This window comes from Heloderma suspectum, chromosome 10, assembly GCF_057233095.1.
Source record: "Heloderma suspectum isolate Gila_16-S chromosome 10, 16-S_ref, whole genome shotgun sequence".
NCBI lineage: Eukaryota > Metazoa > Chordata > Lepidosauria > Squamata > Helodermatidae > Heloderma > Heloderma suspectum.
Window position 1 is genome coordinate 9,034,188 of NC_139467.1, and position 282,918 is coordinate 9,317,105.

Genomic DNA, 282,918 nt, shown 5'->3' on the forward strand with positions numbered 1-282,918 from the left:
ATAGAAGGTGCCTTCACACAGAGAATGGTTCTCTGGCAGCTCTTCAAACAGAGGACTGGTCTCTGTAAAAGAGGACACATGGCCACTCTAACACTAAGGTTTTATGTTCCTCAGTGGGCCGCTGTGGCTTTTCACTGAGCTCACTGTAACTAGTGGGGCCAGTCCGTAGTGGTATAGCACGGAGAATTTTGGCAGGTTCCGTTTCTTTTTTCACCGTTGCTTGATAAACTTCTACAGAGAGTCCTGAGTACTCCCCCCACTTGCTATCATTCCCAGGGTTCCTTGGAGAGGGGGAATGACTGTTAAGACCCTTTAATTCCCGGGGTTCCCTGGAGAGGGGGAATTCCCAGTGGAGGCTGGTGGCTCTGATGTCACTGGGGTGGTGAATCCAGGCAGAATTCAGTCAGAATCCAGTCAGAACTCTAAAGGAGCTCATTTAGAGTTCTGTCTGAAACCCGAAGCCAATCACTGCCCTACTGACATCGGAGCCACCAGCCTCCTCTGTGAATAACTATTAAGCCAGATCAAGTTTGTGATGTCATCATTCTTCAGGACAAGCAGACATCAATTCAATGGTCTTATAGGCCCCTTCCAACCCCCACTATTCTATGATTCTGTGACCCATCTCCCCCACCTGCCTCCCGCCATGGCTGCATCTTCAGGTTAGGGAAAAGATGCATCCTGCCAGAAAAGTAAGTGGCAACCGGTGTTCTTGGAGCAGCTGGAGTGTTCTCCCTAGTGTTTTTCTCTAGGGTTGTTTGCTAAAACAAACAAAGAGCGTCAGCTTTATACCCCACCCACTTTTCAGGAAATGAAACTTAAAGCACCAAAGGATCTACTTTAGCAAGCCATTACTTTCGTTCCTAGAGGGCACAAGAACTGAAGGACCTGGCGCTCTGTACCTGCAAGCTCAAAGATGGCTTTACAGCAGCCTATTTTGAATCCGGTGAGTGCAGAGAGAAAAAGGGGAACTCAGGAAGCTGCCTTATACAGACTCTAGCCCAGGGTTGTCGACACTAATGGACCTCCAGGGTTTGGGGCAGGTTTCTTTCCTGGCCCTATGTGGTGATGCCAGGGAGTTTTGAATCTGGGACCTTCTGTATGTAAAGCAGAGACACTCCTGGTGGAGCTACAGCCCCTCCCGTGAAAGCTTTTATGGTGGTAGTTGAGAAGGCTGAACATTTATTTTCAAGAAGATGATGTTTGTGCAGCACTTAGCTGGAGCTTTGGGGTGCTTCCGGATGAGGCTTTTAGGCCACTACTGCCCTACCTAATTCATGGAATTCTTTGCGGCGACCCAGGTGTCATCATCTTCAGCTAGTAACCCTCCCATGTTTTCTTACCACTTCTTCTGCCTTTTCTCTTACATGATGCCTCTCAACATGGAAGGCAAGCCACCCATAAGGGAGTGTTGCCAGGAGATCTACTGTCCTTTCTCTGTCTCGTCAGGCGGTCCAGGTGGCATTTCAACCCCCTACTCCCTGGGATGGGCTGCACTCCTGCACATATAGCGTCCATGCTTCTTCATTCCTCTCCTCCAGATCTGACTTGGGTCTCTCTGTCCAGGGTCTCCTCCTGCCAACTCCAGGGCCTTGAGGCTCAAAGTGCATATTTTAAAAACAGGATGCTGATATTTCAAATTGAAGCCATTATCATTATAATGCCTGTGATATTAAAATATTTATAATGATTGGGATAATTATGCTTGAATTCAGGGTATAGGATCAAGGAGACAATGATCTTTACTTTTTCACCCCACAGTTTGTTCCGTTTACTGGCCCCATTTTTGAGGGCCTGAGTGAAGGGAAGATGATTCTAATCCAAGGTCAGGTCCAGGCTTCTGTGAAAAGGTTTGTCCTGTCTTCTCTTTGCATCACATTCTAGCTGCCCTTCCAATAATCGTCCCACTTCATCAATCCTTTCCCAACATACCTGATCCTTCTTCTGTGACTGTAGTCTTTCTTCATCCTCCCTGTTCACTGACTTTCCACTGCTCTCTCAAATTAGACATTACTATTATTGCCAATGAACCAGAAACCCCCCACACACAAAATGTACATCCTGGATAGTATTTTGACTTGGACCAGTTGCTGGAAAGTCAATGGTTACAGCCACTCCACCTCCTCAGCTTTTTTTTTTTAAGCTGCTCACCTCAAGTGAATAAGCGGCTTCTGCAATGGATTCTGCCTAGACTTGCGCCAAATTGCTGTGATTCTGTCACCTCAGGTGAGAGGGATTTGTACCAAGCCCCACGCAGATACTGGAATTCTTCATTCCAAGACTTGGCAGCTCTATAAATGATGCTCCAGCCAAGTATAACAAAGCTTCAAGGCCAGCAAAAGCTTTAGGCAGTGGAGGCTGGTGGCTCCGACGTTGGTGGGGTGGTGAATGTACTCCAGATTTCAGGCTGAACCAGTCAGAACTCTATTGCTGACTGCACCTTGGATAGCTCCTTTGGAGTTCTGACTGAAACCCGAAATGGATTCACCGCCCCATTGACATTGGAGCTACCAGCCTCCGCTGCTCTCACCTTCTCTATTGCAAAATGCCCTTGGTACGGGACTCTGAGCTGGAGAAAGGGCGAATATGGGAAGGGAAGGTGAGGGGTACAGGAACACTGGCAAGTATAAAAACAGCTTGAGAAGTCAGGAGAAAGTGGGCTGATGGGTGAAGGGTTAAGTGCTCCCTTCCCGTTCCTGGAGGTGCTCTTCTATGGAGGATTGGGGCTTAATTTCACACAGTACAGTGTGCTGTGTACTTTGCCTCCAAGATACTCCTATCAGGAGAAACGTTATCATGTACTAATGTTCAGTCATAATGTCATGAGGGGGAAAAGACTACAAATGGGGTTGGCTTCAGGCATGCATGGGCCCCAGGCAAGGACTTGTAGAGCCCCCTCCCCTGCAAGGGCCCGCACTTCCCCCTGAGAAAGTACGGCACCTTTGTCATTCTCAGTTTATTCCCTCCATTTGCCTTCTGCATGCTAGGAGAGCAGCAGGATTAGGGATCTCACAGCTAGCTGAAGGCTCATCTTGAAGAACCCTTCAAATAGCCATGGACTCCAGGCAGCTACCAGGCCCAGCTAGATGCCGGTGCAGGCCGAAACAACAAAACAGTAAAGGTTGTGTGTAAAGTTGCTTATGGTATTTGACCGTACCTTCATTTCTGTGGAGAAATCATAGCCCTTACTGTCACAGAGGATGCATTAGGTGTGGCTGGGGAGGTTGCCATGAGTGACTACAGCATGTTTGAAAGGAATCTGTGGTAATTTACGTTACCCCACACTCGTTGTGTACATAAAAATGGTATCTCATAACTAGGTGTCGGCTTTCAAGCTAGTGGTAATTTCAAAAAGCTTTTCCTCCGCTACCGATCTGAGTGTACTGCTGTGAGGCTTATTTTACCGCTTGCCTTAAATACAATATTTATTCTTGGTTTTATTGTTTTATGGTTTTAACTGTTAATGATTATAGCCTGAATCCAGAGGAGGAAGCAACTAGTTCCATGTACCAAAGAGGACTTTGCATCTTGAAGGATGCCTTTCCCCTTAATGCCAGATGTCAAGCCACTTTTGAAACTGGAGGACTTTTAAAATTGGTTTATGATATGACATGGCGAGGGGAGGGGGTGTCTGCTATTAAAAAAAAAATCACATGAGGCATCCCCAAGCCCTGAGGCATGCCAAAAATAGTTTTCAATCCCAGCCCAAATGCTTATTTTTTAAATCATTTTTTTAAAACTTGAGGGGCAATGAGAGCATGCAGTAGGCCAAAGAGAGGCAGATGAATTGCAGAAATCAAAGTAAAATAAATGATAGTGTGGCTAGATGCAAAAGTGGACGGAGTCCTTAGGTTTCTAGAAGCAAGTGTCAGTTTCCTCACCCCTGCATGACAAGCCACACTTCTTCTACACAACTATTAAAATGACAAGAGTCCTGGACTTTGTTTTGCATTTGGCTATGCATAATATTACTCACCTATGATGCTGGGGCTGGGGGAAAGCAATATCCAAATGCAATCATTTAGCAGATATGTGTAGCACAGAAATGGTATTGGTGACACAGTTAAGAAGTGAGGGGGAAATTGCAACCATCTAATGTAGGTAGCTCATAACTTTGCTTGAAACAGTTTATGTATACTATGAGTATACATAAACATTATGTATACAGTATGAGTATACATAATATCCTAAAATATCTATGCGGTTCACAATACATATATAATATTATATAAAACCAATATATAAACAGTGTAAGAACAATATAATAATTTAAAACATGACAACAAGGCAATAATGAACCAATAATGAAATGGACTAGTGTCATTTCCCCAGTGTTACTTAGTAGCATTATTTAATGAAGTTTAACTGCCCTGTCCCAAAGTCTGAAGGTGAGTTACATCATGCAACAGCACCAATAGGGATCAGAAAAAACAGCTGTAAGGCTGGAAACCAAAATAAAAAAGGACCAGCTGCACCAATTGAATTCCCAATGCATTTTGGCATGGGTCGTTATCCAGGGAAGAACTCTTAGGGAGCAATCCTATGGCTGCTAGACAGCGGCTAGACGGCCGTAGGATTGTTCAGTTCCCGGAAAACCACCTCCCCCCACCTCATAGGCGGCGCGGATCATCCCCGGGCTCTGCGCTTGGATAAGCAGCACGGAGTGGGGCAAAAGGGGGCGTTCCCAGGGGCGGGGAGCGCGGAAGTGCTGGTACGTTGCTTCCTATGCACCGTCCGGCCTCCCCCCAGCCCCACTCCGAAGTTCTATGGCTAGACAGCCGAAATGCAGGGCGGCCAGAGCCCAGAGAACATCCCCTCCATGCTCTGCCCGCCCTGCATTGGATAGGCGGTCGCCTCTGAGTTTGGAGGCGGCCGCCTATCCCAATAGGATTGCTCCCCTACAGACTTTTCTGGAGGATTCCCTCTCCCTTACTCCTCCCAAAGGAGAAGTAAGGGAGAGGGAATCCTCCAGAAAAATTTCTAAGAGTTTTTCTCCTGCTAAAGATCTGTACTGAAACGTGTTAGGAATTCAGTTGGTGCAGCTATTCCTTTGTTGATTTTGAGTTACATCATGCCCTTTTCAGAATTCATCCTGCGCACAACCCTGTGTAGGTTTGGCTGATGATGACTTATTCAAGTGATCAGCAAATATACACTCAACTGTATTGTTGCCTTTGCCTGACAAGTCCCAGTTCATATAATGGCAGGTGCTGCTGAAAGGGAATTGCCACAACTGCTGTTTCTCATGTCTCCCTCAGGGCATCTCACTTTCCATCTGTGCCCCCTCAGGACAATCGCTATGTGCCTTTACCACTCCCCCTGCTCTCTCTGAACAACCCCTGTCTTTCACTCTTCCTGCATCTCATCTCTCCAGTCCTTTCCCCTCATATGGGGGCCTCCATTATGGTCAATCCTCTATTCTCCCCCTGCCCCCCCAATCTCTTTCTGCTGACTGGCTTCAGCCCTAATATCACCTCACATTTCAGATTTGCAGTTAATCTAGTGTGCTCTAATGGTGACATCGCCTTCCACTTCAACCCACGGTTCGATGAAGGCCAGGTAGTCGTATGCAACACAAACCAAAAAGGCCGCTGGGGATCTGAGGAACGGACCTTTAACATGCCCTTCCAGCCAGGTCGCTATTTCGAGATGATCATCAGTGTTAAGAGCCACGGCTTTCAGGTCAGGTGTCGGTGGTCCAGCCAGTTATCATATAGCCTCCACTGGGGTGGCACAAAATGGCGGTAACTTTGCTATTGTGGCACAAAATGGTGTCACCTTTGCTGCTGTGGCACAAAATGGCTTTATGTGTAGGGCAGTCAGAAGGGGAAAGATGGTATTCTCCCCCCCCCCCTTAGTGATGTGGCTTCATGTTTGGGAGGGGAGAGGCTTGTCTGTGTTTTTGGTGGGGGGCATGATAGCGAAGAGGAAATATGCAGAGGCTGTGTGGGCCAGCTTGAGGGGCTGAGATCTGTATAGTGTAGGAATTTCCACGGTGAACATGTAAAGATGCTACGGAGACAGACAGTAAGGGGGATACTTCTGTGCATGAAATACCCTCATGCTCAGGATATGAAATATCCTTTTGCACAAGTGTGGGCCCAGACTCCCATTTCCAGGGGTCAGACCTCTGTGGTCTAGAAGGGTGTGTATGTCTGAGTTTGCCTCTCCCCTCATTCTCTTTCCCCAGCATTTAGCCAAAACTCCCCCCACCCCCACACACATTATCTCAGGTCTGGGCAAACCAAAGGATATTTGAGGGCAAACAAGACATGATGAGGAGCGATCCACATGTCTGCCCTGTTCTCGCAAAACTCTATCCCTCTCCCTACCTTATCCCATTTCACTTTGTTACTTTACACGTTTTTTTACTCCCCCGCCTGGCTCTGACACTGGCACTGAGCTAGTCTAGGAGAAGGCTTGTTTAAAGCAGAGGTGGGCAGACTTCAGATTGGCAGCATCTTTTATTTTCTACTACAACCCTCTAGTTGACCAGTTGAACCCAGCAGGGCTGGCCCAAGACATTTCGCTGCCTGAGGAGAAGAACACGAGGGTGCTCCCATCCCCATGCCACATACAGAAGCTGACGAGATTGGCCCCAAGGCAGCATCCTCCACCAACCGCAGGGCAGCAGGCTAGCTCAGGCGTGCAGGGCCACCCTCAAATACCTCCCCACACAGCTCTGTCTTCAAACACCTCCCCATTGTGCCCCACTCCTCAGCACCTGCTGCCTGGGGAGACAGCTTCACTCTACCTAATGGTAGGGCCGGCATTAGAAACCAGGTGCAAAATAGTGGGGTGGGCGGAGCCAGATGCAAAATGGTGGTTTGGGGGTGGAGCCAACTACTTACTGCCTTTCATGAGACATAAATTGGGATGAGCTGCATGCATATACAAATACATCTTGGTTACTACCGATCAGGAATTCGAACACAAAACTCTAAACATGAGCCAGCAGATCTGCACAAACAGAGACCTGGTCAAAGTCAACCAATTCATACGGATATTTTACAAGGGAGGAACACTGAGGCTGAGAGATAAGCAACTGGCACAGGCCAGAGAATTGTTTTTAATTTGCAATTTTACATGTTATTGTTAAACTTGGGAGTGAGAAACCCATCTTGATTTCCTAAAGCCTTCTGCCCACTTAAGGCAGCAAAGTATGGCGAGATAAAAAAACATGAGGGACGGAGTAGGTGTCATTCCCTTCTTCCCCCCATGCTCCTTCTCATGTAAAGAATTGACCACTGGACCCCTGCGTTGTATGTGAATACGGCAGAGCTGTGGATAAAATATAGCAGGTTTAGTTTGGCCCTAAGGTCTAAACTTCTATTTTTTTTATTTTCTGAAAGTACAGAAGACATACTTCATCAGTCCCCTCTATTTCATGAAAGCTTACACTATGAGAAGGGCACAATCCTATGGGGAATGCTGAGCAATAGGACTTTTTCCTGTCTAAACATCCATAGGATTGTGCCCTAAATCTGTTAAGGAGCCATAACTTTTTGTTTCATAGCTGCCACCTAGTGGCAGGGTCTTGCAGAACCACCAAATCAAATTCTACCTCGTGTTTTTCCTAGAACTTCCCTCACCTCCTGGTTCCATTATTTCTCTAGGTATCTGTCAGTGGCAATCACTTCCTGGAATATAGGCACTGCCTTTCCTTCCACCTGGTCCAGACTTTGCAGATCACTGGGGATATCTCCTTAAACTGCATCAGCTTTGCTGGCACTTGTGTAAGCTGGGCATTTTCATCTCTCTCATTCCCAATTTAAATTTAGCAACGTGGATTCTGCAGCTTATAATGTGGGAAGCAGCCATCTGTAAATCAGACGAAAGTACTTGAAAAATACGGCAATCTAATATTAAAATGGGGCTGCCATCTTTTAACTTGGCAACTTTTGGACAGGCTATTCACCATGTTAACGGACATAGAATGGCTCTTCAAGGGACTTAATATAAACTGGCCATGTTATTTAAAAGAATAACAATTAAATAACAGAGTTGGAAAAGACAGCTCACTAATAGTTTCAGTCATCAAGTGACCAGGAAAACTAGAAACAAGATGTATTACATTTCTACAAACAACTTACCATTATTAATTCTTTACATAAAACAACTTTCCAATATTGGCTTTTTCTTTGATTAAAAACACACACCCAACAATGTATATTTGCTCTGTCTTTGTTGATTACAGAAGCTTATTCCCCCATCCCCCAATACATATTTTTGAAACTGAAAGCCTTGCTTTGCTTGTTGACCTTTCACCCCTGTCCTTGTTGGTTTATTAATTTATTATAAATATTTTTGTCTGTGGCCCTTAAGTAACATTTCCCAGGTTGGTTTACGTGAAGAGAACACAAAAACAATTAAAATCCAAATATTATTGATTGATTGATTTTTAAACCACCTTGAATCCTAACAGATACAAGAACTAAAAGACAGCATGATCTTAAAAGCCAGATAAAAACTATCAGCAGACATCTGGGAAAATAGAAAGCTCTTTGTCTGGCACTGGAAGTACAACCAGGTAGGTGCCAGGCAGACCTCTCTGGAGAGAGTGCTTCATAATTGTGGCACCATCCCCAATAGAATTGAAATTTCAGTCCTTGGAATCTCCTGTTAAAACATCTCAGGTAGCTGGCAGGGCTGGGAAAGGCCTTTGCCAGAGTTGGAGAGTGGCTGCCAGTCAGAGTTGGCAGGTGCTGGACCAATGACCACACTCCGTAGAAGGCAGCTTCGTATGTTTGTATCTGTTCTTCATTGTGCGTAAGAAAGGCAAAATTCTTTCTTGGGAAGCAAGCGTTGCAGCCAGGAGGCTTTGGCTGCCAATTGATACTTATTCATTTTTACGTGTATGCTGTCATCTTTCCTACTAGCTCAAAGTAGTTTCTGTGGAACTCCCTGCTCCTGGAGGTCAGGCAGGCACCCACACTGTGTTGTTTCCGTCACCTCCTGAAAACAGCACTGTTCCCGGAGGCGTCCCTTAATGGGTCAGTAACGGTTTTTATTGGCAATGGGTTTTTTTTAAAGAAATATAATTTTATTGGTTTTTTAAAGAAGTATAATTTTAATGTGGTGTTATAATCTTTTTATTCTTTTACTGTTTTATCTTTTGTGTTTACCACTCCGAAATCTGTTCTAGATATGGAGCAGTAAATGAAATCAATAAAGTGGCTAATAAAGGCTCTTGGGTCAACAGCACAGCCAATTTTTTTTTCAAATGGGCAAAACAGGCAGCTCCAGAGGGGCAAGGTGTGAATTTTTAAAATATTAGTTCTCATTTCTAGATATGTTTCTCTTGTGTTTCAGGCACCACCCCCTTACACTTCTCCTGCTAGCATCCCTCCTGCTTACGATGCCATCACAGCCACCAATGTGAGTAGAACCCCATCTTTGCATCTTTGTTTGCATCTCTTTTATCTGCAAAGCCGCTAAGTGTTGGGAGTGGTGATGATTAGTGTTGGTTATCTGTGTAGTAGTTTTAATGTATCAATTGCTTTACTGCATTCACTTTCAGAATACCCTGTAAGGTAGGTCACTAGCTTTCTCATTTTTCAGATAGGCACCTGAGATATAAGTGACTTGTTCAAGGTCATCCACTGAGAGCCTGTTCCTATGACTACTGAGTACATGGTACCTTTGGAAACCAAGATCACCGCAGACGGTGACTGTAGCCATGAAATCAAAAGACGCTTGCTCCTTGGGAGGAAAGCTATGGCACACCTAGACAGCATAGTAAGAAGCAGAGACATCACCTTGCCGACAAAGGTCCGTCTAATCAAAGCTATGGTTTTCCCAGTAGTTTCTCCTTTCCCAATGTTGAACTAATCGGTTGTTCCATGTCTGGTTCTTACTGTTGCTTCTTGACCGTCGTACAAGTTTCTCAGGAGCCAGGTAAGGTGCTCTGGTACCCCCATCTCTTTCAGAATTTGCCACAGTTTGTTGTGATCCACACAATCAAAGGCTTTAGCGTAGTCAATGAAGCAGAAATAGACGTTTTTCTGGAATTCTCTTGCTTTCTCCATGATGCAGCGAATGTTGGCGATTTGATCTCTAGTTCCACTGCCTCTTTGAAACCCAGCTTGTACTTCCGGTAGTTCTTGGTTCGCATACTGCTGAAGCCTAGCTTGTAGGATTTTGAGCATCACCTTGCTGGCATGTGAAATGAGCGCAATTGTACGATACTTTGAACACGCTTTGGCGTTGCCCTTCTTTGGAACTGGAATGTAAACTGACCTTTTCCAGTCTTGTGGCCACTGTTGAGTGTTCCAAATTTGTTGGCATATTGAGTGCAGCACTTTAACAGCATCATCTTTTAGGATTTTAAATAGCTCAGCTGGAATACTGTCATCTCTGCTAGCTTTGTTGTTAGTAATGCTTCCTAAGGCCCACTTGACTTCACTCTCTAGGATGTCGGGCTCAAGTTCGGTGACCGCACTATCATGGCTATCAGGGACATTCAGATCTTTCCTGTAGAGTTCTTCTGTGTATTCTTTCCACCTCTTCTTAATCTTATCTGCTTCTGTTAGGTCCCTGCCTTCTTTGTCCTTTATCATGCCCGTCTTTGCACAAAATGTTCCCTTGATATCTCCGATTTTCTTGAAGAGATCTCTAGTCTTTCCCATTCTGTTGTTTTCCTCAATTTCTTTGCATTGTTCATTTAAGAAGGCCTTCTTGTCTCCTTGCTATTCTCTGGAACTCTGCATTCAGTTGGATATATCTTCCCCTTTCTCCCTTGCTTTTCGCTTCCCTTCTTTCCTCAGCTACTTGTAAAGCCTCATCAGACAGCCACTTTGCTTTCTTGCATTTCTTTTTCTTTGGGATGGATTTCGTTGCTGCCTCCTGAACAATGTTACGGACCTCTGTCCATAGTTCCTCAGGCACTCTATCAGGTCTAATCCCTGAAATCTATTCCTCACCTCCACTGTATATTCATAAGGGATATGATTGAGGTCATACCTGAATGGTTTAGTGGTTTTCCCTACGTTCTTCAATTTAAGCCGAAATTTTGCAAGAAGCAGCTCATGATCTGAGCCACAGTCAGCTCCAGGTCTTGTTTTTACTGACTGTATAGAGCTTCTCCATCTTTGGCTGCAAAGGACATAATCAATCTGATTTCGATATTGACCATCTGGTGATGTCCATGTGTAGAGTCGTCTCTTGTGCTGTTGGAAAAGAGTGTTTGCTATGATCAGCGTGTTCTCTTGGCAAAACTCTATTAGCCTTTGTCCTGCTTCCTTTTGTACACCAATGCCTTGCTTGCCTGATGTCCCGGTGATTTCTTGACTTCCTACTTTAGCATTCCAATCCCCTATGATGAAGAGGACATCTTTTTTTGGTGTTAGTTCTAAAAGGTGTTGTAGGTCTTCATAGAACCGATCAACCTCAGCTTCTTCGGCTTCAATGGTTGGGGCATAGACTTGAATTGCTGTGATGTTGAATGGTTTGCCTTGGATTCGTACTGAGATCATTCTATCGTTTTTGAGATTGTACCCCAGTACTGCTTTTCCCACCCTTTTGTTGACTATGAGTGCTACTCCATTTCTTCTAAGGGATTCTTGCCCACAATAGTAGATATGATGGTCACCTGAATTAAATTCGCCCATGCTTGTCCATTTTAGTTCACTGATTCCCAAGATGTCGATGTTCAATCTTGCCATCTCATGTTTGACCACCTCCAGCTTACCTTGATTCATTGATTTTACATTCCAGGTTCCTAAACAATATTGTTCTTTACAGCATCGGACTTTCTTTTCACCACCAGACACATCCACAGCTGAGTGTCCTTTTGGCTTTGGCCCAGCCGCTTCACTCTTTCTGGCGCTACTTGGAAATTCCCTCTGCTCTTCCCCAGTAGTATATTGGACACCTTCCGACCTGAGGGGCTCATCTTCCAGCGTCATCTCTTTTAGCCTTGTGATACGTTCTATGGGGTTTTCTTGGCAGGAATACTGGAGTGGGTTGCCATTTCCTTCTCCAGTGGACCACATTTTGTCAGAACTCTGTGCCATGACCTGTCCATCTTGGGTGGCCCTGCACGGCATAGCTTATGGCTTCACTGAGTTACGCAAGCCCCTTCGCCACAACAAGGCAGTGATCCATGAAGGGGGTGGTTTTTGGGGGGTAACAAAAAAAGATAGAAGAAATGCTGGGAGAACAGAGGCAGGTTTGAAGTGGAGGATGGAGCTGTCTGGATTCCCCCTAAAATTCCATGAATGAGGCAGGTGATGGCACAATACAAGCTTTATCTGGAAGCACCCATGGAGAGAGAAGGGAGAGTTGGTCTTCCTTTCCTTTTTTTAGAGAAGAGCACGTATTTGTTCTGAGTGATTTGTTGATTTGTTATCAGAGAATGCCTGACAGACCCTGTTCCCTCTCCTTCCCCGAGTGAGAAAAGATAACCTCCTCAGGTCTTCAGTGGGGCATAATCCTTCCTTCAGTATCTCAAAGGCACTTAGACTGAGGCTTTGGTAATATGCAAACTTATTTAAATCAACTGGTCAGTTAAATGCCAAATGATTAGTCAGTTAAAAATCCTCTAGCTAGTTGACAGACCTAGAGAGAAGTGATCAGTTCATTTACTCCATGTTTCTCATTCAGCTCTGAAATAATTAAATAATACAAACTATAGTTCTTTGTAAATTACATTATTGCTTTTGTTTCCATTCTTCCTTTGCAGAGGAAGAAGAGCAAGAATGCCCAGGTGTGTGAGTTCAAATTTGGGGCAATACTGTAGCCTACCTAATTTAGATAAGGCAGACTTGCAGGTATTTGGTCTGGACAGCATTTTGGTGCTCAGTTCTAGGATCTAACGTATTATAACAAGGGCCCTCTTTGTTTTTTTGTCTCTTCTCAGGGTTATGGTGGAATGACCTTGACCAATCCCGTGAGTATCTTGCTGTCCTATTTTTATTCCTCTTAGTTCTCCATTGCTGGAAAATTTAGAAACATCTTGATACCTATTGGCCATACTTAGAGGCAGGATGCTGTGTAAAAGCTGCTCCGTCTGTGTTTCATGGATAGTCAGGTGCCTTTTGTTCTGTCATCCGCCCACAGACAGATGCAAATATTTATTTTTTCATCATGCAGAAAAATACTAAAATAATTACGCAAGTATTTACGTATTTACAAAATTTACCTTAGTACGTAACATTTAGTGTATTGTCTCGCATTCCATTCCACTCCACGTTTCCTCAGCAGAAACTTATTTTCCTACGAATTTATATGCATAGATTTTGGGAAAGTAAAAAAATCACCTGAAAGTCCACGGACTCCACACGACCTGAGGGCGTTGCTCTGCAGCAGATTCCGCAGGTGGGATTCTTAGAAATCTGAGCTCATTTTAGTCCGTCTTGAATTTCTCCAGCATCCCTACTATATACCGTTTATCTATATATATGCATTTATGCACACACACACACACACACCCCCCGCCCCCCATTCCAGCTTTGTTCTGTGTGTCATAGAAACCTGTGTTAACATCAGTGCTTCCATTCTCCCACACTGCTAGAAGGTTGGTGCAATGCAGTGCAGGCTGGCCGCTCTGATGTCAATGGGGCAGTGAATCTGCTCCGGGTTTCAGTCAGAACTCTGAAGGAGCTCTCCAAGGTGCTTCATGCTGCCCCACTGACATTAGAGCCGCCAGCCTCCACTGGCACAGTGAAAAAGATTGGATCTCTCCCTCTCAGTCACCATGAATTTCTACACTGGGTGGGCTCCCTGAACACATCAATCACTGCTGCAGGACCCCTTCCCTTGGCTTCCTAACACACAGAAGCTGTCCAGTCAGAAGGCCTCCAGTTCTCTGGGTGTTTTTTGCATCCTGGATGACTTCAGCATTGGTGTGTGTCTTTATTAGTCTTCTTTTGTCTAGCTCAGGGGTAGGAAACCTTCATGGGCCCCTGGGCACATTTGGCAATGTCAGAAACTGTCCTGGGCACCACCACAAAACGGGCATGCCGCAGAGGAAAGCACTGGCCTGCCGGCACCTGCATTCTTCATTTCCTAAGAATATCTCAAAGCTTCACATCTAGCCCAGGGGAATTCATGGGGAAAGAAGATGGGAGCAGCTAGAGGCCCTCCCTTTGCTTTGAAATGATCCCAGCTGCCAGTAAGAAACTTTATTTTAAAAAAGTAAAAATAAACAGGAGTGGGCACCAAGAAAGGTGTCTGCAGGTGCCCTTGGGCACCATGTCGCCTACCCCTGGCCCAGCTGCGTCTCCTGATGGACTGGATCCCTTTTGTGTTGTATTTCCAGGCTGCCCCATTCCAGGTTGCCACCCCAGGAAACTTCACTCCATTTCGCAAGATCACAATTGTGGGGAATGTGCCTTTCAATGCCAACAGGTGAGCTTCCAGAGAAAACAAGATTCTGCACCGCCTTTCTAAATTCTGTTTCTACATCCAGTTATCGTACGAAGACCAAGCCAATCAGAGAAGGCCTGCCACACCTATGCCTGTAGGTCAGGGTGGCCAGTGTGTGGCCCTGCAGATGTTGGCCTACAACTACCATGATCCCTCATCATTGGCTATGCTGGCCAGGGACAGTGGAAGTTGTAAGCTGTAGTCTTCATAGATGGTGGCCTGAACTCACCGGAGAAAAGGCAGGATACAAATGCGATAATACAAATTATCTGATCCAGAGGAGGCTCAGGTCTAAAAAGAAAAAGTGATGAGATTCAGATGAGGTCTAGACACGCAGATGCAAGTAGGAAAGTATTGTGGAGGTTGCAGGATAAGGAGAGAGACAGGAAGCCAGGCTCATGAAGAATCCTATTCAGGGAGGCCTGGTCAGACACCCATATGTTTTTTTATATTTCTGTAGGAAATATAGGAAACAGGCTTGTAAACAGCAGCCACTCACCTGGGCCACCTGTGGCAAATGAGACTCCTCAAGGCAACTAGGCAGGGGAACTTGATTGAGGGCACAATCCTATGCATGTTTGTTTTGCTGCTCTGTGTGTTATTTGTTTGATGTCATTACGTGAATGGTTTTATTTTATATAATGTATTTTAATGGTTTTTAAATTTTGTGAACCACCCAGAGAGCTTCGGCTATGGGGTGGTATAGAAATATAATTAATTAATTAATGTTTAGAGAGAAAAATGTCCTGCAACTCCCAGCATTCCCCCAGCCAGCATGGATTGTGCCCTTATTCGTTTATTCATTGGAGAGCCAGGGCCTGCAGGAGAAGCCACCACCACCACCACTGGGGAAGAGGCGTGCTTGCTGCCGCTGGGCCTGCTGCCGCCGCCGCTGCCACCACCACCAGGCCTTCCCCGTGGACTTCTGCCTGGCAGACCGCCAGTCCCTGCAGGACCAGGCCCCCAGGTACCGAGCCAGCTGTGCTGCTCCACCTGCCCCTTCCTGGAGGGGCTACATAAGCTGGCTGGCTGAGGTGGCCTGGGAGAGCCAGGGCCTGCAGGAGAAGCCACCACCACCACCGGGAAAGAGGCGTGCTTGCAGCTGCTGGGCCTGCTGTCGCCGCCGCTACCACTGCCACCACCAGGCCTTCCCTGTGGACTCCTGCCTGGCATTTTTAAGGGGATTTTAATTGTTTTGTTTGTTTTATTTTGTTGGGGGGGATTTTGTTGTGTTTTTAGGGGTGGGTAGCCTGCCTGATAGGCGGGAGCGAGGGGGCATGTGTCCACCGGATGGAGGCAGTGGGGGGAGTGTTGGGGGCCAGAACATACCGAGGCTGGGCGGCAGGCGCTGGCGGAGCGCTAGGGGCAGGCCATGCCAGCTAAGGGGAACAAGGGAGAGATGTGTAGTATCTGTCCCCTGCTCCGGGCCTGTCCAGAGCCAAAGGATGGCTGGGGGAGGCGTGACCCCATCTTCTGGCCTTCGTTTGCTGCTCTGCAATGCCAGGTCTGTTACCCAGAAAACCTCCCTCATCCATGACATGATCCTGGATGAGGGTGCAGACCTGGCATGTATTACGGAGACCTGGCTGCCCGAGGCTGCTGCTCCAACCCTTGCAGCCATGTGTCCAGCCGGATTTTCATGTGCACAGCAGCTGAGGGCTGGGGATCGGGGAGGGGGAGTGGCTGTTGTCTACTGAGAGTCCTTGGTCTTCACCAGACCCCCTGTCTGGGAGACCAAGGTTGCTGAGTGCATGTACTGGAGGTTGGGCCCAAAGGGCAGTCTGGGGATTCTGCTCATGTACCATCCACCCCGCTGCACGACTGACTCCCTGGCCGAGGTGCTTGAGGTGGTCTCTGATGTGCGTGTGCAGTCCCCTAACTTATTGGTGTTGGGGGCCTTCAACGTACATTCGGAGGCCATCCTCACAGGAGCACCTCGGGACTTCATGGAGACCATGGCCTCCTGGGAGCTGCACCATATTCTAACTAGGCCCACCCATGTAGCCGGTCATGCACTAGACCTTGTGTTTGTTTCTGGAGAAGCGGGGAGTGATCTGGAAGTCGGGGGTATATCCACCACCCCCTTGTCATGGTCAGATCACTATCTGGTGATGTTAGACTTCTCGGTTCCACAACCCCTCCGCAGGGGTGGAGGACCCATTAAAATGGTCCGCCCCAGGTATCTTATGGATCTGAATGGATTCCTGAACGTGCTTGGGATTCTCTGGGGCATGCCAACGGCCACTCGGTCAAGACCCTGGTGGGTGGCTGGAATGCCGCAATCACTGGGGCATTAGATCGGGTGGCTCCGAAAAGCCCTCTCCCCCTGAACAGGGCTCGGACTGCACCATGGTTCAATCCGCGGTTACGAGCTCTGAAACAGGAGGTGAGACGGCTAGAGCGCCGGTGGCGGAAGTCTCGCTCCAAAGACGATCAGACACGGGCTAGAGCTGTATCTTCAGCCTATCACGTGGCGGTGAAGGCAGCAAAAAAGGGATATTATGCTGCTGCCATCGCGTCTGCAGAGTGCTGTCCCAGGAGGCTGTTCCAAGTGGTCCGGAGCCTGGTCGGTCCTGTGGCTCCGGAACCACTGGAGCATTCTAAGGCCTCCTGTGAGGCTTTGGCAAGGCACTTTGCAGATAAAATTGATCAGATTAGGTGTGTTACTCTGCACACTGTGGATACAGTTAGTGAGCAAGGGGCGGCCTGTGGCAAACCGGTTTTGTGGGATCGGTTCCAGCTTCTTCCTCCTGATGAAGTGGACAAGGTGCTTTCATCTGTAAGGCCGACCACCTGCTTACTTGATCCTTGCCCATCTTGGCTCATTATGAGCTGCAGAGAGAGACTGGGTGAGGGGATCAGGGTGGTGGTGAACGCCTCCCTTGAGGAGGGAGTGATGCCATCAGCCCTCAAGGAGGCAGTGATAAGACCGCTCTTAAAGAAGCCCTCCTTGGATCCTCAAGTTCTGAACAACTTTCGCCCAGTCTCAAATCTGCCATTTTTGGGCAAGGTGATTGAGCGGGTGGTGGCGGTGCAGTTGAAGGCACACTTGGAAGAAACCGATGATCTAGACCCATTTCAGTCGGGCTTCAGGCCTGGGCATGGGACAGAAACGGCCTTGGTCGCCTTGGTGGATGATATGAGGAGGGCTCTGGATAGGGGTGAATGCTCCTTCCTTGTTCTCCTCGACCTCTCAGCGGCTTTTGATACCGTTGACCACGGTATCCTCCTGGACTGCCTGGAGGGGTTGGGCATTGGAGACACTGTATTGCGGTGGTTCCGGTCCTTCCTCTCCGGCAGGTACCAGAGGGTAGCACTGAGAGAGGAGGTTTCGGACCCGTGGCCACTTACTTGTGGTGTGCCACAGGGTTCCATCCTCTCCCCGATGCTATTTAACATCTATGTGAAGCCGCTGGGGGCTATCATCAGGAGGTTTGGGGTGCAGTGTCATCAATATGCGGATGACACGCAGCTCTACCTCTCATTCGAATCTTCACCAAGGTTGGCCGTAGAATCCCTGTCCAAATGTCTGGAGACGGTGAGTGGCTGGATGGGGAGGAATAAGCTGAAGCTGAACCCTGACAAGACCGAGGTACTTTTGGTGGGAGACAAGAGGAGGCTGGGGGATGTTGACCTGGTGTTGAATGGGGTACGGCTACCCTTGAGTGACCAGGTCCGCAGCCTGGGGGTCATTTTGGACTCCCAGCTGTCCATGGAGGCTCAGGTGTCAGCTGTGAGCCGGACAGCGCTGTATCAACTCCATCTGATATGGCGGCTGCGCCCCTTCCTTCCCCACCATCTGCTCTCAGCGGTAGTACATGCCCTGGTCTCCTCTCGTTTAGACTACTGTAATGCGCTCTACGTGGGGTTACCCTTGAAGACGGTTCGGAAGCTGCAGCTGGTACAGAACGTGGCGGCTCGCCTGATTAAAGGCAGCCGCCGGTGAGATCACATCACTCCAGTGCTGAAGGAGTTGCACTGGTTACCAGTTGTTTTCCGGGCCAAATTCAAGGTGTTGGTTTTGACCTTTAAAACCCTATATGGTTCCGGCCCAGCCTATCTCAAGGAGCGCCTCCAGCAACACCAGACAGGCCGCTTAACAAGATCAGCCTCGGATGGCCTTCTCTCTGTCCCATCAGCCAGGACAGCTAGACTGGTGGGGACGAGGGAGAGGGCCTTTTCTGTGGTGGCCCCCACTCTGTGGAACTCCCTCCCTAGGGAACTCCGTCATGCCCCCTCTTTAATGAGCTTCCGTCGTGCATTAAAAACGTGGTTGTTCAGGCAGGCATTTGGGGTGGGTAGGGTATTTAAAAAAAATTTTATGGTAGAATTTTATTGTTTTAAATTGTTTTATGGTGTGTTGTACATCGCCCAGAGTGGCTGGGTGACCAGCCAGATGGGCGATTAATAAATTTAATAAATAAATATATATTTTTTTCCTTTTAGGCCCCAAGCAACTAACTGAGCAGCCCTATCCATATTTACTTAAAGTAAGTCCCATTGTGTTTCATGGGGCTTACTCCCAAGTAAGCACACAAAGGACTTTTATTTTATTATTATTTATTTAAACATGTCTATGCTGGGGATCGTCAGGCTAGTAACACAGTTTTGTGGACACTTAAATTCTGTGGAAACAGCAAGGCTGTGAAGAAGATTATTTGACACACAGCACTACCATTTTATTTATTTAAAGTATTTTTATCTCACTCCTCGGCCAAAAAGACTCCTGGAACAGCTTAAATGCAATCAGTACACCAAGGCCATCCCTTACAGTCTAAAAAGACTTATGGTATAAAGCTTACAATCTAAAAACACACGCCAGCACACAAGGAAAAAGGGATGGGAAGAGGAAAAAAGTTCTGCTTCCCCTGCCCTGCTTCTCCTGTTATCTTCTCTGTACAACCTGTTTGAATGGCTGCTGCTGCTGACGGCGGAGTTCTTCCAGCGCACCTATTCAAGAGCCACAGACTAATGAACCACGGCAAGGAGATGCCAGGGGGACTTGGGTCTCTGCGGTCTGTGCTGGGTTAGAAGTCCTGCTGGGCTGCTTTGAATACCACTGGCATAAGCAAAGTCACCTCCTTCTGTCCAGATTCCATGTGAACCTGAGAAACACCATGACTGGCAACGTCACCTTGCACATCAACCCCCGACTGAAGGAGGGCGCGCTTGTCCGGAACACGTATACCAACGGCACTTGGGGCTCTGAGGAGAGGCACGTGTCTGCCATGCCTTTCTTCCCTGGCCAGGCCTTCCATGTAAGAGAGATTTTGGTAAAATGAACATTCACATCATGGTATATCAGACTGGGCCACATACCAACATTACCAGCTTAGAAAGCGGTAGCCTCTGGATGAGATTCCATATACACAGAAGCCTCTGGCTGCCTGGAACAGCTATCCAACGCAAGAGCTGCTCCCAGCATCTCTCCCAGGAGAGCCCCTTTCCAGCCCTCTCTTTGCCTCATGCTTTTGCGGCAGAGATGAACAAAATTGCTCCCAGCAGCTTTTCTCTTGTTCTGACACTGACTGCTTTCCTCTGCTCTTCAACTGCAGGCAAGAACAGCTGGAAGAGGGACTAAGTAGTCCTGTGGCCTGATCCAGGGGGGCAATTTTTATGTCCTCACAACAGTGTTACTGGCTTAAGAACATCAGAAGAGCCACGCTGGATCAGACCAAGGGTCCATCTAGTCCAGCATTTTGTTCACACAGGGGCTGACCAGCTGTCGACCAGGAACCCACAAGCACAACAGCACCCTCCCATCCATATTCTCCAGCCACTGGTGTACATAGGCATGCTGCCCCTTATCCTGGGGGTAGCATAGAGCCATCAGGACTAGCAGCAATTGATAGCCTTCTCCTCCACCCCCTTTTAAAGCCATCCAATTTGGTGGCCATCACTACGTCTTGTGGTAGTGGATTCTATAGCCAAACTATGTGCTGTATGACGAACTCCTTCCTTTTATCTGCCATGAATCTCCCACCAATCAGCTTCATGGGATGCCCCATTGGGTTCTAGAGACAGGGAGAAAAATGCCTCCCTATCCACATTCTCCACACCATGCATAATTTTGTGCACCTCTATCATGTCTCCCCTTGGCCTCCTTTTTTCCAAGCTAAACAAAACGCGGCCTTTGTACCCTTCCCTCATAGGGGAGATGCTCCAGCCCCTTGATCATTTTAGTTGCCCTTTTCTGCACTTACATTTAAGACCATCCATTTAAGCACCTTCTCAGAGGCTCTTATGTAGTTGAGAAGAGATAGTGCCCACCCTCCCCCAGCCTGATGAGGATTAAGGGACTGGATTTTTCTTGGAACATCTCTAAACCAGAGACCAAAGCTAATTAATAGTCATTCACTCTTCCCCGAAAACTATGTGGCTAGGCATCTAACAGTTTTTGGCACCCCCACCAAACTGGTTCCTGGAATTCTTTTTTGGGAGATCATGAGAGTTAAACTGGTATAAAACTGATATAATTTGTGTAGTCTAGTCTATTTGTCTCTTGCAGCGTGTGAATCTGTATGGATTAAGAGCTTCAGATAAAATAAAACCTCTCCTGTTTTCTGCCACTAGATGGACATTGCCAGCCAGAACAGTATCTACCAGGTGACGGTGAACGGGCTGGTGATGTTTGATTATGTCCATCGAATCCCTCCAGCACAAGTGGACCAACTGGAAATAGGTGGAGATGTGACCCTTTCTTGTGTACAATACTGACAAGTCTCCACCGTTCTTATATACCATTTTTATTCAAGCCTCTTGTGGAGAGAGAATAGCAAAGGCGTGTCTATAGTTGCTTTCACCCCTCTGGACCACTGCTACTTCAAAGCATCTGTCATGCACAACTGACTTGCAAACCTAAAACTGATTCATTTGTTGAAGTTTCCCCACAATGAAGCCTGGGAATTACACTTCTGAAAGGGGGCTAACGAACATTTTCAGAAAAATTGCAGCAGCCTTCTAGGATGGGTGTGGTGTGGAAACCATGACTGCTAAATCTGTTTAAGCCTGATTCAAATTTGTAGTATAAAGTAACCTGAGAGTGGATAATCATTTCTGTCTCAAACACAAAATAACATTTGTTTAGTTCCTTCTCACATCCTCTCTCTTGATCACAATTTGTACAACTATGTAAATTATGTCCCATTTGCCACCTTGGTGAGAAATAAAGTACATTCCAATCAAAATTAAGATGGAACGACAGTTGAAACTACAGTCTTCAATAGTACTCTGTATTGCACAATTTCAGCCTGAACATACTTTATAATCAGCCATAAAAGAAAGGTGCATAAAGAAACAAAAAATAAAGGGATGCAATTAATACTCACAAAGTACTACACAACTCTCCCACTAAACCCCACAAATGTCCAGTCCTCGACTTTCAGGTGATTGCATGTTAGGAAAGGCATCACTCACTTCAAACAAGTTCTCTTCCACCAACATCAAATATAACAGGCTTTTAAATAACCATTTGCTTGGTCACTTCTAGTGAATAAGAGAAGTCTGCTGGTGATCAGGCAGGGAAATTTTTATAAACTGGGAGGGTGTTGGTTCTTTTTTGCCATTCCGACCATCCATACGCCACAAATGAAAAGCGAAGGTAGGTGTGGGTTGGTGGACTAGAATCTTCTGCATACTTCCTTACAAGGCTAATGTAACACTGGCATTGCAGGCACATCACACAAATGCTGCAGGCGCCTACCTCGAAGTAAACTTCCAAGATGCCGGTGTGAGTATAATGTGGTAAACATTAGCTTTGAGAATACAATTTACCTTGAAGTGGGATAAAAAAATATATCAAGAGCAATTTTATTTTGTTTGATTCTGCCTTGCTGGAAGAGTTAAGCCTGATCACTGCAGGTGCTGTGACCTAAACATCAGGTAACAAAAGCTCCTAAGGCAGTTTCTTACTGCATCTCATAGTCAGCGTCCCAGCGGTCCCAACACTGCTTGAGCTGCTGTGTGAAAGAAGCAGCCGATTAGCCTGTTGCTGTTCCAGCTAGGTGTGCGCTGGAGGTAGCTCTATCTGGATATCGGGCAGCAGGTTGCAGCTGGTGATGATGTCTATCTTGTCTGCAACAGCTCGCAAATCTCCCAGGACAAGCCGGATGTTGTGCGAGGCATTGATGATGCCGTTTTGGGAGTTGCCGAGCTGCTCGGTGATCGCTCCAATCTCTTTGATGGCTGTCTGATACACTTGCCTGACAGTGCTGCTGACATCACAGTATAAGCGGGCGTTGCTCTCGATCAGCTTCTGCTGCAGGAGGGTGCTGTAGCGACCGTGGTGTCGGATACGAAGGGCGGGCTTCTCTTCGACAGCTGTAGGAGAACCCAGATCTTCCTTCCTGAAAACTACCAGCGGAGGCAAGTCTGGGCTCATCAACTTGGGCTCTGTTTTTGGCCCATGGGGACCGGCATCTTCCTCTTCGTCTGTTTCAGAAGCCTCTCCAGCGACTCTCACCCCACGAAGGCTAGGGAACAAACCCTGGGGGGCAGAGGACAGATAAACCTCTTCCTCTGAATCGGTCTCTGAAGCTTCACCCTGGACTACTGTTTTATACCCTGGGGCAGTCATTATCCCATCACCTCAAGGGTGGGGGAACACAGTTTATAGCTGCGAACCTGGAAGAGAAGGAGAGAGGTCAGACTAGCCTAAATAAGAAATCCTGACATTCTGGAGCAGAAGTGAAACACGCACAGACGGTGCTGTTGGAAGCACAAGAGCTGCTTCACCTGTGAGGCTACGTTTCCATCCAGATCAGCATCTTGTTCTTCCAGTACTGGGCACAGATACCTCAGGAGGGCTGATGTATCGAGAAGGATTCGGGAACTGCTCCATGAATCCTTCATGTTCAGAGACGGTGCGTCTGACTACGGCCGAGGAGAACACGCGAGAGGGGCTGGCTCTCTCCACAACGCCCTCCTCGAGCTCCTCGGAGCACTTCTGCCTGCGCCGGTGTTTCCCAACTGAGATCCCTCCAGCCGTTTGCCGTCCGGCTCCCATCATCCCTGACCACTGTTCACGCTGGCTGCGGCTGATGGGAGCGGTAGTCCAAGGCATCCGGCGACCCTCTCGCCGCCCCTCTTCAGGGCAGCCCCAACACTCACCCCTCGTCGCAAGTCCCTCTCCCACAGCCTGGCCGTGGGTACGTCTACTCAGGAGCAAGCGCCACTGGTTTCAATGGAGCTCTACCACCAAGAAGGTACGCCCAGATCCGCTGCTGCTGCTGCTATTTTTCATCATCATTAATTACAATAACAATAAATTACATAATAAATAATAATAAATTACAAGTCATCATAATGCATTACAACAGTAGTTTATTGCCACCGGCCCCCCCTCTCCCCGGCGGCTCTCGGGCACGTACCTAAAAATCAGCTCCCCGCCTAGCCAGGAAGAAGCGCCTCCGCCTTCGTGGGTCACATGACACCGCCAGATCACGTGGCCACAGAACGTCCCGCCGCGCCCCGCCCCCTCCTTACGTTTAGCCGCGGGCTTCCCGCGGCGCATGCGCAGTGCCGGCGGACGCGTCGGAGCGTCGCCGTCTCGTCAGCGACCCTCCTGGGGGAGACGTCGCGGCGGGCGGCGGGCGCCGGGGAGGCCCCAGGCGGCTCGGGCGCGTCCCGCCGCCTCCTGGCGCAGCGTCAGGGGGAGGCGGGCCTGCGCCCCGAGAGGCGCTGTGGGTCGGGGCCGCGCGCGCGCGCGCGAGGGTCGGCGCGATGACCGGCGCTGAGCCGAGTCGGCTTCCGCGGGGATCGGCGGAAAGAGCGGCAGAGCTTCCCGACGGCAGCCTCGGAAGCCCCCGCCGCTGCCGCCGCGGCGAATGGCCGGGAGCGCTGGGAGCCGGGCCAGCCCGTCCGGAGATCCGCTGCCCGCCCGCCCCCACTCGCGTCCTCCGCGGCCTGCCCCTCCCTCGGGCAGCCGCGCGTCCTTCCCGAACGAGTTGCAGAAGCGCCCCTCGAGGGTCCCCAGGGAGAGGGACGGCCACCGTCGCCGCATCTGGCAGCTCCGTCACGGGGCAGATCCGGGGCGTCTCTGTCGCAGCCTGAAATCCTGCTGGGGTTTGAAACGGGGCTTCCTGCGCCCTCCCGGTTTAAACGCAGGGCCGCAGCGACCCCCTTCACGCGCGCCCCCCCCCCCGCATTCTCCCCGGATCGGAGCCTTCCACGATCTCTCGTTGCTCTCGCTCTTCTCTCTTCTCGCTGCTTTAGCTCTTTTCACAGGGGAAACAACGGGGTAATTTGAGAGCTCGTTATCCGCCACCTATTTAAAAGCGGAACAAAGGGCATTTCGTGCAGGAGACGCCTCGAATGGTCGCGGCGTGCCCGCGAACTTCCGTGAAGGAGCAAGCTCAATCGCAGGATAAAAGCCCGGTGTGAAAGAGCCCCAGTAAGGAAGCCAGTTTATCCCTTCTAAAATGGTTGAGCGTGCCATGTTACAAGGGTAGTCCTAGGAAGGAAGGAAGGACCCCTGATCTGAAACAAGCAGAAATTCAGCAGACGCAGCTTTTGCCTATCGCTGCATCTGCATAGCACAAAAAGCTTAGGCTGGTAATGTTATTTATTCATCACACAGCTAGTTAAACATATGATCTCTGCCTGACAATAGTAGACAAGCACAGATACATTGTGGCTTGTTGCTCTTACTCACTGGTGGTGGAAATACACTCTGCATATGCTCAGAAATTCTATTTTTAGTGCATATTCTTTGGTGTTACCTCATGTGTTCGAGGTTTCGTGAATGACCAGATAACTCAAATTAAGCACTAATTCAACATGGTTCCAGAGCCATGTTTATTTTCATTACTTTTAATCCCATCCCTATGTACTGTTAAATCGGCGTATGAGATTAGGACTGGGGAAACCCAGGTTCTCAGTCCCCCTTCAGTCACAAAGCCCATTGGGTGACCATGGGCCAGTCAGCATCTCTCAGCCTGACCTACCTATAGGGTTCTTGTGAGGATAAAAAATTGGGATGGGAAAATAATGTCAGCTGCCGTGATAAAATGTAATAAATATCTGAACGCAGACAGGAAAATGCCCAAGAAACCCGACCATAGCTGAGGGGGGAATTAACAGTAAGAGCAGCTATTGCTTTACACAGGAAGCCACCTGCTCCCATCCCCAAGGTTTTCTACTGACTCCAATTCCCAGCCTGCACCGAGCTTAATGTGCATGCTTCACTTAACGCTTTTGAGACCTTGGCATTGTTCGTTGCTGCAGTGGCTGAGATCTGGAGCTCCGATCTAGGTCAGAAAATCCTGGCATGTGAAGCAGCAACTGGCTCTTCCCTGGGCAAATCCTTATCCCTCCCCATGCCCAGCTCTGTGCTACCATCTTCACAGAGGTGCTTATACTCTCCTGGCCAGCAGGTCCAACCAACTGGGAGGGCAAGTGAGTGAGCCATGCTGGCTGGCACAGTTGAGGATGTCTTACTTTGTGCGACATTAAGATTAGAAACGTGCTTCATTGCCCCTATTTCTAAAACACACCAAACCTTGTGTTTTCAAAAGCTTGTAATGACCTTGTGGGTTCCGTGTTTTTCTGCTAAGGCTGCAGATGCGCAGCCCAGCAGTCTGCATGTCCCTTGGCACAGGAGGGAGTGCAGAAGAGTGACATACTCTGCTGCCAGCACTGTGGGAATTCCAGAACTGAGGCTAAGAGACAAAGCAAGGCAAACAGCTGCCAAGACAACAGGCTAAATAATCAACATTTTTCCAGTGTCAAGGTAGTTGGTATATTAAAAAGTATGCAAAAATACGCAGTAGATCCATTAAAACGATCGATGCTGATTCCAGTAAATTCAGTTGTTGCAACCCTATTTTCATATCATTTGCTTTAGGATCCGGTTTTAAGATGGTCCATTGGCTCTCTATAGTTCTGGAGAAATCCTCTTTAACCCCACTGAGGCTTCCACTAGATCTTCAAATGCTCATTCTATTTGTGCTTCTCAGTCATCTTCCAAAAATACCACTGTGCAGTGAGTCCAGCAGATGTTAAATGAAGCCACTTTGGAAACAGCAAGTTGAGAAGGAAGACCTGAATTTAAAAAAAGGAAAAAGAAAAAACAACACCTTTTTTAAGTTGAGTGGTGGCAAGTGTGACTTCCCCCCACCTGCTTATAAAGTTAGACATGAACTTTGGATGCCTGTCTGTAGCACAGAGTGGAACTACTTTCAGTCGGTCCCTTTCTCTCTGGACAACCTTGGCAATCATTGTGTAAGGGAGGAACTGATCGGAGGGAGTTCAATGATCTGATTAAAGAATTCTTGATACACTCACTTTTTAATAGACAAAAAATAGTACATTGTTCATGCTTGATAAACTGTGTGAGGAATAACTCATTAGCCTGCAATGAAAACCTCGCTGAAGGTACAAACGGTGGAACTGTTTTCTCCACCCTGCTCAGTGCCTCCATTATACCCATAATGTTATATCATATGACCATGTGTGGGGGCCAATCCACGCCCTGTATCAGCCACCACGCAATAGGAAAAAAGGGTGTAGTGGAAGAAATGAGCTATATCATTAGATTCAATACCACAAATGTTCTTTGGAGATTAGTCTGAATACCAAAGTTTTGTGGTAAGCAAGAAAAAATGTTCTTCCTCGTAATTGTCTCTTCAGCCTGAATAGCTTTGGTATACCCTTATACTGTGAGAAGGGCACATGTAAATTCAACTTCTTTCTTGGTTACCAGGAAGGCCAATTGTATTAATTTGTACATTGCTTCTTTTCTGACAGGTCAGAAGCCATCTTCATTCATGTAAGTAATATGCTAGCATCACTCTGTATAGCTTTGTCTGTAATAAGCATGCATGGATGTTTTAATCAGGCCTGGGTGACTGTAGAGAACCATTTATTTATAAAAGATAATGATTCACAAAGATGTTCACAATAATAAAACCAAATTTATAAGTGGATAGTAATGCCCTTACAATGGCAGATCCTGAAAATGCCTTCCCTAACATTGGACTTACAGACACCCCCCCCCCCCCCGGCTTCCAAGAGGCCCCTGGCTTTCCTCATTTTATTCATGTTAAAAAAAAAAAATCCATGTGGCCAGGCACACTGCAAAGCAAAGTGCTGGCCTCCAGACCACCCCTTCCCCCCGGAATGCTGCTGAGCTCTATGTGGCCGCTGAGGCCTTCTTAGAAACTGGAGATGGCAGATGGCTGGAGCCTTCCTGGTGCTGCCATTTGGAGCCTGCCTGGCTGCACACACACACACAAAACGGGGGCAAAAAAGAAGTAGAAGTGGGGGCCTTGTTGCCGCTGCCTGCTCAGTTGGGGAGAGGAGGAGGAGAAGGGAGAGGCGTGTGTGTGTATGATGGATGACTGGGATGCATGCTTGTGTGTATACGTAAGCTGATGTATGGGATGGGTGTGTGTATGAGAGAGAGAGAGGGAGAGAGAAAGTAAGTTGGGGGGTTCTTAGAGAAAGCATGTATGTATGTCTGGGTGGTGACTGAGGATTCAAGGTGCCTGCGGGGCTGAAAAGTTGGCTGACAGTGGGGGACTTGATAAGTAATTAAATAGGAATTGGTTTGGTGTAATGAATTTGGAGGTGTTCCTATTTGGAGAAATAAATTCATTTTAGAGGACTTCATTTGTAGGAAGCTAATTGCCTTGCCTTCTGGGAGTTCTGCTGGAACAGAAAACAGGGTTCAAAGGAATAGGTTTGTGTTTGGGAGCTCTAGCCTCACCTCTGCTTTAAATATGTTGTGACTGGCTGTGCCCACCACAGCAGGCATTTTGTGAATGGTGTCTGCAACACGTTCACAACACTCGAAACGTTCCAGAAGGGAAGTGCCGGCCTCTGGCTGCCCGCCGTCTTGATTTCCCCAGAATGCCTTTGGGCCCGTAAGAAATGAAGGCAGGTGGCTGGAGCCTTGCCGGTGCTTCGCTTTGAACCGCGCTCAGCTGCCCACAAAGTAGGCTTGGTTTTGGTTTCATTTTCAAAGCACCTGGCATGGGGATGTGATTCCAGGTTTTTGGGTGCTCATTTTAAACAAGATGTTGCTCTTCCCCTTTTCTTTTTTTAACGCTTTGGGATAGGTTTCTCACTGGAAGTGTAAGCTCAAGCTCTGACAGGTCACAGGTGATGGGAAAGACTTGCCTGAGACCTGGAGAGCCGCTGCCAGCCAGAGCAGGCTGGGCTGGACAGACAAAGACTCTCGCCTGGGCCGAGACAGCTCCCTAATGCTACAAAATGTGCGGAAACAGAGCGTGTTGCGTAGTTTGGGGAGAAAACATGTGTAAAGCTTTTTACACTTTTTTCGGTGCTTTACAATCCTTAAAATGTGAGAAATAAAACAAAAACGGGGCCCCTTGCGCATCTGTGGACCTCAGCTGCCAGCCTCTGGACTCACCTGGATGGTGTGGCTGAGGCAGCCAGAGGTTCTCTTCGCGAGCCCCACCGTGTTCAAGGCCTTGTGCGCAAATGCCTCTGCTGAGATCATGTAGCGTTGGTTGTACCTGTCGGTCATACCGGTGGACACAAACATGGGCACAACACTCTGCAGAGGGAAAGAATGTCGCCGCCAGGTGGGGGCTGTGAACAGCCATGCTTGACTCTGTGCCTGGGGGGCCTGTCCTCCAGCTCAGGGCTCCTCCGGTCAGGAGCCAGAGCCGGAAGCTCAGGCGGAAGGCACTGCTCTGATAATCAGGAGAGGGCAGAAGGCCGGGCTCCCAGAACGCAGTCAGCCTGGACAACCCTGAGCTTTCACAGTTGCTGGAATCCAACGTTGGGCCCCCCGTTCGTGCCTGAGCCTGATGAGAGCGAGCTCCAAGGCCTGAGCACAGACTGGCCCCGGAGACCCACTTTTCCAGGCCTGCCTGTGACAGGGAGAAAGACCCACCCATCGGCCATCCCACTTTGGCAGGAGAATTGTGCCCAGGCCCATGAAGCCAAGTTGCCTTTTTGTTCCTTGGGGTGAGCTCAGTGCACGATACCTGCACAATGATGCCTGTGGAGCCATATTCTACGTCCAAAGCGTGCGAGAAGAAATCAACAGCTGCCTGAAACCGAGGCAAGAAAAACGCATCAGAGGATTTGCACCCCTGAGGCCAGTCCACACGGCATCCTCTCCCCAGTGGTTTCCACGGCTGCAGCTGTAACTGCAGGAGGTCACTGGATTTTTATTGCCTTGATGCAGGAGTTGGGAACGTGTGTGGCCCTCCAGATGTTGTTGGACTGCAACTCCCACAAGCCAGCATAGCCAGTGGTGAGGGATGATGGGAGCTGCAATCCAACAACCTCTGGGGGGGTCAGGCGTTCGCCCTCCCTTGCCATGCGTTTGACCCTCTGTGCTAATGATCTCTGTACTCCTGCCTGACTCTGCTTTCTGGACTTGGGTTTTGCTTTACTACTGTCCTGTGCTTTGACCTTGGCTGCGCCTCAGGCCTCTCTTCTGGAAACCACCTGCTTGCCTAGTAATACTGTGCTTTGTCCCTTGCCTGTATCTTGCCCACTCTTGCCTTGGACTGATCCCATACGGGACTGAAACTTTTATGCTTGACCATTTCCATGCTTACTTGCTTTGCCTATTAGATTCAACCCTGTATTTTCCTAGCATAGGCTCTGACCCAGCTAGAGCAGGACAGAGGGCAGGACAATCGCGTTTACTCTATGAGAAACCATTCAGACCATGTTAAAACATCCACCCTTTTTGGAGATTCAGCTTAGGTTCTCCACTGTCCCATCCTTAGGCATGTAACTAGTCTAGGATGAACTCACTTTTGTTTTTTGTGTAGCTGATATATTTCTGTAAGTCAGCCTTCCCCAGCCTGGCTTCCTCCAGATGTGTTGGACTACAAGGCCCGTGGGATTATGGGAGTTGTGGTCAAACTCATCTAAGGGCTCCTTCACACTGAGCTAAAACAGAAGCAGAAAGCCCCATTTGAAATGCAGTTTTTTAGGCTGGTGTAGAGATGCCCTAAAGGTGCCAGTTTGAGCAAGGCCATCGACCATGGTATCCTTCTGGATAGGTTGTCTGGGTTGGGAGTTGGAGGTACTGCACTACAGTGGTTCCATTCCTACTTGGATGGCCGATTCCAGAAGGTGGTGCTGGGGGATTATTGCTCTGTGCCATGGCAATTGTGGCATGGGGTTCCACAGGGCTCTGTTTTATCCCCTATGCTGTTTAACATCTACATGAAACCGCTGGGGGAGGTTATCCAGAGGTGTGGGCTGAGGTGCCATCAATATGCGGATGACACTCAGCTCTATCTCTCTTTCTCATCAAACCCAGGTGAGGCAGTGGCTGTTCTGAATCAGTGCTTGGGCACGGTAATGGACTGGATGAGGGCCAATAAACTGAAACTCAATCCAGACAAGACGGAGGTACTGTTAGTGGGTGGTTTGTCTGCCCGGATAGGTGATATTCAACCTGTTCTGGAGGGGGTTGCACTCCCCCTAAAGCAGAGCTTTCCAAACTGTGTGTCGCGACACAGTGTGTTGCCGGCAGTGTGTAGGTGTGTCGCGCGAAAATTGTGCGGAAGGGCACCGTGGAGTTCCCTTACATTTGCTTAGCTTGGTCCCTCCCCCGGAACTTCCTAAAGCAGCTAATGTTAAAGCAGCTTAGCTGCTAAGGCTTAGGTGCTTTAACATTAGCTGTTTTAGGATCACGTGGCGTCTTGATGCAGGATGCACGTGATTGGTGGTGTTGGAGCGGTACGGCGAGGAGTGTGGTAATGCTGGCTGCACAAGGAGTGTGGAGAATTCGAAGTTAGCAGAGCAATTAGTCGAGCAATTTGCAATCAGCTCGGGCAAGAGGCTTCCCCACGTCCTCGGTGTGGCTGCAGGGCAGCAGGGGAGAACAACGGCCCGCTGGACACCTCCAGAGCAGGGAGGGCTGCGCCGGGCAGGTGAGGAGCTTCGAGCCTGCGCTCCCCAGAAAGGTAGAGGCGGGGGGCAAAGAGAGGGGAAGGGAGGCACTGCCCTGGGAGCAGAGCTCGGCCGATATCGGAGCGGAGAAGTGGCAGCAGCCACCAGCCCTGCATGGTTTCGGGCGTGCCCTTCGCGGACTTCTGCACCGAGCTGCCGCGCAGCCAGGCCAAAGTAACACACAGGTGGAAACGCCACCTGGGACTGCACCGAGCGGGCCGTCCGCCATCTTGGCCAGTCGGAACGGAGCTCAGTTGATTTCTGCCATTTATTTTTATTTTTACTCTGCTGTAATTGTGGATTAACCACCCACTGGTTAACCACTGGCAGCGTAGCACCAGAGAGTGCTGGAACTGGACTCGACATAGGCATTGCAAATATTTACAGCAGTATAGCCTTGTAGTGAGACATATATATTTACACCATTTTTGTTGGACTTTTGCTTCTCTACTTCATGTGTTTTTGCAGCTGAGCTCCTACCTGGACCTATGTGTCCTAATATGTATTGTAAATACTTTAGTTAATTTTATTTATTTTTCACATTTTCTCCTGGTCCCGATTCCTATCTTTATCTCACTTTATTGCTGTGGGAGTGGAGCGCAGGTGCTGTTATTTTCATAAGAAACAACAGAGAAAGATAAGCGCTAAAAACAGTCCTGTTATTTTCATATTTAGTTAATGCTAAAACCTAGAAATAAATTTGCATAGATTTATTCATTAAATTGCAGTTGAATTACCCGTAAAATGGATACCTTTCTAATTAAGAAAAGGAAAGCTGGTGAAGATGATGTTTGCAATGAACAAAATGTAGCGGCTATAGAGGAAGCTACGCAAGAATCAACTGTTGAACGGTCTGTATTAGTACGTAAGAAGTGTAAAGGAACAATTTCCAAGCCTCGTTTATACAGTAAAGATTATATGAAACTGGGGTTCACATTTTCTGGTAATGAAAACAATCCTTGTCCCCAGTGTTTCGTTTGTGGGGATATACTTGCAAATGGAAGTATGGTACCAAATAAATTAAAGCGTCATTTTACCTCAAAACACTGTCATTTGTCAGAAAAGCCAGTAGGATACTTTATTGAGCTTTCAAAATCTATAAAGAAGCAGTCTGCATCATTCACAAAGAGAATGAAGACATCAGAGAAAGCTCAAAAGGCAAGTTACTTGGTTGCTCAAATAATTGCCAAAAACAAGGACCCACACGCAATTGTCGAAACCACCATAAAGGAATCTTGCTGTGCTATTGTTTGAACAGTGTTTGGGCCCGAATTTGAGATAGAAGTAAAGAAAACCCCTTTGGCAGATAACACAATCGGAAGACGTATTCAAGACATGTCTGATGACATTAAGCAGCAAATGAAGGATATTTTTCAAGACGATAATATGATCTTTACATTGCAATTAGATGAAGCAACAGATGTCAGTGGGTTAGCACAGTTATTGGTTATTATACGCTTCATTCATACTGACAGAATTATTGAGCAATTCTTGTGTTGTCTAGAACTTCCAATGAGAACTAGAGGTGAAGATATATTTAAAACTTTTGATTGCTTCATGAAGGAAAATAATTTGCAATGGTTAAATTGTGTAGGAATATGCACAGATGGCGCACCCTCAATAGTTGGTTCAACAAAAGGTTTTATAGCTTTAGCAAAGAAAGAGAATGAAAATATTATAATTACTCCTTGCTTTTTACATCGCGAAGCACTAGTCGCGCAAACCATTGGAAATGAATTAAGAAACGTTTTGGACAAAGTGGTTCAAATGGTCAATTACATTAAAAGTAGACCTCTTCAATCAAGATTATTTGCTCATATTTGTGAAGACATGGGGGCAAGGTTTAAAAAGCTTCTACTGCACACAAGTTCGTTGGCTTTCAAGAAGTTGAGTGCTTTGTCGTGTATATGAATTGAGGGAAATGATGCTTAAACTTTTTGAGGAAAATCAGCAAAATGAATTCTGCAATCTAATTCAAAGCAAACTTTTGGTGCACAAAACTGGCATATCTTGCTGACATATTTGAACATTTGAATAAAATAAACAGCAGTATGCAAGGAAAAGGAGAAAATATCTTAACAGCGGTAGATAAAATTTGTGCTATGAGAGACAAAATAGCAATTTGGAAAAGGAAAGTAAAAGAAGGAAATTTTGAAATGTTTTCCAAAACTGCTGAGTGCCAGCTAAAATGTGATATCAGCGCGCTAATTGTTGACCATTTAACATTGCTTGGAGAGAAAGTTCATCATTACTTCCCAAATGTTGAAATCCAAGACTATGATTGGATCAGAAATCCATTTCTTTCAACTGCAATGAGGAATTTTTCACTTATTGAAGAAGAAGAATTAGCTGACATAAAAAATGATCGAAATCTGTTAATGATGCATGAACAGGGTGACTTAGACAGCTTTTGGATTCACATTTCAAAAATGCATCCAAACATAGCTAAAAAAGCGTTAAGAATTCTTCTGCAGTTTTGTGCTACATACATTTGTGAAGTATCCTTTTCAGTGATGGTGAACTTAAAGACACTGAAACGTGGAAGCTTAAAAATGCTCGATGACGAAATGCAAGTGTCTTTATCTAATATTCCACCAAATATTGAAAAGCTGTGTTCATCCCATCAACCTCATACATCCCATTAAAATGGTAAGTAGTTATTGGTGTTATTCAACTTTTTAAAATTCTTGCACATATTTACATACTGTTATTCATAAATGACAACAATGTATGTTATTATCTACAAATCATATATTTTTAAAAATATAAATGAAAGGTTTTCATGAGATACGTTGTATCCCCATACCTTTCGTTATTACAATTTATGTATGTGTCCGTATCTCTTATAACGGGTTAGTTTAACCTCTGGTTTGCTAGTAAAACTGAGTTACCGTGTCACGAAACGATGCTTGTCTAAAAAGTGTGTCACCAACACGAAAAGTTTGGAAAGCTCTGCCCTAAAGGATCACATTTGTAGTTTGGGGGTGCTCTTGGATCCAGAACTGTCACTTGAGGCACAGGTGAACTCAGTGGCACGGAGCACTTTTTATCAGCTTAGGCTGGTATACCAACTACGCCCTTATCTGGACAGAGATAGCCTAGCTACAGTTATCCATGCTCTGATAACTTCTCGTCTGGATTACTGCAATGCGTTATATGTGGGGCTGCCTTTGAAAATGGTCCGGAAACTTCAGCTGATCCAAAATAGGGCAGCAAGATTGTTAACAGGGACTGGCCTGCGAGCTCATATTACGCCAGTACCTTTTCAGCTGCACTGGCTGCCAGTCCATTTCTGGGCCCAATTCAAAGTGCTGGTATTAACATTTAAAGCCCTTAACGGCTTGGGGCCAGGTTATCTGAAGGATCGCCTCCTCACATATGTGCCTGCCCGGACTTTAACATCATCGTCAGCGGCCCTTCTCCGTGAGCCCCTGCCAAAGGAAGTGAGGTGGGTGGCTACTAGGAGGAGGGCTTTTTCTGCTGTGGCACCCCGGCTCTGGAATGAGCTCCCTAGTGAGGTTCGCCTGGCATCTACATTGTATTCTTTTCGGCGCCAGGTGAAGACCTTTTTATTTTCCCAGGCATTTTAGCATTTTAGCTTTCTAAACTTTTAGCTTTGCTGTTTTAAAAATTTGTATTTTAAACTCCTGCACTGGTATGGCTGTGAGAGCTGGACTATAAGGAAGGCTGAGCGCCAAAGAATTGATGCTTTCGAACTGTGGTGCTGGAGAAGACTCTTACGAGTCCCCTGGACTGCAAGGAGGTCAAATCAGTCCATCCTAAAGGAAATCAACCCTGACTGCTCATTGGAAGGACAGATACTGAAGCTGAAGCTCAAATATTTTGGCCACCTAATGTGAAGAGAAAACTCCCTGGAAAAGACCCTGATGCTGGGAAAGACTGAAGGCAAAAGGAGAAGGGGACGGCAGAGGATGAGATGGCTAGATAGCATCACTGATGCAATGAATATGGACTTGAGCACGCTCCGGGAGAGAGCGCAGGACAGGAAGGCCTGGCGTGCTATGGTCCATGGGGTCACGAAGAGTCGGATACGACTGAACAACAACAGCTGCTGCTAGGTTTTATTGTGGTTGTATTGTTATATTGTGGTTTTAATGTTCTGTATATTTTAAATTGTTTTATTGTGTGTTGTTTGGTTTTAATTTTTGTGAACCGCCCAGAGAGCTTCGGCTATTGAGTGGTATAGAAATGAATGAATGAATGAATGAATGAATGAATGAATGAATGAATAAATAAGGCTTCTGTAGGAAAAGCTACATTGCTACCATTCATATATGTAGTGCATTTGGCTGATGTCTGAGCCTCAGACTACAGGTTAAACACACAGAAGAGATCTGCAGTGTAACTTTCGAGTTAGTTACATACCTAAGAATGGAGCTGTGGAGGTCCTATGATGAATTGCTAAAACGGGAGGGAACCCACAGGCCGCATGCAATGCACACTAGTCCAGGGGAGCCCCCCCTCCCCACTTTTCCCTGCTGGGCAAGAGGGAAAAGACTGCAGTTGTGGCCTGGCCAACAAACTTGACTGGGGTCACTGGGGAGAAGAAGGAGGCTTTAGCCTACCCCGCCCTCACCGACCATGAAGCAGCCAGGAACGCTGGTTCCCTGCCACTAATGGCAGTGGGGAAGCAGCAGTCCCAGTCGGGATCACTGGGGTGTCTGCGTATATATATTTTTCATTTATTCATTTCATTTCTAAACCACCCAGGTGTCAAAGTTCCCTACATATGTGCATCCCTCAGCCCACCACCTGGCACCCCATGCAGGTCTCAGTGCCAGAAAGGATGCCCGCCCCTGCTCTCAAAGGTTGGCCAACTACTCCATTTCAAGGGGGCCCAAAAAATCCAATTTCAGCCTCTTTTTTCTTTTGTTTGTAAACGTGTGTCTGTCTGCACAGTGGGCAAAGTGAGCTCTGATGATTTCGGGTAGTTTAGGACGTCCCCTTGCCTAGGAAAACTTGAGGATGAGGTCAGCAAATGTCAGTCGCAGACAGCTGGCAGTGTCAGGGGTCTTTTTATCCAAGGGCATGTCTGGATGTGCCTTTTGCTCCAGGGCCGGTGCGAGTGGAGATCCTTTTGAGTAGACGACGCAGTCGCCACTTCGCAGTACTCCGTGGTTTTCACCCGGAAGATGCGGATTTCTGAGGAGGATGCTGCGGGTTCAGGGCGGGTGGGCGCGCTGTATATCCCTCCCTTGGATTGGCACCACAGTTTGCAGTGGGCGTGAGGTGGGTGGTGTTACTGGTGTCACTGTGTGACGCCTTCTCACTCCTCCCCTCTCCTTCCTATTTCCTCGCGGCTGCGCAGTTACCGACGAAACAATGGACCAAGTCAGCGCGATATGGACGCCCCCAAGAAAGGCTTCTGTTTCCCTCTCTTTAGACTGGGGTAAGTTTTGAACTATAGTTCCTGCAGCAAAGAACTTGGGAACCCACCAGACAAAATCTATCTTAAAGTTAAGTGCATAAGGTGCTTGTTATGTTGTTCCTTTAGTCAGGTGTTTTGTTTTGTTTTTGAGAGAGAGAGAGATACGTTTTTTCCCTTTTCATGCCTGTAAACATTAATTGCCCTTAGGACACAACCCTATGCATGTTTATACAGAAAAAAGGCACACAACTCCCAGCATTCTCCACCAGCAAATGCTGTAGGACTTTTTCTGTCTAATTATGCATAGGATTACCCCCTAAATTTACTTTTTATCACTGTAGTCTGGACTTGGGGTAAATTCCACACTCAACCCTATTCATGCCAAAACTGGTCTTACATTTTTATACATGTGCGTGAACACCCCCTGCCAGCATTTGATGTTTCATTTAAGCCTTGGTCTTTTATGTTAGCCTTGGTTTATGGTAGGCGGTGGTAGTCTAACACAGACCAGATGAAATCTCAAAAGTAAGATTTTATTATTAATAAAATAATTATTAATAAAAGGGGTGGGACAGTCCTTGAACATCCCTTTGTACTCAGGATCACCACTAGGTCTAATATTACACATCATATGAAAAGCAGAGCTGTGTGCATGCCTGTTCAAACTTTAAATGCTCCTATTTAACTGACAAAGCTGGGAGGCTTGTAGGGATGTACGAAAGTCCCCTTACCTAGCTCCACCGGGTTCCGCCGGCAGGGGGAGGCGCTCCGTCCCTCCCCCCAGAATCCTGGCTGGCCGGCTCCGCTCCGCGGGGATTCCGCAGACCCGCCAGCCAGCTCCGCCAGCAGTTGGACATCCGGCTGCTGGCTAGCAGGGATGCAAATGGTGGCGGCCGTAGCCACCGCTGTTTGCATCTCTGTAGTCAGCTGTGATAGGCTACATAAAGACTTACATAGCCTATCACGTCTGGCTTAAAAAAAAACAAACGCGCGTACGCAAATGGCGGCCGCTACGCTACGTAAGACTACGCTTAGTCTTACGTAGACTAAGATGGCGAAAATAAGGGGGAACGCAAATAGCGTCCGCTACGCTATTTGTGTTCCCCTTATTTTCTCCGTCTTAGTTTACGTAAATATTTACGTAGACTAAGACGGCCGAAAATAAGGAACGCAAAAGGCGGCTGCCATAGCCGCCGCCATTTGTGTATGCGTTTTTTTTTTTAAAACAGATGTGATAGGCTACGTAAGTCTTTACGTAGCCTATCACGTCTTGTAAAAAAACAACAAAGCGACAAGACTGCAAATGTCGGCGGTGGCAGCCGGTCGGAAGACCAGCCGCCGGAGCCGCTGCCGCCCGGAAGATCCGCCCCAGGTAAGTCTCGTCCCAGGGGGGATCCGCAGGGGGGCGGCAGGCCGTTCCGCCACAGATTTCGGGGGGCCGAATGCACTGGCATTCGGCCTCACCGAGATCCATGGCGGAATCCTCTGCCATCCCTAGAGTCTTGAAGTCATGTGGACAGGGAAGAAGGAATCCTCATTTGGCTCTTTCCTTTTGTTGTGATTTCTCCAATTATGTTTCTTGTAGTGGCTAATCTTCCCCAGCTGTTGGGAGGGGATGGCGCAAGGAAGATTAGGTACAATGAGAGAGATAGACCGAAGACCATGTCTTGGCCCTCCTGTTTTAAGTTTACAAACCTGCACATTTCCCTCACCTTGGTTGCGCTGTATATCGCTAGCAGTGGAAAGGGACGCCGGCCTGCCGCTGATGACAAATTGATGACAATCCCCTTCTTCCTACAAAGAGAGCCACCAGGGTGACTTAGGGCAACATCTGCTTTTCACTTAGGAATGCAGTCTGAACCAGGTGTGCTGCGCTCAGCTCTGTATTGTATTAAAGTATAAGAAATGTATATGTTTATACTGTGGGTGGAGAGATCAAGGTTCTGCTAGCCAAGCCTGCTGTAGCTGGATCCTAGCAGTCTGAGACGAACTCATGGATACTTTTCTGGGGGTGTGGGAGAGTCTTTCCTTACTTTCAGCCTAGCCAGCAAAAGAGCACGAGGCTCGGCAGACCTGGGAGAGAAGCCTCTGTTTTTAGCAGGCCTCGCCCCTTGTTATCCAGCATCCATCAATAATTTCCCACTGGTCCCAACCCTCGTTTGTGGCAACCTCCTTATCTCCTGTGGGCTGTGAGTTATTATTTCTTTGTTGTTCCACTGAAAGAGACTGTTCAATAAAGAATTGTTTGTTGGATTTAAAGGGAGGCTTGAGTTAAACTGGCTGAAAAGTGTCTATATGCAGGGCACATAAGCATGGAGACAGCACACGAGCATTTTCCAAAATGTAACAGGGGGGTTACCATGCTAGACTATCATAGGAAATAGAACAGTGGGTAACTCCAACGGAGGCTTTTGATGTGCCATCTCCATGCCTCACAATTCAACAGAGATTTTATATGGAGATTTTACACAATTTTACAGAGATTCCAGGTGGCATTGTCATCCAGTTGCAATCCTTTATGTTTTCCCTCTACTTCTTGCATCTGTTTTCTTACCACATCAAACCAATTGAAGAAAGAGCCGAGTAACAGCACGACCAGTTCGCAAGAATGGATAGGAAAATGTGCACAGTGGGAGAAGTTGCCCCTGGCGAAGACGGATGAAGTGTTGGGGATTCCACGCCTTCCTCTAGCGTACAGGGAGTATTGGGCTCAATGCTCTCTCCATGTCTTCCCTTAAGACAGCCCCCCATCAACACTTCCCCCTGAGAGAAAGGGGTGGGGGGAGATGTAGAAAAGGCAGTGGGAAGATGCGAAGGACCAATCAAAAACTCCTCCTGGTATAAAAGGGGCAGGGTGATTGTGGGTATCAGTAGTATGCCAGGCAGAGTTGAAGAATCCCATTGAAATGCATTGAGTGGCGTTTTATCGGCTGAGGGCTTAGTCCCGTGCAACGTCTCACATGACCTCTAGGGGCACTGTAGGCAGGTTCCATGCATTATCAGCAGGGGGAGCCCACAGGCTTAAGCCTGTGACACAAAATGGCGGATGCGACACAAAATGGCGGATACTGCACAAAATAGCTGCCACGCTCCGACCTTCAGAATCTGAATCGGTGCACAGGCCTACTGCAGAGCCCATCTACCCTCCAGGCCTATGTTGACTTCTTTGCCAAGGCCTTACCTTGGTTACTGTCTGCCTTTAGCTTTCTTAGTCCTCCACTGCCTCATGACAAGAGCCTACCCTCTGGTTCTAACCCTTTTCTGAATTCACGGCAAATCCTCATGCCACTTCCCACCACCCTTTGTGAAATACAGATGGCATGCAATAATATATATAAAGCAGTAAACTGCAGTAGTAGTAGTTGAGTTCTTAAACCAGTTCAATCGTCAATGCTCTCCTGAGGAAGGAACTCACAGGAACCATGGTTCCCGTGAGGGTGCTGGAGACCCCCGCTCCCCCGCGGAGAATTATAATTTGGGTTGTCTACTCCCGCAATCAGAAATGCCAGCACATGGGTGGAACGTGGGGGCGGAGTGTACGGCTCATCCAAAATCCAAACCGCGGCTGCAGCAGGGGCAGGGGGAGGCCGCCTTGCCCCTTGTTTCCTGGCAAGTGATGCGCAAGGCCCTCCCGGACGCGGGACGCCCCCTTGTCTCCTACCTGGCAACCATCTGAGGAAGGATGATCTGCGTCATCTATGAAGAGACGAGCCGGTGAAAGCAAGTAAGCGAGAGCAAAATGGACCAAGGCCCCTTCCCTTTCAGTGCCTGCGAGGCCATCACCAGCTCCCTTCGATCCCAGGCAGCCATTTTGCAGATGCAGGAAATAAATACACCCAAGCACGCCCACACGCTATCGAATATGCTCCCTAACCACTTCAAGTATGGCCTGGAAGTACTAAGTACCAACTCATATCCTGCCCAGCCCTAGATCCTGCATAAACTTTTTTCCTTTACCTTCATCCCCCCATGGCCTTATCTCTCTTATGCCCCAAACACATCTCTTTCGGTGTTTGGCCATCTCTACCACCTCTGCCATCTGAATGACTCCTGCTGCACACTGGAACAACTCTGCCTTTTCTCTCGTGCCTCCCCTTTATCCCAGAATGCCTCCATGTGACACCTTATGTTTTTCAATTTGCGCCTCAAATCTAACCTTTTCCAGGAAGCTTTTGGAACAACCTCCTCATCCCAATGTCCTATTGGAACAAAGCCGACGTACATGTACTCTGTTTTTCCCTGCCTCCATTTCCCTCCCCTTCCGTTGTTGTTTCCCCATGTCTCTGTTTAGACTCATAGAATCATAGAATAGTAGGGTTGGAAGGGGCCTACAAGGCCATCAAGTCCAACCCCCTGCTCAGCGCAGGAATCCAAATCGGAGCATCCCTGACAGGTGGCTGTCCAGCCTCGTCTTGAATGCCTCCAGCGTGGGACAGTCCACCACCTCCCTAGGTCATTGGTCCCATTGTCGTATTGCTTTAATAGTCAGGAAGTTTTTCCTGATGTTCAGCCGGAGTCGGGCTTCCTGTCACTTGAGTGCGTTATTCCGTGTCCTGCACTCTGGGATGGTCGAGAAGAGATCCTGGCCTTCTTCTCTGTGACAACCTTTCAAGTCCTTGAAGAGCCCTATCGTATCTCCCCTCAGTCTTCTCAAGGCTAAACATGCCCAGTTCTTTCAGTCTCCCTTCATAGGGCTTTGTTTCCAGTCCCCTGATCATCTTTGTTGCCCTCCTCTGAACCCTCTCCAGTTTGTCTGCATCCTTCTTAAAGTGTGGTGCCAAGAACTGGACACAGTACTCCAGATGAGCCCTAACCAGTGCTGAGTAGAGGGGAACTAGTACTTCCCGGGATTTGGAAGCTATGCTTCTATTAATGCAGCCCAAAATAGCATTTGCCTTTTTTGCAGCCACATCCCATTGTTGGCTCATATTCAGCTTGTGATCGACAACAATTCCAAGATCCTTCTCGCTTGTAGTACTGTTGAGCCACGTATCCCCCATCTTGTAACTGTGCATTTGGTTTCTTTTTCCTAGGTGCAGAACTTGGCATTTATCCCTATTAAATTATAAGCCTCTTGGGGCAGGGACTAACACACTCTATTCATTTTAAAGTGTCTGTATGTCAATGGCACTATGTAAATAAATAAGCAAACTATGTACTTCTTTCCTCAGAGTATCAGCAAAATCGTCAAGTGTGCGTATGTCTTTCAGATACACCTTTGTCTGAAACTCTGGGCAGTTCATATAACGATACACCCTGGGATCTTTTTCCTTGGTGAGGGCTAAACCTTGGCCAACACCTGAAACTCCCTTCCTTGCCACTGCCCCCCCCCCCTTGAGTACTACCAGCATAGATTGGCAGTGAAAGGTTTTACCGTGGAAAGTGACTATCACTACAAAAGGGTTGGGGAGCAGGGCAAGCTAGATCAGAGGAAAATGGAAAAAGTGTGAGGATGCGAAATGTCTGGGGGGGAAATGGGAGTTTCAGGTGCTAGTTCAGGTTCCCCCTCCCCCAAGGAAAACTAGCAAAGAGGTTACAGGTATTTTTGGTGTCCATATTATCAGACAACGGTGTATGTGTGTGTACGCATATGCACACTTGGCCATTTTGTTGAATCTTGAGGAAAGAAGAAAAGTACTCTCTTTTTTTTTTTTTAAAGAATCTATTGCCATCCATCAACAGACACTTTACAAAGAATAGGTTGGACAGGTCCCTATCCCAAGTCAGACTTTTTTCCTCAGGACAAAACTCCTTCCTCGGGGGTCTCTCCAAGGTACCCTGATTGCAAAAGAGGCCTCCTGGCCAGCAGTTTGTGTGCTGCCGATGCATTTCGGGAGACTTCTCTTCGACCAGGGAAATTAAATTCTCCAAAGCTTCCAAATGACCCTTGGGCCTCTTTGCTTCTGACTCACTATTGGGTCTCCCCCTGATGGAGGCAAACCTCTCAAAACGCATCAGTACATCACTACATTGGGAATGAAATCTTGCGGCTGCCTGTTTTGTCGCTGTCGGCTTTTACACTGTCTTTTTTCCTTTCCTTTCCTTTCCTTTTGCTGTGTTTTCCAAGCAACTGGAACCCAGCTGGGATTCAGATCAGTTCAGGGGCCACAGCCCTTTCTCGCTTTCCCTCAGGACCCCGTGGAAGGCTTCTTCTTGCTTCTTGCTGCTCAGTCACACACTCCCTGTTGTCCCATTGGTGGGGAAACCTGACCAGCAGGACTAGTTCACTGTTCCTCCCCCAGAGGTGTCATCCAGAGTAATGCCACAGGTTGACACTCCTTGATCAGCCCGTAAGGCTTAAGCCTATGCGTGTTTAGACAAAGGCCTACAACAACCAGCATCCCCAGCCACCCTAGGATTTGGAGGCCTTTTTTCTGTCTAAACCTACAAAGGCTGTGCCCTTAGTTACTGAGGAAAATGTACCGTCTACATCTATTCAGATGCATTTTATGCTCGATTGAAATAGCAACCCTGAAAGGGGTGGATTACAGACCCAGCAGGGATAACTAAATCCATTTCACCCACCTTCACTGTCGAAAGCAAGTTGCAGTTCACCAAGTCGTTGATATGCTAAAAGAGAGAGGAAAGAAAAGAGGGTGTTACAAGATTATTGGGTTGTTTGGAATGGGCCCGCCTGTCACAATGGCTTTGTGAAACTTGGCAGCCAGTGACAGGCACATTGGGCTTCATGTATCTTAAGAGCTGGAACTCACTTCACAGCTTTTGGAATGTCACAGGGAACGTCAGCACATGAGAGGGGCAGAGAAACAGCTGTTGCAGTTTGAATTTGGAAACACGGGGAGGGAGTGATCCAGGACTGATTTTTGTAAGTGGTTTGAAAGAAGGAATCATGGCATTTATTTTTATTATTCATATGTCATTTTTCAGCCAGGATTAGCTTCCAAGGCAGCTTACAATTCAAACGGAGAGAGAGTGGGAAGCCAGGAGTAATAGAACCAAGTCATCTGGCCCCAGCCTGAAGAGCAGCATTGGAATTTCCCCTTCTACCTAACACAGTGGTCAGGAAAGGTCCTCAGCTTGAAAGAGTGGGGAGAGGGTAGTTTTGTTTTTCCCAGATGGAACCCTATTGGGCCAATGCATTACATAAAGGGCTTTTCTATGTGAATGTTTTAACCTGCACCTTTACTGAGGCTTCTGCGTCTGGATTTTTTGCGGGATTAAGATCAGCTCTTTTATGCATGGTTTTCTCCACGGATTTTCTTTCTGTCGCTTTCTATATGTTCTGTTATGCAACCACTAGGTGGTGTGGTGGTATAGCAGAATTGCATAATTACATGAGATTTCTATGGTGTTATAGAGGCCATTCAGAAAAAATCCCACACTTTGCTTGTTAGGAAAAAAAAAGTGATAATGGTTGCAAAGCATGGGAGAGGCCCTGGGGGATGACGACATCATGTAAAGGACCCGCAAACTACCATGAGTGAGCAATCATGAGCGCACAATAAAAGCCTCATGTAGGAAGGCTCAAAAGTAGTGTCCTAATGCTAGGTGGTGTGCCCCTGGAGGGACACACCTCCTTGGCACACCCCTCAAGCGTGAACACTTGCCACAGTGATGTAACTATCCTGTTCTATTAGAAATATAACTGAGATCTCTGTGTGTGTGTGTGTCGGATTTATCCATCAGCTGTGACTAATGAAACTGCTGTTTCAAATTTTATACAGCAGGACAATTAAGACAATTATCGCAGGTAATAAAATTGAGTTGGTTCCAGACTTAACTCTAACCCTATTGAAATCAATGGGATTGAAGTTAGTCATGACTAACTTCATTCCCACTGATTTCAGTGCATCTACTCGAAATATGAATAAAGGACCAATCCTATGGCCGCTAGACAGCGGCTAGATGGCCACAGGACATCTGGTTTTCTGGGAACCGACCTCCCTCGGAGGCAGCGCGGAACAGCCCTGTCCTCCGCGCTCACAAGAGGAGTGCGGAGGGGCCGAAAAGGGGCATGCCAGGGGGTGTTCTGGGGCGGGGAGGGTGGAAATGCCGGTATGACTCATCTGGCAGCCTCCTCCCCCGCTCTGTCCTCCCGTGGCTAGATAGCCGCAACCGGCTGTCTAGCCAAACATGTAGGGCAGAAGCGCGGAGTGAACAGTGCTTCTCCTGCCCTGCCCTGGATAGGCAGTCGCCTCCAAGTTTGGAGGCGGCTGCCTGTCTGAATAGGATTGCGCCCTAAGGGTGCGTCCAGATGGAAGGCTTCTAGCCCCACCAGGCAAGAGGTATTGTTAAGCTGTTCCATCTTTTTCTCCTTACTGGATCTTTTCTGGTAAGAAAAGGGGCTGAAGAAGCAGTGGGAAAAATGATAGGATTACCTACAGAAGACAACATTTCACCCCCCTGTAAAATTCTGTGAGGCAGAGCCATCACGCAATCAAATGCTTATCTGGAAATACCCTAAGCCTGCTCCGAACCCATTGGCCTGGTTCGAATATAATGACCCCGGGTTACCGTGAACGAGCCAGCATGCTAGTTCATCTGGTCTGATCGCTCACCCTTGGACTCTCCTACCAGGAGGAGCAGCTACACAACCCATGGACAGTCCATGAGTTGTTTATCGTGATATCCAAACCAGGAACTTTGCCTTATATCTCCCATGACAAAGCAGAATTAGAACACAGGGCTTGACCAGGTGATTCGATACACCTAACTGTTTCGATTTTTACAACTTTTGAACTGATTGAAGCATAAGTTCATTCCATCCTTTTTCTGCATCAGTTTGTAATCTTTTTGGTAAGATATCCAGACAAAAATTCATACGTGTTTCTGCTAATATATGCATTTCTGTAACCATTCCTGATAACGTATACAGTTCTATACACATCTTTCCCAGTCAATACATTTGCAGGAAGGGGTACACAAATGCATACATTTATATGTATTTCTCCTAAAGTATGCAATTCTGAATGCATTCTTTTAAATTGGATCACTGCAGCACAAAATTCGAAGAAGTGTAAAAACAGGATTCCGGTTTGAGTATTAGTTCAGGAAGTGTGAATTGGGTTGGTCATATTAAAGTTCAAACTAGTGCTGTGCCGAAAAATTCTTCCACATTTTTTCAGCCATTCTCATTCAATTTGATAGAAAAGAAATTGCTTCCAAAAAGACATTCAGTGGTGAAGCAAAGAGCCCATGGGTTGTTTAACGTGATCTCCAAACCAGGAACTCTGGCTTGTCTCTTGCACAAGTCGGAACTGAGTCGGAACACAGGGCTTGACTGGGGGCTTTTATAGGGACAGACAAGCCTAGCTGTTTCAGCTTCTACAACTTTGAACTGTCTGAAGCACAAGTTCATTCCATCAGTGGAATGGCTGCACATAGTAGAACTGCAACCAGGGTCTTCCTGTACTTTCAGGACAAATGATGGAGGGAGGAGCAGGCTTTGGCTAAGTGAGTGCGTATTACATCTGAGAAGACACATCCAGCCAGTGCTTTATGGCTGGGACTCAAATCACCTTGTCAGTGCTGTGGATGCTCAGAAAACGGCATAGCTTCTCTTGCACCATACCAACATTGTTCACTGTGGAGAGACCAAAAAGTACATCAGTGTATTGGCAAAGAATGCGAGCGGGTATGAGCATGAATTGGCAACTTCTCCTCCATTGCCCAGTAACAGATACGGAAGGCGCACACTTTTTCGTTGGCCCTGGGCTGGAACATTGGTTCAGACCATCACACTGACCCACAAGAGGGGTCCAGAGTTCTTTCAAAGGAGTGGCCAGTGAGCAACGTATTTTGAACTGGAATGAGAGTGATAGCTAAAGGAGAGGTCTACTTGAGCCTATTAAGGATATATTATATAATATAATATTATATTATATTATTAATGACATTGCATTACATTACATTATATATGAAGAATAGGTGTATTCGAGGCTATTGTCCACGACAGGCAGAAGTGCACTCCTCCCCAGAAGTGCACTCCTCGCCTGACAATCTCTGAAAGTGGCGTTGGGCAGGAATGACGTGTTGCCACTTGCGAATTGGCCTCATCTTTCTGCTCTTCACACCTTTACAAAAGGTGCCAGGACTTGCTTCACAGACCGGATTGCACCGTTCTTCCTGACTGAAGGACAGCTGCACCCTTAGGCAAGCGGAGGTGGTTGTACAGACAGGCATGTTACCCGGGGGAGCAAGCAGCCCTTCTGCTACTGCCGCTGCGCCGCTTGCTCTCCCAAGCCTCCGTCAGCAGCCACAGTTGTATTATGCACGTATGCGCTCTTGAAATATGGCAGCCACATAAGAACAAATAAGCTGACACCAAATGCGTTTCCCTAGGGCAGCCGCACCACGGTATTTTACAAGCCTGGGATTTTAAAGCCTCTGTGCAGTCATGTTTTTTTTTAAATAAAAAATGAGCAAGCCAGAGAAAATGAGAGCTGGAGTACCCGTTTCAAGCCCATGTGAGGCCAGCACAGAGGTAGGAAAACAGGACAAAAGTAACATTTTAATCCATTTGTCAAGGCGTAGTTGAATAATCCAGTTTAGGACTCATGCGCTGCAGTCCCCTCCATGTTTACTCAGAAGCATGTCTCTCTACTTTCAGGGGACTCAGTCCTAAAGACGTATGAACAGGAAGAAAGCTGAGTTTCTGGGCAGAGACTCCAGAGCTCAACAGGTAGAGAGACTGTGGTCTGTGTGACTGCATGCCCCCTTGTCATGGCCTCTTATACAAGCATGCCTCTCAAAGATTTCTTGCCCATCTCCTGCCCTTTCTTCTCCCCTTCTTCTAGCACACTTAACTCGTACCCTGTCCCAAACTGCCAGTCCTTTCATCCTTCCCTCCTGTTGCTTTTACATGCGCTTCTTCCTATCACAGCTTCCCTGTCCTATCCCCTTCCGCTTTCTTCCAAATTTCTCCAGTATTATTGTCCCTTCTAACCGACTCCTGCTGCCACACCGGCCTATGCCACCTTGGCCATGGCACAGCGTGGTCAGGCACAGAGGCACAGGGCAGTCTGCAGCACCGAGACCTGAGGGCAGACGCAGTGTTCAGACTTACCCAGAATGCCGATCTCCAAGCCCTGCAGAGCGGCCCGAATGGGCCCGTAGGTTTCTGAGCCCAGGGTGAAGTCTGCCTGGATCAGCTTGGTGCTCCGGCCATGCTGCTGCTCTGGGAAGCAATGGCAGAGAGCGGGTCCACTTATGAACAGGGTCCACTTATGAAACAGGCAGCAGGTCTGTTAGAAACGGGACACTTCCGCAACCTCGGGCAACCTCACAGCTCCGACTGCTGACACAGAGTTTCTGCATTTCCATCAAGAAGCTTGGAGTCGTTTGGAAACGCCTGTTATTGCAAACCATAAGGAAGCAGGAAGGCAGGCGCTGCTTGGGCTCTCCCAAAGAGTAAGTAATACACAGCCATCCCCCCCATTAAATACTCAAAACATTTCTTCTTCAGGCCTGCTGTATTGCCCTCCCCTCCCGTACCATGCCTGGAGGCGGCCGAGCTTCCATCCTATCCTAGTTGTGGCCCCTGCAGCGCAGGGCGAAGGTGGAGGAGGCCGGCTGTGCCTCAGGAAGAGCACTGGATGGACAAATTATCATATGTATATGTATATACCTGTGATACAGATGCTTCTGTTATCTTCCCATATATGTATGATTGTATTCGTATTGTTTTCATATGCATAGCTATATCTCCAGCATCAGAGGCAGTGTGCCTATGTACACCAGTTGCTGGGGAACATGGGTGGGAGGGCGCTTTCTTACACATCTCACACCGGAAAGCAGGGAATGCAGGCAGGATCAGGGCCATTTCTGCTAACACCAGTGCAGTTGGATCTGCAGGGCTTGGAGACTGGTTGAAAGGTCTCTGACTCCAACCACTACCAGGAAATAATAGAAATCAAAGAGCTGGAAGGGAATTTGAATGTTACCTAGACTAATCCCTTGCTCAATGCAGCATCTCTGACAGATGGCTGTCCAGCTATTGCTTAAAAATCTCTGGTGAAGGAGAACCCCAAACTTCTGGAGACAGTCTGTTCCACTTTCAAACACCGTTTACTGTTAGGATGTTTGCCAAAGTCTGCTATGATTGCCGCTAGGAATGTGCGTCAGTTTTGGATGACACCGGAAGCTCAAGCAGAATTGGGCCACTTAAGTCTGGTTCTGTTGCTTCCTGAGTCAAAGCAGGCTTCCCTCCAGAGGCAACAGGACCAAACCCACTCCAGAACGAGGCTTGGTTAATGACTTGTGTTATGGAGTTGCAGGAGACGTGGTGACTTTTTGGTTCTTCTTTGGTCTCCTTGGTTGGGGAAATTGTGGCTTAAACTTTCATTTCTCTAAAATGACTGAGCAGGGGGAAGGGGAGGGAGGGAGTGTGGCTGAGTGACATTTTACCTGGGGCTCCAATCACTATGCTTTGGGGGAGGGCAAGGATGGAACCTTGAATGGCCATTCTTCCAACACCACCAGGCTTCACTATGAAAAAAGCCTTTAACTGGTTTTCAAGCATCCTACTGTCCTAGCCCCTGCACCCATTGGTCTGAAACTTTGCAGGTTTTGTGCCAGGGGACACCTCTACGATGAGTACCACTTACATACACATTGAGTGATTGATTTAATTTTTCCCTCATCTTTCTACCAAGAAAAATGGCACTCAAAATTTCCTTAAAAACATTATATATAACAAGATATATACTGTATCCAACCAAATTTGTAACTCTCTTTTAATAATAGAGAGATTCCTTATCTGGCATCTCCATGTGCCAGAAACTGCTGTAAAGACAAATAACAGCTTCACCAGCATGGCCTTGAGTAGCATCTAGCAATCGTGCCGGATTGGTTTCAACACCTCTCTGTTAAAAAGCGCACAGAAGACAGCCAGAAGAAATGGAAACAGGGTGCACAGTGCAGCTGACTGAACACTATCCCAGGCGGGATCTCTGTTCCAATTTCTCTGGTTTGAATAAATCATATTTCATTTGAGTTGATCAATTTGCAGAATTGTCACCTTTGAGGATACAGATGAACTTTGTTTTCTGGCCTGTAGTCAACTGAGGTCCCTGACCCTGCAACTGCTACTTTCTGCTCAGGCTCTTACAGCCCCAGCAAGAGCCTTGTTTCTGAGAGCTGAGCTCGGCGGCCCCCTGGCACCACCCAGCTACAGTTTCCTGCTTACCGATTTCAGCGGCCACCTGCCTCAGTTTTTCCAGGGAGCGGCTGATGAGAACCACGTTGAGGCCTCTCTTGGCGAGCTGGTTGAGAGGGGGGTTAAGGAAGACAAGCAAGGTCAGGTGCAAAGGCTTAGCAGCAGCCAAAGAGAGGGTGTGCAAGGCATACATAGAACTGTACCTTAAAATTTACTAAAGGAGCAATCCTGTTGGGATAGGTGGCCACCTCCAAACTTGCAGGTGACCACCTACCCAATGCAGGGCAGGCGGAGCGCAGAGGGGATCTTCTCCCCCGCACTCTGGCCACCCTGCATTCATGGCTAGATGGCCAATTTCAGCTGTCTAGCCGTGGGTCTCTGGAGCGGGGTTGGATGGCTGGACGATGCATAGGACGCATTGTATTGGTGCTTCGATGTCCCCCGTCCCGGTAATGCCCCATTTGCTCTGCTCCATGCTGCTCATCCAAGCGCAGAGCCCAAGGACAATCAGACCAGAGATAATGACAGACCAGAGATAATAAGGTGTTCCCCTTATGCTCCCATCAAGGGTTCATGGCCTTTGAGTAAGCCTTTGAGACTCCATTTCTCCCAAGGATGGATGCCTCTCAATTGGGAGGGGCAGCAGCGTGCTCACTGTCGCACACTCAGCTGGGGCCAGTAGGAGCTCCTGCAAGTGCAGGCTGAGTGCGCTTGGATCCTGCTTCTTGCCCTCCATGCAAAGGATGCGCAAAGTTGACTGCGGAAGCCCTGACTGAATGTGCCTCACAAAGGACAAGTTGGCTCCCCAGCAGAGGCACTGACTGGAATGGTTCCAACCAGTTCCCCATCCCTGGTGTACATAAACCTGATATCACAGAAAGGCCGTACAACTCCAATGACATGTTTCTAGAGAAACTGAATCCTGGAAACGTGCTGCAACGCCTGAAACTTCTCACAGCTGGGAAGCGGGGTGCACATGCAGCACAATATGACAGATTTTCAGGATCAGTCTTGGGGGAGTGGAAGCTTCGTACCATTCCCATGATTGTAACCCTCATTGAAAACCATCTTAGGGCAGAATCCTATGGCCCCCAACCTCGGAAGCTTCCGATCATCCAGTGCAGGACGGGAGGAGCAGCAGAGGCGACCCTCGCCTCCCTGTCCTCCCGCTGCAGGTTTTGCTGGATGGGCTTTTCAGCCCATCTAGCAAGGGCCCTTCAGAGGGGGAAGGGAAGAGGCTCAGGATAACTCACATCCTGGCCTTTCCTGTCTCCTCCCCTGCCCACCCACCAGAACGCCCCTTTCCTCCTCCTCTGAGGCCCCTTTTCTGACCTCGGAGGGCAGCTGGCACTTTTCTTTCCGCACTGGCTGGGCGGGGGGCAGTCAGATCTCTGACTGTCCTTCTGAGGTCAGAGCACTGTCTCCCACCTCAGAAAGGGGACTTGGAGCAATGCTATGGCCCCTGGGATGCCTGCCCAGGGTCCAGAGCATTGCTCTCTTAAGGAATGGATACTGGAAGTATGGGAAAGAAAACTGAAAAATAAATATAAATAAAACAATAAACCTCTGAATCACTCGTGCACTGCTTCTTCCTCTGCTTCTTTGAACAGATGAACTGTCTTCGTCAACAAGACCCTTGTCAGATCCTTACCCAGTTTGCTTACCTCATGGGCATAGGCCTTTCCAATACCAGATGTGGCTCCGGTCACCACTACAAAGAACAGAACAGAAGGCACCGGCGATGAACGAGAGGGATTCCACACCGATAGCTTCATGCCTAAATTCTGTGAGATGCCTAAAGGAGTCCTGGAGATGTGCTCCTCCTAGGTCACTACGTGACAATTGCTTCTGCATAAAGCATGAAGACGTGTGCCCTGTGTAACGTGGGAACTAAGGTGCAGGAGTGTATTTTGCCCCAAGAAGATGGATTTGGCAGCAGCAGCTGAGTGCATTTGCACCAGCACTTGTGCCCACTCCTGCAAAGTTTTAGGAAACGGGCTGCAAAAAACAGTCGGGGAGGGGGGGTTGTTATGAAGCCAGGTTCTTGAACCTGGACGTAAACAGATCTAACTTCTGATGAAATCCAGAGAAAGCACGCAGGGATAAAACAGTGAATGATGCAAATGTAGCATTTAATTAAAAAAAAATTAAAAAGATAACAAGGACATTGGAATGAGGAAGGAAGGGCAGGAGAAGGGACTGGGTGCATTCTGTGCTGAATAATTGCAGGTAATTGTGGTTCTCTTCACCTGCTGGTCTAATTAGACTGAATCTGGAAGCATGTCTAAGCCACAGACTTCAGCTTGTTTAACAGTCCCACCCTTTAGCCATGGAATCTAGGAGTGGCACAGGGAAACCCAGCAAATCACATCCATATCATTGCTGCTATTCCTCAAGCAAAAATGAAGAAGAAAGGTATTAACACCTGACATAGTAAGTATGTTTCCTGGAAATATTTGATATTTAAGAAGAAAATGGGAACATTTGTATGTTTAAGTTTCAAAACTACTGAGCGGGGTGGTGGTGGCATTCAATCATCATCAATTTAAACATTTACACACAGAGTGAAGTGAAACCTTACCACAAAAAGACACTGAATATTCACACACTGAATTCAAATTTCAATCTCCTTTCAAATTTTCAAACCATATTGGTTTGGTTTGAAACCAAACCTTTCAAATTTGAAACCTTTGAAACCTTTGAAAATTTGAAACCTTTCAAATTTTCAAACCATAAACACTGGACATTTTTAGTGAGATTTTTTGCCATGAATAGCCCATATACACAAGATTACAGGTATCAACGGGTCATTTGCACCTGTAATCTCGCATATATGGGCGATTCATGGTGCCATTTTGCATAAGACTATGCAATTGCCATTACCTTCCTCAAAATGGCGCTCACAGAGCTTGCGGACGGCTCCCAGGTGAGTGCAGGTGGGGGTGGGGGGAGGTTAAGCACACTTCCCAGGGGCATGCAAGTAGGGGCAGGGGCTTGGCAGGCGCCCAGAGAACCTAGATGGGGGCGCGCCCCCATCCATCTCTAATTGCAAATTCCCCCTCCCAAGACTGCAGGCACACCTACAACTGCGGGAGGGGAATATACCCTCCTGTCCCGCCCCGCTGCCATGGAAAACACTGCGGCAGCCTCCTCATCCGAGGTCACAGGTCTGGATTCGGATGAGGCTGCAAATGAAGAGGAAGGGGGCAGGGAGGTGCCAAGTATCTGCAGGATCCAAAAGCCTTTTACCTCCAGTCCCTGTGACTCCATAGTCATGCTCAAAATGGGCAATCAGCTGAAAGAAGGACAGAGAGATGGAGCCACTCTCCAGCACTTCTGCTCTGCTGGGCTTCTGCTGGCAGAGCATGGGCTGTTTGGAGTGCTCTGATATCCAGAGCGCTCCTTAGAGTTGGATAGGATCGCTCTGCCCAGCTATTCAATGTTTCCATCGTTGTCCTGCTTTGTCCCACAAATCACAGCACGAGAGTGGGAAGCAGGTAACCATGCTGTACTCACCTGCCCAGGGTCCATATTGGGTCAGGTCTACCCCTTTCCACACCTCAGACAGCAGATAAGTCCTCACTGTGTGTCCCAAACCCCAGGCAGCATTCAGAAGAAGCCAGAGCACAGTTAGGCCTCCAGCAACACACAGCGCCTGGTCCAGGGTGGAAAGGCTGTGGGAAGCCATCTCGTCCCTTCTTCTGCTTTCCCTGGAATGAAACCACAGTCCTTGCAGAAGTAGGTGTTTATCGCTGTTGTTAAGCTCGTTAATCACAGTCACTTGACAGCTGGAAAAAGCGTTGGGAGCCCCACCCCAGACACTTCTACGTTGTGTGTGCATGCTCAGTAGAAAGTCTGCTTGTTGCAAATGACTCGTATTTTGAACCAGGGCAGCCCATACAACTCCTGGAGCACCTGGCAGACACCCCGGAGACACCCAAAGGTTTTGGCTTCCCTCTGCTGTGCCTACGCACTGTGGGAACGGCATCTGTCAGAAGGGAGGGCAGGCCCCTTGGCAACTGCTCAGTCTCACGCATCGAAAATCGACATGAAAGAAGGGGGCTTGACACTGTGCTGAAATGAGCAGGTGAAACTTTTCATGCAAACGACTTCCAAGGTTGTTTGTTGTTATTAATACTTGGTATGTACCAGGGGAGTTTCGAGTGCTGAAAGCACTTTGCATACATGATCTCAGCAATTTTTACCACAGCCCTGCAAAGTAGGTCGTGTAACGAAAATATAAATCAGTGACACGTCTGTGTAACCAGGGGCCTGTTTCCACGAGCGTTTTACTCTGAACTGGCTGCGTGTGGAGGTCGTTAGGGATACGTGACATTGTAGCCATCCAGCAGCCACCCTGGAGCTTATCAGGGAAAAACGGATTCCCTGAGACTGCTTATAGTCGGATTCTTTTCCGTAATTCGGCTTGTCTGTGCTTCTGTTGTGGTGTACACCAACCCTCTGCATTTACTCCAGTGTGTTAGCCCTGCCCAGAGGTGTGCCTTTCACTGTGACCCTGGTCAAGGGGTGTTTCCCCAATGGTTTCCCTGCCTGCACTTCCCTGATGTTTCCGCCATTTCCCCGCTGGCAACCAGAGTTCTAAGAAGTAAAGGATTAAACCAAAACAGCGCTTTAGCGCTACGTCGCGAACCAGAAGCAAGCACTCCCCATTCACCAGCCACCAACTGTATCGATGGTGGACATTTAAAGTCATTACTCTATCCGGGGCTAAGGCTTACACTACTAAAAGAGCTGTGGGGTGAGGTGTACCTATATACGCAAGTTCCCAGCCAGATCGCAGTTCTAGAGATCATTACTGCAGAATCCTCAGTTGCGCATTTAGAAGGCATCACTATCACTCAACAGCGAAAAAAGCCCCAGTTCTCCAGCAGCACCTCTGCCCTCCGCTCTCGCTATCTTATTAGAACACTATTGCACATCTCTTCCATCAATACGCATACCCCCTACGTCAGTATCTCGCTATCACTCTATCACTCAATTGCTATCATTCTATCACTCAACTTCCCACCCGGAAGTATGTTTTTGTCAGTGACTTATAATTGTGTGGTGCAGTCCTTCGTGAAGACCTGCGCAGAGCCATGCTGATTCCATGAAAAACCCGGTATTCCTTCGTTTGCTCCACCCTTCCATTATTGTGGAAACACGGCCTCGGATTGGAGGCAAGTGCTGAAGGCTCCTCAGTGTTAACCAACTGTGTACAAACCATGGTGGGTTTCTGCAATCAGCCTGGGATGGTGGGTTGTGGGCCAACATCTGAGTTGGGTGCCAGTGCTGGGTATGTATGGGAGCTCTGTGGGGTGAGCAAGAGACTGCATAATGCCACTGCCCTGGGCGTTTGTGTGTGTGAATGACAGGTTCTCAGACAAAAAGGGAATCGCTTCATGGGGCAGCACCTGCTCAGAGAGTGGGTGTTAGGGGTTGGGTGGGAGCCCAAATATGGCAAACTGGGCATCCCAGGGCCAGGTGGCAAGCACATTCTCCAACGTAGCATTGACGGTCATCCTCTGTTACAGATAATGGCGAGATTTGGAACGTTGGGGATCCCTCGGACAATTGCCACCACTGACGGTTGCCACGTGCCGATTGTTCAGCAACCCGGCAGGGCGATGACTTCATAAACAGGAAAACGTTCTCCTTCGTCCTCCTGCAAGGAGCGACAGACCACACTGGACGCTTTATTGACATTGCGGTGGGGTAGAGTGGAAGAAATCACGATGCTTTTGATTTCAGGAACTCCACCATTTTTTAAACAATGCATGCTGGCGCCTTTGTTCCAGGGAACCTGACCACCACCATTACTGGTGGTGGTGCGGCCCCTAATAGTGGCTGATAGTGCCTACCCACTCAGGAGATGGCCAATGAAACCCTATGGAGGACATGTGGACCCTCGCAAGGCTCATTTTAACTACTGCCATTCCCGGGCATGGACATCCCCAATGACTTCCAGCTGGTCCATCTGGATAGAAGGGATTTGATGAGTATAGTCAAATAGCACCAGCCTGTTCAGGCATCCAACATTTTTTCTTCAGATTGTTGCTGATCTCCATCTAGTGATAGAAATCTAATGACCTTTCTGCCATTTAGGTCTCCAAGGCGGCTTACAAACATGTTTAAATAACCTGGTGTAAATGTCTTAGCTGAGGCAGGTCAGCTTCTGGATATATAAATCTTCTGCCCTTGGACAAGACATAGACTCCCTCACCTTGATATAAGAAAGAACCAAAATAATTGAAATATAAATGTAAAAAATAAGTAAAATAATAAATATGTTTTGGTAGGCCCTAATAAAGGTATTGCCTAACTGTGAATTTTGGATTGGTTTTCATGGACCAGCACAGCTGTGTGTTAGTGCTATTTCACGATTGAGTGACAGAGTCCTAGCAACATACTGATGTGGAGGGCATGCATATTGATGGAAAACTTGGGCAAGTGTGATAACGAGATAGCAACTTAGTGTGTGCCTGCTAATGCAATAGCCTGCTGTTTTGAGGGAAAGGAAAAAAAATGGGTGGAATTCGGCATGCGTTCGGGAAGTCTGCTCAGAAGTAACTCCCGTTGTGGTCAATGAGGCTTGTTCCTGAGATTGCCATTAAGGGGAGTAGAGCCTGGAGGGGGGAGCCTCTCTGATTGGCTCAGCAGCCCCTGCCAGTCTGATGACGTTCGCTTCCAATCCCCCCACCCCACCCAGAAGTATGTTTCTGTCAGCGAAGGGGGAGAGGGAAGGGGGACTCAGCAAGAGGAGGAGGCAGGAACATGGATGAGGCAATCAGACCCAACCCAGGCAAGAAAATAATTATTGCTCAGTGGAAACAGCACAGAGACCTAGGCTACAGCGATGATAAGCCGGGACTTTAAGCACTGCTGCAAGCCAGGTGAAGCTGGTAGCGTGGAAACACACCCCAGGTTATTCAAACATGTTTGTAAGCTGCCTCGAAGACCAAAATGGTAGAAAGGCCTTGCACACCCTCTCTTTGGCTGCTACTAAGCCTTTGCACCTGACCTTGCTTGTCTTCCTTAACCCCCCTCCCAACCAGCTCGCCAAGAGAGGCCTCAACGTGGTTCTCATCAGCTGCTCCCTGGAAAAACTGAGGCAGGTGGCCGCTGAAGTCGGTAAGCAGGAAACTGTAGCTGGGTGGTGCCAGGGGGCCGCCGAGCTCAGCTCTCAGAAACAAGGCTCTTGCTGGGGCTGTAAGAGCCTGAGCAGAAAGTAGCAGTTGCAGGATCAGGGACCTCAGTTGACTACAGGCCAGAAAACAAAGTTCATCTGCATCCCCAAAAGGTGGGAATTCTGCAAATGGAATTTGATTTATTCAAACCAGAGAAATTGGAACAGAGATCCCGCCTGGGATAGTGTTCAGTCAGCTGCACTGTGCACCCTGTTTCCATTTCTTCTGGCTGTCTTCTGTGCGCTTTTCTCAGCATGAGCAACAGGATTGCTTAAAGTGGCAGGGGGAGGGTGGGAGAGGGGGAATGTTGGGAAAGGCTTTTGTGGGCCCCGATAATGTGCTGCAGGCACAGAGCTTTCAGACCAGAAGCTGTAGCAGCAACGATACAGACACATTTTAAACATGCTTTAAACAGCGCTGCCTGCATTGATGCCTCGTAACAGAGAGGTGTTGAAACCAATCCAGCATGACAGCTAGGTGCTACTCAAGACCATACTGGTGAAGCTGTTATCTGTTCGTGGGAGGGGTTTCTGGTAGGAAGAAATCCTCTTTCATGTAGATGCCAGACAAACCATCTCTCTATTTTTTAATAACAAGGTTACAAAGGTGATAGGACTCTGTGTACTTCAACAAATCATTTTGGAGTTTCCCCATGATATCCTTGTTGATAAGATGGTGAAATGTAAGTTGGACAGCGGCTGAGCAGCTACATAGCTGGCTGAGCAACCAGTGAGTACTCCTGAATGGCCCTTTGTCAGCCTGGATGGAGGCCTCAAATGGTAATGTGCTGCAGGCACCGAGCTTTCAGAGCAGAAGCAGTGGCAACAACGATACAGACACATTTTAAACACGCTTCCCTGGACAACGCTGCCTATGCTGATGCCTCGTAACAGAGAGGTGTTGAACCCAATCCGGCATGATTGCTAGATGCTACTCAAGGCCATGCTGGTGAAGCTGTTATTTGTCTTTACAGCAGTTTCTGGCACATGGAGATACCAAATAAGGGTTCTCTATTATTAAAAGAGAGTTACAAATTTGGTTGGATACAGTATATATCTTGAATGTTTTTTGAGTGCCATTTTTCTTGATAGAAAGGTGAGGGAAAAATTAAATCAATCACTCAATGTGTATGTAAGTGGTACTCATCGTAGAGGTGTCCCCGGCACAAAACCTGCAAAGTTTCAGACCGATGGGTGCAGGGGCTAGGACAGTAGGATGCTTGAAAACCAGTTAAAGGCTTTTTTCATAGTGAAGCCTGGTGGTGTTGGAAGAATGGCCATTCAAGGTTCCATCCTTGCCCTCTCCCAAAGCATAGTGATTGGAGCCCCGGGTAAAATGTCACTCAGCCGCACTCCCTCCCTCCCCTTCCCCCTGCTCAGTCATTTTAGAGAAATGAAAGTTTAAGCCACAATTTCCCCAACCAAGGAGACCAAAGAAGAACCAAAAAGTCACCACGTGTCCTGCAACTCCCTAACACGAGTCATTAACCAAGCCTCGTTCTGGAGTGGGTTTCATCCTGTTGCCTCTGGAGGGAAGCCTGCTTTGACTCAGGAAGCAACAGAACCAGACTTAAGTGGCCCAATTCTGCTTGGGCTTCAGGTGTCATCCAAAACTGATGCACATTCCTAGCAGCAATCAAAGCAGACTTTGGCAAACATCCTAACAGTAAACGGTGTTTGACAGGGGAACAGACTGTCTCCAGAGGTTTGGGGTTCTCCTTCACCAGAGTTTTTTAAGCAATGGCTGGACAGCCATCTGTCAGAGATGCTGCACTGAGCAAGGGATTAGTCTAGGTAACATTCAAATTCCCTTCCAGCTCTTTGATTTCTATTATTTCCTGGTAGTGGTTGGAGTCAGAGACCTTTCAACCAGTCTCCAAGCCCTGCAGATCCAACTGCACTGGTGTTAGCAGAAATGGCCCTGATCCTGCCTGCATTCCCTGCTTTCCGGTGTGAGATGTGTAAGAAAGCGCCCTCCCACCCATGTTCCCCAGCAACTGGTGTACATAGGCACACTGCCTCTGATGCTGGAGGTAGCATATGGCCATCAGGACTAGCAACCATTGATAGGCTTCTCCTCCGGGAACTTATCCAATGCCCTTTTAAAGCTATCCAAACTGGTGGCCGTCACTGCGACTTGTGGTAGCGAATCCCATAGGGGATGACCCCTTTGGATTCTAGTATTATGGGAGAGGGAGAAACATGTCTCCCTATCCACGTTCGATAAGATATAAGCAAACAAGCACACAACTGTCAACAGGCCAGGTAAGAGTAACATAATGTTGCAACAATATGAACACACAATGAACGTAGCGGGTGTTAGTGATGTATTTAAAATAGCTTGTTGTTGGAACAATATAGTTATGCATATGAAAACAATATGAATACAATGGTACATATATGGGGGGGGGGAATGGCTGTGTATTACTCTTTGGGGGAGCCCAAGCAGCGCCTGCCTTCCTGCTTCCTTATGGTTTGCAATAACAGGCGTTTCCAAACGACTCTAAGCTTCTTGACGGAAATGCAGAAACTCTGTGCCAGCAGTCGGAGCTGTGAGGTCGGCCGAGGTGGCGGAAGTGTCCCGTTTCTAACAGACCTGCTGCCTGTTTCATAAGTGGACCCTGTTCATAAACGGACCCTCTATCTGCCTTTGCTTCCCAGAGCAGCAGCATGGCCGGAGCACCGAGGTGATCCAGGCAGACTTTACCCTGGGCTCGGAAATCTACGGGCCCATTCGGGCTGCTCTGCAGGGCTTGGAGATCGGCATTCTGGGTAAGTCTGAACATTGCCTCTGCCCTTGGCAGGGACTTTGGCATGAACTGGAGCCTGTGGTCGAGTGTCCCAGTTTCTGAACTCTCATACCCCGAATCTGTGCAAATAAAGCCCGTGCTGCAAATTAAGGCTCTCACACACAAAGACTTGTGATGGGGCTCATTTTTAACAATGTTTAAAAGGTAGGGCATACATTTGAAATCGTAAATAAAATAATTATCAAAAGGAAGATGATGTGCAGCTTATGCAAATGTTTCAAAATATGCAAAGGTATCTGTTTGCATGAAGAAATGCATTACATAACTGTTTGCTGATGTTTGGTAATGTTTATACGCTTTGCATGACCTCTGTGAGGGTATAATGCAGTGTTGCTGAAACTGTGGGCCAGGACCCACCAGTGGGTCTCAGCCAAGTTGTGTTGGGTCTCGGTGCTGCAGACTGCCCTGTGCCTCTGTGCCTGACCAGTCCACGCTGTGCCATGGCCGAGGTGGCATAGGCCGGTGTGGCAGCAGGAGTCGGTTAGAGAGGACAATAATATTGGAGAAATTCGGAAGAAAGCGGAAGGGGATAGGACAGGGAAGCTGTGATAGGAAGAAGTGCATGTAAAAGCAACAGGAGGGAAGGATGAAAGGACTGGCAGTTTGGGACAGGGTACGAGTTAAGTGTGCTAGAAGAAGGGGAGAAGAAAGGGCAGGAGATGGGCAAGAAATCTTTGAGAGGCATGCTTGTATAAGAGGCCATGACAAGGGGGCATGCAGTCACACAGACCACAGTCTCTCTACCTGTTGAGCTCTGGAGTCTCTGCCCAGAAACTCAGCTTTCTTCCTGTTCATACGTCTTTAGGACTGAGTCCCCTGAAAGTAGAGAGACATGCTTCTGAGTAAACATGGAGGGGACTGCAGCGCATGAGTCCTAAACTGGATTATTCAACTACGCCTTGACAAATGGATTAAAATGTTACTTTTGTCCTGTTTTCCTACCTCTGTGCTGGCCTCACATGGGCTTGAAATGGGTACTCCAGCTCTCATTTTTTCTGGCTTGCTCATTTTTTATTTAAAAAAAAACATGACTGAACAAACAGAGGCTTTAAAACCCCGGGCTTGTAAAATACCGTGGTGCGGCTGCCCTAGGGAAACGCATTTGGTGTCAGCTTATTTGTTCTTATGTGGCTGCCATATTTCAAGAGCGCATACGTGCATAATACAACTGTGGCTGCTGACGGAGGCTTGGGAGAGCAAGCGGCGCAGCGGCAGTAGCAGAAGGGCTGCTTGCTCCCCCGGGTAACATGCCTGTCTGTACAACCACCTCCGCTTGCCTAAGGGTGCAGCTGTCCTTCAGTCAGGAAGAACGGTGCAATCCGGTCTGTGAAGCAAGTCCTGGCACCTTTTGTAAAGGTGTGAAGAGCAGAAAGATGAGGCCAATTCGCAAGTGGCAACACGTCATTCCTGCCCAACGCCACTTTCAGAGATTGTCAGGCGAGGAGTGCACTTCTGGGGAGGAGTGCACTTCTGCCTGTCATGGACAATAGCCTCAAATACACCTATTCTACATATATAATGTAATGTAATGCAATGTCATTAATAATATAATATAATATATCCTTAATAGGCTCAAGTAGACCTCTCCTTTAGCTATCACTCTCATTCCAGTTCAAAATACGTTGCTCACTGGCCACTCCTGGGAAAGAACTCTGGTCCCCCCTTGTGGGTCAGTGTGATGGTCTGAACCAATGTTCCAGCCCAGGGCCAACGAAAAAGTGTGCGCCTTCCGTATCTGTTACTGGGCAATGGAGGAGAAATTTATTAGCAGAAATAGTTTATTAGCAGAAACACATATGAATTTTTGTCTGGATATCTTACCAAAAATCATATTTCTAATAGAACAGGATAGTTACATCACTGTGGCAAGTGTTCACGCTTGAGGGGTGTGCCAAGGAGGTGTGTCCCTCCAGGGGCACACCACCTAGCATTAGGACACTACTTTTGAGCCTTCCTACATGAGGCTTTTATTGTGCGCTCATGATTGCTCACTCATGGTAGTTTGCGGGTCCTTTACATGATGTCGTCATCCCCCAGGGCCTCTCCCATGCTTTGCAACCATTATCACTTTTTTTTTCCTAACAAGCAAAGTGTGGGATTTTTTCTGAATGGCCTCTATAACACCATAGAAATCTCATGTAATTATGCAATTCTGCTATACCACCACACCACCTAGTGGTTGCATAACAGAACATATAGAAAGTGACAGAAAGAAAATCCGTGGAGAAAACCATGCATAAAAGAGCTGATCTTAATCCCGCAAAAAATCCAGACGCAGAAGCCTCAGTAAAGGTGCAGGTTAAAACATTCACATAGAAAAGCCCTTTATGTAATGCATTGGCCCAATAGGGTTCCATCTGGGAAAAACAAAACTACCCTCTCCCCACTCTTTCAAGCTGAGGACCTTTCCTGACCACTGTGTTAGGTAGAAGGGGAAACTCCAATGCCCCTCTTCAGGCTGGGGCTAGATGACTTGGTTCTATTACTCCTGGCTTCCCACTCTCTGTCCTTTTGAATTGTAAGCTGCCTTGGAAGCTAATCTTGGCTGAAAAGTGACATATGAATAATAAAAATAAATGCCATGATTCCTTCTTTCAAACCACTTACAAAAATCAGTCCTGGATCACTCCCTCCCCGTGTTTCCAAATTCAAACTGCAACAGCTGTTTCTCTGCCCCTCTCATGTGCTGACGTTCCCTGTGACATTCCAAAAGCTGTGAAGTGAGTTCCAGCTCTTAAGATACATGAAGCCCAATGTGCCTGTCACTGGCTGCCAAGTTTCACAAAGCCATTGTGACAGGCGGGCCCATTCCAAACAACCCAATAATCTTGTAACACCCTCTTTTCTTTCCTCTCTCTTTTAGCATATCAACGACTTGGTGAACTGCAACTTGCTTTCGACAGTGAAGGTGGGTGAAATGGATTTAGTTATCCCTGCTGGGTCTGTAATCCACCCCTTTCAGGGTTGCTATTTCAATCGAGCATGAAATGCATCTGAATAGATGTAGACGGTACATTTTCCTCAGTAACTAAGGGCACAGCCTTTGTAGGTTTAGACAGAAAAAAGGCCTGCAAATCCTAGGGTGGCTGGGGATGCTGGTTGTTGTAGGCCTTTGTCTAAACACGCATAGGCTTAAGCCTTACGGGCTGATCAAGGAGTGTCAACCTGTGGCATTACTCTGGATGACACCTCTGGGGGAGGAACAGTGAACTAGTCCTGCTGGTCAGGTTTCCCCACCAATGGGACAACAGGGAGTGTGTGACTGAGCAGCAAGAAGCAAGAAGAAGCCTTCCACGGGGTCCTGAGGGAAAGCGAGAAAGGGCTGTGGCCCCTGAACTGATCTGAATCCCAGCTGGGTTCCAGTTGCTTGGAAAACACAGCAAAAGGAAAGGAAAGGAAAGGAAAGGAAAGGAAAAAAGACAGTGTAAAAGTCGACAGCGACAAAACAGGCAGCCGCAAGATTTCATTCCCAATGTACTGATGTACTGATGCGTTTTGAGAGGTTTGCCTCCATCAGGGGGAGACCCAATAGTGAGTCAGAAGCAAAGAGTCCCAAGGGTCATTTGGAAGCTTTGGAGAATTTAATTGCCCTGGTCGAAGAGAAATCTCCCAAAATGCATCGGCAGCACACAAGCTGCTGGCCAGGCGGCCTCTTTGGCAATCAGGGTACCTTGGAGAGACCCCCGAGGAAGGAGGTCTATTTACCAGGTTTACTTACAAGGAGTACTTTATTGAGTAACTTACAGCACACAGGCATACCCAGTGACTGGATCAGACAGCTTCTCTGAACCCAGAGCCATGGGGTACAATGAGTTTTATACCATACATGTTAGCAATGAGGCAGCATAACAGCAGCAAGTGCCCCCTAGCGTTCATTCCCAGCATAGACTAAAAGCACTTGGTTCTCAGCACAGCCACCTGCAGCTTTAAGACAAACAACCTTCACTTCCCATGCACATCTTGATTCACTCCTTAGTATGGAATGTGCTAGGCCCCACTATTGGCCCTTTGACTTATCTTCACGTGCTCAGAGGCTTCCTAGCAAGGAAACTGCAACCATAATGAACTTAAGCAAACAAGGACTAAGGAAACTGAGGCTTGCGTGGGGGGGGACTTTTGGGGCTATCTATCACTAAGTAGGCTAGCTAGGGATTTACAACATGACACACACACCCTTCTTCTCCCTCAACCTGGCACACAGAAACACAGTGCCAAACTCCGGCGTCGTGATTTGCAGGACTTTAAAGTAAAGCATCACAGTTTGTTTGTATTTGTAAATCCCAAGTTCGAAACAGGACACAATGAGGTAAACAGCAACTGGATTCTTGCTTTGTCAGGGGCGACAAATGAATCAGGTCAGCTTTTTTCCTCTGGGGTCTTAAACAGGAAAACAGTCTTAATTTGCAGTTGTAACATCTCTTAACAGCATCGGCCAGCCAGCTATGCAGGTCGCACTGTCTTTTGAAGACAGCTACTACGATATCTTTTTCTTCTCAATCAGGTTGGGTCTCTCAGCTTACACAATTTGTTGCAGCTTGCAGGAGCCTGGTAGTAACGTTTTGGCTTGACCAGGAACATGTGTTGTCTGGTTTCTCGAGCTGTTAACGTACACGCTCAGGCAGTCCAACACTGGACACTCAAATCAATGAGATTCCTTCATTGCAGGGAATCCCACAGCAAAAGCGTAATGGTTACACACTTCAGAAATCATATAGCTGATGATCAGTAGCTACAGGCTCTATGAAATTCTAGAACAGTTAGAAGTTAAACACTGTTACCTTGACAGAGATCTTCAATGTGGTCTCTCTGCTTCATTCTGCCTTGGGACCATCCTCTGGCTCACTTTCTACTCTAAGAGGGGACTAGTCTGTGCCCCGGGGGCACTGATTCTTCACCTTCATCTTGTTCCTCCGCTTTATCTCCTAGGTCTTCATCTTCAGTTTCCATTTCTTTGGGATTTCATCCCAGTCAGGTGAGGTGATGATGTTGCACACCTTGGCAGTCTTTGGGCAATTCTTCTGACCTCAGCGCATCAGTTTAATGGCTAACGCTTCAGCTTCTTGCTCCCACGCCTCGTTAGAGGCCAGGCTGTCTTGCCTTGTTGTTCAGTCGTGTCGTGTCCGACTCTTCGTGACCCCATGGACCAGAGCACGCCAGGCCTTCCTGTCCTCCGCTATCTCCCGGAGTGTGCTCAAGTTCATATTCATTGCATTGGTGATGCTATCTAGCCATCTCATCCTCTGCCGTCCCCTTCTCCTTTTGCCTTCAATCTTTCCCAGCATCGGGGTCTTTTCCAGTGAGTTTTCTCTTTGCATTAGGTGGCCAAAATATTTGAGCTTCAGCTCCAGTATATGTCCTTCCAATGAGCAGTCAGGGTTGATTTCCTTTAGTATGGACTGATTTGACCTCCTTGCAGTCCAGGGGACTCGTAAGAGTCTTCTCCAGCACTGCAGTTCGAAAGCACCCATTCTTCGGCGCTCAGCCTTCCTTATAGTCTAGATCTCACCAGCTTATAGTACCAGCTCTCAGCAGTAGTACATTAGTACTGGGAAAACCATAGCTTTGATTATACGGACCTTTGTCGGCAAGGTGATGTCCCTGCTTCTTACTATGCTGTCTAGGTTTGCCATAGCTTTCCTCCCAAGGAGCAAGCGTCTTTTATTTTCATGGCTACAGTCACCGTCTGCGGTGATCTTGGAGCCCAAGAAAATAAAATCTGTCACTGCTGCCATTTCTTCCCCTTCTATATGTCAGGAAGTGATGGGGCCAGATACCATGATCGTAGTTTTTTTAATGTTGAGGTTCAAACCAGCTTTTGCACTCTCCACTTTCACCCTCAACAAGAGGCTCTTGAGATCCTCTTTGCTTTCTGCCATTAGGGTGGTATCGTCTGTGTATCTGAGGTTGTTGATAATTCTCCCGGCAATCTTAATTCTGACCTGTGATTCATCCAACCCGGCGTTTCTCATGATGTACTCTGCATATAAGTTAAATAAGCAGGGTGACAATATGCAGCCTTGGCATACTCCTTTCCCAGTTTTGAACCAATCGGTTGTTTCATGTCTGGTTCTTACTGTTGCTTCTTGTCCCTCATACAGGTTTCTCAGGAGACAGGTAAGGTGGTCTGGTACTCCCATCACTTTAAGAATTTGCCACAGTTTGTTGTGATCCACACAATCAAAGGCTTTAGCGTAGTCAATGAAGCAGAAATAGATGTTTTTCTGGAATTTTCTTGCTTTCTCCATGATGCAGCGAATGTTGGCGATTTGATCTCTAGTTCCTCTGCCTCTTTGGAACCCAGCTTGTACTTCCGGTAGTTCTCGGTTCGCATACTGCTGAAGCCTAGCTTGTAGGATTTTGAGCATCACCTTGCTGGCATGTGAAATGAGTGCAATGGTATGGTAGTTTGAACACTCTTTGGCGTTGCCTTTCTTTGGAATTGGAATGTAAACTGACCTTTTCCAGTTCTGTGGCCACTGTTGAGTGTTCCAAATTTGTTGGCATATTGAGTGCAGCACTTTAACAGCATCATCTTTTAGGATTTTAAATAGCTCAGCTGGAATACTGTCATCTCCGCTAGCTTTGTTGTTAGTAATGCTTCCTAAGGCCCACTTGACTTCACTCTCTAGGACGTCTGGCTCAAGTTCAGTGACCGCACTATCATGGCTATCAGGGACATTCAGATCTTTCCCATATAGTTCTTTTGTGTATTCTTTCAACCTCTTCTTAATCTCATCTGCTTCTGTTAGGTCCCTGCCTTCTTTGTCCTTTATCTTGCCCGTCTTTGCACAAAATGTTCCCTTGATATCTCCGATTTTCTTGAAAAGATCTCTAGTCTTTCCCGTTCTATTGTTTTCCTCGATTTCTTTGCATTGTTCATTTAAGAAGGCCTTCTTGTCTCTCCTTGCTATTCTCTGGAACTCTGCATTCAGTTGGATATATCTTCCCCTTTCTCCCTTGCTTTTCACTTCCCTTCTTTCCTCAGCTACTTGTAAAGCCTCATCAGACAGCCACTTTGCTTTCTTGCATTTCTTTTTCTTTGGGATGGATTGAGTTGCCGCCTCCTGAACAATGTTACGGACCTCCATCCATAGTTCCTCAGGCACTCTGTCCATCAGGTCTAATCCCTTAAATCTATTCCTCACCTCCACTGTATATTCATAAGGGATATGATTGAGGTCATACCTGAATGGTTTAGTGGTTTTCCCTACGTTCTTCAATTTAAGCTGAAATTTTGCCACAAGAATCTCATGATCTGAGCCACAGTCAGCTCCAGGTCTTGTTTTTACTGACTGTATAGAGCTTCTCCATCTTTGGCTGCAAAGGACATAATCATTCTGATTTCGATATTGACCATCTGGTGATGTCCATGCATAGAGTCACCTCTTGTGCTGTTGGAAGAGAGTGTTTGCTATGATCAGAGTGTTCTCTTGGCAAAACTCTATTAGCTTTTGTCCTGCTTCCTTTTGTACACCAAGGCCATGCTTGCCTGTTATCCCGGTGATTTCTTGACTTCCTACTTTAGCATTCCAATCCCCTGTGATGAAGAGGACATCTTTTTTTGGTGTTAGTTCTAGAAGGTGTTGTAGGTCTTCATAGAACCGATCAACCTCAGCTTCTTCGGCATCAGTGGTTGGGGCATAGACTTGAATTACTGTGATGTTGAATGGTTTGCCTCGGATTCATACTGAGACCATTCTATCATTTTTAAGATTGTACCCCAGTACTGCTTTTCCCACCCTTTTGTTGACTATGAGTGCTACTCCATTTCTTCTAAGGGATTCTTGCCCACAGTAGTAGATATGATGGTCACCTGAATTAAATTCGCCCATGCTTGTCCATTTTAGTTTGCTGATTCCCAAGATGTCGATGTTCAATCTTGCCATCTCATGTTTGACCACCTGCAGCTTACCTTGATTCATTGATCTGACATTCCAGGTTCCTAAACAATATTGTTCTTTACAGCATCGGACTTCCTTTTCACCGCCAGACACATCCACAGCTGAGTGTCCTTTTGGCTTTGGCCACTTCACTCTTTCTTGTGCTACTTGGAAATTCCCTCTGCTCTTCCCCAGTAGTATATTGGACACCTTCTGACCTGAGGGGCTCATATAGAATCTGTGAGAATTCAAGGGGAGGGTGTATTAGACTAGGTTTCAGACAAATGTCAAGCAGCCAGGTGGGAATTTGCCCAGAATCATATGCAGTAACAACACAGCAATCACCAGCACAAGTTCGCTGATTTGCTAGAAAGTTGGCAATTTTCATGAGTTAGGGTTTGTTCTTATAGCTGTATTCACATACAGTGAGAGCCATGCTTTTTGCTACTAACAGAAGCTAAAACCATGCACCGTAATTGCTCTTCACACTGTATACCTTCTAACTGATAAGGAATGCTTCTTTCTGTCCTGTGAGAAAACTTATTTTGCTGCCAAAATGGAAAGGCCTTGGTGAAGGGGGGCCAGCAGTGTGTGTACTTTCTGACAGTTTTCTACCTTAATGAGACTTGCTGTGTAAAATATTAGGTGAATTAGCCTGTTATCTGTTCTTGTCTGAGAGAAAGAAGGTGCGCCTCCTGCTCAGATAACCAGCCCCGAAGTACGGCACCCCGTCACTCCCCTGGAAACCAGAGTGACTGAACCGAGGGTTAAGAGTCGTGTAAGCTTTCTTTTAACATACAAATAGATTTCACTCAGATGAAGAAATGTTGTTCTTGTAAATATGTACTACTAGGTGTGTGTACGAAGCTCTGCAAATGCAACAGCATTTCCAGTGTCCGTACCATCCCCAGCCAGCAGGGCTGGTAGAAAAAGAAAAGAAAAGAATGGTGGCTTGAAGAACAAATTCGCCAAAATCTGGGCTAGAACTAGACTGAAATGGCCAGATGCTCTACCTTTGGCCCTGGTAAACATACATGCCACTTCACACTGACAAACTGTGCTCAGTGCCCATGAGATCCTCATAAAGGAGCTCATGAGACTCCCTTCTTCAGCACCTATTAAAGAACATCTTACTAACTTGTGCTTAAGTGATGAGAATGTGTTGAACTATTGCCAAGCATTAATGAAGTGTGGGAAGGCTTTCCATTCACAGGCTAAAAAGTGCTTCCAGACATTCCTACGATACCATGTCACAACCTGTAGCCTAGAGATTGCGTTTACGTCGAAGTCCATCAGAAGAAGTCTTCCTGAAAAGAAGTCTCACTGAAAAAGGCCTCATCAGGTGCTGTTGACCATCCATGCTGCCGTGAAGCAGCAAGGACAGCCTACCTGGATCCCCACATCCCACTGCAAGAAAGTCTTGCCCTCTGGAGAAGACGGGCCGCAGAACCAGACAATGCTGGATGTGCCTTGACACGGAGTTCATCAGCCCTTTGAGTCATTTTGGAGCCGGAAAGAGAAGAACATCTCTGGTTGCCACCGTGGTAATGGCTTGTTGCCCTTTCTCCTGCTGTCGTGTGAGATCTTCTTAGACTGTTGGCACTTTGGCCTCCTCTGGATTACAAAATAGCCCCCTCTAAAGGACCAGTAGTGAGCAAGCACTTGCTGGCCAGGTGCGCATAAGCCTAGCAGCGAGCCCAGCGCCTGTTGGTGAAGAAGGAATTGTCTCAGCATCCCCCAGAGGCACGTTCTCATGATGTGGCCCACCTGCACCCTGCCGCTGCTTAGCATCTTCTGTGGCCTGAAAGCAGCGGACCCTCTCCTGTAAGTGGTGAACCAGATTCAAATAGCCGTAAATGTATCCAGCTGCTAGATCTCCAGCCATGTGCCGGTCCATGCCCATAGAAGCATCTCAATGATCCAAATCCCACTAAATCAGACTAAAATGATTAAACCCGATTACCCACCTCCACCACAAACAGCCACTTTGCAACGTATGCTATGCAATAAGCATAATGGTTGTTTGTATTGTTTTGTTCCACGTGATCATTGCTTTGATTAAATGTTGTATCAAATTCCTTACTAAAACTATACATAAAGCTGAACTGCACCAGATGGTCAAGAGAATGCAAAGAGAAATGTGAAAAGAAGAGAAAGGGAGAAATAAAGAGATTGAACAACTGATAACAATACCAGCATAGACAGTGAGGCTGATAGGCTCAAAGGGGGCAGTTGTGAGGTGCCTGATGGGATCGAGAGTGTGTGCCTGTGTCTGACCATGAAAAGGTAATTGTAACTTGCTCATAAGCAGGAATTCCTATCCACCAAAGTAACTCATCCCTAAAGATAAGAAGGCTGCTGTGCTGATAAGACTGTGCTGAGTACTAATTGGTTTCTGAGCCTGCGGATGTGTTTTCTTTGTTCTCCAAATTTTAGTCTGTATAAATGCATCCTGTTTTCATTTTTTAGAGAGAGACAGTTTCTTCTGTCTCTCCCATCACCGTGATGTGCTTTAATAGCTTTCTGACTGTTCAACCTAACCTGCCTTGGATATTTCTTTAACAATCCGCTACATCTAGTTTCCCTTTTGTGGGAGAATTGGGATCTGAGCACTACACAAGGAGCATTTCCTTCCCTGCTTTTTCACTGCATAACCTCTAGATGGCACTGTGGTATAGCAGAATAGCGCAAATACACAAGAGGAAATTGGGCTTTTTTGTCATTTTCATGATTAAATGCTGAATTTTTCCTGCTCTAAAATAACACGCCGAAAGTGCTGGTTAGACACAGGGTCACAATGTTGTCTAAAGAACCTGTCAACAGCCATGAGTAGGGAATGATGAGGGCATGATAAGTGCCTTGTGGAGAAAACGCCCCAGTCTTCCTTATTTAATTGGACAGATTTATATCCTGCCTTTCTGGCCTGTAGGTCTTCAAGAGGGCTTACAGACATGTTTGAATAATCTGGTGTAATAGTCTCAGCTGAGGCAGGTCAGCTTCCAGACATGTAGATCTTCCAGCCTAGAACAAGACACAGACTCCCTCACCTTGAGTAGCCTGAGGTCTACTAAGGTTTCAGCTGTCATGGCCTCAATTGTGTGTATGTGTGTGTGGGGGGCAATTGCACTTTCTGTCACCATTAGAAGTAGTATCCCATTTTCCCTGCTCTAAAAAAACTCACAAAAAGTGCTGTTTACAAACAGAATCGAAATGGAAGGGTCACATTGAGAACCCATAAACCACCGTGAGTAGGGAATGAGAAGCGCGCAACAAATGCCTCATCTAGAAAAGCTCAAACTCTTCAAAATCCACACACAATATTGCTAGTCAGCAATATTTACGCCACAACCATTACGTTTCATTTTCCTTTATTGTAAGTAGCGTATGTGCAGCAATGTACAATTCCTTGAGTAGTGAAAATTGGTTTTCATTTCATGCTTTCTTCCTCAATGCTGCCTTCTTCTCTTTATTCCTCTTTATTTTCCTGAGACCTGTTCAAAGAAACAAAGGAAACATTTCAAAAGAAGGACGGGGGCGACCACATTATGGTGTTCCCCAGACCCCTCCCAGCAAGGCAATCCAGGACAATCCCCTCGACGGTGGTATATACACCAAGGAGAGGTCTCTCTCCGCCAATAGCTCATGCTAAAATTTGATGGACAAATGGCTACCTTCAGTCCACATTGTATGTTAGGAAAAGCCATATATATATATATATATATATATATATATAGGCAACTTTTAACTGTGGGTATAAGAAGCAAAACATGGAACTCAAGCTAGGCTCAGCAAAGTCGACGCAGTTCAACTGGACATCCCCAGTGACGTCCAAATACCGGATGTAGCCGGGCTGAATGCGGTGCTTGTATCCTAGCAGGTGCTCCCCATTGACAGACACCTAGAGAGAGGATGGAGGAAGGTGGTGAGCGCTCAAAGGACAGGAGGAAGAGTTTGGTGTTGGGAGGGTGCCGTTTGAAGGAGAGAAATGGTGTGCTGGTTCCAGGCATTCCAGCCTCCTCATCTGTCAATGGGGAGCAATGGGTCCAGGAGGCAGAGGGAAAGTGTGAGCGTGTGATGGGTCAGCAGCAATCAAGCATGATTTGTCATGATTTGTGCCACCGGGCTGTGGGAAGGACGCCTCACCAGTGGAGGCTGGTGGCCGCGATCTGAGTGGGGCTGTGAATCCAAGCTGCGTTTCCGTCAGATCAGCGAGAAGAAAAGAGCTATCCAAGGTGCTGGCTGTACTTGGGGGGAAGGGTTCAGCACCTCGGATGGCTTCTTTAGAGTACTGGTCCACTCTGACTGAAACCCAGAAAGGATATACAACCCCCCCAGCCCCCACTGCAGAACAGCTGTGCTTCTGTTCTTAACCTGATGCTGCCTCTTGAGTCAAATCTTAAATTGTTGTACATTGTGCTCCTTTCAGCACTAGGTGAAGAACGTTTTATTTTCCCAGCATTTTAGCACTCTAGTCTTTTAGCTCTGCTGCTTCAAATCTATATTTTAATTCTCTGCATTGCTGTGAGTTTTTATTCTGGTTGCACTGTAGTCTTAAGCTTTCATACTTGATATTGTTTTATGTTGTACTTGATATTGCTTTATATTGTGTCGGAGGTGATTTTCCCTTCCCAGTCCTGCTCTTGTCCGCTTTTCCTCTAGATGGGCCTCTGAGCCCCTCTGGAGGACGCACATGGGCAAGGGTGGGTCTGGGCCATAGGATCCCGCACAACCTGGCCTCTCTGCTCCCCTCCCGGCCCATCGGAATGCTGCTTTCCAGACCTCTCCCAGGTCCTCTGAGGCCGCTGGTCGCTGCACTGGCTGGGAGGGGGAGGGGAGAGGGGTCAGACTTTGGCACCCCCCTCCCAGCATCACAGCACTGTCTGCGGCTTCAGGAGGGGAACTGCGAAAACCCTGATGGTCCCTGGAACGCTCTCCAAGGAGCACAGGCTTGCCCTCGGAATCACCTCCCCCAAGCTGGCACCCTCCAGGTGGGTTGGATGACAGCTGCCAGCGTTAAGGACCCTTGCTCACACTGGCTGGGCTGATGGGACATCGGAGTTGGTCCAAATCCTGTAGAGGGCACCAGGCTGGGAAACCTGCATTCAGTCCTAAAGCCAACGGGCAGCAAGCACACTTTCACACTCCAAGATCATGGATTTAAGCTGTGCTCCACCACTATATTTATTTATTTATCTATCTATCAAGAAACACAAATATTGCAAAATACCAATGCATCTCCAGGGGAAACCAAAGCCACGCAAATCCTGCGTCCATGAAACCTCTCACTGCTTAGAGAAGTGCAACAATTTGACATCAGAACTGCTGTGTTTTTAGAAAATAACAATACATGGATAAATATTGGGAAAGGAAATGGGGTGGGGGGGGTGAGGCAAACTCAGAAGGCCTCCCCGTCCTTGGCCGGAGAGCCTCACCCATTGAAAAGCCTCCGCCCTGGACATGAGCATATTGAATGCAGAGATGCCCCCTCCCCTGTTCATTAGCAAAGTGCCGCTCGCAGTCATGGTGGTCCCCCTACCCTGGCCTTCCCCACCCCCACTGGGGCCCAGTCTTTGTTTATTGCCTCGAGCACCAAATGCTGTGTTGCCATGCTTTCTCTCTCTCTGTAAAGCAACTCTGCTGTAAGCCACACCAGACTCCCCGACTGGCCTGACTCAGGATAAGGCAGCTTCCAATGTTCCCTGCCTGACCTGGAGGCACATGAGCCATTCTTGTCAGCAAAGCCACATCGTGAGCTGGGGTGGGTGGGGCTGGGGGACCCCCATGACTGCCTCTTCTGACCGCCTAATCAAAGTTGTCCTGTCCACTGTGGCTGAAGTGAAGCCATCTTGTGCCACAAGATGAGAAGCATGCTGAATCCGCCCACTGGCCAGCCTAGTCATGAGTGTATAAGGAGGACATGAGTGCAAGAGAACCCTCCCATCCATATTCCCCAGGCACTGGTGTCCATAGGCTCACTGCCTCTGATACTGGAGGCAGCAGAGAGCCATCAGGACTAGTCGTGACTGAGAGCCTTGGCCTCCATGCACATGTCTAACCCCCTTTGGAAACCAAACTCCACAGGACATGAGGGAGTGATGCAACAGGGAGAGTGGGCTGTGGGGTCCAGGCCGCCTCTCACCTGGAGGAAGGCTTCCCTCACGATGATGACGAGCTGGAAGCCTCTCCCTTGCTGGAAGGGCAGGTCCGAGGTCACTTCTTTGGCCCCCCAGGTATTCCTCTTGGTGTTGCATTCAATCACGCTCTCGTCAAAGCAGGGAGTGAACCTGAAGGCGACGTCGCCATTGGTGCACCGCAGACCGATCTCGAATCTGGAACACAGAGCGACATTGGGGCAGAGGCTCAGCTGGAGGAGGGGGTGGGGAGGGGAGACGGGGGCGATTCGCCGCCCTGGCAGCCCCACCGGAAGAAGAGTGGCTGGAGAGGCAAGATGGAGGCAGAGGGGGAGGAAGGGGCGGTTGGCAGAGCGCGGGAGCCAGGAAGGAACACAGAGGCAGAGAAGGTCGGCAATGGGGCCCGGCAGGGATTCACCTTCTCAAGAGTAGCGGCCTGAGTGTCAGAAAGGGAGAAACAGTAAGTTGGTCTGTCCCCTGTCTGCAGCCCCTGCTCTTATCTGAATTAGGACCATTATGCAAGAGTGAAGAGGCCGTAGGGGCGCTTGAATGAGCCCTCAGACCAGTCCACATCACAAGGTTGTCCTGCGGAAGGAATACGAAAAAGGATGAATTGTGGCTCATCTGAATTGCTCGCGGCAGAGCGGTGAAAGCACGTGGAGTCATGATGGGGAACCTACTTCAAGCCGCGGAATGAGCTACTGGGATTCGATGTGTCTAAGGGTCACCAGAACCATTCCGTGCATGCAGGCATCTGCTGAGTGATCACAGAGCACCTGAAGAGTTGCCTGAGGGAGTCTCTGGGCATCTTTCTCCCCACCCCCAGGGTCAAGGGTGAGTGATGGGATGCAGAGCCAAGAAGAAAAGAGGACTTTTAATGGCTGCATAGAAGAAGGAATTTTGGCCGTGGCGGCTTGTCCCAGAGGGATGAGAAAAGCCGAGTCCACTGAAATTCCTTCTCCTACCCAACTGCTAAAAGAACAGGGGCCTGTCCTCCTCTGCATGTCGTTGTCCTGTTTCATTTTATTTTATTTATGTAAGTCATGTGCCTCTGTTTGGCCTCTTCCCGTTTCTTTGACATTGCTCATAAGATTTTATTGTTTTTGTTAAGGTCAAAGTACAGGCCATGATCCAAAGACCTACTTCAGGCATGCCTGAGGACCTGGCTTTCCCAACGAGATTTTTGACTCCTTTCTCCCCTTTGAAGAGCAGACGTGCACACACCCAGGCGCCAGGCCATATCACCAACCATTTCTGAAAGTCCTTCCAGTTCTCAGGAAGTCACATATCAATATTTGCGTTAAACCATCCCCCTCATTCTATACCTCTCAATAAATATCATCATACATCACATTATAGGGAATTTTTTACAGTTCACTGGAAATCCTTTCATTTCTCAGGAATTCACATATCAATATTTGCATTAAACCCTGCTCCTCATTCTATAGCCCGCTATAAAAATGATCTTACATCAGATTATACAGAATTTTTACAGTTCACTGGAACGCCTTTCATTTCTCTGGAATTCACAGTTCCTTGCCCTGCCTGAGGCGGCGAATCTCCCGAGAAGCCGCCTGCGTGCGCAGGGGGTCATCGAAAAAACTGGCCATCGCTGTCATGAAACCTTGATAGTCCCCGAGCAGGAAGTCATTAGTGAGAAGAAGTCCCGAAGCCCATTTAGCTGCCACGCCTGAAAGTAGGTTAATGATGAAACCCACACGAACCTATTCCGTCAGGAAATCCTCAGGTTGAAGGTGCATGTACAGCTCCAATTGGGCCCGGAAAGTCCTTTCTCCCCAGAAAACTTATCTGGCAAAGCCACCGGGCACTTGCGGCAGGGGGGGGGGTCGGAGGTGGCGGGGGTTGAACCGCAGCTTGCAGATTCTGTACGGCAGTTGTCAGTTGAGCCACTTGATCATGGAGGATCTGGTTCTCTTGCACCAGAGCTTGCACTGCTGGGTCCCTGGCACCCTCCATTTGGCAGGAGGAGAAAAAAAAAGAGAGGGAGAGAGAGAGAGAGAAAAAAGAGGAACGGGGATCAACCTGTCAGGAGCGCCTTGGCGGCCTCTCTCAGTAGATTCCAATAGCCAACTCAAGACACAGACGAAAGGGTTTCTTTTCAAAGCTTTAATCCTTTTACAACTTAATGACTCTTTCAGATGCTAATCACCAGCGACTAAAGCAAGGAACAGCAGAGTGGCCTAAGCTTCAAGTAGGCAGTTGATCCCCGTTTGAAAGAGAGTCACTTGAAGACCCTGAACTTATGGGCTAGGGAGAGATCCTCCCTCTTTCCCTTGGGTCCATGGGAGGCGGCCGTTGCTTGTGCGCCAAACGGGCGCTACGCATCCTTTCCGCGCCCTCCATCGCTCGTTGCTCTTTGCGTCTGCGTCGAGCATCTAAGAAGACCCCCTCCCGCACTCCCTCACTACCAGGGTCGCTATCTATCTCAGGAATGCCAGCAGGAGGAATCTCTGCCAGGTGCTGAGCCTGTGAGGGATGAGCTGGCTCCTCTCCCACAGATCGTTGTTCTTCCTCAGAATCAGAACTGCTCTGGGGCTCTCTGGGCTCAGTTTAGGGATGGACGAAAGTCCCTTACCTTATCCTGCAGCTTGCTTTGCGGTGGGGGGGAGGCACTCTGTCCCTCCCCCTGAAATTCTGGGCAGGGTGGGAGGCGCCCCATCCCTCCCTGCCGAAATTCTGGCCGGGGGGGAGGCGCCCCATCCCTCCGGCTGCGAATCTCGTCTCCTGCCAGGATGCAAATGGTGGCGGCTGTAGCCGCCGCCGTTTGCGTCCCTGCAGTCAGCCGTGATAGGCTACATAAATCCTAGGCTACTATAAATCGTAGGCTACTATTTGCGTTGCCCTTATTTTCGCCGTAGTCTACGTAAATGTTTACGTAGACTACACGTGCCCATATAAGGACGCAAATGGCGGTGCCCATGAGCGCCGCCATTTGCGTACGTGCTCCCCCCCCCCCAAAAGTCAGCCGTGATAGGCTACGTAAGGATTTACGTAGCCTATCATGGTGTTTTTTGAAAATCTAGCCGTGATATGCTACGTAAATCTTTATGTAGCCTATCACGTTTGTTGTTTGTTTGTTTTTTTTACTGGGAAATGGCAACGGCGGCAGCTGGTTGGAAGACCGGCCGCCGCCGCTGCTGCCGCACCGCCGCTGCACCGCCGCCGGGAGCCGCCAGCACCAGGGACATTCGCCAAAGGTAAGTCCCATTCTGGGGGGGGGGTGGCGGGGGGGGGACCGTTTCTCCACCAATTTCGGGGGGCCGAATGCGTTGGCATTCGGCCTCCCAGAGATTCGTGGAGAAATTCTCCGACATCCCTAGCTCAGTTTCCACCCTGACAGAAGCCATTAAAGGCTTGTATTAGCAACAGTGTCTCTTGAGTCCTTAAGAATTGTCACTACGCGGTCTTTGGACCACCACCACCCCACAAGTCAGTATCAGCTTCCCCAAATGTACAAAATCTCCCTTTGCTACATCAGCTGGTTTAATATAGTTCATCTTGTCTCTAGTGTTGGTGCCCATCTCATGCCTGAGTCTCTTATACCAGGCTGCTACCAGGAAATTGGTGGCAGCAGAAAAGGGTCAGCTTGGGGAACCCTGAGTTATCGTGTCAGAGAGTTCTTTAAACCTTGAAATATAAGCATTGGCTAAAAAGTAAGAAACCCCATCAGTGGGATTGCCTGGTGATTTGAAAGAGGAGTTTCCTCATAGGTGAGAAATGGCTGGCTGAGCAATGCGGGGAGTTGTAGGACTTTTTTCTGTCTAAACATGCATAGGATTGGGCCCTAAGGGAGCAATCCTCTGTCCCCTACACAGTGTCTGGGGGGCATAGGATTTTTTGGATTTCTGGCTCCACACCGAAAGACAGGGCTCGGAGCTCTGGGCCTGGAAATGTGCTCCCTGCAACCTCCCCCGAAGAAACCTCCGAGTTAGGGGGCTTACGAGGACACAGGGCACAAACCACAGGACTGAGCTCTAATTGGAATAATCTAGCCCTTGGAAACTGGGATAAATTCCGTAGCAATCAATATTATCAGGGCCTGAAAAATGAGGAATGCACAGTATAGTACAGGGTCTATACTCACAACACCATAGCATGTGGGAGGTGTACCCTCTTTTTCATTGTGTTGGTAACCCGATGTGGCATTTAGCTATATGTGCATAAAACAAAACAGATACATGTGGGTTTGACACATGTTATGGTGTACAGATGTCTGAAATGGAAAGAAGTCTCTCACCCGCCAAACATGGCGGCACGTTGGCCATTCTTCTCTGCCAAGCCCAATGTCTCATGCAGGTGGGGAGGGGCGGAAGACATGCTCTTATCTATTCTGTCCTGCCAGTCCTGCACCGAAAGCCCTTTCATGCCACACCAGCGAAGGCTCTACAGGCATGAGGAAGTTGCATCCTTTAAATCATGCTACAGATGTTCCCTCTGCACTTTACAACACCACGATAAAGCAGCCTCACGGAAAAATGTCACACGAGAGCACCTCGCCTTGGAATGGCCAGCTGGCCCTTTTATCACCGGGCATCTGGAGCTCATTGCTGAAGGAAATTGCTCCCAAACTGTTGGCAAACAGTCTTCCCAGGGGACAGAAAACATCCGAGAAGACCTTGCCTTGGAACTCACAGCTTGTGCTTTCATCAATGGATGACTGGAGGCCCTTGCTGAAGGAAATTGCTTCAGCAACATTGGTTCACAGTCACTCATCGACCGCAATGGGAGTTGCTTCGGAGCACACACTGTTGGGTTTGTTGTGGGAAAGAGACCGAAACCAGCCCCCATTTTAACGCACAGGATCTGTAAAATGAAGGAGTTTCTTCCTAAGGCAATGGACTGGAGCCTCAAGATCACGCTTATCGTATTTAAGGAATTGGGCTTTGACATGTGCGATGCCAGCTGAGGGGCTTCTCTGTTACTTCTGTGGTCATTGAGAGGGCAAGCTTCATTCAACGCAATGGGAGGGGACAAAACCCGACTGGGGTCAGGGGCTGTGTTCTAGTGCTTATTTTGAATGATGTTTTAAAAGCTGGTCCCTCAGCATCCCACTCCACAACGGCGATGAAACTTCCAGAAAACAGGGAGGGAAAGGGTCGGGTCACTGAGGTCAGAGCAGCACACCCACAAAGGCTGGGCTACACGCCCCATGGGCAGGACTATGATACCGAACCCAGCGTGGTTGTGGAAACAGGTCAGTAATGGAGCCGAAGTAAGCTGGAAAAGGTGGGCTATAAGCAGCCTTTTAGTGTTCAAGAGCTCATAGGCCCTCATGTTGTTATTTACAAGTTGCGGAAGGCCCAGCAAAGCAATGCAATTAGGTTGAATTTCTGTACAGAATGGATGTCATCAGGTGTAAGGGACACACCATTCATCCATCACCTTCCCAGAACAGTGGGAGAAGCTGCTCTTCTCTGTGATGCACAGTGGGGGATTTTTCTGTCAGATAAAGGCAGACCCTTTCAGCTGACGAGGTGAATGCACAAAGAGGCGCACCCATGCACACATGGTCTCCTTGGGCCGAAAGCACACCGTGTTCTGGTGCCCACCTCAATGGAGGGAGAAGAAAAGGAGAAGATCAGGAGAGGTTAATTGGGTAAGGTGGGCTGGGCTGGGGGTTTATCTGCAAGGGAGAAAAAGGGTTTATCAGCAAGAAAGAAGAAAGGTTTTCCCAGAAAATGCCCATGGGACTTCAAAACAACCGTTCCTGTCCCATGCATCTCCTAGGCATGGCTACGTGGCAGAGAATTGCACAAAAGACATATGGGGTGTAAGATGATATTTACTCTGGGGTAAATATCCCCACAGTAAATAAAGTCAAGGGAATTTAGTTGAATGCAAATACGGATATGTGGATTCCTGAGAAATGAAAGGACTTCCAGCGAACTGTAAAAATTCCGTACAATGTGAGGTAAGACGATTTTTATTGCGGAATATATAATGAGGGGCATAGTTCAACGCAAATATTGATATGTGGATTCCTGAGAAATGAAAGGACTTCCAGGGAACTGGGAAAAATTGCTACAAATACAGCTTTAGCAAGCCTTCCGTGTCATCCCAGAGGACCCAAGGAGTGAAGGATCATTCTTGCAGTTCCAGCCAGCTCCAACATGGCTTTTGATCTGCCTATTTTGAGCCCGGTGAGTGTGGAAAGAGAGAGTCTGAGGGAGACGTTTCCTGGGTGGTGCTGGGGTTGGTTGAATGGGCATCTTCCCAATCCATGATGCTTGTGCAAAACCGAGCGTCGAGCTGGAGCCTGGGAAGCGACAACATGCCTCTGACACTGTGAGTTGGGCCTCCCCTCAAGGAGGTGCTATGCAGTGGCCAGGAGATCCACCGCCCCATGTGTGGGCAGCATGGATCTTACAGGGATCCTGACCCAGCTTGCTGGTAAAATTGAGACCTGCTAGGAGGATCCGAGAATGAAAGGATGATGTCGCAGCTGAGATGGCAGCCCAAACTGCTCTCTCCCAGTTAATGCCACCGAAGTGGGGTAGCCTCTCTCTGGGCTATCCCACTCCCTCCTCTCCTCCAGGTCGGAAGGCCAAACCAGACCTGACCTGAAATGCCACAAAGCTTCCTGAGGAAAACGGCTCCTCGGGAGGGGCTCTTGGCACTGGGAGAAATCCCCCAGCGCTATCTCGTTTGGCCCCGAGCGAGGTTTTTCCCAGGCTATCCCCAAGCCACAGGGCCTTGAGGCCAACAGTGCCTGTTTCAAGACTAAGCTGCTGACTTTCGGCCTGGAACCACTTCCATTCAACTGCCCATGAGATTCAGAGATTTATCAGGCCTAGGGTAATTATTTGTTGAATGTTGGAGCATTCACCTTTGCTCTTGTATTCTTTCTTTCCTGAACCACAGGACCTTCCCTTTGCCCAGGAAATTCCTGGTGGTCTGCATGTGGGGAAGATGATTTTAATCCACGGCCAGGTCCCGGTTTCTCCGAGAAGGTTTGTCCTGCCTCCACTTTGCGTTTCATTCCCTCTCTCCTTCCATAACACTACTGCCTCATCAACCTTTTCTCCTCACACCAGATCCTTTCCCCAACAAAGTATTTCCTACTCTCCTCTGTTCACTGACTTTTCCCTGCTCTCCCAAATCTTCCTCAGAGAGCAACTCACAACTTCCAGATAATGGCAAATCAGACATTGATACTACTGCTAAGGAAGCAAAGAAATGGGCAACTAGTTCCACGTTCCCAAGGCCCTCTTGAAATGGGAGGGACTTTCAGAATGGTTGGTGATATGGCCTGGGTATGTGCATGTCTGCTCATCAAAGGGGAGAAAGGAGTCAAAAATCTCGTTGGGAAAGCCAGGTCCTCAGGCATGCCTGAAGTAGGTCTTTGGATTGTGGCCTGTACTTTGACCTTAACAAAAACAATAAAATCTTATGAGCAAAGTCAAAAAACGGGAAGAGGCCAAACAGAGGTACATGCCTTACAATACATAAATAGAATAAAATGAAACAGGACAATGACATGCAGAGGAGGACAGGCCCCTGTTCTTTTAGCAGTTGGGTAGGAGAAGGAATTTCAGTGGACTCGGCTTTTCTCATCCCTCTGGGACAAGCCGCCCTGGCCAAAGTTCCTTCTTCTATGCAGCCATTAAAAGTCCTCTTTTCTTCTTGGCTCTGCATCCCATCACTCACCCTTGACCCTGGGGGTGGGGAGAGAGATGCCCAGAGACTCCCTCAGGCAACTCTTCAGGTGCTCTGTGATCACTCAGCAGATGCCTGCATGCACGGAATGGTTCTGATGACCCTTAGACACATCGAATCCCAGTAGCTCATTCCGCAGCTTGAAGTAGGTTCCCCATCATGACTCCACGTGCTTTCACCGCTCTGCTGCGAGCTCTTCAGATGAGCCACAACTCATCCTTTTTCGTATTCCTTCCGCAGGACAACCTTGTGATGTGGACTGGTCTGAGGGCTCATTCAGGTGCCCCTATGGCCTTTTCACTCTTGCATAATGGACCCAATTCAGATAAGAGCAGGGGCTGCAGACAGGGGACAGACCAACTTACTGTTTCTCCCTTTCTGACACTCAGGCCGCTACTCTTGAGAAGGTGAATCCCTGCTGGGCCCCATCACTGACCTTCTCTGCCTCTGTGTTCCTTCCTGGCTTCCATGCTCTGCCAACCGCCCCTTCCTCCCCCTCTGCCTCCATCTTGCCTCTCCAGCCACTCTCCTTCCGGTGGGGCTGCCAGGGCAGCGAATCGCCCCCGTCTCCCCTCCCCACCCCCTCCTCCAGCTGAGCCTCTGCCCCAATGTCGCTCTGTGTTCCAGATTCGAGATCGGTCTGCGGTGCACCAATGGCGACGTCGCCTTCAGGTTCACTCCCTGCTTTGACGAGAGCGTGATTGAATGCAACACCAAGAGGAATACCTGGGGGGCCAAAGAAGTGACCTCGGACCTGCCCTTCCAGCAAGGGAGAGGCTTCCAGCTCGTCATCATCGTGAGGGAAGCCTTCCTCCAGGTGAGAGGCGGCCTGGACCCCACAGCCCTCTTTCCCTATTACACAGCCCACTCTCTCCCTATTTCTCAGCCCACTCTTTCCCTATTTTGCAGCCCACTCTCTCCCTATTTCACAGTCCACTCTCCCTACTACACAGCCCACTCTCTCCCTATTGCATAGCCCACTCTCTCCCTACTACACAGCCCACTCTCTCCCTATTTCACAGCCCACTCTCTCCCTACTACACAGCCCACTCTCTCCCTATTGCACAGCCCACTCTCTCCCTATTGCACAGCCCACTCTCTCCCTATTGCATCGCAATACAAGGCTATCAGTTACGACTAGTCCTGATGGCTATATGCTAGGAAGAACGTAGAGTCAGTAACGGCCCTGTGGGCCATCTCAGTGGTGTGATGGTGTTGAGATTTATTTTGGGCTGGGAAAACAGTCTGCAGAATTTTTTCACAGCAGCAGATTGTCTTCTTTGTCAATTTACTGGTAATTCCCAGAGACAGGAGACCATCTTTTGCTGTGAAAAACTTTGGCAGATTTTCTTCCTAGCCCCTGAAGAAGGCCTAAAAATAAGAAAAAGGGTCAAAATGCCTTGGGTTTCCTATAATACGTTTATTTTTTCATCCCGAGAACCCGTGTCTCTTCTTTGTGATCTGCTTTGGATAGGGATGCCGGAGAAATCCGCAACAGAACCAAACGAGTTTGGATTTTCATGAATCCGACCTGCAGATTCTGCAACAGGTTGGCTTTTCCCCTGTCAGGCAGGTTCCGAGGACTCATAGACTAATTTTCTAACTTTCCCAAATTTTGCACATATTCGTCGTAGAAAAATAACAAAATTTAAAACCGGCCCCAAACATGCATTTTCCCCATAGGCTAAAGTGTGAAAATATACATTTTGGGGGATTTGCACATTTTCACACATGCAACGTTGCACAAATGCGAATTTGTGCAAGTTTGGAAAAAATCCAATTCCATCGCTGGGCGGACGACGGAACAAAAGGCACCTGGAAATCTGCGAAACACAGACGGAATGGAGTTTACACAGTCCATACCTCCCTAACTTTGGAGGCTCACCTCCTTCTATTTTCAAGCTCCAGACAGCCAGGAAATTGGAAGCTGAGGCTGAAGCCTCAACTGACACGCCCTGTGAATAGCAATGATGTTGTGCAATGTCACAGATTGTGCTTGCTTACAGCTTACCCTCCACGTGCCCACACTTTCCCTCAGTCTCTCACACCCAAATCCAGATGATGATGCTAACGGTGGTGATTTACATTTCTATACCGCCCAATGGCCCAAGCTGTCTTGGCGGTTTGCAAAGATTAAATCCTTAAAAACACAGCAAACAGAGATTAAAAACCTTTTACATAAAAAGACATGGACAGACAATATACACCAAAGAAGCATATATCTAAAGCAGCTTCAGACAAACAATCTCCAGAACAAACACCCATAACCATAAGGCATGGGATGCCTGAGACCAGGAACCATTTGCTTCCCACGGCCCCCTCCCAACACCGGACCCTTCCTCCTGTCCTCTGAGCGCTCACCGCCTTCCTCTACCCTGTCTCCAGGTGTCTGTCAATGGGGAGCACCTGCTAGGATACAAGCACCGCATTGAGCCCGGCTACATCCGGTACTTGGACGTCACGGGGGATGTCCAGTTGAACTGCGTCGACTTTGCTGAGCCTAGCGTGAGTCCCATGTTTTGCCTCTGATACCCACACTTGAAACGTGCCAATGGTTGTGTTTTTGCTTTTCCTAGCATGCAGTGTGGATTGATTGTCAATCTCACTTGAAAAGAGCTATTGGTGGAGAGAGAGGACACTATAGTACTAGAGTTGCTCTACTTTCACTTGGCCGGTGTGCATTCAGTGTGTGTTTGCGTGTGTGGGATTCCTCCTGGTCCTGGATTTTTCTGGGACGCCCCGTTTGGGGCACACTGGATCCAATCTGGAGTGGCAATCTGTGCACAGAAGACTCTTTCCAGGCGCAGATCATCCTTGTTGTACTGGGGCAAGGACTGGGAACATTTTGGCGTTTGTCCACTCATGACAGCTGCCTTTCAGCTCTGTCCAGCAAGCCCCTTTTCTGCTTCCAGTTCCATTCAAGTCGTACAGAAGTGTAGTAAGAAAAGAGAACGGAGAAACTATAACCGGTTTTACCGATTTGATGTATATGGTTTCAAAGATGTGTCTCAATGGGTCATAAATGACCCACGCCAGCCTTCAGTGAGGTTCCTGAAGCATTAAAAGAAGCTGCAGTGAGTGCTCTGTTAAAGAAACCATGTGAGTCGACGGATGTCAGTAATCATGCTGGCCAGTGTCAAACCTGATGTATCTGGGCAAAGTGTGCTGGTGACCCAACTCCAAGGGTTCTTGGATGAGACAATGTCTTTGCATGTATTCCCATCTGGGTTCCAACTTGGTTCTGAGACTAGAACTGCTTTGGCTGCCCTAGTGGATACTTTTCAGCAGGAGATAGATGGTTGCGTGTGTGTATCGGGTGTGATCCCATTGAATCTCCTGGGCTGCTCCCTGGTTAGATAACACTGACCAGGGTATCATCCTCGATTGCCTTGCTGGGAGGGGTCTGGGAAACACCATAATGTGGTCACCCCCGTCCTTCTTTTGAAATGTTCCCTTTTTTCTTTGAACAGGTCACAGGAAAATAAAGAGGAATGAAGCAAAGAAGGCAGCATTGAGAAAGATAACATGAAATGAAACACAATTTTCACTTGTCAAGGAATTGTAAATTGCTGCACATTCCCTACTTAGAATAAAAGAAAAGGAAATGAAACAGAATGGTTGTGGAGGAAATATTGGTGAAGAGCAGTTACGCCTGGATTTCAAAGGGGCTGTGCTTTTCTACACGAGGCCTTTGTTGTGCGCTTCTCATTCCCTATGCAGGGCGGTGTCCGGGTTCTTTAGACAACGTGACTTGTGCATGTCGATTCTGTCCTTCAACAGCACATCCCGTGAGTTTTTTAGAGCAGGGAAAACGGGGGATTATTTCTGATGGTGAAGAAAGCACAACGTGTCCCCCACCATGAAGGCCCACAGCCAGAACCGTGGTAGACCTGAGGCTGCTCAAGGCGAGGGAGTCTGCGTCTTGTTCTCAGGTAGAAGATCTACGCGCCTGGAAGCTGACCTGCCTCAGCTGAGACAATTACACCAGGTTATTCAAACATGTCTGTAAGCCGCCTTGAAGACCTACACGGCAGAAAGGCAGAATGGAAATCTGTTAAATAAGGAGGACTAGAGCCTTTCCTACCCTAGGCATTGATCATGTGCTCACCATTCCCTACTCCAAGTAGTTTGTAGTTTCTTTAGACGATATCGTGACCCGCCCATGTTGCTTCTGTGTCCAACCAGCGCTCTTGGTGAGTTTTTTTAGAGCAGGGAAAACGCTGCACATAATTGTGAGAGTGACCCCCCTCCCGCCCTGCTGCCACCATTTCCTCTTGTGTTTTCGAAGTATTCCGCTTCACCACAGCGCCACTCAGAGGTTATGTAGCAAAAAAGCGGGGAGGGCAACGCTCCTTGTGTAGAGCTCGAATCTCAGTTCTCTGACAAAACTGAAAGTAGATGCAGTGGATTAACAGCCTCGTGTAGAAAAGCCCCTTGTGAACATCAGACCAGGGATCCCTTTTTCTCTCCTAGGAATACCCTTGTAACATGGATTGGTCATCTGTTTTAGATGGGATAAACTGGCCTCCTCAGTCATCACTTCCCAAACCTGTTCATACCATCCACGAATCCCTGGTGCATTTCAACTTCTCTGTGCTTTTTGCAATTTGCTGCTATGGTCTGCTATCCTTCCCCAACCCCAAATGTCTCGATTCTCTGGCATGACCACCAATCATGCAAGTACATACCAATATGATTGCAAACACAAAAAAGCAAGGAGCGATGAAAAACAGGATGCACCTTCATGGAGGGGGGAAGAGCCAGGCGAAAAGTGACAGGCTTAATTTGGGCCATAATCTGGTAAGGACCCGTGCGACGGGCCGCGAGCTTCTTCGCGGGAGAGAGAGAGGGGAGGAATCAGGTGGACAACCAAACCCAGTGTCAGGGGGCCCTAGCTGGCCTCTTTCAGTCTACTCCAGTAGCCAACTGCAGACACAGACAAAGGATTCTTTTCAAGGCTTTATTCCTTTTACAACTTAATAACTCTATCACCAGCGACTAAGCTATGAACAGCAGAGTAAAATATGCCCCGGGTTGGAAACAGTTGGTCCCCATTTGAATGAGAATCACTTGCAGACCTTGAACTTATGGGCTAGGGAGAGTCCCTCCCCTTTTCCCTTGGGTCCTCTGGACGCGACTGTTGCTTGCGCGCCAAACGGGCGCTACGCCTCCTTTCCGAGATGAAAAACAAGATGCACCTTCATGGAGGGGGGAAGAACCAGGCGAAAAGTGACAGGCTTAATTTAGGCCGTAATCTGGAAAGGATCCATGCGACGGGCCACGCGCTTCTTCACGGGAGAGTGAGAGGGGAGAAATCAGGTGGACAACCAAACCCAGTCCCCCAGCTGCAGGGGCGGGGCGGGGCGGGCTGGAGACGCTGGTCTTCAGTTTCTTTGTATGCTGCTTTCAGTTTCGCTTGTTCGATGGAGTCCTGTAAAAGGTGTTGCACCGAGCGCAGCTCCTCTAAAAACTCATGGGCCGCAGGTACCGAGGCCGGACCAAGTGAGGAGGGGAAAGCCTTGGGATGGTACCCAAAACTGGCAAAAACTGAGCCGATAGAACCCCCACAGCAGTTCTGATTCTGAGGAGGAACAGCAATCCGTGGGAGAGGGAGCACGCTCATCTCTCACAGGCACAGCAGCTGGCAGAGATTCCTCCTGCCAGCATTCCTGGGATAGATAGTGACCCTGGCAGTGAGAGAGTGCTGGAGGGGGGCTTGCTGGACGCTCGGCGCAGACGCAGGGCGCGACAACAGATGGAGGGCGCCGAAAGGGGGTGTAGCGCTCATTTGGTGCACAAACAACAGTCGCCATCAGGAGTGCCCTGGCAGCCTCTTTCAGTCTACTCTAATAGCTAACTCAAGACACAGACAAAAGGATTTTTTTAAGGGTTTAATCCTTTTACTACTTAATGACTCTTTCAGATGCTAATCACCAGCGACTAAGCAAGGAACAGCAGAGTACCTATGCTCCAGGTTAGGCAGTTGGTCCCCATCTGAAGGAGAATTATGGGAAGACCCCAAACTTATGGGCTAGGAAGAGATCCTCCCTCTTTCCCTTGGGTCCTCGGGCCGCAACCGTTGCTTGCGTGCCAAACAAGCGCTACGCCTTGTTGGTAGTTTACACAACAGCATAAGTATTGCTCTAGAGTTGCATTGATGCGTTCAGTCTGACTATCCATCCAGAGGTGGTGAGCAGAGGAAAGCCGTCGCGTCACATTGAGTAGCCCCAGTAGCTCCTTCCAGAAATGGGCTGTGAACTGGGCCCCCTATCTGAAATGAGCCCCTCCGGCCATTCATGGAGACGGAAAACATGTGCCAAAAAGAGCTCTGCCGTCTCCCTGGCCATGGGCAGCCCGGAGCATGGGATGAAGTGAGCCATCTTAGAAAATAAATCCACTACCACCAGAATGGTAGTCTTACCTTGTGAGCGAGGCAAGTCGGTGATGAAGTCGAGGGAGAGCAGCTTCCAAGGGCCTGAGGGGGTAGGCAGGGGGTGAAGTAAGTAGGGATGTACGAAAGTCACTTACCTTTTCGCAGGTAAAGCCCTTTGTTGTTGTTTAGTCGTTCAGTCGTGTCCGATTCTTCGTGACCCCATGGACCATAGCACGCCAGGCCTTCCTGTCCTGCGCTCTCTCCCGGAGCGTGCTCAAGTTCATATTCATTGCATCCGTGATGCTATCTAGCCATCTCATCCTCTGCCATCCCCTTCTGCTTTTGCCTTCAGTCTTTCCCAGCATCAGGGTCTTTTCCAGGGAGTTTTCTCTTCGCATTAGGTGGCCAAAATATTGGAGCTTCAGCTTCATTATCTGTCCTTCCAATGAGCACTCAGGGTTGATTTCCTTTAGGATGGACTGATTTGACCTCCTTGCAGTCCAGGGGACTCGTAAGAGTCTTCTCCAGCACCACAGTTCGAAAGCATCAATTCTTCGGCGCTCAGCCTTCCTTATAGTCCAGCTCTCACAGCCATACATTACTACTGGGAAAACCATAGCTTTGATTAGACGGACCTTTGTCGGCAAGGTGATGTCTCTGCTTCTTACTATGCTGTCTAGGTTGGCCATAGCTTTCCTCCCAAGGAGCAAGCGTCTTTTAATTTCATGGCTACAGTCACCGTCTGCGGTGATCTTGGAGCCCAAGAAAGTAAAATCTGTCACTGCTGCCATTTCTTCCCCTTCTATATGCCAGGAAGTGATGGGGCCAGATGACATGATCTTAGTTTTTTTAATGTTGAGTTTCAAACCAGCTTTTGCACTCTCCTCTTTCACCCTCAACAAGAGGCTCTTTAGATCCTCTTCGCTTTCTGCCATTAGGGTGGTATCGTCTGCATATCGGAGGTTGTTGATAATTCTCCCGGCAATCTTAATTCCGACCTCTGATTCATCCAACCTGGCATTTCTCATGATGTACTCTGCATATAAGTTAAATAAGCAGGGTGACAATATGCAGCCTTGTCGTACTCCTTTCCCAATTTTGAACCAATCGGTTGTTCCATGTCTGGTTCTTACTGTTGCTTCTTGACCCTCGTACAGGTTTCTCAAGAGACAGGTAAGGTGGTCTGGTAGTCCCATCACTTTCAGAATTTGCCACAGTTTGTTGTGATCCACACAATCAAAGGCTTTAGCGTAGTCAATGAAGCAGAAATAGACGTTTTTCTGGAATTCTCTTGCTTTCTCCATGATGCAGCGAATGTTGGCGATTTGATCTCTAGTTCCTCTGCCTCTTCGAAACCCAGCTTGTACTTCCGGTAGTTCTCGGTTCGCATACTGCTGAAGCCTAGCTTGTAGGATTTTGAGCATCACCTGGCTGGCATGTGAAATGAGCGCAATTGTGCGGTAGTTTGAACACTCTTTGGCGTTGCCCTTCTTTGGAATTGGAATGTAAACTGACCTTTTCCAGTCTTGTGGCCACTGTTGAGTGTTCCAGATTTGTTGGCATATTGAATGCAGCACTTTAACAGCATAATGTTTTAGGATTTTAAATAGCTCAGCTGGAATACTGTCATCTCCACTAGCTTTGTTGTTACTAATGCTTCCTAAGGCCCACTTGACTTCACTCTCTAGGATCTCCGGCTCAAGTTCAGTGACCGCACTATCATGGCTATCAGGGACATTCAGATCTTTCCTGTAGAGTTCTTCTGTGTATTCTTGCCACTTCTTCTTAATCTCATCTGCTTCTGTTAGGTCCCTGCCTTCTTTGTCCTTTATCATGCCCGTCTTTGCACAAAACGTTCCCTTGAGATCTCCAATTTTCTTGAAGAGATCTCTAGTCTTTCCCATTCTGTTGTTTTCCTCGATTTCTTTGCATTGTTCATTTAAGAAGGCCTTCTTGTCTCTCCTTGCTATTCTCTGGAACTCTGCATTCAGTTGGGTATATCTTCCCCTTTCTCCCTTGCTTTTCGCTTCCCTTCTTTCGTGAGCTACTTGTAAAGCCTCATCAGACAGCCACTTTGCTTTCTTGCATTTCTTTTTCTTTGGGATGGATTTCGTTGCTGCCTCCTGAACAATGTTACGGACCTCCGTCCATAGTTCCTCAGGCACTCTGTCTATCAGGTCTAATCCTGATATGATTGAGGTCATACCTGAATGGTTTAGTGGTTTTCCCTACATTCTTCAATTTAAGCTGAAATTTTGCTACAAGAAGCTCATGATCTGAGCCACAGTCGTCTCCAGGTCTTGTTTTTACTGACTGTATAGAGCTTCTCCATCTTTGGCTGCAAAGTACATAATCAATCTGATTTCGATATTGAACATCTGGTGATGTCCATATGTAGAGTCGCCTCTTGTGCTGTTGGAAAAGAGTGTTTGCTATGATCAGAGTGTTCTCTTGGCAAAACTCTATTAGCCTTTGTCCTGCTTCCTTTTGTACACCAAGGCCATGCTTGCCTGTTGTCCCAGTTATTTCTTGACTTCCTACTTTGGCATTCCAATCCCTGATGATGAAAAGGACATCTTTTTTTGGTGTTAGTTCTAGAAGGTGTTGTAGGTCTTCATAGAACCGATCAACCTCAGCTTCTTCGGCCTCAGTGGTTGGGGCATAGACTTGAATTACTGTGATGTTGAATGGTTTGCCTTGGATTCATACTGAGATCATTCTATCGTTTTTGAGATTGTACCCCAGTACTGCTTTTCCCACCCTTTTGTTGACTATGAGTGCTACTCCATTTCTTCTAAGGGATTCTTGCCCACAGTAGTAGATATGATGGTCACCTGAATTAAATTCGCCCATGCTTGTCCATTTTAGTTTGCTGATTCCCAAGATGTCGATGTTCAATCTTGACATCTCATGTTTGACCACTTGCAGCTTACCTTGATTCATTGATCTTACATTCCAGGTTCCTAAACAATATTGTTCTTTACAGCATCGGATTTTCTTTTCACCACCAGACACATCCACAGCTGAGTGTCCTTTCGGCTTTTTCCCTGCCACTTCACTCTTTCTGGTGTTACTTGGAAATTCCTTCTGCTCTTCCCCAGTAGTATATTGGACACCTTCCGACCTGAGGGGCTCCTCTTCCGGCGTCATCTCTTTTAGCCTTGTGATACGTTCCATGGGGTTTTCTTGGCAAGAATACTGGAGTGGGTTGCCATTTCCTTCTCTAGTGGACCACATTTTGTCAGAACTCTCCACCATGACCTGTCCGTCTTGGGTGGCCCTGCATGGCATAGGTTATGGCTTCCCTGAGTTACGCAAGCCCCTTCGCCACAACAAGGCAGTGATCCATGAAGGGGCGTGAATAATTACCAGATGTGAATTATTGCCTCACATAGAACCTGAGCCTTCTGCCAAGTAATTATCTAGATGGAGAAGTTGAAACATCCACCGTCAAAGTATTCCCAGTCCCTTCTACTGGATCTGCATGGGAATACTGGCAAAGCAGAAAAGGCTCCAAATAAAAACTTTGAAGGCCTTCACGTATTGCCGGTTCTCAAGGTTCTACTGCAGGTCAACATCTGCAGCATTTTGGCAGAGGCTCCTGGTCAGATGCCTGCCACGTTGGTATGTTGGAAAACTAGGTGCAGTTGGCTTGCAGTGGAAAGGCAGAATGCCAGCTTTGTTGTAATGTACGATAAAGTAATCTTGAATGGGGATGTGACTGAGCCCTCATAAATGGTGCAGAAAGAATGGAAAGAAGAATGAGGCATTCTCAAATGACTTGTAAATGTTGGAAAGTCTGGTGTGACTTACAGCAGAGTTGCTTTAGAGAAAGCGTGGTAATACAGCATTGAATATTAGAGGGAATAAACAGAGCCTAGAGCCAGTTTAGAAGACGTTCAGATCAATTTACTTTATTAGTGCTTTTATACACATCATCAGAGAAGGCTATCTAACACTGTTTAACAACAAGCACCTCCTACAGCTGGGTGCGTGAGAGTAAGTAAATGAAGGGATGAGATATGGTTACTTGCTTCCTTTCAGGAAAGAAACACATGGTGCTTGTTGAAGAGGCAGAAGAAGAAGAAGAAGAAGAAGAAGAAGAAGAAAGAGGAAGGGGGGAGCAGGAAAAAGGAAATTATCAAGCTATAGGACAACAAGGGAGATGAACAAGACAAGCGGCTGTTGATGCAACACGTTCTCTATCACCCCCTAGTCTCTGGAAGCATGCGGAGTTGTTCCTGTTATCCAACACTAACATTTCGGAGAAATTCTCATGGGTTGGACTTGGTTTCATGGGCTTACCTTACTTAGGAGGTGGCCGAGAAGTGTGCATGAATGCCCTGTCTTTCATTGTACAATCATCTCTCTGGCAGCCTGTAGCCTCCTCAGCTTCCTACACTTCGATTAATGCCCAGTTTACGGTACCATGAGGTAATTCCTCCCATAGGGCTTTTTCAGATCAGGATGTGCAGGCAGCCTGGGAGGCTAGCTGTGAATAGGTAAACTCAAAAACAGCACAAAAATAAATTATAAAACATCCTGAATGAGGCAGAACAACGGAAGCCCCTTTCATGGGGGAAGAGACTTTCAGGAAATTGGAGGGCAGATGTTGGCAGCGTGCTAACTCCACCTCATCCCTGGAGCCAGAGACAACACTCCACCCCCCTCACACCTGCATTGTGGTGGATGCAAACTGGGGGCCAGTGCTGCCAACGCAGTTGATGCTGCTGCAGCACAACCCCCCCCCCCGCCCTTACCCAAAAAGAAAGCTGTGCTACAAGCCCTGCCAATGGGGAGCCCTACCTGGAAGAAACTGTGGATAATTTCTCCTCCCCCCTGAGAAATTCGATGAAATTGTCTCCCAAATGTCTCTGCCCCCAAGGAAAGTGGAGAAATTCAAGAGGCCATTTGCACTCAGCTCTGCCTCAAGGCCCCCCCCCCCCCCGCCGCTTTCTCGGGCAGCAGAGGGTGATGCCAACATGAACGGGTTATTCCTCTCCTCCATGAGAAAGCAGGGCTAAAAGACTGAAACATTTCCTGCTGCCAGAAGAGAAACCTCCTCAGTCTTTTGCTCTGCCTGGTGGAGAGCAGCAGGGTCCCTGGCTTTTAAAAAAAGGGAACCGAATCTCCTTTCTCTCTCTCTCTCTGCCACCATTCCATCATTGCTTAATCAGCGAGGGAAGGATTAGCTTGCTGAAATTGTCCCTCTGTCCATCGGGGCTCCCCTGGGCAGCAGTGAGGAGGCGCTGGGCAGCTGCTCCCTTGCAGCTCCTGAGCATCGGTGGGAACCTGCCGCGACCGAGCAGTCAGCACTTCTGGCCTCCGCCACAGCTCCTCAGGAGGGGGCGGCGGGCCGACTGGGACGCCATCCCTCGCCACCACTGCCTGGTCAGACTGAGGAAGCCCCAGCGGCTCACCGGTGGAGTCAGGCACGTCGCTGAGCGAGCAGGAGGGGAGCCCGTGTGCAGGCAGCCCCTCTGCCTCGCTGAGGCAGACTCCGGCGGCCCTTTTGGAGTGGGCCTGCCAGAGCACCGCGCTGTTTCTCCTCCTGTATTGTCCTCCTCGGGGGGCTCACAAGTAGCCAAGCCCGGTCCTGGAGACCAGAGGCCCAGCAATGCCTTTCAGGGGAACTGCTGGGATTGCTGGATCAATGGTGGGTGTCCCATATGGAAGGCTCACAGCGGTGGCGGCCTAAAAGGCGCCATGGCAGGAGGAGGAGGCCCCCCTCCTCCACATCCAGTGGGTTTATCATGTTCATCCCCCTCTTCCTCATCGGTTTCAGAACCCTGCCCAAAGCACAGGGGCAGAACCAGGTGCCACCGGGGGTGGGGTGGGGACACAGGATATCCAGGAGTGGGGAGGAGCTGAGCAGTCAGTCATCCCCAGGCAAGGCTCCCCTTCCTTCCAAAAGGCCAAAGCCAGCTGGAGAGCAGGGAGAAATGAAGTCCAGCCCTCCTCCTTGCCCGAACCTCCCTGGGAAGGCTCACCCTGGGAAGGATGGAGGCCAACTCTGAGACAGATTCTCTGCCCCCCAACCAGTAGCTGTATCTAGGGAAGGGGAGGGCTGGTTTTGAACCTGCAGCATCTGCTTACTCAAACCAAGGCAACCACTACCAAAGACCAGCTGCAAGAATGTGTGGTAATCTCCCCCACCCAGGCTCCCCAGGCCTCCTGTTATGGCTGGCTCCTTGGCGTTGCTCTCGGAGTTCTAGCTCTTCCATCTCCTCCTTGGATTCCTCCAGTGGGGGCATGACAGCCTTTAGCAGATCATAGCACAAGAACAGCCCTGATGGATCAAACCAAAGGTCACTTTAGTTCAGCATCCTGTTTCCAACAGTGGTCAGCCAGATGGTTCTCAAAAACTCTTAGGCAGAGCATGAAGCAACAGCCTTTCACTGGTTCTGGCCCAAGCATCTGGAACTGAGAGATCAATTGCTGCTTCTGAAATTTCTGTTACTTTGCATAATTTTGGGCTATAAAAGATCCCTTTGTTTCATGTGTGTTCAGTCTAGCTCTTATGGCCAATAGCCGTTGAGCACTCATACCGGTTTTAAAACCATTTCTTAAGCCACGGCTGTGTGTGCTTGCTTTTAAATAATATTCTGCACATAGGCAATTTAAATTCTGCACACCAAGAAAAGCAGATTTCTGCAACCTGCATTCATCATGCAAGTTGAGAAAAATTGCAACATTTCTTCTTGTTAGTCTGTGGTTTGTTTCTTCTTGCACGGGATCTTTCAGCTTTGAGTCACTAAGCCCTACTGAAAATAGGCACCTTTTGGCTAGACAAATAACAAGCCCGAGATAAGGCTTTTCCAAAGCAACAGAGTAACGTATTAAGATAAAATGCTATCACCTCCATCAGCTTAGGCAGGGAGACTGATGGGCAGCGGGGTGGGCGATATAGCAGCAAAACCTCTGATCTGTCTTAGGTATCCAACATAAGGTACCAACACTCAAGACTGACACTAAAATAGATGGGAATTCTAGAGAGGGAGATAGAGTCTCTGTAGACCGCAGCAATGTGGCCCATCTGCTTCTCAAGTCTATACTGACACTGCACCAAATACCCAGGAGAGCACAGCTGGGAGTGACTAACCACTCCCAGCTTCCCCACCCAGGTTTCGGTAATGCATATTAGGCTGGCCCTCTCATCTACAATTAAATCATGGATGAAGGAGATCTTGTTTTGGACTTACCTGGTATCCAGCAACAGCACCACCAGACCTGAGGGCAAACTAGTAACCACCTAGTTGAACCAGAAGAGGGAATAGGCATGTCTAACCCCTCTTCTTTACAACTGGCCCTTTAATCAACCAACACCATAATTCCCCCCACCCATGATCAAACTAATAGGGGCACCTCTCCAGGCTTTCCTATGAATTTCCAAAGCACATATTAAAAGTCCAGTATAAGGCCACACGTTCCCCACTCCTGTGATAAGGCAATAAAAATCCAATAATCCACTGCAGTTTCAGCTGGGCCATGGAGAGGACACCACTGGCCTCAGAGGTGTAAATCTTCTGACACATTTTTCTTGCCTCCATTTCAGGCAGCTGTTGATTTCTTCTCGTGCGCTTTGGATGTAGAATTAGGGATGGCGGAGAATTCCGCCACGGATTCCAGTGAATCTGGCCCCCCGGAATCCGTGGCGGAACGGCCTCCTGCCCCCCCCCCGGAATCTCCCCGTGACGGCACTTACCTGGGGCAGATTCGGCAGCAGCAGCGGCGGATTCGACGGCGGTGGCTGGTCTCCTGGCCAGCTGCGGCAGGGCTGCTGCTGCCGCCATTGCCGTCCTTGCACCGTGATAGGCTATGTAAGAATTTACGTAGCCTATCACGGCTAACGTAACCACCCCCAAAAAACGCAGTGTATGCAAATGGCAGTGGCTACAGCGGCCACCATTTGCGTGGCCTATTTTTCGCCGTCTTACGTCAATATTTACGATATTAATAATATGTAAGATAAAACGGTGAAAAAAAAAAGGGGAACGCAAATAGCGTAGTGGACGCTATTTGTGTTCCTTTATTTTTCGCCGTTCTGGCCTGCGTAAATAGATTACCAGGCTGTGCATCTGCAGGCTTAACAGAAAATCATTGAATCCACGCAACTGAGTGCTTGTACACACACACCCTTTTCACCCATTCCAGTTTAACTGGTGCTGTGATGTTTTCTCGCGGCCCCAATCCTGGGCACTCACTTACCCGGGCGTAAGCCACGTTGAACTCAATGGAACTTACTACCGAGTAGACATAAGATCACCCTGTAGGTCTGCAAGCCTCGAGCAAGCCCCATTGAGCCCCATAGGGTGCTCTGGAACAAAAGAAGACATTGTTTCTGAGGAGCAAAAGAGGACATTGCTTCTCAGCTTGGTGGGGTGGGGGATCAGAGGTGTCTCCCTTCATTGCAGGGAGGCATTTTACCCTCTGCTCCCTCCGACTGAGAAATGCAGAGGCAGGAGATGCTCAGGTCGGGGGCAGGGGGGCTACTTGCGTCTTCGAAGACTGCCCAGTCAAGAAATGTATGCTTGTGTGCAGGGAAATCAGGCTGGAGAAAGGCTATTCTTCGAAGATTTGAAGATATGAAAAATCAAAGTTAATGCCTTAATTTAAAAAAAATCACTTACAGGGTGATCTTATGTCTACTCAGTAGTAAGTTCCATTGAGTTCAACGTGGCTTACTCCTGAGTAAGTGAGTGCCCAGGACTGGGGCCACGAGAAAACATTACAGCACCAGTTAAGCTGGAATGGGTGAAAAGGGTGTGTGTGTACAAGCACTCAGTTGTGATCCTTAATTTTGTTTTTTTTAAAAGAGAGAGAACAAGCCCCTGCTCAGTGCAGGAAGCCCGATTCCCTTGCGGTGTCCCATCCAAAATTCTGACCAGAGCTGATCCAGCTCCCAGATCAGACAAGGGCTGGTGCCTCTAGCCCTCTGCTGGATGGTGATAAAGCTTCCCCTGCTAAGGAACCTATGCTATGGTAGCCAGAAGACCAGATGGGCGTGGGGGGCATCTAGAGCTGTGATTGGACAGGAGGGAAATACAAACACCGCCATATATGGACAGGCGTGGGCGGGGACTACAACCTTGGGAAGAGGATATCAGGGCAGAAAGAAATGGGCAATTCCGGGCCCAATTCGAGGCAGGTCCTCCTAGTGTGAAAGACGAGCGGTGAAAGCTTATTGGAAGGGAAAAAAAAACTAAGTGTAGATCGGGCCCTAATCTGACATACTAACAATTGGCACAAACTAAATGTGTTTGCAGATTCAACAGTATACAGGGATGGGATTAGAAGTAAAATAAACACGGAATCATGTTGAATGTTGAATCTGCACCACAAAACCTCTTTTCAGGGCCAGGGTCCTGGAACACATGAGGCAACGCTGAAGAATATGCACTAAAAATAGAACGCAGAGTGTATTTCCGTCATCGGTGAGTACGAGCAACAAGCCACAATGTATTTGTGCTTGTCTACTATTTTCAGGCAGAGCTCATTTATTTAACTAGCTGTGTGAGGAAGAATAAATAATAAAAACATTACCAAGCTAAGCTTTTCCCACTGCGCAGAAGCAGTGACAGGCAAAAGCTTTGTCTGCTGAATTTCTGCTTGTTTAGTGTTGGACTGGGAGCCGGGAGATTGTCAAGGGCTCCTCGGAGGCCTCTCTCATCTAATCCAGTAGCCACGTCCAGACACAGACAAATGGATTCTTTTCAAAGCTTTATTCCTCTTTTACAACTTAACAACTCTACTGTTAGCAACTAGATATGAGCAGCAGAGTACCTATGCCCTATGTTGGAACAGTTGGTCCCCGTTTGAAAGGGAATTACTGGCAGACCCCTGAACTTAAGGACTAGGGAGAGTCCCTCCCCTTTTCCCTTGGATCCTCTGGGCGCAGCCGTTGTTTGCGCGCCAACCGGGCACTATGCCTCTTTTCTGCGCCCTCCATTTGGCGCCGCTCTCTGCGTCTGCGTCGCGCATCCACCAAGTCTGCTTCCCTCTGTCACTCCCTGGACTGCTATCTAAGCTAGGAATGCTGGTGGGAGGAATCTCCGTCAGCCGTTGGCCCTGGGAAAGAGGAGCGCGCTCCTCTCCCAGGAGCGACTCCTCTTCCTCAGAATCAGAACTACTCTGGGATTCTATGGGCTCAGTGTCCACCCTGACAGAGATCTGGGTTCTAGTCCCCACTTGGCCATGGACGCTCACTGGGTGACTTTGGGCCAGTCACAGACTCTCAGCCCAACCTACCTCACAGGGTTGTTGTTGTGAGGATAAAATGGAGAGGAGGAGGATTATGTACGCCTTGGGTTTCTTAAAGAGGACAAATGGCGGGATAGAAATGTAATAAATAAATAAAATAAATAATAAAATTTTAAGGCACGAGAACCCTGCTGGAAGAAAAGTTGTTAACCCACAAACAGATGGTTGGGGAGGCTGACAAGTCAGAGCCATCACAGGTATGTTTCGGCCCCAGCAGCCCAGATCTTCAGTCACTGAAGCACTGGGTCCTCCCCGTTCTTCCGTTTTGCGGCTACAACACTGTACATGCTTAACTGGGAGTAAGCCCCATCCAACACTGTGGGACTGACTTCCAAGTAAACATACATAAGAACGGCACTGCAAGCGTTGGGGACATACTGTAACTACCCAGTTGTAAGGGAAGGGTAATTTACACAAGTGCAGAGACACATAATGTATCACATTCCATTATTCCATTCTGGTGTTGAATAGATTTCAAAGACTGTTTCTCCCACGTTCGGTGAAGCAGTTGGGGGAGTCGGGTGACAGCAGCCCGGAGCAGTGGTGCGGGCAGGGGGTGTTCCGCTGGATTCCCAGACAGAATCGGGCACCCACGCCATCTCTAGTTAAGAGCACAGCTCGCTTTTGTTCAGCATTAGCTATCTTATTTGCTTCAAATAGAACGAAAGCCGTTCTGCATAAGAATCCCAGGAAGCAGGTTGACTGGCATCAAACTCTTCGCTATGTCTAAGAGCAGCCATTTTTATTTTAATTCTCTTTTTTTAAAAACACAGGAGTCGCTCAAGTTCTTAAGTGGGTCTAGCTGACTGCTTACCAGTTAGCTGTGTAAATGGATTCACAGTCTTTGCTGCCTGTATAGCTCTCCGCATCCCATCCTCATCCTCATAAAATGTTGTATAGGTACTATGAATGACTGCAAGAATCAGCAGGCCTCAAACACAACTGTTCTTTATTCAGTACACATAGAATTGAGGTCTTAGCAGAAATGCCACCCACTGTTACTTTTCCCAATTCTACAGGAGCTGCCAAGGTTCAAAAACAATAACTAATCCACGGTGGCAAATGGACATAGCCAAGGTGGCTAATTGTAGATCAAATGAATTATATGCTGGACTACCAGCTACATTTAATCAGGTGGCACAATATCTGGCACACCCAAGTCCCTATCCGTTACGGGTAATTATGACTAAATGTTGGCTGAACTGTATTCCCTTGAGGGAAGTAGAGGGAAGATTTCATAATGTGCCCAGGCTGTGTTGGCTATGTCCATTCGGGTGCAAGAAAGTAGAAGATCGAATTCACTTTCCGCTAGAGTGTGCTAAATATGATGACTTGAGACTCATATTTTTCCACTCCTAAAGAAAAAGAGGTTGGAAACATCAAGGGATAAGGTGCTTATGTTATTAAATGGACTGGATTATTATGCTGCTTTGAGAATGGCAAAATATATTAATTCTGCTCTGAAAGTGAGACAAGGGGCTTTGAATTCAACACCCCCAATTTTGTTTTAAATATTAAATGTTTAAATATTAAAAACTTAAGGGTTGTTGTATTTCTGGATGTAACCAGTGGCTGTATTTTAGTCAAATACGTTTTAGCTTTATGGACTGGTTTACTGTTTTTCAAATGTCTGGTTGTCAACGCAGTAAAATTGAACAGAACAGTATTACTAACAGAAATAAGGCTCATTGCAAGATAGCTGTTTTTGTTAAATTATTAGTTTTTACTTGGCCAAGTATACCTGTAAAAATTAAGTTTTATTATTTCTATTTGCATTGTCTTTTTTCTCAGAATATTTTTTTTGTCATGGTATGGCACCATTTAACAGACCAGGCTGGATTATGACATGCTGGACTGGTTTGCACAATCAGAACATGCCATCGTGGCTTAAATAAGGACTATTGTAGGGTCATGTGAGGATTGTTTAACCCGCCAACAAGCCAGGCCACCCAGGTTTGGATGACATGACAAGCTGCAGCCATGTGGTGATCATGCAAATTGCACCCGGCATGTGCCACGGCTCACAACAAGCCACCGTGGCTTTTTAAGGCCTTGTTGAAGAAAACTTCACAGCTTATTCCAAGTGTTCACATCTTTATTCAAAGAAAACAAAAGATAGAAAAGAAAGCATATATATACAAAGATTCCTACAAAATTCTTGTAAAGAGGTTCTCCTTGTTTACATTTTGTTACGAAGTACCCCAAAATTCTGCTGATCTGGGAAAATGTGGCCTGAATCTGGAAAGGGACTAAGGTTTTTTTGGTCTTGGAGAAGGGCGGACAAACAGGTCCCATAGGATGTTACGGCCTTGCACAACCCAAGAGGAGATGCAGACTTCTTGCATAAACTTTCTGGCCAGCCACTGTGCTCTGATTGCCTTAATTCCTCAGATAACACTTACACATTTCAGATCTTGCCTCAAGAGAACAACTACAGAACCCCCACCATGAAAATATTTTATGCTGATTTCTAACCTTCCTGTTTAAGCCAAATAGAAGGAAAAATAAAGAATTCAATGTCTTTTAAAGCTGTAAGACCCTGAAAACCCAATACTGTGTAAGCAAGCATGCTTACACGACTCTTTTGTCACCTTTGCTTAAGATCATCACTCAGATCCCCCTGGCTATCTTGCCCCCTTGGACCTGTAAAAGCTGGAAATATGCACCCATCAACTCCCATCCTTTCCTCACATCAGGAAAGAACGAGAATCTCATTGTCGTCTTTCTTCCCTTAATGGATGACACCTAAAAATCCATTTTCCCACATCCTCGAGTAATCTTGTAAGAAAGATTTGTTTTGTTTTATTCTGATTACTACATTCTGAGAGAAAAAGGATAAAACCAGCAACCCAAATTCATAGAACAGGCAGCGAAGGAGAGAAGGAAAGAGGATTACTTCCATCCTTCCTGCTCAGAAGAGCACCCCCTCCTTTTCCTCCCTTTTTTCTCCCCTTCTTTCCCAGAGAAGCAACTCAACAGAACTTCCCATCACTTCACAAGTCAGCAGATAAGGAGAGGTAAATCTTTGCATCATCTTCTATTCTCCTTCTGTCTTTTCCTCCCTTTCCCTAAAATTCCACCCGATCCCAAACTCCAAAACTTCTGGGCTTTAGGGCTTTCTCCACCCACTTTCTCCCAACCCCTTTTGTGATTTTACTCTCTCAGCTTTGGGGGGTATCAGGTTTTCCTAAGCGCCCAGAGTTCAATGCCAAAAGATCCCTCAAGTATGTCCCTCTTTCTCTACATGATAATAGCTGCAAGGTTTATTGTATGCACAAAAGTGGAAGAATGAAACAATACCAACTGTGAGTGAGTGGATCATGAAAATGATGGAACTGGCAGAGATGGCAAAACTTACGATTATAATTAAAGAAGGGTCAACAACTAAATTTATGTTAGATTGGAAACCTTTTATATTTTTCATTTTTCATTTCATTTCATTTCTATACCGCCCAATAGCCGAAGCTCTCTGGGCGGTTCACACAAACCCTGCTGCCGCTCACATGTAAAACTGGCAACCAAATTTAGCGTTGTCGAGCACGCTCTGCGGGTGCAGGTAAAAGAGCTCGTCGAGCGTGGGGGGCACCCAGCGTGTGGTGTGGAACAGAGACTCACCGACCTGCCAGCTGGGGATGTCCTTCATGATCTTGGCCTCCTCGTCGAGATTTTGACGCAAGATGCATAGCATCCTCAGCCATAAGAAGGGGAAAGATGGCCACTCGCGTCTCCAGGTCCTCGATGTTCAGGCGTCGCCTCTCTCGGTTCCATGTCACAAGGGAATAATAGCCATAGACGAGGGTCCCAATTCCAATGGCGAACAGGCTATAGCCCGAGAGCCCCCGCCGGGGCAAGTTCCTCTTGTAGTCAATGGGCCCGTATCCGCCCGGCGGCGGCATGTCCTGCTTCACCTTCCCAGCTCCGGCTGCCATCTTGGGAGCGGGCAGCTCGCTCCCGGCGCGACGGGCCCTCCTCCGCCTCCGGGCGTCCCCCTTTGATGATGCTGGAGCTCGCTTCGCGAACGCCGGCCCCGGAGTGCCGTGACGGAGCCTCCGACCCGCCCGCCGCGGGTATAGAATTTGTACAAGAAATTGAGAAAAATGATATCTATGTATGTGGATTTTGAACTTTGAGATGGTTGATTCTCTTCTTTCTGTTGCTGTTAAAATTAGGAGAAAGGAGATATTATCTGTGAACTCAATGTATGATATACAACTAAGATAAGAACTAGAGAATAATAATAATAATAAGCATTTGTTGTGTAAGGGGAGCCAAAGGTAGATATCTTAGAATCTTAAGAGATATTTTAGTGTATGTGTATTGTTGTTGTGTTGTTGTTGTATGTTTTTCTTTAAAAAAAATATTTTTTTTTAAAGTATGTGTTTGGTTTGCATGTATGTGATATGTATGTCCATGTAAATTTTGTTGTCCAGTCGTTAAGTCTTCGTAACAATTTCAAACAAAGCTTTTATACAATGAATGACAAGGCACACCTTGAGCTTATGCTGGTTGGATACAGAACATTACAGAGGTGGGACGAGTTGTATAATACTTCTGATTGGTTTGTAGCTGCCACATAGTAAAACAATGAGCTTCAGTTGTCGGTGTCATAAGCACTTCTTACTGTTCTGGTTTTATCCAGCTTTTCAGGTGGCACTGAAGCTTGGGGCTTGGAATTTCCCCCTCTTACCTGTGTTGGCGGGTCCACTGAAAGAGGCACATCAAATCCCCCTTGTTCCATTGCTTCCATAGATCACGTGACCCCAAACGCTTGCCGAAACTCACATTTATTACTCCAAAGGTGTCAAGTTACATCACCGACACGCCACACAAAACAAAATATACACTGCTAAGCCAGGGAACCGCTACAACTCCCAGCAAAGTCTCTCTGAAGTTGTGCACCTTGGCTTGTAGGCATATAAACTCCTCTGTTCTCGCGGTCTTCCGAGTCTGTTGGGGAATGAGCTCCGAAGACAGGAGTTCTTTCGCCTTGCCCTCCCCTCGGAGTCGTTCCTCAAGACAGGATTTTCTAGCCCCACTCTCACACCTCCACTGAGGACGCAGATAAGCAGTTTCCCCAGGATAAGGGCTGCCTGGGACTTCCACCCACTAGTTTACTCACTCTGGGGCCGAGCTGGCTCTTCGGCTAAGTCTCCCGCCACCTGCAGCCTTGGGCTCCATCTCTTCCTGCCAGGTCAGCGCATGTTTCTCCGCCCTTCCGTCTTTTCCGTCTCTGCAGCCCCTGCTGTCGCCAGTTCCTCTTCCGCATGCCGTAACAGCTGCAGGAATCAGGCTAGGGGCTGAAACACTTCAGCTAGGGGCTGAAACACTTCCTTCCCCTGGTCTGTGCCCCCTCCTTCGGCTTGCCTAAAGTCCTTGTCCTCCACGTGGTTTTGCTTTCGCTCCCTCCTCCAAATCCTCGGCGTCTTGTCGGCCTTCCGTTACTGCTTGTCTCGGACTTGCTTCCTCCGTCCTCTCCCCTCTGCCTAAACGCTGCCTCCTTAAGTGCGCTCCCTGGTGCAGCTCTGGCCAGCTGAGCAGCGTCTCCCCGCTACTTCTGGGGAGCAGCTGCAATGGAGTCTCCTAGCGCAGGGCGGGCCTCGGCGACCCTGGATAAGTCATCACACTCTGACATTGCCTTTTAGTCAGATGTTCAGCGTGCATTCTTTTGTTTACTGTACTTTGGTACATGCAAGGTTACCGAAGCACAGGGTCAGAGCAAATGTGGGCCTGATTAATGGCTGTCGGAATTTTCTTCCACAGCCTCATGACTTGTTTTGACTGTGCCTAGCGTGACATAATGCAGCCTTGCCTGCTATTACCGTTAGGGCTGTTTGACTGGGCATCATGTTTCACTGTCTTAAGGAGCGCCTCCAGCAACACCAGACAGGCCGCTTAACAAGATCAGCCTCGAATGGCCTTCTCTCTGTCCCATCAGCCAGGACAGCTAGACTGGTGGGGACGAGGGAGAGGGCCTTCTCTGTGGTGGCCCCCACTCTGTGGAATTCCCTCCCTGGGGAACTCTGTCATCCCCCCTCTTTAATAAGCTGCGCATTAAAAACGTGGTTGTTCAGGCAGGCATTTGGGGTGGGTTAGGGTATTTTTAGAAAATGATGTTTTTACTGTAGTTTTTTATTATTTTAAACTGTTCTCTTATATACTTGTACATCGCCCAGAGTGGCTGGGTGACCAGCCAGATGGGCGATTAATAAATTTAATAAATAAATAAATAAGTAAATAAGCTCATGGCCTAGTTCCAACATGTTTTCAGCTGCCAAGTGACTGTGCTTAATGAGCTATGCAGTGAAAACCCGTTGCTGCTTCATTCCAGGGAAAGCAGGAGAACGGATGAGATGGCTTCCCATGGTCTTTCCATCCTGGACCAGGCGCTGTGTGTTGCTGGAGGCCTAACTGTGCTCTGGCTTCTTCTGAATGCTGCCTGGGGTTTGGGACACACAGTGAGGACTTATCTGCTGTCTGAGGTGTGGAAAGGGGTAGACCTGATCCAATATGGACCCTGGGCAGGTGAGTGCTGTGTGGTTGGTTACCTGTTTTCCACTCCCACAGTTTATATTTGGGTGACACAGCAGGAAGACATATGTTGAGTAGGACTACAACATTATTTAGTTATTTAGGGAGCAATGCTATGGCCGCTAGTCAGCGGCTAGATGGCCATAGGGTATCTGGTTTTCCAGTGTTATGGCCAGCTGTAAAAGACCAGAGTGAAGCCATATTGAGGCCCAGCGAAGGTTGGGCCTAGGTACCTTCACTGTGGATTTTTCAAATGTGTACATGACCACCCCACCCTTTCTTCTGAAATATGCAAGATATACAAAATTCTAAAAGTCAGTTTGCTTAACCAGCAAAAGTCTCTATATGTGAACAAGCCAAACAAGGAACTGTCTGTATGTCACCATTCAGACAGGCCAGCCAACGGTTTAAGAACTTGTGGTTAAGCTGGACTTCCTTTTACTTGTCCACAAGCATTCTGTGCATGATCAGGTGGCTGTGTAATCAATTTCCTAATAAAAAGCTAGTGGTGTCTAACAAGCGGGGAGTTTATTTCACTGCACAGAGAGTAAATTTCTCCCACTGCAGTGTTTTTCTCTCTATCAAATAAAGGTGTGTCGTTACCTGAAAGTGTATTCGATCATTGGGCCAGGACACCAGGAACTGACTTTGGAGCCTGTGCTCCAAGGTCGGTTCCCAGAGAACCGACCTTCCCCCCTTTCCTTGCTGCCTTGCAGGCAGCACAGAACAGCCCTGAGCTCAGAAGAGGAGCGTAGAGCTACCAAATTGGGGCGTTCCAGGGGTGTTCCAGGGTGGGGAAGGTGGAAATGCTGGTACAACACATCCTATGTGTCGTCCAGCAGTCTCCTCCCCTGCTCTTCCTTCCCGCGGCTAGACAGTCAGAATTGGCTGTCTAGCTGCAAAGGCAGGGCAGGAGAAGCACAGAGGGAACGATCCCCTCTGTGCTTGTCCTGGCCTGCATTGGATAGGCAGTTGGTCGCCTCCGAGTATCCCCATAAGATTGCGCCCTTAATAGCTTAAACTAATGCAGTTTAACTTTTTTTAGTGAATAAGAAGGTTCCCTCATTATTTGGGCAGCAATTAAGGGAAACAAAACATTTTACTTATTCTTAATATATGTACAGATATGTACTTATAAAAGTATGCTCTTAGAAAAATTGAAGATGACAAATGACTGTCTTACAGATTCCCTTACAGAGGAGAGAATGCTTCCTTTAGAATGATTTGAGCTATGATTCAGAAATGCACTATCTCAACATAAAGAAAATATACTTTTTTCTTTTTTAAAAAACTACTGTTTTACTCAGATGCAAATTTAATGGTTTATTGGTTTATCTCTGTCTGTAAATGTTTAAGGGCGCAATCCTATGCATGTTTAGACAGAAAAAAAGTCTTACAATTCCCAGCATTCCCTAGGCAGCCATGCTGTAGGACTTTTTTTGTCTAAACATGCACAGGATTGTGCCTTAAATTGATGGTGGATGAGTACCAGCCCTCCCCCTAAGGTAGTTTTGAAACTCAAATATACAAATACTCCTATTTTTCTTAAATACCAAATAATTACAGGAAACGTACTTACTATGCCGTGTGTTGATGCCTTTTTAAAAACTGGGGAATAGCAATGATGATATGGATATGATTTGTTGGGTTTTCCTGGTATACTTCCAGACTCCCATGTGGTGTTTTCACCAGTTTAACTTCTTGGCAAAGAATGGTGGGAATTGTAGTTTGGTTGAGGGTGCTGAGAATTCTCTGTTAGAGATCACAAGCCCCCCTCCCTTCCCTCTCAGAACAGTGTGTCCTGGAGAAAGGGTGTGACTGTTAAACCAGGTGAAGTGATGTTTACATATTCTTCAAGATTCAGTCTAATTTGATCAGCCACTGAAGAGGTACAGATCTTTTTGAAATCATTCAGGACAGAACTCTCACACTGGGCATTTCTACATGAGACTATTACCCCGCACCTTTACCGGGGCTTCTGCGTCAGGATTTTTTTGTGGGATTAAGATCAGTTCCCTTACACCTGTTTTTTTTAGGGATGGCAGAGAATTCTGCCACGGATCTCGGTGAGGCCGAATGCACCGAACTCCGTGGCGGAATGGCCTGCCCCCCCTGCCCCCCGCGGATCCCCCCCGGGATGAGACTTACCTGGGGCAGATCTTCCGGGCGGCGGCGGCTGGTCTTCCGACTGGCTGCCGCCGCCGCCATTTCCAGTGTTGTTAAAAAAAAAAGAAGAAAAAAAGATGTGATAGGTTACGTAAAGATTTACGTAGCCCATCATGGCTAGGTTTAAAAAAAACCAAACGCACGACGTGATAGGCTACGTAAATCTTTACGTAGCCTATCATGACTGGGTGGGTTTAAAAAACCCCCAAAAACCGCGTACGCAAATGGCGGCGGCTATGGCCGCTGCCATTTGCGTTCCTTATTTTGGGCCGTCTTAGTCTACGTAAATATTTACGTAGACTATGACGGTGAAAATAAAGGGGAACGCAAATAGCGTAGCGAGCGCTATTTGCGTCCCTTTTTGATTCACCGTTTTAGCCTATGTAAAGATTTACGTAGTCTAAAACGGTGAATCAAAAAGGGATGCAAATACCGCCCGCTACGCTATTTGCGTTCCCCTTTATTTTCGCCGTCATAGTCTACGTAAATATTGACGTAGATTCAGACGGCCCAAAATAAGGAACGCAAATGGTGGCGGCTGTAGCCGCCGCCATTTGCATACGTGGTTTTTTTTTCTTTTTTGCCAGAGCCTTCCGCGGCCAGAAATCTGGCTGCGGACGGCTCTGGGCTGGGCTGGGCCTGGCCAGCTGCTCTGCGGAGCTGCCGCGGAGCACAGCCGGCCATCGAGGATTCTGGGGGGGAGGAACGGATCGCCTCCCGCCCCGTCGAGGATTCTGGGGGGAGGGATGGAACTCCTCCCCCCCCATCAACATAACCCGCGAAAGGTAAGTCACTTTCGTACATCCCTAGTTTTTTTCTGGGGTTTTTCTTTCTCTGCCATTCTATATGTTTCATTATACAGTCACTAGATGGTGCTGTGGTATAGCAGAATTGTGCAATTACACGCTATAAATATAATGCCATTCAGAAAAATTCCGGACTTCCCTCAGTCTAAAAAAACCTCTGTGATAATGGTTGCAAAGCACAGGAGGGGCCCAGGAGGAGGATGACATTGTGTAAAGGACCCACAAAATACCGTGAATGAGCAAACACATGTGCACAATAAAAAGCCTTCTGTAGAAAGGCTCACTATCCCTTATCCTGCCCTTCTGTCTCCTTTATGAGGTCTGTTTTCTCTTTTCTGTGTTTTTATTTAATGTTGCATATGCATCAGTCACTGTGGTATCCCTGCACTCCTTTTCTGAACTTCACCAGAGGTTCAATCTGTTTAGATGCAGGTTCAAGAACCTGGCCTCATAACAAACCCCTTTTCAAAGCCTTCCTCCCCAAACATTTTGTGTGGCACACTTTCTAAAATTTAGTAGGAGCAGGCATGAACGCTGGTGCAAATTCACTCAGCTGCTCCCGAAACCATCTTTTTGTGGCAAAATACACCCTTGCACCTTAGTTCAAATGTTACACAGCACACTTCTTTGTCCTTTATGCGGAAGCAATTGTCATGTATAAAATGACCCAGGAGGAGCAAATTTCCAGAACTTCTTTAGGCTTCTCACTAGGGATGTACGAAAGTCACTTACCTTTCGCGGATTATGTTGATGGTGGGGGGGAGGCATTCCGTCCCTCCCCCCGGAATCCTCTCCAGGGGCGGAGGTGATCCGTTCCTGCCCCTTGGAATCCTCCGCGGCCGGCTGTGCTCCACGGCAGCTCCACGGAGCAGCCGGCCAGGCCCAGCCAGGCCAGAGCCGTCCGCAGCAGGATTCCCGGCCGCGGAGGGCTCTGGGGGAAAAAACAACAACCGCGTACGCAAATGGCGGCGGCTATGGCCGCCGCCATTTGCGTTCCTTATTTTTGCCATCTTAATCTACGTAAATATTTACGTGGACTAAGACGGCGAAAATAAGGGGAACGCAAATAGCGTAGCCGCCGCCATCTGCGTACGCCTTTTTTTTTTTTTTTACCCAGACGTTTTAGGCTACGTAAAAACTTACGTAGCCTATCACGTTTCTGTAAAAAAAAAACCAACAACCTGCAAATGGCGGCAGCGGCAGCCAGTCAGAAGACCAGCCACTGCAGCTGCCCGGAAGATCCGCCTCAGGTAAGTCTCGTCCCGGGGGGCATCCGCGGGGGGGGGGGTGGCAGGCCGTTCTGCCACAGATTTCGGGGGGCCGAATGCCAGTGCATTCGGCCTCACCGAGATCCGTGGCGGAATTCTCTGCCATCCCTACTTCTCACAGAATTTAGGCATGAAGCAATCAATCAGTGTTGAATTCCTCTTGTTCATAGCCTGTGACTTCTGTTCTGTTGTCTTTCTAGTGGTGACCGGAGCCACATCTGGTATTGGAAAAGCCTATGCCCATGAGGTAAGTAAACTGTGTCTAGGAGAACCAATAGTGCCATAGGATTTATGCAGAGAGCAATGTGAGCTCTCTGCCTCCTTTTCACACCTAGTTCCAGCAGAGACTGCCTTCCTACTACACACATAGATTTCTCTTACCCTCTTCCCTTGTTTAGGGGCTTTTCAATATGAGGCCTTTAATCCACACCTTTACCAAGGCTGCCACTTCCGGATTCTTTGCAGGATTAAGACCAGCTCCTTTACATGTGTTGTTTTTCCGGGTTTTTTCTTCCTCTGCCTTTCTATATGTTCCATTACACAACCGCTAGGTGGTGCTGTGGTATAGCTGAATTGCACAAATACATGAGGCTTCTAGAACTCTATGAGAAAAATACCAGACTTTCCTCTTGGGGGGGGAGGGGGACTGTGATAAAGGTTGCAAAGCATGGGAGAGGCTCTGGAGGATGATGACATCGTGCAAATGACCCGCAAACTACCGTGAGTGAGGAATTACAAGCGCACAAGAAAAGCCTTGTGTAGAAAAGCGGCGGGGAGGGAGATTAGTCAACTCCACTCATTACCAATACCTTCTCGAGCTGTCCTAGCTTCCATTGAAACACATCACCAGAATGTTTTTGGTTATCAACTGTCCTTTTCATATCTTAAGAGACAATCTTAAGAGTCAAGGATTACATAGTTGGAAGGGATCCTGAATCTCTTTGCGGTCAAAGGCAGTGGGTTGTAAGGGATCCCTAAAAGGTCATTCAGACCAACCCTAACCCATTAACAATAATATGGGGGAATACAGTTTGTCATGCTGAGGAACCATAAAGAAAACCTCCAAGCAGCCAATGGATTCCACTTACATATCTTTTCGGTAAGGAAAGGGGGGGGAATGTTTCCTGTTCTATCCTCTGTTGATAAGTAAACTTCAATTTGATGCATTTGTTGCTCATTTGTTTATCTTTGAATTTGGAACTTTTTATAAAAAAAACAGCACTCTTGTGAGTTTAGGCACAGTAAGCAGTATTATGTGGGAAGAACGAAAGTTTCACATACAAAATGGAGAAATGGGCAGCAGTTCTAAAACATGTCATCACAACCAATTACTCGACTTTCACATGTAAGCAGCCTCAAGTTATTGCATTAGTGACTCAAAAGATACATTTGCAATTATGTGCAAGCCTTGCACATCCTCTGCTGCTAAGCCTTTGCACCTGACCTTGCTTGTCTTCCTTAACCCCCCTCCCAACCAGCTCGCCAAGAGAGGCCTCAACGTGGTTCTCATCAGCCGCTCCCTGGAAAAACTGAGGCAGGTGGCTGCTGAAGTCGGTAAGCAGGAAACTGTAGCTGGGTGGTGCCAGGGGGCCGCTGAGCTCAGCTCTCAGAAATGAGGCCTGACAACATGATCTCAAAGGGGCAGTGGGTGGGGGCAGTGGGGTGGGTGGGACAGAGAGAACATTGGGAAAGGTTGTTGTGGGCTCTGCTAATGTGATGCCTTGTAATGGAGAGATGTTGAAATCAATCCACCATGACTGCTAAATGTTGCTCAAGCCCATAGAAGTCAAATTGCTGTTTGTCCTTGGGGGAGGTTTATGGCGGGATGACCCTTTTTGAGGGAGATGCCTGACAAACCATCCCTCTCTTTTTATTAATAGAGTTACATGTTTGTTAAGGGATAGTGTTACCTTGCGTGGAGCATGGCATTTGTAAGGTTTCCCTTGATATCCTTGTGGATAAGGTGGTAAAATGTGGGTTGGATGATACTACTGAGGTGGATCTGCAGCCAGTTGAGCAATCTGGAAATGCTGTTTGTAAATGCCTCCTGAAAACACACTTGTTCACCCAGGCTCTCTCTGGATTGTAATTAATTGCTATTAATCAATTAATTAATTAGGGCCACGGTGGCTTAGTGGTTAAGGCGCTGAACTGCAGACTGGAAGGTCGGCAGGTCAGCAGTTCGAGACCCGAGTGCTGCGTGATGGAGTGAGCTCCCGTCTTCAGTCCCAGCTTCTGCCAACCTAGCAGTTCGAAAGTAAGAATTTGCAAGTAGATAAATAGGTACCGCCTCGGCGGGAAAGGTAACAGCGTTCCGTGCACCTCGGTGTTCAGTCATGCTGGCCACATGACCACGGAAGCGTCTTCGGACAGCGCTGGCTCTTCGGCTTAGAAACTGGGATGAGCACCGCACCCTAGAGTCGGACACGACTGGTTGGGGACACCTTTTACCTTTTAATCATAGGCTGCTATATACTGTTCTTTGTATTGCATTTTATTGTTATTGTAGTTGAAAGCCAGCATGGTCTAGTGGTGAGAGTGTTGGACTGGGAGCCGGGAGATCTGGGTTCTAATCCCCACTTGGCCATGGAAGCTCACTGGGTGACTTTGGGCCAGTCATAGACTCTCAGCCCAGCCTACCTCACAAGGTTGTTGTGAGGATAAAATGGAGAGGAGGAGGGTAATGTAAGCTGCCTTGGGTTCCTTGCAAGAGGAAAAAAGGCAGGATATAAATGCAATAAAAAATAAACAAATAAAATAGGATTTAATCGCATATTTTAAAGAGTGGTTTTTAATATTTCCATGTAGACGACTAAGGGCACAATTTTATGGCAGCATCTATACGGCCATAGGATTTTTCATTTCCTGGGAACTGACCTCAGAGCCAGTGCTCCAAGTTTGGTTCCCAGAAAACCAACTCCCCTTGTAGGCAGCGTGGTTCGAGTGGCTGAAAAGGGGGCATTCCTAGGGTTGGGGAGGGGATAGTGGAAGCGCCATTATGACACTTCCTATGCGCCATCCAGCTCTTCCCCCTCTGCTCCAAGGGGCCCTAGCTAGACAGCCAACATCAGCTGTCTAGCTGCAAATGCAGGGAGGGCAGACCATGGAGGAGAAGATCCCTCTGCACTCCACCCGTCCTGCATTGGATAGTTGGTCACCTCCGAATTTGGAGGCGGCCTACTATCCCCATAAAATTGTGCCCTTAGAGATTTTAGTGTAGTACATAAGTTTTAATAATACATCAATAAATCTGGATGGAGGTCTCAAGTGGAGTGCCACAGCAGGGGTCTCTTCTGGGCCCTATACTGCTCAACATTTTAAAAAATAATAAACATTTTAAAAAATTACTTGGATGAGGATTATGAGGAACTGAAAGGATGGCAGAAGGCTCTGGATAATTTTATACGGGAAGTTAAACCTTCCAGGATCGAGCCATATATAATACAGACGACTGTTCAACTGGGTGGATTGGCTTTTCCTGATTTAATATCTTTTTTTTTGAGGCCGCCCATTTATGTGGTTAGCAGTCTGGATGCGTTTGAACATTAATAGCATAGTCATTCAATTAGAACAACTATATATAGATCACCCACTGAATGTATTACTTTGTGTAGCTGAAAAAAATAGAGGTCATCAAACAGAGGCTAAGATGATATCACAGCAGCTTTTGAAACCTTGGGAAAAAAATGAAAAAGAGATTTACTCCAGGTCCCTCCTATCATCAGTAGTTAAACATGGGGAATTGAATATTGGGGGTTGAGCTCAAGAATTTCAGGCATGAGAGAGGAATAATGTTGAGAGGTTTACATCTTTGGTAATTAATGGGGAAATATTTTCTAGACAGTTAATTGGATTTAATGCAGGAGGTTGGAGCCCCCTGCCAATGGTTTTAGTATTTGCAGATCCAAAGTACTGGGCCCTTCATGTGTTCTCAAGAGCTTGACCTCATCAGAGCAGCTGTTATTTAGTCAAGAACACAAAGGATTTTTAGCACACTATTACACTCATTGTCTGTGGTTTGAGTAAAATATAGAAACATAACTTTATGCTTCTAGGGGAAAGAGACTTGAGGATGGTACTTACTGATACTAATTGGCTAAGTATAACTCATACCATAAAGTCAGCCTCGCTAAGTGTAACTATCAGAGAAACTCAGGATAAGATGGTATCAGAGGGCGTCACAAGGCATTTATTGTACGCTCATGATTGACCATTCTTGGAAGTTTGCAGGTCCATTACATGACCTCGTCAACTTCCAGGACCTATCCTGCTCCTTCCCTGGGTAATTGTGCTATAACACCCCCCCCCCCCCCCCAGGAATAAGCTAGAAGTTAAAAAAAATGGGTTTTCAGCAGCCCACTAGATGGTGATGTTGCCTTACAAACAATAGGAAGCCCAGTGCAGCCGGCCGGGAAGTGGCATTTCCAGTTCTGCCTTGTGAAAGAGCACACTCTCATTGCGCCAAGGGAACGGAAACAAAATGCCCCAGTAAGGCGGCGGAATTTCCTTTAATGTAGAAACACCCTAGTACGGGCACGATTGAACTGGATTTATTCAGTGAACCAGTTTAGCTGTTGGAAATGCAATGCGCTGTAAACAGGCCTTTAGCATGTGTGCTGGAACTGTCAATCTGCCCAGAATTATTAGCAGTAAATTTTTGGCACTACCTTTTAGTTTGTGGGCAGGAATTTGGGTTTATCCCCTTCATTAATTTTGTTTAGGGTTGTTGATCTCGATATCACTTGCAAACAGAATTTATTTATTTGTATTATTATTATTATTAAACAATATTTACATAGTGTTTCTTATTTGAAACAAATCTCAAAGTGGTTACATTATTGATTAGGAATTTATTAGTTGTCACAAAAATTATTTGGGCCAAATACTGGAAGAACTTTGTGTCGCCTCACCCTGGGAACAGTTGATTATGTACATCGGTATTGTAGAAATGGATAAGTTAACAGAGTCTACACACAGAAGCACAGAGGAAACTCTTATGTAATTAATACTGCAAATAAATAGAATAGTTTTATTCTTTACTGGAGTAGTCATTGTGGTCATATGAATTTTGATAGAACACTGTTCCTGACATGATGAGAAGAGGATGTTTGATCTTTTTTCTTTTTGTAGTGGCTTTGATAGTCTTGTAAATTCTTTAACAAAGAATTTAATCGTTTTTCTTTCAACAGAAGGTAACTGGAACCTCTCTCTCTCTCTCTCTCTCTCTCTCTCTCTCTGCCTTTGCTTCCCAGAGCAGCAGCATGGCCGAAGCACCAAGGTGATCCAGACAGACTTCACCTTGGGCTCAGAAATCTACGGGCCCATTCGGGCTGCTCTGCAGGGCTTGGAGATCGGCATTCTGGGTAAGTCTTTACATAGACTTTGTCCTTGGGAGCAACTTTGATGTGAACTGGAGCCTGTGGTCAAGTATCCCAATTCTTGAACTCTCAACCCCCAAATCTGTGCTAATTAGGGATGGATGAAAGGGACTTACCTTGTCCCGCAGCTTGCTTCGTGGTGGGGGGGAGGCGCTTCAGTTCTGCCCCCGAAGTTCAGGAGAAGGGGGGGAGGCGCCCCGCCTCGCCTGGCCGAAATTCAGGCCAAGGGGGAGGCGCCCCGCCTCGCCTGGCTGAAATTCAGGCCAGGGAGAAGCGCCCCGTCTCCCCGGCCGCGAAAGAAAAAGTGAAAAAAAAACACAACAAAACCCCGTGATAGGCTACGTAAATCGTAGCGTTCCCTTATTTTTGCCGTAGTCTACGTAAATCTTTACGTAGACTAGACATGCCAAACTAAGGAATGCAAATGGTGGCGCCCCATGGGCGCCGCCATTTGCATATGCGCTTTTTTTTCCCCCCCCAAAGTCACCCGTGATAGGCTACGTGACGATTTACGTAGCCTATCATGGCTGACTTTGGAAATTTAGCCATTATAGGCTACGTAAATCGTTACATAGCCTATCACAGGTGTGTGTGTTTTTTTTTACTTTACTTTTTTATTTTGCAATGGCAGCGGCGGCAGCCGGTCAGAAGACCGGCCGCCGCCGCTGCCCCCGCCGCAACGCCGCCGCAACGCCGCCGGGACCCGCCGCCGGGCGGGACATTCGTAGGAGGTAAGTCCCATCCTGGGGGGGGGCGGCGGAGAATTTCACCGCCAATTTTGGGGGGCCGAATGCGTTGGCATTCGGCCTTCCGGACATTCAGGGAGAAATTCTCCGCCATCCCTGGTGCTAATAAAGCACATGCTGCAAATTAAGGCTCTCACACACAAAGACTTGTGATGGGGCCCGTTTTAACAATGTTTAAAAGGTGGGGTATACATTTTAAATAAAATAAGTATTAAAAAGAAGATTCTGTGCAGCCTCTTATGCAAATGTTTCAAAATATGCAAATATATCTGTTTGCTGACATGTTCTGTATTTGCGTGCTTTATTCTGGACTGAGTTTTTGCAGAATCTGCAGTTTAAACAGAAAACAGTGTAATGGTAAGAGAATGATGGGGAACTGTAAGTTGTTGCTGTATACAAGAGAAATTAATAGGAGGGCATGAAGAAGAGTGGACATGCGGTCATGGACAGCACAAGCTCTCTACTTGTTGACCTCTGGAGCCTCCCCCCAGCAAAGTAAACCTGCTTCCTTTTCATAGTTACTTGTGTCTAAGTCCGATTAAAACCAGTTATTCATTTCTGGGCAATGGAAGAGAGGTTGCTAATTCATGTTAATACCCCCGCTTGCATTGTTTGTTAATATACTTGTGTAATATTTGGTGTTTCCACAGTGAACAATGTTGGTATCAGCCTAGAGATGCCATGCCGTTTCCTGAGCATCCACAACACTGACAAGGTGATTTCAGTCCCAGCCATAAAACACTGGCTGGGTGGGTCCTCATAGATGTAACCTGCACTCCCATAAGCCAAAGCCTGCCCCTCACCCTCACTGGTGTAGCTAGGGCTGGACCCTGTAGCCGAGAGGGCCCCCAAATGACAGCCCAGAGAACAGCGGGTGATGAGGGTGTCCCAAGCAAACTTCATTTTGTTCCAGTAGTAATGATGGTGCTATGATTTAAGTGAGTTTAAAATGCAAAACTGCAATGCTCCAAGTGTTTATTTTTTGGATCAGGTTGGCAAACAGTTGTGTTGTTGTTGTTCTAACTTATCAGGAATGTAGAAGCAGTTGTAAAGCATGGAATGGGGGTGATGGGGATGGGGTGGGGAGAGAAGAGAAATATTTGTTATGCGCTTGATGTAGTGAGGTAGTGAGATAGTGAGGTAGTGAGATAGGGGGTATAGGAATTGCTAGCAAATGCGCAATAGTGAGATGGGGGGGAATAGGAATTGCTGGCAAATGTGCGATGGTGAGATAGTGAGATGGGGGGTATAGGAATTGCTGGGAAATACGTGAAGGTGAGATACTGAGATAGTGAGATGGGGGGTATAGGAATTGCTGGGAAATACGTGAAGGTGAGATACGGAGATAGTGAGATGGGGGGTATAGGAATTGCTGGGAAATACGTGACGGTGAGATACTGAGATAGTGAGATGGGGAGTATAGGAATTGCTGGGAAATACGTGACGGTGAGATACTGAGATAGTGAGATGGGGGGTATAGGAATTGCTGGGAAATACGTGACGGTGAGATACTGAGATAGTGAGATGGGGAGTATAGGAATTGCTGGGAAATACGTGACGGTGAGATACTGAGATAGTGAGATGGGGGGTATAGGAATTGCTGGGAAATACGTGACAGTGAGATACTGAGATAGTGAGATGGGGGGTATAGGAATTGCTGGGAAATACGTGACAGTGAGATACTGAGATAGTGAGATGGGGGGTATAGGAATTGCTGGGAAATACGTGATGGTGAGATACTGAGATAGTGAGATGGGGGGTATAGGAATTGCTGGCAAATGCACGATGGTGAGATACTGGGATAGTGAGATGGGGGGTATAGGAATTGTGGCAAATGCGCGATGGTGAGATACTGAGATAGTGAGATGGGAGTATAGGATTTGCTGGGAAATACGTGATGGTGAGATACTGAGATAGTGAAATGGGGGGTATAGGAATTGGTGGCAAATGAGCAATGATGAGATACTGAAATGGGGGTAGAGCTTGCTAATGCGGTTTTAAAGGGAAAGAAATAAAAAAAATTGGTGGAATCGGGCATAGGTTGGGGAAGCAGGTCTCTCCTCAGAAGATAGAGGAATTAGAAGGAAACATGGAAGAACTAGATCATGAAGTAAGGAAATAAGAGGAGAGGATATTTTTTTCATATCCTCTCCTCTTCATATTCACAATACATTTGTGAACTGCCCAGAGAGCTTTGGCTATTGGGTGTTATAGAAATGTAATAAATAAATAAATGCATTAAAATTTCTCAAAACAATGGCCCAGTTTGCATACAGTAGTAACCCAGTTTGGTTTTTTTAAAACCCTGGGTTGCCATGAATGAGCCAACATGCTAGTTCATACCGTTCGATCACTTCTGCTTGGCTCCTCGTGCCAGTGGGAGTGGCTAAACATCCCTGGGACGTTCCATCTTTGGGTCGTTTAGTCTGATGTCTGAACCTGGACAAGAAGCAACAGTAAGAACCAGACATGGAACAACCGTGATTGGATGAAACTGTGATTGGATGAATCACAGGTCGGAATTAAGATTGCTGGGAGAATTATCAACAACCTCCGATATGCAGACGATACCACCCTAATGGCAGAAAGCGAAGAGGATCTAAAGAGCCTCTTGTTGAGGGTGAAAGAGGAGAGTGCAAAAGCTGGTTTGAAACTCAACATTAAAAAAACCAAGATCATGGCATCTGGCCCCATCACTTCCTGGCATATAGAAGGGGAAGAAATGGCAGCAGTGACAGATTTTACTTTCTTGGGCTCCACGATCACCGCAGATGGTGACTGTAGCCATGAAATTAAAAGACGCTTGCTCCTTGGGAGGAAAGCTATGGCAAACCTCGACAGCATAGTAAGAAGCAGAGACATCACCTTGCCGGCAAAGGTCCGTCTAATCAAAGCTATGGTTTTCCCAGTAGTAATGTATGGCTGTGAGAGCTGGACTATAAGGAAGGCTGAGCGCTGAAGAATTGATGCTTTCGAACTGTGGTGCTGGAGAAGACTCTTATGAGTCCCCTGGACTGCAAGGAGGTCAAATCAGTCAATCCTAAAGGAAATCAACCCTGACTGCTCATTGGAAGGACAGATACTGAAGCTCCAATATTTTGGCCACCTAATGCAAAGAGAAAACTCCCTGGAAAAGACCCTGATGCTGGGAAAGACTGAAGGCAAAAGGAGAAGGGGACGGCAGAGGATGAGATGGCTAGATAGCATCACCGATGCAATGAATATGAACTTGAGCACACTCTGGGAGAGAGCGCAGGACAGGAAGGCCTGGCGTGCTATGGTCCATGGGGTCACAAAGAGTCGGACACGACTGAACAACAACTGAACCTGGAACCCTGTCTTTTCTCTTTCCTGACAAGCCAGAGTTGGAAGCCATGATTAAATCCTGGGTTCCAACTCTGGCTTGCTTGTGGGAGAGACAAATCAGAGTTCCAGGTTTGGACATAGAATCATAAAATCATAGGGTTGGAAGGGGCCTACAAGACCATTGGAGTCAAACCCCCTGCTCAATGCAGGAAGCCTGATTCCCAGGCGGTCTCCCATCCAAGTACTAAGCAGGGCTGACCCTGCTTAGCTTCCGAGATCAGACGAGATCATGCTAAACATCCTGGGAACGGAACATTGTTGGATTGTTTAGCTGCTCCTGCTGGCAGGAAGAGCCAAGCAGGATCAAGACTGGTGATCTAGCACACTGGTTCATTCATAGTAACCCAGGGTTTAGAACACACTGGCTGTACTTGGAGGATCGCGACAAGGGAAGAAGCCATCGTGGCTTCTCCCTCTGCCCCTGCACGTGACCGCCATTTGCATAATGTGTATGTGGGTGCGGGTGCACGCGCATGTATCACTCATATTTTTAATAGAACAGGAGTAATTACATTGCCATGGCCAGTGGTGTGTCCCTCCATCTGGCATTAGGACACTACTTTTCTGTGGTGCATTTTCCATCTGGGAAACAGAAACATAAAACCATCCTCTCCTCTCTCTGAGATTTCCCAAGCACTGTGATAAGCAGAGGGGGCTACCCTGATGCGCTTCCTCAGAGGGGGGGGGGCAGATGATTTGGTTCTATCCCTCCTGGTTTCCTCCTCTCTCCGTTTTAATTGTAAGCTGCTTTGGAAGCCAATCTTGGCTGAAGAGTGATGTATGAATAATACAAATAAATGCCATGATTCCTTCTTTGAAACCACTTTAAAAAATCTGTCCTGCCTCCCTCCCTCTCTGTGTTTCCAAATTCAAACTGCTATTTCTCTGCCCTTCCCACTTGCTGAAGAACCGTGGTGCTGGAGAAGACTCTTACGAGTCCCCTGGACTGCAAGGAGGTCAAATCAGTCAATCCTAAAGGAAATCAACCCTGAGTGCTCATTGGAAGGACTAGGGATGTCAGAGAATTCCGCCACGGATCTCGGTGAGGCCGAATGCCAGTGCATTCGGCCCCCCGAACTCCGTTGCGGAACGGCCTGCCCCCCGCCCCCCCCGCGGATCCCCCCCGGGATGAGACTTACCTGGGGTGGATGTTCCAGACGGCAGCGGCTCCAGCAGCGGCTTCGGCGGCGGCTGGTCTTCCAACTGGCTGCCGCCACCGCCACCATTTGCAGTCTGTCCCCCCTGCCCCAATTCGTGATAGGCTACGTAAGTCTTTACGTATCACGTCTGGGTTAAAAAAACAAAACAAAACCGCGTACGCAAATGGTGGTGGCTATGGCCGCTGCCATTTGCGTTCCTTATTTTTGGCCGTCTTAGTCTATGTAAATATTTACGTAGACTAAGACGGCCAAAAATAAGGAACGTAAATGGCGGCGGCTGTAGCCGCCGCCATTTGCGTACGCGTTGTTTTTTTTTTTAACCCAGATGTGATAGGCTACATAAGTCTTTATGTAGCCTATCACGGCTGAATTCAGGGACGCAAACGGCGGCGGCTATGGCCACTGCCATTTGTGTCCCTGCTAGCCAGCGGGCGGATGTCCGGCTGCTAGTGGAGCCGGCCGGCGGCTCTGCGGAATTCCCGCGGAGCGGAGCTGGCCGGCCAGGATTCCGGGGGGAGGGACGGAGTGCCTCCCCCCCCCAGTGGAACCTGGCGGAGCCAGGTAAGCGGGGTTTCGTACATCCCTAGGAAGGACAGATACTGAAGCTGAAGCTCCAATATTTTGGCCACCTAATGCGAAGAGAAAACTCCCTGGAAAAGACCCTGATGCTGGGAAAGACTGAAGGCAAAAGGAGAAGGGGACGGCAGAGGATGAGATGGCTGGTTAGCATCACCGATGCAATGAATATGAACTTGACCACACTCCGGGAGGGAGCGGAGGACAGGAAGGCCTGGCGTGCTCTGGTCCATGGGGTCACGAAGAGTCGGACACGACTGAACGACTGAACAACAATGTGACATTCCAAAAGCTGCAGAGAGAGTTCCAGCTATTAAGGATCATGAAGCCCATTTTGTCTATTAACTGCTGCCAAGTTACACAAAGCCATTGTGAGAGGCCCATTCAAAACAATCAAACAAACCTGTAAGACCCTGTTTTCGTTCCTCTCTTTTTTAGCGTATAAATGATTTGGTGAATTGCAACTTGCTTTCAGCAGTGAAGGTGGGTGAAATGGAATTACTTATCCCTGCCGGGTATATGAACTGTCCAGATCATCAGACCTTTGAGTATGTGTGTGTGCTTGCACTTACATGTGGTGTGGTGTGTATGCATATGCACACTTGGCCATTTTGCTGAATCTCTGAGGAAAGAAGTACATTGTTTGTTTGTTTGTTTATATAGCGTCATCGATATATGGGCACTTTACAAAGAATAGGTTTGACAGGTTCCTACCTCAAGGGGCTTACGATCTAAGAAGAGAGACAGGAGAACAGGGTTGTACTTCCAGGTCATTCTTGAAATATTTAGGGAGTATATTTGTGGGCATGCTTCCTTTTGGATCTGGAAAATGGCAGTCTGGGACTGAAGGGAGCTGGTGATGGCCTCACAGACACTGGGGCTGTTCAGTTCAGACGACACGACAGCCCACTGTGGGTTATTTAACCCACAGTAAGGCTGTGGCATGTGTGGGGTGCATGTGGGTGCCATTTTGAATATGCATCCCATGCTCGGGGGTGTTGTGTCGTGTGAATCTGGCGAGCATGGGTTATGCAAGGGTTAAACCACCCTCATATAACCCATGGTATGTTTTAGAGTTGCTTAATCTGCACATAACCCATGCTCGCCAGGTTCACATGACACAGCAACTCCCACTTGGGGGCTGCATATGCAACATGGCATCCATGGGCACCAGGGCTCAGCATGGGCTAAATAACCCACAAGGAGCTGTGGCGTGGCATCCGAACCTGGTCACTGAAACGGAAGGGGCCGAGACCTGGTTTGCGCTCATTTACTCGCTTTCACCTTCTCTTCTCTTCATAGATGACGCAGATCATCCTTCCTCAGATGGTTGCCAGGTAGGAGATGAGGGCATCCTCCGTCACGGAGGGCCTTGCGCATCACTTGCCAGGAAACAACGGGCAAGGCTGCCTCCCTCACCCTTTATCTGTGGTTTGGATTTTTGCTGAGCCGCACACCAGCCTTACTCGACCTGGTGCCCTCCAGCTATGTTGGACTACAACTCCCATCACCCCCTGCAAGCATGGCCATGGGGGCAATGGGAGGTTTAGTCCAACAGATCTGGAAGGCACAAGGTTGGAGAAGGCTGCTATACACCTTGAGTGAATAGAAAACCTTTGTGCTGTGCTCTGCTCCTAGGTTCCACCTACGTGCTGGAATGTTTGATTTCAGGAGTAGGGAACCCAAATTATTATTCTCCGAGGGGTTCTCCAGCATCCTCACGGGAAGTAGGGCATTAACAATTGAACTGGTTTAACATCATAACTTTTTAATGTTTTATATATAACATCTTAACTAGTGCTGTGCCGAAAATTTCTCCCGCATTTATTCCAACCATTCTCATTCAGTTTGATAGAAGAGACATTGCTTTCGAAAAGAAATTCTATGGTGAAGAAATTTGGGAGAAATTCTTATGGGTTGGGTTTGGATTTCTTGCACTTACCTTACTTAGGAAGTGGCAGAGAAATGAGAACAAGCATCCTGTTTTTCATTGTACTATCATCTCTCTGGGAGCTTGTACCTCCTCAGCTTCCTACACTTCAGTTAAAGCCCAGGGGACCGCAACATGAGGTGATTCCTCCCACAGGGCTTTTTCAGATCAGGATGTGCAGACATCCTGGGAGGCTCACTGCGGTTAGGTAAGCTCAAAAACAGCACAAAAATAAAACACCCTGAGAATGAGGCAGAACAATGGAAGCCCCTTTCCTGGGGGAGAAAACTTTCAGGAAATTGGAAGACAGATTTTGGCGGAGCACTAACTCCTCCTCACCCCTGGAGCTTGACACAACACTGCCCCCACCTGCATTATGGTGTATGCAAATTGGGGCCAGATTGCCAAGACATTTGATGCCGTTGCAGCAGGAAAACCACAAAACCCTTGGCAAAAAAGAAGCTGTGCTACAAGCCCTGCCAATGGGGAGCCCTAGCTGGGAGAAACTGTTGAGAATTCCTCCTCCTCCTGGAGAAATCTGGTGAAATTGTCTCACAGATTTCTCTGCCCACAAGTAAGGTGGAGAATTTCAAGAGGCAACTTGCACACAGCTCTGATCTTAACTACTGTTTAATGTTTTATATATATTTAATGTCATGCCATAGAGTGTGATAGGTGCTGTGTGGGCACAGAAATGTCACAATTCTAGAGACACACAATTTGTGTTTCACAAAGGGAGGTGGGGTGTGGCATGAGGAAATGTCAGGAACTGACAAAGGAGTAGAGCCAGTAGGGCAGGTTCTTGTCAGGAGGAATAAAATCTTGAAGACACCTCAAGGTTGGGTGGACTATCTATAATTGTTCTTCCAGTGTAAGCTACAAGCAGAACAGCACTTGACCGTTCACACTTCAGGTATGTATAGTGGGGGGCGGGATCGTAATATATTCTGTTCATACAGTGGGCATGACATAGCCACATGGGCAATGCTGCCCTGTCCTCTCCTCCCTCATGTCCCTGCTTCTTACTTGACTCTAAAACTGGAAATGCATGGCAAATACTAGAGAAAGGAAGGAAGGGAATCCCCAACACTTCATCCACCTTCCCCAGAGACATCTCCTCCCACTGTGCCTCAGTCACACATTTTCCTCTTCACACCTGTAAAGAGACTGTGCTGTTAGCCTGTTACTTTGCTTTTTCTTTAATTGATTTTCTGCGGCAAGAAAAAAGGTGAAAGAAGCAGAGGGAAAATATCAGAGGGTTAAAACTGGATGACAATGTGAGCTGGAATCTCTATAAAATTGCCTGAATGATTCATGGAGAAGGCACATCATAAGCCCCGCCTGGAGGCACCTTCTGTTCAATTCTGGAGAATCCTGGTTCAGACTGCATTCCTAAGTGAAAAGCAGATGTTGCCCTAAGTCACCCTGGTGGCTCTCTTTGTAGGAAGAAGGGGATTGTCATCAATTTGTCAGCAGCAGCAGGCCGGCGTCCCTTTCCACTGCTAGCGATATACAGCGCAACCAAGGTGAGGGAAATGTGCAGGTTTGTAAACTTAAAACAGGAGGGCCAGGCTACACGGTCTACTTGCTGGGTGAAAAGCAGCCCAGCGCTGCCTGTTTCAGACTTCGAAGGCAGCCTCCTGATAGGCAAAGAAAGGTGGGATGAGATGGTGGCTACGCCTTTTCCTTCTGCAGTATGTCTCTGTCTCTCTCATTGCAGCTAATCTTCCTTGTTCCATCCCCTCCCAAAGGGTGGGGAAGATTAGCAACTACAAGGAAGATAACTAGAGAAATAACAACAAAAGGAGAATGCCACCAAGGATTCTCCACCCCTGGCATTTGTACACAACTCTGCCTTAACCATCCAGATTACTGTGTATGTTAACAGCTCAGCTTGAAAACAAGTCTCCACGAGTTTAATGAGACCTTTCTGTAAATTTCCCAGGCAAGTATTAAAAGTCCAGGATAAAATAGAGGGGGCCCAGCCTAACAAGAATACACTCATTCCAAACAACAGCCAGATGTTAATTGGCAAAGGGGGGCAATATGTAAAGAAGCATCCTGGAAGTAGGGTGGGGAATGTGTGAGCCTCCAGATGTTGTTTGATTGGAACTCCCATCATCCCTCACTGCTGGGTAGGGCTATTGGGAATTTCAGCCCAGCAACTTTTTGGAGGGTCGCATGTTCCCCACTCCTGCTTTAAGACTATGAAAATCCAATAATATCCTGCAGTTAGAGCTGCAGCTGTGGAAACCACTGGGGAGAGGATGCCTTGTGGACTGGCCTCAGGGGTGCAAATCCTCTGATGCGTTTTTCTTGCCTCGGTTTCAGGCAGCTGTTGATTTCTTCTCACGTGCTTTGGACGTAGAATATGGCTCCACAGGCATCATTGTGCAGGTATTGTGCACTGAGCTCACCCCAAGGAACAAAAAGGCAACATGGCTTCATGGAGCTGGGCACAATTCTCCTGCCAAAGCGGGATGGCCGATGGGTGGGTCTTTCTCCCTGTCACAGGCTGGGGCCTGGAAAAGTGGGTCTCCAGGGCCAGTCTGTGCTCAGGCCTTGGAGCTCGCTCTCGTCAGGCTCAGGCACCAACGGGGTGCCCAACATTGGACTCCGGCAACTGTGAAAGCTCAGGATTGTCCAGGCTGACTGCATTCTAGGAGCCTGGCCTTCTGCCCTCTCCTGATTATCAGAGCAGTGCCTTCTGCCTGTTGCACTTCAGGGCTGAGCTTCCAGCTCTGGCTCCTGACCGGTGGAGCCCTGAGCTGGAGGATAGGCCCCCCAGGCACAGAGTCAAGCATGGCTGTTCACAGCCCCCACCTGGCGGCGACATTCTTTCCCTCTGCAGAGTGTTGTGCCCATGTTTGTGTCCACCGGTATGACCGACAAGTACAACCAACGCTACATGATCTCAGCAGAGGCGTTTGCGCACGAGGCCTTGAACACGGTGGGGCTCGCGAAGAGAACCTCTGGCTGCCTCAGCCACACCATCCAGGTGAGTCCAGAGGCTGGCAGCTGAGGTCCACAGATGAGCAAGAGGCCCCATTTTTCTTTTATTTTTCACATTATACGGATTGTGAAGCACCAACACATGCTTTATACTTTTTCCTTTTTTTGCCAAACTATGCAATATGCTTTCTCTCCTCCCCCTGCTTTTTCTAGTTTTAGGAAACTGTCTTAGACTATGTCAGAGTATTTGTCTGTCTAGCTCAGGATTGGCTGTTCTGAGTGGCAGCGGCTCTCCAGGGCTCAGGCAGGTCTTTCCCATCACCTGCTAGCTGGTCTGTGTTTAACGGGAGACGCTGGGGATTGAGGCTGGGAGATTTTGTCTGCAGAGTGTGTGCTCTGCCCCTGAGCTACGGCCCTTCTCCATAGGCTGCAGTCTAGACTGGAAGGTTGGGGAAGGTGAGAGGAAGGCTTGCTAACACTTTTGCCTCCGTGTTACTTCCCTACAAGAAATTATCCAACTCCCAGCTGCTTTCACCCCTGTGGAAAGTTTAACTCATCTTTCCCCCCATTGGATGAAAGAAGCTGTGTGTATGTGTTAGGAGGAGTTTAGTGGTGAAATCACCATGGGGGAAAGGATTAAGAAGAACTGAGTATCATGTGTAGTTTGACCCTTTCCCTGTACCACTACTGGAAAGCTATCTTCACAGAGATTGGGTATCCTATGGAATAGCTGGAGCAGCAGAAACATCCAGAGCACAGGGGAAGAGACTGATCACCACCACCCTTGTCTCTGTGGGAGCCTTGAGAGCTGCACCATGAGAAAGTGGGGTATGGTGAGTTCTGCCTTGGGGAAATTGAACTGGAATTGGTTTCCAGAGTGGCTGGGTATATATCTGCAGCCATCACAGGCCCTCCAGGAGCAGCAGAAACACCCAGAGTACAGGGGAAGAGACTGAATACCACCACCCTTGTCTCTTTTGGAGCTGTGTGCCTGTGAGAACTTCACTAGCATGAGCAAGTGACGCATGGGAGAGATCTGCTGCAGGCTGTAAGAAACCTGGCTGCTATCTGAACTTTTGTTTTCCTGGCATAGCTGTTGCAGTTCATAGTGTTTATTGAAGTCTGAATGCATAGGAAAGATTTAGTTTATTGGGCTCTGGTTTACACACTACTGAAAGATGATAATTGATACCATGTTGCAATATTTGATTTTGCTTATTTTGTAATTAATCGGAAATGTTATTATGTTAGTATCAGTGAAATGAATTGTTTATCATTGTAATGAGGTCCTATTATAATGTTGTTGTTGTATTGCTATTTTGTTAGCCGCTTTGGGCACTTTCTGCAGAAAAGCGGCACATAAATTAGATGATGACGATGACGATTGTTCTTCTGTTGTACAAGCATACTTTAGCTATGCATTTTGCAATGGAAGGTAAACGTCTTCATGGAGATGCCATATTCCATGGGTGTCTTCCCAGCATCCACAGCATTCTTAATGCGCCCAGGACCACTGGAAGCTTGGGAAACTCCGCTAATTCTATGCTTCCGGTGAGAAACACGACTCCAAAGTGTTAAAAAAAAAAAAAAAAGAGAGGGCAGAAAGCCTGTTAAAAATTAGCATCAAAGAAACTTTAATCAGGTAACCATGCCAGGTTCTTTGAAAATAAAACCAAAAACAAGCAAAGAGCTCACTTGAAGTGGGTGTGTAGCAGGGAGGACAAGTAGGAAGAGGCAGCCAGGGTTTTATTGGATAATGGTTGGGGAAACAAGAGCTCACCCACAGCAACCTTCCCCAACATCCTATTCTTTCCCGATACATCTGCACAGCTTGAATCCCGTCTGGAGCATCTCTACAGCAGCCTAAAATCCTGCATTTAAACCGGGGCTTTCTGCTTCTTTTTTAAATGCAGGATCACAATGGACTCCCTTTACACGTGCTCCCCACCCCCATATCTGAGTCTTCCATATCTTTCACTGATCTTGCCACTTTTCCTCTTTTCATGGAGGGAACTCAAGCAGGAGTTCCTGCTCAATTATCCGAACTCAAGTGGAACGACGGGTAATTTGATAGCCCATTATCCTGCACTAAATGTCCTTTGTTCCATTTTTAAATAGATCGCAGATAATGAGCTATCAAATTACCCCATTGTGTTCCGCTTGAGTTCCCTCTGTGAAAAGAGGAAAAGCAGCAAGAAGAGGAGCGAGATCAATAAAAGAGATTGAAGACTCAGCTACGGGGAGAAGGAGGGGGAAAGGGGAGGGGGGAAAGGAAGCATGTGAAAATGGGAGTCCTTGTGATCCTGCATTTAAAACAGAAGCAGAAAGCTCAGTTTTAAATGCAGGATTTCAGGCTGGTGTAGACATGCTCTAAAACATTCAAGTGTGCTTATTTGTGTTGTCTACTGCTAAAGGTATCCTATTACTAACATCAAGAGGGATTGGAAAAGAAACCTTCTGATCTGTCAGAAAAGAGGTAACATGCAAATTAATTCAATCTGTCTTCTGGTAACCAAGAAAGAATTTGAATTTACACATGCCCTTTCTCAAACTGCAGAGGTAAATCAATGTTACTTGGGATGAAGAGATGATTAGAGGGAAGAACAAACACTTTCTAATATTTACCAAAAATCCTTGGTTGCCAGACTAATTTGCAATTAACAGTTTTGCTATCTTATAAAATGTCATGATTATAAAACTGATTTCTTCCACACACCCTTTTTTCCCTATTGCATGGTGGCTGAGATGGTGCATGGATTGGCCCGCACACATGTCTTAAGGATATAATGGAGGCACTGAGCAGGGTGCAGAAAACAGTTCTGCTGTTCATACCTTCGGTGAGGTTTTGATTGCAGTTCATCAAGGAGGAACTCTGTACTATTTTTCTGCCTATTGGGAGGCTGACAGAAGACATCCTACTTCTGCTTTTTCCCATGGGCACAAGTTCTGAAGTGTCACAAGGCGAAACCTCTGCCTCCCACTCCAACGTGTAAACAAAGAGAACTTTCCAGAATCATCAATCCAGAAGGGAAAGGGCATATCCACATCCAAATCTATGCTGGCTTTAAATCGTTTTAAGTATCATGGTTTCCCCTAAAGTAGTCTTGGGAACTGTAGCTGAGTGAGAAGAAATCTTTAACCAGATAATTGAACTTACTTTGATTGCTGCCTCCCTTACAGAACAATTGTCCAAGTTGTGCAGAGGGAAAGGGAGTGACTGAAACTGGTTTCACTCTGTGGTATAGACAGGCACCCAAAATTCACTTCTAACTGTATAAGCAGGTGTGGGGAAGTCACACTTGCCATCACTCAAAAATGTTTTCTTTTCTTTTTTTTAATTCAGTTCTTCCTTTTCAACTTGCTGTTTCCGAAGTGGCTTCATTTATCATCTGCTGGACTCACATTAGTATTGTACGCATTCAAGAAAATACTGGAAAAATCACATACTGGAAAAATCACAAGCAGTGCCTGAAGATCTGGTGGACGCTGCTCCTGTCTTCAACAGAGCTACAGAGGGCAGAACCACCATCTTAAAACCTGATCCTAAATCACATGATATGAAATAGGGTTGCAACAACTTGATTTAATAAATAATGGATCATTTTAATGGATCTACTGCATATTTGTTTAATTTTTAATATACTAAGTACCTTGGCACTGGAGAAATGTTGATTATTTAACTTTGTGTTTGGGAAGTTGTTTATCTTGCTTGGTTTTCTTACCCTCAATTTTGGAATTGCAGCAGTGTTGCCAGCAGAGCTTCTGCACTTGCTGGCCAGGACATTATGAGGGCAGCACCGAGCTGGGCACTTATGTATTGAATGTATTTCTTTACCACCATTCTACCAAGGCACGCAAGGCTGTTAACAATTTTTAAATTCTGAAACAAACAAGCAAATGATACCACAAAAAGCAAAGACCCAAACAAATGCCGGAAGATGGTTCTCTCAGGCCTTTTGATGCCCCCCTCTGGAGCTGATTGCAAACACTGTCTGGTCTGGGCTTCTCTTCTTCCAGGAGGAGGGTGGGCTAAGGATTTCCCGGGAAGTTTCTCACTAATCCCAACCAAGGTGGCCTCGCTTAGCTCCCCTCAAATGCACAGCTACAGCTGACAACAATTGTTGGTGTCTCCCCACTGCTGCACCCCTCATTTTCCATCCCCACCAAAAAATCCCTCAACCACTCTAAATGACATCCGCCTCTCTTTCCACCCATGTCCAGTCAATATGAGGGTTTTTATTGAGGGTATGCCGTGTTTCTACGACAACAGAAAGATAACCTAATGGAGGAATACCAGATTTTTTAAAAGGACTTGGCTTTACTGTGAGCAGGGCTCCACAAGCAGATTCTCTGCAGCAGTAAAAATAGCTCCATAGAACATACTTCCTGGTGGGGGTGGCGGTTGGAGTGAATGTCATCTGACTGGCAGGGGCTGCTCCACCAATGATAGAGGCTTCCCCCCTCCCACCCCCCGTTTCTCCTTTCCCCTGAAAGTCCAGATGCACCTGCATTTCAGGAGCAAGCCTCATTGAGCACAATGGGAGTTACTTCTGAGTAGACACACACATGTGCTGGGAAGGGGGGGGAGAACACAAAGATGGAAACCAGCCCCCATTTTAACCCACAGGACCTCACTGACTGCACTGAGAGTTACTTCTGAGGAGACAGTAATGGGTTTGTGGAAAAATGAGCAGTGGACTTCCGGTTGGAACCAATGTCACCCTGGCAGCATCCCACGGGCTCTTGTGGGAGCTGTCTCAAACAGCTTTTTAAAAGGTTGAAAAACCTTTTCATCTCCCCCCTGGAATTAAAAGGGGGGGGCAAGGCAGCATCTGGATAACATCTTGGAGAAAAGTACTCCACATGAGGTAGCGGGGGGGCTGGATTCCAGGATTATCTCCCCAGAGCTTTACCAACACAAAAAGCTGTTCTGAAACTCCTATTTAATAGGAGAAAACAGGGCTGACGTGTTCCATTGCAATATATGCTTTAAGAAATATCAACAACTCCTGAGGGATGATTTAAGAAATATTAACAATATTTGAGAACATCTGAGGACCTGCAAGATCAGTTTGAAGAGAAGCATGGCTACACTGAGGAGAAGAAAGGGGCTGGCATCACCGCCAACTCCCCCCGTACCTCCTGTGTCAAAAGTTTCGGAAACAGAAGATATAGGGGAATTATTTACTCTGATAAAGACTTTATCTTCGCAATTTACGGAGCAAGCCAAAAGGCTGGATTTAATCCAAAATTCCATCACCACCTTGCAAGGAGCTGTGGATCTAATTAATGCATCTTGGCAAAAAATGGAGACAAAAATTAACGAGCTAAAAGACCGAGTGGCAGGGAATGAAACTACGACACAAGTTTGTTTTAAAAATGTCTCTGACAGAATTTCTCAAATGGAGGCCTTCATGCGCAGATCCAGTATATGTATTATTGAGATTAAAAATCTGTCTAATGATGTAAAATTGCCTATATTTGTGAATAAATTTTTGCATGAGATACTCCCTGTCCCATCTGATTATTTACTTGATATTGAGCAGGCATTTCATGTGCCAAATGCTAAAGGGACTGATTATATGATCATAGTCCAATTTGCAAAAGTCTCCACAAAGAATTATATCCTGCGTTTGGCAAGAGAGGGTGGAAGCCTTTTCTGGAAACAAGATGAAGTTATGTTATTTCCAGAATACATCAAAGAGGTGGCGAATAAAAGAAGGCAATTCATCAAAGCGAAAAATATGGCAAAACAAATGAACTTACAATATTACTTAAAATATCCTGCTACCCTTTGCATTGTGTCTGAAGGTCAGATGAAGAAGTTTCTAAATCATGAAATGGCGGAGGCATGGCTGAATGTAAAAATGCGTGAGATTTCTGTTACAACCCCATGAACTGGAATCTTTAAACAAGCTCTGTTAACTGTTTATGTTTAGTCTACATGATCCAGGCTAGGTTAGAAGATAAATGATTATACGTTTATTCTCTTTCATATTTCATCTTTCTTTTCTTGCTTTTCTTTTAGATATAGATAGATTTAGGTTTAGATTTAGATTTAGATAAATAGATATGATATGCTGTAGTTAAATATATTGTTGGAGGGTGTATTGTGCACATGCATTTATATATCTAGTATAAAATATATTGCTGATTGTTGAAGGTTTATTTTAAGTTTTATTATTATATAACACTATATTTCTTTTTAATCATCATCATCATCATCATCATTATTATAGGTTACTGGGAATGAACTGTAGGCCTGTTTCTTTGATATAAGACTGATGATATGATATTGAAATGTAAGGTTGTTTATTAAACTGTAAGATTGTTAAAGTTATAGATACAGTTTTTAAAATAGAATGGCATCGGAGGCCAGGGGGTATTGGAGTTTAAACGTAATCCTTTAAAGGGGAGGGGGAGGGAAAGGGAAAGAAATTTCTTTTCTTTTTCTTTACTTCTTTTCCTCTTTTCTTTTCCTTTCTTTTCCTTTTCCCTTTTGTTATTGTTATGTCCTCATAAGAATATTGTATTGCTGGGAAATTGTAGTATTGATCAGGTTGTTGGTATTCTTGGTATTGTTTATTTCATTTATAAAGATAAAATAAATAAAATATACATTCAAAAAAGAAAGAAAAAAAGAAAAATGAGCAGTAAACACAAAGACAGAAACCAGCCCCCATTGCAAACTGCAGGATATCTAAAAGGAAGCTGTGAAGTACTTACTTCCTAAAGCAATGAATTGGAGCCTCGAGATCGCGCTTAATTGCACTTAAGGAATTAGGCTTTAATGCGTGCCATTTCAATTGAGGGGGAATCTTTGTAAGTTCTGACGTGGACATTCAAAGGTAAGCCTCATTTAGCACAATGGGAGTTACCTCTGCGGAGACACTAATGGGTTTGTTGTGTGAAAGAGAAGGAAACCAGCCCCATGCACAGGATCTCTATAAGGAAGCTGTGAATTCTTTACTTCCTTAAGGCAATGACTCAGAGCCTCGAGATCACGCTTAATTGCACTTGAGGAATTAGGCTTTAATGTGTGCCATTTCAATTCAGGGGCTTCTCTGTTATTTTTGTGGGCATTCAGAGGGCAAGCCTCCTTTAGCACAATGGGAGGAAACACCCCTTGATGGGTTCACAGTGAAAGGCACACCCCTGAGCAGAGCTAGCATATCCCAGGTCAGCGCGGGGGTTGGCGCACACAGCAATTATACTGGGGAGAACCCGACTTGAGGAAAAGAATTGGACTTTAAGCAGTCTCAGGAATTCCGTTTTTTTCGTGATAAGCTCTGGGGTGGCTCATCATGAATGGCCATGACGTCATGTATCCCTAATGACGTCAACACGCAGCCAGTTCAGAGTAAATCGCTGGTGGAAACACCTCCTTTGCCTCTGCATTCCTGTCGCTTGTAGGAGAAAACTAAAGTTGTAACAGGTCTAGCATTGCAGCAATCCCTAGCCATCTATAATCCTGGCAGTTCCAGCTACTGAAATGCTGGTCAACCAGAGGCTGGCTCCAGAGGTTAGGTGTTTTTGTTTTGTTTTACAGGGGGATAGAAGGTAGTTAATCAGGCTCTAAATTTTACTTAGGTCTGGCAAGTTTAACTGATCAATCACCTGCAAAGACATATGGAAGTAACTCCCATTGAAATCAGTAGGTCTTACTCTCAAGTTTCAGGTTTGGACCTCAGATGTAAACAGGCAAAGAGTTCTTGTTCACATCAAGGCCGCTCAGAGCATTCTTTGATGGCGAACCTCCAGCCCGTGGGCCTAATCTGACTTGTGGAGGTTCACCATCCAGCCTGCAGAAGCTTGATCTCCCTCTGACACCTGCCCCCTCCCCTCCTCAGGCACCCCCACCCTCTGGAGACTGTTTTTTCCATCTGGGGTCAGAGATATGCTATAGGGCAGCGGTGGGGTATCTATGGTCCACAAGCATTCCTCAATCTGACCCACAAGGCATTTCAGGAAGGAACCCTTCCTTCTGCAGGCCATTCCCCCAGCCCCCCATACCTTTCATCTCACCCTTGGCTCGGTCATGAGGGGGAGCTTGAAAGTAAGTGGGGGGTCCCGACTAAGGCATGCAGCCTCAAGAAGCATTCCTCAAGGCTGCACAACTCATTGCATTTGGAGCGGGACCTGGGAGGTCACAGTGTGGGGTCGATAGAAAAGCATTCCCCCAGCTCAGAATACAGCCAGAAGCAAAAAGACTGGGCTGGTGAAATAACAGAATTGGTAACCATAGTGTGGCTAAAGGAGGAAGACAGAGCTAGAAGAGCAAGAGGAAGAGTTTCTGCAGCAGATTTGTCTCCCCCCCACCCCCGCCCCGCCATACCACGGGCCATGTCTTCAGTGATCACATGCAAAGGAGAAGAGGGACTCTTGCTGAGCACTTTGCTACCCAACTTCATGTTTCTCTTTTTACAGACCTGTTTTTCTGACACATTTCTACCTGTTTGCTAAGAAAGCAAAGCATGAAGTGCAAAATCAGAAACCACGAGGAGGGGGAGCAGGGGGGAGCAGAAAATCTGCCAGCATTATCGGCGGTGATGAAGGTGTGAAAACGAAACCTCCATGTGTGACTCCTTCGTTCTTCCTGTTGAGCTCCGAAGCGCTGTCACGGCTGGGGGAAAGGCAGAGCTGAGGCTCGAAGGGCCTGAGAAGGTGTTAAGATGATAGATAAAAGATCCTCAGGAGAACACAGAACCATCTCACATGCCCAAGCAGGCGTATATATAATTGCATTGTATACACTACAACTGAACATAAGAGCCCTGCTGGATCAGACCAAGGGCCCATCTCGTCCAGCGTTCTGTTCACACGGGTCAACCAGGTACACTGCACTCAGGGTTGACTGAAGAAATCTTTCGGCACAATCCTGTGCACATTTAGGCAGAAAACGTCCTATTTTTCTGCCTAAACATGTATAGCATTGCACCCTTAGTTGACTGAATAATCAGATTATGCCATGCCATGCTGGCTGGTTTGGCTGACATTGTCGTTCATGTTTTTATTTCCCCTGTTCGCTCTCTGGGCTCTCATGCCATTTTTATTGGGCTCCTGGGTAACTTGGAATTCAAAGCAATGAGCTCACTGACCAAACTGCCGGGATGGCAACCCACCTTGCCATCAGGAACTCAGGGATGCTTTTTGGTGATCTGACCTGCATCTTCAAAGCTAAACTGATGGTACAGTGGCAAGAGCTATAGGGGAAGCCAGAACAACAAACGCTTTGAACTCAGACAAACACTCCCAGTCAAGTGCTTTCTTCCCTCAAGAACTGCAGGCAGGAAGTTTTCCTGGCTTGGCCACAAAGAACTCAACACAGAGTCTGTAATCATCAGCATCTGGTAAGGTCCCTGCGATGCGCACACCTTGCATCATTTCCCTCATGGTTAAGTGAACATCATGTGCTTTTCAACAGCTTGCCAAAGCTTTTTGTGAAGTCAGCTGCCTGCTGTGCACATTATGAGACACAACTTTGGTTTGGGGTGAAGATTGATCTCTGTGCTTTCTCCGTGTGTGTGTGTGTGTGTGTGTTTAAGCATTGTAAGGATGTACCAGAATTTCATTTAAGTTCATCTGAACTTGCCCTGTTCGCAACCCTAAATGCAAAAATGAGTGCATTTTGGGGAAACATGTTCACATATTCTGGAACTTGTAATCATATTTGAAAAATGAATTCAAAAAGTGTACTTTGAAATATGTACTTTGAAATGCATTAAAAAAAAAGTACATTTTTTTCACTCCTGAGTTAATGAGGAAAAGTGCACATTTTTGAAAATACACACAGAAATGTGCACTTTTCCCATTTGAAACATGCAATTTTCCTGTTCAAACGAACTGAAAGACAGGTTGCAAACGGGAGCAAACCAAACAACCGAGCTTCGAAGTGAAGTACAGAAAAGTTGGTGAGTTCAAACATCCCTGGTTCTCCCATCCCTAGTTGAGGTGTCCTCATTGTAAGATCTTGGGAACTAAGGGAACTTTGTTGCTGACAGAAGAAAGATCTGACTGAATAAGTAGGGTGAAGATGGGCAAAAGTTTGAAAGTGGAGAGAAGGAGGATTGAACACACATTCTCTGCTCTGAAAACTAGAGTCACCTACAAAATTCTCCTGAGCCAGGCTTGGATAAGAGCTTCAGGCCCTCATAAAAACCTCAAAGAAGAAGAGAATGCTTAAAGGCCCTGGCATGGATTCGTATTTGGGTCAGATCAAAATCTGACACAGAGGAGAATTCCTGGCTTCCCTTCTCCTCCCCTTGCCAGGTTTCCCCAATCCCCAAAGCTCTTGCCATCTCCCCCATAACACCCAGCCCCTTCCCTTCCCAGAAAAGTAGTGGTGGGAGCAGCAGTGATGGTGTACAGGGAGAGGAGAGGGAGAAGGCTTGTCCCTTTCCGCCCTGCCTCTTCATCTCTCTGGAGCAGCACCGATTAGCAATGTCTCAGGCCCACACATTTTTTTCCCCCAGAAGAATGTGGATCATTTCCAAGTTTATTCAAATTGAGACAGGGTGAGTTTGTTCCTCTCTACTGAAAACACACACACACACCTCAGACTGCAGAGAATGTGGGTACGACCCACCGCAGTCACATTTGTGGTCTTGTCTTCTCCCTTATTAGAATGTGTGGCTGCCTTGGCGGGGGGAAGGTCAGATACCCCCCCATACATACACACATTAAAAGAATGCATGGGGGGGCGGGTGGGGGGCCATCTGGGCTAGCCTGGCTGCCAATACACACAGTGGCCCCCAAAACACAGACACGGACATTGTTGTTCATGTGTGGAACTCCTTCACATGCTGGCCAAAAATGCAGACAGCAGGCAGGGGTGGGTGGGGGTTATGCTGCTGCATGTGGTGTCAATGGGAGGCAGGAGTAGGCTATGTGGTCTCCCAACCCCTCTCAGGCATGGGGCATGGCGACTGGGCCTTCACATAGTCCATCCTTAGAAATAGATGCTTGAAAGCAGTGGAGGCTGGTGGCTCTGATGTCAGTGGGGTGGTGAATCGGCCCAAGGTTTCAGTCAGAACCAGTCAGAACTTCCCACCTTGGATAGATCCTTTACAGTTCTGACTGAAACCCGGAGTGGATTCACCACCCCACTGACATCAAGGCCACCAGCTTCCACTGCTTGCAAGTATATATTACAATACTCTACCTGTCTGCCTTTCTTTTAAGGACCTCAGTTTGTCCATATGAAAAATGAAAGGACAGACAGGGCTGACAGCTGAACCATATGCAGATTTCCTTTTATGTCTCTCTGTTATGCACATTGTCAGGAGCGCCCTTGCTGCCTTCTGAAATCCTCAAGTAGCCAGAATCAACATGCAGATGATAGGGCTGTTTTCCAAGGCTTTATTTCCATTCAACCTAATGACGCTTACAGATGCTAATTTCCTGATCCTAATGAGGGAAAGTAAGAGAGAGCTGCCTACCAGGGTTTCTAGCCTTAGGGAATCAGTTGGTCTCCGTTTGGAGGGAAAGGGCGGGAAGCCTCCGAACTTAAGGGCTAGGAGGACAGAGTCCACCCCTTTCTCATGGGGCATTGGGGCGCAGCTGTTGTCATCACGCCAAGTGGGCTGAGCACCTCCACTCAGCGCCCTCCATCTCCCGCTTGTTTCTGCGCCAGCGCCTTGCGTCCCAGCACTCCAGTTGTCCCTCCCTCTCTCTGCCAGGGTCACTGCCACTCTCAGGAATGTGAGCAGGGAGGGGCTCTCCCTCCAGCGGCACCTCTGAACAGTGCACGGGTTCCTCTCCCATGGTTTCTATCTCTTCCTCAGAATCAGAACTGCTTTGGGGCTCTATGGGCTCCGATCCAGCCCTGTCACACATTTTCAAACCGAGCTCATATTGGTTGGGTTAAGAGCAAATTGTGGAACAGTCCTCTGAATACTTCACCCCAGGCCTCCTTTGTCCAAATCCAGCGCTCGAATCTCTATGCCACATTGGCTCTCTTTGGGGTATCATTTTGGACTTGTCAATCTTTCTGTTCAGTTAATTGGGTGGGCAAGGTCAATGTAAGATTATTGGATGTGTGCATCCGTAACATGTGAGAGGACCTGTCTAAGGTGCTGGAGAAAATGTGGTTGTATCCCAGGATTATGATGTCATAGAGCAGCCTTCCCCACCCCAGTGCCCTCCAGATGTTTGGGACTTCAATTCCCATTGATCAGCCAGCACGGACAACTGTCAGGATTGCTGGGGGTTGTAGTCCAAAATATTTGGAGGGCACCAAGTTGGGGAAGGCTGTTGTCGTCAGTGGATCTACACTGTGCTGTGCTCGGGGTGGTAGCTGGAAGCAAGTACATTTCTAGAGCAGTCAGTGGCTGGGTTCACACAACACAGTTCATTAACCATGAACAACCCATGAAGAAAACCTACAGTTTGCTGTTGCATTGTAGAGTGTGGGTTGTTCATGGTTAACAAACCATGTTTTGTTTGGGTGGCAGGTTTCACACAACACAACCCACAATTCAACAATAACCCACACTTAACCTGTATTCTGGCTTGTCACGTTGTGTGAACACAGTCACTGGGTTTCTGGTATAATGATGTCCATGTTCACAGCTATGCGCACGAATAGTTCATTACAGCACAGTGCCGAAAATTTCTCCCACATTTTTTTCAACTAGAGTCATTCAATTTGATAGAAAAGAAATTGCTTTCGAAAAGAAATTCAAAGGAGAAGAAATTTCGAAGAAATTCTCATGGATTGGGTCTGGGCCGGGGTACTTGTGCTTACTTTACTTATGAGGTGGTCATGGAGTTTAATTTACTCATGAGGTGGCCATGAAGTGCGCAGAGATTCATTGTACAATAATCTCTGTGGCAGCCTGCAGCCTCCTCAGCTTCCCGCCCTTCAATGAACGCCATCAGGAGGAAGATGTCATGAGGTAATTCCTCCCACGAGGCTTTTTCAGTTCAGGAATGGCAGGTGGCCTGGGAGGCTGCAGAGCAATGGAAAGATATGTAATAGAGAGAGAAAACGCACGCAGCGCCCTCGGTCACCTCCCAGTGATTAGGCAAGCTCAAAAACCAACAGAAATTCAAAACTCTGCCTCAGAAAAGTGGGAGTTGATGCTGTTGCAGGAGCAGTGCCATAAACCAAAGGCCCTTAGGAAAGAAGAAAGAGGCTGTGCTACAGCTCCCGCCAATAGTGAACCCTATCGGTGAGAAACTGTTGGACAGAAACTGATGGAAAAGCATAAATGCATTTATGGCTGCATTTAGGCTAATCTACCAGCTTTACGGCCACAAATGGTGCCCACTACGCCATTTGCGTCCAGAGACTCACTTACCTACCCTACCCCAGCGGTACGGCATGGCAATGGGGGCTGGCCGTATCGCCAGCGGAGTGAAGCCGGCGGCCGGCTCTGCAGAATTGCCGCGGAGCGGAGCCAGCCCTCACGGATTCCGGGAGGGAGGGACGGATCACCTCCCTCCCCGCGGACCCCCTGCGAACTCAAGGTAAGGGGTTTTCGCACATCCCTAGATATTGTAGAGCTGAAAAAAGTGCAGAAAAGGGCAACTAAAATGATCATGGGGCTGGTGCATCTCCCCTGTGGGAGAAGGTTACAACAGCTGGGATTGTTTAGCTTGGAGAAAAGGTGAATAAGGGACATATGATAGAGGTCTACAGAATTATGCATGGTATGGAGAATGTGGATAGGGAGACATTTTTCTCCCTCTCTCATAATACTAGAACCCACTGGGGTCATCCCATGAAGCTGACTGGTGAGAGATTCAGGACAGATAAAAGGAAGGACTTCTCCACACAGTGCAGAGTTAAACTATAGAATTCCCTTCCACAAGGTGTAGAGAGATGGCCACCAATTTGGATGGCTTTAAAAGGGGGTTAGACAAATTCCTGGAGGAAAAGGCTATCAGTGGCTACTAGTCCTGATGGCTATGTGCTGCCTCCAGTACCAGAGGCAGTGAGCCTATGTACACCAGTTGCTGGGGAACATGGGCGGGAGGGTGCTGTTTCACTCATGTCCTGCCTGTGGGTTTCCCATGGGCAGCTGGTTGGCCACTATGTGAACAGAATGCTCGACCCTTGCTCTGATCTAGCATGGCTCTTCTTATATTCTTAATTCAGACTGAACATTCAATCAATTGTGTACCATGTGAGTCATCCATTATGTCTCTTGAACATCTGAGTGGGGAGAAGAAACTGGTACACTTCTTCAAAATGGGAGTTTCATTTCTCTTCAGTCTGACACGTTTACTCTAAATATCTTTCTGTATAGCCGGTGCATCCCTTTTGGTCCAGCTGCTCTTGAACATCTGAGTGGGGAGAAGAAACTGGTACACTTCTTCAAAATGGGAGTTTCATTTCTCTTCAGTCTGACACGTTTACTCTAAATATCTTTGTGTATAGCCAGTGCATCCCTTTTGGTCCAGCTGCTATTGTGCGCTTTGTAATAAACCTACAGATAAACTTGACGCAGTTATGGGGAACCTAAGCATAGCAGAATCCCAAACAGCAGAAACATAAACACAGCATGTATGGAAGTCTGGGAAAGCAGGCTTCAGGTTTGTGGGATTGACTTTGGGTTTTTTGTTTTGTTTTTCTAGAACCCCAAGTTCCACCAACTGGAGGCAGGTGTAAAAGACATGTGAAAGGTGAAAGGTGTCCCCAACCAGTCGTGTCCGACTCTAGGGTGCGGTGCTTATCCTCGTTTCTAAGCCGAAGAGCCAGCGCTGTCCGAAGACACTTCCGTGGTCATGTGGCCGGCATGACTGAACACCGAGGTGCACGGAACGCTGTTACCTTTCCAGCCGAAGCAGTACCTATTTATCTACTTGCAAGTTCTTGCTTTCGAACTGCTAGGTTGGCAGGAGCTGGGATTGAAGATGGGAGCTCACTCTGTCACGCAGCACTCGGGTCTCGAACTGCTGACCTGCCGACCTTCCAGTCTGCAGTTCACTTCAGATTAAAGGATTTGTTTTGAGTACCCAAGCTGAACTTCACTCAAAGTCCTTCTACACAAAAAAATCCATTCCTGGTTACCCCAAACTTTCTTCATTTCAGCAATATAAATTTGAGAGGGAGGGAGTCATTTTGTTGCTGCTGCTGCAAAACCATTGGGAGTCCGAAGAAATCCTGGCTAACCTACTGCAACTCACTCAGAAATCTACCAGTAGATCGGGATCTACCCACCTGTCCTGTGCCTGTAGGGAATGTCAAATGATTAAACATTTTGATTCTGTTCCAATTTAAGTTCCACTGTGATTGACGTTGTGCCATGTTGGTTTCGGTTCATACCACTCAAGGTTTGGCCAAGGGTTCAGCATATCCCCAGGATAGGGTTACCCAACCAAAATCAACCATTTTGCCAGCACCTCCTCCTGTGCCTTTAACAGCAGCTTGATCTGCAGACATGAGAAGGTGGTTACCCTTATCTCTATGCTGGAAAGAGTTTCACCTTCTCATTCCTGCTGCTCAAGCTGTTGGGCTTAAAAGTCTATTAGGGATTGGCAGCCGCTCACCTCCCACCGTTCAATTCCTTTATTGTTCTGTAGGTTTGCTCTGTCCTTGCATTCCTCCTGAATCCTGGTTTAACCAGGAGGATTTCTGAAATCAGTTCAGAAACGACTCACCACTGGTGTTGTGCTTTGGAGCTCAGCCTGCCCTTCACCGCTGTCTTATTCAATTTCTTGGGCATGTTTGGGCTAGTTTGCCTTCTGTGAAATGGGAGGTTTTTGTGACTGGCCATGCCCACAATGGCAGCCGTTTGGGGAAGGTCCCCACAACACATTTTCAAAATGCCAAATGTGCCCATGGGCCCAAAATGTTTGGCGACCCCAGTCCTAGATGAAGGATCAGTGGTGTAGTCGATCCAGGGCTCAGAGGGACACAGTGCGGGCACTTTTGGATTAGTGGGGACACTGACATCACCTGAAACCCTTCCCAGAATTCCCTGTTCCCTCTGAGTTGAGCTGCAATCCTCACAGCTGTGGGGAAATCAATTTTCCCAGCAACCCATGACACGACAACCCACCCTGCGATTCAGCTACACAGCCTGGGTTGCTGGCAGAACGAGCCATGGTGCACCCGATGGATAACTGAGCTCACTGTGGGCTGCCTGTTCTCCCCTTCTTCCCCCTCCTTTTCACAGTAACCACAGCAGTAACTGCTCCAATTGGGAGCCACAAGAAGGGGCTCTATTATAAGGCCTTGCTGAAGACTTGGGGAAGCGTGGAGTGGAAACAGGACACTGACAAATGTCAGTTCAACACCAAAAACCCAGAGGATGGATCACCTTGCTAAGTGGGTGATCTTGTCCCCTTTTCCCGACCTCAGGCGACCTGTCACTGTCAAGCGTGCACAAATCAGCCTATATGCAGTCTTGCCTTGTCAATTTTCTGGTGCTTTTTTTTTTATTGAACTTTTGCTGCCATTGATAGCTGAAACATACAAGGACATTGACAAGGCAAAGCTACACAGATCAGAGAGCCATAAGTATGCATTTCAGCATCTCCAAAAGACCTGGGGCGGAAAAATAATTAAAAAAAATTACAAACACATTTGCACAAATTTCTGGGGCTGAAAAAGAAAGAAAAAGGTTGGCAAACAGGTGACAGCCCCCAGAAGTGCTGTTTGGGCACCGTTGGAGGGGCTGTCACTCGTGAGGGAGGCTTGAGGCGGCACAGGTGTGACCATTAAGAGCAATCGTGGCCGTGATCAGGAGGAGTGGTGGGGGCAGGGGGGAGGGTTGCTGCACTTGCTGAGTGGCTCTTTACCCAATCATCACAACTCACAATGGGTTGGCTCTGCCAGTTTTGGATGACACACAAACCCATTGTGGGTTTAACAACCCCTAGAACAAGCCATGGGTGTCAGGGTGGCTTGTTGGTGAAAAATAAGCCACCCTGAGGGAAGCGGTTTGAGTTTGGATGACACGACAACCCACCGTGGCTAGTTGCCGTTGATGAGTTGGTGTGTCATGCCAACCCAGCCAATATATTGTTCCCTCCTGTAATGCGAAGTATTTTGCGGTGGCTTAGCTTTAAAAAAGACCTGCTTCTGGTAGAGATGCAAACTCCTAGAGGTGGGTTGTTGATATGGATCAATGCAGTTGCTAGAACATTTGCACTCTCCTTGGGGTCATCGCTATGGGAACTGTCATGGTGAGCTCCTGCAGTTCAAAATTTACCACCATACCACTGTGATGCATTTTTTAATCTGGTGTTGCCAGACATCTGGTGTGCTTTGCTGCTGCTGTGGTTTTTTTGATGTTGGTTTTAGAAGGGTTTGTATTATTATTTTTATCATCATCATCATTATGTATGCTGCTTTGAGTATGACTTTGGCATAGAAAGGCTGGATATGAAGACCAAAATAATTAAGTAAACCACAAACAGTAGACTGTACAGGAATTTTGGCAGGAGCAGCTTATCATTTAGGGGTGAACAAAACTGCAAGACGACAGTAGTAATCAAATACCCCTGATGAATGTCCTGAATAAATATTTTTTTAAAAAGTGTACAGTCTTTTTCTATTTTATTTTATGATGTCATGATAAAAGCTGCACTGACCTTACCATTCTTAATGACATAGGAGCTCTGTCCTTGGTTGCATCTGGTCAGTGGAGCAGAGTTGGTAAAAATAGTTGGCAACCCTAAATTAAGGAGTCTCGTTATGTTGAAACAGTTTGTCACCTTCTTGCATCAAGTATGCAAATTAAGTTTGTTTGTGCAAGTTTCCCTTTTAATGCATAGAATGGATGCCATTTGTAGAATGTAGGTTTCATACAATACTTGATTTCTGAATGAGGTGTCAGATCTCAAAGCCCACTTGGAAGGCACCCCCCTTCCTCCTCTGCCCTAGAATCCTTGACGCGCCCACTGAGTGAGGTAAAATATTGCTGAGAAGGGGGGGGGGAATGCATTCCGCACATGGTCAGAGCCCCTGGTCTTTCTTATTATTTCATGTGTTCCAGGGCTGGGGCTGCTCAGATTGGCACAAAAGAACACCCCTGCTAGCTGTTTACTGATTGATCGATCCATCCATCCAATGTATGAGTCGACCTATTGCTAAAGCTCTCATAATAAAAACAAGTACAATAAAACGAATGATAAAACATATTAAAAGAATTTTAAAATCACTCCTTGAGAACTGGGGCATAAGAACATCAGAAGAGCCCTGCTGGATCAGAGCAAGGGTCCATCTAGTCCAGCATTGTGTTCGCACAGTGGCTGACCAGCTGTCGACCGGGAACCCACAAGTGGCCGGGACACGAGTGCAACAGCGCCCTCCCTTAAATATAAATGTTTCAATTCCAAGCATTTAAGCCCCAACTAAACCTCAGACATCCTGCTCATTAGAGAGTACCATCTACCATAGATCAAAGGCTTTGACTTGTCACCAGTACCTCTTCCCATTGCCTCTTCTGTGCTGCTGTGTGAGTCTGATCAGCCCCAGACATGGTGAGTTCCAGCTACAGTCATATCCATGACTGGAGATTAAAATACTGGGGTGGGGGAAGCACGTAATTCACAAATGATGCCACTTTCGACCTAGTTTCCCCTTATGGTTTAGACATATAGATTTATTTTAATGGGGCTACACTGCTTTGTAGATCGCACATCTGAATAAGAGCAAAGGGCTGTGAATCTAATGTTGCTTAACTTGGAAACTATCCAAATACCTTGAGGATTTGGAAAATAAATGTTGGAATAATAATTTAAGAATGCATAATTTTCCAGAAGGGACTGAGGTTAAACAACTCTTCTCACTGGATTGCGGTTCTCTTTGAATGGAATCAGGATACAGTGATACGGATATAATGCGTTTAGGGTCATGGCTCTAATAAGTGCCTTTGAGACATTGGAATGATGAAGTACTCAGTCCAATCAAGTTGTGCAGCGAAAAGCAGCATTACCCACAGGAGACTTGCCAATTCAGATTTGAGGAAATTTTTCTTCTGAGATTGATCTGCAGCCTCTTGAACTGAATGAGGCTTACTTGCTAATACATTTGCACAAGTCAAGATTGCAGCCTCAGATTTATAAGATTTGTTACCTCGGAAATGTCAAGAGAAGCAAAACTACTAGAGATTATCACTTTTAAGCGGATTTTTAAAAAGGGTAACACTATATATCTTGGGGGAATCCTGAGGAAGAGAACTTGATTTTAGAACAAAATTCAGATATTGATGCGATGGATGGGAATATTCAGGGGGACTCTTAAATGAAATAAATAACTTGTGGGGACTCATTATGTGTACAGAATAAATTACTGAAATTGATGGACTATTATTTTGGAGAAATAGAATTTCTCTTCCAATTGATTATCTTTTTGATCTTTCTCTTAACTGGATTTTGATTGTGTTTGCTCTACCTGTGTTTTAGCTTTTGTATTTTAAATATACAAACAACTATGCTTTCAATAAGAATAATAATGTCCTATGGAAAACATGAGACAAGAGTGCTTTGCTTAAGGGTGAGGCTTTTATTGTGCGATTGTCTCATTCATGGAACCTTACAATGGGTTTGCATGTCTTCATCTTCCACTTGTAATGCTCCTGTGTTTATCCACTGCTTTTTCCATATTTGTTCTTACTGAAAAAAAAAAAATCCTTTAAGAAGGAAAAGATGGAATAGCATTAGGTATACGATGTCTGTTGATTGGCAGCATTAGCAGCCCTCCAACTCAAAGCATCCTTTCTTCCAAAAGAATGAGATCAAGTGTATAAAATAGGTTGCACACTTGGGCTCCCAAACAGAGAAAGTTAATCATGGTTAAGGCTGCAGTCCTTACTATGGATTAAGTCTCGGTCAAGTCAATGAGATTTACTTCAGTGCAAAGAGATTTAGGAGCTGACACATCCCATCAAAATCAATGGGAGTTACTTTCATTGCAATTAATTTGTTCTATTGATGTTACTTACATAACACTTTCTCTGGATGGGGGAACAAGTGCTCCCTAGATTGAGAGAAGTTTGCAAGAAAAAATCCTTTACCTAAATTAACAGATGACAAATGACAATCTCCCTTTCAATCCCATTATTTTACTAGGCTTTATGAGTCACATGGCTTACTAGGAGAGGTTGCACAAATATTGGACACTAATAATAAATGGCATAAACCACAGGATGATGCAAGGAGAGGTCAGATGCAATTGCAAAACGAGGCAACTCAACAGTGCAAGTGAGAGTAACCTGGAAATGCACGTTGGCTCTGATCCAGATCTGTGGCAGGCTGTGCATAGACAGCCTCCATAGAAGAAAGGCATCCAGACTCCAGGGCCCCATCCACTCCTTCCCTGCTCCTCCTGAGCAATTTCACTTGCCCCAAAGATGTCTCTGTGCATGGAGCTGCATTAGCCGGACTGGGGAGAGAAACTATATTTATTTATTTATTGCATTTATACCCCGCCTTTTTTCCTCTTGCAAGGAACCCAAGGCGGCTTACATTCTCCTCCTCCTCTTCGTTTTATCCTCACAACAACAGCCCTGTGAGGTGGGTTGGGCTGAGAGTCTGTGACTGGCCCAAAGTCACCCAGTGAGCTTCCATGGCCGAGTGGGGACTAGAACCCGGATCTCCCAGCTCCCAGTCCAACACTCTTGCCACTACACCACACTGGCTCTCTCTCTCTATTTGCAGCATCTGTTCCATGCACCCATCTCCAGCTAGGGCTGGGTGGGAAATTTGCTACATCACTTTGAATCTTTTACGGATTTACCCTATTCACACCTCTGGAGCCTTTCAGAGAGCAGAGACAAGGCTGCATTCCAAATCCACATTTTTTTTTTGCGAGCTTTCCAACACAGCACATCTCAGGGGTGGGGGTGGGGAATGCTCACACAAAATCCACATATCGGGGGAGTGTGCACAAAATGCACATATTTGAGAAAAGTGCACACAAAACTGCATTTCAGCAATGTAAAGTACTTTGAAAAAAATGTGTACATTTAAAAATACGTACAGCAACTACACACATTAATGCATGTGTTAGGCAAATACGCACAAAAAAGTATGAATTTCCGTAAGGATTCCTTTTTAAATCACAAGCTCATGCAAAAGCAGGACCAGTGGTAAGTTGGTACTGGTAAATTCTGAAGTGCAGGAGCCCATCATCATGGTCCAAGAGCCACATTTCCAAGGAGAATCCAAATGCTCAGGTTGTGGGGTTGATCCATCTCAACAAACCAGTTCTAGCAGATTTCTTTCATCTCCATTTGCCCAGTCTTAGGGCTTTACACAGAGTTTTATCCTGTGACTGAGACTGCTCACTCACGGAAGTTTGCAGCCCTTAGCTGACGTCATGAACCTCCAGGGTGTCTCCTGCATTAAACGGTCTTTTAAAAATAGATCGGAGATAATGAGGTATTAAATTACCCTGCTTGTGTTCCGCTTGAGTTCCCTCAGTGAAAAGAGGAAAAGCGGCATGACGAGGAGCGAGATCACTGAAAGATATGGAAGACTCAGATACGGGGGAGAAGGAGGGGGGAAGGGGGGGGAAAGGAAGCGCATGTAAAGTGAGTCTGTCGTGATCCTGCATTTAAAACGGAAGCAGAAAACCTTGTTTTAAATGCAGGATTTTAGGCTGGAGTGGAGATGCTCTATTTCCAATCTATTTCAAAACCGAAAAAAGGTGGGATTTTAAGCTGGTGTAGAGATGTGGTTAATTGTCCATTCAAGACCAGGCCACCGCAAAATACTTTTGCATTACAAAAGGAAGCAATATATTGCTGCTGGGAAAACTCACTTCTCTCTAGGGATGTACGAATCCCTTACCTGGCTCCGCGGTGGGGGGGAGGCGCTCCGTCCCTCCCCCCAGAATCCTCCCTGGCCAGCCAGGGCCATCCACAGCTGGAGTTTGCGTGGCTGCCTTTACCATGATAAATACTTACGTAGCCTATCATGGAAAGAGCAGTGGCGCAAACAGCGTAGAAGCTGCCGTTTGCATCCCTGCTTTTTGCCGTGATGGGCTACGTAAATACTTACGTAGCCTATCACGGCAGCCTGGCAGGACACAAATGGCAGCTGCTACGATGGCCGCCATTTGCAGCCGCAGCAGCCAGCTGAGAGACCAGCTGCCGCCGCTGCCACTGGAGCCGCTGCCGCCCCTACATCCGCCCCAGGTAAACTTCATTCCAGAGGGATTCCGCAGGGTGGCGGGGGGTGGGAGCCCGTTCTGCCACGGGTTTCGGGGGGCCAAATGCCAGTGCATTTGGCCTCACTGAAATCTGTGGCGGAATTCTCCGCCATCCCTACGTCTCTCTAGCAGCGGTGAGAACTGCAGCTAGGCTCGGACGGAGCACAGAATTCGGAGGGGATGGGGGTGGCAGACGATGAGTCCCTGCTGACGCAAAGGTGCCGGCGCTGCGTCCCTGTGAGCCCTGGCTGCATGACACCACTAATCAGGGCAGAATGAGACTGACCTCATAAGCCGACAATCCCAGGGAGCCTGGGGAGATTTGTCCCTCCCCCCCATCCCTACCCAGATGAGGAACTGCACATACAAAGGGATACTGCACCGACAGTTCCTCTCCTTACTTCCTCTGCCTAGAGGCATGTGCAGAGTGCAGGCCCCTTTTCAAGAAAAGCTGTAATAGTCCCTATCAGCTGTCCCGAGAGAGGTAGGGAGCTCATCCTCGTCCTTGCTGTTTCCCCTCCCTGCACAGCAGTGACTGTCAGAATGTTCATGCCACAACCCATGTCTTAGTTTTCAAGGTGGCACGGTAATCTTCCTTGTTTTTCCCCTGAGGGACTAGCATGGCTACCACTGTGGAAACTGTGACCGGCAGCAGCTCTGCAGGGTCTCACTTAGCAACTTGTTCACATCACTTGCTACCTGATCCTTTTTGGAACAGAAGGTGCCAGGGATAAAATTTAGGATTTTCTGCATGCAACACATATGCTGCACTACCCCGAACTACTGTCCTTGCCTGGCAAACAGCTGATTTGGCACGGCCACGACTTTTCAGAGAGGGCTCCTCGCATGCAGCTCTGGCTACTGCGTGCATGCAATTGGATCCAGGCCAACGTTCTTCCAGTCAATCAGACTGCTCTTTCCGAGCAGGAAAGGAATTGCTTGTCTCTTTGATACCTTTACATTCCAGTGATAGAATAATGATATCCTTCCTCACTGGGTGATAACGAAAAAGTTACTTTGCTTTTTTAGAACCCACGTATTTGTAACTACAGGGATAACAAGGTCACTTTTTAATAACCAGATTTTAATTTTGATTGACTTGAACATTTAGTCTACCAGAGCCAAGAGCTCCATTGTATAATAATGCAAATTCATTATTGGGAAAGTCAAGTTAATTTGAAGGGAAGATTGCATAGGAATGAAAGATGCAAAGGGAGGGGGAACACTTATTGCAGGAAGGTTGCATCAAACTCATTTAGAAGAAATTGTCAAAACATTTCCTGGAAGTGTGTGTGAAGTTGGAAACTTCAGTTCTTTGGTTTAACTCAGAGCTGATTCATTGTAGAGATTCTACCTATGAGGGAGGGAGGGAGGGAGACAGACAGACAGAGACAGAGACAGAGAGAGCGCACAATAGCATTTCATGCTGAGGACAGCCAAAAGTTTTAAAGCGAGTTGACAGTCTTATGACAGAAACATGGTTCCCCATGACTTGCATACTCGTTTATTTTGTCCCACTGTCATATCTGGTCTCCTAATACTAAAAGCCAGGGTCATCCACTGAAACTGAGAGGTCATAGGTTCTGCTCCCACAAAAGGAAGTACTGTTTCACACCATGCATCATTTTGCCTTGTGTTTGCTGTGGTGAAGCCTCCACAGACGGTGCTTCTGTGTCACAGAGGAAGTGGGGTAGGGTGAGGTGGGAGAGACCTGTGAAAAGGTAGTGAGGGAGAAACGGAGATGGGCAGGCGAGAAAGAGATGAGTGAGAAGGTGGGGGAGAGGCAGAATAGGTGAATGTGAAAAAGATGGATGACAAAGTGGAAAGAGAGTGAGAAAGAGGCAGATGAACAATAAAGTAGTAAGAACAAGAAACCGACAGGTGAAAAGGTGACAAGACAGAAAGAGAGATGGGCAAGAAGCTAGCTAGAAAGGGAGAACAATGAGTTACATGACAGAGATGGGTAAAGATACAGACAGAAATAGGTATAAAATGAAGTTATGAGCATGAAGGTGGTAAGAGAGAGAATGGAGATGGGTGAGGGGGTGGTGAGAGACAAACTGAGATTGGCAAGAGAGGAAGAGGCAGGCAAGAAAATGGAGAGAACCAAGTAAGTGAGATAGAGAGGAGGAAGTGGCATGTAGAAGAAAGACATGGGAAAGAGATTACTCTTCCATGGTTGGTAGCCAGGTGGTGGTGGGGAGGATCGGGGGGGGGATTTGGGGTGGGGAGATCTGTATTTTGGAATTTACCAGCCCCAACGTTGACTGCAGACCTGTAGTTTACTTTTGTAATCCACTACCACCAAATGACGTGGTGATCGTTCCCTTAGGCAGCTTTAAGGAAAGACTGGACAAATTCAGAGTATTGATTGGTCAGTTGAGTACCAGAATAGCTTGAATGGAGCCTCCAAGTCTAGACAGTATATCCCTGAATACTTGGTATTTGGAACAAACAAGATGGAAACTTGTTGCCTTCTTACCCAGCCTGTGAGCTTCCCTAAACCTTCTCTTGAGTTGACCACTGTTGGAAACAGGATGCTGGACCTGACAGACCCTTGGCCTGATCCAGCAAGTTGCTGCTGGTGCTCTGATGTCAAACAGGTGTATTGGAAGCCCTGCAAAATAATGGCAAAACCCTGAGCACAGCCCAAAGCAGGCTGAATGCACATGCCGCAGGCAATGCTGTTGGCCTACGACTCTCGGAAAAAGTCTACCGTCTGTCTCTAGCTTTGGAGTCCCAAAGGCAGTACGAGAGAAGGATCTTTAACTGTGCCGTGCACACTCATCTCAACCAGTGCCTCTGTTCGCAGGTTTTCTAGGATGTGGTGCTGTTTCAGAAACCTGCAAAACCACGCTCACCAGATACAATAGTGGGACACCAGAAATTAGTATGTACACCACAGGAAGCATGTCTCTAGTGAACATCCCCTTTTCAGGTCTCAGGACCACTTTTGATTTGGAAGCCAGGGAGAAGAGGCAGGAGTGGGGCAGGAGCAGGGAGAAGAACCTGGCAGACTGCAGCAGCGACAGAGCTCATAGCAAAAGCTTTCTGTTTGCTCTTGCAGCTGGTGCTAGTGGCAGTCACAGCAGGCTGAGACTGCGTCAGTGTTCCAGCGCAGGATGAGGGCCACACTGAGAGTCAGCTGCACTTGGAGAGATTTGCTCATTCCTTTAGGGAAACAGAACAGGATTATTTCTCTCTCTCTCTCTCTCACACACACACACACACACACACGTACGTACGTACGTACATACAGTTTTCCTTATCAAAATCATACAGCCCCTGGCTGCTATTTTCCTGAGTGAGTATGTGTGTGTGTGGGGGGGGGGGGAATACAGGCACAAGCAGCACTCAAGTTATGGGGAGCAAGGTAAGGGGCCTTTAATGTAATCCACAAGCCCCACTTCCTGACTCCCCCCAATGGTAGCCAAATCACCCCCCTCCCTGTAGCCTTCTAAAAAACCCTCCAGTAGATAAGAGGCAAAACCAGCTCTAGCCCAGCTATAATTTGAGCACTGGATAAAGATGTGTTATTGACTTTTGGGAAGACAATTCAATTTATTTTGGAACAAGTCTTATACAGTATATCAATGTATAATTTGGCAAAGCAAAAAAATTAGGAATGAAATAAAGGTTCTAATAGAGAAAGGAATGTCAAAATAAAGTTCTCCCTTCTCCAAGGGTGGGCCGTACATGGCCCATGCATCTAAGTCCAGTGGCTGTGCCCACGGCTGCCAAATTGCCTGGCTGTGGGGCCACCCCTCGCTCCTCTTGCTTTGGCACAGCAGCTCTTGCAATGGAGGGGTGGCTAGGGAGGAAGCACAGGAATGCAGCCTGCAGTCTGCCAGGGAAGGAAACTGAAATGATGACCTGAAGCTGGGCTCCCTGGCATGGCATCTTAGTGTGCACAATGTGTGGGCCACGCAGGTTGACCATTATGCTGCTGGCTTTTACCCTCCCCAGTGTTTTGCACGACATTCCAGCAGCAAGCTCAGAATTCTGGTTTTGACACGTGCACAAATAGTCCGGCAACGGACCCAGAGGACAAAACACCAGACACATTTTTGTATTGGTTAGTTGGAAATGTTAGTTATAAACTAGGGGTTCTCTCCAGCAGATGAGGAAGTAAAGCAGGGGAGAGGGCTTCTCTCAGGACTGGGGTAGTGGAAAGGCTTTATCATTAATCTGGTGCAGATCAGAGATAAGACCTTTTCCATGCACAGCACTGAGAAAGGGAATCAATCATAGAGCTGATTGTATTGTTGATCAAAGAGAATAATACAATCATAGAGTTCGATCTGGTGAAGATCAGAGATAAGACTTTTTCCATGCACAGCACTGAGAAAGGGAATAATAGAATCAAAGAGTTGGATGGGACCATGGAGATAATCTAATCCAACCCCACAGGGTGCAGCTATAGCATCCCTGACAGAAGTAGGGATGTACGAAAGTCACTTACCTGTTCGCGGATTATGTTGATGGGGGGGGGGAGGCATTCTGTCCCTGCCCCGGGAATCCTGGACAGGGGGGAGGCGCTCCCCCCCTCCCCCCCAGAATCCTCCGTGGCTGGCTGTGCTCCGCGGCAGCTCCGCGGAGCAGCTGGCCAGCCCCAGCCAGGCCAGAGCCGTCCGCAGCTGAATTTCCGGCTGCAGAGGGTTCTGGGTAAAAACAACAACAACAACAACCATGTATGCAAATGGCGGCGGCTATGGCCGCCGCCATTTGCGTTCCTTCTTTTTGGCCATCTTAATCTACGTAAATATTTACGTAGACTATGACAGCAAAAATCAAGGGGAATGCAAATAGTGTAGCGGGTGCTATTTGAGTCCCTTTTTGATTCCCCGTTTTAGCCTAGGTAAAGATTTACGTAGGCTAAAACGGGGAATCAAAAAGGGATGCAAATAGCGCCCGCTACGCTATTTGCGTTCCCCTTTATTTTTGCCGTCATAGCCTATGTAAATATTTATGTAGATTAAGATGGCCAAAAAGAAGGAACACAAATGGCGGCGGCTGTAGCCGCTAGGGATGGACGAAAGTCCCTTACCTGATCCCGCAGCTTGCTTTGCAGTGGGGGGGGGGAGGCGCTCCGTCCCTCCCCCCAAAATTCTGGTTGGGGGGGAGGTGCCCCATCCCTCCCCCCCAAAATTCTGGCCGGGGGGGAGGCGCCCCGTCCCTCCGGCTGAAATTCTGGCCAGGGGGGAGGCGCCCCGTCCCTCCAGCCGTGAAACCTCCTCTTCTGCCGGGATGCAAATGGCGGCGGCCATAGCCACCACCGTTTGCGTCCCTGCAGTCAGCCGTGATAGGCTACGTAAATGTTTACGTAGCCTATCACGGCTGACTTTGAAAAAAAAAAAAAAGCGCATAAGCAAATGGCGGTGCCCATGGGCGCCGCCATTTGCGTTCCTTATTTGGGCACGTGTAGTGTACGTAAACATTTATGCAGACTACGGTGAAAATAAGGGGAATGCAAATAGCGTACGCGCTTTGCGTATGCGCTTCCCCTCCCCCCCAGTCAGCCGTGATAGGCTACGTAAACATTTACGTAGCCTATCACGGTGTTTTTTGAAAATCTAGCTGTGATAGGCTACGTAAATCTTTACGTAGCCTATCACGTTTGTTGTTGTTGTTTTTTCACTTGGAAATGGCGATGGCGGCAGCCGGTCGGAAGACTGGCCGCTGCAGCCGCCGCCGCACCGCTGCCGCACCGCCGCCAGGATCCGCTGCCGCCAGGGACATTCGCACAAGGTAAGTCCCATCCCGGGGGTGGCAGGGGGTGGCAGACCGTTTCTCCACCAATTTCGGGGGGCCGAATGCGTTGGCATTCGGCCTCCCGGAGATTCGTGGAGAAATTCTCTGACATCCCTAGCTAGCCGCCGCCATTTGCGTATGCGGTTTGTTTGTTTTTTTAACCCACTCAGCCGTGATAGGCTACGTAAAGATTTATGTAGCCTATCACCTCGTGGTTTTTTTTTTTTTAAACCTTGCCATGATAGGCTACGTAAATCTTTACGTAGCCTATCACGTCTTTTTTTTTTTTACAAGAACAAGAGTGGAAATGGCGGCGGCGGCAGCTGGTTGGAAGACCAGCTGCCGCCGCCACCGGAGCCACCGCCGGAGCTGCCGCCGCCCGGAAGATCCGCCCAAGGTGAGTCTCGTCCCGGGGGGGATCCGCGGGGGGGAGGGTGGCAGGCTGTTCCACCACAGATTTCGGGGGTCCGAATGCACTGGCTTTCGGCCTCACCGAGATCCGTGGCGGAATTCTCTGGCATCACTAGACAGAAGGCCATCCAGCCTCTGAGCCTCCCTCAATGCTGGGCAAAGGAAATGCTCCCCTCTCACCTCATCTGCATGGATCAGCTGAGGAGGTGGGGCTTGGAAGGGGTGTGCATCTATGTGAATGGGGTACGTGCACGCATGTCTGTGCAAATGCATCTGTGTTTGTGTGTCTGTGTCTGTGAAAAGGGGCCGAGGCACATGCCGGCGGTGGCTGCACCTACTGTGGGTGCTGGGTCCCACCCACTGCTAGGATGCAGCCCTGGGCTCTGGCCAAGGGACAATCCAGCTGTCAGTCACCCCCAACACATATGATAAATAGCTGCTCTGGATGCTTAACATTTCCAGCATTGAATGTGACCTATTAAAGCTTGGTTACAGGTATTTTTGATCAGGATTTTTTTGATCAGGAAAACGGTGAGGGGAGAAAGGGTTAAACATCCCTTCCTGATGCTGCTTCTATAATAATAAAGGAGAATGCAAGTCTGTCCATCTGCCTGACACTGCCGTAGCTCCAAGACCATGAAACCTAGATACCTGAAACTTGGCATGCATACTAAGGAGCCCCCAGGGGTGTGCACCCTGGGGGTTATTTTGTTTTAAAAAATGCATTCATTAATTTTAATGAATTTGAATATGTCCAATGTGTCCGTGTGGTTGAAACCTGCAGTAAGACCTTTAGCCACTAGGGGCAGAGTTAATTTCTTAACCAGCACATAGCTTTGCAGTCCAGAGAATTCAAAGCCAGGGGAGGTTAGTTGGCCGACAGACAGGATGATATGCCAGCACCCGCCCCTCTGCTGTGGGGCAGTTCCCCTTCAGGGGAATGGAATGAACAGACCTATCCCCTTCGGGGACTACAGGTGTGCACCATATCAGAGGGCTGTGCCTAGGGATGCCAACGGGCATGGCCTCACTCAGACAGGGTGGACACAATATGTCCTAACTCTGAAAGCTGCATAGTTTGGTTGGAAGCTTCGCTGTATGAAACGAAGGGCTATTTGCACCCATGCGCAGCTGTGTCAATTTGCTAGTCCACAAATACACCGCTGCATTTACATTTTTTTATTTTTAAAAGAAAGTCAGAAGGCCAAATCACCAAATCTCCCTCATAACATGTTGTTTGGGCCCTAGGTTGCAACAAGGAGTAATGGGAGCATTCAGTGGATATAACGTTCTTCTTTATTTCACACTTTATTTTTAGGGTGATGTCAGTACCCTGTCGGATTTCGACATGATGAACCTCTCCAGCTATGATTATAATGGCAATTACAGTTATGATGATCATGGTAATGGCTGCTGTGCAGCCCCGCCTTGCAACTTCAACCCCATCCAGGCCTTTGCCAGGAGTTTCTTGCCTCCATTCTACATCCTGATCTTTCTCCTGGGTCTGTGGGGAAATGTGATGGTGATCGCTGCCTTGCTCCGTGCCAAGGAAGCCTTGCTTGGGACGGACGTGTTCATCTTCAACCTGGCCCTTGCAGATGTTCTCCTCGTGGTGACTCTCCCTTTCTGGGCTGCCCAGGAAACACACGGCTGGATCTTTGGGAACTTCCTGTGCAAGCTGCTCGGCACCATCTTCAAGATCAACTTCTATGCCAGCATCTTTTTCTTGGTTTGCATCAGCATTGACAGGTTCCTCTCCATCGTTTACGTCATCCGCATGTACAACAGGAACAAGACTTCCCTGATCTTCCTCATCTCCTTATCTGTTTGGGCCCTCTGCATTATCCTCACACTGCCAGATTTTATATTCTTGACCACTGAATTTGATTCCCGCCAAAACATCACCTCATGCTCCCTCAGCTTTCCTCCTGGCCAAGCCATGGCCTGGAAGATCACCCTAAGCTTGTTGAACCAGGTGTTAGCTTTCCTTCTCCCACTGGTGGCAATGGCATATTGCTACACCCACATCATCCTCACCCTGCTACTCTCCAAAGGCTTCCAAAAGCACAAGGCCCTCAGAGTCATCTTCACTGTGGTGGCCGCCTTCTTCCTCTGCTGGTCGCCCTACCACTTGGTTCAGCTTATTTCCACCCTGATCGACCTCGAAGTTCTTAAGCGGGATTGTGAGCGGGAGGAGAAGGTGGACACGGCCAGTATCATCACCACGACTTTGGGGTTCTTTCACTGCTGCCTCAACCCACTGCTCTACGCTTTCGTCAGCATGAAGTTTCAGAACAGATTCCTCGAACTGCTTGGACAGTTTGGCTGCGTGAGCCACAAGTTCCTGAAGCGGTACACCAGGGGGTCAACCCACCGGAAAGATTCGACTTGGTCTGGAAGCACAGAAGCCTCCTATGCAGGGAACTAGTAGGCTTGCTGGAGTGATACAAAACCCCTCTGTCATTCCAGAATTCCAGCCCAGGTCCATTGATGGAGCCCCCCCCCCCTTTTTAAGAGTTGAAAATGGCATTACCTTTGCTGTACAAATGCGTTTCTTTTTTACTCTGATCAGATTACTCTGATCAGACTTTTTTACTCTGATCAGGTTTTGCAGGTTTTTGAAATAGTGCCCCCCCCAACTTCGAAACCTGTTTACCAGAGGTGATAGTGGGCTAAGTGTGCACACTGTGGGCAACGATGCTTCTTTTATGACACCTTCAGCACTGGAAAAAATGTAATTGGTCCCCAGCCTAGGACAGTCCTGAATACAGCTTCTTGAGGCCCAGGTTTCAGTAGCGCAATACGATTAAAAGATTAAAAGCCTGCACTTTCAAGGTTCTTAAAAACTGGCCTTCAAAATCTGGATTTTCGAAATCACCAAAGTTTTGAATCTTGGGACTTCTGTTTCCATGTCAAACCCCCAGTTTGTTACTGTATGTTGTCTCTTCACATCCTGCAACTGAGACTAGAAGGGTCCGTGCGTCTTGGTTTTTTATTTCCTCATCACAAACTCTAAGATGAAGAGTTCTGATTTCATAGTTTTTAAATTCCACTTTAAATGCAGATATTTTGGAATTTAAGCTCCGGTCATTCATTTTTGCTCTGTGAGCAATGCAGAGCTGGTGTTATATTGGGGTGCGAAGTGAAACCTTTGAACTGAATACCTAAGAATGAAGACCAACGGGCTGGGGCGGTGGGCAGAGGAGCTGATGCCGTCATATCCTGGTCAAGAGATTCTGGCTGTCCACAGCCGGAAGCAGAACGCTGGACTAAATGGGCCCTTGTTCTGATCCAGCAGGGCTTCTCTCATATCCTTAACTTGATTCTGTAAGTGCCTTAACTGCTTGCCTGCTGCAAAACCCCAGTACAATAAATGGGCTCATGTTCATAATACTTCAGCGAGAAGAGAAGGTTTTTCTTTTTAAAGCCAGATGCTCAATGCCATCAACAAGCTACATAAAATGCACTTCCATTGACTTAAGCCGCAAACAGTACAAGTTTTAACTACCTTAGAAAATATTGCAGCCACATGTTTCCTCGTATATTCCCTGTAAGCTTTGTATTTTCTTGCATACGTGCAAAATCCTGTCTCTAGAGGTGTACAGAAACTCTTGTCGGGTGTTTTCAAACTGAGCATTAAACATGTATATTTTACAAGGTGCATTCACTTTTTACGGGCATGGCAGGGAGAGAGGGAGGGGGGATATCCTCTAAGGCAGGCTGGGGAATCATTTTTCCATTGAGGGGCAAATTCCTTCAGGGGAAATCTGTTGTGGTGTGCATGCTGGCGGTGTGCAGGGCAGCCAGAGCCAAATGTGGGCAGGGTCATTCCCCCTTCTCTCTCTCTCTCTCTCTCTCTCTCCCCCCGCCATTTGTAGCCGCCGCCGCCAGCAAAAAAAAAGGGAACGCAAATGGCGGCCGCCGTAGCCGCCGCCATTTGTGTTTGCTGGTGTGTGTGTGTGTTTTGCTGTGATAGGCTACGTAAATATTTATGTAGCCTATCATGGCAAAATACAGGGATGCAAATGGCGGCGGCTACAGCCGCCGCCATTTGCATCCCTGTAGGCTGCCCGGCGGCCGGATGTCCGGCTGCGGGCAGCCCCAGCCGGCGCCTCCGTGGAATCTCCCCTGCCCCTTCCTCTCTGCCCAGAAGGCTGCTAGGAGAGAGTCAGATCGCTCTTGCTGGAGGTCTCAACTATTTGCTTGCATAGGGCTTTTGAAATTAGGCTAAGGGCCGCATGCTGTCCTGGGGCCCATGTTCCCCACCCCTGCTCTAAGGTGCACCGGTGGGTTTTGCAGTGGGTGGGTGGAAAGAACAGGCTAGAACATCACAAGTAAGAGGATCATTTAGGCAAAGGGAGAAAAGGTCCTTGCGCCATCTTGTGGACCATGTCAAGAACTATGGCTAACCAAATAAGTTCCAAAGACAGAAGAATCCACAGTATTCTAAGCTTTGCACACATGACAAATATACACCTGTAGGCTCTCTTCATACATTCAAATGAACCCGTGTAAATCATGGGGTGGAACTTGCCTCTGAGAAGATGCTCCCCCTCCACTCTACATCTGCAAGGAGGGGGCTGAAGGAATACAGTGTGCAATGAATACGTGTGTGTGTGTGTGTGTGTTGGGGGGGGATTGCGTCAGCTGGCTTTACCCTGCCTGTGTGCATTGATGGGATCTGTTCAGAGGGGGGAAATTACGTATACATAAATCCTTTATGCACATCCCCAATGTGTGTAGGCTGAATTTACATGGATGGGGAGCAGGGTCAGACCTGCTACCCCTCCCCTGCCTGCCATGCATTGATTTATTTAAAGCACTTTAGCCCCATGCTGCCGTTGGAAAGGCTCCCAGACCAGCTCTTATATACGACCAATGCAAACAAAGCCTTCCTTGCCCACAGGCTTACAATCTAAAAAGACACAATACAAAAGGAAAAGGGGATGAGGAGGGTAGAGGAAAACAAAAGCAACCACAGACACCAATTCTTAAAGTTAAATAGTGGTTCTTAGAAAGACCAGCTAGAATGGAAACAGTGCAAGGAGAGGAGGTAGGGATGTACGAAAATCACTTACCTTTCGGGGATTATGCTGATGGTGGGGGGGGAGGCGCTCCGTTCCACCCTCCGGAATCCTGGACGGGGGGGGAGGCGCTCCGTTCCTCCCCCCCCCCCCAGAATCCTGGCCGGCCGGCTGTGCTCTGCAGCGATTCTGTGGAGCCGCCAGCTGGCTCCGCCAGCAGCCGGACATCCAGCCGCTGGCTAGAAGGGACGCAAATGGCGGCAGCCATAGCCACCGCCGTTTGCGTCCCTGCAGACAGCCGTGATAGCCTACGTAAATGTTTACGTAGCCTATCATGGCTGACTTTCAAAAAACAAAAAAACCTGCGCGTATGCAAATGGCGGCGGCCATGGCTGCTGCCATTTGCGTTCCTTATTTTGGCATGTCTTAGTCTATGTAAACATTTACATAGACTAAGATGGTGAAAATAAGGGGAACGCAAATAGTGTAGCGTCTATGCTATTTGCGTTCCCTTTATTTTCGCCGTCTTAGTCTACGTAAATGTTTACGTAGACTAAGACGTGCCAAAATAAGGAATGCAAATGGCGGCGGCCATGGCCGCCGCCATTTGCGTATGTGCGTTTTTTGTTTTAAAGTCAGCCATGATAGGCTACGTAAACATTTACGTAGCCTATCACGTGTTTGTTTTTTTTAACTGGAAATGGCGGCGGCAGCAGCCGGTCTGAAGACCGGCTGCCGCAGCCACCGCTGCCGAACCGCCACTGCCGCCGCCGCCACCGCCAGGAAGATCTGCCCAAGGTAAGTCTCGTCCCGAGGGGGGAGCGGGGGGGTGGCAGGCCGTTCCGCCACCGATTTTGGGGGGCCGAATGCACTGGTATTTGGCCTCCCCGAGATCCATGACGGAACTTTCGTACATCTCTAAGAGGAGGGGCCTGGTGGAGCTGGTGTTTCAGCAGCCAGTGCAGATGGAAGGGCCCCGCTTCCCAACTCCCTCTGCTGCAGCTTGATGGGGCCGATCTGCATTGTGCCCACCACCGCACTGAAGTCAGGGCCATGTTGAGCTATACGCACTCGCAGTATTACGTGATTATCCTCACTCACCCATTTTCCCTGCTCCACTCCCTCCTCGAATGCGGGAGCTTGGTTCACACTCCGGCGCCTCGCAGTTCCCCAGCTCCAAAGCAGGGCAGCCCTGACTGGAAGAGTGGCAACGCCTCCTGCCTCTGCCGAAAAACCGTCTCCCCTCCCCCCCTCCCCTCCCCTCCCCCCTCCCCTCCCCTCCCCTCCCCCCCTCCCCTCCCCTCCCCTGTGTCCTTCCTCAGCCGTTCACGGGAAACCTCACCGCGCCTGTGTCACCTTGCCCCATTGATCCCTGTTGGTCCTTCTGGATGCATTGTATCTTGTTTTGGATCTGATCCTGGCGGGAGCCATGGGTCCAGAACTGACAATGTTCTACAGGCTGCTGTTCGTCTCCACAAATGCCCTGATACGTACTCTCCAGGCACTGATCGCTCTGGAGAGGCTGTCGTCCCAGAGGCGGAGGTCTCGGCTCCGGGTCCCGCGATGGTACTGCTATCGCCATCAGAGATTGTGTTCGAGGATGCTTCAAAACACGTTGACCGTGGCGCACAACATGGCTCTTCTCCCCATACCGAGGGTCTTCCGGAGGTATTGGGTGCACCTGAGCAGCCAGGACTGGTGGGAGAGGTTGTTCTGCCGGTGTGGAACGATTGAGCACTTCAGGATGCCTCGTCGCACCTTCTTTCAGGTGGTGGGTGAGGTGGCCCCGCTCTTGGCCTGATGCTCGACACAAATGCGCAGAGCGATCCCTGTGGAGAAGGAAGCTCGCCATTTGGAAGCTTGCCAATCACGCCTTGTACAAGAGCGCGGCAGAGCAGTTCGGGGTGGGGAAATCCACCATAGCGGGAATCTTTATGGAGGTGTGCCTTGCCCTGGAGCATGCTCTACTTCGGAGAACGGTAACCCTGGGTGACATGGATGCGGCGAGTGCAGCTCGGGGCTGGTGGGGCAGTGTGCGCGGTTTTGGGGGAACATCTTCGGAGAATCGGATCTTTGAAGAATCGAAGCCCCATCTAATGTAGTGGCTTAGAGGACAGGTTCGTGTCTTGGAAGAATCGAAGCTGCACTCACTGCAGTACGGTACAGGCAAGGTTCGTGTGGAGGGGAAACTGTTCCGCGCGGTTTTTGAGAGGTAGTTCCCCATTCATGGTGATCGCAGTCCTCCTGGACGTGTGTGTGTGCCGTGAGTGCGTCACACAACCCTCATAGCGAGCACTGTGTGCTTTGTGCTTGATGGGGCTTGTCCAGGCAAGTGTGTGGGGAGATGGGGGCACGAGCAGGATGCATCTGTTGCTTGGCAATGGCCAGTCATGCTTCACCCACCTCCCAACAAATATGCTCTCTCCTCTCTCTCCAGGCGGTGCTTGGCTTCTCCGCCCTTGGCTTTCCTGGGGCATTTGCGGCTTGCGATGGGACGCATGTGTCGATCGTATCCCCGATTAGACAGGGCAGCGAGTTTATCAATTGGAAGCACTACTACTCAATGCTTCTGCAAGGCACCACGGACCATGCTGGATGATTTATCAATGTGGAGATTGTAGGGATGCACGAAAGTCACTTACCTGGTCTCGCAGCTTGCTTCGCGGTGCGGGGGAGGCGCTTCGCTGCTCCCCCCGAAGTTCAGGCCGGGGGGAGGCTTCCTGCCTCGCCTGGCCGAAATTCAGGCCGGGGAGAAGCGCCCCGTCTCCCCGGCCACGAACTTCAAAAGAAAAAAAAAATGCCCCTGTGAGAGGCTACGTAACGATTAACGTAGCCTATCACGGCTAGATCTGCAAAGTCAGCCGTGATAGGCTACATTAATTGTCACGTAGCCTATCACGGGTGACTTTGAAAAAAAAAAAAAAAAGTGCGTACGCAAATGGCGGCCCCCATAGGGAGCTGCCATTCGCGTTCCTTATTTGGTCCCTGTAGTCTACGTAAAGATTTACGTAGACTATGGCGAAAATAAGGGCAATGCTATTTGCGTTGTCCTTATTTTCACCGTAGTCTACGTAAATCTTTACGTAGACTACAGGGACCAAATAAGGAACGCGAATGGCGGCTCCCTATGGGGGCCGCCATTAGTCGTACGTGCTTTTTTTTTTTAAGTCACCCGTGATAGGCTAACTGACGATTAACGTAGCCTATCACGGCTGACTTTGCAGATCTAGCCGTGATAGGCTACGTTAATCGTTACGTAGCCTATCACAGGGGCGTTTTTTTTTTTTTTTTAACTTTGCTTGTAATGGCGGCGGCGGCAGCTGGTCGAAAGACCGGCTGCTGCCCCCGCCCCTGACGAAGACCCGCCGAACCACCGCTGGGACCCGCCGCTGGGAGGGACATTCGTGAAAGGTAAGTCCCATCCCGGGGGGGGGGGCGGGGCGGGGGGGTGGAGAATTTCTCCCCGAACAACCTTCGGAGGACCGAATGCGTTGGCACTCGGCCCCCCGAAGTTTCGGGGAGAAATTCTCCCCCATCCCTAGGAGATTGGGTGGAGTGGGCGAAACCACGATGCCTATGTCTTTTGGAACTCCGCGCTGTGCGAAGCGATGGATGCTCGGGCATTTCTGCCTGGGAACCCGACGTGGAGAGCGGGCGGCATGCTTATCCCACCGCTGATACTGGCCAACGGAGCTTACCCTGTGCGCCGTTGGCTGATGAAGCCTTTTGGGGGACACCTCTCACCAGAGGAGGCTCACTTCAACCAGCGCCTCAGCAGAGCTAGAAACGTGGTGGAGCACGCCTTTGGCAGGCTGAAGAGCAGGTGGAGATGTCTCACAGGATGACTGGAGGTGGCGGAGGAAAATGTCCCATCCTTGATTTCTGCCTGTGTCATTCTCCACAACATCTGCAAGACTAACGGGGCTGCTTTGACAGAGGTGTCCTGGAAGAGGCGGGTAGTGGTCCTCCCAGGGGAAGGGCTGGCTAGGGCCCCAAGTGGGGCAATGATGCCCAGGGTTAAGCCCTGGTGGCGACTCTGGCCGGGCCTGGTGCTGGTATGCCCCCTTTGCCCACATTTGCCACAGTTCCGCCCCCTGGCCTGCGCTGACCTTGCAGTGTACCCCAATACGCCACAGACCAGATGGGCCCCCCCGCTGTGCTGTCCCCACTGGGGGGGCATTTTCCAGGGCTGCCCAGGCAAGTGGTGGGTGGGCAATGGGGCGTGGCCTGGGCATGGAACAATAATACCCAGGATTGCCCCTCTTTGCTTCCCTGCGGAAGCTGTGATAGGCTATGTAAGTATTTACGTAGCCTATCATGGCAAAACTAAGGGAACGCAAATGGTGGCGGCTACGGTGGCTGCCATTCGCATTCCCTTTTTTTGTTGTTGCCATAATAGGCTACGTAAATATTTATGTAACCTATCATGGCAAAAAAAAAGGGAATGCAAATGGCGGCCGCCATAGCCGCCGCCATTTGCATTTGCTGGTGTGTGTGTGTGTGTTTTGCTGTGATAAGCTACGTAAATATTTACGTAGCCTATCACGGCAAAATACAGCGATGCAAATGGCAGCGGCTACAGCCGCTGCCATTTGCATCCCTGTAGGCTGCCCAGCGGCCAGATGTCTGGCTGGGGGCAACCCCAGCTGGCGCCTCCGTGGAATCTCCACGGAGCAGAGCCAGCCGGAGAGAATTTTAGGGGGAGGGACGGAGCGCTTCCCCCCCACCGCGAATGTCACCCTTTGAAAAGGTAAGTGACTTTCGTACATCCCTACTCCTGGTGCATGGACTTGGTCTTTCCCTTGAACTCAGTGGCACTATGGTGGTGGCCCCGCTCAGTCATCTGCTTGGAGATCTCCTCGAAGAAGTCCAGGTTCCTGTGGCTGCTACGAAGCTGCTCATGGATGTTCTGCTCCCCCGAAATGTCCAGCAAGTCCATTATCTCTGCGCGCCTCCACAACACCCCTCTTCCCTTGCTACTCGACACCATCCTCTGTTGACATGGATGGTGGAAAGAAGGGGGGAACGATGCAGCAGATCCTTCCGAGAACAACATGGGTCGGGATTTTGAGCGGCAGCAGTGGGATCTCCCCACTGTCAAGGCTCACTTGGAGCTCCGCACTGTAAGAGCCTAAGAAAGAAACACATGGAAGTAAATATCAGAGCAGGGACTGGCCCACATAGTCGTCACAGTCCAGGGGGGGCATCGCAGGGCAGCTGCATGTCATGGGCCGGATTTGGAGCACCTTCCGCGCAGGGTGCACTCCCCATGGTACCGGCTGGAGGCTCCTGTGGCAGCCCACAAAAGTGAGACAGAGCACGGTACTGAGGCAGGGAAAAAACAACAGAGGAGCAGGCGGGCTTTGCAGGCTTTTCTGGGGTAGGCAAAGCAGGGGAAGCCGCCCTGACTCACGCGCCAGGGCAAATGCCATCCCCCGGCGCCATGTGCCAAGACACGTTACGTGACCCCCACAGGCCGATCAGCCCTTCAGCGCACAATCCCTGTAATGCCATTCCAGCCGGGTCAGCCCACATTGTTTTCAAAACAACGGGCGTTCCTTGACAGTCGCAGGGAGGGGGGGAGACACACCCCTCGTGCGGAGGGAAATAACACCCACAAAACTCTGGGGAAGATGGTGAGGGGGAGACAGGGCCACCTTGTGCAGTACACGGGGGCACTCTTGGGGAAGGGGCAGCATTCGTGGTGGCAAGAGGAAGGCGGAAGTCTCCCAAAGAAAAAATTATCTGCGCTGCTGCGGAGGGAGCAGCTCAAGGTGCCGCGATACACGTCCGGCGGGGCAGGGGGGAAGCCCAGTGAGGAAGAGAGTGGTGTTCAGATGAAGGGGGGGAGGGCACAGTGTGTGCCGAGTGATGGTGACATGGGGGAAGAACAGAGTGGGGGAGGAATACACAGGGCAGAATGCAACACAGGCAGGAAACATGGGGAGTATTCTTTACATGCTTACCGTAAGATCCTGGCAGACTGGGAGGCTGCAGACCAGGAGGCTACCTCCCAGCCCCAAACTTCGATTCTTCGAGGATTCGAAGATCTTCTCCTTGTTTGTTTTTAAAAAAGCTGCAGACAGGGGTGCAGGGGGGCTACCTGTTCACTCATGGATGCCAGCTGCTCTGGAAGAGACGCGATCGATAGCTGGAAGAAGACCTGGGGGAGTGGTGCGCACTGATTGGCCAGTGGGGAAATACAAACACCACCGTATATGGGCATGCAGGAGAGGGGACAATGACCATATACGGTAGCGAAGGTGGAAAATCAGAGCACATTAGGGGGAAATAGTGGGATAACAGGGTGTTGAAAGCAGGAGCCCGGACCCCGGAAACTCCGGGTCCAATTCGAGGTGGGTGCTGCGGAGTGTGAAAGGCGGGCAGTGAAACCTCATTGGAAGCGAAGAAAAGCAGTAAGTGTAGATTGGCCCATGGAATGACTGGTATTGATTGGCTCTGTGTGATGAACGCATAGGGACAGGGGAGATCCTGGTCTCCCTCTACCCATCCTACATTTCAAACAGGGATGTACGAAAGTTCCGCCACGGATCTCGGGGAGGCCGAATGCCAGCGCATTCAGCCCCCCGAAATCGGTGGCGGAACGGCCTGCCACCCCCCCGGGTCGGGACTTACCTGGGGCGGATCTTCCTGGCGGTGGCAGTGGTGGCAGCGGCTGCGGCGGCGGTTTGGCGGTGGTGGCTGCAGCGGCCGGTCTTCCAACTGGCTGCTGCCACCGCCATTTCCAGGTTTAAAAAAAAAAAAAACGTGATAGGCTACGTAAAGATTTACGTAGGCTCCGCCAGCAGCCGGACTGGACATCCAGCCGCTGGCTAGCAGGGACGCAAATGGCGGCGGCCGTAGCCGCCTCCATTTGCGTCCCTGTAGTCAGCCGTGATAGGCTACGTAAATCTTTACGTAGCCTATCACGGCTGATTAAAAAACAAACACGCGTACGCAAATGGCGGCGGCCATGGCCGCCGCCATTTGCGTCCCTTATTTTGGCATGTCTTGGTCTACATAAACATTTACATAGACTAAGACGGCGAAAATAAGGGGAACACAAATAGCGTAGCGTCTACGCTATTTGCGTTCCCCTTATTTTCGACGTCTTAGTCTACGTAAATGTTTACGTAGACTAAGACGTGCCAAAATAAGGAACGCAAATGGTGGCGGCCATGCGCCGCCATTTGCATACACGCGTTTGTTTTTAAGTCAGCCGTGATAGGCTACGTAAAGATTTACGTAGCCTATCACGGCTGACTTAAAAACAAACGCGTGTATGCAAATGGCGGCGCATGGCCGCCACCATTTGCGTTCCTTATTTTGGCACGTCTTAGTCTACGTAAACATTTACGTAGACTAAGACGTCGAAAATAAGGGGAACGCAAATAGCGTAGACGCTACGCTATTTGTGTTCCCCTTATTTTCGCCGTCTTAGTCTATGTAAATGTTTATGTAGACCAAGACATGCCAAAATAAGGGACGCAAATGGCGGCGGCCATGGCCGCCGCCATTTGCGTACGCGTGTTTGTTTTTTAATCAGCCGTGATAGGCTACGTAAAGATTTACGTAGCCTATCACGGCTGACTACAGGGACGCAAATGGAGGCGGCTACAGCCGCCGCCATTTGCGTCCCTGCTAGCCAGCGGCTGGATGTCCAGTCCGGCTGCTGGCGGAGCCAGCCAGCGGCTCCGCAGAATCGCTGCTGAGCACAGCCGGCCAGCCAGGATTCCGGGGGGGGGAGGAACGGAGCGCCTCCCCCGCCGGCAAGGATTCCAGGGGGAGGGACGGAACGCCTCCCCCCGCACCATCAGCATAATCCTCGAAAGGTAAGTACCTTTCGTACATCCCTAATTTCAAATATGTGTGTTGTGTGTACAGTGCTATATTTTAGATCTGTGTGCAAATGGCCTCTTGAAATTCTCCACCTTGTTTTTGGGTGGAGGAATTTGGGAGACAATTTCACCGGATTTCTCCAAGGGAAGGAGAAATTCTCAGCAGTTTCTCCCTGGTAAGACTCCCAGTTGGCAGGGCTTGTAGCAGCAGACAAGCTTCTCTCTTTTTTGCTAAGGGTTTCTGGGCTTTTCGTGTTTGAACAGCATCACCTGTGTTGGCAGCCTGGCCCCCATTTTGCATTCCCCGCAACGCAGGGGTGAGGCAGTGTTGTGTCAAGCTCCAGGGGTGAGGGGTAGTTGGTGCGCTGTCAAAATCTGACCTCCAGTTTTCTCCCCCAGGAAAGGGGCTTCCATCTGCCTCATTTTCAGGGTTCACCATTTTTGTGGTGTTTCTGAGTGTACCTAACCGCAGTGAGCCTCCCAGGCTGCCTGAACGTCCTGATCTGAAAAAGCCCTGTGGGAGGAATCACCTCATGTTGCCTTCCCCTGGGCTTTAACTGAAGTATAGGACACTTCTGAATCAGTGCCTGGGCACAGTGGACTGGATGAGGCTCAATAAACTCAGACTCAATCCTGACAAGATGGAGGTACTGTTACTGGGTGGTTTGTCTGCCCAGTGAGGTGATGTTCAACCTGTTCTGGGGTGGGGTGGGGATTGTACTCCCCCTAAAGGATCAGGTTCGTAGTTTGGGGGTGCTCCTGGACCCAGAACTGTCACTTGAGGCACAGGTGAACTCAGTGGCACGGAGCACTTTTTGTCAGCTTAGGCTGATATACCAATATGCCCTTATCTAGACAGAGATAGCCTAGCTACAGTTATCCATGCTCTGACAACCTCTCGTCTGGAGGACGAGATGCAATGCACTATACATGGGACTGCCTTTGAAAATGGTCCAGAAACCTCCGCTGGTCCCAAACAGGGCAGCAGGACTGTTATCAAGGCCTGGCCAATGAGATCATATTATGCCAGTACTTTCCCAGCTGAACGGGCTGCCAGTCCCTTTCCCGGCCCAACTCAAAAGTGCTGGTTTTAACATTCAAAACCCTAAACAGCTTGGGTTACCTGAAGGATCGTCTCCTCCCATATGTACATTTTCTGTTGTGGCACTCGGGTTATGGAATGAACTTGCTAGAGAGGTTCACCTAGTGTCTACGTTGTACCCTTTCCGGCGCCAGGTGAAGACCTTTTCATTTTTCCAGGCATTTTTAGCATTTTAACATTCCAGTTTTTAGATCTGCTGTCTGAAATCTGCTATTGCACTGCTGCTGCTAGTTTTACTCTGGTTGTATTTTTATTCTGTAGTTTTAATCTATTATATTTTATGTTGTATTTTCTGTTGTATTTTTGTGCTTTTAATTTTGCGAACTGCTCAGGGAGCCTCGGCTATTGGGAGGTATAAAAATGAAATAAATAAATAAACCCACGAGAATTTCTCTGAAATTTCTTCACCATTGAATTTCTTTTCGGAAGCAATTTATCTTCTATCCAATTGAATGAGAATGGTTGAAAAAAAATGTGGGATAAATTTTTGGTACAATGCTTACCAAAGCATTGGTATAATCAAATCGGTATATTTCTTTTTTTTTTTAATTGCATTTCTTTATTCCCACCTGTCTCCAAGAAGCTCAGGAAGCTTACATGAGTTCTCCCTCTCTTACCCCCCCCATTTTATCCTCACAACCACGTAGGGATGTACAAACCCCACACTGTCCAGTCAGGGGGGGTGTCCGTGGAGGGGCAATTCAGGCCACTCAGGGCCCCATGGAATCCTCCGGAGCCCAGCTGTGTCCACTGGAGTTGGCGGAGCGTCTCTCCAGCTCCCTATAAAATGCGATATGCTAATGGCAGCTGCCATTAGCCTATTGCGGGAAAAATAAGGCTGTAAATGGTGTATTTTACACTGTTTGCAGCCATAAAGCACTGACTTTGACTCAAATTGCTGGTGTTTATGCCTGTATTTAGGACAAAGTAAGTGCTTTACGGCCGCAAATGGTGTACAAAATGCTATTTACGGCTGTAACTTTCCCACGATAAGCTAAAGGCAGCCTCCATTAGTGTCTTGCGTCTTATAGGGAGCTGGAGAGCCACCCCATGTGAACTCCTCCAGACCCTAAGTGCACTTGCTAAGTGCAGCCACTCAGCCACAGACTCTGAAGGTCAGATTCTTTGGAATCTGGTCTCATCTGAGTCCGTGATGGAATTCTCTAGCATTCCTACAACAACTCTGTGGGGTAGGTTAGGCTGAAAGATTGTGAATGGCCCAAGCTTCACTAGGTGGGATTTGAGACTCCCCCATCCTAGCTGTCTACACACCACACTGGCTCTCCAGAGGAACCCTAAAGGGGCTTCCACATGAGAATAAAAACTTGAGCCATATATGGGGGTGAGCCCGTGTGTGTGCTAGGCTAGCCAGCTGTCTTTCCCCCCTCTCTGGTGAGGCTCTCCTGTGCCTTGAAACAGTTGAATGACTGGCCAAAATTCAACAGGTGAAGCCTGTTGCTGCAAGGGACTGCTTCACTCGTCAAACGTCTGCTGCTATAAAAAGAACAGGTCCCCCCCCTTCACCCTCTTCCTGTGCCTTTTAAACAGCAGCCTGGCAGAGGTAAATTTGGTACGGAAAACGTTTCCTGGCATGGAGGTGCAGCAGCAATGGGGCAAAGCTTTCCCTGCTGAATATATGCGAGGGTCAGGCTGCCCTTAAAGGCACACAAACAGGGCCAGAAAAAACAGGGGATTACTTGCCCTCCTTTGGCATCAGCTTTACTTCCCCATCTGGGATGATTTCATAATGCGGTGGGGTTTTTTTTTTCTGTTTCCCACCGTTTTCTTTCACCAGGGCAATTGTTGGTGGCTGCTCCAGACCAGAACATCAGCTTATTTTACTTCCACATTTGGAGGGCTGGGGGTGGGGAGTGCCTTTCCCCATAAGCTGGGCTCCTGAAAGAATGGTTTGGTAGCAGCAGCAGCAGCAAATATGTCCACCACCTCTTTCTGGGACTTGGATTATGACCTTGACAAGGTATGTAATTCTCGCTCTATTCAGCAACAGGGATCTCCTTGCTCCGCTAGGCTGTAGTATGGCCAGCTTCCTTTTCATATCTCCCTTTAAGAGCAGGTAAACATCTCTCTCTCCCTCTCTCCCACACGCACACACAGTTCCAATTGGCTTGGAATAACTGGAGCTATTTCCCAAACTCAGGCAACAGACAACTCAATTTACTCCAGGCCAAGTCAAGTTATCAGGAGTGCAACAGGGTCAAATTGTTCCTCACCCCCCACCCCTTAAGCCTCCAAATATCCTACCCCTTCCCTCACACCCAAACACCCACAAACTTTCTCCTCCATCCCCTCTTCCCCCCAACATCTGTTGAGAGCTACTGGCTTCTGGCTCACTGACACAAAAGCGCCAGGTGGGAGGGTGGGAGAGAGACCGTCACCTCTTTCTTCTTCTTGCTGCCAGAGTAACAGCAGCAAGGTAGGTGTGTGGGAAGGAGGGGAGGGGGACTGGAGGAAAATGGGGGTGAGGCGTGGGAGTTCTTCTCCAGCTTGATGAAAAACTGAGCCAGAGAAGAATCGTGGAATATTAGGGCTGGAAGGAGCCTACAAGACCATCAAGTCCAACCCCCTGCTCAGTGCAGGAATCCAAGTCAGAGCATCCCTGGCAGGTGGCTGTCCAGCCTCGTCTTGAATGCCTCCAGCGTGGGAGAGCCCACCGCCTCCCTAAGGAATTGGTTCCATTGCCGTATTGCTCTAACAGTCAGGAAGTTTTTCCCAATGTTCAGCTGGAATCTGGCTTCCTGTGACTTGAGCCCCTTATTCCGTGTCCTGCCTTATTCTGGGATGGTCGAGAAGAGATCCTGGCCTTCCTCTCTGTGAAAACCTTTCAAGTGCTTGGAGAGCGCCATCATGTCTCCCCTCAGTCTTCTCGAGGATAAACACGCCCAGTTCTTTCCCTCTCTCCTCATAGGGTTTTGGAGGGTCACAACGCTCACCTCATCTTTGAGGTAAGTGTTCTAAGCCACCAGAGTTTGCCATCTGAGCCTGGGCTTGCAGACTCTGGCGGCATCTCAAGCACAAATTAATCCGGTGAATCTTTTCCCATGGCTTCATTTCCCAAGGCTCTGCCTGGTCAATTGCTGCATGCCAGGCCACAGTCAAAGGCCCTGCCAGGAAAGGAACCTGGCTTCCTTATTCCCATGTCCTTCATCATTCAAGGGTGGTCTCCCCCAAGCAGCCTCCGGTTTGGGAGTAACTCTTTCAGGCTGGAGCTGAGAAGGTGTTTCCAGGCTGCAGGATGAAATAGGGCGTGGCACTAATGCAGGTACAGCAGCCTTCCCCATCCTGGTGCCATCCAGATCTGTGGGACTGCAACTCCCGTTATTCCCAGCCAGTGGTAAATTTTGAAGTGCAGGCATTCATCATGACAGCCCCCATAGACACCCTGCTCCCCAGGAGGGTCCAATAATTCAGGCAGCCATATCAACAAACCCCTTCTAGCAGTTTTCACTTCCACCCGGAGCAGGCCTTAGAGTCTTCATTGCGCATTCATGGCCAAGCCACCCCACAAAATACTGTGCATTGCAACAGGGAATACTATATTGATGCTGGGAAAATTCACACACACACCTACTGGGAGAATTTCAGCTAAGCTCAGAGGGAACCGGATTCTGAGGGTGGGGGTGGCAGAAGTTGTCAGTGTCCCTGCTAATAAAAAACTGCCGGCACTGTGTCCCTGTGAGCCCTGCCTTCACTACACCACCGTAATCCGAGCCAGCATGGGACCAGGAAATCTCAGATTCAAATCCTCGCTCAGCCATGAACCTCACTGGATGGCCTTGGGCCGCGTATGGTCTGCCAGTCTAACCAGGGGGTTGGCAGTACATAGAACTGGACCTGCTGGCAGATCTCTGGTTGATTTGCGGTAGATCCTCAAGGATTTGTGACTCTCAATTATTTAACAATAGCAGCAACTGAATGACTCCCCAGCCCCACCCCAAATTATACCGCTGAAATGAAGAAAGCAGTAGGTTGAGGGCTGTGAGGGCTGTTCATTTTTGGCACTCAGATTCAGAACAAATTCCTGGACCCAGGGATATTTAAATCTAACCGCAGGTCTTTTGCACCTTGCTCTAGTTGGTGGATCTCAGGGCCTAGTAAGAAAAACAAAACAAAGCAAGATGGAAGCCTGATCACTCCTGCTCTAACGTAACTCATGGTGTTGTTATAGGGGTTAAAACTGTGTGTGTGTGTGTGTGTGTGTGTGTGAGAGAGAGAGAGAGAGAGAGAGAGGGCGTCTCTACATTAAAGGAAATTCCACAGCCTTACTGGGGCATCTTGCTTCCGTTCCCTTGGCACAATGAGGGTGTGCTCTTTCACAAGGCAGAAGTCAAAAAGCCATTTCATGGCAGCCATCCTGGGCTTCCCATTCTTTGTAATGGACCAGTGCCATCTAGTGGCTGCAGAAAACCCCTTTTAAAAAAACTTTCAGCTTATTTCTGTTTTTTTTTTTTAATGGCACAATTACCTGGGGAAGGAGCGGGAGATGTCAGGGAGGCTGAAGACGTCATGTAATAGACCCGCAAACCTCTGTGAGTGGCCAGTGCACAATAAATGCCACATGTAGAAACAGCCGGGGGCGGTGGGGAGAGAATGAGAATCATGTACCCTCTTCTGATATCCTTAGAGGAAGAGCAAGAAATAAATGTAATAAATGAAATCAAGATAAATGCATCCAATATAGTAGGGCTGACACTTTTCTTTACCTTCCCTGCTCTTATGCCTTCAGGAGCAGACTGACCCCCAGAAATTAAGCCGGTGCAGCTTTTCATGGCACGAAGATGCAGTAATGAGGGTGGGGGAAGCTTGCTACATTTCTTCATGTCAGTCTGCTTTTGAAGGCGCAGTCGCAAGGCCAGTGAAACCACTGGCGACGCCACATGGCATCAAACCCTTCTTTATACCTGTCGGCAACTGTGGACTTGAATGAAGGGCAGTGCTGGCTGGTGTGAGGCAAGTTTATTTACAAGAGGGTTTTCAAATTTCCCAGTGTATTTTGGACAGCACAGTTCTTCTACGTGGAAAATGATTCCTCGCGTAAACCAAGAGGTCAATATACCAGCAGAAGAACCCACGGTGTCCTTGCTTACTCTGGAGTGAGCGCCCTAATTCAGCTGCCGCAAATTCCATTCAGTTTCCAGAGGGGCAGCTGTGCGAGTCTGTTGCAGCAACATCAAGGAAGAGTCTTGTGGCTTCTTACAAATGTATGGTGCAAGCCAGGGTGGGGAAACTCAGGCCAGGGGGCCAAATCTGCCCCCTCCCCTGGCTCCACACTCCTGCTTCTCACCGTTTAGTGGCTTCCTGGCTTTTGTATACCCCCCCCCTTTCTAAAAGGTTGAAATGCCTCTCCTAAGGCCTTGTTACTGGCAGGAAGAACTTTAGAGGCTGGTATTTTTAAATATATTTTTGCCCCCCTCCTTTGCCTTCAGCTCCGCCCACTACTGGAGTATGCCCCCCCCCCCCGAGCTTCTCCAAAATTAAATTTGACCCTCAGGCTGAAAGAGGTTTCCCATCCCTGGCATAAGCTTTTGTGGACTGCAGCCCACTTGCTACTCATGGAAAAGCTTGTTTTCCCCATGTCTGTTAAGTTCTGTTCACTTCTTCTTCCCCGGCAAGGCTCTGGGGCCTTTTCCAGCTGCACGGCAGGCAGAAATCCATCCATCCGGCGCCTGCTTAAATCTCGCCCTTTGATATCGCTAGGACTCCAGTCCGGTTGACTTCAGCTGGACTGAGCCGGTAGCGTTTGTCTCTCAAAACCAACATCTGGTAACAACAAAAACGCGAGGATTTTGAGCTGAATTTGAAGAGCCGACCATGAATCTATGCAGAGTTTCATGCTCATCCTGGCCGGGTGGGCGGGTTTCTCTTGGGGATTCCCCACTAACTCAGCTTCTCTCTCTTTCCTAGTTTCCCACCGTCTACCCCGAAATTGACCCAAAGACAGTCCCTTGCACTCAAGATGAGGTGGGTGCGTTCGGCCGTTATTTCGGCCCAGCTGTTTTCTACGTGGCATTTGTGGTGGGCTTGGTTGGCAACGGGCTGGTATTGGCTGTCTTGGGCAGACACCGTTGCCCCTGGCTCTTTGCTGACTGTTACCTCTTCCAGTTGGCTGTGGCTGATCTGCTGCTGGTCTTGGCTCTCCCTTTCCGGGCCACACAGTTCACCCAGAACTGGATATTTGGAGAGTTCCTCTGCAAGCTCGTAGGGGCCTTGTCAACCATGAACAGCTACAGCACCGTCTTTCTCCTGGCTTGCCTTAGCGTGGAACGCTACTTGGTGATCGTCCATGCCATTCAGCTGCACCACCGCTTGAAGCATTCCCACATATACCAGGCCTCCGCACTACTATGGGGAATATGTTTGGGCCTGTCTGCGGTGGAACTCCATTTCCGCACCGTGGCCTACACCTCCCAGGCCAAGGCCGTCACCTGTCATCTGGGCTTCGGTGCCCAGGAAGCGGAGTCTTGGCGGCTGGGCCTGCGCCTGATCTCCTTCCTCTGTGGCTTCTTGTTGCCTCTCCTGGTGATTGTGGTCTGTTACTGCCGGATCTTTGCCAAGCTGCACCAGGCTCGGTTGGTCTGCAAGTACTCGGCTGTGCACCTGCTGGCAGTGATTTGGGTGCTGTTTGTCCTCTGCTGGGGCCCTTACCACGGTTTCATCCTCGTGGATAGCCTAGAACGCCTGGGCCACTTGGCCCGAGACTGCGCCCGGGAGAAGGTGCTGGATTTTGGGTTGCTCTTCACAGAAAGCCTGGGCTTAGTCCACTGCTGCCTCAACCCTTTGGTTTATGCCTTTGCGGGGGTCAAGTTCCGAAGGGAGGTTTCCTGGTTGTTTCGTAGCTGGGACGGGTGTAAAGGACGAAGGCAGAGCATCTCCAGCCAGGAAGTCAGCCAAACCATGGAGCACAGCACTGCCCAAGGTATAGACTATTCCATCATGATGTGAGAGTTGCTGTGGAGAGGAAGTCTTAACAAGAGTAGCCCATCTGTTTCCCAAAGAACAGGAACCTGAAGAGAAAGCATCCTTGTTTCTGCTGTGCTGAATATTTTCCAGTTCCAATATTTGGGATAAAAAAAGAGAAAGCCATTTCAGAAGGATTGAACCCCCCCCCCCCGCAACCACCCCTCCACCTCCGCAACCACCCCTCCACCTCAGTTGTACAAATATCCACTCCCCCCCTCATCCCCTATTGTATCCCCTGGCTGCTGTTGCTTTGGCACCCCCCCCCCCCATTGCTGTTTTTTCTCCTTCCTGGATTAGTCACATGGGTCATCCCAGCCAACCACATAGTGAACAGGATGATATCACAATGCTATGGAGCCAAGTGGATTTGGCTGTGCGATGACATCATGGAGGGCAAGTGCGGGCAAATGAAAGTGAGAGCAAATGAGGGTCATGTAAATAAACAGATGAATATTATTGTAAGGTGACCTGAAAAATAGTTGAAAAGGGGAGGCGTTTTTCGGCACTGCCAAAAATGGTTACAAAAACTCTAAGTAATTTTGACTCAGGTCTAATTCATATAGGAACGCCACTGCATGGATTCAGGTGTATACATTGTGCTAAAAAAAATCCTCTTTTCTCAGGTCATCTACACTCTGCAACAAGATGAATAGGCTTATTCAGTAGTACATTTACCAACGGAAGCATTAACTGATTAAGGGCACAATCCTATGCATGTTTAGACAGAAAAAAAGGCCTACAACTCCCAGCATTCCCCAGCCAACTATGCTGGCTAGGGCATGCTGGGAGTTGTAAGCCTTTTTTTCTGTCTAAACATGCATAGGATTGGGCCTTAATTAAGATGCCACATTTTAATGTGTGGGGCTGCAAGCTCAGGGCACCCTTGTTAATTTCTTTTAGTCTACTTTGGTTCTAGTGTGTTACTGTAATTGGGAATTAAAAAAAATGTTTTCCTTCTAATAATGAGTGATAGGTTTATTAACATTGTTCATTAAAGGGTAAGTTTATCTCACATTTTATTCAACATCTCAAAAAGGTACCGCTTACTGAGGACTTGGTCGTATCCAAATTTATTTCAATTAGGCCTGAGCCAGAATGCCCCCCCCCTGCAACTGGCCTTATTTGCATGTGGGAAAATGGGGGTGTGATTTCAGCAATAAATTTGGAGCAGGGGGGAATGGGTGTGTGTCAGATTTACTTTTGATGGCAGCAACGCAGGTGTCCGCTTCCAGTGGCTGGCAGCTACCATTTTGATTTCCCAGAATTTCCTCTCAGCAATGCTACTTCCTGACTAGTGGCTATCTTTTCCCCTCCCCCTGCTCAAACTCCCCTCAGGATGCTGGAGAAACGCTGAGAAAAGCAAGACAATTTCACCCTTTAATTCCCCCTGCAACAAGCAACAGCTTTGGGACCAGGGGATGGGGGCGTGGCCATCGGGAACCCTGCAGCCGTGAGGTTCAACACCCCCGGTTTAAGGGGAAAGGATTAAAGACTCAGCCTTGATCGAGTTGCTATTTAACTAACAAAAAATATATGTGAAATGCAACCACACATTTCACATATCGTCTAATTTAGCCCTAAGACTATCATAGATGTGCACAAAGTGGCAGGGATGTGTGTCACGTACCAGTGCTCTGTCTACTGCCTTTAGCCTTGAGAAGGGAAGCTTGAGGGGAGATACGGTAGCGCTCTTCAAGGATTTGAAAGGCTGTCACAGAGAGGAAGGCCAGGATCTCTTCTCGAGCATCCCAGAGTGCAGGACATGGAATCATGGGCTCAAGTTACAGGAAGCCAGATTCCGGCTGAACATCAGGAAAAACTTCCTGACTGTTAGAGCAATACGACAACGGAACCAATGACCTAGGGAGGCGGTGGGCTCTCCCACGCTGGAGGCATTCAAGGCGAGGCTGGACAGCCACCTGTCAGGGATGCTGTGACTTGGATTCCTGCACTGAGCAGGGGGTTGGCCTCGATGGCCTTGTAGGCCCCTTCCAACCCTACAATTCTATGATTCTGTGATTCTACCCACATTCACCCTTTACCATTTGCTTCTGGGCCTGCTCAGTGGAACAGCCTTTGTTCTTGACTGTGGTGTGAAATGTGTTGGTTGCTAGGCATGGAAATAGGTCTGAGATGCAGATGGAGACCACCTGGGCCACACCAGTTTAGTTCACTCTCCCTCTCTCAGGAGATCTAGTGTGATGTTACTATTAGAGCGGTGGATTTAGTCTAGGGAGATCTGGATACAAATCCTGGCTCAGCCACAAAGCTTACAGGGTGACCTTGATTCAGCCACTGTCCCTTATCCTAACCTACAGGGTTGTTATGAAGATACAAGAGGGCCACCCTGACCTGCTTGGATCAAGGGAAGGACTAAGATGCAATAACTAGAATTCAGTGGAAATGTACAATTTTAAGGATTTGTATAGGACCATCACCAGTGATCCATCCTGTCCCTTTAACAGCTGTTGGAGAAATTGAGACCGTTCCAAGAATAGTTTCACCTGCTAAAAAAAATCTGCCTGACAGGCTCCTGTCAAAGGCACAGGACACAGGAGTAGGGCCAGTCAAAACAAAGCTGCCAACCCTAATACGGCAAAATATGACTGCGGGAACAAGCCTAAAGATGACTAATTCCTTCTGTGTCTTACGAGAAGTGGTGTGCGTGTACGTGTGTCTGCACGGGGAGGAAAGAAAAGGGTACCTTCCAAGAAGCAATAAGTTCCAGACTTGCAACAGCTTTGAAGGTGGTTACAAAACTCCAAAACTGCAACTTGCATCACTCTTACAGGAATTACCTTACTGATCATTTCCTTCCTCGGTGAGAGGAAGTCGACTTGGCACATAGTCTTCAGCCTGAGAAACAGGTTTCGCCATTGCCCTTGAAGTCAGGGCTGGGGACTGGAACCTGTGGTCACCCTCCAGATGTTTCTGGGCTACAGCTCATCCCTGACCATTGGACGTGCTGACTGGGACTGATGGAAGTTGGAGTCCAACATCATCTGGAGTGCCACAGGTTCCCCTGTCCTGCCCAAAGGGGTGGGCATGCCATCTGTACTCTTACAGGTGTTGCCACTTGCCCCTCCCCTCTTTTCTCCTGCTCCTGTGCTTTTAACAGCATCTCAGAAATGTGGAAATCTTGCAGGCAAAGCACAGCCTGTCACTTTACCTTCCAGGAAAAGCTTCAGCTCCCTGAATTCTGTGTGTCAGGCTGCTGCTAAGGCACAGGAGGAGGGCCAGGGAGGGAGAAGTGGTAACCCAAAGGGTGGGAATTGTGTACCTGCCATTGTCCAGGTGGCACAAAGGTTATGTTAGCTGCCTTCCACCTACCTGGTTCACATTCTTCCTCCCCTCCCCCCTCCTCAAAGGAAGCTATGTCCCTCCAAGGTCTATGTCCTAAGCATGAGTCACACTTGTCCCCTGGCATGATAGAGGTGTATAAAATTATGCATGTTGTGGAGAATGCGGAGAGGGAGTCATTTTTCTCCCTCTCTCATAGTACTAGAACCCAATGGGGTCATCCCATGAAGTTGATTGGTGGGAGACAAAAGGGAGGCCTTCTTCACACAGCACGTAGTTGAACAATGAATTCACTACCACAAGACATAGTAGTGAAGTTGGATGCCTTTAAAGGGGGTTAGACAAATTCAGGGAGGAGAAGGCCATCAGTGGCTACCAGTCCTGATGACTCTATGCTGCCTTCAGCATCAGAGGTGGTATGCTTATGTACAGCAGTTGCTGGGGAATATGGGCAGGATGGTGCTGTTGCGCTCATGTCCTGCTAGTGGGTTTCCTGTGGGCAGCTGGTTGGCCACTGTGTGAACAGAATGCTGGACTAGATGGACCCTTGGTCTGATCCAGCAGGGCTCTTCTTATGTGCTTATGGGTGGGCCAGTCCTGGTCACATCTGGATGAATGAGCAAAGCTTATCCTCATCATTGTGTAGTTGCTTTGTAAGTTCTGTGCTCAGTCCGGAAGCACCCTGAAACCCAGCGGTTCTTCGTTGAAAAGCTTCATACCCACTTAGGGATTTCTATTAAGCGATGTAGAAGCCTCACAATAAATAAATACCCAGAATGCTTTTGTTGAATCTGCATACAGCTTATGATTTTGAGAGCAATGAAACTTCTATCCTTTTTCAAAACAACCAAATAACCCACCAGCTCTGTAAACAGAATGGAAGCAAGGGGGAAATGAAATGGTACGTTACATTACCCCTCATCCCCCCCCCCCCCGATTCTTTCCATATCCTATTGAATTCTACATTATGGAGCTTTATAATTTTGTGAGGAAAATATGAAGCCTTTCTTGGATGAGTCCCAGTTGTTGGGGGCTCAGGCTACAAACTTGTAGCTGTCTAACAACAGAGTGACTCACCTCCACCTTCCAGGTGACAGATGGCTGCATTTCTGTTCCTTTGGTCCCTGTGTGGTTTGGCTGTCTTACAGGGGGCCTGGTTTACTTTCTGCTGCCTGAAGCAACCTCTTCACATTGTTTTATGGTAGGGCTGGCCCAGAAAAACATCGCACTTGCCCTCTTGCAGGATCAGCCCTGGTTACTTGGACTTCTCTGGCACAGGTGAGCAACAGTTGTCCTCATCACTATTCTCCATCATTGTTCAGGAAGCTGTTTCTATGGATGGGTGACAATTATGTTTGGTAATATTTTACCAACTTTCGCAAATTTCTTGATATTCAGGGTAGAAAGGACTGGACGTTTTTTAAAAATGGGAATGTGGGAGAGCCTGAAACTGACAGATTTGCCCATCCAGGCCCAGGCCTTTGAGTGCTTAGCTCTTCAATATCTGGGTTGACTCCTGGTTTATTCAACCATGTTTGTGGTGGAGAATTAAGGGTGCAATCCTATCAGGATGGCTGTGAGCCTTCAAACTCACCTCTACACTTCTCCCGCTCTGTATTTTGGCTAGATGGGCTTTTTCGCCTATCTAGCTGGGGCTCTACAGAGTGCAAGGGAAGGAGGCTGGGGAGGCCAGGGGATACAGCATTAGCCGGCCTCCCCAGTCCCCTCCCCTCCCCACCCACTGGCACACCCCTTTTCCCTCCTCTCTGAGGTGGCTTTTGTGAGCTTGGAGAGGCAGACGGTGCAGTTCTCTCCACACTGGCTGTGAGGGGGAGGGAGAGGGGATGGGGAGCTCAGATCTGGTCTTCTCCACAACAGGCTTTTTATCCCATAACTTACTGGGGCTTCTGCTTCTGAATTCTTTGCAGGATTAAGATCGGCTCCTTACATGGGCTGACATGCTTTTTCCAGGGACTTCCTTTGTCTGCAAGTTCTACATGTTTCATTATACAGCCACTAGATGGCACTGTGGTATAGCAGAACTGCGCAGTCACACACAGCCATTAAAGCAGATTAACAGTTATTACCACATTATCCCTGATCTTTAAAAAACTGGGATAAAGGTCAGAAAGCACAGGAGACACCTGGAGGTTGACGACGTCATGTAAAGGACCCACAAACTTCCATGACTGACCAATCATGAGCATGCAATAAAAGCCTCATGTAGAAATGCCCTCTGTTTAGGGTCCATAGGATTGCTCCCTAAGGTTGCCAAATCTTTTTCTTCTGACAGGCTGGTTATCTTTCACAGCTGTATGGCATGCTTTATGTTGTACCCACCTGCTCTATGAAACAATGAAGCTTTGGAGTAAGGTGCCATCAATATGCTGATGATGTCCAGCTCTGTTGGGCTAGGTCTACACCTCCTGTTGTATATCGATGCAATCCCTTCATAGTAACGCTATATCCCTCTTGTGTATTTACATCTTATAGCACACGCAATGACATCTGTTGCAGTATTTTGGATAATATGGAGTAAAAAGGAGGAAATAATGCTAGAAAAGCAGTATAGGGAATACATAACACGCCCCAACAGTTATCAGTGCACTTCAATACCAGTACAAAGCACTAGTGTGGGTTCAATAATGGGCTGGATGAGGGTGGACAAACTGAGGTTAAACCCAGACAAGTTGGAGGTGTTGCTGGAAAGTCTGTCTTGGGGATTTAGATTCAGGTTGTTCTGGAATGCGCTCCCTCAAGAATGACCATTGACCCCACTCTCTTGGCTTTTAGAAAGGGTGTGAAGACACTCTTTTTCATTTAGCCGTTTAAATTATACAGTTGCTTTAATGATTTAATGTTTCATGGTTTTAAATGTTCTTTTTATTGCATCAAGGTTTTACTCTTTTAAATTGTTGTTCACTCCCTTGATGGCCATTTGAGAAATAAGATGGCATATAAATGTTCATAACAAATAAACAAATAACATAACAAGTAACTCCCTTCGTCAAATTTGCATACAAAGCTTGTGAATCTGAGTTCAGTGCAACTTCTGCGTTCTCTCGTCTGATGGGGAACAGGAGTCTGTTGGAGTGTTAATTCGGTAGACTCTCATCTTCCACTCAGCCCTTATATATGTGTGTAAATCACCCTTATATCACAGAAATGCCATTGCTCTCCAGTGATCTTCTAAGGAAACGGAACCCTGAGTCACTGGTGGAACATCTGAATCATCTCACTGCTTGGAAGTGAGGATCTCTTGGTTGCATGCACACAACATCATATGGTCAACTAAACAAACAAACATCAGGGTAACGCTCCCCTCCAAAATAATAAATACTCCTCAGGCCATGAAGTAGGATGTCATACCCAATTTTATTTTTTAACACAAGGATGTGATATAAATTCCCCATCTTCTTTCCCGCTAATCGAAATTCTGCCCTGAATACCTTTGGTCAAATCTTCACTACTATCTCAGTTCAGTCTTATACCAGTTGAACTGATATGGCTCCCCCTCTCCATCAAGAGAAGAAAGAAGGAAAAGAAAAGGATCTCGGGACTTGTAGTTTTGTGAGGATTCTATGAGTCCCTAGCCTCCCACATGGAAGTATAGTTCCCAAGGCTCCCTGGGGAGAGGGAGTGGCTACTATAAACCATTTGGCTGCAGTTTTGGGGTGGTATCTGTTATCCCCATTGCTTGGATCCAAGGAACATCATGAGACATGGCATTTTTCCTGGGAGAGGGACCCCTTTTTTGGTGAAGCCCATCCTCAAGACGATCTCAGTTGTTTGCGAGCACCTCTTCTATCCAGGCTTTGTAAATGCACACGGTAGTGTACACGCCAGGGAGGTTTTTCTGAGCACATCCAAAACCCCAGGCCACTATGCCGGTCAGTTTTCCATCGCACACCAGAGGCCCGCCAGAGTCTTTCTGCAGCCAAGAATAGCCAAACAAAAAATGAGTATCCATGCTAGAATAAGGCAAGGAACTCAGCCCCCTGGTAGAATGTGTCAGGGTGGACACTGAGCCCATAGAATCCCAGAGTAGTTCTGATTCTGAGGAAGAGCAGTCGCTCCTGGGAGTGGAGCGTGCTCCTCTTTCCCAGGGCCAACAGCTGACGGAGATTCCTCCCACCAGCATTCCTAGCTTAGATAGCAGTCCAGGGAGTGACAGAGGGAAGCAGACTTGGTGGACGTGCAACGCCGACGCAGAGAGCAGCGCCAAATGGAGGGCGCAGAAAGGAGACATAGTGCCCGGTTGGCGCGCAAACAACGGCTGCGCCCAGAGGATCCAAGGGAAAAGGGGAGGGACTCTCCCTAGTCCTTAAGTTCAGGGGTCTGCCAGTAATTCCCTTACAAACGGGGACCAACTGTTCCAACGTAGGGCATAGGTACTCTGCTGCTCATATCTAGTTGCTAACAGTAGAGTTGTTAAGTTGTAAAAGAGGAATAAAGCTTTGAAAAGAATCCATTTGTCTGTGTCTGGACTTGGCTACTGGATTAGACTGAGAGAGGCCTCCAAGGAGCCCTTGACAGAATGTGACTCTCCCCTTAATCCTGCCCTCGGTAGGTTTTTCATATCTATCCATCTGAGCTATTCCACACATTATGCGGAATGTGGTGCTAGGATCCTAGACTGTACCACTTCAGACTGGGTGAGTCATTTTTTTCAAAATGATCCTCCCTCCCCCCACACACACATTAAGGTCTCCCTGAATGTAGAAACCTCACACATCAGAGGTAGGACAAGAGTAAAGCCCCCCCCCCCCCCCGGTGTGCTGGTTTACTACATTCCATCACCATAGTCTGTGCAATATGTAAAATGGCTCTTTGGTCTGCTCAGTGCATTTATTCCTGGAGTGATTAGGATAGACTCTACCACTGCTACCTATACAGCAGAAAGAGATCTTTGAATCCCAATATTTATTTATTTACAATATTTATATACTGCTCCACATCAAAAGATTTCGGAGCAGGGAGCAGCAAAGATAAAAGAATAAAACACCATGTTAAAACAATTAAAACATTTTAAAAAGAAACAAGTTCTGATAAGTTTGAATTTAATAAGCCGCAGCGGGTCACGCAAGGAAGGCTTCCTGAAATAACAATGTCTTCAGGAGGTGCCAGAAGCAACACAACGCTGGTGCCTGCCTGACCTCCAAAGGCAGGGAGCTCCACAGGAAGGGGGCCACCACACTGAAGGCTCTTTTCCTGGTGGACTCCAGCCGGGCCATGCGTCCATGAGGAACCACCAGGAGCAAACCCTCTGATGACCTCAGTGACCGGGCAGGTTGGTAAGGGGGAAGGCGCTGTCTCAGGTATCCTGGTCCCAAGTTGTTCAGGGCTTTGTACACTAGTACTAACACCTTAAACCTGGCCCGGTAGCGAATAGGCAGCCAGCACAGTTCCCTCAGCAAAGCAGTTGCGTGCTGGAAAGGGGCAGCTCCCGGCAACAGCCGAGCTGCTGCGTTCTGTGCTAGCTCCAGCTTCTGGACCAGCCTCAAGGGCAGCCCCACATAGAGCGCAACATATACAGTATATTTTGGAAGAATGACAACAGGGGAATAATTCTGGAGGGAGGAGTTTTGGGGAGGAGATGCACGTGCATGCAAGGGTGAACTAAACTTTGCACTTTAAGCCTCCTGGGATAACTCTGGGGGTCAGGGGTTAACAGAATGAGCCACTCCGCCAGTGGCTAAGGAAGACATAGTAGGCATAGCCTAGTAACCAATGAGTAATTGGTCCTCCCCTCTCCCACCATTTTATATTGATATATTCCTTTTCTTTGCCTAGAAGGAAGCCATTCCTTTTTTCTTCTTTTTCTGCATTATGGAGCTAGGAGAAGCTCCCCCATTTTTCTCTCTCTGTAACAAGTAGAAGTCATGCTTGTGATATGTGTTATGTTATTTAAGTAAACTTCCAGTTAAAAGTATTTCTTCAACAGACTCAGTCTTGTGTTTATCAATCTGACTCTGCTGTCAACCAATCTCCATCCATCCATCCATCCATCCATCCATCCATCTGATCCTTGCAGCTAGAAAATGGGACTGCTGTGAGCAGATTAGCCAGAATATTTTCCCTGGATCTGCAAGGTTTTGACTTGCCAGGAGGTTTGTTTGTTGTTGTTTTAACATGGAGGACTTTTCAGAACTGGCATTCTACACTTGCAGCCTGCAGTGCTACAATTCCCTCCAGTCCCTCAGGACCTCTTCCCAAATCATTCTACTGCATGTGCACATAGCATGACCAGACCCCTCTCCCTCCCTCCATCCCAACACACCCAGACTCTCTCTCACCTGACAAGTGTCTTTGCCTCCCTCGATGTAGCCAGCACAGAACATGTTAGAAGTGATGAGGCCAGGATAGGAGGAATCACATACAGAGGTTGATAGAATGGGCAGATTCAGACACTGCAAGGCGTCCGGGTATTGCTCTGGAAAGAACAAAAGCCCATCTCACTGTAAAGCTCACGTGATCCCAATAGACTTCAGGGATAATGCAGCTCAACCATTCAGCTGTAGAGATAGAGGGATTGATCCCATTTGATTCTTTCAAGAATTTCTCCATCTGGAGACAAACAAGGAACCCGGAGCACCCTGCCTGTTCCACCCAGAAACCTCTTTGCAAGCAGGTCAATCTAGGCAAACCGCTCCCCCTCCAGATTTCAGCCCCCACCTTGGCATCTGGGTGGAAGTGCTGGAGGTGCATTTCTACCTGCTTGGAATAGAAGGCCTCTTTCTGCTGCAGTTGCCCATCTGAACCCCTTCATGTCCCATGAACCTGGTGTAGCCCACTGCTACATGTGGGGCCTTGATGCATGGTCCGTCTCGCCTGGAAGCACAGATGGTGAGGATGCAAGAGGAACGATAGTGAGAATTTTGTTCAGTTGCTTGTTTCCCAAGAGCCCAGACCATGGAGTGCTCTCCCCAGAACTTCCCTGGTAGTCTCACTCTCTTATGTTCTCCAGATGTGTTGATAAGACCTTTTTATTCACCAGGCCTTTGGATGGCACTAAATTTCCCGCTCGCTGTGTGGGTTTTGCTTTTAAGTAGGGATGTACGAAACGCTTACCTTGCTCCATTCCGGGGCATCCACAGTGGGGGGGAGGTGCTCCATCCCTCCCCCCAGAATCCTCCCCAGACGGGTCTGCTCCGCAGCAACTCTGCAGAGCCACCGGGCTGCTGCGGCTGCAAATGGCGGCCGCTATGCCAGCCGCCATTTGCGTGGCTGCCTTTTGCCGTGATAGGCTACGTAAGTATTTATGCAACCTCTCACAAAGAAAGGCAGCCACGCAAATGGCGGCTGCTACGATGGCTGCCATTTGCGGCCACAGCAGCCCGGCAGTGGCCGGGAAACCAGCCGGAGCTGCCACTGCTGCATCCGCCGCCTGAGCCGCTGCATCCGCCACCAGGTACGCTCCGTCCTGGGGGGATACTGCGGGGTGGTGGTGCGGGAGGCCATTCCGCCATGGATTCCGGGGGGGCCGAATTCTAAAGAATCTGACCTCACTGGAGTCCATTGCGGAATTCTCTGACATCCCTACTTTTAAGTGCTGCTGACTCCTGTTCCCTCTCTCTCTCTCTCTCTCTCTCTGTGTGTGTGTGTGTGAGTGTGTGAGTGTGAGCTGCTGGTGGTTATCCTCTTGGATATTTACTATATTTGTTGTGTAACTTGTACTTCCAAATGCAAGCATTCATCAGAGACAAACAGAGGGGGTATATACATTTTTCAAAAAATACCTAAAGCATATATGCATAAAGCATGAGGGGCAAAATTTCAAAACAGGACAGGATAGCAGTCTTATTACCAAGCAGCTCCTTACCTCCTGATGTGAGAAGGTTCCCCCAACCTGACACAAGACAGTCGTCCCCTGGCACAGGGCAGTGTGGAGAAAATTCGATGGGCTGCACAAAGGCATTGAATGTGACTGGGTGGGCGAGTTTGATCAACATGATATCATTGTCCAAGATGTTGTCATGGTAACGTGAATGGGGAATGGCTTTTTCCACCTTGATGCGCTGTTCTGTACCTTCCTCCCAGGTGATGTCATGTTCGCCAAGGTGCACAAGGAGTGTGCGAGGGCTGCAGAAGAAAACTCAGCATGAACAAAACAAGATAAACCCTGAAGCAATTCTCCCCGCTCTGCCCACCCCCTCAGAAAACCTTCATAGTAAACCTTCTCTAGAACCGAGAAGTGCAAAGTTTGAGGTGGGAAGGGTTGGTTTTCAGCAGACCTCAACTAGACCTTAGAACCCATGTTTTAAACATGGGGCTCAGTCACAAAACATGAAGGCCAAAATAATAATCATAACTCTATCTTATGGAGAGTGTCTTTCCTTCCACATCGAGTACTGAGAGCCCAAGGATGATGGAAAGTGAAGGTTGGTTGTGCCACACTCTTTGTACTGGCCCTGTTGCAGGTGACGCTTTTTCTGAGATAAGCTCAGAGGGAGAGAGAGAGAATGAGAGGGGGAGAGATGTAAAACGTTTAGCTTGTTTAATTTCTCCATGTCAATTTATGGTTACAGGCACAGGAGCCAGTGAAAAAAGATGGTGACTCCAGCTTTAGCAGTAGCGTAGAAGAGGGAATTTTAGAACTTACCATTTTTTCTTCTCTGTGCATGACAAGCTGCACCTTTCAAAACACTCCCTTTTCCACCAGTATTAAAGGCACAGGAGCCAATCAGTTTGTCGATCCTGCATGGCATCATACTCACTCCTTGTAGCAATGAGCTGCCGAGATGACCCAACGGTTGTTGATTAGGGAGCCTCCGCACCACCGATAGCCAGCCGCATACGTTAAGGAAGCCTGCCAGGGCTGGGAGTGGGCCGGGCACTCAAACCCTCCAACAATCTTGTCGTCATTGTTGTAGCCGTTCAGTGGCACTGCCACTGCAGGAAGACAAACAGGCCTGGGCGTTCAGTGAAGATTGACATTGTCCACCCCCACCCTTTCAGGAGAGCTCCTGGGCCTTAATACACATAGCAAACCATCATCCAGAATGCAGGAGCATGATGGGGAAAAGATTCAAAGCTGAACGTGTGCATATTTATCTGACGTGGTGATGCAGTGAGGGTTGGGGTTGGGAGGGTCCATAGCTCAGTGATACAGCACCCTCCTTTCCCAATCAAATTAGCAGCCCAACACAGCTACAATTCATTAAAAGGCAGATGTCAGGACATCAGTCACATATATCCCAGCCTAAAATGTATTTTGGCCCTCAGCCTCAAGAGACTTGATCACACTAGACAGGAAGGAGATTCTTATGACTATGTTAGGATGCATCTTTTCCCATCATATTGAGTTGTTGTTGTTGTTGTTATTAGTAGCAGTAGTAGTAGTTGTATTAGCATTATTTACAAAATAGGATAGTATTCCTACTGCTCAAGCTGAAGGAAAATTCCTAGCAAAACTGCCTCAGAGTGAGCTTGGCAGAGAGAGATGAAGGCTTTAGCGTGGCAGGGGAGGAAGAAATTACCTGCGGCACCAAGAAGAAGGGCAAACAGGAAGATCAGCATTGTGTCACGAACACAGAATGACTGGTGTTGGTCATCTTTCCTCTTTTATATTCAACCATCACCTTACCTTATCTCACAGCTGTTTGGCTGACAGGACGAAAGTAAAAAGAACAACCCCACTATCTCACTTTTGAGGAAAAGAATGGTCAGTTCCACCTGCCACGTTCTCAGAATGATGTTTGAGTTTGGAGGAATGTTTGAGTTTAAAAGTAACCTGATATGCTACGACCTACTCTATTTTAGGAGAAGCAAAAACATGATTGAGGAAAGGTCTGGACCATTCGCTTAGGCCTTCAGCCACAGCCCGATGGCACTAGAAGACTGGGCATTGACTTCAGAGCTGTGAATCGAGTCTTTGTTTTGATGTGCACCCTATCCCATGGGTAGAAACCTAACTAGATAGTCTGGGAGAGGCTCGATATCTGATCTCTTTGGCCATGACCAAAGGCTACTGGCAGATTCCTCTCAGACCTGAGTCTAAGGAAAAGGCAGTTTTTGCCACTCCATGGGGTCAAAATTAGTTCAGGACAACACCATTTGGGGTAAGCGGGGGTGGGGAGCTGCTTTTCAAAGTCTGGTGGATTTTTTGTTGTCTCCCTTTCAAGGCTTTGCCACTGCACATATTCTGATGAAGTGATTATATACAGCAAGACATGGGAGGACCATCTGCATTATTTTGATTTGGTCTTCCTAACCATCAGGCCAGCTAAATGCCATGTGGTGAAGACTCAGCTTCAGCATCTGGAGTATCTCATAGAACAAGAGGAAGAACAACCGGGAGTGAGTGATGTACGAGCTTTACAAGATCTTCCCATTCCATCGACAGAAAACCAAAGTACAGCCGTAGTTACGTCTGATGAGCTCTTATACTAGATTCATACCCCAGTTAGCTACTTTAACAGCTGCACTAACAGTTTTGCTTCAAAGTGAAGGAACTCCTGCCTTTGACTGAGGATTGCAAAAAAGAATGAGATATAGTAACTCTGACACTGGTGCACCTCCAGTCCTCAAAGGCCTGGTTTTTGAGAGACCCTTCACACCAGCCACTGATGCTTCAGATGTAGGACTCTGGGCAGTTCTGTCTCAGGAATATGAGCGGGTTGAGTATCCAGCACTGTCCTTGAGTAGGAAACGGTTCCCTAGGGAATGCAACTACACAACAGAAGAAAAGGAAGGTCTCGCTATGAAGTGGTCTATATGTGCCTTATGCTATTATCTTCCGAAAAACCCTTTCTTGTAATTACCAATCATGCAGCTCGTAATTACCAACCAGTGCAATGCTTGGGTACAGTGGTGAATTCTAGATTTGGAACCTTTTGAGTTTACAATGAAGCACAGGGCTGGTAGTAATATAATAATGCACGATTTCTCGTCCCACTGGAAGGCAAGCTCAGGAAGGGCCAGAGAGAATGACTGGTGATTTTGTTAAGGGAGGGTGTGTGAGAGAGGCTGTCTGTGTCTGAAAATTTGGCTAGCCTCGCTATTCCACTTGTAAGTTATTGCGGCATTCCTGAAGGAGGTGGGGAGCTGTCTGTTGTAATGATCCCAAGCCGCAAAGAGAAGACTAAAACTGACCAGAGACAGAAGAAAAGTGGATGGAGGAGAAGACAAGAAGTCATATGTGTGAATCCGTACAACAGTCAGCCACGTTTTGTTTTGAAAGACAACAGGAGGTGATTAGGGCTGTGCACCGCTTCAGCCTGAGGCTCGAAACCTGAGGCGAAGCGGGTTGCTTCAGGACACTTCAGGCTCCTTCCGAGGTGAAGCAGAGGGGGAACGAGGCAACGCAAAGCGGGTTGGGGGCTGTCTGAAGCGCTTTGGTGTGCTTCGGAGCTTCGGCCGTGCTGGCGCCTCCAGCTCCTTACCTGAGCCATCACTGTCATCATCATTACCGCCACCTCCACCGCTACCTCCGTTGCTGCTGCCTCTGCCTCCACCACTGCCACTGCCTCTGTCATCGCATGCAGCCTGTCCTCTGGGAGGAGAGAATCGGAAAGAGTTCAGCAGGATGGCCGTATGCCTCTGGGAGGAGGGACTCCCAAACGTGAGGGGTTTTATGCAGCTCAGAGAAAGGCTGTGACATCACAGCTGTGATGGCCCAGAGAAAGCTCACAAGCACAGGAAATGATGATACTTGCTATGGGCCAAAGACTGGTCAATTATGTGATAGCCAAATTGCATGATAGAGCAATTCCTTGATAGTGGCATAGTGAGATGGAAGAACTCACCCATCCTGAAAGGAAGGAGTTAAACAATTACACCTACACAGGGGTTTTGAATGCCACTGGGTTGCTATCACGCATTTGTCCAGCAATGCCTATACCCCCCTATCTCGATAGTGGCATAGTGACATAGTGAGATAGGAGGGATGGGTATTGCTGGACAAATGCACGATAGTGACATAGTGAGATAACGAGATGGGGAGGGGGATTGCTGTTGGGCTGCCCGGAGCTTTGTGGGGATGGCCACCAGAGTTTAGTGGTAGGCAAGGTGAAATAAATGCCATGAGGTAGTGAAGAACTCTGATGGACGGCCCTGAAATGGTGGAAACGGCGTGGAAACACAGGCGGGGAAAACACTGGGGAAACACCCCTTGACCTGGGTAAGTGAGGTGAAAGACACACCCCTGGGCAGGGCTATCATGCCGGAGTAAATGCAGAGGGTGGTGCACAGCTCAACAGAAGCACAGATAAGCTGAATTAAGGAAAACAATCAGACTAAAAATAGTCTTAGGAGAACCATTTTTTTGGTGTGAAACTCCGGAGTGGCTGCGAGATGGCTACGACGTCACGTGCCCCAAACAACCTCCAAATGTAGCAACCTCACAGTAAATCATGCATGGGGACGCCCCCTCAGATCTTCTCACAAGGTGGGCTACGTTGGGTCAGGGCAGAGTGAGACAGAACTGCAGCATCCACGACCTGGCTTGGGCGCATGAGCTCGGCCTGCCTGAGAGTGGAGGGATGCTGCGTTTGCTGGTCTCCTGAGGAGGAGGGCCTCACAGCTCATCGGGGGAGGGAGTGGGCACACTGCTCCAAACAAGCCACCCCAAATGGTTCCAAATGGTTCCAGTCAGCAGTGGTTGGACACTAGTTCTGCATGGGAAAATAGCTACCAAAGGGGCCACCCTAGTGATTTCAGCAGCAGGAAGCCTATTGGAGGCAAGGCACCCAGTCATGGCTCCATGCTCTGGAAAGCAAGGAGCCCAGTGAACTCAGAAGGAAGGAGGCTGGTCCTTCAGTGATTCCAGCATGGAGCCTGTCCTCTGGGAGGAGAGAATGGGAGTGATTCCAGCAGCATGGCCCCATGCCTCTGGGAGGAGGGACTCCCAGACCTGAGGGGTTTTATGCAGCTCAGAGAAAGGCTGTGGCATCACAACTGCAATGTCCCAGACAACGCTCACAAGCACAGGAAATGGTGATACTTGCTCCGGGCCAAAGACCGAGCGGGCCCTTCAAGCTACCGTGGAACAGAAGAGGGTTTTCCTCTTGAATATTTATAGAGTACGTGTTCTTTTACATTATTTACCTGCCTGCTGGAAGTTCATGCGCAGTCAGCATAAATGGATTCCCTGAGCCCTTTTGACAGCCAGAGGACTGACATTGCAACATAGGAGGGAGAAATCCTCACCTAATACGCAGTGAATTGAGGACTTAATAAGGTTTCTAACATTTGAACAAATGGTATACAGCTGCCACTTGCGAATGGTCACTTGGAAACTTGGTTTGCCTTTCTTGAAGTTTAGGTATAATCTCTTTTAATTTTTAGAAAGCTGTATTTGCACGCATGTGCGCACACACACATACATATGCATATGCATACACACACACACACTCACACATACATTTCATATGTACTTACTGAAATGCCAGAATTTTTTTTTCTTTTATGGTTTTATTTTGCTATGCTCTTTTGATATTTACAATAATTTTTTTTTTTTTAAAAAGAGGCCCTCTTGGCCTTATTGCAAACACAAGGGGGATGTCTTCCTTCCCATTCACCTGCAACCAGGAGTTGCAACAGCTCCCTAGTTCCCATGTGCCCGAAAGGGCTCAGCCCAGATGTGCAATTTGCGAATGTCTAAGGCTTCCAATGTGTGGTTCGCATTGGGCCATGTGTGAGTTCCTGGAAGGTTTGGGGTGACCTCTCTTAACCTGGTCTGCCTCCTTCACACCTGCCCCAAACATTCCCCTTTATATGGGCAGAGGAACCCTGGCCTCCTTTGCATCTAATTACCCTACCAAGCCCTCCCAGCTCCCCAAAGCTTACAATAGAACCCCTTTTTCCTTTGATCAGGTGTTCCAATCCATTTGTCAGTCCTACATGTCATCATACTCACTTTAGGTAGCAATGAGCCGCTGAGATGAGCCAACAGTCATTAATTAGGGAGCCTCCGCACCACCGGTAGCCAGCCCAGTATGTTAAATAGGCTTGCCAGGGTTGGGAGTGGGCCGGGCACTTGTACCCTCCGATGATCTTGTCGTCATCGTAGCCGTTCAGTGATGCTGTGGCTGCAGGAAGACAAGCAGGCCTGGACCTTCAGTGGGGATTGAAGTCCCCCCCCCGACCCCTTCAGAAGAGCTCCGGGGCCAGAATACAGAGGGCAACCCCTCATGCAGAATGCAGGTGCATGATGGGGGAAAGGATTCAAAGATGAACATGTGGGCATTTATTAGACATGCAGCAGGAGGGACCGGAGCTCAGTGGTGCGGCACGGACTTTGCATGCAGAAAACCCCAGGTTCAAACCCCAGCTTCACTATGAAGCCAGTGTGGTGTAGTGGCAAGAGTGTTGGACTAGGAGCCGGGAGATCCGGGTTCTAGCCCCCACTCGGCCATGGAAGCTCACTGGGTGACTTTGGGCCAGCCACAGACTCTCAGCCCAACCCACCTCACAGGGTTGTTGTTGTGAGGATGAAATGGAGAGGAGGAGGATAATGTCAGCCGCCTTGGGTTCCTTGCAAGAGGAAAAAAGGCGGGGTATAAATGCAATAAATAAATAAATAAACTATGCGTTAAGCCTTCCCCTTCAAGGCGGCATTTCTTCTTTGTGTGTAGGGGTGGTGGTGCCTGTATTCCCTCCCCAGGATGGAAATATCAGCATTGGGGAGAGCTTTGCCTTAGAAAACCTGCGGGGGAAGGGTTAAAAGCCTCACCCTGCTCTCCTTTCCTTGATCAAATGAGCAGCCTCCATGCAGCAGCAATTATTAAAAAGGAAAATCTCAGGAAATCAATCCCAGATCCCCCAGCCTAAGATGTATTTTGGCCCTCGGCCTCAGGAGACTTGATCACACTAGACATAAAGCAAGTTCTTATGAGTATGTTAGGGTGGGTGTCTGTTCCTCTGATATTAAGTTATGACGATGACCGTGATCATGTATTGCAAAACAGGAGAATATTCCCTGATGCCCAAGCTGAAGGAGAATCCCTACCACCGCTGCCTGCCTCAGAGTGAAGTTGTCAGCGACGTAGGCTTTAGTGTGAGAGAGGAAGAAGAAATTACCTGCAGCGCTAAGAAGAGCTGCAAATAGGTGTGTACGGATTCCCCACCACTGTTCCGGTGGGGAATCCGTGGCGGGGGGAGGTGATCTGTTCCTCCCCCCCCCAGAATCCTGGAGCCACACCGGCTATAGGGCCGCTTACCTTGCTGGCCAGAGCCGTTCGCCTCCTCCACGCCGATTGCCATTTCTTTTTTTCTTTTTTTTAAATGGCGATCGGCAGGATGTGCCCATAGACTTATACACAAATAGAGCTGCGAATCTTGCGTATACGTCTATGTGTCCATAGGCTTATACGCAAGATTCATGGCTCTATTTTGCATATACGTCTATGGGCACATCCTGCCGATCGCCATTTAAAAAAGAAAAAGAAATGGCAATCGGCGCGGAGGAGGCCAACAGCTCCGGTGGAAGAAGCAGCCAAGTGCCGTACCGCCTCCAATCCTCCTGGAGCGGAGGGAAGTGGTGCCGATCCGCCGGGGATTCCTGAGGCCGGATTCTTCGTGGATTTGTCTAATATCCCTAGCTGCAAACAGGAAGTTCACCATTGTGTTACGAACCCAGATGTGCGGGTGTTGGTCATCTTGGATCTTTTATATTCTACTATCACCCAGATTTATCTTACAGCTGTTCTGTTGACAGGGCAAAAACAGAAAGAATAACTGCACTATCTAGATTTTGAGAAAAATAATGGTCAAGTCCACCTGCCATCTTCCCTGAATTATGTTTACTTTTAGAATAAAGTTTGAGTTTAAAAACAACCTTGCACGCTATGACCTGTTCTGTATAGTAGCAGCGAAAACATGATGGAGGACAGGACTGGACCATTTACTTGGGCCTTAAGCTCAGAGCAGTTTCTTCTACAGTTCATTGTTGGCATTCAGTGCTTCATGGACTACCAACTAGGGCTGTGCCCAGACCCCCCACTTCTCTTCAGACACCACTTCAGACCTTCTGAAGCAGCCGCACTTTGCTTCGGAATGATTCAGGCCCCATCTGCTTCACTTTGGATCTGAATCTGAAGTAGGGATGGGGGAGAAATCCTCCACGGACCCCAATAAGGCTGGATTCAAAAGAATCCAGCCCCCCGGAGTCTGTGGAGGATCGGAAGACTTACCTCCGCCTCCTGGAGGAATCCTTGCCAGCTGGATCCTCCCTGCTGGCTGCCATTGCCGTATCGCTGGCTGGGCGGATTGACTGCGGCCGCAAATGGCGTCCATGACGTCATTTGCGGCCGTAAAGGCCGCGGTCAATCTGGCCCACAAGTGATATGCCAATGGCAGCTGTATCGCTGGCACTTTGGAGCCAGCCGGTGAGGATTCTGGGGGGGGTGGCCCCCCCCGCGGAAGGGAAGGAATTCAGGAACTGAGAAGGGGGGTGGAGGGGAGCCAAGAACAAGGACAAGAAAGATTAGATAGATAGATAGATAGATAGATAGATAGATAGACAGACAGACAGACAGACAGACAGATGAGTGTGTGTGTGTGTGTGTGTGTGTGTGTAATCTAGACAGAATCAAAGTAAGGGTAAACTAATGGTTGAGAGAGAATTGAGAAGGTATGGCAGGAGCTAAAGAATGACGCAAAGCAACTAAACTGAAATTTCCTGTTTTTTTAAATGAACAAACAAGAAGAATGAAAGGTAAAACCTATTACAGAAGGATGGGGTGGGAGGAGACTAAGAACCAGGAAGGAAACTCAAACTAAGTACTAAATGTTTGGTTTTTAAAATGAAGAATCTACAAAAGAAAGAGAATAGTTGCATTAATAAAGAAAAACAAAGCTGTGCACGCACACCAGATCTCTCTCTAACAAAGCCAACCACCACCTAACCGGCATTCTCCCTTTCTTGCAATGAGCAAACACAGGCTGATTTCTCCACTCCAGTATCCCCCCCCCCCACTATTGTTACTGATTGGAGACTGCTGGGTTCCATTCAGTGCTAATTTGGCAACTAGAGTTGCCACTCGCCAAGGCTCCCTCCCTCCTCCTCCTCTCTTCTCCCCTTCCTGGCTCTCTCTCAGGTTGAGACATTTGTAGCCAACCTGTCTGGGCTGCTCAGAAGGCATCAGAAGAACTATGAATCTCCCAGGCGGACCGAGGCGCTTTGGGGACATGCCGCTTCACTTTGGGGCACCTCAGTGCTCTTCTGATCCACTTCTGATCATACTGTGGCACCTGTGAGCCAGCCTGCTTTGCCTCATTATTTGGGATTCGGACTGAAGCGGTGCACAGCCCTACTACCGACATCTCTTTTCCAGGGCCACTTTTCAAACTACTGAATCCGAGGATGTGAAATCACCACCAAAACGCTCTGTTCCCTCCAGTGTAGTTTCTGGTGGGCACGGCCCCTCTCCACCCTCGATGTGTGAGAGGTGTTAATTTGACCTAGAATGTTATGTTTAATGCTGTCCCCTCCCCTCCCCCCTCCCCCAGGAATGCCCCCCCCCCGCTTCTCTGTGCTGCTCTTATGAGCATGGAGCCGGGGACAAACCACGCTGCCTACGAGGCGGTGGGAGAGGGGGAGGGGAGTCGATTTTCTGGGAACCAACCTCGGAGAGCTGGCTCTGAGGTCGGTTTCCAGAAAACGAAAAATCCTATGGCTGTCTAGACGCTGTCTAGCGGCCATAGAAGTGCGCCCTACGTGGTGCAAACAATGTCATAGTGTGTCACCCTTTACGAAAGGCTGCCTGCCTGTTCCTCACCAAGGGTGGCGTTAGCTTCCTCCCAGGTTTCCAGTTTGTGCAAGAGATATCAGGAGTAAAACTTAGAACCTGCATTCAAACAGGCTTATTGGTCTGCAGTTTTTCATGTCCTGATTATTATTACCTTCTTAAAAAATTGGAACTACTACATTACGTCATTTAAAAATTGGAACAAGTATACTAGAAGGCCAACCTGAAGGCAAGATAGCTGTCAAGTTAATGTATGTAAACTGGGGAATGCTACCTTTGGCTCGCTGGGCATGGCAACAACACCTGTAAGGAACTCTAAGAAAAAACGTTGGCCAATAGTATAAAAACCATAGCCTTCAGCACATCCTTTCCAGTTGCCAGGGTTTACCCCACAAGACAAACTGTTGTAAAACCTCTGCATTGTTACAAGTGAATATGGAACATTTAAACTGATTCATAATGCTTTAATATATGCTTAGACCTTGCCTGCAATGTGCCTTATTAACAATTATGTGGAGTAATTAAATTGTTTTAATGTTTAAATGCATGCACAGGCTATGCTTGCAACGTGCTCTTTTAATTGTTTTTTTAAAAATCATTTTAGTGTTGTCTCATCTATGTTCTATAATGTATTGTTATGGTGTAGAGGAAATGCACCGTAAGACTATTGTATCTCCAGGAGTTAGGGTGATGTGGCACAAACTATTCCTTTCATGCCTGAATCTCCTGAATCTCCTTAAGAACCAGGCCCCCTCAAGGGCCCCCAAGCCTCTTGGCTTGACTCTTTGTTTCTCAGGGTTTGCTGTTCGCCTGGGGTGGTACAACCTTGCAGTACAGTGAATTCAGATCTCTGAATTTATTATGTTGGCTCCTGTCCACTCACCTTTAGCTTATCTTTTGGGTGGCACAGGAATGTGTAAACATCATGAGACCTGGGAATTGGAACATCACAACAGGTGTGATTAATTAGGGTGGTTTTCCAAACTGCACACAGCCAAAGGAGATCTTATGTATATAAGTCCCCAAGGAGTTATCACCCGGGCTGAGCTTCAAGGCAGACCTGGACCATGGAGGTGCTGCATACCGGCCATTTGACTGGGGTGTCTCCATTGTCGTTCCCTTGGAGCTCCTGACAACTGAACGGGGAAGTAAGCTGTGTTGCCCAGTATCAGTATTGTATGTTTCTCTGCATCATTTTGCCTGCTCTTTAATAAAACCCTTGACTTCTGTCCACTTGTGTGTTTATTGCTTCTGAATCCTAAAAGAACCTTCGCCTCTTGGCAAAGCATACAGCCCTTTGAAGAATGCCTAACAAAGAAGCAAGAGGCTGAAAAGTATCGGGCTTTTCATCAATAAAACTGTTTATAGCATCCTGAGACAAATCTCTCCTTTTGTGCTCATGAGAAATCAGGCCACTGGGAGCAAAGGCTACCCAGGAATGGGCTTGACAGAGGGGCATCTTTGTCACGTGGATGTGGCGGCAGTAGTTACTGCAGCATGTGGACTGTGCCAAAAAGTGAAACAAACGCTCCTCTCCAAACCCCCACTAGGCAATATTAGCAGGGGCCAGAACCCTGAACAGATATGGCAGGTAGATTATGTGGTCCCCTCCTCAGTCACGAAGGTGGCAGCATTGGCTGACAATGGCAAATACCTATTCTGGTTATTTGGTGGTGTAGATCTTCTGATTCGGGGGTATAGGGTGCCCATGCAAATCCAGTCTGACAATGGACATCACTTTACAGGCAGGCACAGAAGTGGGAGAATGGGCCAATGAATGAAAGGTGAATGGGTATTTCATATTGACAGTAGAGCTGATTGAAAGGAAGAACAGGATGTTAAAGCAGAAACTGAAACTGCTAACCCCAGGTCATACTCTGAAAAGGTGGAGGACAGTTTTAGAGCAGGCTAAATTTGAATCTGACAGCCCTCTCCTGAGTGGAGGCCAAACTCCCCTATAAGGCATGGAGGGGTTGGTAGCCCCTACACCATCTTAAGGTATGGGAACCACAAGGTATCCAGCCATCTTGAGGCATGGGAACCATCTATCGAGGTGAAGTGAAGTACAAGTGCTACTCAAAGTGAAGTAACTTTTCAGTTTCGTCAGTGCATTGTGCAACTGATCTGGGAGGTATTTAGTGTGCCTGTCATTCAGGAAGGGCTTCTCTACTTAAGCACTTGTGATTGGCCACTCATGGAAGTTTGCGGGTCCTTTACATGATGTTGTCAACGTCCAGGACATCTCCTGCACTTTCCCCCATCTATCCTGCTTTCAAAAAGATCGGAGATAGGCGGGAATGTTTAAAAGGTGGGATTTCCCCAGTGTGTAATGCTGGTGTAGTGCTATAATTCAGTCATTAGATGGCGGTGTTTCATTGAACATATAGAGCATTGCTGATAGGGATGTACGAAAATCACTTATCTTTCGCGGATTATGCTGATGGTGGGGGGGGAGGTTTTCCGTCCCTCCCCCCGGAATCCTGGCGGGGGGGGAGGTGCTCTGTTCCTCCCCGCCGGAATCCTCCGCGGCCGGCTGTGCTCCGCAGCAGCTCCGCGGAGCAGCCGGCCAGGCCCAGCCAGGCCTGAGCCGTCCACAGCCGGATTTCCAGCCGTGGAGGGCTCTGGGTAAAAAACACACAAAAAACCCGCGTATGCAAATGGCGGCGGCTATGGCCGTCGCCATTTGCGTTCCTTCTTTTTGGCCGTCTTAATCTATGTAAATAATTACGTAGACTATGACGGCAAAAATAAGGGGAACGCAAATAGTGTAGCGGACGCTATTTGCGTTCCCCTTATTTTTGCCGCCTTAGTCTGCGTAATTATTTACGTAGATTAAGACGGCCAAAAAGAAGGAACACAAATGGTGACGGCCGTAGCTGCTGCCATTTGCTTACGCTTTTTTTTTACCCAGTCGTTTTAGGCTACGTAAGTTTTTACGTAGCCTAAAATGTCTGGGTAAAAAAAAAAAAAGCATACGCAAATGACGGCGGACGGCCGTAGCCGCCGCCATTTGCGTACGCCTTTTTTTTTTTTTTACCCAGATGTTTTAGGCTATGGAAAAACTTATGTAGCCTATTACGTCTGTGTAAAAAACAAAACAAAACTGCAAATGGCGGCGGCAGCAGCCGGTTGGAAGACCAGCCGCCACAGCTGCCGCCGCTGAAGCCGCTGCCAGAGTTGCTGCCGCCCGGATGATCCGCCACAGGTAAGTCTTGTCCCGGGGGGATTCGCGGGGGTGGCGGGGGGGTGGCAGGCCATTCCGCCACAGATTTCAGGGGGCCAAATGCACTGGCATTCGGCCTCCCCGAGATCCGTGGCGGAATTCTCTGCCATCCCTAATTGCTGATAGAGATGTAAGAAAGTCACTTACCTTTTTGCGGATTATGTTGATGGTGTGGGGGGGCGCTCCGTTCCTCCCCCCCGGAATCCTCCGCGGCCAGTTGTGCTCCGCGGCAGCTCCACGGAGCAACCGGCCAGGCCCGGTCAGGCCAGAGCTGTCCACAGCCGGATTTCCGGCCGCAGAGGGCTCTGGGTAAAACAAAAAACAAAAACCCGCGTATGCAAATGGCGGCGGCTACGGATGCCGCCATTTGTGTTCCTTATTTTTGCCCTCTTAATCTACGTAAATATTTACGTAGACTATGATGGCGAAAATCAAGGGGAACGCAAATAGCGTAGCGGGCACTATTTGCGTCCCTTTTTGATTCCCCGTTTTAGCCTACATAAATCTTTACGTAGGCTAAAACGGTGAAGCAAAAAGGGATGCAAATCTTTATGTAGCCTATCACGTCTTTCTTTCTTTTTCTTTCTTTCTTTCTTTTTTTTTTTGCAAGAGTGGAAATGGCGGTGGCGGCAGCCGGTCGGAAGACCGGCCGCCACCGCCGCCACCGTTGCCGCCGCCCAGAAGATCCACCCCAGGTGATTCTCGTCCCAGGGGGATCCGCGGGGAAGTGGGGGGGGTGGCAGGCCATTCCGCCACGGAGTTCAGGGGGCCGAATGCATTGGCATTCAGCCTCACCGTGATCTGTGGCAGAATTCTCTGCCATCCCTAATTGCTGAGAAAGGACGTTTTCAATTCCACATCATGTGTTTGCTGTCTAAAGGAGCCTGTCCTGATTCTGTAAAGAAAACAGAAGCAGCAAGCCCTGGGAAAGTTGTGGGATTTTAGCCTGGTGTAGAAATGCTTGAAGTGGTAAAACCAGGTCAGCATACAAGAGGAGACAAAGGATTGGGGTCCATAGATAAGGATTTGATCCCAAGACAAAGAGTGTGGATTGTTTATCCAACCTTACCCAAATCAAACTGGGGAAAATTGTCAGCAAGAGGCCAGGAGCCAGCTATTGGGTTTTACTAACGAATGCTGTTTCTCCATTTTGGCTTGATGTTGGAAAACTTAGGTGCTGGAAATAATTGATCATATACATTTTCAGAGGCGGTGCTACAATGGCAGTTATGTGCTTTAACCCCACTTCTGTTGTCTATGTTGTAAAGGACAACAAAAAGTGTTGTAAAATGTGACAACCCAATGCATGTATTGATTGTCTACCTTTATTCCTGTGTGTATGTAGTAGAACAACGTGGCTGTTATTCCTAATTCCTTTATGGACCTTCCCCAACCTGCTGGTTACTTCCTTGGGGTCTTATCAACAAGTGATTTTAACACAAGAGTCCAGGTGCATACAGCACCAGACACCAGCCAAGGATGGCACAATCATTATATTTGCCTGGGTCCCTATCTGTGTGTGAAAGACAAGTTTTATTATAGAAACAATGCCCCCTAGTATTAATGGGAACTGTATGAATGTTACTGAGGTGGATAGCAAGGTAAATGGTACCTAAGCGACCCAGGGTTTATGGGGAAAAGGACAGGCCCCTGGATAACAGAATGAAAGGGTAAAGGGCAGTAAAGCACGGGAAGAATTGTGTACAAGGGATGGAATGTAGTGGTAACATGGAAGACAACTGTTATTTCGAGGAGTTAATGGTACACAAATTGCTGCTTCTCATGTCTAGACTGCCAGTTGGGCCTGTTGCTTTTAACAGTTAGCTTCTTACTCCCATTACTCCCCAGGGCCTATTATCTTTTTGAGACTGAACGTTCTCGAGGCTTGTAGATAAGCCTCTGGTGAGATCTCAAGGTTGGCCACTTGTTGCGAGGGTAGCCCACTCCATCCACGTCCATCCCCCCAAATCCTGAGAATTGTATTTTTGTGAGGATGCTAAGAATCCCTACCTCCCAAACATAATTAAAGTTCCCAAGGTTCCTGGAGGAGAGAGAGTGACTATTATAAACAAATTTCACTGCAGATATGGTTGTGGTTTGGGGTAGCATCTGCTATGACACTTTATTTTAAGCAGAAGGTTAGTTGGAACCAAAGGATGTCATCAGGTGACACGTTTTTCCTAGAAGAGGGATCCCTTTTTTCCTTGAAGCCACTCCTCAAAAAATTATCTCAGTTTTTTGTGAGAACCTCTTCAGTCCAAGTGTTGTAATAGCATAGGGTAGTATACACACCAAGACATTTTTTCTGGGCACATCCAATACCCCAGGACACTACGCCAATCATAAGAACATAAGAAGAACCATGCTGGATCAGACCAAGGGTCCATCTAGTCCAGCATTCTGTTCACACCTTGACAGCATCATCTTGCAAGATTTTGAACAGTTCAGCTGGGATACCGTCATCTCCTGCTGCCTTGTTATTAGCAATGCTTCTTAAGGCCCATTCAACCTCACTCTTCAGGATGTCTGGCTCTAACTCACTGACCACACTGTCAGATCTATCCCTGATATTATTATCCTTCCTATACAGATCTTCCGTATATTCTTGCCACCTTTTCTCGATCTCTTCTGCTTCTGTTAGGTCCTGGCCATCTTTGTTTTTGGTCATACCCATTTTTGCCTGGAATTTACCTCAGATGTTTCTAATTTTCTGGAAGAGGTCTCTTGTCCTTTCTATCCTATTATCTTCTTCCACTTCCGCGCATTGCTTGTTTAAAAATAATTCCTTATCTCTTCTGGCTAACCTCTGGAATTTTGCATTGAATTGGGCATATCTCCCCCTATCACTGTTGCCTTTTGCTTTCCTTCTTTCTTGGGCTGCTTCCAGTGTCTCAGCAGACAGCCATCTTGCCTTCTTGGTTTTCTTTTTCTTTGGAACGTTTTTTGTTGCCGCCTCCTGAACAATGTTGCGAACTTCTGTCCATAGTTCTTCCGGCACCCTATCTACTAAATCTAGTCCCTTAAATCTATTCTTCACCTCCACAGCATATTCATGAGGAATATTAGTGAGCTCATATCTAACTGATCTGTGGGTCTTCCCTATTCTTTTTAGTCTGATTCTAAATTGTGCAATAAGAAGTTCATGATCTGAACTCCAGTCAGCTCCAGGTCTTGTTTTTACCGACTGTATAGACGTCCACCACCTTTGGCTACAAAGGATGTAGTCAATCTGATTTCGGTGTCGACCATCTGGTGAAGTCCATGTATAAAGTAGGGATGGGGGAGAATTTCTCCCCGAAACTTCGGGGGGCCGAGTGCCAACGCATTCGGTCCTCCGAAGGTTGTTCGGGGAGAAATTCTCCCGCCCACCGCCCCCCCCCTGGGATGGGACTTACCTTTCACGAATGTCCCTCCCAGCAGCAGGTCCCAGTGGCGGTTCGGCAGGTCTTCGTCAGGGGCGGGGGCGACAGCCGGTCTTTCGACCAGCTGCTGCCGCCGCCATTACAAGCAAAGTAAAAAAAAAAAAAAACGCCCCTGTGATAGGCTACATAACGATTAACGTAGCCTATCACGGCTAGATTTGCAAAGTCAGCCAAAGTCAGCTACGTAATCATTACGTAGCCTATCACAGGGGCGTTGTTTTTTTTTTCTTTTGAAGTTCGCGGCCGGGGAGATGGGGTGCTTCTCCCCGGCCTGAATTTCGGCCGGGCGAGGCAGGAAGCCTCCCCCCCGGCCTGAATTTCGGCCGGGCGAGGAGGGAAGCCTCCCCCCGGCCTGAACTTCGGGGGGAGCAGCGAAGCGCCTCCCCCCCACCGCGAAGCAAGCTGCGAGACCAGGTAAGTGACTTTCGTGCACCCCTAGTATAAAGTTGTCTCTTAGGTTGTTGGAAGAGAGTGTTTGTTATGTACAGTGAGTTGTCTTGGCAAAATTCTATCAGCCTACGTCCCGCTTCATTTTGTTCTCCCAGATCATGCTTGCCTGTAATTCCAGGTGTCGTTTGACTATCCACCTTAGCATTCCAGTCTCCTGTAATGAAAATAACATCTCTTTTTGGCGTATTATCCAGTAGGTGCTGCAGATAGGGATGTCAGAGAATTCCGCCATGAATCTCGGTGAGGCCGAATGCCAGTGCATTCGGCCCCGCGAACTCCGTGGCGGAATGGCCTGCCCCCCCGCCCCCCCGCGGATCCCCCCTGGGACGAGACTTACCTGTGGCAGATCTTCCGAGTGGTGGTGGCTCCGACGGCGGCTCCAGTGGTGGCTCCGGCGGTGGCGGCGGCAGCTGGTCTTCCGACCGGCTGCCGCCACCGCCATTTCCAGGCTTGTTTAAAAAAAAAAAGATGTGATAGGCTACGTAAAGATTTACATAGCCTATCATGGCTAGGTTTTTTTAAAAAAACAACGACGACGTGACAGGCTACATAAATCTTTACGTAGCCTATCATGGTTGGGTGGGTTTAAAAAAAAAAAACTGCGTACGCAAATGGCGGCAGCTATGGCCGCCGCCATTTGCGTTCCTTCATTTTACCGTCTTAATCCACGAAAATATTTGCGTAGACTATGACGGCGAAAATAAAGGGGAACACAAATAGCGTAGCGGGCGCTATTTGCATCCCCTTTTGATTCGCTGTTTTAGCCTATGTAAATAATTACGTAGGCTAAAACGGTGAATGAAAAAGGGACGCAAATAGCGCCCGCTACGCTATTTGCGTCCCCCTTTATTTTCGCCGTCATAGTCTACATAAATATTTACGTAGATTAAGATGGCCAAAAAGAAGGAACGCAAATGGCGGCAGCCGTAGCCGCCGCCATTTGCGTATGCGGGGTTTTGTTTTTGTTTTTTTACGCAGAGCCCTCCGCGGCCGGAAATCCGGCTGCAGACGGCTCTGGCCTGGCTGGGCCTGGCCGGCTGCTCTGCGGAGCTGCCGCGGAGCACAACCGGCCGTTCAAGAATTCCGGTGGGAGGAATGGAGCGCCTCCCCCCCGTGAGGATTCTGGGGGGAGGGACGGAACGCCTCCCCCCACCACCATAAACATAATCCGCAAACAGGTAAGTCACTTTCGTACATCCCTAGCTGCAGATCCTCATAGAACTGATCTATTTCTATTTCTTCAGCATCTGCGGTTGGGGAATATATTTGGATCACTGTGATGTTAAATGGCTTACCCTGAATTCGAATTGAGATCATTTTATCATTTTCTGGATTGTATCCAAGCACTACTTTAGCCACTTTATTATTAATTATGAAGGCTACTCCATTTCTTCTGTGGTCCTCTTGTCCACAGTAGTAGATCTGGTGCTCATCTGATGTGATGTGGCCCATTCCAGTCCATTGCAGTTCACTGACACCCAAAATGTCTATATTTAATCTTGACATCTCCCCAGTAACCACATCCAATTTGCCCTGGCTCATAGATCTTACATTCCAGGTACCTATGGTGTGTTGATCTTTAGAACATTGGATTCGTCATTCACCACCAGCACCATCAGCCGCTAGCCGTCCTTTTGGCTTTGAGCTAGCTGCATCATCACATCTGGGGCTAGTTGAACTTATCCTCTGTTCCTCCCCAGTAGCATTTTGACCATCTTCTTCCGACCTGGGAGTCCCATCTGTGCATTTCTTGTCTCAGTCAGTTCCCGTCATTGTTCTACTGGCAAAAGCCTCTCCCCAAACTGGGGAGAGGTAACGAGTGGGGTACCGCAGGGCTCAGTCCTGGGCCCAGTGCTCTTCAACATTTTTATTAATGACTTGGAGGAGGAGGTGCAGGGAATGCTGATCAAATTTGCAGATGACACAAAACTGGGCGGGATAGCTAATACTTTGGAAGACAGAAACAATATTCAAAGTGATCTGGATAGACTGGAGTGCTGGGAGAAAACAACAGAATGACATTTAATAGAGATAAATGCCACGTTCTGCACCTAAGAAAAAGAAACCAAATGCACAGTTACAAGATGGGGGATACGTGGCTCAAGAACACTACAAGCGAGAAGGATCTTGGAATTGTTTATCACAAGCTGAATATGAGCCAACAATGTGATGTGGCTACAAAAAAGGGCAATGCTCTTTTGGGCTGCATTAATAGAAGCATAGCTTCCAAATCCCGGGAAGTACTAGTTCCCCTCTACTCAGCACTGGTTAGGCCTCATCTGGAGTACTGTGTCCAGTTCTGGGCACCACACTTGAAGAAGGATGCAGACAAACTGGAGAGGGTTCAGAGGGCAACAAAGATGATCAGGGGACTGGAAACAAAGCCCTATGAAGAGAGACTGAAAGAACTGGGCATGTTTAGCTTTGAGAAGAGAAGACTGAGGGGCTCTTCAAGAACTTGAAAGGCTGTCACAGAGAGGAAGGCCAGGATCTCTTCTCGATCATCCCAGAGTGCAGGACACGGAATAATGGGCTCAAGTGTCAGGAAGCCAGATTCCAGCTGAACATCAGGAGAAACTTCCTGACTGTTAGAGCAATATGCCGATGGAACCGATGACCTAGGGAGGCGGTGGGCTCTCCCACACTGGAGGCCTTCAAGACGAGGCTGGACAGCCATCTGTCAGGGATGCTGTGACTTGGATTCCTGCATTGAGCAGGGGGTTGGACTCGATGGCCTTGTTGGCCCCTTCCAACCCTGCTATTCTATGATTCTATGATCTTCCGATGGTATACCGACATCTCTCTGGTTGTACTGATCCATTAAGTTTTCACGGCAAGAATACTGGGGTGGGTTGCCATTACCTTCCCCAGGGATCGTATTTAGTCTGACCTCTCTGCCATGACCTTCCTGTCTTGGGTGTCCCTTCATGGTTTAGCTCATGGTGTCATTGAGGTGCTCAAGCTCCAGCACCATGACAAGGTCACTATCTCCTTTGCTGGGCAAAGCTGAATAGACAGACATTTGTCTGTCACGGAGATGCGATGTGGGTGAGGCAGAAGGGACCACAGCTCAGTGGTGCAGCACAGACTTTGCGTGCAGGAAACCCAGGTCCTGTCCTCAGCTTCTCCATGCCTAACACCTTCTCCTTCACACTGCTGCTTCTTGTGTGCGTGGGGAGGGGACAGTGCCTGAATCATTCGTCTAGTATCTCCCTACGGTGCAAATAGAAGCAGGAACGATAATTTGACCTCAGTAGAACAGTCTCTTTCCCCTTCATATTGAATGGACATTAGCAGTAGTAGCAGCAGAAGTAGTAGTATTAACGTAATACTACATTAATCTAATATTTGCAAAATAGGATAGTAGGGATGTATGAAAGTCACTTACCTTTTCACAGGGGTGATTCGCGGTGCGGGGGAGGTGCTCCACACCTCCCCCCAAAATACTAACCTGGCCGGCTCCACTCCGCAGCAACTCCGTGGAGCCACTGGCAGGATGCATTTGCAGGCGTCTGGAACCTGCGGACGCAAATAGCGGCGGCTACAGCAGCTGCCATTTGCGTTCATGTTTTTGGCCGTGATAGGCTACGTAAATATTTATGTAGCCTATCATGGCGAAAGACAGGGGTGCAAATAGCGGCTGCTATGCCATTTGCGCCCCTGTTTTTTTACCAAGATAGGCTACATAAATATTTACGTAGCCTGTCACGGCAAAAAAAAACAGGAACGCTAATGGCGGCGGCTATGGCGGCCACCATTTGCGTTCCCTTTTTTGCCGTAATAGGCTACGTAAATACTCATGTAGCCTATCACGGCCTCCACAGGGACGCAAATGGCATCCCTGCATTAGCTGTGATAGGCTACGTAAGTATTTACCTAGCCTATCATGGCCTACATGGGGAAGTGAATGGTGGCCGCAGATGCGGCCGCCATTCGCAAAGCAGCGCAAATAGCGCCAGGTAAGTACTCTGTTTCGCGCGCCTTTTGCGGGGTGGTGGGGTAGGGGGCTTCGTTCTGCCATGGATTTTGGGGATTGCTGGGACAGCTGCTGCGCTTCCGGACCAGCAACTATGCATCAGTGAGGCCCCAGTGCTGAAGTATTGCAGTCCAGCTGAACAGCTGGTGCTGCAGGGAGATGCTTCAGGAAGAATTCCTGGAGGAGCACTGATGCAGCACCTGTATCCCATGGCTTTTGCCAGTAGAACAATGATGGGAACTGAGACAAGAAATGCACAAACAGAAAAGGAGTTGCTAGCCGCTAGGGATGTACTGAAGTCACTTACCTGTACTGAAATTTGATTTGCGGTGGGGGGGAGGCACTCCGTCCTTCCCCCCTGAAATTCTGGCTGGGGGGGGAGGCGCTCCGTCCCTCCACCCCCGAATCCTGGCTGGCTGGGCTGCAAATGGCGGTGGCTGTAGCCGCCGCCGTTTGCGTCCCTGCAGTCAGCCGTGATAGGCTACGTAAATGTTTACGTAGCCTATCACAGGTGAGTAAACAAAAAACAAAAAAACCTGCGCGTACGCAAATGGCGGCACCCATCGTTGCCGCCATTTGCGTTCCTTATTTTGGCACGTCTAGTCTACGTAAACAGTCTACGCTATTTGTGTTCCCTTTATTTTCTCCGTAGTCTACGTAAATGTTTACGTAGACTAGACATGGCAAAATAAGGAACGCAAATGGCGGCAACCATGGGTGCCGCCATTTGCGTACGCACGGTTTTTTTTTTTTACTGAGCCATGTTAGGCTACGTAAACATTTACGTAGCCTATCACAGTATTTTTTAAAAATCTAGCCGTGATAGGCTATGTAAATCTTTACATAGCCTATCATGTTTTGTTGTTGTTGTTGTTTTTTTACTGGAAATGGCGATGGTGGCAGACAGTCGGAAGACCGGCCACCGCCGCACCGCCGCCGCACCACCGCCGGAGCTGCCGCCGCCAGGAGGATTCGCCCAAGGTAAGTCTCGTCCCGGGGGGGGGGGCGGCGGGGGGGCAGACCGTTTCGCCACCAATTTCGGGGGGCTGAATGCACTGGCATTCGGCCTCCCCAAGATTCGTGGCGAAATTCTCTGACAAATCTAGTCTCTATAAATTTCTAAGCAGGGTGCTTGATGCATCTTGTCTCTACTCTACATGCACATAAATGAGTGCACACAGCAATGCAATGCACAGATGGCCCATTTACATGCTAGGGAAGATCACTATGAACATTGTGTGAGATGATTATATTTTCCTAGTATAAAATTATTCACTCTATCGTGTTTTTGTGAAGTTAAAGAGTGCAAAAGATTTCAGCTGGAATTTAGTACTGAACCACCAACAGCTGGCTTTAGAGAATACTCCTAAGCCCGAGGGCCTTTGTACTCAGCACAAACACAAATCGCACTTGCTGATAATCTTGGATGCGGTTCCCCCGGGCCTGTTTACTGCAGCTAATATTGCCCGTCTGGAATATTTATACCTTGATTTTACTCATGCATATGCAGTAGCCACCTTTAGTGACAACCATTAAATAGTGTGACTAATCCTAAAACCCAAGTCATACAGCCCAGGGAATATTCAGAGAATACGTCACAAAGATCTGGGAATAAGACCTTTAGTAGCCATAGACCTGGCAGTTAGTTTCTGACCAGCCCAGAACCCCTGTGCAGCTGGTGGAGCCTGATGGTGACCAGCATCTCGGTAACAGAGATGCCTCCTTGGTAGCTCCTGCTAAGGACTGGATATCGGTGAGGTAAAGACAAAGTCAGTTTGTAAATCTCCTGTCGTGGAACATCGTGGGATGGAAGAATAAATTGGTGGATTTTACCCTCTGCCATCAGACCTTGGATATTGTTTGTCTACAAGAGACTTGGCTCCTGGAGAAAAACACTTTAAACTTACAAGGATTCAGGATGTGGGAACAATCTGCCTGAAAAGTTCTTTGCTAGGTTGTGGCAGCGGAGGCTTGGCTATCTTGATTTCCTTCACTTTTGAGGGGGCTGGAATAGAGGTCACCTGGGAAGGCCCCAATTATTGGCCAGTCTTAGTCATTCATGGCTGTAAGCTGGACGCCCTAATTTGTGTAAATGAAATGTCTATTTTCCCCCAAGACCCTCTGGCCCTGCAGCAGAGCCGTGGGGCAAATTAGATGACTTGTTTGATAGCCTTCTCACAGGCTACCCCAATCACCCTTTATTAATTTGCGGGGAGTTTAATGCCAGGATGGGAAATTATTATTCTTTACTGGAAAAAGCCTTAGATTTAGAACTAGGGAAAGCAGTAAGTATTCCCCATATCAAAAAGGATAAGACAATTAATAAGTATGGCCAAGCTCTTTTTTTTTTAAATTTCTAAATTTCAGCTTGTGTGTTTCAATGGTACTTATCTAGACCACACTAGGGTTTTTTTTACATACATAACGGATAAGGGGGCCAGTGTAGTTGATTACATACTGGGGTCATCTTCTATTGTCCCATATGTGCAGTGTCTGACAGTAGAAGACAGACTGGAAATTGACCATCTTCCCCTTAGGTTCAATCTTACATTACAGGAAATACAATCTGGGGTGCTGAGGGAACTAAAAATGCCAGGCAAGACTCAAATGGTCCTTGCAAATTGGCTCTCATATAAGGCAGATGTTAGGAACTGATAAGCTTCAAGAACTATGACAACATGCCCTTGAAGGGCCCTGGAATATCTGCAAGAGTATTGGCACTGATGAAGCTACTCTGTTGCCCTTTTGTCAATAACTGGAAGTCTTTGGGCTTTGCTCTCCTTGAGGGGAATGATCCTAAATTTTGGAATTTGATTCAGGAAGGGTTTTCTCATAACTTTGTTGAGGGTGTTCCCCCAATTACACCTGAAACATCAGTGTCCCACTTCAGTGGCATTTTGGAAGCAATATAAATATACATCCAGCTATGAATGAGAAACCCCTCAATCTCCCGGATTGGCGGCCTGTCTCCTCTACTGAAATAGAGGATTTGATTTTGACTCTTCATTCTGGCATGGCCCCAGCCCAGGGGAAGATGTGATTCCTCCTGAGGTCTTTCATTTAGACCACTGAAAGATCTATACTGTGGCAGTGAGGGCAGCGAAGAAAGCAAACATCTCTGCCCCTTTGCGAATGCACAGAACAGATCAGTGATGCTTTTCCATACTATGTGAGCCTGAGGCTACTGAAAAGTAGTACGATGCTGGAGAGGGGGGATGGGGCAGTCGCTGGCTCCCTGTGAACAATTCCTTTCATTCTTTGCAGATAAGGTTTCTCTGATTCATCGTGACTTGGACTCTGATTTTTTTGGTATTTATAATTACATTCTTATACAGCACAATAGCCGGAGCTCTCTGGGCAGTTCACAACTGGGGAAGGTCAGAGTGACAAACTCTCAGCTCCTGCTTGTCCAGTTCCTTTGCAGCCTTTTCAGCTTGTCATTCTCAAGAAGGTGGACGTGGGCGTCTGGACTGGGCCACCAGAAGTCTAGTCAGCCCTTGCCCTTCTTGGCTAATTAAATTAGCCAAAGGGGGACTGATGTTGCAGGCTAAACTAGTAATCAATGCCTGTTTGTGGGATGGTGCTGTTCCCTCTTGCTTAAAAGAGGCAGTAATAAGACCTTTATTAAAGGAACCTCCCCTTGACCCAGGAGATCTGTCTAACTGTAGGCCGGTGTCACATGTCCCCTTCTTGGCTAGGGTGATTGAGAATGTGGTAGTGTTGCAGCGCCAGAGGCATCTGATTATCTGGACCCATTTCAATTGGTCTTTTGGCCAGGATATGGGACTGCTTTGGTCACCTTGTTGGAAGATCTATGCTGTCCCACAGGGTTCTGTTGCTTCAGGTCCTCTGAGGGCTCTCTGCTGCGGCTGCCTAATGTGAGATTGGCAGTCACATTGAGAGGAAGTTTTCCTTCTTTGCTCCTCAGCTGTGGAATGACCTGCCAGTTGAAACATGCCTGCTGACCTCTTTGAAAATTTTTAAGCGGGAATTAAAGACTGGCAGTCCTCCCCTTTTTAGAATTCTTATTTCTCTTTGCTGATTGTTATATACTGTATCTAGGCTGTAATTTTTTTTTTTTGTAAAATTGTTTTTAACGCTGTATGCTGCCTAGAGTATTTTGTATGTAGGTGGGTTATAAATTGAATTAATAATAAATGAATAAACCTTGGCTTGGGCATTGGGATTCAAATTGTTCTAGAATGTGCTCCCTCAAGAATGAGGATTGTCTTTCCCTCTTAGGATCTGATCTTTTCCTCTTATGGGATATTGTTGTCTGGGAATGTAAGTAGGTAGGGTTCAATGGGTAGCCTGGAGTAGCCTACATTCTGATAACATCTTTTGAGAGAACTTCTGAACGAGGGCATTTGCCGCAATAACATAGAAATGCCATAACTCCCCAGAAACCTCCTTCTCAGGAAACTGACTCCTGAGTAAGTGCTGGAACCACTCAAACCTTGTTTGGAAGTGGCGTGCATGTGTGTAACACTATGTTGTCAACTAAAGAAACGAACCAATATCAGTGTATTGGTGGTGTCTGGTATGACCCTTTATTTTATGCAGAAGGTTTGTTTGGAACCAAGGAATGTCATCAGATGTGGCATTTTTCCTGGGAGAGGGACCCCTTTTTCCTTGGAGCCCATCCTCAAGATGATCTCAGTTGTTTGCGAGCACTTCTTCTATCCAGGCTTTGTAATTGCACACGGTAGTGTACACACCAGGGAGGTTTTTCTGAGCACATCCAAAACCCCAGGACACGACACCGGTCAGTTTTCCATCGCACACCAGAGGCCCACCAGAGTCTCCCTGCAGCCAAGAATGGCCAAACAAACCATTAGTATATGTGGTAGAATACGGCAAGGAACTCAGCCCCCTGGTAGAATGTGACTCTTCCCTTCATCTTGCCCTCAGTTCTGTATCTATGAGGAGAGACTGCAAGAACTGGGCAGGTTTAGCCTCGAGAAGAGAAGACTGAGGGGAGATATGATAGCACTTTTCAAGTGCTTGAAAGGTTGTCACAGAGAGGAAGGCCCAGATCTCTTCCCAATCGCCACAGAGTGCAGGACACGGAATCATGAGCTCAAGTGACAGGAAGCCAGATTCCGGCTGAACATCGGGAAAAACTTCCTGACTGTTAGAGCAATACGACAATGGAACCCATTACCAAGGGAGGCGGTGGGCTCTCCCACACTGGAGGCATTCAAGATGAGGCTGGGCAGCCATCTGTCAGGGATGCTCTGACTTGGATTCCTGCATTGCACAGGAGGTTGGACTCGATGGCCTTGTAGGCCCCTTCCAACCCTACTATTCTATGATTCCATGATTTTATGCAGAAAGTGGTGCTAGGATGCTGGACTGCACCACTTCAGGCTGAGTATGTAATTTCTTTGAAATTATCCCCACCATCACCATCACCACAAACACACACACACATTATCGTCTCCCTGAAAGTAGAATCCTAACACATCTGAGAGAGGACAAGACTAAATCTATTTTTCTCAGTGTGCTAGTTTACTACATGCAGGGAGTTGATTGTTTTGGGAAACCTTAAAAGGAGGACACACACGCACACCCCGGCAGCCTGAATGAATCCAGAATTCTGGCACCTCAGTCTGTGCAGTGTCTAAATGTCTCTCTATGGCCTGCTCAATGCATGGTCTCTTGAGGCCATTAGAGGGGACACTTACCGCTGCTGACTGCAGGAGCAGAATCAGATTCTTGACTCTGGATATAGACCACAAAATCCTTAGGGCTAGAAAATGGGCAGTGCAGTCAGCAGCTTAGGCCAGAATATTTCCCAGATCTGCTAGCTCTGAACTTGCTGGGAGTTCTTCTCATGGTTGTGATTTTAACATGGAGGAGCTTTTCAGAATTGCCATCCTGCAGCTGCAGCCTGCAATGGCACAATTCCCTCCAGCCCCTCAGGACCTCCTCTCCATTCATTCTACTGCATGTGCACACAGCCTGGCCAGACCTCTCCCTCTCCACCCTCCCAACACACCCAGACTCTCTCTCACCTGACAGGAGTCTTTGCCTCCCTCGATGTAGCCAGCACAGAACATGCTAGAAGTGATGCGGCCAGGGTAGGAGGAACGGCAGACCGAGGTTGACAGAACGGGCAAATTCAGACACTGCAAGGCGTCCGGGTATTGGACTGGAAGAACAAAAGGCCATCCCACTGTAAAGCTCACGGGATCCCACTAAACTTCAGGGACAATGCAGAACAACCACTCGGGGTCGAGTATGAGGGACTGATCCCTTTTGATTCTTTCAAGAATTTCTCCATTTCAGCAAATTCAACCAAGGCTGGAGAGAAACAAGCACCCTGGAGCACCCTGTCTTTTCACCCCAGAAACCTCTCAGCAAGCCTGCCAGTCTAGGCAGACCAGATCCGTTCCACTTTTCAGCCCCCGCCTGGGTGTAAGTCTTGGAGGTGCATTTCTTGATGCTCCAAAGTAGAACTGTGCACAGACCCCCCGCTTGGCTTCGGATGCCACTTTGGACCCTCTGAATCAGCCCCACTTTGACTAAGACTGATTCAGACCCCATCCACTTCAACTTGGACTCGATGGTCTTATAGGCCCCTTCCAACCCTACTATTCTATGATTCTAAATCCCAAGCGAGATTCAGATGTCCAAATCACTCGGTTTTGGTGTTTTCCCATTGACTTGCATTAGAAAACACAAATGGCTATACCTTTTACAGTTTTCATGATAAATACATGAAATATGGGGTCCTCTCGGCACCCATGGAGTGGATCCCACTTGCCAAATTTCAGACAGCTTGGCCCAGTACTTGTTGTGCTAGGTGCAGGTGCATTTTGATTTTTTCAAGGAAAACTCTCAAAGCAAACAGCTATAAATTTTCACTGTTTTTTCAGAAGTGCATGAAATGTGGGGACCTCTCAGCCCTGCATCTCCTCCTCCTCCTGCCTGGGCAATTTGCAGCACTTTTTGCGCATAAGTCTACGTGCACATAGACTTCCGATCGCCATGTTTTTTAAATACATGGCGATTGTGAAGGAGGACGATGCTTGGCGGATGGTCCCGGGTAAGTTGCAGGCCACTCACCAAGCAGAGGAGGGGGTTGAGTTCAGTCCAGGGACTGGCAAGAGGGGGCAGGGGGTGGGGGTGGGTTCTCACATCCCTAAGTAACACCACCAGAATGATCTCTGTCTCTGAAACGCTGCTGGTTTTCTCCAGTTTTATTCAGTCTCTCCCCACCACCACCACTGTCACTGACTGGAGACTGCTGGGTTACTTTCATCCCTGATTTGGCAACTAGAGTTGCATTTGCCAAAGCTCCCTCCCCCTCCCCCTCCTCCTCTTCCTCCTCCTCCTCCTCCTCACTTCCCCACTCCTCCTCCTCTTCTCCCCCTCCCAGATCTCTCTCAAGTTGAGACATTTGGTGCCAGGCTATCTGGGCTGCTCAGAATGCATCATAAGAGCTCCAAATCACCAAAGCGAATGAGGTGCCTCAAATACAAGCTGCTTCGCTTTGGGGAGCCTTGGTGCTGTTCTGGTCTGCCTTGTATAACGCCGAGGCACCTCTGAAGCAGCCTGCTTCGACTCTTCATTTGGGCTTCAGACCAAAGCAGTGCACAGCCCTACTCCAAATGCTTCGTGATGCCTCAGTTACCCATCTGTAGGCCATCATGTCCCATGGATCTGCTTGCCCACTGCTATGTCTGGGCCTCACTCTATGATGTGCCTCACTTGTAAGCACAGTTGATGGGAACACAAGAATAGGGGATTTCCACTATTCACAAGGTTCTTCATAAAGAGGAGGAAAAGAACATGAGATTGAAAAACAAAATTAATATGGAGGAAAGTGGAAATGACAAATTTGTACATCTCTATGTGAGAGCAGGCCTTTTCAGCTGTGGCACCCAGACTATGGAATGCTCTCCCAAGAACTTCTCAGGTAGCCTCACTGTCTTATGGTCACCAGATGTGCTGAAGACTGAGGGGAGATATGATAGCACTCTTCAGGTATGTGAAAGGTTGTTACAGAGAGGAAGGACAGGATCTCTTCTTGATCATCGCAGAATGCAGGACACGAATAATGGGCTCAAATTACAGGAAGCCAGATTCTGGCTGAACATCAGGAAAAACTTCCTGACTGTTAGAGCAAGACAACAATGGAACCAATTACCTAGGGAGCTGGTGGGCTGCCCCATGCTGGAGGCATTCAAGATGAAGCTGGACAGCCATCTGTCAGGGACGCTCTCTGACTAGATTCCTGCACTGAGCAGGGGGTTGGCCTCGATGGTCTTGTAGGCCCCTTCCAACCCTACTATTCTATGATTCTATGATAAGACATTTTTATTTTGCCAGGATTCTGAGTGGTACAAAAATCTCCCTCTCTTGTGCTGCTTTTGCTTTTAAGTGCTACTAACTCTTGTTCTCTTGGGGTGGTTTAAAAAAAACAAAAAACGTCATTAGTTGTGTAATTTGTACATCAGATTGGAAGTTACCTTGGGGGCCCTCATCAGAGCCAAACAGAGGAGTTTAAGTTTTCAAATAATACATAAAGCATGAACATATAAAGCATGAAAGGACGGCAAAATCGCACAGCAGGAGAGGATAACGGTCTTATTACAAAGCAGCTCCTTACCTCCTGATGAGAGAAGGTTCCCCCAGCCTGATACAAGACAGTCCGCTCCTGCCATGGGGCAGCTTGGAGAAATGTCAATGGGCTGCACAAAGGCATTGAACGTGACGGGGTGGGCAAGTTTGATCAACATGATATCATTGTCCAAGGTGTTGTCATTGTACTGTGGATGGGGGATGGCTTTTTCCACCTTGATGTGCTCCTCTGTACCTTCCTCCCGGGTGGTGTCATGTTCGCCAAGGTGCACAAGGAGTGTGCCAGGGCTGCAGAAGAAACTTGGCATGATGAACTCAATAGGGTCAATCCCATACCAGTTCTCAGTGCTCTGCTTGGGATGCATGCATTTTGTAAAATCCCTTCGTCTGTGTTTTGTGGATTGTCAGGTGCCTTTCATTCCATCATCCACTCATTGACGGAATTGGATTTTTCCCCATTTCTCACATTTGCACAGATTCACATTTGCACAGATTCATATTTGTGAAAATGTACAAATCCCCCCAAATGCACATTTTCATGCTTTTGCCTATTTTCAGCCAGCATTTTTAAAGTATTTCTTTTTCTACAACTACATTTCCGTAAAGTTCTGGAAAGTAACGAAAGCAGTCCCCAATCCTGTGGAATCTGTGCGACTCAGGAAGGGCCAGTCCACTGTGCAATCCGAGGGTTGGATTCATTGAAATCCAAACTCATTTGATTGCATTCTGGATTTCTCCGACATCCCTGTGCTCTGCCCACACCCTCAGAACAGCCTCATAGTAAACCTTCTCCAGAACCCAGAAGTGCAAAGTTTGAGGCAGGGCGACTTGGTTTTCACCAGACTTCTAAACGTAGACTTCCCTAAGCTTGTGAAGAGTCCTTCCTTTGTAAATAATTAACCACAGCCCAAGGATGATTGAATGTCAGAGTTGGTTATGCAGATGAAGCTTTTTCTGAAGTAAGTTCACAGAGGGAGAAGCAGAGAGAGAAAGGGAGGGGGGGGAGCCATGTGAAAAGCTTAGCCCCCAAAATTACTGCATGTCAATTTACCTTGGCACAGGTGAGGAGCGAATACGAAGGCATGAGGACTGCAGCTTGAAAGGTAGGGCAGAAAAGGGGATTTTTAGCAGTTAACGTTTTTTCTTCTACAGCTGCAGCTGCCTCAACAACACTCCGTTTTCCGCCAGTATTGAAGGCACAGGAGCCAATCAATTTGTCAGTCCTACATGTCATCATACTCACTTTTTGTAGCAATGAGCATCTAATTCCTCTACCAAGCCCTCCCTGCACCAAATAACAGGCAAGAGAGGTGTGTTTCTTCCTTGATTGGGTGTGACAATCAGCTTGTCGATCCTATACGTTATCATACTCACTTTCTGTAGCAATGAGCGGCTGAGATGACCCAGCGGTCGTTTATTAGGGAGCCTCCGCACCACCGGCGGCCAGCCCCGTAGGTTAAGAAGGCCTGCCAGGGCTGGGAGTGGGCCGGGCACTCGTACCCTCCGACGATCTTGTCGTCATCGTCGTAGCCGTTCAGTGGTGCTGCCGCTGCAGGAAGACAAACAGCCCTGGACCTTCAGTGGGGATTGAAGCTGCCCTCCCCAACCCACCTGCAGGGGAGCTCCTGGGCCTTGCTACAAATGCGATGCATCCCGTAGAATGTCCGGACATCAGTCACTGATCTCCAGCGTAAAATGTATTGTGGCCCTTGGCCTCAGGAGGCTTGATCACACTAGACGTCAAGAGGTTCTTATGACTAAGTTAGGATGGGTCTTTCCCCTCATACTGAATTATCATTATCATCACCATCACCATCAAAATAAGAGATTATTTCTAATGCTCAACCTGAAGGAAAATTCCCAGCAACACTGCCTCAGAGTGAGGTTGAGAGTGGTGCAGGCTTTTCTGTACAAGAGGAGGAAGAAATTACCTGCGGCACCAAGAAGAAATGCAAACAGGAAGAATGCCATTGTGTCACCAACACAGAAAAAGAGGTGTTGGTCATCGTGGGTCTTTTATGTTCCACTATCACCTCACCTTATCTCACAGCTGTTCAGTTGACATGACGTAAATAGAAGGAGCAAACCCACTATCTAACTTCTGAGGGGAATAATTGTCAGTTCCACCTGCCATGTTCCCAGAATGATGGTGGAGTTTGGAAGAATGTTTGAGTTTAAAAATAATCTAGTACACTACGTGTTCTATTTTCAGAGAAGCAAAAACATGATTGCAGTCAGGTCTGGAGCATTGATGTAGGCCTCCGGCCCAGTGCCTTTTCCTCTACAGTTCACTGACAGGATTCAGTTCTTCATCGATTACCACCACCTCCTCTCCATTGTCACTGTTCAAAGTTTGGAGCCCTGAGGATGCAAAATGGCCACCATGACACTCAGTTCCTCCTGGTTTGGCATGAGTCTTCTCTGCTGTCCATGTATGGGGGGAGTTGGTTTGACCTATAATTTTTGTTTAATAAATTTTTGTTCAATGCTGAATCTGCAGAAAGCAGAACTGATGGTGTTGTCCATCCCTATTACCAACGCACTTATATACATCATGAGAGTGGAAGACTTCACTGTGTTTTCCTCCTTGAGATCTTCAGAAATGATAAGGTCTTGTTCTCAGGTGCTTGCAGTTCTTCTGGAAGGAAACATGCAAGCTCAGCCTTATTGCCTGGGAGAGCCAAAAAATGGGGCCAGTAGTTTGGAAGTGGAACATTTCTGTTTTCAGCAAGTCTCTAAATGGGCTGAATTGCTTTTGGTAGTTATTGTCTTTGATAGAATCTGATGTATACCTGTCAAATGTCATATCAGTCCTGTCAACATGCTCACACTGTGAAATGCAGATTTCATGAAATTGTCAGCCGGGTCACCAAAAGTGCTACTGCCACAAGGTATCCCTACTTCTGCCACACATAGGGATGGGCACCCCCCCCATGGCCACCCCGTGAGCCGTGCACTGGACCTGCATCAGCCTTTAATATATCCATCCATGAACCCTGAAGCCATGAACATCAGCCTTTAATATATCCATCCATGAATGCTGGTGTGCCCAGTGGGCAATGCCTATGTATGGCTCCTGGTTAAGGACTCGTTCATTTACAGAACATATTCTGGGTGTAGTGGGGGCAGGAAGTTAAAGCAATAACCTTGTGAACTTCTCAGACTGACAGCTTCAGCTATTGGATGGTATAGAAATTAAATTTAATTAATTAATCGATGTGGAGGCCATGGAGAACAAACTGGCACCTCTGGGACACCACATAGGAACAATGGCCCATACACAGGAGAGACAGACCGCAGGAAGCCAGTGTGCTTCAACCAGATATTCAGGTATTGGCAGAATACTTGACTTTAACTAGGTACCTCACCGATTTCACCCAACAGGGATTGCAAAATATATCTGTGATGACTAGGTGTGTTGTAATGCAGATGGGAAACCTAATGACATTCCAACAAGATCTCCAGGGATGGCGTGAGGGGGAATCCCATTCATAGAAAAATATACTGAAAGAGACAGATATCAACTGCAGATGGATCAAGGTCATCAGGTTTGTCAGAAGGCATCCTCCGTTACTGTTCTCAGTAGCAGCTGTTCCAAAAGGAGCAGAAACTACTACCTACCCTTATCTTCCACTCCCCATTATAGTAAGTAAACATTTGGGGATACCTCACTTTAACTCACAGCTAACCACTGAGCATACTTTTGTGAGGAGCGCAAGGTCTCCTCGAAGAATCAATAAGAGTAGAGGATGCATCAGCGTTATGTCATTAGACATAGTCCACTGGGAAGATGGGAACATATCTCAACCACCCATACGAAAGTGTCGATGTAATGTTTCTCAAATCTGGACTGCTACCGGGTACTATGTAGCAATTGAGTGTGAAACAAAAACATGAGGGTGGGAGGCTGAGGAATATTTTTAAACTCAAAATATTTTTAATTATTTTCAAACTATTATTTAAAAATAATCTATTGAGATTATTTTTAAACTCAAACATTCTTCCAAACTCCACCGTCATTCTGGGAATATGGCAGGTGGAACTGACAATTATTTTCCTCAAAAGTTAGGTAGTGGGTTTGCTCCTTCTATTTTTGTCATGTCAACTGAACAGCTGTGAGATAAGGTGAGGTGATAGTGGAATATAAAAGACCCAAGATGACCAACACCTCTTTTTCTGTGTTGGTGACACAATGGCGATCTTCCTGTTTGCAGTTCTTCTTGGTGCCGCAGGTAATTTCTTCCTCCTCTTGTATAGAAAAGCCTGCACCACTCTCAACCTCACTCTGAGGCAGTGTTGCTAGGATTTTTCCTTCTGCTTGAGCATTAGAAATAATCTCTTATTTTGATGATGATGGTGATGATGATGATAATTCAGTATGAGGGGAAAGACCCATCCTAATGTAGTCATAAGAACCTCCTTGAGGCCAAGGGCCACAATACATTTTACGCTGGGAGATCAGTGACTGATGTCCTGACATTCTACAGGATGCATCGCATTTGTAGCAAGGCCCAGGAGCTCCCCTGCAGGTGGGTTGGGGAGGGCAGCCTCAATCCCCACTGAAGGTCCAGGGCTGTTTGTCTTCCTGCAGCGGCAGCACCACTGAACGGCTACGACGATGACGACAAGATCATCGGAGGGTACGAGTGCCCGGCCCACTCCCAGCCCTGGCAGGCCTTCTTAACCTATGGGGCTGGCTACCGGTGGTGCGGAGGCTCCCTAATAAACGACCGCTGGGTCATCTCAGCCGCTCATTGCTACAAAAAGTGAGTATGATAATGTATAGGATCGACAAGCTGATTGTCACACCCAATCAAGGAAGAAACGCCCCTCTCTTGCCTGTTCTTTGGTGCAGGGAGGGCTTGGTAGAGGCATTAGACGCAAAAGAGGCCAGGGCCCCTCTGCCTTTCATACTGGGGTCCAAGGGAGTGTTTTTGGCCGGCAGTTTATCAGGCAGGGAAAAGAAAATAGGTAACTGCCTATAGTATATTTCTGTAGCTGCCTAAAGGCTAAACTTTTCACAGCACTCTCTCACCCCTCACCTTAATCTTTCATCATACTTCAGCTGTGATTACCCAGTGGCAAGGGAAAAGCACCCCCACAGGCTGACCGAGGGTTAGGAATCATTAATTTCTTCTTAGTATTATTATTACCATCATCATGTCTTTACACATTTTGTGACTGAAGCTCATGACAAAAACACAGGTTGGCTCTGTAGCCGAGGTCTGGTTAAAACAAAATCTACCTGCCTCAAATTGCGTACGTCTTTGTTGCAAAGAATGTTTCCCGTGAAGCAGTGGAGACTGGAGGCTCCGATCTCAGCGGGGTGTTGAATCTGTTCTGTGTTTTAGTCAGAGCCAGTCAGAACCCTGAAGGACCCCTCCGAGATGCAGGAGCACTTTGGATAGCTTCTTTGGAGTTCTGACTGGTTCTGACCGAACTCCACAGCAGCTTCACCAGCCTACTGGCATGGGAGCCACCAGCTTCCAGCCCTGTAAAGCTCTTCAGAGGGAGGGGGCACGCACAGAATTGCTTCTGGAATGATCCACCTTTTTTTCCTGCAGCCCTGACACACTCCTTGTGCACCTTGGCGAACATGACACCACCCAGGAGGAAGGTACTGAACAGCACATCAAGGTGGAAAAAGCCATCCCCCATCCACAGTACAATGGAGGCACCATCGACAACGATATCATGTTGATCAAACTCGCCCACCCCGTCAAATTCACTGCCTTTGTGCAGCCCATCGACATATCTCCAAACTGCCCTGTGCCAGGGGCCGGTTGTCTTGTGTCTGGCTGGGGAAACATTCTCACATCAGGAGGTAAGGAGCTGCTTCGTACTTACCTTGCTATCCTGTCCTGTTTGGGGAATTTGCCATCCCATTCTACTTTACGTCTTCATGATTTATTTTTTGAAAAATTATACCACAAGTGAAATGGGCCACTATCCTGTCCCCACCAGCCACCCCTCAATGCAGGATGGGGACAGAGCAGGACCTTCGATGCCCAACGCAGCAGGCAGGCAAATTCAGGAGACACAATTGGGGTGTGCGTGCTTCCTGATGATGGAGGGCTCCTAGAGCTACCCAGCAGAAGGCAATATCCAGCTGTTTTGTCATTTTCTCTTTAATGGCCTTAGCAGTGGTGGGAAAATACAGGAGGGTTTTGAGTGGAAGACGACAACATTTGGACCCCCTGTAAAATTCCGGGAAGGAGACAAGGTGATGGTGGGATCAAAGCTTTGTCTGGAAGGACTGGGTGACCAGTGTGCACAGATAGGCAATGGCTCTTGCAAGGATCTAGAAACGTACCTCCAACAGTCACACCCGGCTGCCAAGGTGGGGTCTGAAAACTGGGGGAGATCGGCGGGGGGTCGTTGCCTGGACTGGCAGCATTGCTCACGGGTTTCTGGGGTGAACAAAGCGGAGTGCTGCTCTGATGTAAAGGATGCAGGTTCTCTTAGGGCAGCATCTGCAGGGTCTGTGTCACAGTGAGCGTCAGCTACTGTTGCAGAAGAGCCTAGCGACGGTTTTTGGCCTTCCCTCTGTTCATCCCTGCTCCGCTTACCCCAGTAAATAAGGAGAGAATCCACAGCATCAAGTTCCCCTTCCTTGTGCCGCAGTGACGGGAGAGGTCGGATGGGTGTGCGTGGTCGGTCCCCCTTCTGTTCACCTCCTCAAGGGAGAAGGGGCCCTCGCCTCAGCGGAAGCTGGGTGGCTAAGGGCTAATTACTCACGCACTGGCACGCATGGGAGAGGGACAGGGCGCATTGATTTGCGTGGAATTGACTCAGACAAGAACATGGGCTGTAGGGCAAACAGCTCTAGAAGATGAAAAACCTGCAGAAGCTGTTAAACCAGAGAAATAGCAGAGACAAAAGAAACAAGTGCATACAGATGGATCTGAATTTTACTTGATCAATTAATCAGTGCAATGGTTTTATCCATACAATCGTTTAATCAACAGGCAGCAGGGTTGCCAACATCTCTTCCTTGTCCCGGCTCCTGTGTCTTTCACACTCAGCAGCTTGATCCGCAGACATGAGCTTGTACTCCTCTCCATGCCCTGTACATCTTCCCCTTCCCAGTTCTCCATATCAAGCTCCTGTTAGAAGCACAAGAGTGGACCATTTCTGTTTTTTCTGCTCAGCTGGCAACCCTAGTTGCCGATCCTGCTTCAAAACTAGGGTTTGTCTCCATCCTGGGTCTAATTTGCAGAGATGGAGAAATTCTGGAATGAATCAAACGGGATCCATCCCACATACTCAACCGCTGATTGGTCGATCTGCATTATCCCTGAACTTCACTGGGATGACCTGAGCTTTACACTCAGATGGACCTTTGTTCTTTCCAGTTCAATACCCGCGTGCCTTGCAGTGTCTGAATCTGCCCATTCTATCACCCTCTGTATGTGATTCCTCCTATCCTGGCCGCATCACTTCTAACATGTTCTGTGCTGGCTACATCGAGGGAGGCAAAGACTCCTGTCAGGTGAGAGAGAGACTGGGTGTGTTGGGAGGGAGGGAGGGAGAGGTCTGGTCATGCCCGCAGCACACAGAGTGGCATGGGTTAGGAAGAGGTCCTGAAGGCACTGGGGGAAATGGTGTCATTGGCGGCCGCAAGTGTGGAATGGCATTTTTTCAAAGCTCCACCATGTTAGAATGACAATAAGCAGCAACCCCACCCCCCCCTGCAAGTTAAGAACTAGCAGATCCAGGGGAAATATTCTGGCCGAAGTGGTGGAGTCTGTTCTGACCACCTCAGGAACACATGCATCGAGCAGGCCAGAGAGAGCCAGGCGAGATGGCAGAATTCTGGCTCACATCTCCTCAGGCTGCAGGGGAGGAGAGTCCCTTTTTAGATGTTTCCCCACATGATCCACTCCCTGCGCAGGTAAATACTGAACACCCACAGAGGGCAGGATGAAGAAAATCATGTTATAGTGGTGGTGAGGGGGAGCTCAGTTCCTTGCTGCATTCTAGCATGGGCACTAATGCTTTGTTTGGCCCTTCTCGGCTGTAGGGGGACTCCGGCGGGCCTCTGGTGTGTGATGGAAAACTGACTGGCATCGTGTCCTGGGGTTTTGGATGTGCCCTGAAAAACCGACCTGGCGTGTACACGACCGTATGCAATTACAAGGCCTGGATAGAAGAGGTTCTCGCAAACAACTGAGATAATCTTGAGGCTTTGCTCCAAGGAAAAAGGCATCCCACTTCAAGGAAAAAGAAAAGCCACCTCTAATGACATTCCTTGGATCCAAATAAATCTCCTGCTTAAAATAAGGGTGGTAGCAGATGCCACCCAAACCCACCACCGTATCTCTTGCCAGTCGGGCTTCTAACAGTCACTCCATCTCCACAGGGAACCTTGGGAATGTTGGTTCTGGGTGGGAGGCTGGGTTTGTCAGCATCCTCACAAAACTACAACTCCCAGGATTTTGTGGGGTGGGGAAGCCACATCACTTCAACCGGTAAAAACCTAAAACAAGGATGTAGTGTAGATATACCCAAAGGAATCTGGGGGAGAAAAACAATTAGTGGGGAAAAGGTGGGGAATTAATGTCACATCCTTGTGTTTAAAAATAAAGCTTGGTACCGACATCCTAGCTCCTTGTCTGAGGTTTCGTTATTATTTTGGAGGGGGGTTATACAGTGATGTTTGTTCATTCCTTTATTTGGCTATATGGTGTTATGTACATGCACCCCGCTTCCAAGCCAAGCTTCAGTGGTTCCAGCACTTACTCAGGCTTCAGTTTGCTTAGATGGAGGTCACTGGAGACTTACAACATTTCTGTGATATTATGACAAATGCCCGTGTTCAGAAGTTCTCTCAAAATATCGGTATGTAAGCAACCCCTGGCTAGCTACCCACTGAACTCAACATCAAGGTGATGAAGAACAATTTAAAACAGTCAAACCTTAACACAATAAAAAGAACATTAAAAACCATGAAATGTTAAATTATTAAAACTATATAATTTAAATGGCTAAATTAAAAAGCTAAGTCTTCACATGCTTTCTAATAGCCCAAAGAGTAAAGGCCAGTTGTAGCTCTTGAGGGAGAGCATTTCAGAACACCCTGAATCCCCAAGTCAAGCTTTCTAATGACCAACCACCCCTCCATCTTGTCTGGGTTTAACCTCAGTTTCTTCACTCCTATCCAGCCCTTTGTTCTACCAGGGAGGCAGAGGTTCGTAAGGATTCAGGTCAGGCAATGAACACACATTGGGAAGTTCCTCTGCTACTTTGATTTAGGGATGTACGAAAGTCACTTACTTTAACGAAATTTGATTCACGGTGGGGGGAGGCGCTCCGTCCCTCCCCCCTGAAATTCTGGCCAGGGGGAAGGCGCTCTGTCCCTCCCCCCTGAAATTCTGGCTGGGGGGGGAGGCGCTCCATCCCTCCACCCCCGAATCCTGGCCAGCCGGGCCCGCAAATAGCGGCGGCCATAGCCGCTGCCGTTTGCGTCCCTGCAGTCAGCCGTGATAGGCTACGTAAATGTTTACGTAGCCTATCGCAGCTGAGTAAAAAAAAAAAAAATCGCGTATGCAAATTTGCATTCCTTATTTTGGCATGTCTAGTCTACGTAAATATTTACGTAGACTAGGGCAAAAATAAGGGGAACGCAAATAGCGTATATGCGACGCTATTTGCGTTCCCCTTATGTTCGCCATAGTCTACGTAAATGTTTACGTGAACTAGACATGCCAAAATAAGGAATGCAAATGGCGGCGCCCATGGGCGCCGCCATTTGTGTACGCGTAGTTAATTTTTTACTAACGTAGTTAATTTTTAACTACGTAGTTAATTTTTTAACTAACGTAGTTAATTGCGTACGCGTAGTTAAATTTTTACTCTAGGCTATGTAAACATTTATGTAGCCTATCATGGTATATTTTTAAAATCTAGCCATGATAGGTTACGTAAATCAATACGCAGCCTATCATGATTTTCGTTGTTGTTGTTTTTTTTACTGGAAATGGCAGCAGCGGCAGCCGGTTGGAAGACCGGCCGCTGCAGCCACTGCCACTGAACCGCCGCCGAACCACCGCCGGAGCTGCCGCCGCCAGGAGGATTCGCCCAAGGTAAGTCTCGTCCCGGGGGGGGGGTGAGGGGGAGCAGACCGTTACAACACCAATTTCGGGGGGTCGAATGCACTGGCATTCGGCCTCCCCGAGATTCGTGGCGAAATTCTCTAACATCCCTACTTTGATTGATTCAGAGAAATTGAATAATTTCAATTTCTTCTGTCGCTAAGGAACCCCTGAATCAGCACAGACATACCTCTCAGCCAGAACACTGCAGCACACCTCACAATCCCAGCCCATGGAGAGATTCATGGTGGAGGGAGTCCTTTGGGTTTATATCCCCTCCAGGGCTATGATAGAGCTAGGGATGAGATTTCAAAGAGGTTACAGGATGTTGATATTCAAACAACAATGACTGTTGCTGCTTAACATTGCTCTAACAAGATCTATAAAAGCATCATGACCTCTCTGGGGAAGGCTCCCCCATATTTGATTTCCATCACCTCACATGACCAGGTGTAGACTGAACTCACTCCAATTGATGGAGGGGAAGGCACATTATAGGACCCATCATGGCATGAGTGCAGATTGCCCAGCTGGTTGCCCCAAGGTGGAGGACATGCTACACTTTCTAGCAGAATGCCCATTGTATATCCATTTGAGGAAGCAATATCTTGAGCCCCTATTAGCTGTGCTAGAGGATACTTCTGGTGCAAGCATAACTCGATTATTATTAGCTGGAACAGATCATTATACATCATATAGGACTGCTAAGTTTGTCAGTCGAGCCCTGGAGAGGTGAAAGCCATTGACTGTTATAAAAAAACTAAATCCGTAAACATGGTATTAACATTCTGGCAGATACTGGTTTAGGATTTTAAAATGTTTTTAACTTGCTCTTGTTAGTTATTTTATTAATACTTTGTACTTCGGTCTCCCTTTTGGGTTGATGTGAGAATTCTATTTGTTTTGCGTGCGGATGGCCTGATTGGCTAAAAAGCAATAAACTGTATATCCCCTCCATCATCAGCTGCAATGTAAATAGCCTATTCCTCACACAGGTGTTTTGGCCTTACTGGTCACACACACCTGACACTGAGGAGCTCCTTGCTTTTAGTCCAGAGCACCTGGTCCCAGGTACAGGAAAGACTTGGGCATAGAAATGACTTATTGTATGCATCACATCCTCACCTCCTTGCCACACAAGGGTCTTCCTGTGGGTCCCACCCCACGCCACCCCTTGATGCATATAATAATTCCTCTCGGGCCTTTACCGTCTTGTCAGCTTACCCTCCACTGCTTCACTGCGCCAGATCAGAGCATGAGCTTTTACATACAATTTCTTGAGCTTTATATACAAAATAGATGTTAACAGAAACAGTATTACAATAGATATGAGAAAGAAAGTGCCAAGCCAATTTCAAGATTGGTCATAGTGGGGCTCCATCCCGAAAAGATGTCCCACCAGTGGTGAGTAGCAAGGACTTCTATACCTTGATTACATTTACTAGTTCAGTTTGGTCATGTTGGATTTTTAACATCATTCCCTTGTCACTTCAACGTAATGACCTTAATTTTGCTTGCACACTTTCACTCTCCCATAGGACCTGCGCTATAGAAGAAACATTAAAGCCCACGGGGATGGAGAAATCCCATTCCTCAGCCTCCCACCCTCAAGTTTTTGTTTCACACTCAGTTGCTACATAGTACCCGGTAGCAGTCCAGATTTCATAAAATTGTCAGCCGGGTCACCAAAAGTGCTACTGCCACAAGGTATCCCTACTTCTGTCACACATAGGGATGGGCACCCCCCCCATGGCCACCCCGTGAGCCGTGCACTGGACCTCCGCCATTTCCTCAACCACATTCAGCATTCTTGGCGAGCCTCTGGACTGTCTGCGGGCACCCTTTGAGCGGCGCACAGCTCCTCTTCCTCCTGTGTGCCACCATTTGGTGTAGAGATCCCACATATAGGGGTGGGTGAAAACCCCAGTGGCCGCCCTGCATGCTGTTTGCTGGACCCCCACAGCTTCCCTGACCCTGTTTGGTGTACTGGCCGAGCCACCAGATGGTGCGCAGGTACCTGTCTAGAGGTTTGCAGCTCCACTTCTTCCTGAGAGCCACCATTTGGGGTAGAAATTGCAGATTCGCTACTTATGTAAATTGTGATTTCTGCAGAATGGCAGCCATAAACAGCTCTGCTCATGCAAAATTACAGGTGTATGCCTGTAATTTTGGCATAAATGGGGCTATTTACGGCTGCCATTTTGTGGAAATTGTGATTTACGTGGGTAGCTTACCCACGGCTTCTACGCAAAATGGCGCTCGCAGTAAGTGGGGATCCTTGAGCCTACCCTATACTATAGTCGACCTATACTGCGGCTGAGGGCAGCGAAGGAAGCAAACCTCTCTGCCCCCATTGCATCCACGTGGAATATGCCAGTGATGCTTTTCCATACCATGTGAGGCCTTTTTCACTAGGATGCTGGAGAGGAAGAGCTGGACCAGTTGGCAACTCCGTGAACAATGTCTTTTGTCCTTTGCAGATTCAGCTGCTCTGATTCATCTGTCTTGGACCCCAGTGTTGGGGAAGGCCAGAGTGGTGCAACCTCAGCTCCTGCTTGTCCAATTGTTTTGGATTCTTTCCCACTTGTAGATCTTAGGGTATCTGGAGCGATGAGGGCTACCACCCGTGTACCCAGCCCTTGCCCTTCTGGCCGAATCAAATTGGCCAAGGTGGGACTGATGCCGTGGCTAGGAGACATGATTAAGGCCTCTTTGCAGGATTGGGTTGTTTTCTCTCGCTTGAAAGAGGCACTAATAAGGCCTTTATGAGGGAAACTTTGCCTTGACCCAGGAGATCTGTCCAATTATAGGCCAGTCTCAAATGTACCATTCTTGGTTATGGTGATTGGGAAGGTGGTACCATTGCAACTCCATATGCACCTGGATGAAGCTGATTATCTGGACCCATTTCCATTGGACTTTCAGCCAGGATACGAGGTGGGGACTGCTTTTGTCACCTTTCCTGATGATCTATGCCAAGAACTGGATGGGGGGAATGCAACCCTATTAGTTTTCTGGGACCTCTCAGTGGCTTTTGAGACCATCGGCCATAGTATCTTCTGGAAAGCCCAGCAGTGCTGGTTTGTAGTGATTCTACAGGAAAAGGCAGGATAGAAATGCAATAAATAAACAAATAATGTTATGCCCTCCATACTGAAGGTGTGGAAACTAGACCCTGGAGCACGCCGCATCTGTACGGGCCACCCCATTGAGTGCAGGGCTGGACCTATACGCTCCTGAAAGTGTACACCTCTCCCCAAGGGTCCCGGTAAAAATTCCCCTACAAATAGGTATACAGGTGTCCACAGGCACCTATGGGCGAATAGCAGCTCACTCTGGTCTAGCAATTCAGGGCATACAAGTCCTGGGGGAGTGGTTGCCACTGATTATCAAGGAGAGGTGCAGGTTGTATTACTTAACCCTTCTCCCTCTGAAATCGCACTTACTGCCAGTGAATGGATAGCCCAACTGTTCTGTGAAAAAGCAATGCACTCCCTGATGTGCAAGATGCTCAACCTCCCAAGTAGCTTACTGAGAGGGGGAAAGGAAGTTGTGGATCCACAAACTGGAGCAAGGGGCAGGTGGTCTGGGTGAAATAGCCCCATAAACCATTAAGAGAGGGCACAGTAGTTACCCCAGGGCCTGGAGACACCTATTGGGTTTTGCTCAAAAATGATGATGTACCCATTTGCCTTGACAGACGAAAATTAATCTGATGGGAACAATGTGGCTGTCATTGTTTCTCCTGATATCGATCTGGGCCCTCCCTGATGTAATTGCTGCAGGTGAAGAGCCTTCCCAACATGTGACCTCAGGACCAAGATACCATCAAGGGCAACAGCCAATGCTGGTGCAAGGCAGTGCGCCCACTCTTTCCCTTGGTGAGAAACACGTCCTGTCGCAGAAGCAATGGGACATCTGGGACATCTGGGACTTGTATGGACATTGTGGGGGTGAGCTATTGGATGGTGCCTTGCCAGAGCTTATGCCTATCCATACCCTGGAACCAACAGAAGTTCATGATAACCTGGTCCATACGGTGGGACATCACCTTGCAGCATTTGTCTGAAAGGCAATGGATCACAAGCAATACCGTACCTAACGTTGACATATGAAGCGATCCTCATTCGGGGAGATGGACGGGGGAATACATACGAGATGCTAGTTACAGTTTATTATACTTAATCAGGGCTCGTAGGCTGATGGGTGCTTCTCCATCCACAGTTATACTATTGAGAGACCAACCTCATCAAGTTATGGAGGCCTCACAGAGACGCATCTATCGTGTTACTATAAACCTATCAGCCTTTAACATATCCATCCATGAGCCCTGGTGTGCCCAGTGGGCAACACCTATGTAAGGCTCCTAGTTAAGGACCTGGAGTACTCGTTCGCCTACAGAACATCTTCTGGGTGTAGTGGGGGCAGGAAGTTCAAGCAATAACCTTGTGAACTGCTCAGACAGCTTCGGCTGTTGGGTGGTATAGAAATTACGTTAAATAAATTAATCGATGCGGAGGCCATGGAGAACAAACTGGCACCTCTGGGACACCACATAGGAACAGTGGCCATATGCAGGAGAGACAGACCATGCAGGAAGCCAGCGTACTTCATCCAGATACTCAGGTATTGGTAGAATACTTGACTTTAACTAGGTACCTCACCGATTCCACTCAACAGGGATTGCAAAATGTATCTGTGATGACTAGGTGTGTGGTAATGCAGATGGGAAACCTAATGACATTCCAACAAGATCTCCAGGGATGGCGTGAGGGGGAATCCCATTCATAGAAAAATATACTGGAAGAGACAGATATCAACTGCAGATGGATCACGGTCGTCAGGTTTGTCAGAAGGCACCCTCCGTTGCTGCTCTCAGTAGCAGCTGTTCTGAAAGGAGCAGAAACTACTACCTACCCTTATCTTCCACTCCCCATTATAGTAAGTAAACATTTCGGGATACCACACTTTAACTCACAGCTAACCACTGAGCATACTTTTGTGAGGAGCGCAAGGTCTCCTCGAAGAATCAATAAGGGTAGAGGATGCATCAGCGTTATGTCATTAGACATAGTCCACTGGGAAGATGGGAACATATCTCAACCGCCTGTATGAGAGTGTCGATGCAATGTTTCCCAAGTCTGGACTGCTACCGGGTACTATGTAGCAACTGAGTGTGAAACAAAAACTTGAGGGTGGGAGGCTGAGGAATGGGATTTCTCCATCCCCGTGGGCTTTAATGTTTCTTCCATAGCCCAGGTCCTATGGGAGAGCGAAAGTGTGCAAGCAAAGTTAAGGTCATTACGTTGAAGTGACAAAGGAATGATGTCAAAAATCCAACATGACCAAACTGAACTAGTAAATGTAGTACGAGGTATAGAAGACCTTACTACTCACCATTGTGGGACATCTTTTCGGGATGGATCCCCACTATGACCAATATCTTGAAATCGGCTTGGCAATTTCTTTCTCACATCTATTGTAATACTGTTTCCGTTAACATGTATTTTGTATATAAAGCTCAAGAAATTGTATGTAAAAGCACACGCTCTGATCTGGCGCAGTGAAGCAGTACAGGGTAAGTTGACAAGACAGTAAAGGCCCAAGAGGAATTATTATATGCATCAAGGGGTGGCGTGGGGTGGGACCCACGGGAAGACCCTTGTGTGGCGAGGAGGAGGATCTGATGCATGCAATAAGTAATTTCTACACCCAAGTCTTTCCTGTACTTGGGACCAGGTGCTTTGGGCTAAAAGCAAGGAGCTCCTCAGTGTCAGGTGTGTGTGACCAGTAAGGCCAAAACACCTGTGTGAGGAATAGGCTATTTACATTGCAGTCCATCATGGAAGGGATATAAACCCAAAGGACTCCCTCCACCATGAATCTCTCCACGGGCTGGGGCTGTGATGCACACTGCAGCATTCTGGCTGAGAGGTATGTCTGCTGATTCAAGAGTTCCTTAGCAACAGAAGAAATCGAAAGTATTCAATTTCTCTGAATCAATCAGATTAGCAGAGGAACTTTCCAGGGTATGTTCATTGCCTGACCCGAATCCTTACGAACCTCTGCCTCCCTGGTAGAACAAAGGGCCGGATGGGAGTGAAGAAACTGAGGTTAAACCCAGACAAGATGGAGGGGTGGTTGGTCATTAGAAAGCTTGACTTGGGGATTCAGGGTGTTCTGAAATGCTCTCCCTCAAGAGCTTCGACTGGCCTTTACTCTTTGGGCTATTAGAAAGCATGTGAAGACTTAGCTTTTTAATTTAGCCATTTAAATTATATAGTTTTAATAATTTAACATTTCATGGTTTTTAATGTTCTTTTTATTGTGTTAAGGTTTGACTGTTTTAAATTGTTCTTCATCACCTTGATGTTGAGTTCGGTGGGTAGCCAGGGGTTGCTTACATACCGATAACGTATTTTGAGAGAACTTCTGAACACGGGCATTTGTCATAATATCACAGGAATGTTGTAAGTCTCCAGTGACCTCCATCTAAGCAAACTGAAGCCTGAGTAAGTGCTGGAACCACTGAAGCTTGGCTTGGAAGCGGGGCGCATGTACGTAACACCATATAGCCAAATAAAGGAATGAACAAACATCACTGTATAACCCCCCTCCAAAATAATAAAGAAGCCTCAGACAAGGAGCTAGGATGTTGGTACCAAGCTTTATTTTTAAACACAAGGATGTGACATTAATTCCCCACCTTTTCCCCACTAATTGTTTTTCTCCCCCAGATTCCTTTGGGTATATCTACACGACACGCTTGTTTTAGGTTTATACCGGTTGAAGTGATGTGGCTTCCCTACCCCACAAAATCCTGAGAATTGTAGTTTTGGGAGGATGCTGACGAACCCAGCCTCCCACCCAGAACCAACATTCCCAAGGTTCCCTGTGGAGATGGAGTGACTGTTATAAGCCCGTCTGGCTAGAGATATGGTGGTGGGTTTGGGTGGCATCTGCTACCACCCTTATTTTAAGCAGAAGATTTATTTGGATCCAAGGAATGTCATTAGAGGTGGCTTTTCTTTTTCCTTGAAGTGGGATGCCTTTTTCCTTGGAGCAAAGCCTCAAGATTATCTCAGTTGTTTGCGAGAACCTCTTCTATCCAGGCCTTGTAATTGCACACAGTCGTGTACACGCCAGGTCGGTTTCTCAGGGCACATCCAAAACCCCAGGACACGATGCCAGTCAGTTTTCCATCACACACCAGGGGCCCGCCGGAGTCCCCCTACAGCCGAGAAGGGCCAGACGAAACATTAGTGCCCATGCTAGAATGCAACATGGAACTGAGCTCCCCCTCACCACCACTATAACATGATTTTCTTCATCCTGCCCTCTGTGGGTGTTCAGTATTTACCTACACAGGGAGTGGATCATGTGGGGAAACATCTAAAAAGGGACTCTCCTCCCCTGCAGCCTGAGGAGATGTGGGCCAGAATTCTGCCACCTCGCCTGGCTCTCTCTGGCCTGCTCAATCCATGTGTTCCTGAGGTGATCAGAACAGACTCCACCACTTCGGCCAGAATATTTCCCCTGGATCTGCTAGCTCTTAACTTGCAGGGAGTTTTGCTGTTTATTGTTGTTCTAACATAGTGGAGCTTTGAAAAAATGCCATTCCACACTTGCAGCCGGCAATGACACAATTTCCCCCAGTGCCCTCAGGACATCTTCCTAACCCATTCCACTCTGTGTGCATCAGGCATGACCAGGCCTCTCCCTCCCAACACACCCAGTCTATCTCTCACCTGACAGGAGTCTTTGCCTCCCTCGATGTAGCCAGCACAGAACATGTTAGAAGTGATGCGGCCAGGATAGGAGGAATCACATACAGAGGGTGATAGAATGGGCAGATTCAGACACTGCAAGGCATGCGGGTATTGAACTGGAAAGAACAAAGGTCCATCTGAGTGTAAAGCTCAGGTCATCCCAATGAAGTTCGGGGATAATGCAGATCGACCAATCAGCGGTTGAGTATGTGGGATGGATCCCGTTTGATTCATTCCAGAATTTCTCCATCTCTGCAAATTAGACCCAGGATGGAGACAAACCCTAGTTCTGAAGCAGGATCGGCAACTAGGGTTGCCAGCTGAGCAGAAAAAACAGAAGTGGTCCACTCTTGTGCCTCTAACAGAAGCCTGATATGGAGATCTCAGAAGGGGAAGATGTACATGGCATGGAGAGGAGTACAAGCTCATGTCTGCAGATCAAGCTGCTGAGTGTGAAAGACACAGGAGCCGGGGCAAGGAAAAGATGTTGGCAAGCCTGCTGCCTGTTCATTAAACAATTGTATTGATAAAACCATTGCACTGATTAATTGATCAAGTAAAATTCAGATCCATCAGTATGCACTTGTTTCTTTTATCTCCGCTATTTCTCTGGTTTAACAGCTTCTGCAGGTTTTTAATCTCCTAGAGGGGTTTGCCCTACAGCCCATGTGCTTGTCTGAGTCAATTCCATGCAAATCAATGCGCCCTTTCCCTCTCCCATGCTTGCCAGTGCGTGAGCAATTAGCCCTTAGCTACCCAGCTTCCGCTGAGGCAAGGGCTCCTTCTCCCTTGAGGAGGTGAACAGCAGGGGGACCACGCACACCCATCCGACCTCTCCCGTCACTGCGACACAAGGAAGGGGGAACTTGATGCTGTGGATTCTCTCCTTGTTTCCTGGGGTAACTGGAGCAGGGATGAACAGAGGGAAGACCAAACACCGTCGCTAGGCTCTTCTGCAACAGTAGCTGACGCTCACTGTGACACAGACCCTGCAGATGCTGCCCTAAGAGAACCTGCATCCTTTACATCAGAGCAGCACTCCGCTTTGTTCACCCCAGAAAGTAGAAACCTGTGAGCAATGCTGCCAGTCCAGGCAACGACCCCCCGCCTACCTCCCCCAGTTCAGACCCCACCTTGGCAGCCGGGTGTGAGTGGTGGAGGTACATCTCTAGATCCTTGCAAGAGCCATTGCCTGTCTGTGCACACTTGTCACCCAGTCCTTCCAGACAAAGCTTTGATCCCACCATCACCTTGTCTCCTTCCCGGAATTTTACAGGGGGTCCAGATGTCGTCGTCTTCCACTCATAACCCTCCTGTATTTTCCCACCACTGCTACCTTTTTTCTTAGTGCTGAAAGGCCATAAAAGGGAAAATGACAAAACAGCTGGATATTGCCTTCTGCTGGGTAGCTCTAGGAGCCCTCCATCATCAGGAAGCACGCACACCCCAATTGTGTCGTGTGAATTTGCCTGCCCGCTGCATTCGGCACCGAAGGTCCTGCTCTGTCTCCATCCTGCATTGAGGGGTGGCTGGTGGGGACATCAGAGTGGCCCATTTCACTTGTGGCATCCCAACTATGGAACTCTCCCCACAGGGAGGCACAAGTAGCCCCTCTCTGTTAGGATCTCCATACATGGAGCATTTCTACATAAGGAATCTCTTGTGTGCTTGTCATTCCCTACTCATGATTGTTTACAGGTTCTTTAGACAATGTTGTGACGCTCCAGTTTCGCTTCTGTTTGTAAACAGCACTTTCGGTGGGTATTTTTAGATTAGCGAAAATGGGGTATCATTTCTGATGGCAAAAGAAACTGCAGTTTCCACATCTGTATTTGCAATTTTACGCTATAACGCAGTGCCACCTAGAGGTTATGCGGTGGAAAAGCAGGAAAAGAGATGTTCTCCATGTAGTGCTCAGATCTCAATTCTGCAACTAAACTGAAAGTAGACACAGCTGATTAACAGCCTCATGTAGAAAAGCCCATGCTGTTAAGACCTTTTTTCTTTCTCCAAGCCCTTGGATGGTGCTGAATTTCCCTCCCTGCTGGGTTAGTTTTGGTTTTAAGGTCTGGCTCCTGCTCTGTTGGTATTATTGCATTTTGTGCTCTTATATATTTACTGTATTGTTCTGTAATTTGAAGATTGAATTGGAAGCTGCCATGGGGGCCCTCAATAGAAATGGGAACATTGTTTTTAACTCAAAGACAAATGAATAAAACCTACATGGATGGCTAAGTCCCAAGCTGTCTTGGAGGCCCTCATTAGACCCAAATGAAGGGGTATAATTTTTAATAAATAAATAAATAAATAAATATTAAGACATAAAGTATAATGGGATGGCAAATTCCCCAAACAGAACAGGAGAGCAATGTAAGTACGAAGGATCTCCTTACCTCCTGATGTGAGAAGGTTTCCCCAGCCAGACACAAGACAGCTGGCCCCTGGCACAGGGCAGCTTGGAGATATGTCGATGGGTTGCACAAAGGCAGTGAATTTGACGGGGTGGGCGAGTTTGATCAACATGATATCGCTGTCGATGGTGCCTCCATTGTACTGTGGATGGGGGATGGCTTTTTCCACCTTGATGTGCTGTTCAGTACCTTCCTCCTGGGTGGTGTCATGTTCGCCAAGGTGCACAAGGAGTGTGCCAGGGCTGCGGGAAAAAAAGGTGGATCATTCCTGAAGCAATTCTGTGCGTGCCCCTTCCCTCTGAAGAGCTTTACAGGGATGGAAGCTGGTGGTTCCCATGCCAGTGGGCTGGTGAAGCTGCTGTGGAGTTCAGTCAGAACTCCAAAGAAGCTATCCAAAGTGCTCCTGCATCTCGGAGGGGTCCTTCAGAGTTCTGACTGGCTCTGACTAACACACAGAACAGATTCACCACCCCGCTGAGATCGGAGCCTCCAGTCTCCACTGCTTCACGGGAAACCTTCTCTGCAACAAAGACGTATGCAATTTGAGGCAGGCAGATTTTGTTTTAACCAGACCTCGGCTACAGAGCCAACCTGTGTTTTCGTCATGAGCTTCAGTCACAAAATGTGTAAAGAGATGATGATAATAATAATGCTAAGAAGAAATTAATGATTCCTAACCCTCGGTCAGCCTGTGGGGGTTCTTTTCCCTTGCCACTGGGTAATCACAGCTGAAGTATGATGAAAGATTAAGGTGAGGGGTGAGAGAGTGCTGTGAAAAGTTTAGCCTTAGGCAGCTACAGGAATATAGGCAGTTACCTATTTTCTTTTCCCTGCCTGACAAACTGCCCGCCAAAAGCACTCCCTTGGACCCCAGTATGAAAGGCAGAGGGACCCTGGCCTCTTTTGCGTCTAATGCCTCTACCAAGCCCTCCCTGCACCAAAGAACAGGCAAGAGAGGTGCCTTTCTTCCTTGATCGGGTGTGACAATCAGCTTGTCGATCCTATACATTATCATACTCACTTTTTGTAGCAATGAGCAGCTGAGATGACCCAGCGATCGTTTATTAGGGAGCCTCCGCACCACCGGTAGCCAGCCCCATACGTTAAGAAGGCCTGCCAGGGCTGGGAGTGGGCCGGGCACTCGTACCCTCCGATGATCTTGTCGTCATCGTCGTAGCCGTTCAGTGGCACAGCCGCTGCAGGAAAGCAAGCAGCTGTCGTTGACCTTCAGTGGGCATTACGGCTGTCCGCCTCCCACCCACCATTCAGCAGAGCTCCTGGGCCTCAACACAAATACCGTCCCCCGTGCAGAATGCAGGTGCAAGCTGGGGGGAAATCCACAGCTGAACATGTGGCGATTTATCAGACATGCAGATACAGTGGAGCTGGGGGAGGGACCACCATGTTGTACCACAAGAATCCCGAAACACCAGACACAGCTCCTTAAACGCTCCTTTATTTTAGGCCTTCACTAGGCCTTTCTCAAAACTGAAACTCAAGCAAACAGTCTCACCCTCCAATCCTCCAGACTCCTCCCTTTCACTTCTTCTTCCTCCCACTTTTGGAACTCGGCCTCAGGGAACTTGCTCACACTAGGCATGAAGGGGTTTCTTACAACTATGCTAAAATGGGTGTTTTTTCCCATTGTATTGAATTATCATCATCATCACCATCGTCAAAATAAGAGGTTCTTCCTAGTGGTCAAGGTGAAGGAAAATTCCCAGCAATACTGCCTCACAGTGAGTTTGACAGAGATGTAGGCTTTAGCGTAGCAGAGGAGGAAGAAGTTACCTGCGGCACCAAGAAGAACGGCAAACAGGAAGATCGCCATTGTGTCACCAACACAGAAAAAGAGGTGTTGGTCATCTTGGGTCTTTTATATTCCACTATCACCTCACCTTATCTCACAGCTGTTCAGTTGACATGACAAAAATAGAAGGAGCAAACCCACTATCTAACTTTTGAGAGAAATAATTGTCAGTTCCACCTGCCATAATCCCAGAATGACGGTGGAGTTTGGAAGGGTGTTGGAGTTTGAAAATAATTCAGTACACCACGTGCTCTTCTATTTTAAGAGAAGTAAGAACATGATTGAGGACAAGTCTGAACCATTTGCTTAGGCCTTAAGTCCAGTGCTTTGTCTTCTATAGTTCACTGTCAGCCTTCAGTTCTTCATGGACTACTACCAATAAGTCCTCTCCAGTGCCACTGTTCAAACCATTGAGCCCCGAGAAGTGGAGCCAAATGAGTCCCCTGGTTTTCCAGGGCACTGCGGATGATGAAACAAGTGGCTCTTGGCAGAAAACCCAGAACAAGCTAGAACTCTTTTTAAAGCCTGTTCTGTGGCAATTCGGGTGGTGAAGAAATTGCACTTCACCACCACCATGGCACCTGCGCAGCCAGAGTCACACGGTGGTAGGGATGTTAGAGCATTCCGCCACGGATCCCAGGGGGGCCGAATTCCAGTGAATTTGGCCCTCCTGAATCCGTGGTGGAACGGAGCCCCCCACCCCCCACCCCGCGAAAGCCCCGCGAAACGGAGCCTACCTGGCTACACCTGCAGCTCTGGCTCTGGCAGCGGTGGCTCCGGCCGCTGCCGGGCTGCTGTGGCCACAAATGGTGGCTGTTGTAGTGGCCGCCATTTGCGTCCCTACACCGGCCCGTGATAGGCTACCAATATATTTATATAGCCTATCACGGCTAAAGTAGGGACGCAAATGGCGTCCCCTACGCCATTTGCGTTCCCGCTTTAGCTGTGATAGGCTAAGTAAATATTCATGTAGCTTATCACGGGCTTGCATAGGGATGCAAATGGCGTCCCCTACACAGGACGCCATTTGTGTCCGCAATAGCCCGGCAGCGACTGGAGGCCCTGCTGTGGGTTGGCCCGGCCGGCAGCTCTGTGGCCTGGCGGCGGAGCAGAGCCGGCTGGGTAGAATTCCGGGGGGGAGGAACGGATCGCCTCCCCTCCCTCGAGGATTCTGGGGGGAGGAACGAATCGCCTCCCCCCACCTGCGGAACCCGGCAGAGCTAGGTAAGGGAGGTTTCGTACACCCCTACTGACAGCGGCACTTTTTCCGGTAGTCAGTGGCATATTACACTCTAGCCTGCAGAAAGAAAAGGTGGACCACTCAGTAGCCCACTGTGACCAATTTGCATGACACTTTGCGGATAAAATTATTGTATCTGTGCCAGCTTGGATGCAATTGTTGAGACAGTCAGGGGGTTGTAACTTTGGCCCCTGCTAGTTCAGTTACAATGGATACTTTTCAGTTTGTACAGCCTAGGGATATGGACAGGATCCTTGGAGAAGTGAGGCCTATGACTTGTGAGTAGGAATGTCACGAGTGTCCGCTTAGGGGCTCGAGTTCGGCAGATTCCCATCAGTTCAGCCTCCTGGATGCCCATCCGCGACTTCCCGCTCTCGCCTGTCTCTATGCATGCTGAGTCTGGCAAGCGCAGCGGCCCCTGCTCCTTGCCCGAGTGGTGACAGCAGGATGAGAAGCCGTCCCATCCTGCCGCCAAGAGCAACTGCGCCCCTCTCTGCTCGTGCTCGGCAGAGAGGGGCAGAGTTGCTCTGGCCGACGCTGCTTCCCTCTCCCGTCACTGCACCACCATTGCCGAGAGCAACTGCAGCCCCCTCTGCCAGGGCTCAGCAGAGAGGGGCGGGACGCAGTTGCTCGCAGTGGTGAGCACTCACGGGGCTCCTGCGAACCACCAGCCAGGTTGCGTCCCAGCATGAGCCAGGTCCGGCAGTGGGCAGGGTTCTGGCGAGCGGGTCGCGGGGCGGACTCACATGAGTTCTCACAACCCAGCTTGTGAGTTGGAACCTTGCCCTTCCCGGCCTATAAAAGCTATAAAAGCAGCTGGGGCAGGGGCAGCGGGCGGGGGGGGGGGGGACTGGCTGGGTAGGTAGTGGTGAATGCCTCTTTACAGCAAAGTGTGATTCCAGCTTGCTTAAAAGAGGCGGTGAAAAGATCTTTGTTAAAAAATTTAACCCTCCCTGAATCCCACTGCATTGGAAAATTTCCCGCTGGTCTCTGATATTCCATTCGTGGGTAAAGTGCTGAAGCACGGGGTGGCTTCTCTCCAGGGATTTCTGGATGATGTCGATAATCTAGATCCATTTCAACTTGGCTTTAGGCCTGTTTATGGGACAGAGACTGCTTCTTTCACTTGAGTGGATTGTCTATACCAGGAACTGGATTGTGGGAGTGTGTCCCTGTTGGATCTGCTGGACCTCTTGGAAGCTTTCAGTACCATTGACCATGGTATCCGCCTGGGGCGTCTGTCTGAGATGGGACTTGGAGTCACTGCTATACGATGACTCTGATCATTCTTAGAGGGGCAGTCTCAGAAGCTGGTGCTGAGGGATTCCTGTTTGATAAATGGTCATTGGCCTAGCGTGTCCCTCAGAGTTCCATCTTATCCCCCAAGCTCTTTAGCAGACACATGAGATCATCCAGAGTTTGGGGGTCTGATGCCACCAGTATGCTGGTGACACCCAACTCTCTCTCTCCTTTCCATCCAAATCCAAGGAAGCTGTTCTAGTGTAAACCAATGTCTGATGTCATCAGTGGACTGGATGAGGGCAAACAAATTGAAGGTTAATCCAGACAAGACAGAGGTGCTCCTGTTTAGTCAAAAGGCGGACCAGGAAATAGGGATTCAACCTGTGCTGGATCGGGCTATACTCTCTTGGAAGACTCAGGCTTGCAATTTGAGTGTACTCTTGTATGCCCAGGTCTCTGCAGTGGCTGGGAGTGTATTTGAACAGCTGAAGCTAGTGCGCCAACTGCACCCGTTCCCAGAGATGTCTCATCTGGCCGCAGTCACACATCCCTTAGTTACGTCCTGTTTGGACTACTGTAACACACTCTGTAACACGTGGGGCTGCCTTCAAAAGCTGTTCAGAAACTTCAGCTGGACCAGAATGCTACAGCCGGACTGCTGACCAGGGCTAGTTATAGGGAGCACATGACAAGGTTGTTACAACAGCTTCGATAGCTACTCAATTCTTTCTGGGCAGAATTCAACATGCTGGTTATGACCTATAAAGCCCTATATGGCTTGGCACCAGGCTACCTAAAAGACCACCTTCTTCTGCCTGGGTCTCAAGACATTTGGAAGAGGCCCTTCTTTCGAGACCACCACCTTCAGCGGTGCATTTGGTGTTGACGCGAGAGAGGGCCTTCTCAGTGGCCGCTCCCAGGCTATGGAACTCCCTGCTGAGGGAGGCTAGGTTCACTCCCTCTCTGCTGTCCTTCCACTGGAAGGCAGAGACCTTTTTATTTAAGCAGGCCTTTGGCGTGTAAGTGGGTTTATTCAGTTGGATGCTTGGGGGGTTTTCCTGCGGTGGTTGTGTATTTAATTATGTTTTAATGCATTTGTTTTATTATTATTATTAATTTATTATTAAATTTATTAATTGCCCATCTGGCTGCTCACCCAGCCACTCTGGGCGATGTACAGCATACAATAAAACAGTTTAAAACAATAAAATTCTACAATAAAAACATTTTCTAAAATACCCTAACCCACCCCAAATTCCCGCCTGAACAACCATGTTTTTAATGCATGGCGGAAGCTCATTATTGTTTTACTCAAGTTTTATTTATGATTGTAAGCTGCCCTGAGAGCCATTTTTCTTGGTAGAAAGGAGGGATTCAAAAAATAAATAAATAAACTGGCCACTGCAATACTCTGTTCCTTCCAGTTTGGACCGAGCCTGGTGGGCACAAATCCCTCCGTGACTGTAGGAGGGATGTTTACTTGACTTATAATTTGATGCTCATGTTTTGTGTTTAATATATCTTAATCTCACCCTTCAAGTAAAATTAAGCAGGAGTTACTTATAATAAAAGTGCAATTAAAAATACAATACACGAACAATATAGTAGACAAAAATTAAAAGCAGCAGGCAAAAACAGCATAAAAACAATCCACATAAAAGGCCTGAGAAATAAAAGGGTTGTTGCCTGGAGTCAAAAGGCACATTTCCTTGGGGATAGCATACTTCCGCACTCCTCAAAGTGAAGGGATTTTATTGGGCTTTGCAACTTTCACTTAGCATAGAAGATAGCACTTCTGTGTGGGCCGAGGGGCGGGGGTAATGCTTTAGTCTGTACTGGGGCAAGTAGGAGAGCAAGATCTATTGTATTAGAAGCTTGCTAGATGGCACATATACATTGAGAAGGGATGTCTTGATAATCTTCCAAATGTCTGTATGCCCACTTACTGCAGGAAAGAAGAACTAAGCCCCATTTTGGTCTAAACAAAAGGTGTCAAAGAGAGGAGGGAACATTTAGGAAACATAGCCTAACATGTGATGTGGACCAATAGATGTAAAGATTCTAGAATGTGTAATAAGAAGGTGTTCACCAAGTCTGGAAGAGAATGTAAGTCCCTGCACTGGGTATGTCCTCCTCCTGACTACAGGGCCTTGATGGAGGCCTTGTACCGTGAGGAGGTTCCCTTTGCCAGGGGAAGAAGTCCGTTCCTTTACTGGTAAAGTATGGTGTGGTGTGAACGGTAGGCCTACAGCTGCAAGATTTGTAAATATCTTGCAGATATTTGTAAACCAGACAGGCCGCTTAACAAGATCAGCCTCGGATGGCCTTCCCTCTGTCCCATCAGCCAGGACAGCTAGACTGGTGGGGACGAGGGAGAGGGCCCTCTCTGTGGTGGCCCCCACTCTGTGGAACTCCCTCCCTAGGGAACTCCACCATGCCCCCTCTTTAATGAGCTTCCGTCATACATTAAAAACGTGGTTGTTCAGGCAGGCATTTGGGGTGGGTTAGGGTAATTTTAGAAAATGTTTTTATTGTAGAATTTTATTGTTTTAAACTGTTTTATTGTACACTGTACATCGCCCAGAGTGGCTGGGTGACCAGCCAGATGGACGATTAATAAATTTAATAAATAATAATAATAATAATAAATATATCTTTACTTTGCTGAATGAAAGTTTGTGTGTTTGTTAAACTTTATCTTTCTTTAATTAATGCATTTAGCTTTATGTTGTTGTTTTAGTCCTTTTGTAGAATTTAAGTAAATCTGAGTGAATGAAAACATTCTAGCTCAAGTCCTTGAAGGAAGTTCATCTACAACTAAGGCTGTTTAAACTAAGTGTTCCTAGGTATCCAATACCAGTTTTTTCCCTTACAAAAGGAAGCTATGTCCTTCCAGGCTCTGTGGCCTAGGCATGAGTCACACTTGTCCCATGGCAAGGCCGATCCTGGTTAACTGGATGAATGAGCAAAGGCTGTTTTCATCGTTACTTGGTGCTATTGCTTGGTAAGGACTGTGCTCGGTCTGGAAGAACCTTGGGACCTGGAGGTGCTTCATTAAAAAGTTCTTACACAGAATGCTTTGTCAAATTTGCATATTGCTGGCACCTTTGAGAGCAATGAAGCCTCTACCCTCTTTCAAAACAACCAAAGAATCCACCCATTGGAACAGAAGTATGTGAGATGTGTGTATAAGTTAAATACATGTTTGTATATGTTGCAAGCTAGAGGGTGGTTTCTCTGGCTATCAGCAGCATAAAAAACAATCCACTTGAAATTATTTATTCTTATTATTTATTTATTGCATTTATATCCCGCCTTTTCCCCTCTTGCATGGAACCCAGGGTGGCTTACATTATCCTCCTTGTCTCCATTTTATCCTGTGAGGTGGGTTGGGCTGAGAGTCTGTGACTGGCCCAAAGTCACCCAGTGAGCTTCCATGGCTGAGTGGAGACTAGAACCCGGATCTCCCGGCTCCCAGTCCAACACTTTCAACACTACACATCTTGCCTGGTGCCAAAAGGATGACCATGTAGGTGCCATGCAAGCCTCTTTGGTGATAGCGTTCTGAGGTGAGGTGCCACCACTGAGAAGACTCTCTTTTTTGTCACCACCCCACCTCATTCAGTGGGGCACTTGGAGAAGAGGGTCTGGTGATGGCCTCAGGGAACAGGCAGGCAGATACAAATAAGAGCAGAATAATAAGCCAGGTAATTAGGAGTTGGCTGCCCTTTAATGGAGCCCCGCAGTAGGCTGCCTTATTTATTTATTTATTTATTTTGTTAATCACCCATCTGGCTGGTCACCCAGCCATTCTGGGTGATGTACAACATATAATAAAACAGTTTAAAACAATAAAATTCTACAATAAAAACATTTTCTAAAATACCCTAACCCACCCCAAATGCCTGCCTGAACAACCACGTTTTTAATGCACGGCGGAAGCTCATTAAAGAGGGGGCATGGCGGAGTTCCCTAGGGAGGGAGTTCCACAGAGTGGGGGCCACCACAGAGAAGGCCGTCTCCCTCATCCTCACCAGCCTAGCTGTCCTAGCTGATGGGACAGAGAGAAGGCCATCCAAGGCTGATCTTGTTAAGCAGCCTGTCTGGTGTTGCTGGAGGCGCTCCTTAAGATAGGCTGGGCCGGAACCATATAGGGTTTTAAAGGTCAAAACCAACACCTTGAATTTGGCCCGGAAAACAACTGGTAACCAGTGCAACTCCTTCAGCACTGGAGTGATGTGACCTTGCCGGCAGCTGCCTTTAATCAGGCGAGCCACCGTGTTCTGTACCAGCTGCAGGTTTTGAACCGTCTTCAAGGATAACCCCACATAGGGCGCATTACGGTAGTCTAAACGAGAGGAGACCAGGGCATGTACTACCGATGGGAGCAGATGGTCGGGAAGGAAGGGGCGCAGCTGCCGTATAAGATGGAGTTGATACAGCGCTGTCCGGCTCACAGCTGACACCTGAGCCTCCATGGACAGCTGGGAATCCAAAATGATCCCCAGGCTGCGGACCTGGTCTTTCAAGGGTAGCCATACCCCATTCAACACCAGGTCAACATCCCCCAGCCTCCTCAGGCTGCCTGAGCTGTAGGTTGGCCACTTATGTTATGATGACACCCAGTTCCATTTCTCTGTAATGTCTGAGCCTGAAGAAGCCGTGCATGTTCTGAACCTGTGCCTGGATGCTGTCATGGGCTGGATGGGGGCCAATAAGTTGAAACTGAATCCTGATAAGACACAGCGCCTATGGGTGAGTGGTCTCCAGGTCCTGGACTTGGCTTGTTTACCTGTCCTAGTTGGGGTTGCACTCCCTCTGAAGGAAGAGGTCCCTAGTTTGGGGGTCCTCCTGGATCCGTCTCATGCTGCTGGAGGTCCAAGTGACCTCAGTGGCCCGGAGTGCCCATTACCAACTTTGGTTGGTGTGCCAACTTTGCCCATTCCTGGACAGGGATAGCCTAGCCACTGTGGTTCGTGCACTGGTAACCTCACGACTAGATTACTGTAATGCACTCTGTGTGGGGTTCCCCTTGCCTCTGGTTTGGAGCCAGTGCTAAATGCAGCAGCTAGGGTGATCAGTGGGGCACCCAGCCATGTTCACATCACACCTGTGCTAAAAGAACTGCCCTGGCTGCCTAGACCTACCAAGCCATGTTCAAGGTTTATTTATTTATTTATTTATTAAATTTATTAATCACCCATCTGACTGGTCACCCAGCCACTCTGGGCGATGTACAACCCACCATAAACAATTTAAAACAATAAAATTTTACCATAATTTTTTTTTAAAAAAAATACCCTAACCCACCCCAAATGCCTGCCTGAACAACCACGTTTTTAATGCACGACGGAAGCTCATTAAAGAGGGGGCATGACGGAGTTCCCTAGGGAGGGAGTTCCACAGAGTGGGGGCCACCACAGAGAAGGCCCTCTCCCTCGTCCCCACCAGTCTAGCTGTCCTGGCTGATGGGACAGAGAGAAGGCCATCCGAGGCTGATCTTGTTAAGCGGCCTGTCTGGTGTTGCTGGAGGCGCTCCTTAAGATAGGCTGGGCCAGAACCATATAGGGTTTTAAAGGTCAAAACCAACACCTTGAATTTGGCCCGGAAAACAACTGGTAACCAGTGCAACTCCTTCAGCACTGGAGTGATGTGATCTCGCCGGCGGCTGCCTTTAATCAGGCGAGCCGCCGCGTTCTGTACCAGCTGCAGTTTCCGAACCGTCTTCAAGGGTAACCCCACGTAGAGCGCATTACAGTAGTCTAAACGAGAGGAGACCAGGGCATGTACTACCGATGGGAGCAGATGGTCGGGAAGGAAGGGGCGCAGCTGCCGTATAAGATGGAGTTGATACAGCGCTGTCCGGCTCACAGCTGACACCTGAGCCTCCATGGACAGCTGGGAGTCCAAAATGACCCCCAGGCTGCGGACCTGGTCTTTCAAGGGTAGCTGTACCCCATTCAACACCAGGTCAACATCCCCCAGCCTCCTCTTGTCTCCCACCAAAAGTACCTCGGTCTTGTCAGGGTTGAGCTTCAGCTTATTCCTCCCCATCCAGCCACTCACGGTCTCCAGACATTTGGACAGGGATTCTACGGCCAACCTTGGTGAAGATTTGAATGAGAGGTAGAGCTGAGTGTCATCCGCATATTGATGACACTGCACCCCAAACCTCCTGATGATAGCCCCCAGTGGCTTCACATAGATGTTAAATAGCATCGGGGAGAGGATGGAACCCTGTGGCACCCCACAAGTAAGTGGCCACGGGTCCGAAACCTCCTCTCCCAGTGCTACCCTCTGGTACCTGCCAGAGAGGAAGGACTGGAACCACCGCAATACAGTGTTTCCAATGCCCAACCCCTCCAGGCGGTCCAGGAGGATACCGTGGTCAACGGTATCAAAAGCCGCTGAGAGGTCGAGGAGAACAAGGAAGGAGCATTCACCCCTATCCACAGCCCTCCTCATATCATCCACCAAGGCCGTTTCTGTCCCATGCCCAGGCCTGAAGCCCGACTGAAATGGGTCTAGATAATCAGTTTCTTCCAAGTGTGCCTTCAACTGCACCGCCACCACCCGCTCAATCACCTTGCCCAAAAATGGCAGATTTGAGACTGGGCGAAAGTTGTTCAGAACTTGAGGATCCAAGGAGGGCTTCTTTAAGAGCGGTCTTATCACTGCCTCCTTGAGGGCTGATGGCATCACTCCCTCCTCAAGGGAGGCGTTCACCACCGCCTTGATCCCCTCACCCAGTCTCTCTCTGCAGCTCATAATGAGCCAAGATGGGCAAGGATCAAGTAAGCAGGTGGTCGGCCTTACAGATGAAAGCACCTTGTCCACTTCATCAGGAGGAAGAAGCTGGAACCGATCCCACAAAACCGGTTTGCCACAGGCCGCCTCTTGCTCACTAACTGTATCCACAGTGTGCAGAGTAACACACCTAATCTGATCAATTTTATCTGCAAAGTGCCTTGCCAAAGCCTCACAGGAGGCCTTAGAATGCTCCAGTGGTTCCGGAGCCACAGGACCGACCAGGCTCCGGACCACTTGGAACAGCCTCCTGGGGCAGCACTCTGCAGACGCGATGGAGGCAGCATAATATTCCTTTTTTGCTGCCTTCACCACCACGTGATAGGCTGAAGATATAGCTCTAGCCCGTGTCTGATCATCTTTGGAGCGAGACTTCCGCCACCGGCGCTCTAGCCGTCTCACCTCCTGTTTCAGAGCTCGTAACCGCGGATTGAACCATGGTGCAGTCCGAGCCCTGTTCAGGGGGAGAGGGCGTTTCGGAGCCACCCGATCTAATGCCCCAGTGATTGCGGCATTCCAGCCACCCACCAGGGTCTCGACCGAGTGGCCGTTGGCATGCCCCAGAGAATCCCCAAGCGCGTTCAGGAATCCATTTGGATCCATAAGACGCCTGGGGCGGACCATTTTAATGGGTCCTCCACCCCTGCGGAGGGGTTGTGGAACCGAGAAGTCCAACATCACCAGATAGTGATCTGACCATGACAAGGGGGTGGTGGATATACCCCCGACTTCCAGATCACTCCCCGCTTCTCCAGAAACAAACACAAGGTCTAGTGCATGACCGGCTACATGGGTGGGCCCAGTTAGAATATGGTGCAGCTCCCAGGAGGCCATGGTCTCCATGAAGTCCCGAGGTGCTCCTGTGAGGATGGCCTCCGAATGTACGTTGAAGGCCCCCAACACCAATAAGTTAGGGGACTGCACACGCACATCAGAGACCACCTCAAGCACCTCGGCCAGGGAGTCAGTCGTGCAGCGGGGTGGACGGTACATGAGCAGAATCCCCAGACTGCCCTTCGGGCCCAACCTCCAGTATATGCACTCAGCAACCTTGGTCTCCCGGAGAGGGGGTCTGGTGAAGTCCAAGGACTCTCGGTAGATAACAGCCACTCCCCCTCCCCGATCCCCAGCCCTCGGCTGCTGTGCACACGAAAATCCGGCTGGACACATGGCTACAAGGGTTGGAGCAGCAGCCTCGGGCAGCCAGGTCTCCGTAATACATGCCAGGTCTGCACCCTCATCCAGGATCATGTCATGGATGAGGGAGGTTTTCTGGGTAACAGACCTGGCATTGCAGAGCAGCAAACGAAGGCCAGAAGATGGGGTCACGCCTCCCCCAGCCATCCTTTGGCTCTGGACAGGCCCGGAGCAGGGGACAGATACTACACATCTCTCCCTTGTTCCCCTTAGCTGGCATGGCCTGCCCCTAGCGCTCCGCCAGCGCCTGCCGCCCAGCCTCGGTATGTTCTGGCCCCCAACACTCCCCCCACTGCCTCCATCAGGTGGACACATGCCCCCTCGCTCCCGCCTATCAGGCAGGCTACCCACCCCTAAAAACACAACAAAATCCCCCCCAACAAAATAAAACAAACAAACAAAACAATTAAAATCCCCTTAAAAATGCCAGGCAGGAGTCCACAGGGAAGGCCTGGTGGTGGCGGTGGTAGCGGCGACGGCGGCAGCAGGCCCAGCAGCTGCAAGCACGCCTCTTCCCCGGTGGTGGTGGTGGCTTCTCCTGCAGGCCCTGGCTCTCCCAGGCCACCGCAGCCAGCCAGCTTATGTAGCCCCTCCAGGGAGGGGCAGGTGGAGCAGCACAGCTGGCTCGGTACCTGGGGGCCTGGTCCTGCAGGGACTGGCGGTCTGCCAGGCAGAAGTCCACAAGGAAGGCCTGGTGGTGGTGGCAGCGGCGGCGGCAGCAGGCCCAGCGGCGGCAGCAGCAGGCCCAGCGGCGGCAAGCACGCCTCTTCCCCGGTGGTGGCTTCTCCTGCAGGCCCTGGCTCTTAAGGTTAAGCTGTTGACATACAAAGCCCTAAGCAACTCAGGACCAGGATATCTAGCAGACTGCCTGCCCCTATATATACCCAGCTGACCTGGCAGATCTTCAGAGGAGGCCTTTCTGGCCATTCTAAAACCAACAACATGTCACCACATAACATCTCAGAAGCCGGACTTCTCAGCAGTGGCCCCTCCCTCTAGAACACCCTCTCCTGCATAGTGCGGGAGGCAGAAAATGTGGTATGTTTTAAACGCCTCATGAAAATGCACTTGTTTAAGCAAGCTTTCTCTGGCTTTTAATTAATCATGCTGCTGCTCCATTTTCTTGTTTTCATCTTGCATTTATTGTTATATCATAGCTGAAATTGTTCATAATAGTGTATTTTAATCTGTGATATTTATTTATTTAAAACATTTGTGCCCCCCCCCATCATTAAGATCTCAGGGCGGCATACAAATAAAATCAATTTAAACAGTCTAAAACAACAAATAATTTAAACAGCTAAAACATATTAAACCATTAAATAAGCTAATACCAATTAAAATCTAAAACAATAAAACAGTTAAACAGTGTGCTACTTTAGGGAATGCATTTGGTCCTCAAAGGTTTTGGTAAAAAGCCATGTTCTTACTTGGTGCTGAAATGAAACCAAGGTATGTGCCAATTGGGCCTACAAGGGGAGGGCATTCAACAACTGGGGTGCCATAACAGAAAAGGCCCTCTCCCACATCCTAAACAGTGTAAGTCTCGCATTTTAAGATTGTATTTTAAACTGTGATTTTAAGAGTGTAATTCAAGCTGCGATGTTAATATTGTTATATATAAACAGCCTAGGGATTTTATGATATTTAGCAGTATATAAGTATTAATAATAAATAAATAATAAATGCATGAATGACTAAAAAAGAGGAAATACATCTCCAAAAAAAGAAGACAGAAGATGACACTGGTTTGCATAACATTTGCATATGCTAATTTATGTGTATAGATGCAGATTTATACATTGTTGTTGTTGTTGTTCAGTCGTTCAGTCGTGTCCGACTCTTCGTGACCCCATGGACCATAGCACGCCAGGCCTTCCTGTCCTCCACTCTCTCCCGGAGCGTGCTCAAGTTCATATTCATTGCATCCGTGATGCTATCTAGCCATCTCATCCTCTGCCGTCCCCTTCTCCTTTTGCCTTCAGTCTTTCCCAGCATCAGGGTCTTTTCCAGGGAGTTTTCTCTTCGCATTAGGTGGCCAAAATATTGGAGCTTCAGCTTCATTATCTGTCCTTCCAATGAGCACTCAGGGTTGATTTCCTTTAGGATGGACTGATTTGACCTCCTTGCAGTCCAGGGCACTCGTAAGAGTCTTCTCCAGCACCACAGTTCGAAAGCGTCAATTCTTCGGCGCTCAGCCTTCCTTATAGTCCAGCTCTCACAGCCATACATTACTACTGGGAAAACCATAGCTTTGATTAGACGGACCTTTGTCGGCAAGGTGATGTCTCTGCTTCTTACTATGCTGACTAGGTTGGCCATAGCTTTCCTCCCAAGGAGCAAGCGTCTTTTAATTTCAGGGCTACAGTCACCGTCTGCGGTGATCTTGGAGCCCAAGAAAGTAAAATCTGTCACTGCTTCCATTTCTTCCCCTTCTATATGCCAGGAAGTGATGGGGCCAGATGCCATGATCTTCGTTTTTTTAATGTTGAGTTTCAAACCAGCTTTTGCACTCTCCTCTTTCACCCTCAACAAGAGGCTCTTTAGATCCTCTTCGCTTTCTGCCATTAGGGTGGTATCGTCTGCGTATCTGAGGTTGTTGATAATTCTCCCGGCAATCTTAATTCCGACCTCTGATTCATCCAACCCGGCATTTCTCATGATGTACTCTGCATATAAGTTAAATAAGCAGGGTGACAATATGCAGCCTTGTCGTACTCCTTTCCCAATTTTGAACCAATCGGTTGTTCCATGTCTGGTTCTTACTGTTGCTTCTTGACCCTCGTACAGGTTTCTCAGGAGACAGGTAAGGTGGTCTGGTACTCCCATCACTTTAAGAATTTGCCACAGTTTGTTGTGATCCACACAATCAAAGGCTTTAGCGTAGTCAATGAAGCAGAAATAGACGTTTTTCTGGAATTCTCTTGCTTTCTCCATGATGCAGCGAATGTTGGCGATTTGATCTCTAGTTCCTCTGCCTCTTCTAAACCCAGCTTGTACTTCCGGTAGTTCTCGGTCCGCATACTGCTGAAGCCTAGCTTGTAGGATTTTGAGCATCACCTTGCTGGCATGTGAAATGAGCGCAATTGTGCGGTAGTTTGAACACTCTTTGGCGTTGCCCTTCTTTGGAATTGGAATGTAAACTGACCTTTTCCAGTCTTGTGGCCACTGTTGAGTGTTCCAGATTTGTTGGCATATTGAATGCAGCACTTTAACAGCATCATCTTTTAGGATTTTAAATAGCTCAGCTGGAATACTGTCATCTCCGCTAGCTTTGTTGTTACTAATGTTTCCTAAGGCCCACTTGACTTCACTTCCTAGGATGTCCGGCTCAAGTTCAGTGACCGCACTATCATGGCTATCAGGGACATTCAGATCTTTCCTGTATAGTTCTTCTGTGTATTCTTGCCACCTCTTCTTAATCTCATCTGCTTCTGTTAGGTCCCTGCCTTCTTTGTCCTTTATCATGCCCGTCTTTGCACAAAACGTTCCCTTGAGATCTCCGATTTTCTTGAAGAGATCTCTAGTCTTTCCCATTCTGTTGTTTTCCTCGATTTCTTTGCATTGTTCATTTAAGAAGGCCTTCTTGTCTCTCCTTGCTATTCTCTGGAACTCTGCATTCAGTTGGGTATATCTTCCCCTTTCTCCCTTGCTTTTTGCTTCCCTTCTTTCCTCAGCTACTTGTAAAGCCTCATCAGACAGCCACTTGGCTTTCTTGCATTTCTTTTTCTTTGGGATGGATTGAGTTGCTGCCTCCTGAACAATGTTACGGACCTCCGTCCATAGTTCCTCAGGCACTCTGTCTATCAGGTCTAATCCCTGAAATCTATTCCTCACCTCCACTGTATATTCATCAGGGATATGATTTAGGTCATACCTGAACGGTTTAGTGGTTTTCCCGACGTTCTTCAATTTCAGCCGAAATTTTGCAAGAAGCAGCTCATGATCTGAGCCACAGTCAGCTCCAGGTCTTGTTTTTACTGACTGTATGGAGCTTCTCCATCTTTGGCTGCAAAGGACATAATCAATCTGATTTCGATATTGACCATCTGGTGACGTCCATGTGTAGAGTCGCCTCTTGTGCTGTTGGAAAAGAGTGTTTGCTATGATCAGCATGTTCTCTTGGCAAAACTCTATTAGCTTTTGTCCTGCTTCCTTTTGTACACCAAGGCCATGCCTGCCTGTTATCCCGGTGATTTCTTGACTTCCTACTTTAGCATTCCAATCCCCTATGATGAAGAGGACATCTTTTTTTGGTGTTAGTTCTAGAAGGTGTTGTAGGTCTTCATAGAACCGATCAACCTCAGCTTCTTCGGCCTCAGTGGTTGGGGCATAGACTTGAATTACTGTGATGTTGAATGGTTTGCCTTGGATTCATACTGAGATCATTCTATCATTTTTAAGATTGTACCCCAGTACTGCTTTTCCCACCCTTTTGTTGACTATGAGTGCTACTCCATTTCTTCTAAGGGATTCTTGCCCACAATAGTAGATATGATGGTCACCTGAATTAAATTCACCCATGCCTGTCCATTTTAGTTCGCTGATTCCCAAGATGTCGATGTTCAATCTTGCCATCTCATGTTTGACCACCTCCAGCTTACCTTGATTCATTGATCTGACATTCCAGGTTCCTAAACAATATTGTTCTTTGCAGCATCGGATTTTCTTTTCACCACCAGACACATCCACAGCTGAGTGTCCTTTCGGGTTTGGCCCAGCCGCTTCACTCTTTCTGGCGCTACTTGGAAATACCCTCTGCTCTTCCCCAGTAGCATATTGGACACCTTCCGACCTGAGGGGCTCATCTTCCGGCGTCATCTCTTTTAGCCTTGTGATACGTTCCATGGGGTTTTCTTGGCAAGAATACTGGAGTGGGTTGCCATTTCCTTCTCCAGTGGACCACATTTTGTCAGAACTCTCTGCCATGACCTGTCCGTCTTGGGTGGCCCTGCACGGCATAGCTTATGGCTTCACTGAGTTACGCAAGCCCCTTCGCCACAACAAGGCAGTGATCCATGAAGGGGGATTTATACATTATTATAATTTAAATCCAAATACAATGCATTTCACCATAGTGTGGAAGACTGTAACCTGTTTGTCAGCCCATTCAATCTGCTGCCCAGGTGTTAACTTGTTGACGGGTGACTTTAAGGCCCAGCTCTTCCTTCTGATGGTTCTTTCTCTTTAAACTGGGCAGCCGTTCAGCTAGAGGACACCTTCAAAATAGAGGATAGTCCTCTAGCAGCCCTTCAAATGGAGGGCTGTCCCCTGTAAAAGAGGACACATAGCCACCCTACAATGGGTCACCTCACCCTTCCAATGGTAAGCCTCCTGCCCTGCTTTGACTTTTAATAAGTATGATCTTTGTCTGTTCCTGTGCCAAAGAAATGAATGGAGTCAACTGAAGTTCCAATGGCAATTAAATTAATAATGTTTAATGGGTTGTTAATTCCCTCGAAGAAAAGATCCGCCAACACCCTCACCATTGAAACACAAAAACACGCTCATTTGTGAGCAGATTATGACCTGATTAGGGCTGTACTTGGCAGCTGGAGTTCGTGTGTCTTGCCAAGCTAAGCACACTTCAAAGGCATCTAGTTGAACAAAGATATCGGCCCCTCAGCAGGTCAGAGCTGAACTTTAAGGAGCAGGGAACAAATGTTATTTTGCTATGGGACGTCAGATATCCCAGGTGCACAGAAATGTGTAAAGTCTGAAAGACGATTTTTAGTTATTTATTGCCGAGTCTGTATGGCCAAATAGGAATATAAAAATACATTCATTGAACCATCATATATGATTTTAGTTATTTAAAAATTATTTTATTTAATTTATTAATTAAATTTATTTAAATGTATTTAAATTTATGGAGGGAGCAATCCTATGGCTGCTAGTCAGCAGCTAGACGGCCTTAGGATATCTGGTTTTCTGGGAACTGGCCTCGGAGCCTGCGTTTCAAGGTCGGTTCCTGGAGAACCAACCTCCCCCCAACTCCGCACTGCCTCAGAGGCAGCGCAGAACAGCGCTGTGCTCCGCGCTCACAAGAGGAGTGCAGAGGAGCCGAAATGGGGCATTCCCGAAGGGCGTTCCAGGGCGGGGAGGGCGGAAATGCTAGTACAACACATCCAATGTGCTGTACAGCAGCCTCCTCCCCCACTCCGCTGTCCCGCAGAGTCTAGCCGCGGATTGCAGCTAGACAGATGCAATCGGCTGTCTAGCCACAAATGCAGAGCAGGAGAAGCACGGAGGGAATGATCCCCTCCGCGCTTTTCCTGCCCTGCATTGGATAGGTGGTTGCCACCGAGCCTATCTGAATAGGATTGCACCCTCATTTAATTTACTAATTAAAGTTATTAATTAATTCATTATTAATTCATTATTTTATTTTATTTATTTCATTTTAGTTATTGCTTGATTGCTATTCTTAAAATAGTTAGGAATGTAAAAATACATACATTGTACCATCATATACAATTATGTCTGTCGTAATTTATATGACTATTGCCAATATTACTCCTACTGCTGCTGCTACTAATAATAATACATAACCTTAAATGTTACCTACATACATCCAATTAAACTAAAACAGATATAATTCAGTACAGTTGAATCTCTTCAAAAGTCACCATGAGGCATGAGCGCGATCCTAACAAGCAAAACACGTTTAAGATCCATTGATTTCAAGTGGAGAGATCTGAGCACATTCTTAATGCTGTTGTTGAAATCAACGGGACTGAGAAGTATTTGATTTGGGGCTGGACCATGGTCTGTTTGTTTCCTTGCAGGGCATATCTCTACAGAATACATTTATATAGGATTTATGTACAAGTTTAATTCCCAGGGCTCCTCTGAAAGAATCTTGGGAATCATCATTTGGTGAGGATGCTGAGAGAGATCTCTAGTCCCACTCACTAAACTACATCTCCCAGGGTTCCCTGAGGAGAAGGAATGAATGGGCCGGCCCAACCATTAGACAGAGGTGGTGCCATTAAAAGGCAGCAAATTGTTAGTTATTTAAGGCACAATCCTATGCATGTTTAGACAGAAAAAAAGGTCCTATACTCCCCAGCATGGCTGGATGGGGAATATTGGGAGTTGTAGGCCTTTTTTCTGTCTAAACTTGCATAGGATTGCACCCTTAACTTATTATTATTGCATTTTTATTGCCACAGAGAGGGAGAGGAGTTTGTGGGATCAGGTGCCAAAATAATTGGTCAGTCTTGGGTACTATGAAGCACCAGTTGAGGTTGGAGGGCACACAATTTGCTGCCTGAGGCAGCAAACTATCTTGGCCCAGCCCCAATAAACCAGTTTATGATGCTTCCAGATGAGCCTTTTATCCTATCATCATCTTGCCTCATTCATGGAATTTTACAAGGGATCCAGACGTTGTCATCTTACCCTTATAGCAAACAACAAATTAGAATAGGTTAATTCTATTCTGAGGCAGAATTTTGAATTTCTTCTGGTGGTATTTTTGAGCTTACCTAATCACTGCGAGGGGGCTGAGGGGGCTGCCTGTGTTTATTACACATCTTTCCCTCTCTCTGCAGCCTCCCAGGCCACCTGCCGTTCCTGAACTGAAAAAGGCCCATGGGAGGAATTGCCTTAGGACGTCTTCCTCATGATGGCTTTAACTGAAGTGCGGGAAGCTGAGGAGGCTGCAGGCTGCCACAGAGATTATTGTACAAATGATCTCTGTGCACTCCATGGCACAGAGATCTCATGTGCACTCCATGGCCATCTCATGAGTAAATTAAACTTCATGGCCACCTCATAAGTAAAGTAAGCACAAGAATGCCAAACCCAACCCATGAGAATTCCTTCAAAATTTCTTCTCCTTTGAATTTATTTTTGAAAACCATATATTTTCTGTCAAATTGACTGAGAGTGGTTGAAAAAAATGTGGGAGAAATTTTCAGCACAGCGCTAGGTAGGACCACCCTCATTGGTTGGAGCCACTGTGGGAACACTGATGGAATTTGGCAGTGTAGCCTGCAGCCTATGCAGGAGCAGGTCTGGTTGACATGTGCATATTTATGCCAGTGGAAGCTAGTGGCTCCGATGTCAGTGGGGCAGTGAATCCACTCCGGGTTTCAGTCAGAACCAGTCAAAACTCTAAAGGAGCTCTCCAAAGTGCTGAACCCTATTACCAAACTGGGTTCAGCACCTTGGATAGCTCCCTCAAAGTTGTGACTGGTTCTGAGCCACCAGCCTCCAATGATTTATGTCTGGATGACTGTGACATCAAGAGGTGAACCAGCATGTGTGAATGTGAAACAGAGAGACCAAACAGCCCAGAAAGAACTTTCTGTTCCTCTCACATGCCATGCTTTTCAATGGAGTCTTCCTTGACCACCATTGGAGACAGTGTGCTGGGTTAGGTGAAACATCACAGAAGATGGAACTTCCATATCACCACAAAGGCCAGACTTTTACAGTGGGTAAACTGCAAGTGGGTAAACTGCAAGACCTACAACACCTTCTAGAACTAACACCAAAAAAAGATGTCCTCTTCATCATAGGGGATTGGAATGCTAAAGTAGGAAGTCAAGAAATCACCGGGATAACAGGCAGGCATGGCCTTGGTGTACAAAAGGAAGCAGGACAAAAGCTAATAGAGTTTTGCCAAGAGAACATGCTGATCATAGCAAACACTCTTTTCCAACAGCACAAGAGGCGACTCTACACATGGACGTCACCAGATGGTCAATATCGAAATCAGATTGATTATGTCCTTTGCAGCCAAAGATGGAGAAGCTCCATACAGTCAGTAAAAACAAGACCTGGAGCTGACTGTGGCTCAGATCATGAGCTGCTTCTTGCAAAATTTCGGCTGAAATTGAAGAACGTCGGGAAAACCACTAAACCATTCAGGTATGACCTAAATCATATCCCTTATGAATATACAGTGGAGGTGAGGAATAGATTTCAGGGATTAGACCTGATGGACAGAGTGCCTGAGGAACTATGGACGGAGGTCCGTAACATTGTTCAGGAGGCAGCAACTCAATCCATCCCAAAGAAAAAGAAATGCAAGAAAGCCAAGTGGCTGTCTGATGAGGCTTTACAAGTAGCTGAGGAAAGAAGGGAAGCAAAAAGCAAGGGAGAAAGGGGAAGATATACCCAACTGAATGCAGAGTTCCAGAGAATAGCAAGGAGAGACAAGAAGGCCTTCTTAAATGAACAATGCAAAGAAATCGAGGAAAACAACAGAATGGGAAAGACTAGAGATCTCTTCAAGAAAATTGGAGATCTCAAGGGAACGTTTTGTGCAAAGACGGGCATGATAAAGGACAAAGAAGGCAGGGACCTAACAGAAGCAGATGAGATTAAGAAGAGGTGGCAAGAATACACAGAAGAACTATACAGGAAAGATCTGAATGTCCTTGATAGCCATGATAGTGCGGTCACTGAACTTGAGCCGGACATCCCCGAGAGTGAAGTCAAGTGGGCCTTAGGAAGCATTAGTAACAACAAAGATAGCGGACATGACAGGATTCCAGCTGAGCTATTTAAAATCCTAAAAGATGATGCTGTTAAAGTGCTGCATTCAATATGCCAACAAATTTGGAACACTCAACAGTGGCTGCAAGACTGGAAAAGGTCAGTTTACATTCCAATTCCAAAGAAGGGCAACGCCAAAGAGTGTTCAAACTACCGCACAATTGCGCTCATTTCACATGCCAGCAAGGTGATGCTCAAAATCCTACAAGCTAGGCTTCAGCAGTATGCGAACCGAGAACTACCGGAAGTACAAGCTGGGTTTCGAAGAGGCAGAGGAACTAGAGATCAAATCGTCAACATTCGCTGCATCATGGAGAAAGCAAGAGAAGTCCAGAAAAACTTCTATTTCTGCTTCATTGACTACGCTAAAGCCTTTGATTGTGTGGATCACAACAAACTGTGGCAAATTCTTAAAGTGATGGGAGTACCAGACCACCTTACCTGTCTCCTGAGAAACCTGTACGAGGGTCAAGAAGCAACAGTAAGAACCAGACATGGAACAACCGAGTGGTTCAAAATTGGGAAAGGAGTACGACAAGGCTGCATATTGTCACCCTGCTTATTTAACTTATATGCAGAGTACATCATGAGAAATGCCGGGTTGGATGAATCAGAGGTCGGAATTAAGATTGCTGGGAGAATTATCAACAACCTCCGATATGCAGACGATACCACCCTAATGGCAGAAAGCGAAGAGGATCTAAAGAGCCTCTTGTTGAGGGTGAAAGAGGAGAGTGCAAAAGCTGGTTTGAAACTCAACATTAAAAAAACGAAGATCATGGCATCTGGTCCTATCACTTCCTGGCATATAGAAGGGGAAGAAATGGAAGCAGTGACAGATTTTACTTTCTTGGGCTCCAAGATCACTGCAGACGGTGACTGTAGCCCTGAAATTAAAAGACGCTTGCTCCTTGGGAGGAAAGCTATGGCCAACCTAGACAGCATAGTAAGAAGCAGAGACATCATCTTGCCAACAAAGGTCCGTCTAATCAAAGTTATGGTTTTCCCAATAGTAATGTATGGCTGTGAGAGCTGGACTATAAGGAAGGCTGAGCGCCGAAGAATTGATGCTTTTGAACTGTGGTGCTGGAGAAGACTCTTACGAGTGCCCTGGACTGCAAGGAGGTCAAATCAGTCCATCCTAAAGGAAATCAACCCTGAGTGCTCATTGGAAGCACAGATACTGAAGCTGAAGCTCCAATATTTTGGCCACCTAATGCGAAGAGAAAACTCCCTGGAAAAGACCCTGATGCTGGGAAAGACTGAAGGCAAAAGGAGAAGGGGACGGCAGAGGATGAGATGGCTAGATAGCATCACGGATGCAATGAATATGAACTTGAGCATGCTCCGGGAGAGAGCGCAGGACAGGAAGGCCTGGCGTGCTCTGGTCCATGGGGTCACGAAGAGTCGGACATGACTGAACGACGGAACAACAAAACTGCAAGTCAACTGCAGCTGCCAATCAACAAGGCTTGAGTGACTGAGTGATGAGCAATCAAACATTGCGCAAAGATGTGTGAACCAGACCATAGCCAAGGTTCTGCCCAAAGCGCTGCCTTCTTGCTGCAGATAGTTTGTTTCCTTCTTGGGCGGTGGTGTGGCGAGTGAGCCAACGATACATACGAAGAAGCAAATTCAACAAGTCTCCCGAGTGCACCCTCCATTTGACAAACAGGTCATTGGGTTATCGTGTGTTCCCACTGACCTGGAGCTGCTTACAACCTCTGGATAACCACAGCCCCCCTACCACTTCTTCCCAGCACTCAGACACCACTTTTATCTGGAGTGACGCGAGTTCTCTCGATAATGGGGGGGTTTGAACCCACAGCCAAAGGAAGCAAGAAGAGATATTAGGGTCTTTCTGCTGGCCTAGTAAGAGAAGAAGCTATTTCTCCTTGTTCTAACTATATAGGGAGCGGGTACAGACCCATTCTTCTTGTTATGGGATGTAGGCTTTTCCCCTGAAGGCTGGTCGATTTCTCCATCCTCTAACAGAGTTGGATGAAGGAGTAGAACCTAGAGTTCATAAAAAGAAAGCAGAAGATGAATTTCCCAGAAGGTAAGGCTGTTTTTACTTATTCCTGATAACACATCAGAACCGAAACAAGCCTGGAAAAATAGCAACTGTGTCCTTCACTCACAGCGCCTACCAATTAATCAAGTGGTAAGTCTGCCAATTAAACAGATTAAAGCTTCTGAGCCTAGTTTAAACAGCTGGATAATCAATGTATGATGAATAAGGAGGAAAGGCAAGAGCACCATAGAGATGCAGGAGAGTTGGATGGGTAGAGTGCAAGACAAGCAGTTCAGGGGCAAAGTGAGTGGTGATTAAACAAAGAGATTTATTCAGAAAAGCATAACACATCTTCAGACATTTAAAAAAGATGGAGCTGTTAGCAGTGCTGTGCCGAAAATTTCTCCCTCATTTTTTTCAACCATTCTCATTCAATTTGGTAGAAAATAAATTGTTTTCGAAAAGGAATTCAAAGCAGGAGAAATTTCAAAGAAATTCTCATGGGTTGGGTTTGGGGTTCGTGTAGTTACCTTACTTGTGAGGTGGCTGAAGAGTGCGCATGAGTGTCCTGTCTGCCATTGTACAGTAATCTCTCTGGCAGCCTGTAGCCTCCTTGGCTTCCCACACTTCAGTTAAAGCCATCATGAGGAAGACGTCATGAGGCAATTCCTCCCATGGGGCTTTTTCAGTTCAGGAACGGTAGGTGGCCCGGCATGCTGCAGAGCAATGGAAAGATGTGAAATAGAGAGAGAAAACACACACAGCACCCTCGGCCACCTCACAGTGATTAGGCAAGCTCAAAAGTACCACCAAAAGAAATTCAAAATTCTGCCTCAGAAAAGTAGAAGCCTCGTCACAGTCGATACTGTTGTTGCCACCTACAGATGCAGTGCAATAAACCAAAAACCCTTAGGAAAAAAGACAGAACCTGTGCTACAACCCCTGCCAATAGGGAGCCCTGTCTGTGAGCCCTGTCTGTGAGAGACTGCTGGAGAATTTCTCCTCCCCTAGGAGAAATTGGGTGAAATTGTCCCCCCAATTTCCCTGTCCACAAATAGGCAGAAGAATTTTGAGAGGCTATTTGCACACAGCTCTAGTTAGCAGCCCTGCGTGACACGTTCTTTCCCTTCTCTGCTAGACCTGATCAATAAAAATTCTAACTAAATAAGGGCACAATGTGAAATGAGCAACAGATGCAATGACAAAAATGAAGTATTCAAAGGTTGAACACACAGAGGGTACCAATGATTTTCCTTGCCTGAGGTGCAAATTTATTACAATGATGAGTATCATAAGTATACACAGTCGGCCAGTTCACATGACATGACAGCCCACCGTGGCTTTATTTTTGCATGGCCCCCATGGGTGCCCAGCTTGCCATGGGTTGTCCTGTCATGTGAATGTGGGCAGCATGGCTTGTTTGAGGGGGAAACAACCCTCAAAGAACTCATGGCTTGCTGTAGGGTTAATTGAGGGCTGTTTCCCCCTCAAACAAGCCATGCCACCTTGGATCACACAACACAACAACCTATGCCAGGGAAGGTAATTAGGGTGATGGCGCCCAGCATGCGCTGGCAATTTAAATCGCGCAAACCTGGTCAGTATGGCTGTGTGACTCCTGCCCCCCACCTGAGAAACTTTGCTGATCTTATTGAAACTGATTTGCGCTTCCCTCAAAATTCTTCAGATGTTTTGCCTCAGAATTCCCAAATCCACTTTGGATTTCACTTTTGTGAAATTTTGTGAAATTTTGACAACAGGTCTACTTCATGGATTTTCACGCTGCAGGCTGGACCAAAGCATCGCGGCTTTAGGCAGAACCGTTCTTCATAACAAGACATTCTGAGGGCATGCATGCGCAATTTCCTAACTTCTTTCAGTACTGTGGCTTACCTACTTACTTTCAAAGTTGCAGAATTTTATCGTCTTTGGTGCATCTTTCTGGGACAATTGGGGGGCAAGTTGCAGCAAAGGGGCAACAACTGAAGCCAGGCCCAATCCACAAAATTTTCTTTTGGGACATTTTGCGATGGCATAGTGAAAAATTCCAGGGAGATCTTGTCTCCAGAATCCAGTGAAATGGAACAAGGAACTTGGGAGTACAAGAATGTACAAGGATCCATTAGGGCTTCATCTCTCAGTCTCATTCATCCACAACTGTGCAGGATCAGGATGTCTTGCTCTCAGTTAGCCAGTTTCTTCTCCATCCACCACCGTGTGAGAGTCTCTTTCTTCAGGCACCAGTGTGTGTTTAACTTAACAGGGTTCTGTGACCCTCATGCTGCTTTCAAGCCCAGAGGATCCTGAGTGTTTCAAGTTATTGCTTTCCATGGTGACTGGGCTAGTCTTACCATTACTCAGGGTGAGGCAGCCCACCTCAGGCAGCAGCAAGCTTTCTATCATCCTCCTCATCATCTCCTGCCTTTTTCCCAATACTGGGACTCAAGGCAGCTTCACAACATTAAAAACTGTACAGTTAAAACATATACATAGAAATATACAAAAGTTAAAAACATAATTACATCATCAATAATAGAATTGAATAAAATATCCGAATTTAAAGAACTATCCAAATTTATCTAGTACTTCCTTCCCCAGCCTTCCAGATGCATTGGACTACAAACCCCATCATCTCCAGATGGCTTGGGCTGATGGCAGTTGTTGTCCAACACATCTGAAAGGCATTTGGGATGGCTGATTTAGTGTATTATCAGTATACTATATTTTTACCATTATCTGCCTTGGGCACCAAAAGGTTTTGAGCTTTCTCTGCCTGGTGACGACCCCTCCATATATTTGCTTCACAGGGAGACTCAGGAGGTCCATTGGAGTGCAGTGGACAGCTGCAGAGTATCATTTCCTGGGGGCGGTGAGTGTACCATCTCACTGTACACCAGTGTGCAATTACACATCCAGAATATACCAGACGATGTCTTATTATTAGCAGTGAAACTGTGTCCACTGTGTCCCGTGTTGGATGACATGAGGCAGCAGAACCATGAGGCAGCATTGTTTATTTGGACTTCCAAAAGGCTTTTGACAAAGTCCTTCACCAAAGACTCCTGAGCAAACTTAGCAGTCATGGAATAAGAGGAAAGCTCCTCTTATGGATCAATAACTGGTAAAAAGAACAGAAAGCAGAGAGTAGGAAGAAATGGTAAATTCTCCCAATGGAGGGAAGTAAATAGTGGGGTCCCACAGGGATCTGTATTAGGGCCAATGCTTTTCAACCTGTTCATAAATGATCTGGAATTAGGAGTGAGCAGTGAAGTGGCCAAGTTTGCCGATGACACCAGGGTAGTTAAAACAAAAAGGGGTTGTGAAGAGCTCCAAAAGGATCTCTCCAAACTGGGAGAATGGGCATCTAGATGGCAAATGCAGTTCAATGTAAGCAACTGTAAAGTGATGCATGTTGGGGCAAAAAATCCCAACTAAAAGTATACCCATGGGATCTGAGCTAGTGGTGACCAACCAAGAAAGAGATCTTCGGTGGTGGACAGCTTGATGAAAGTGTCAACCCAGTGTGGGGCTGCAGTAAAAAGGGCAAACTCCATGTTAGGCATAATTAGAAATGGAATTGAGAATAAAACTACCAATATCATACTGTTCTTTTACAAATCTATGGTGCAACCACACTTGGAATACTGTGTACTGTTCTGGTCACCACAACTAGAAAAACATATTGTAGTGCTGAAAAAAAGTGCAGAAAAGGGCAACTAAAATGATCAAGGGGCTGGAGCAACTCCCCTGTGAGAGAAGGTTACCACAGCTGGGATTGTTTAGCTTGGAAAAAAGGTGAGTAAGGAGAAACATGATAGAGGTGTACAAAATTATGCATGGTGAGGAGAATGTGGATAGGGAGGCATGCTTCTCCCTCTCACACAATACTAGAACCCAGTGGGGTCATCCCATGAAGCTGATTGGTGGGAGATTCAGGACAGATAAAAGGACGGACTTCTCCACACAGCGTATAGTTGAACTGTGGAATTCGCAACCACAGGAAGTAGTGATGGCCATCAATGTGGATGGCTTTAAAAGGGGGGTTGGACAAATTCCTGGAGGAGAAGGCTATCAGTGGCTACTAGTCCTGATGGCTATGTGCTACCTCCAGAACCAGAGGCAGTGAGCCAGTTGCTGGGGAACATGAGTGGAGGGGTGCTGTTGCACTCATGCCCTGCTTGTGGGTTCCCGGTCGACCGCTGGTCGGCCACTGTGTGAACAGAATGCTGGACTAGATGGACCCTTGGTCTGATCCAGCAGGGCTCTTCTGATGTTCTTACATTCTTAACCTTGATAAAAAATAATTATAAGCCACACCAAGACCAGGGACTGGGAGTCTGTTACTAATTAGTCTGTTAACAGTGGAAGCTGGTGGCTCTGAGTCTGGGGATAGGGTTCAGCTCCTTTGATAGCTCCTTTAGAATTCTGGCTGGTTCTGACTGAAACCCAGAATGGATTCACAACTCCACTGAAATAGGAGCCACCAGCCACCCCTGTCTGCTAAGCAAAGGCACCCAGGAGGGGGATTGGACTCATGCACCCATAGGTAACCTGGTGCCATCCAGATGTTTGGGACTACAACTCCCATCACCCCAGCTAGCATGGGCAAAGATCAGAGATTATGGAAGCTGTTATCCAAAACATTTGGAGGGCACCAAGTGCAAATCTTCCCACCTAGGCAGGACCCATACCACACATCCTCCATATTCTTGGCTTGAAGTGATGTTTGTTTCAGTTGCGTAATTCTCTCCAAGTCCTGCAGGTGGCACTAGATAGTAGAAGAAACACAACTTTAACTTACGCAAGGAACAGCCATGGCTGTTCATCTCCAGCTGGTGCCTACAAATACATTGGAAGACTGTGGAGTCTAATAGAGCAGAAGGCTGGGGCAGTTTTCTGCTAAATGCAGGGTGGTTCCAACCATGAGGCTTAAAGCAGCTCTTGCTTGAATCCGTTGGTAATGCCAAAGTACTCACTTGCGTTACAAATGCCTCTCCTCTGCGTGAACAAGGGTCAGGTGCTCAGCTAGATAGTGTCTGAGGAGCTCAAAAGCAATTTTAAGCTGCACCTGTGAAAACACAAGGAGACCGACAAATCTGCATACCGACTTCTGCCATCCAACTGTCATGGCTTTGCCCCTAAGACTCATGGAATGGTAGTTTCAAGAGGATGTTGAGAATTCTAGGATAGAGACTGCTAGATCTACCCTCCCATTGCCAGATTTATAATTCCTAGGTTCCTGAGGAGAGAGAATGTCTTAAACCAGCTGGTGTCTGGTTTCCCTGGCTGTGGAATGAGCTCCCTAGTGAGGTTCGCCTGGCAGTAGCACCTACATTGCATTCTTTTCGGCGCCAGGTGAAGACCTTTTTATTTTCCCAGGCATTTTAGCATTTTAGCTTTCTAGACTTTTAGCTTTGCTGTTTTAAATCTGTATTTTAAATTCCTGCACCGCTGCTAGGTTTTATTCTGGTTGTATTGTTATATTGCGGTTTTAATGTTCTATATATTTTAAATTGTTTTATTGTGTGCCGTTTGGTTTTAATTTTTGTGAACCGCCCAGAGAGCTTCGGCTATTGGGTGGTATGGAAATGAAATGAATAAATAAATAAATAAATAAAATGTCTGTGGGAGGGATGTCGGAGAAATCCACAATGGAATGGAATCAAATGAGTTCAGATTTCTACGAATCCAACCTGCAGATTCCTCAGCGGACCGACTTTTTCTGAGTCATGCAAATTCTGCAGACTTAGAGACCAGTTTTATCACTTTGGGGGAAGGTGTGGACTTATTTGCATTTGCGCAAGTGCACTAATGCGCATGTGCACTGATGCTCATGTGCACTAATGCAAATTAGTACACATGGAACAATATTCTGTTTCAAAACATCTATTCCATGAATGAGTGCATGATGGAACAAAAGACACCTGACAATCTGACAAACACAGACAGTACAGATTTAACAAAATACGTACACCCCTAGTCCGTGGTACTGATATCCTCATAATGTCGTGCTTCCCCCCCACCACCTCAAAACAACAGACAAAACCATAATTGAGCAGAGACAGCAGCCTGTACATCTTGGCAAGAAAGAAACTTTATTCACTCTCTTGAGCAGGGAAGCATCTTCATCCCCAAAATGTATGAAAGAAAGGTGGAGAGAACCAGTTTGCGAAACCTCGCTGATGAGTCTCCATAGAAGGTGAGCCAATGTAATGTCAATCAAGAAACGAAAGGGAGACTTGCTCAAGAGCTATGACTCCATAGGTGCTGATGAAGTCTTCACCTTTTCTGTACATGTCCCTGGAAAGAAAAGAAAGAAAAAAGGAAAGAACAGAGGAATGAAATCTGGAGAGTCAGTATCTTCATGACAAGAGTGCCATTCCTTCCCTTTTCACCAACCAGCTAGGAACTTATTTAGCCTTTTCTCCTGATGCCATTTTCATACTCAGATCCTGTCCCTTCTGTCAGAATTGTGGGGAGCCCCTTAAGGGAATAAATGTAGATTTATTGGGGGCTTCAGATGAGACTTTTATTGTGCAATCATCCTGCATTTGTGGAATTTTATGGGGGGACATCTTCATCTTCCATTTGTAACCCTCCTGGATTTTCTGGCTGCCTCGTCCACCTTTTTTTTCTTCCTTTCCTCAGAAAATCCATTAAGGAGGAGAAGACAGAATAGCTGCACCGTGTCTTTTAATTAGTAGCACTCCATCTAGAAGTATTCATGCACTTTTTCCTCCACAGGGCCAAAAGCAACTGAGGCTGAAGGGTGTGGGGGAAGTGCAGATTAAGGTTAAGAAAATAGTGCCGGGGGGGATTAAACCTCCCGTCCCCCAGCACCTCTGCTCTGATCAAAAGTGGAGACCCCAGAGGCAGCATTAAAGGAAAAGCGCCCATTCTTGATTGCATTGATTTCCGTGGGCGTCAAATATGGAATCGTACCGGCCTCTCATGGGTAACATAAAAACAAAAACAGGGGCCATCTTTTGAGTGGAGCAAGGGGCCGAAGGGCCACCAACTTTATCTCTGAAAACTGACTCTGAAGAGACTCTGACTCTTTATCTCTGAAAAACTGACTTTCTATTATATGAAAGCCAAGACATAGGCAAAGGGCTCTTGAAGAACTATGCCCACTGTATGAACAGTAACAGAAGCATTTGCCGCGTTCTTCCCTTGCATACATTTAAAGAGCCCCTGGCGTGCATTTTGGAATGATCAACCAACGTGGAGGGCTGTGCTCTGCCTCTGCCAAGGCCTCTATTGCTGTTATTCACATTGGAGAGGAAAGAGATAAAGAGCCCTTTGGCTTTGTTACAGCTTGTGCACAGGAGAAAATTGCTGCAGATGTAGCATGAAGGAAAGGGATTGAGTTCCTAGGAGCCAGATGGGTCCTGAGAGCCACACTAAACTCCTAGAGCACCTTTTCCCCAACTGGTGACCCCCAAATGTGTTGACCTACAATTCCCATAATCCCCCATTGGCTGTGCTGGTTGCAGATGATGGGATTTGTTGTCCAAAACATCTGGAGGGCACTATGCTGGGGAATGCTGACCTAGGACAAGGGTAATCTATTCCTAAAATAAACCACCAAACATCATATGCTACATACAATTACAAAACATAATATATAAAACCTTGGCACCCAACATTTAAAAACCCTTTCAAACAGCTCAGAACAAATACAATCAGATACCTGGACCTGATAAAACAACTGACATACGAATACTGCGTGATCTGGTGGATATTTGGCATCAACGTTCACAGAGGAGAACTCTGTGGAAAATTTCTGGGAACAAATTCATTTCATCTCTAGCGTGCACATCTACAGCTGACAGCACCATGTATGTATTACCTCAGCAAGTAAATTTGGGGACTTTTGTACCCACTTTCAAAAAGTAAAGTATAGATTGGATGTAGGAGAAGTCAAACCCAAACATATATTCGTCGTATCTATTAATGGGAAAGAGGCATTGAGCTTTTCTACATAAGGCTCTTAATTGGCTGCTAATTCACTGTATTTACTTTCATTGTAGAATGCACTACATGAGGAGCATTTCCTTTCCTGCTTTTCGGCTGCATAACCTCTAGGTGGCACTGTGGTATAACAGAATAGCGCAAATGCACAAGCGAAGAAACTTCCTTTTGCTTTCACAATTAAATGCAGCATTTTCCCTGCTCTACAAAACCTCACTGAAAGTGCTCATTAGACACAGAAGTGAAACTGGAGGATCACAATGTCATCTAAAAAACCCGTAAACCACTGTCAGCAGGGAATGACAAGTGCATGATAAATGCCTCGTCTAGAAAAGTCCACTAACAGTGCGATCCTATGTATGTCTGCTCAGACATATGTCCCATTGAGTTCAATGGGACTTACTTCCAAGTAGGCGTGTATAGGACTGCAGCTTAAAACCTTGAAATCTCTCTCCCCACACTCACTATCCCCTTATCTCTGTTTGTACCCTGCCTTATTCTTACTGGATGTTCTGATGAACCTGTGATGATAAATTTTTCACCCAGCCCTGGGCTGTGTCCCAGGACTCCTTGACCCCCTCCTGAAGTCGGGCGAACCATCCTGGATTCTCCATCAGAATCTCCCGTTTTTTGAGGTGGTAGTTGGAGACTTCTACAAAAAAATTAAACCAGATAGATAGATAGATAGATAGATACTCAGGAGTTCCAGCTATTATTCGGGGATTAGTTTCCTTTGATGTAGGCCCCTGGGGACATATACAGGCTGAGCATAAAATAGGGGTTCACAATATTAACACTCAACAGATTGCTGTTCCCCATCAGATTTCTAGGGAGCTCATGTTGCCATAGGATTTCCTGCAGAGAAGAAGTCAACACTATGCCCTTTTCAGTGTCAGTTCCTGCTACACACACAGACTTCACTTTCCCCCTTCCCTTGTCTTGTGTTAGGGGGGAGGAAAGAAAGATGCCTTGTTGAGTCATCCTAGCTCCCATATTTGAAACATATCACAGAATGTTACCAACTATTACCATTTTTTTGTCTGGACTTATGAGGTATTGGCTCAGGGCAACCACACTGATAGCTCTACTTTAGGGATGTACGAATCCCTTACCTAGCTCCGTTAAGGGGCATCCACGGTGGGGGGGCAGCGCACCATCCCTCCAACTGGAATCCTCCCCAACCAGCTCTGCTTTGCGGCGACTCCGCGGAGCCACCAGCCAGGGCCAGCTGCAGCCGGACTTCTGGCTGCTGCCGGGCTGCTGCAAATGGCGGCCACTGTCACCAAGCCATGATAGGCTACATAAATATTTACGTAGCCTATCATGGCAAAAGGCGGGGACACAAATGGTGGCCGCTACGCCATTTGCATTCTGCCTTTTGCTGTGATAGGCTACGTAAATACTTACATAGCCTATTACGGCAAAGAGCAGGGGCACAAATGGCGTAGTGGCCCACCATTTGCGGCCACAGCAGCCCAGCAGCAGCCGGAAGACAAGCCAGAGCCGCTGCCTCCACATCTGCCACCGCCACATCCGCCGCCAGGTAGGCTCCGTCTTGGGGGGATTCCACGGGGTGGTGGTGGGGATTGCTCCAATCTGCCAAGGACTCCAGGGGGGCGGATTCTAAAGAATCCGGCCTCACTGGAGTCCGTGGCGGAATTCTCCAACATCCCTACTCTACTACTTACAAGAAATCTTCAGAGATGACAGAGCTGGAGGGGATCCTGAATCTCTCTGCAGTCATAGGGACAGGACTGTAGGGGACCTCTAAAAGGTCAGTCAGACCAGCATCAATACCATAAATATTATAATTCTGCTATTTTTGCATGGATGGTTTGTACATCCATCAAAGATGGATCCAGCAAAGCAATCCAGCAAAGAGTGGAATATAAATATTACATAGAATGAAAGGCCATTGTGTGTTCGGGTTGGGCTTTTCCTTACAACACATGTCAGCATAAATGAAGTGCAATTCTTTTACATACTGTAGTCTAACACTTCTGAAGGGTTCCAGGCTGAGAACGCCTTCAAGCAACGTTATACAACTGACCAAGTTGGATACATAGTAGAATCACAGAATCATAGAATAGTAGGGCTGGAAGGGGCCCACAAGGCCATCGAGTCCAACCCCCTGCTCAGTGCAGGAATCCAAATTAGAATCATAGAATAGTAGGGCTGGAAGGGGCCCACAAGGCCATCCAGTCCAACCCCCTGCTCAGCGCGGGAATCCAAATTAGAATCATAGAATAGTAGGGCTGGAAGGGGCCCACAAGGCCATCCAGTCCAACCCCCTGCTCAGCGCAGGAATCCAAATTAGAATCATAGAATAGTAGGGCTGGAAGGGGCCCACAAGGCCATCCAGTCCAACCCCCTGCTCAGTGCAGGAATCCAAATTAGAATCATAGAATAGTAGGGCTGGAAGGGGCCCACAAGGCCATCCAGTCCAACCCCCTGCTCAGTGCAGGAGGTGCCCACCCCAGCTGAGAGAAGCCACTTCCACTGGCACCCCCAGCCATGACACACCTGTATAGTGCCCAGAGGGAGGGGTCTGCCCACCCTATTCCCTTACGGGGGGCTGCCCCACTACAGAGGAGAGGGGGCAGGTGTATAACTCTGTCTCTTGGATTATTCCTTGGCATGGGCTCTGCATGGACTGGAATAGGCCTTAGTTTGATACAATAAAGCCTTGAAGCAAATGGAATTAATTAAAACTAATTGTTGTTGTTTACTCGTTCAGTCGCTTCCGACTCTTCGTGACTTCATGGACTTTCCCTAGCATCAGCGAGGCCAAAGTACTTCACTTTTGCCTTTAATATCATTCCCTAAAACTAATTAATGTGTTTTAAAAACAAAATACCCCTGAGATGAGCACACCTAGTGTCTGTTAGTATGCTTGCCAAGTTTCAAGTGTCTAGGGCCGTGTTTCCATGACAATGGAAGGAGAAGCTAATGGAGGAGTACTGGGCATGTTTTTTAAGGAATCGGCTTTGCTGTGAGCAGGCTCCACAGGCAGGTTCTCCGCAGCAGTTAAATCGCTTCACAGAAGAACATCCTTCCTGGTGGGGGTAGGGGTTGGAGTGAATGTCATCTGACTGGCAGGGGCTGCTCCACCAATAAGAGAGGCTTCCCCCCCTCTCCCCCCTTTCTCCTTTCCCCTGAAAGTCCAGATGCACCTGCATTTCAGGAGCAAGCCGAGCACAATGGGGGTTACTTCCAAGTAGACACAAGTATACTTGTGCTGAGAAGGAGGGGAGAACACAAAGGTGGAAACCAGCCCCCACTGTAACCTGCAGGACCTCACTGACCACAATGGGAGTTACTTCTGATGAGACAGTAATGGGTTTGTTGTGGGAAAGAGAGCAGTAAACACAAAGACAGAAACCAGCCCCCACTGTAACCCGTAGGATACCTATAATGAAGCTGTGAAGGAGTTACATCCTAAAGCAATGAATCAAAGCCTTGCGATCATGCTTGATCACTTGATTGCTTAATTGCACTTAAGGAATTGAGCTTTAATGTGGGCCATTTCAGTTGAGGGGGAGGCTCTATGTGTTCTGATGTGGGCATTCAAAGGCAAGCCCCATTGAACATAATGGAAGTTACTTTTAAGGAGATACTAATGGGTTTTTTGAGGGAAAGAGACCAAAACCAGCCCCCATTTTAACACACGGGATCTCTATAATGAAGCTGTGAAGGAGTTATATCCTAAGGCAATGGACCAAAGCCTCAAGATCAGGCTTGATCGCATTTAAGGAATTGGGCTTTGATATGTGCGGTGTCAACTGAGGGGCTTCTTGTTATTTCTGTGGTCATTGGGGCAAGCCTCACTCAGTGCAATGGGAGGAAACACCCCTTGGCTGGGGTCCTGGTGAAAGGCACACCCCTGGGCAGGGCTAGCATACCTGAGCTAAATGCAGGGGGTTGAGGCATACAACAACTATACCAGGGTGAACCTGACTTAAGGAAAAGAATCGGACTTCAAGCAGTCTCAGGAAATCTGGGTTTTCCCTGATAAGCTCTGGGGTGGCTGCTGGATGGCCACGATACCATCTGTCCCTAAGGACCTCACAACACAGCTGGCTTGGAGTAGATCGCTGGTGGAAACACCCCCCAGGTTTCTTGGAGCTACGGTACTGACAGACAGACAGATGGACATCTTCCTTTGGTGTTATAGATATGACATGATATATCAGGATCCTTGAATCTGATCCTGTTCACATTTTTCCTTACACAGCAGAACATAAAGCCATCTGCCATTTGTAAGAGAGTGAAATCTTAGGAGTGTAAAATCTTAATGCCTTCAAAAACAGCAGTTGGGGGGAACTTACCTGAACAGAAAAGGAGTAACAGGAGCGATAGAGCCACTGGATTCAGATGCATTTTCACAATAATTGCTTAAGATGTTGAAATAGAAAAAACATGCCAAGGTAAACGACATTAGGAAAGAGTCAAAGTAGCTGATTCCCCCTTCCATGTGGCTGTGTCTTAGCCATACTTTTTTTAAAAAGCCAGTATTGGATATCCATTTAAATTCCTACTCTCCGAAGAAGCTCACTGGGTGACCCTTGGTCAGCCACTGACACTCACCCTAACCTACCTCATAGGGATGTTGTGAGGATAAAGGGGGGACCATGTACTTTTCATGTCCTTGTGAGGATAAAGGGGGCACCTTGAGGTTTTTGGAGGAAGGGCAGGGGAAACCGTTAGCAATAATGAAGACCCCATCATACTCATACAGAACCACTTTCACTTTAAACATTTTAAAATCTCAAAAATAAAAGATAACCCTGAGAGCAGAGGTAGAGAGACAGAAGTATGGTTCTTCTTTCTCATCTAATCAGCACCATATTGGGAGGGAGGATCCCCATATTTTGCAGAACTACTTGGGTGATGTGTGTGTGTGTTTAATTAAGCTAAACCCAAATGTTTATCACATAAAAATCCTTTGTTTTAGAATAACATGGTCAGGAGACATCTGAAGGTCGCTGCCAGGCTGAAAATTTATTTCATAGAATCATAGAATAGCAGGGTTGGAAGGGGCCTACAAGACCATTGAGTCCAACCCCCTGCTCAGTGCAGGAATCTGAGTCAAAGCATCTGTTTGTTTGTTTATTTTCTATCCCACCTTGCATGTATTAATTTATTTTCACAGTACAAATTTTGACACACACACACACACACTGTTAACCCTTACCATTCAGAAAGTGTTGCCACTGTTTAAAAACTACCTCTGCTTTAACAACCTTCTGACGTGGTGAAATTAAGCTAATGTAGCTTTTGCTGGTAAGTAAATATGGTGACTGGAAATACTTCATCTACTTAATTTCTGTGTGGAATTTTATTAAAGGCACAGGAGCACAGCCAGTAAAAACTGTGGTAACTGTAGAAGAAATGGAGACATACCTCTCAGTATAAAACACTCTGTGCTCTTTCTTCCTGGCTGCTAGGGAGATTTTTGCAGACCTAAAACTATGCACGCAAGAAAACATAAAATGAAGGCCATTCGGTGGAGAATGGTTCTTCCAGTCTGGGTATGAGAAGTTAACCCTTGACCCCCAAATCTCCTCTTTCTGACAAACTGACAGAAGCCCTGTTTGGTTTCCCCTCAGAGTAGATGACCAAAATGTCTCTTCCACATTTGCATCTGCTAATTCATTTTCAGATGTACAAAAAATTAAAATGGGACATGGACTCACTGTGCTTTACCGAAAGAATCCCAAAACTACTTTCCTCCTTCTTTCCCCCAGCAGTTGGCTTCTTTGGATCTCTTCAAAGGTGCAAGGGAGATGGCCTCAGAGGTAACTCCCTGAGCATACAAACACACTCACACTGTCCGATCCAGTTGCAGCAGCGTTGTCTCTCCCTGGGACAGAACCAACGACAGCAGGTTTATATCAGACTGCAGTCATGCAGGGAAAAAAAAAAAAAAAACACCACCACCACCCCAAAATGATTCCCTACCTTCTCCCAGAATCCTCTTCCCAAATGTCACACCACCCTTACCTGTCCAAAGTCCAAGCAAACAGATCCAGACTGAAATGCTGGTGGAAGAGAGAGTCCAACTCAACATGACCCTTGGGAGCCAGTGTATATATCGGCTAGGCTGGGGGATAATTGGAGACTGTCCAGTGACTTGTCTTGCATTCATGATCAACTCTGGAGCGTCCAGGGTTCAGCTGTTGCCACTGCCTTTGTTCAGTGGGTTTCCCTTTTTCTTCCCTCCCTGTCAAGAATCAAAGGGCCCTTCAGTGTGTCCTTAGCTGCCTGAAGACTCTGCAGTTCTTTGGAAGTTGGCATTTTTACCATCAGTTATTCCCAAAGCCTATCTATAGCTGTCATAAAACCTGGAACCTGGACTATGACATCAGCCACCAGGAACCAGAAGGTTCTCCATATACACACCCTCATATCACTACCTCTTTGAGAATTGTAATTGGAACCTGGACCGTGGACTATGACATCAGCCAACAGGAACCAGAAGGCTCTCCATATACACACCCTCATATCACTACCTCTTTGAGAATTGTAATTGGAACCTGGAACCTGGACTATGACATCAGCCAACAGGAACCAGAAGGTTCTCCATATATACACCCTCATATCACTACCTCTTTGAGAATTATAACTGTAAGTTTCTTTGGCAGCCACCCTAGGCTGAAAACCAGTTTTTCTCCTCCACCATTGCATTTTCTCAATGTCATTCAGTGGAGCTTTTCTACGCAGTTTGGAGCCTTTAAAAACCTAGGCCAGAGATGATGTAGTGGAACTCTTGGTGGCACCTTGTGACATGTTTGCAAGATATTTGGACCACTTGTGTCCATCACAGACTAGACTCAGTCAACAGTTCACACAGCTCAGTCCAGGAATGTGTCCAGAGCACAGTGTGGTCCTATCTCGTTGGATGATTTTCAGTTTGTACGGCCTAAAGATATGCACAAGTTGCTCAGTACGGTGCAGCTGATCACATGTTTGTTCAACCCTTAACCTTCATGGCTGATTATGGTCTGGTTCACACATCACGATAAGCCACCCTGAGAACAAGCCACCATGGGTTGGTTATTCAATCACTAACCCACAATGATGCCGATAGACAATTGGCCTCTCTGAGGCTTGTTGCAGCTTGCTTCCAGCTTACTCCCTCCACCCACTGCCTGCATGTATCCCAGCAGCCTTTGTGGCACAACTCCTCTATACTTCTGTTGTGAAGAGATTCTCTCCCCCACCCCTTTCTGCCATAAGAGCCAGTGTGGTATCGTGGCTAGAGTCTTGGTCTGGGGTTCGGGAGATCTGGGTTCTGGTCCCCACTTGGCCAGGGAAGCTCACTGGGTGACTCTGGGCCAGTCATAGACTCTCAGCCCAACCCACCTCACAGGGTTGTTGTTGTGAGGATAAAATGGAGGAGGAGGAGGATTATGTACGCTGCCTTGGGTCCATAGCATCATAGAATAGTAGGGTTGGAAGGGGCCTACAAGGCCATCGAGTCCAACCCCCTGCTCAGTGCAGGAATCCAAGTCAGAGCATCCCTGACAGGTGGCTGTCCAGCCTCGTCTTGAAGGCCTCCAGTGTGGGAGAGCCCACCGCCTCCCGAGGTAACTGGTTCCATTGTCGTATTGCTCTTACAGTCAGGATGTTTTTCCTGATGTTCAGCCGGAATCTGGCTTCCTGTAACTTCAGCCCATTATTCCTTAAGTTCCTTAAGGAGGAAAAAAACATGAGATATAATGTAATACATACGTACATACATACATACATACTTACTTACTTACTTCAGAGTGGAGGGGGCAGGGCTTACCTTACTTTTTAGGATGAGGTGGCTGAGGGTTTTATTTTCTGTCTTTAACACTTAAAAAAGGCTCCTTGGCCACTCCTTGCAGCCCGTTCCTCTTCCTAGCCCAGCTATGCATGTGTGCTGTGCTAGACTTACCTCTGGGTAAGCATGTCTGCCCCCCACTTAAATTCCCTCTCCCAAACTGCCATGGTCCTAATTTGGGGGTCTGTGCGCTTACTGAGAGAGAGGTAAGTCAACCATGCATACACGCATCGCTACGCGAACTCAGCTTACAAGGGGATAAAGCTGGTCACTGTCAAATGAAGCCCTGAGCTGGAGGAGGAGGGAGCTGGAGGAGGAGCAGAGGGCACCGCGAGGTGAGGTTTTTCACTGCTCTTGCCAAGCGCCTCTGTAGCCCTTTCAAGCAGGCCATGCAGAGCCCACTCTGCTGGGTTTGGACATCACATCAAGCCACCCTGAAAACAAGCCACCCTGAAAAGCCCAGCGACAAGCCGTGGGTTATCAGGGTGGCTTGTTTATGAAAAATGAGCTACCTTGCAGAAACCGTGCCAGGTTCGGACATCACAACAAGCCACCATGGTGATATCCCATGGTGGGCTGTCATGTCATGCAAACCAAGTCAACGCCTCTTTAAGAGAGGGACTGGGCTCACACAATCGCAGAGGGAAAATAAGCCACGGTCGTGAGCTGCCTAATTAGCATGATTACCCTTGCCAGGCACAGGTTGTTCTGACGTCTGAACCCAGTGAGGGTGGGTGGTTGGGTGGGTTTACAAACCACCCTGAAACCCATGGCTTGTTCTAGAGCTGCTAGGTGGTTTGTAACCCACCCCAGCTAGACACCCTCGCCGGGTTCAGATGTCTCGACAACCCACGCCCAGCAAGGGTAATTATGCTAACTAGGTGGCTCGTGACCAGCATGCATGAGGAAGGAAAATAACCCACCATGGCTTATTTTCCTTCTGTGATCGTGCAAACCTACCCAGGGAGTGTTTCCAGCCTCCTTAAAGGAGGCGGTAATGCATCCACTTCTGAAGAAACCTTATTGGAGCTGGAAGATCTTAATAATTATAGGCCATTGGCAAAAATCCCCTTCTTAGGTGAGGTGCTCAAGCATGTGGTAACTGGTCCATTTCAATTGGGCGTAGGCCTAGTTCTGGCACTGAAACTGCCTTGCTTGCCCTTATGGGATGGCTTCTGTTGGGATAGACAGGGGCAATGTCCTCTGTGGATTTCTGTGGCTTGCTCGCTCAGTGACTTGATTTGTTAGTGGCCATCAACCATGGTATCCTTTGCTTGAGCTGGGTGTGGGTGGGGCTTCATTGCAATGGTTCCACTGACTCCTGGATGACTGTTTCCAGAAGGTGGTGCTGTGGGGTTTTTCCTTGACCCTGTGGCATCTTTGCTTTGGGATTCCTCAGCATTCCATCTCCGCGGAGTCGGAGTGAGGTCATTCGGGGATTTGGAGTGCGTCGTTATCAGTATGCTGATGCCACACAGCTCTGTTTCTCCTTCTCTTTGGAACCAGGTGCAGCTGTCATGGTTCTGGACCAGCTTGGCTGCAGTGTGAGGACTACCCAACTGAAGCTGAATCCAAACAAGACAGAGGATCTGCTAATAGGTGGTTCCTAAGCCCGGATGAGTGGGATTCAATATCTTCTGGAGGAGGCTGCGCACCCCCTAAAGGACCAGGTTTGTAGCTTTGGGGTGCTCTTTGATCCATCACTGTCACTGGACACTCCAGTGGTCTCTGTGGCATGGAGCAACTTTTACCTGCTTATGCTGGTATTCCAGCTAAGATGTTATCTGGAGGTGGATAACCTGGCTTCAGTTCTCCATGCTCTGGTAAATTCCCATCTGAAGTACTGCAATGTGTTGCACATGGGGCTGCCTTTGAAGACAGTCTGGAATTTTCAGCTGGTGCAGAATATGGCAGGAAGAGTTTTAAATAGGACCAGGCAGCTCGAACATATCACACTGATCCTGCCTTGCTTGGGCTCCCAGTTCACTTCCAAGCCCAATTCAAGTGTTAGTTTTGATCTATAAAACTCTACATGGCTTGGGACTCTGGGAACTGAGGGAATGCCTCTTCCCATATGTACCTACCCATGCCTTAAGAACATTTATGGAGGCCTTCCTCCAAATGTCCCCTCAATTTGAAGAGTGGAGGGTGGCTACTAGAGGCAGGGCTTTCTTGATGGTGGCCCCCTGGTTATAACTCTCCCTAGAGAGGTTCAGCTAGCACCTACATTGTTGTCTCTTCAGAACCAGGCTAATACTTTTTTTTAATTCTCCCAGGCCTTTTAAGATCTGTTATTATGATCCTAAGGGTGCAATCCTATGTATGTTTAGCAATCCTAGGAGTTGTAACACTTTTGTCTATCTAAACATTGTGCCCTAAGTTATATATTTTCTCATCTGTTGTGAAATATGTATACTTGTAATGATCTTTAGTATATTTTAGTCCCTGGGGTATTGGTGGTGGTTTTATCTCCTGTGCTTTGTTTAAAAAAAGAACACCTAATGATGAAATATAGACTGCGTTTGTACAACACATTAACCCACACTCAGTAGTTGTGTGGGTTGTTGTTGAACTGTGAGTTGTTTGTTAAACCATGGGTTAGTGTGTTGTCTGAACTCAGCACATTTTCCGCAGGGTGACTTGTTTTTCTCAAACAAGCCACCTTGAGAACCTATGATTTGTTGTTGGGTTGTTCAGGGTGGTTAACAAGCCACCCTGCAGAAAATGTCCTGGGTTCAGACAACATGCTAACCCATGCTTCAACAACAACCCACACTCAACCACTGACTGTGGGATAGTGTGTTGTCTGAACAGCCCCAGAGTAAAACTAATGTAATGGTGTTCTCTAAATGGCAATATTCCCCCTAAATGGTATTTGGATAAACAGTTAATTGAACCAGTTAGAGTTTTCAAAGTCTTGAGCATAGTGTTTTAACCTGAAGCATGTTTAGCCCAGCAGAAATATGTGGTGGAAAAGTTTTGCAGAGCATTAAAATGTGTTGTTGTTGTTGTTTTGCACAATAAGTCATAGATTTATACTTTCAGCACTTGATGTTTTAAAGGCTAAATCTCTAGGTCAATTGGAAGCTGCTCTTCTATTCTTACACAGACTTGGCTCTGGATATTTAATTTTTTGCTTCAGCTGAATTTAGCCCCATCTGGGTTGCTTCCTTTAGTTCTGCTTGAATCCTTTAGTTCTGCTTGAGAGCAATTGGATGAAAGCCACTAATTTAAGGCTCTGCTTTTCTGGTTTTTCACAACAACATTTATTAAATCTTGGTTTCATTAATGCAAGAGTTATTGAGACATCATCCTTACTAAGACATCATCCTTTTGATAATCGAACAACAGAACAATTTATCTGATGTGAGAAAATTATGCCCCCGGTATTACTGTTTTTTCCACCTAGTCTTCCTGATGCCCTGGCATCTTATTTCCAACCATTCTAAAACATAGAAGCTGTTCCAGTGCATGAGGTTACTTCATATGCACAATTGCATGTATTGCCTTCAACATTAGTCAAGGGTCATTAAGAGAACTCCATTGCAAAATTGTGTATGCTATGAGGAGATGGCAATATCAAAACATTGGCTCATTCATTCATTCATTCATTTAAAAATAAATAAATAATACTTCCTGGCCACCTTTCAGGGCAGAAGCCCTCCCAAGACGGCTTACAACAATAAAATACATAAAAACAGTTAAAATAGTAAAAGTGATAAAAACATTAAAACAATAAAACCAACAATAAAACCAATAATATTGCAATGTATTGCTATTTTGTTCTTTTTACATATTTTTTTACCGAGTTGACTCCATTACTATTTTATCTCCCAGGACGTTCTTCTGATCTTTCTGTGTCTGAGACAATTTGACGACAGTAAAGTCTGCACAAAAATTAGCATCTGCTATTAATGTAAGGTCTACTACAGTGCTATGAGTTTTACTTTTTAAATACTGAGGTTTAGACTTCTGGCTCCATTCCCCCTCTGCAAGGGTGATGGGCCTATTAGAATGGCCTGTTCCTGGAGAATGATTGAACCTGATAGATTCCTGAGGGCTCTGGGGGATTTTCTTGCTGATACAGCTTGCGTTCCTGTCAAAGCCTTGGTCTTCTAGTGGAATTCAGAGGTGACCAGGGCAGTTGACACAATCACTCCTGAGTGCTTTCTTCCCTCTGGTTGAGCCTGTTTGGCTTTGGCACAATGGTATATTTGGAGCTGAGGGCTATGAAGCAGAGGGGAAGACAGCTTGAACTGAGGAAGACTCATGCCAAATCTGACCCATTATAGAGCCTGTGCTGTGGTGTTGATGGTGGCAAAGAAGAATGTCTTTTCCACCATCACTGCATCTTCTCAGTGTTGCTCTCCTGAGCTTTTTGGGGTGGTTTGTGGCATTGTACAGGCTGATCAGAAGAAAATCCTAACTGAACCCTCAACTGTTTGTGATTAATTTGCAGTATATTTTGAGAATAAAGTCGCTCCGATGCACCATGACTTGGACTCCATAGGTGATGCAAACCAGATGGTGAAGGTGTCCAGTCTTCATCAGGTTGACCATGTGGACTTGCAACTTGACTAGTGTTTTTGTGAGATGGGATAACTATGGAGGCCACGTATCTATCCATTTCTGCCATGCCAGCTTGCATTGTCACCTTTCCCTTTGTAGTGGCTTGTGGTAGGATGAATCTTGTATTTCAGGTGAGCAAATCCTCTGGGAGACTTGCCCTACTAAGTTTTCCTATGTGGATTCCCACCTGCTGGGACCTAGGAGGGGTTTTCTTACCTGTAAGAAACCTGTAAGAAGGACAGGAAGGCCTGGCGTGCTATGGTCCATGGGGTCACGAAGAGTTGGACACGACTGAACGACTGAACAACAACAACAACAACAACAACAAAGAATCCTCTGCAGCAGAAGAAGGAACATAAATTGGATGGAAGACTGAATGAGCTCTCAAGCAGCCCTCCACGGACCAGATGTCGTCAGTGGGACCAGATGACATCAGTGGTTGGGCCCATACCCCTCCCTGCTATTAGCAGCCAGGAAACAGCAATCCTGGCTACATCGCAATCAGTGGGCAGGGTGTGGAGTTTAAAATTTCCCCCTGCAGTAGCAGGGAAATCAGTGGTGATCTTGGCTGCATCAGGATTGCTGGGAGATGGTGGAGGTTAAAGCCTAGGGATGTCAGAGAATTCCACCATGGACCTCAGTGAGGCCAAATGCCAGTGCATTCGGCCCCCCAAAATCCGTGGCAGAATGAAGCCTCCCGCCCCACCACCCTGCAAAAGGCGCGCGAAACGGAGCACTTACCTGGTGCCGTTTGCGCTGCTTTGCGAATGGCGGCTGCAGATGCAGCCGCCATTCGCAAAGCAGCGCAAACGGCACCAGGTAAGTGCTCTCCATTTAGGGTAAACGGCACCAGGTAAGTGCTCCCCATTCGCTTCCCCATTTAGGCCGTGATATGCTACGTAAATACTTATGTAGCCTATCACAATTAATGCAGGGACGTCATTTGTGTCCCTGCGGAGGCAGTGATAGGCTACGTAAGTATTTAATTAGCCTATCACAGCAAACAATGGGAACGCAAATGGCGGCCACCGTAGCCACTGCCATTTGCGTTCCTGGTTTTTTTGCCATGATAGGCTACGTAAATATTTACATAGCCTATCACGGTAAAAAAACAGGGGCGCAAATGGCGGCTGCTGTAGCTGCCACCATTTGTGTCTGCAGGATCCAGATGCCTGCGAATGCACCTGGCCAGCAGCTCCACGGAGTTGCCGCGGAGCGGAGCCGGCCAGGTTAGGATTTCGGGAGGAGGTACGGAGCGCCTCCCCCCACCGCAAATCACCCCTGCCAAAAGGTAAGTGACTTTCGTACATCCCTATTAAAGCCTCCCTCCCCCAGTGATCCGCATCAAGGTCACTGTTTCAGCAATCTGCCCCCTGCTACCCCTCTGACAGCTGACCAGCTGGGCAGCAGGGGAAAGTGGGTGGGGCTTCCTAGGGCTTTCTGGGCCACAGGAAGAGCAGCTGAGGGTCATCTGTGAACCATGGGTTGCCCCCATGTAGTCCAGAGCGCCAAGGTAGCTGGGATGTCAATTTGAATATTGTTTCCAATCAGTGGAGGCTGGTGGCTCCGATGTCAGTGGGGCAGTGAATCTGCTTGGGGTTTCAGTCAGGACTCTAAAGGAGCTCTCCGAGGTGCTTCCACCACCAGCCTCTACTGGAAGAAGATAGATTGTGAACTACTAGTAGATGTCTAAGTGATTTGCAGTAGCTCTGCAAGGGTTTCTGATTCTCAGTTGTCTAACAATAGCAACAACTAAAAAGTATTTCCCCATATAATGTTGCTTAGAAAAGAATGCCTGAGGAGAAACCAGGAGCATGAAAGGGCTTGTGAGCTTAGTTCTAGTACTGATCAGAAGTTCCTGGCCCAAGTTCAGGGGCACCAAGTGCCTTAATGCTTAGCAACATAGGTCTGCCTGTGTGAGCCACCTGGCTCTGTCCGGTGGACCTTAGGGTTCTAGTAAAAAAAACAAAGTAGCTCCTGCAAGCCTGACGTCTGCCCAATCCTTGGTCTATTCCGATTGGCAGAGGGATGAAAGGGGATGTGGTCATCTTTACATGACAAAGATAGACACCCACCTTTCACGCTATAAAATAATCCCAGGAAATGGTACAGCCACAGCTTGACTCAGCCATGACTCCCTCTGGTATCAGTGTTTGCCTCACTAAGGGCTCTGATATCAATGCAGCCGCCTGGGTCCTACCTTACCGTAAGCAGGACTATGCTGAACTGAAGCGCCAGTGCCTTCAGGAGGGATGTCTCTTCACTAACCCCAAATCCAAACTCTGGCCAGTTACTTGCGATCAGCTAGAACCTAAATACGAGAAGCTGGAGGTGACATTGATGAGGCCAAAGGTGAGTTGAGAATAAGGTGTCTTTGTTTTAAATTTGAGCTACTCTTTATCAGAACCGGTTTCCAAGAAAATCAGGCCAGTATGGTGCCGTGAATAGCATTTTGGGGGTTAGAGGTGGTGGGAAGCCCAGGTAAGTCCCCCCAAACTCACCTAGTAGCCTTGGGCAAGCCACCATCTCTCAGCCTAACCTACCTTGCAGGATTGTTGTGAAGATAAAATGATCCGAGCTCGCTGGAGGAAGAATGGGATATGAAGGCAGTAAGTAAAAAAAACTGGTACTGTTATCAACAGGTAACCTCTGGTGGTCCTGAGAGAATGCAAAGTGGGGATTCAGGTACCTTGCACCTGATAGGTAAATAAAGCCATCTCTTTACTGTCTCTACAGGACATCTGCAAGCCTGACAAAGACCCTGTGTTTATGTCTCATAAACTGGGTAAGATTTTCATTTGCTCTCCTCCTCTTTGCCCGACTGTTTCCTTACTTGATTGTGTCACCTCCTCACCCCACCCCCACCCCCAGCAGGACTTCTGTGCCTTTTATAGCTGCAAGTTAGAAATTCAACTGGTGAAGCTGCTACAATCATCATGCTAAGGGAAAGCTTTCCTAATTAGTTTCTGTCTGTCATGCAGATATTAATATCACAGAAGAGTCACCATGGTAATGTTCTTTTCAGTTTAGGTTTGCCATCTTTTTTGTTGCAGGACTGTAACTCACTTCCAAGAAATGCTTCAACTATTCATCTTCTCCACACCTACCACAAAAACTACTGGGCCAAACTGTCCGAGATGTGGCAGGTGGGATGGACTCAATGGGGGCTGAGAGTTCCCCAAATTTCATGTATGTATCATGAAAACTGAAAAGGTTATGGAGGACCTCCCTCCCTTAGTCTGGAGAGCAGAAGGCTCTCTCACCAGGGCATATACAGAAGAGCAGAAAACAGAACAACAGTGCCTAGCCCACCCGGGCATATGATTCTTGAAAGAGGACAGGGCCTAGCCCACCAGGGCGTATCACTCTTGCAAGAGGACAGGGCCTAGCCCACCAGGGCGTATCACTCTTGAAAGAGGACAGGGCCTAGCCCACCAGGGCGTATCACACTTGAAAGAGGACAGGGCCTAGCCCACCAAGGCATATTCTACATGGCAGAGCATCCTGGGGCCGGAAAGGCAGAAACAAGCCAATCCCAAGCCCGTCAAGAGGGCACTTTAATAGGGGAGTACCGTGAGGGGTGACTGGCGTCTGACCAGCCTGGGGCAAAGAACAAGAGCAAATGAAAAGCAGATACAGAAAGTAGGGATGTCAGA

At 47.7% G+C, this 282,918-nt stretch overlaps 11 protein-coding genes, 1 long non-coding RNA gene and 2 pseudogenes across 43 annotated transcripts; 7 read left to right on the forward strand and 7 right to left on the reverse strand.

Annotated features, from left to right (window-relative positions):
• The first annotated feature begins 866 nt into the window (after positions 1-866).
• LOC146337614 (galectin-9-like) lies at positions 867-21,084 on the forward strand. Its single transcript, XM_084816291.1, has 11 exons — positions 867-946; positions 1,762-1,850; positions 5,487-5,682; positions 7,617-7,736; positions 9,313-9,433; positions 9,608-9,771; positions 12,683-12,706; positions 12,860-12,889; positions 14,261-14,349; positions 19,460-19,625; positions 20,941-21,084. Exons 1-11 carry the CDS (start codon positions 917-919, stop codon positions 21,082-21,084), a joined length of 1,173 nt encoding a protein of 390 aa, XP_084672417.1. The 5' UTR covers positions 867-916.
• Positions 18,948-23,782, reverse strand: BLOC1S3 (biogenesis of lysosomal organelles complex 1 subunit 3). 2 transcript variants are annotated; one of them, XM_084815007.1, is made up of 2 exons: positions 23,736-23,782; positions 18,948-22,989 (listed from the first exon to the last, which is right to left on the reverse strand). In XM_084815007.1, exon 2 carries the CDS (start codon positions 22,940-22,942, stop codon positions 22,367-22,369), a length of 576 nt encoding a protein of 191 aa, XP_084671133.1. In that variant the 5' UTR covers positions 22,943-22,989; positions 23,736-23,782; the 3' UTR covers positions 18,948-22,366. The 2 variants fall into 2 exon arrangements, with proteins under 2 accessions (XP_084671133.1, XP_084671134.1); XM_084815008.1 differs by having other exon boundaries at positions 23,101-23,782.
• Positions 23,783-23,848: 66 nt separating this feature from the next.
• Positions 23,849-130,459, forward strand: LOC146337616 (very-long-chain 3-oxoacyl-CoA reductase-like). 25 transcript variants are annotated; one of them, XM_084815003.1, is made up of 15 exons: positions 23,850-26,098; positions 26,210-26,450; positions 27,112-27,133; positions 35,986-36,083; positions 36,584-36,664; positions 104,406-104,599; positions 109,046-109,092; positions 110,324-110,399; positions 114,098-114,208; positions 115,620-115,684; positions 121,374-121,408; positions 123,446-123,527; positions 124,333-124,398; positions 124,853-124,999; positions 128,297-130,453. In XM_084815003.1, exons 2-15 carry the CDS (start codon positions 26,368-26,370, stop codon positions 128,423-128,425), a joined length of 1,236 nt encoding a protein of 411 aa, XP_084671129.1. In that variant the 5' UTR covers positions 23,850-26,098; positions 26,210-26,367; the 3' UTR covers positions 128,426-130,453. The 25 variants fall into 25 exon arrangements, 4 of the variants coding, with proteins under 4 accessions (XP_084671129.1, XP_084671131.1, XP_084671132.1 ...); XM_084815005.1 differs by lacking the exons at positions 23,850-26,098; positions 26,210-26,450; positions 27,112-27,133; positions 35,986-36,083; positions 36,584-36,664 and adding an exon at positions 96,903-97,251 and having other exon boundaries at positions 128,297-130,459; XM_084815006.1 differs by lacking the exons at positions 23,850-26,098; positions 26,210-26,450; positions 27,112-27,133; positions 35,986-36,083; positions 36,584-36,664 and adding an exon at positions 102,957-103,268.
• LOC146337617 (very-long-chain 3-oxoacyl-CoA reductase-like) lies at positions 25,838-53,483 on the reverse strand. Of its 2 annotated transcripts, XM_084815001.1 has the most exons (12): positions 53,277-53,483; positions 51,425-51,471; positions 49,791-49,866; positions 47,670-47,780; positions 46,123-46,187; positions 43,169-43,213; positions 40,305-40,339; positions 38,356-38,437; positions 30,106-30,243; positions 29,322-29,387; positions 28,739-28,885; positions 26,085-26,406 (listed from the first exon to the last, which is right to left on the reverse strand). In XM_084815001.1, exons 1-12 carry the CDS (start codon positions 53,446-53,448, stop codon positions 26,305-26,307), a joined length of 1,086 nt encoding a protein of 361 aa, XP_084671127.1. In that variant the 5' UTR covers positions 53,449-53,483; the 3' UTR covers positions 26,085-26,304. The 2 variants fall into 2 exon arrangements, with proteins under 2 accessions (XP_084671128.1, XP_084671127.1); XM_084815002.1 differs by lacking the exon at positions 30,106-30,243 and having other exon boundaries at positions 25,838-26,406.
• LOC146337618 (galectin-8-like) lies at positions 74,052-85,093 on the forward strand. 3 transcript variants are annotated; one of them, XM_084814997.1, is made up of 5 exons: positions 74,052-80,073; positions 80,650-80,738; positions 82,072-82,261; positions 83,830-83,949; positions 84,915-85,093. In XM_084814997.1, exons 1-5 carry the CDS (start codon positions 79,990-79,992, stop codon positions 84,927-84,929), a joined length of 498 nt encoding a protein of 165 aa, XP_084671123.1. In that variant the 5' UTR covers positions 74,052-79,989; the 3' UTR covers positions 84,930-85,093. The 3 variants fall into 3 exon arrangements, with proteins under 3 accessions (XP_084671123.1, XP_084671124.1, XP_084671125.1); XM_084814998.1 differs by having other exon boundaries at positions 74,052-79,928; XM_084814999.1 differs by having other exon boundaries at positions 74,052-74,601.
• Positions 101,072-103,263, reverse strand: LOC146337619 (NADH dehydrogenase [ubiquinone] 1 alpha subcomplex subunit 13-like; annotated as a pseudogene). Its single transcript, XR_014785042.1, has 2 exons — positions 102,977-103,263; positions 101,072-102,233 (listed from the first exon to the last, which is right to left on the reverse strand). The product of XR_014785042.1 is annotated as an NADH dehydrogenase [ubiquinone] 1 alpha subcomplex subunit 13-like (transcript).
• A 12,818-nt stretch (positions 130,460-143,277) lies between the features above and the next one.
• LOC146337620 (C-X-C chemokine receptor type 3-like) lies at positions 143,278-156,871 on the forward strand. Its single transcript, XM_084814326.1, has 2 exons — positions 143,278-143,388; positions 154,542-156,871. The coding sequence occupies exons 1-2, from the start codon at positions 143,386-143,388 to the stop codon at positions 155,649-155,651; spliced, it is 1,113 nt and encodes a 370-aa protein (XP_084670452.1). The 5' UTR covers positions 143,278-143,385; the 3' UTR covers positions 155,652-156,871.
• Positions 156,872-159,676: 2,805 nt separating this feature from the next.
• Positions 159,677-162,355, forward strand: LOC146337621 (uncharacterized; annotated as a pseudogene).
• A 6,649-nt stretch (positions 162,356-169,004) lies between these two features.
• Positions 169,005-174,915, forward strand: LOC146337622 (C-X-C chemokine receptor type 3-2-like). 2 transcript variants are annotated; one of them, XM_084815010.1, is made up of 3 exons: positions 169,031-169,165; positions 173,110-173,166; positions 173,308-174,915. In XM_084815010.1, exons 1-3 carry the CDS (start codon positions 169,121-169,123, stop codon positions 174,145-174,147), a joined length of 942 nt encoding a protein of 313 aa, XP_084671136.1. In that variant the 5' UTR covers positions 169,031-169,120; the 3' UTR covers positions 174,148-174,915. The 2 variants fall into 2 exon arrangements, with proteins under 2 accessions (XP_084671135.1, XP_084671136.1); XM_084815009.1 differs by having other exon boundaries at positions 169,005-169,165; positions 173,110-174,915.
• A 5,907-nt stretch (positions 174,916-180,822) lies between these two features.
• On the reverse strand, positions 180,823-186,998 carry LOC146337623 (serine protease 1-like). The gene is made up of 5 exons (XM_084815012.1): positions 186,945-186,998; positions 186,183-186,357; positions 185,288-185,547; positions 183,762-183,898; positions 180,823-181,396 (listed from the first exon to the last, which is right to left on the reverse strand). The coding sequence occupies exons 1-5, from the start codon at positions 186,982-186,984 to the stop codon at positions 181,247-181,249; spliced, it is 762 nt and encodes a 253-aa protein (XP_084671138.1). The 5' UTR covers positions 186,985-186,998; the 3' UTR covers positions 180,823-181,246.
• Positions 186,999-210,746: 23,748 nt separating this feature from the next.
• On the reverse strand, positions 210,747-216,807 carry LOC146337624 (trypsin-like). The gene is made up of 5 exons (XM_084815013.1): positions 216,747-216,807; positions 216,190-216,364; positions 214,844-215,103; positions 212,244-212,380; positions 210,747-211,032 (listed from the first exon to the last, which is right to left on the reverse strand). Exons 1-5 carry the CDS (start codon positions 216,784-216,786, stop codon positions 210,883-210,885), a joined length of 762 nt encoding a protein of 253 aa, XP_084671139.1. The 5' UTR covers positions 216,787-216,807; the 3' UTR covers positions 210,747-210,882.
• A 2,179-nt stretch (positions 216,808-218,986) lies between these two features.
• LOC146337625 (serine protease 1-like) lies at positions 218,987-223,422 on the forward strand. Its single transcript, XM_084815014.1, has 5 exons — positions 218,987-219,047; positions 219,407-219,581; positions 220,380-220,639; positions 222,171-222,307; positions 222,839-223,422. The coding sequence occupies exons 1-5, from the start codon at positions 219,008-219,010 to the stop codon at positions 222,986-222,988; spliced, it is 762 nt and encodes a 253-aa protein (XP_084671140.1). The 5' UTR covers positions 218,987-219,007; the 3' UTR covers positions 222,989-223,422.
• An 8,134-nt stretch (positions 223,423-231,556) lies between these two features.
• LOC146337626 (serine protease 1-like) lies at positions 231,557-248,369 on the reverse strand. 2 transcript variants are annotated; one of them, XM_084815015.1, is made up of 5 exons: positions 248,018-248,369; positions 236,111-236,285; positions 235,072-235,331; positions 232,658-232,794; positions 231,557-232,140 (listed from the first exon to the last, which is right to left on the reverse strand). In XM_084815015.1, exons 1-5 carry the CDS (start codon positions 248,310-248,312, stop codon positions 231,991-231,993), a joined length of 1,017 nt encoding a protein of 338 aa, XP_084671141.1. In that variant the 5' UTR covers positions 248,313-248,369; the 3' UTR covers positions 231,557-231,990. The 2 variants fall into 2 exon arrangements, with proteins under 2 accessions (XP_084671141.1, XP_084671142.1); XM_084815016.1 differs by lacking the exon at positions 248,018-248,369 and adding an exon at positions 236,881-236,941.
• Positions 248,370-264,787: 16,418 nt separating this feature from the next.
• On the reverse strand, positions 264,788-272,746 carry LOC146337627 (uncharacterized). The gene is made up of 4 exons (XR_014785044.1): positions 272,712-272,746; positions 271,212-271,277; positions 267,388-267,535; positions 264,788-265,209 (listed from the first exon to the last, which is right to left on the reverse strand). It is a non-coding gene; the product is annotated as an uncharacterized LOC146337627 (long non-coding RNA).
• Positions 272,747-282,918: the final 10,172 nt, after the last annotated feature.

Excerpts from the sequence above, each read along its gene's own strand:
- LOC146337623 (XM_084815012.1), bottom strand. The coding sequence starts at position 186,984 with ATGCTGATCTTCCTGTTTGCCCTTCTTCTTGGTGCCGCAG. Across the intron at positions 185,548-186,182 it reads GCAGCTCATTGCTACAAGGA|CCCTCGCACACTCCTTGTGC; the intron begins GTGAGTATGATG and ends TTTCTTCTGCAG. Across the intron at positions 181,397-183,761 it reads GAGGCAAAGACACTTGTCAG|AAAGACTCTGGCGGGCCTCT; the intron begins GTGAGAGAGAGT and ends TCTTGGCTGCAG.
- BLOC1S3 (XM_084815007.1), bottom strand. The coding sequence starts at position 22,942 with ATGACTGCCCCAGGGTATAAAACAGTAGTCCAGGGTGAAGCTTCAGAG.
- LOC146337614 (XM_084816291.1), top strand. The coding sequence starts at position 917 with ATGGCTTTACAGCAGCCTATTTTGAATCCG. Across the intron at positions 1,851-5,486 it reads GTCCAGGCTTCTGTGAAAAG|ATTTGCAGTTAATCTAGTGT; the intron begins GTTTGTCCTGTC and ends CTCACATTTCAG. Across the intron at positions 14,350-19,459 it reads GTGCCTTTCAATGCCAACAG|ATTCCATGTGAACCTGAGAA; the intron begins GTGAGCTTCCAG and ends CCTTCTGTCCAG.
- LOC146337622 (XM_084815009.1), top strand. The coding sequence starts at position 169,121 with ATGTCCACCACCTCTTTCTGGGACTTGGATTATGACCTTGACAAG. Across the intron at positions 169,166-173,109 it reads TGGATTATGACCTTGACAAG|TTTCCCACCGTCTACCCCGA; the intron begins GTATGTAATTCT and ends TCTCTTTCCTAG.
- LOC146337618 (XM_084814997.1), top strand. The coding sequence starts at position 79,990 with ATGGGCATCTTCCCAATCCATGATGCTTGTGCAAAACCGAGCGTCGAG. Across the intron at positions 80,074-80,649 it reads GACAACATGCCTCTGACACT|GACCTTCCCTTTGCCCAGGA; the intron begins GTGAGTTGGGCC and ends CCTGAACCACAG. Across the intron at positions 82,262-83,829 it reads TGAGGGAAGCCTTCCTCCAG|GTGTCTGTCAATGGGGAGCA; the intron begins GTGAGAGGCGGC and ends CCCTGTCTCCAG.
- LOC146337616 (XM_084815003.1), top strand. The coding sequence starts at position 26,368 with ATGAAGCCACTTTGGAAACAGCAAGTTGAGAAGGAAGACCTGAATTTA. Across the intron at positions 36,084-36,583 it reads GCCCGCCCCTGCTCTCAAAG|TTACCGACGAAACAATGGAC; the intron begins GTTGGCCAACTA and ends GCGGCTGCGCAG. Across the intron at positions 104,600-109,045 it reads CCAATATGGACCCTGGGCAG|TGGTGACCGGAGCCACATCT; the intron begins GTGAGTGCTGTG and ends TTGTCTTTCTAG.
- LOC146337624 (XM_084815013.1), bottom strand. The coding sequence starts at position 216,786 with ATGGCATTCTTCCTGTTTGCATTTCTTCTTGGTGCCGCAG. Across the intron at positions 216,365-216,746 it reads ATTTCTTCTTGGTGCCGCAG|CGGCAGCACCACTGAACGGC; the intron begins GTAATTTCTTCC and ends GTCTTCCTGCAG. Across the intron at positions 212,381-214,843 it reads GAACCTTCTCTCATCAGGAG|TCCAATACCCGGACGCCTTG; the intron begins GTAAGGAGCTGC and ends TTGTTCTTCCAG.
- LOC146337625 (XM_084815014.1), top strand. The coding sequence starts at position 219,008 with ATGGCGATCTTCCTGTTTGCAGTTCTTCTTGGTGCCGCAG. Across the intron at positions 219,048-219,406 it reads AGTTCTTCTTGGTGCCGCAG|CGGCAGCACCACTGAACGGC; the intron begins GTAATTTCTTCC and ends GTCTTCCTGCAG. Across the intron at positions 220,640-222,170 it reads AAACATTCTCACATCAGGAG|TTCAATACCCGCGTGCCTTG; the intron begins GTAAGGAGCTGC and ends TGTTCTTTCCAG.
- LOC146337617 (XM_084815001.1), bottom strand. The coding sequence starts at position 53,448 with ATGGCTTCCCACAGCCTTTCCACCCTGGACCAGGCGCTGTGTGTTGCT. Across the intron at positions 47,781-49,790 it reads GCAGGTGGCCGCTGAAATCG|AGCAGCAGCATGGCCGGAGC; the intron begins GTAAGCAGGAAA and ends ATTGCTTCCCAG. Across the intron at positions 38,438-40,304 it reads CTTCCTCAGATGGTTGCCAG|GAAGAAGGGGATTGTCATCA; the intron begins GTAGGAGACAAG and ends CTCTCTTTGTAG.
- LOC146337626 (XM_084815015.1), bottom strand. The coding sequence starts at position 248,312 with ATGGCCAGAAAGGCCTCCTCTGAAGATCTGCCAGGTCAGCTGGGTATA. Across the intron at positions 236,286-248,017 it reads CTGCAGGACCAGGCCCCCAG|CGGCTGTGCCACTGAACGGC; the intron begins GTACCGAGCCAG and ends GCTTTCCTGCAG. Across the intron at positions 232,795-235,071 it reads AAACCTTCTCACATCAGGAG|TTCAATACCCGCATGCCTTG; the intron begins GTAAGGAGATCC and ends TGTTCTTTCCAG.